Here is a 288,358-nt window from a genome sequence, read left to right as displayed (position 1 = left end):
TAAGATTTAAAAATACATCACAATGCTTAGATAAGATGTATTTTCATTTTATGCTTTACTTAAAGATAAGGTTTCCATCATCATGTACGTTTTTAGTGTAAAATAATATGTTGAACAATTACTTTTCTTAACTAAATTATATTAGCTGTGGTGTATAAGACAAACTGCTAATTTTTATTTTGTTCTAAACTAATTTTGGAGTAAAAGCAATATTTCTAGAATGAAAATCTGTTACACACACACAAAGAGGAATCTATGTAGTTTTGCCTGTTGAAGTTAAGACAGTATAATGCAGTGTAGTTAAGTTTAGAGCAATACATTCTAAAAATGCAAAATTAATTTATAAAAATAAAATCAACTGATTTTAATTAATGATTTTGTTAAAAAAAATCACTTGATTCAAAGCAATTGATTTAAATCAATGATTTATTTTAAAAAATCACTTGATTTAAATCAACGAACCCTGATTGTAATCCACAATGGAAGACAGTTTTATCTCCATACAAGATTACTGATAGGTCCACAGGTAGACTTATGGTATGGGCTTGATTCCCTATGCAAAAAATTTAATATTTTCTTGTCAATACAAAATGAGCCTGCTACAAACTTACAAAGTGAAGAACTTAAAAAAAAGAAAAAGAAAATTACCGTATTCAATCACCAACATTTTCAGTGAAGAGATCAAAAATTTTTGTTCACTTAGCCTAGCCAAGACTTTCAATTTAATACATGCTTGTGCAAGAAATTTTTGCTGTAATTCAACGTCAAACAAAACTTAACAAAAAAAAAAAAAAAAGTCTGCATAACTATTTTGTATGGTAAGTCATATTAAGAGACTTCATCTATAATTAGCATTTTAATTGTTTCAATGAATAAAATGTACTACATTTATAAATTAACTAAACTGTAAAGTTCAGTATGGCTGGATAAAGAAGTAATACTATTTTAAAAGAAATATAAAAATGATTTTTCACACCCATGAGCAAAACAAACTTTTATAAATAAACTATTTGAACTATGAAAACCTGGAGAATTCAGGAAATTTCATTTCTGAAAGCTGGTGAGAACCTTGTTATAATTCAATTCTGTGCCCTCTAGAGCCGATTTGAAGTTTTAAATTTTGTAAATAAAAAATATTAAGTGTTAAAATCACTTTTGGCATAAAATAAAGTAAAAAATATGACTAATGATTGCTTCAGTTATTGATTGAAGCACATCCTTGAATTCATCAATTCATTTGTGAATATTACGTTCACAGCAATAGCATTGTACAAATTAAATTTTACTTTCAATATATCGCTCGTTTGGAAAAAGAAAGCCACAATACTAAATTTTTTATTTTCTTTTTTTTTTTTTCCGCTAAAAGGGCTTAAAATGAAGTTATCTTCTTTTGAAAATAATGACAGATTTTTTGTTCTAATATTAACCACTGAAGAGCACAACAAATTTACTTGATATATTATGATTACGATCATTATATCGTCAAAATGACTTAAGTTTTTTTTTTGCTATAAAATTAGTGATGTAAAATACCCGGGTATTTATTTTCAGGGGTAAATACCCAGGGTATATACCCGGGTAAATACCAAAATGGGTATTTACGTGGGTATTTATTTCAAACATTTATATTCAACTTAAATACTTTTCTGTATGTATTCCACTATGTATATACAGTCGAGCCTCCATATATCGAACTTCTACATATCAAAATTTTCTATATATCGAAATCCCAGCAAATTTCAATGTTCGTTACATAGAAAAATTGTTTCTATATATCGAAAAAATCTCTACATATCGAAATTTTTTTCAAGACAGTCGTAGATTCTTTTTTTTTTTTTTTTCACTTTAGACTGACTCATGAAAAATGAAGGTTAGGGGAAAAAATTATTTTTACGCTAAGAAACTCATAAGAAATCTGGGTGTGTAGAAAGGTCGTTGTTCCGTTCTGGAGTTCTTAAATTCCCTCAAGTTTATTTCAAATTTTAGTTGCAACCACAATCAGTTTCAAGTTATCCTTTTTGTCTGTTGATTATCATTCCTAGTCTTTTTAGCTTCAGTAAAAATCATTCATGTTAAATAGATCGATTTTTTACTTTTCTCTCGATTACATTGTCAAAACGAAAATCCCCTCATGCTGCTAATCAAGTTATCCTTTTTGTCTGTTGATTATCATTCCTAGTCTTTTTAGCTTCAGTAAAAATCATTCATGTTAAATAGATCGATTTTTTACTTTTCTCTCGATTACATTGTCAAAACGAAAATCCCCTCATGCTGCTAATCAAGTTGAACTGCCGAAGAATCAAGATGTATGAAGGCACAAAAATGTTAATTTTTCAGTTATTAACTTTCGTTTAATCTGATGCTCGTATAAGTTAGAAATTATGTTCCTGCACGTAAATTAGCTTTAATTTTGTTTTAGGAGATTTTTATGATAAAATAAGATTGGTTCTATACATCGAAATTTCTATATATCGAATTTTTTTCCGGCAATTTGCTACTTCGATATATGGAGGTCCTACTGTATATAACCAATCACATACAAAACAATAAATTTTTGCCCAAAAATTCTTTTTGATCACATATTTAAAGATTTATTGTGTGAAACAACTTAACAATCTAATATGGTATTCACATTAAATGTGTTGGATATGCCTAATCAATGTTGATAGCCAAATTTCAGATATTAAAAGCCATTCTACAAAAAGTAAAAAGCATGACTGGTTATGAAAAAAAAAAGCAAACATCAATTTTTTAAGGTCCTAGTATTTTATAACCCAGTAATATGTCTCTACATGACATCAAAATGTAAGGAAATATCGCTCAATTTATTATAACTATTTATTTACTTATATCTTATGCAGAAATTTCCTCCAAACATAGTTCAAGTGTTCAGGCATATTCTGCATCTTATACATGTATATATATATATATATATATATATATATATATATATATATATATATATATATATATAAATATATATATAATATATATATATATATATATATATATATATATATATATATATATATATAATATATATATATAAATATATATATAATATATATATATATATATATATATATATATATATATATATATATAGATATATATATATATATAATATATATAAATTTTATATGGGAAAATTTTTTTTTCGGAATTCAACAAGTGACGCCCCCTAGTTTTGTGACACTATAATAAAAAGTAATTGGTGCAAAATTTGAACTCGATCGGTCAATAATAACACGTGCCCCTAAGACGTTGAACTTTCACACTTTTGATAATTTTCTTACAAATCTTCGAGTTTTTACTTCAGACACCGTACATCGTATCTCCTATGTTTGCAAACATTTTTACAGCGAGGTAGCACTAAAATTAATCTTTTTAATTTCTTCATATCGTCTAAAGATTTTACATTGAATAAGAATGAAATAGTGCTTTAAAAACTTTACCTTAATCGTACGCTTTTCTCAATGTATCTCAATCGTGTGCATTTTTTTCCCGATAGTCTTGGACTGTCTGTAAAATACTAAATTGCTTTTGTGACTCATATTTGATAAATTGATTGTGAAATTCTTCGATTAATTGTGCTCCTCTTTCAGTTGTATCCTTCACAACTTTCAGCATTTTAACGACATCTCTTCCCTTTAAGTAGCTTCCTTCATCTTGCAAAGAATCAGGATCAAACAGGAAAACATCTTTTGGTGTTTGTAACTTATCAAACAGTTTTATTGACTTGTAATTGATTCTATAAAGAGGAAGATCTTTACTAAGAAAGTATTCCAAATCATCTACTGTTATCTGAAATTTTTTTATACAGTCATCAGACACGTCTTCCGAGTCGGCAAGCATTTTTTTGAAGTAGTCTTTTCCTATCTTCAAAGTTAACTCCTTCATCTAATACAGACAAAGCTACTAGTTCATCCCCTAAGTACCATAAGTGATTTATGAATTTTTCAATCACTGCTTCTGCTGCATGTTTGTCATCATTTTGTACGCTGCATGTTTTTTAGACACTAGACTTTATATTAATTTAAAAGGCCTAGAATGGGTTACTGCGAAAAACTATATCATCATACAACATTTAACTGTAAAACAGCATTTACGGACACTCTCTTCATGTAAGGTCAATTTAAATTGTTTCCTAAATATATAAATATTCAAACAATAAATTCCTTTTGCCACCCATCTGGCTCACAGATAAGCTCCAGGTTGCCGAAAACATATCCGTGTAGGAGTGAGGACTTCACCAAGAAATATTATTACATGTTATGAGAATTCTCTGTAATAATTCTTAATTCCGCTTTCTACGAACAATAATATGTCATCAAATTCTTCTTTTGGAATTTAAGTGGTATGTGTACTTTTTGAATTTTGAAGCGCTTAAATAATGGAATATCGAGTCTAGAACTAAGAAAGGCAAGAACTTCTTTAAAGACACTCTGCAGTACGATTTCAAGTGCATGATGATAGCAATACAAATGCAATATATCACCGTTCAGTTTTTGCTCTAAAAAATTACATGCACAATTTATACGGCCGGTATTGTAAGCCGCTGTATAAAACACTACAGCTTGAACAGTTAGCAATTAAGAGCAATCATCTAAGATATCATATACAACTGAAGAAATATCTCAGAAATTCTGAGTAAATGTTAAACATTGGGACCTGAAGCTATCATGGTAAGCCTATCGGCGTTTTTTTTCCATTTACATCTGGATGTAGCTTCGTATCCCAGGGAATAACTAAAAAATCTAAATTTAAATTCATGAAATCTGATTTTACCTCTCGAAGATTTTCTCTTGCTCTCTTAAGGGATGTACGATTGATCATAAGGTTATTTGGATTTAAATTTACTGCATCTACATAGGCTGGTAATAAATGAGCAGCATCTTTGTCTCTAATACGGCATTTGTCTAACATTGATGAAATGCGAGCAGATATCAATAGTTGTCAAGCTTTTTTGCGTTGTGATAAACCAGATATAGAAAAAAGGTTCAACAGGTTAGGATAGATACCCATTTCGGTTTCTAAATCTTGTGAATTTCAAGAGGAATTTGATGATAATAAAGGACTATGTGCTGAAATAGAAGACAGTTTAAAGTATAGATTTTTACATTATTCCGATCTGGAATGTTTTTAAATTTATATTTTGGATATGGAAAATAGAGTTTATTTTTATGGTAGGGTAATCGAGGATTTTTCAAAATTAAAATTATAAGAATGCATAAACATTTAAGTATATAACTAAAGAACAGCGAATTAAGATATAATTGTCATTACTTATATTTATAGCATGGAAACCTAGTGACCCTATTTGCCACACCTATTACATACACAGAAAATTTTCTAAATCAACACCCCCAAAGCCTGGAGGAGGCAATTTGTTGTTGTCAAAAATCATTCATTAATGGCCTAGGCCATTCATTAATGGCCTTTAGAATCCCTTGTGTCCATCTTGGTGGAAAGAAATGTTCCCCTGCCGCTTGGTTTGAAATGAGCTCGAATAGCGGTATGCCTGTCCCAAGGCCATTGATGTACATGTACCCTATGTAATATGAAAACATTTTACAGAATGAAAGTGAGAGAATGGTTGATCTGGAAGTAGCAACATTTATTGAGGTTCAAAATTACTTTAAATATGAAACTTAGGAATATTTTTACATAAAAATGAGAAAATCCGCAATTTTTTCTTCGAAACTCAAAAAAGGGGGCCCTAGGGGCATATGTTAATATTCATGGATTGACTTAAAATTTTGCATGGATCATTTATTTGTATAATGTAACAAATTGAGGGGGCGTCGCGTAAAATATCTACAACTTCAAAAATAAGGACCACCCTAATATATATATATATATATATATATATAATACACAGACACATTAAAAATTCAAAAACAGAAAGAAACAAACCAAAGATGTTCTGAAGAATGGACCTTGCTAAGTGACTGGTCTACCCCGTGACAACGTATAAGTCCTTAGTTCGCTTATTTCATTTCAATATTTTGACTTTCTCTTTTTATTGTATTTCAAGCATATGTAATGAGTGTGAGAAAAAAAGAGAGGTTACAGCTGTTTTGCAACGTTTTAATTTAAAAAACAAAACAATTTAATACTAAAAATAAATGCAGTACAACATAAATGTTAGCATAAAAATACTTGACCAATCCTTTTTCAGTAAAATGTGTTTGAAGATGTTTAAAAAATTTTTAAATTAATTCTAAAGGAAAGAAACTGTTGAGGTTTGTTTCAAAATGATAAAGAACTGATAATGGGAAAGAAAAATTAAAGGTAGCTGCACTTGCAGCAGTAAGGAATTTTGATACTGTCTCAAAAATCCTGCGTTACTGATGGAATGATTCTTAAAATAAAATTCCAAAATAGTATTTTAAAAAGAAGAGAATTTGAGTCTAAAATAGTTCATCCTAAATTCTGACAGTTTTTTTGATAAGATTTCATTAAGCCTTTAATTAAAAAAATTATAATGTATAAATTTTTATATTTTTAATCTTTCATTTTACGGTTTATCTTTTAAAAAGAAAATCATCTTTTGATATCACCGAATTTTTTTTTTTTTTTTTTTGCAAATTGCGCAATCACTAGGGGATTTACCCTGCCTTCGGATAAATACCTAAAAATATATTTCGCCTTCCACCACTAATTGCGTGTATTAAAAATAGTTTGAATAAATTTTCATCATGAAGTACGGGGAGCAAATGCAAACAAGCAAGACAACAGAAAACAATATTAGGGTTGCCATTCAAATTTTGCTTCAAAATAGTTGCTTTAGTAGCCTAAATTGTAATAAAAAGTCGCCTAAATAGTCTCCTCAGCACAATGATTAAGTTGCTTTTTTCACCGATTTAGTTGCTTTTTCCAATATCTTTTAACTATTTACTAACTCAAAAAATACTTAGTGTAACAAACTAACACAGCAGAAAATCTTAAAACATAGCTATTTATAGTAAATGCAAAAAAAAAAAAAAAAAAAAAAAGAAAAAAAATCAAAATTTAATTTCTCAGATCTAACATGTGTTTTAACATCATTCAACATTTTTTACTGGAACTACTACTTCAAAAATGCAACTCTCAGAATAGTAATGAAGTTGATATTTCCAATATTTTTTAAATACTTACAAATTCAAAAAATACATTGTGTCACACAATCAAAAGATGACTACCTATAGTAACTACAAGAAAATAAAAACTTATTTTCCCAAACATAATATTTTTTTTTTTTTTTTTTCAAGATTAACTTGGCTCATTCAGCATTTTTTAATGGTACTAATAATAATAGAATTTAATGAAGATTAAACTTTAAATAAAGTAACACATCTCCTACGGTTTGTGAGGCTTACTTTATTTTTAAAAGTCCTACTTGAGGCAATATAAAAACTTAAGTGACACATTAAAGTTTATAGTGTAAAAAATTAAGAATTTTTATGAAAAAAAAATATTTCTTCAAAATTCTTAATTTTTGAAAAAAAAATATTTCTTCAAAATTCTTAATTTTTGAAAAAAAAAAAGTATTATTTAAAATTCTTAGTAAAAGCATATAATAAATGATGTATTTTGATCTCTTTTTCATTATTAATAAGTAAAAAATGTAAAACATATTCATGAGTCTTCAAAGTATTTAAATTGGGGAGACAGTATTGACATTTTCCCATGCATTTTAACTTTAAAATTGTCAATAAATTTAAATGTTGATTTTTTTTTCAATTCTGATCGTTGATTTGTGTACTTCAAAGTCTAGTCTTTTTTAAAAATTAAGTACTATGAACTAAAATGAGACAGTTTTTTCATACTACTATTTAAATGTAATAATTAAGCAATAGCTATATAGGGAAAGTAATTAATGTAATAGGTAAAATGGCTTTTGAAATAAGCAAAGTAAACAACAAACTAGTATAGGGGAAGGGGGGGGGGGGCACATGTGAACGTGGCACAGTGACAACGTCAAGCAAAACTTCTTAAAAAATTCTTAAATAATGGCAGGGCCAGTTCTACTTCTTAGCCTAACTTTTAGGGCAAGGACCCAGTTTATGTTCCTGTAGTGACAGGTTTTTTTTGTTTTAGCAGATGCAGATGTAATGTTATCAGACTTCTACATGTGAAAACATACTTTAAATTACCTAATAAGCTAAACTTTATTATTGCAAACTAATACATGAACATTCAAGTAAATTTATGACTGTTGTTAATTGTTAAATCAATTTTCATTTCATTTTTTTATATTTTAGTACTATTAGTGATCACTTGAAGCAGTTTCCAGCTAAAAGGAGTCAAATTTTCATTTTCATATGAATTTCTCCTAGAGTTCAATTTTTAGTTACGCTCATTTCTATGTGAACTTTAAAAAACAAGAAAATTAGAGTAGCTTTGAAAATATTTATTTTGGGAAAAATTTGAAGATAAACCAGTTTGCTAGTTTGAAATTTCGTTTTTGTACGAAAATACGTAACTAATAACAACTTAAGAACAAAGTTTAAAAAAAATAAGAAATTATTGAAATAAAAATCAAAATAAATTGCTTTAAGATAGCATAAGTTAAAATATCTAAGACCATTTAAAAATATTAAAACACTGACTGGATGCTAAAAGATTAAAATTTCGAGCACGGCAAGACATTTTCGGCGAAGCACGTGTTCGACGCTTGAGTGTTTGTTCTCTATATTTTCATTTCTATGTAAACTTCAAAAAACAGGAAAATTCAGTTCAAGTAGCTTTGAAAATATTTATTTTGGACATAAATTTAAAAGTAAGGAAGTTTGCTAGTTTTAATTTTCATATTTTTACGAAAATACATTACTAATAACAACTTAAGAACAAAGTTTTAAAAAAATTAAGAAATTATTGAAATAAAAACCAAAATAAATTGCCCTAAGATTGCATAATTTAAAATATCTAAGACCTTTTAAAATAGTTCAAACACTAACCGGATGCTAAATTATTTCAATTTCGAACACGGCATGCAATTTTCGTCGAAGCACATGTTCGACACTAGAATGTTAACAAACAAGAACGGCGTTAGTTTCTTGCTGTACAAATTAGGATATCTTAAGTCAAAGTACTGGAGATCATTATTAATAATGCAATTTTATTACAGAAAACGAAAATTGAGCTTTAGGGGGAAAAAAAATCACAATAAAGCAGCATGTTTTTAGTTTTGGTTTTGCAGAACTTATGATTTTTTTTCGGGTATGATGGTGGGAGGCATATTAAAGTAATTTTATCCTTAAAAAAGAAAAAAGATGATATTTTAACTTTAAAATTTGATTAATTTTAAAATTTTAAAATTTCCGAGAAAAATCCGGAAAAAGTCTTTAAAAACCAAGGCAAAAAGCGGCGATCTATCCCTGTTATAATGTATTTTTTAACACTTACTTGAATGTATTTATTTCACATCGGCTGTTATCAAAATCCTGGAACTACAATCCGTGATCAGATCATCTTTCTACCCCCCCCCCCCCCCTTTTTGCATTCGAATTCGACCTCAATAGATCGACGCGTTCGCCACGGCGAAACGCTATTGGCTGAAAACTGTATGATGCAACTCCATAGTGTGTTGGAATGCAACTGATTGGCTCAAAATCTTTCTTCCTATTTCTTTTTCAATGAATTTCATAAAATATGAAAAAATAGTCGCTTTTTATTGCAAAAAGTCGCCGTTTTTTTAAAATAGTCGTTTTTGGCCTGTTTTTTGCCAAAAAGGTAGCCATAGTCGCATTAGGTAAAAAATAGTCGCAAAAGTCGCCTTTTTAGTCGCCAATGGCAACCCTACAATATTTTTTTCCTTTCTTTTGCTTATTAATGTGAAAACTGTTTCTATATTTGCCACGTTGTCACTTAAACAGCAGTAAAATAAATAAATAACATCATAGTCTTAATAACTTCTCAGTTTATTCTTCCAAACATCCCTCGTGCTTCCTTTTTTTTTCATTTTGGATATGACTAACCTAGACTGTGATTTTGAAATCCTGAAGTTCATTGAATTGCTTATACTTCTCCAATTATGACATTGAAAAAAAAAAAAAAGATTCACTATATGTTTCTTTCAAAATTTCATCAAGTCTTTCAATAAAAAATATTACAAACTGTGTAATACATATGTATGTATCAGTTTTACCAATTGCAGTAGTACCTCCTGTAAGGGACACCTCTATTTAAGGGACATTTTTTCTGGTCCCAGTCCCTTTGAATTGGAACCTCCATGTGTTTACCTCTGAATAAGGGACACTCTATTTAAGCGACAGTTACAGAGAAAACTTTCAACAATAAATGTACAAATGCATCATACAAAGTATTGAATTTACTGGAATTAAGTTAGAGATTAACGTTTACAAATATGATGTACTGTGAACTTCTTGCTTAAATGTGCATGCATGTTTTCCCCTCTTAGTATTTTTTTCAAGTAAGCTAACAGCCGAAGGATAATCAACGACCCATGAATAGCTTCGTGTAAAAAAACTTGAAATGTCAACTCTAGTTGAAATTTATATCATATTAAATTTGAAATTGCATGAAATCGAACAAGTAATTCATGTATCAAAATAATTCATGTATGTAACAGAACTATACCATTGGCAATTTTTTTTAAATTAAATTTTAATTATTTAAAGAATAACATTTGAAATTTAATTACTTTTGAATTGCATTCAGTATAAATCATTTTCAGCATTTTATCTTAAATAAAATGCTGAAAATGATTTATACTAATAGTTTGTTTGGTACGAAGTTATACTGAGTCAATATACTGCATGCATAATTTCATGTACCTCCGAAGAAGGGACACCTCTATTTAAGGGACAAAATTTTCGGTCCCCTTAGTGTCCCTTATTGAGAGGTTCTACTGTATTTCATATTTAGATTAAACAAAAAAAAAAAAAAAAAATCACTTTTTGCATTTTTTTTTTAAATACCCAGTTTTTGGGTATTCACCCAAAAAATATTTACCTACCCGTTGGGTATTTACCCGATCCACATCACTATATAAAATACATTTTCTCCTTGTTTTATATAGTCTGACAAATTTTTAGTGAACATATTTTAATTTAAATACCAGAAATCATTTTAAATTCATTTCAATAATTCAGAGATTATCTTATTTAGAGCTGTTGTTTTTAATAACAGAGGAAGAGGAGGTGTTGATATTCTTGTAAGTAAAATAAATTCTTTTTGATGATAATAAAACTTGCAAAGTTAATTTGCTCATATTTTTATTTTTTATTTTGTGAAGAATTGATAAACATGACAAAGTTTATTAAAAACAAAAATATATAAAGGAGTTTTGTTTTCAATTACTCCCTGTATACAAGTGTTAGGAAAGTATCCAACCTTTGGCTGAAGAAACAAAAATGCCGTATCAGAAGGGCCGGAAACTTAATCATCCTCAAAGTAGTCTTCTTGGGACTCCGCCCAGTTCTCCCAGTGGTGCTGGAATTGTTCGAAGCATTCCAAAAAGACTTTTTTTTAAAAGGGAGTTTGACTCCCTTTCAACCCCCTCCTCTCCAGAAGACTAGGGGGCCATATTGGGAAAGTAAGGAGTCTGCTGAGCCACAGGAGTCTAGATAAAAATGGGACACAGGAGTCTAGATTTTCATTAAAAAAGTCTACATGAAATGCGAGACTTGTGCTGAAAAGTTGTACTCAATAGCTGGTAGCACCTTCTAAACGATTTCCAAAGGCTGTCATTCAGTTTCTGACTAAATTTGATCTTGATGCAGTGGCACTGCTCCAGTCATTCCAACATTTTTCTTGAACCTAAAAAGAGTGACAAAAGCAGAACACAATACTTCTGTCAAACACTGTTTGCCGGCGACTGACACTATATCCAGACAGGCAAAAATTCATGCATGCACAAAAAGGTTCAAGCTCAGCTGATGCAAGCACGCTTCATTCCTTTCCATCAGGTTTTCAAAAAAAAAAGCCCAGATACGTTTCTAACAGACCTCCTTACGCTTGTGTTAAATTTTGCTTTGAAATAGCTAGCTAATTCAAAACAATTTTACATCCTGTGTGCAAGGCTTGGTTACAGAATGAACCAACCAGGCCTAGGACCCCTAAAAATGTCTAAAAAATTTTCAAACAAAATGAACTTGATTCAAGAATTGGGAACGTAATAGCAAGCCTTTTCCATGCAAGAGTATGAAAATTGTATGTTCCTACCCGTTTTTCACTGAACTGCCTGATTTTTCATCAGTTGCAACTCTAAAAGTTCTAAATTAAATGTAATTATAGTGAAGCCCTCCTAACGGACACCCTTCTTATGCAGACAATTTTTAATTCCTTGATTCCAAGGCAAATAACATTATTAAACCCGTTATGCGGACACCCCTCTATTATGGACAAAAAAATTTGTCCCAATAGTGTCTGCATTACAGGAGTTTTACTGTAGCTGCTTAATACAGCATTATTAAGATAATGTTGCCTACTTTGCTCTTTTTGTTTACTTAAAAGTATAGTTTAAAAGTGGTTCTGTTTTTTTTTTTCTTCACAGAGTCCCCGCACTTATTCTGCCTGCAACACTGAAGATTTGAGAGAAGTGCTTGGCTATATAAAAGAACGATATCCTGATAGACCGATCTATGGGGTCGGCATTTCATTGGGCGGTATCATTTTAGGACATTATCTCGCTGAATCCAGGTCTGATTCTTTGGTGTGTGCTGCTTTACTTATATCAACAGCCTTCGATATCCATGCAGGAGAAGCTAGTTTATCTATTCCAGGCTTGAACCTTATGTTGAATAAGCATCTAACTCAACGATTATTAGAAATGTTAGAGCCGTAAGTATCGATGATTTTTTTGCAAAAAAAAAATAATAATAAAATAAATAAATAAATAAAGACCTGAATAATCTGGAAGCATTTGAAACAGCAATTCTCAACTGCTGGTCTGACAGGTTCACAGGAAAATGTGTCTGGTCCGTAAAGTTTTTACATGTCAGCGTTGAAAGAAAATTTCCTATCCCAAAAAATAATGAAAATTTTATTTGATATTTTTTTCGTACCTTTAAGTAGAATTAACCCAAGAATTGCTTATCTTTAACCTTAAATATTAGTGTTAGTAAATGATAACAAAATCTTACACTTAATTTATATAACAGTTCTACATTCCAAGTCGATTGTCTTTCTTTTTTTGAAAAATCACTGGTCTGCGAAATTTTGCCATTGTTTTATTGGTATGTGAGTCAAAAAAGGTTGAGAAATGCTGATCTAAAATATTGATCAGGGATGAGACTTTTTCGGTGCTATCCTAGAATTCCAATAAGAAAAACTTATGAACTACTTGCTATAATCTGTCAAAGAAATCCTAAGTAGTCATTCTTAAAAACTGAATTTTATACTTATAATCATGCATTAATGCAGAACTTGGATTAACGCTTTTTGCGGGATTGATGAAAAAAAAATTTAGTGAAGAGGGAAAACATACTGAGGTTGACCAAAATTTTCATTAAACCTATAAAATACTTGAAGTTCAAATAGAGCAACCGTTTAACTTGGGCGGTTGATTTCATGAAATTGGATGACGTCAGCGGTTAGTGACGTGGGCCTGCATTGAATATTTTCATGTAAAATTGAATCGGTAAGCTATTAGAACTCTCTAGAATGCAAAAAACAACCCTTTTTTTTTCTTATTTTGGCTGCATTTTATGTATAAATTGAAAACGAAACTTTTGAAAATCTTCGACTCAAAAGGAGTACATTCAAGATATAGAGACTACTTTGTATTGAAACCACTAAATTATTTTCGGACCAAATGAAAACTTCGAGTTAAAGGAATGTTTGAGTTATCGATAGTTACTTAGTAGATAGTTACTTAATAGATTATTTAATCTTTAAAAATTGGTTTCAATATTGAAATTTTTTAGCTCTTCATGGTAATTGCAGTGAAAAAGTTCAATGTTCAATTTAATACTATTTACCCTTTATTTAGGAAACAAAGTAACACTAATGAGAAAAACAGCTATTCAAATGCTTGAAATTTCTTAAATAAATAAATATTTATACCATGTTGACTTATCACTGAATATTTAAGATAGTTTAATCAGGATTCGTTAGATTATTTATTTTTAGATAAGAAATTACAGAATGTTTTGTAAAGGTAACACTCATGAAAGAAACAGTCTCTTGCTAAGAAGTTTTTTGGAATTTCTATAACCTAAGCAAATTAACTTACAAATAATCATCTGGTTAGAAAGTTATAAATTGTAAGGAATTTATACCTAGAAAAGTTTTATTGTTTATAACTACAAAAATTTTCAAATTGTGTCGAACGTAATGCGTCAATGCATTTGAAAATCACCCTATAATCATACATAGCTATAAGTAAAATTTTTATTTTATATACTCTGTGATTTTTGTTTGTCATTAAAAAATGCAAAATTATTCTACCAGGCACAAAGAAAAATTTGAAAATGCCAATGTTGATATGAATTATGTTTTCGAGGTAAGAATTTGGAGATATCTTTTTTTTTCCTCTCTATTTAAAAAATTGTAGCTCTTGCAAGATGTTGTAAAACGTTGTTTTAATTGTGATGGAAAGTAAAAACCAAAGATATATTATTAAACTGCATTGCAGTAATGTTTAATTTTTGTTCATTGTTCAATTTATTTATTGCTTAAATTTTGCTGCTAATATCAAACATCTCTTACAGAGCAAAACCATTCGTGATTTTGATGAACGGTTTACTGCCAAAATTTTCAATTACAAAAATGTTGAAGAATATTATACTGCTGCAACATTAAGGTCAAAAATTCAACAAGTTCAAGTTCCTCTTCTTTGTGTAAATGCTGCTGATGACATGTTTTGCCCAATTTCTGGTATAAATTTAAAAAATCTTAATATTAACATTATATTTATTAATATTATTAACAAAATAATTATACGAATTGAATGCAAAACAATATTATAAACCACTTGTATTTTAACAAAATATACAATTAAGCAATGATTAAATTACAGATTTTTGATAGAAACAATTTTTTAAATGCTATTTAGTGTCATTTTGTATATAGAGCAGGGCTCTCCAACCTACGACCTGGGAGAATATTTTTCCTGGCCTGCAGGAAGCTTACAAACAAAAAAAATATATATTTTTTAATTTGATAATATATTTATTTTTAAGCATTTAAAAAGAAAACTAAGCCAAGTAAATCTCAAAAATCACTACTAAGCAGAGAGCTAAGCAGAGACTACGCAGCCAGAGTTTCAGTTTTTTCCCAAAGTCATCAAAGATAATTTTACAATTGCATTTCTGAGACTTCCATTTCAAAAAATTTCTGGAGGATAGTCACTTGCTTCTTCATTTGATAAAAAATATCCTTAAATGGTGCTTTGGTGAGTTTAATTTCAAACAATTTCTGGGGAGAGATTCCAAATGTGCCTCAACAGATATAGCTTAGAATTGCATTTTTTAAACTTCAATACTAAAAAGTTCCTGGAACAGGTCCTGAATTCTGAGTGTTCTTTTATCATCATCAAAGAAATCCTAAAATGTGTTTCAGGGACTTCATTCCCAAAAATTTTTTGAAGAGAGGATCTAAACCTTCCTTATTTCCTTAACATCACAAATCACCAAAAATAATCTAAAATTGTGTTTTCAAAACTAATTTGTAAGGAGGAAAAACCTTTTTTTCTCAAAGATAACCTGAAATTGACTTTATTTTTGAAAAATAATTTGAGGTAGATAATTGCAACCTCTTTTCCCTTAATTTGACTACAATTGGCTGAAAATGCGAATTTTGAAAATTTCTCCTAGGTAGATGCTGAAACTTGTTTTCCGGGCATCACTAACACCTCCAAAAATTGCGTTTTTAAGACTTCAATTTGGGAAAACTTCCGGGAAATATGACTCAATCCCTTCATTTGTGGCCTTCGATTTAATCAAAGACAGCATAAAACATTTTAGGACATGACTTTTGGTATCTATCTTTTCTTCAAAACAGATTTATTTTATAAATTCACTCATTTCTTTTTTATAAAATAAAATTTAGTATACAAAAATGAAGCATGATGAGTAAGGGCGGTAGCATCAAGTTATTGCCAGGCCTCAAAAACTGGCACTGGGCGAAGGGGCAGCAAAAAACCACTATCTTGTTGTACCTTGACTTGCCCATCCCTAACTTGAATCTTGGCTACACTCATGCCACGAAGCACTTATTTAAAAGATTTACAAAAAAAATTAAACCCGAGGGTGATGGTGTTAGGGGAGCTACTGTTAACTAAATCATATGAATTGAAATATTTTTGGATTGTTGGCCCCCCTCCCCCTTACCTCCAAAAATTTACAATGAGGGCCTTGAGCAAAAAAGGTTGGAGATCCCTGTTATGGAGGAAAAATTAGCTATTGTATACTTTAGAATATTCAGGGAAATCTATGCCCTAACATTCAATTTTTATTTTTTCCCTGAGAATAAATAAGATTGTTAAGGATAAACTGTTTTATATGTTTTATTATTTCCAAGGAAAGTCAAAAGTGCTTATTTTATCCAGTAAGTTATGGTAAATCAAATCCAGGCTTGTGAGAGAAAGAAGCGACTTAAAACTGCTAAAGGAAGTGATTAAAGCCCTAGGAGTTGCAAATTATTTTGTCAAATGCAATGGGGGATAAATCCATGATAAATTCCAGCTGCAATTGCTGTTAAATTGTTGAAAATTACACAAAAAAAAGGCAAAAATTGATGCAGTTTTAATAAAAAATAAAAAGTTCAATGCGTATAATACAGTTAGGTAACGGTGCCAGTAACAGACATGCTTAAGACATCGCTCTCAGGTTGACTCGATTTTCTGAGCCTTTTAATGTATTTAGACTTTTAAAACTATTTTTCTCTCATGCAAGTACATCTCATCTAATGTTTGGCTGCTTTTGGATCCTTTGAATTAGTAAATTCTATTTTTATTTGTTCAATTTCGAAAAAAGGTCTTACCCCCCAGTAACAGACACCGAAAAATCTGATGATATCCAGTAACAGGATAAGAGTCATGGACAAAATTCCCTTTTTCTCTTCAAAATGTGCAAAATTTCTTTATTTTTAGAACAAAAGCCTTATTAAATTTAAATGAACATGAAACACGATCTGACCTCTTGGTAGTTGTTCATAACCTTCCACCACTGCCTTTAAACACCAACGGGCTCATAAAATTCAGTGGGATAACACTAGTTGGTTGCACCATATTCATGGGCCACAGCAACATCAGTTTTACCCCCGCCTAAAATTCTTACTATTAAAATTCAAACGTACGACTGTCTGTTACTGGTGCAGTTACCCTACATAAATTGTTTGAAATAAATGCCTTAACTTTAAAGTTTGTTACATAGCTAATCTTTTCTTAACTTTGAAACCTTTGGACTACCTCTAAATATTTTAACACACTGCAAAATATGAGGGGGGATCCAAAAGAAACCGGACTAATGGTGCGATGCCAATTCTCGATGTAGTAGAGTGTTCTCCAGCTAGATGGCTCAAGTAGAGACCTTCACAAACCAGCTGTGCAAGTGGCGTCAGTTTAGTTGAGAACGTCTGATCATAGTTTTGGTTTTCTCAGATGTTGTTGCTTTCCTCCTGCAAACTCATTATGGCAGATTTGAAAGAACAAACTGTAAACTTGAAATTTTGCTTCCTGCTTGAAAAGTCGGCAACGGAATAGCTTACCAAATGTTTCAACAAGCTTTCAAGAACGCTGCTATGAGCCGTACACAAGTTTTCCTTGAAAATTATTAAACCATACACTTAACTCCGGATTTTCCGCTAGGCAGATTACCCACCGGCTTTCACACGTTCAAAAATGTTTTTTTTGGCAATAATTAATTGAATGTAGATAAATGCACACATTTTAACTTAGTACAAAACCTGTTTCTAGGTAAATATTTTCTCTTTTCCACTTCCTCCCTTCCAATTGCATCAAACGTTTCATGGTCCTGTAAACTGGACTACTTGAAACCTAATTTTTAGATCTACACTACTTACTGTTTCCATACGATTTATGCATGTAGTCAAGTGACTGCACCAATCTTGTTCAAAAAATTTCCCTCCTTTCCTTTATGCTTTTTTAGTATAAACTAGATTGATACATTTCAATTAATCTGTGTTCAACATTTTCTCACATATGTGTGAAATTCATTTGCTATAATGAGCGATCCTTTTTTAGCTTTTACATTCATTTTTTATACAAAATTTTTTTAGCTAGGAACAGTTGAGGTTACTATCAATTTTTCTGAGGGTAGCTAGACTAGTTCCTAGTAATCCATTACGTACACTATGTGCATGCGATCATACATATCCTTTATGCATACATAATGTCATATGAAAATTGAGTAGGGCCCTGTCACAACTCGTGATTGCGAAAAACATAATTTGAATTCAAAATTTCAGAATTCAATTTTTTTTATTATTATTATTGATTTGAAACAGAATGATACAAATCCTAAAAAATAGTGCCTTTGATTAATTTTAAAGGCTTTTGACAGCAAAATATGACCTTTAGAGTGCCTGTGGGAACCCTGCTGGCAGTGTATTTTATGTACATAGATCAAACTTTTTTTGCATCATTTTTATAGTAAATGCAACAAAATTAGAAGGTGAGAGATGCAAAAATTTAAAGAAAAATGAAAAGATTTTTAAGCTCCTCTTTAGTAGCAATTGTAGTATTATTTTTTGTTTACAAATTATACTTTTGAATGTTAATAGTTTCATGGTTTTTAAAAATCCATTTTATGCACACATGCTGTAATAACTTTTTTGTTAAAAATCCAGAAAATCATTCACATCTCCTCCCAAATATAACTGATATTGAAAACCTGAAATATTCATTTGCTGCACTAATGCCTCTATACATTCATAAATTGGTTAATGTATTGTCAATATAATGAGTTTATATTTTGAAACAATTTTTTAAAATGTCAATAGGAATTAAAAGTCTTAAAATCTAGTATTTCCTCCAAATTTTGAATTTGTTTTTCTTGGGTGAATTACACTTGTAAGAGCGTTAAAAGTATATCTGATTACAATACATTTCTTACAGCATACTTATATTTATTTTTTTAATGAAGATTGCTTTACATATTATGATATACTTTTGAAATACAACAATTTATTAGTGCTCTTATTGTACATTTAAGTGCTAAATAAATGCAGATAGTTGTCTTTAAACTGATCTATCGTACAACATCGTAGCTTTCATCGGACTTGAGACCGAACATTTTAAAGCACTGCGGGCAAGTTAAAAATGTGCTTTTTGAGGAATTTCAGAAATTAATTACTCACCCGTTATGAATGATAAGTTTTTTTTAAATCTAAATTTGAGATATCAAAACGTAAGAGTTCTGAAAGTTTCATGAAAATCTGAGATGGTTAGGTTGAGAATAATTTTTCTTGGTTACTCTTTTTTTCTACCCCCTCTCCCACCCCTTTTGACTTTTGTGCTATTCAAAAAACACACACACACACACACACACATTAAAGCACTAATTAAGTAATTTAAAGTAATGTAAAGAATTTTTTTTTAAATATTTTAAATGCTAATTTTGTTAGTGATCTTAGAATTTGATATTTTTAAAGCTTTTTTAGCATGTTTCAAATAAGTTGCAGTTATCAAAACACTAAAGTTTCCAAAACATTTTAGATTTTTTGCTGGTGTTGGAAATTTGGTTCATTTTTGTCCATCATTAAAATAACAGTATTTTTTAAAATCCTTTCAGCATGCATGTTTCATATTTTAACACTGGTCACTTTCAGGTTTTTTTTTTTTTAAAGATTCTTTCTAAATAGTGACTGGTTTTATCTTTTTTACCCACAAAGGGAATAATTACATAAATAATCAACTCGTTATACAGCAAAAACCAATTTTGTTGTGTTAAAGCAATATTGATCCAAAGGCAAATTGCTTTCATATAGTTACAATTTGGTCCTCAACAAGTGTTTTTCATTTTTATTTTTTAGCTATTCCATGCCAAGAAGTTCTCAGCACAAATAACATTGCTATTGTGATATCGTCCCGTGGTGGTCATATTGGCTTTATGGATGGATTTCTGCCTGCAACCCCATTTTTTTCTGAAAGATTGTTCGAACAATATTTAAGGGGTCTTTTATCATTGCCACTCAATCAAAAGAACAAATGTTTATATGTAACTTGATGAATATAGGAGTTGATACATTATTCTGTTAATGATATAAAATTAACTGCTTTATGCATGTGGATGGTGCTAGCTAGCACAACGACATCAAGATGTAGAGCTTAATAAATAATACTTTTTGGCACATTGTAGTTGACGTGGAAATGTTAATTTCTTTCGAGAAAAAAACAGCTCTTAGAAAAATTGATTTATATCATTTTTAGGTCTAAACATGAAAAAAACTGCTTGACTAATTTCTTTCAAAATGAATATAAAACTAAAAGAAAGTGTTTGCTATTTTGAAGAATTTAAAATTAATGGTTTGAGTTATTTATTTTTAGGAACATATAAACAATTTTAAGAAAAAAAAAATGTTGGGAAGTGTATGAAATAATGGGCAATATTACCATTTCATTGATGTTTTCAAAATTCTACGTCAGCTTACAAAACACTATCATAGTTTCTCCCTCTTGGGGAAGGATGGCAGGGTTTCCAAGCACTTTTGCATGAAATTTTGCCCAACTTCATTCCACAAAAACTCGAGAAATTCTCTAACTAAACTTTTTTTTAATTTGCATAAAAAAACTTAAATTTAAAAGTAAAAATTTTAAATAAGTTTAAATTTATAACTTCACACAAAATTAAATAGCTTTGAAAACCAGTAAACAAAAAAAAAAAAAAAAAAAACTACAAAAACCACTCTTCTATTAATGATCATCTAAAACAGGGTTTGCTGATATATATATGTCACGATATGACCCAATATTTATTTTGAAAATATCATATTTTTAACATTTTTTCAACTATGGTATTTGATATAAAACGTATATTAATCATAGTAATAATGTTCATTATTAAAAATAACCAAAAAGGTATGTACAGTCAAATCCCGACTTACGCGAGGGATGCGTTCCAAGACACCTCGCTTAAGTCGGAATTTCGCGTTGTGGAACAAAGTATGTTTAGTAATTTTTTTTTAAGCATACCTAATTTTTTCAGACGTTTGTAAACACCCCTCATATTGTTTCACCATTTATTAACTATAAATTGCAGTATCTTTCACAAAGAACGGAACACCCCTCTTTCTAACCCCTTTAATTCACAATGCAAGAGCAGCTTCCATTTTCATGATGTTAGTATTTTGCTTCGACACTATGCGAGCTTCAGTATTAAAACTTAATTTATAACTTTTACTGATTTCCTTTTCTTGATTTTTAATTATCCGAACTGAAGATTCACTCATGCCTAATTTTCGCGCTATTTTGATGCACTTTTTAAGTGTTCAAGCATGTCCAGAATTTTGACCTTTTCTTTAATCATCAAAAACTTTCTCTTCCCATCTTTGGAAACTTTAGTTGGAAGAAAACGTTTGAGTGCCATTCAATTTTATAAACTTTTATATGTAGAGTGAAAAAAACTGAATGAAGAATACCAAGTGGATATTTGTATAATTGAAAGCAAAGCGATGTTTAGACTAGTACAGTGAATGAACTTCTTGTTTCAGCGATTCCAAAGGGATGAAAGTCTATTTACGAAACCAATATTTAGTGTCAATGAAGCCCATATTAACACTCCGTGATTCTTTTCCAAAAATTTCGCGCTGCAGTCGTAGAATTTGCGTCAGCAAAAAAAATAAAAAAATCATTACTCAGGAAAAACTTGCGTTGTAGCCATTTCGCGTAAGTCGGATCGGATCGCATTGTAGCGGAATTCGACTGTACTATATTTTTATGATGTATAATACATCATTAATATAACAAAGTAATATAATATTCCTTTTTACTTGTTTTTCATATTCATAAAATTATTAGTAATGTAACAATTTTAATTCATATTAAAAGTGCCTAACTAAATTTTAAACATAGCTCAGACAAAAGGAAAATTTATGACTGTGCACCGACTAATGCATATTATTTATTTCTGATTCATATAACTGTAAAAGTTTTTAAGGGGTCACAGTACCTTTCGAACATTTTTCTTTAAATTTATGAATATTGTGTTTTTCTTTGAAACCATAACATACATACTCATTTTGCAAGCAATAATTTATTTTCAAAATCTTAAAATATTGCCCACATTTTTTAAAAATTCAAAATATTTAGGGAAATTTCAAATTTTTAAAATCCCTAAAGCTTTTTTGTTTTTACACTTATTTAAAAAAAGATTTTTGCTAATCAATCACAATATTCATATCTAAAAATCTGTGCATTCATTTGTTTATATATGTATTGGAACATTTTCTGTGATTAATTATGTAAAAAATCGTATTTTTTTAAAAAAAATTTTGCTCCTAAAGGTATAACATGCTCTAAACATTTGAGTAATTTATAAAATGCTTATCCAATGCACAGTTTTTTTAAATATATTATCCTGACTGCAAAAAGTATTACTTTAAAGCTGTATCTTTAATAGATAAAAATTCTTAGGGATTCTAATAATGACATGAAAACACACACACACACACACACACAGAAAAAAAAAAAAGATCACCAAGAAATAGTAATTTAAAATTTTTTCTTTTGCATAAGAACACATAGCGAGCATGACCTAAAACTACTCTTAACTTTTTAAATATTTGAACTAAAGTGATGAAACTTTTTCCCTGTGTTTGGAATAATTTTATTGTTTTGAAATAAGCAATAAAATATTTTTTAATTGTTTGATCAGAAGAAAACCGAGTGAAACAGCTAATGCTAAATTAACTCCATTAATATTGATCAAAATGTAAAATGAAGTATTAGATATGAATAATGAAAGAAACATTAATTTTAAGTCTACATATTGCAATTATAATATAAGAAAATAAAGAGTGATTAGAGGATGCATTTACTATTTTGAGCACTTTAGTTTGTGGTGTGCTAATTGAAAATATTGGATGTGTTTCAAAATATCAGATATTTTCCAAATTATCATAATATTTTCAAACCCTGGTCTAAAATTACATTTTTGAGAAGTTAATTTCAAAACATTTATGGGCTAGAGTCCTTGAACCTCATCCCCTTTTAAACATCAAAACACTTCTTATGACAGCCCAACACAAATTTCCTTGCATATCATCATAAAAGATGGTCAACAATTTTTTTTAGGACTAGAATTTGGAAACACATGAGAAGGAACGTCCTTGACCCCCCCCCCCCCAGCATTATTTAAAATCATACAAAGAGGAGTCCGTGAACTATTCTTCCGATGCCAATAAAGATGGCTTAAAACTGTGAAATGAGAAATTTAATTTCAAAAAAAAAAAAAAAAGTGGAGAGCCTGCTCCTACATCATTAAAAGTAGTCGATAATTTTATTTCTGGGACTTCAAAAACTCTATGAGCAAAAGTTTAACTTTAGTCCTCTACAGGGGAGGAGGGGGCACCTACATCTTCATTTCGGAGTGAGGAAAAAAGCTTTAAAACACAAAGCATTTTTTTTAGAAGGTATTTATTTTGTTTTCAAATTTGTCATAAGTCAGAGAACTGCTTTAACTGCTTAAAACAGCTGTACCTCTGTTTGGAAACATTGTGCAGATATTCAGACAGGCCTTCACTTAAGTAAATGTCAGTAACTGTAAAAAGCTGTTGGAAAAACTCTTTATCGAATGATTCATCACAAAACAGCAAAACAGCCTGCATCCATAACTGAAGCGTGTTTAAAAAAGATCTTATTAAAAAGTTTGTTACTGAAACACTACAGTTTTATAAATTAAAAGAACTCAACTGCTCTTGATTGCAAATTACAAATGATATAAATACATGCTTGGGTCTGTTCTGTGGTTGATAGATAATATAATTGCAAATTTAAAATATTTATTAAAAATAAATATCTTAAAATAAATATAAAAAAACAAAAGCAAAAATAAGCGCCTATTTTTAAAGTCAAAATTTTTAATTGCAGCAATAGATTACAACAAAAAGAGTCAACCATTTTTTAAATAAAAATTATTTTTGATTGTAATACTTAAATCGGTAGTTCTGAAAATAAGCATGCATGTAGGATTTGTAATGAATGAATTTGGAAATAGTATAGACAAATTGAATAAGACCAGTAGTTTCATAAAAATTTTACAATTTACAAATATTTTACATATTGATTGGGGAAACTTAATTAAAATATGTATATATAGTTCATAGTCACTTTTTAAAAAGGAATTGCATACAAAACATTTATAAGGAAGCTTACCTTAAATTGTCTATGACAATCACATGTGAATTTCATAAAATAAAAATTTACAGCAATAAAGCACCATTTATACAGGACTTTTTAAATTTTCTATTAATACTCATATCATCAATTAGAATGAAGTTCAATTGATAAAATCATTTAAAAGATTGTAAAAGCAAAATATTGTCATCTGTAGCTTTAAATGCACTTTTTTACAGCCTCAAAATAATAGCTCTATATGTTGGAGCACATTAAAAATTTCATAGTAACTACTTGGAAAAAGAAACCACTTAAATGCTAGTAAGTAAATTTTTAAAACTATATAAAACAAATTAAATTGCACTTGGATTTTTTTATTTTTCTTTCTTTTACTTTTGTTTACACAACACAAATACTTAACACCCTACACTTTTAGGAAACAAGAGTTATGGCATCATTTTTGTTATTGCTACATACATTTATTCCAAAAACTAATCACAGATAAATTTAACTTAAGACAGCTTTCCTTTTCCTTTTATTTCAAAAAATGCATACAAATGGAAGTAGTAATTGATCCAGTTAAAAATGCAATTGTAATAAATTTCTAATGTCTTTAAGATATGATTTTTCAGTCAGGATACTAGGTACATAACTATAGATGAATGCTAAAAAATGATTTTATCCCATTTTATTTTTTTTTTAAACTAATGAGAAGCATATAGTAAACTTTGACAACATAATTCATTTTATCAGCTCTTGCTGGTTGGTAAAAGATAGCAGCATAGGAAAGAAAACTAAACAAACATCAAGAGTCGGTGAGAGATCTTAGTCTAAATGGCAGCACTTTTTACCCGTGTTAGCCGATGGTGGATACTTCGGCAACATTTTGACATATATCTGGTCTGCTGCCTTCTTTTGAGACTGCTGTTAAGGATTGCAAGGAATTTGGCAAGAAAAGTCCAAATTTTCCAAAGTCTGATGGAACAACCAAAACTGCTTGAACATGAAGCTCAAGCATATATTTGCAACTTAATGAAGTTGTAGCTAGGTCATGGAATCAGTCTTAATGAGATGGGCTGCCGTTGCGTTAGGTATAGATGTAGTACTCGGAGAAGAGATGGGTGAAGTCGGCATGCCAGTCATATTGCTGGAACTAAGAGCAGCATTTACTAGAAAAAGAAAAACGGATTTAAGGAATAGCTCATTCTTAAAGACATTCATTTCAAAAACTTGCATCATAATACATTTTTTTTGAGCAGATATATACATATACATACAGTCAACCCTTGTTTATCTCCGTTAATTGGTTCCAGACTTGACCGCACCACGATAAGTGAATTTCCGTGAAGTAGGATTCTCTATTATATAAGTCTCATATTTTCATAGTTAAAGTAGCACGTTTTTAAGCTTCCCTACAGCCATCTAGACATGAAATAACTCTCTTGGAGTCACCATTGCTCTTATATTACCCAATATTTTGGGTAAAATAAGAGAAAATAAGACAGATTAGAAGTTACAAATATCACACTATTAATATTGCAAATAATGGATAAAATGTAGACACCAGAGAATAATTGAATATTTCATTCTTTATCTCTTATACTAACAGTTTTTAAAAACCAGAGTATTTTTTTTAAAATATCGATTTATGCATAAATCATGATTCTTACAGTCTGTTATTCCTTCCAGCTGTTCAAAAAATCTTATAGCTGCCTGTAAGCCATCAAAATTTTCTTAAAACTTGCCCAACAAAAGTTTCTACCTAAAATGCTGCAAAGCTTTTAAACTAATTCTTAACATTTGAATACTTTTATTTTTTTTTAATCCATTAAAATTACAGACGTTCTAAATTAAAATATCAGAAACAGATCTTAATTTATTTTCAACTATACCGTAATGATCACACAATGAATTTTTAGTCCCAGATTATTTTTCACTTTTGTTATACTAATTATCAAAGATCAAAATTATAAAACAGGGCTTAAACTTAAGAGTAGTACAGCATATTTTGGACAGTACATTTTAAGAAACAAATTACAGTTGACTATCAAAAATCTAGACTGATGTGACCGAAGGTCAAATAATAAACAATGTCAGTTTTGTTGTAATTTGTCCAACGTAGAAAAATCGCGTTGGTCTTACACTTTTTTTTTTTTTTGAAATTCAGATTTTCGGTTCAGATTTTTGCGATCAGGACTTGTGAGAGCTGACTGAATACGAAAGTTAAGTTTTTAGGGGAGGAAGGAATAAGAAGCAGACTCACCAGCAGCACTAGATGTCACTGGAGGGGGAGAATTGCTGTGACTGCCCATGTGTTGTGATTCAACAAAACGAGGTTTTTGCTCTTTTGCAATGTTATCTAGAAAGTAAAGAAAGAAATACTTGAGCTAGTTTTTTTAGTTGCTTTGATAAAAAATAACTGATTTCATTTTCAGGAAAGGCCAAATACAGTCAAGGATGAAGCTCATTTTCCCTACACTCATTTTGTAGCCCTTTGCCAGATTCAACAGACCCCTTCCATTTCTGCAAAGCTTAGACAGGGTTCATACACTTGTGGTTGAAAAAAAATTCCCTGACTTTTCCAGGTTATTTTTTTTAGAAAATTCCAGGTTACTTGCTTCATTCAAAATTAAGTTTAAGTAACAATATTTTCAACATACAGTGCACTCCCTCTATCTTAACACTCTCTAATGTGAACATCCCTATATTCTGAACACATTTTGATGATCCTGGCGAAACTCCATAAACTAAACATAGGCTGACCTCTATGTACTCTGAACATCCTATAATATGAACACCCGAGTATTATGAACGCTATTTTCAATCCCCTTCAATTATCACCTCTCTATATACTGAACATGTTGACAATCAGTCTCGGGAATTCCTATAAATTAAATTGGAAAGCCTAAAATACATTCACGATTTTATCACTGATTGAGTGGCATTAATGAGAAAATGGAGAGAGGAAGAGGAAAAATTATTTTCTTGTATATTACTGCATCACATGAAATCATTCAGCTGAGCAATATGAGCCTGGAGTTTCTGCCCCTGAAATTTATTTCAAGAATCCAACCTCCAACTATTGTATCAAGTTGTTTTCAAGACCTTTAAAGTTACCTTTAGGCAAAATGCCGCTGAGAATTACCCGGAAGCATTTTTACTTGGATGATAGCACATACCTTGTTGCATGAGGATACACAATGCAAAAACAAATTTTATTATTTTTTTTTTCAGGTATTATACCGATAGCTGTATTGTAATATTTTATTGTTGAATGTTACGTTAAACTTTTTAAACTAAAAAATAAATAACTAAATGCAAGAGTTTAGGTCCTACCAACTTGAATTAGACATTGCACTAGCCACCAATCCAAAATTCAACACCTCAGTTACTGGTATAGCTCACTGGGCAAAGGACTGAACATAATCCACTAAGGCAATAGAATACATATACATGCTTTGTGCAGTCTCCCCCTATAATGAACACCCCCATAATCTGAACACTTTTGTTCAGTCCCATGAGTGTTCAGAATAGAGAGCCACTTGTGTGCCTGTGAAAAACGTCAATAATGACTGTATTTGACAATATCAGAATTCGAGTTTTTGACATGTCAGGTCAAAAACCCAACCTTGGCTACCACGGATAATTTCTAGAGTCAATTGCACGTTTCCTTCAGCTTTCTACTGGTATTTCAAAGTCTTTCAAGAATTTTTGGTTTCCATGATGAGAGAGGAGTAAGATAAAGCAGAAACAAATGCATCGAGAAAACTACTAAACAAGCAATAAAAGATATTGAATCCTAAGCGATGTGTCGACCAAAACTCGCTTTTGGAACAATCTTGGGAGCAGGAAAAGGGCGAGTTGGAGCAGTAAAACGATGAATTAGGAATTTGGAGCAGTCTGGAGCAGTAAAATTGAAAATTTGGAGCAGCTTGTGGTAGCAAAAATTTAAATTTTGCATCAATTTAGAGCAACTATGTATATTTCACACAGAAACACGTGTGACATCATAAAATAATAAAGGAGATTAAGGATGCAAAAACACCATAACTACAACTACAAATTGAAGCTCTCTTAATTCTTTTTTTTTTTTGGTCTATAATTTTTCACAAATGACAAGTCCTGTCCCGCTCTACTTTTTCTTACATTTTTTTTATTTAAATTTAGTGCACACATTTACTTTGCTTAATGCTTTAGTGCACATTTAAGTGCTTTGATACCTATTTTTAAAATTTGTTTGATTTTATGTAACATATCCAAAAAGGCTTTTAAAAAAGCACAAAAGAATGGTTGAATTTAAAAACTTCACCTCAACAAATTACAAGTGAGTTTTAAAGAGCTATTAGATTTTTTTTTTTTTGGTATGTTAAGTTATTCACTTATATTTGATCTTATTATTACTATTATTTCTTGGCATATATGCTTACATACTGAACCACTTGATTAACAAATCTGAAGACCAAGCAAAGGCAACATTAAAACCTTTTATTTTTAACTGTTTGATATTTAATCACAAAATTAATAATGAAATTACATTGAAAAAGAAAATGATTTTGAGAAATGATGTCACAGAAAAGGAATTTTTAAACACACGTGAAAAAATTTTAAGACAAAAAAAAATAAATAAGAAATAAAAATTTTAAGCAGACTAAGAATATGGAAAAGATGCCTGAATTGAGAAACTTGAAATGTCTGCATATTCATTACCAGAGCATAAGAATTCCCAGATTTTTGCTATCTTAAGTGTCTCCAACCAAAATTAAAGGTCAATTTTCTGTCCTAAAATGTTAAGAAACCCAAGATTAAAAACTGGTGAACAATATTAAATTTTGCAGATGGCATTCTGGAAACAAAAGATAACAAAGGTTGAAAATAAAGATCAGTGCAAAATTTTTCTAGTCAAAGGAACAGGATAACATAAAAAATCGGGACTAAGGCAAAAAATCGTAAAAACAAGTTCCAAATGCAAACTTGATGATAACTGCCAAGGCCGACAGTGTCAATAGCTGCAAAGAACCATGTGTGATCAGCGAAAAGATTTTTGAATGTGTTGATCTTTCGATGTTCAGGTACATAATTTGATTTTGTAGATTTTTCTATTGGATTTTGTTTTCCTTATTTATTCAGTGTTTGTTTTTGTTCTTATAGTTGAAAATAGTTACTTATATAAGTAAATAATTTGATTTGTCGTATTATTCAATAGTAATTGTTCTTTATAACGTTTTTATTAAAGCATTGTTTATTTGGCAAAACACTCGTCGGGGGGGGGGGGGGGGGGGGGGGGATGTTTCACTTGCTAAAGGGCACGGTTACGGTAGCATGGTTGCTTGGTGCGTTAAGGGATGAACTATGTAGTGGAAGGATTATTTTGAGCTTTAAAGCTATTGTTAATATTTTTATGTGTTTCAGCAAATAGTTTTAAATTTCAAAGATACTTTAATAGGTTTTTTGAAAAGGTGTGTAAGCATTTTAGTTGAAGAAAAATAATCCTTTTCATATCAGAAGGGCGGCATGGATTTCTTGTATTCAACGGAGTTCCTTTAACTTCTTAGCACGAGCATTGCCGTGCGGGTATTGCTAGTTATAACTATTTTTTAATTTTACATATTTATCTAAGGTGGATAAAGAGGCAATAAAGAATTATTTAATTAATTAAAAGATGTTGAAAGGAAGAAATGAAATTTTAAGCCCTTTTTTCTCGATACTTATCGCAAGAATTTAAGGGATCAATGTTCCTTTCTCTACTTATTTTACTCTCAATTTCTTAGTCCCAATAACATATTATAGAGAATAAATAAAATTAAATTTTCAGGGGCAATTAATACAGTCAAAATTTTTGTTTCTTAGCTGATTTTTGAAAATTGTGTTCCATGAAAAATCCATTGGTGATTAGGAAAAAATGAAGTTCATTTCAAGTTTTAGCATGAAGAAATACATATGACGGGTACAGAAGGAAAACTGTCAGTCAAAAAGAGCTTATTTTCAGAAAAACTCATTTCAATGTTAGACTGATGTGCTTTTTCCCCCCAATACCATCTATTTTCGAACAAATATTTCAGCGGACTTATGGAGTTTTGTCAAAAGATAGACTGTTCAAAAAAGTATACTTCAGCAACCACTAGACTGCATCATTATTTTTTTTCCTCGTAAAAGCTGACTTAAGGGGTTTTCTCTCTACACCCTTCATGAAAATTTAAGAAACATGATACAACCCAAAATTTGATAGTAAAATCCTTCTGGATTATGTTTTGGATAAGTACCGTAATTTTTTTACCATTGTTTTTTTGTTTACAGTGCTGCTTATCACAGTGAACCAAAAACTTTCCCACAGTATATCAAAGCAAGCTCGTTCTCTTCTTTTATAACTATGTTTCTTCTGCTTTTGAACTCAAAACTGCTCTCACCAGTAAATAACTCATACATAACACCAAAAGAACTCATACACAATTCAGCCAATTAGAGTACAAGGAGTACAAGAAGTTCAAGGCAGTACAGTAGTAGTGAAAACAACCATGCTAATAGCAAATACAGCTATGCAATTTCGAAAATAATTATGGATGTTTTAAATTAAAAATAGTAAAAATTTGATGCTAAATCATTTCTCTCATCAGACATAGAAAAAGAAAATAATTGGTTCTGCCAAAAAGTAAAAACTACAACGAGACGCACATGATGTAATGAGACATTATTATATTGAATAGTATGTGCGTGCACAAACTACTTTTTTAAGCTTAACGAAATAATCTTCAATCACAAGGTTGATCAAAGTTCTACTAAACTTTATATTTTAGTTCATCTTCAACAATATTCTATTTTTACAATTCAAACTCTGTTTCACACTTCTAAAATACAATTATTGCATTGACATTTTCTATTTTTTTAACCTCTACTTGCTTGAATAAAAAAAAAAAAATTAAAGCTCACAGAAATAGGGATGATCCATAGCTTCACGAGCAGTAAGTCTTTCTTGATGGTCATATCGCAAAAGTTTATCCAAGAAATCAAGAGCTTCTGGAGTAACAAGATGTTGATTATCACTGTGCACAAAGCGCTCCCATCGTTTGCGGGAATGCCTATAAATTAAAATTACTTTTAATAATCAAAAATGTAATTAAAAAAACCATAAAAAGTATACAATAAATCCTGATTGAGGCTCAGTCCTTATGGTGCATGAAAAGCTAAGGAAAGAACTAATGATGAACAAACACAAATTGACCATTTTATTTATACAAATCTAAGCTATGCCTCATATAAATGTCAAATTCATTAAAATTGAAAATTATTTTATTTTTTATTTTTTAAAGGGGTGAGCTTCAGATTGGAGTAATATCGTAAGTTTAATTAAAAAAAACAAAAAAACAAGCTTATTGCACATAAGGATAATGAAAAATTACTTCTACAGAATAAATTACTCCACAGAGGAAATAATTTATTCTGTAGAGGAAATTTTTCATCATTGATTACTGATAAATCATAACCATTCACTTAGTTTTTACAGGAGTGAGTTTTCAGGTTGCATTCCAGACAGGGTTGGCCGAATTGGACCCAATGGGTTTTTTTGAAAAAACCCATTTAAAAAACCCATTATTTAGCCCACTTTTGGGTTTTTTAAAAATTGAGAAGTTTTTAGAAAAAATTGATTAATTTAAATACTTTCACAATTTAAATTTATTTTTTATTTGTTCTTTACCACAGACAATGGACATAAGAAGAATTTTGAACTTAAATAGCATTTCTTAACTCTTGACTACATTTAAAAAAATACTTCAAAGGTTTTAAATAAATATATTTAACTTTTTCTTTAACTGAAAAATAACTCAAATTATCTTGACTAAGTCCTGTCACGTCTGATTTTCTCAATATTTGTAGATTGTACAGAGGAAACTACTCTAGCCAAAAGGCTTTCATGTTAATAATTTTCTGCAAACCAACACGTCACAAATCTCAAATAAATAAGGTATATTTTTTAGAAATTAACAGGTTTCTCAAACAGTTAGACAGAAAACAGAATAGGATGTACAGTATTTTCAATATCTTACGAAAAAGTTTAATATTTACACAGAAATAGAAAAGCAGGCAACATAAAGTTTAAAGAAATGTGTTGATTAAGCTGGAATTCAGTAAAAAGGAATTTAAACTACTTGAGGTTCTACAGTAGTTTTGCGTAACAAAATAAAATACAATAAAGTAAAATGCAAAAAAAAGTAATTAAAAACAAACAAATGAACAATAGATTTTATCAGTCAAGAAGTAAATTTGCCTTAACTGTTGGTAAAAATAGAAACTAAAAAATCTGAAACTTTCTTCGGTTTTGTCGTCTTTTATACTTTTCTTTAGAAAACGCTGAATTTTAACTCGTTTTCCAGCTTTTTTTACCCCAAGACAATTTTTGTGCTTTGTCAATATACTTACGCTACAATATGCTACAAGTACCCCACACTTTAACTAAAAAAAGACAAAAAACCCTACATTTCTTTTAAAAAACCCAGCTTTAGTTGGGTTTTTTGGGTTTTATTTAAAAAAACCCAAAAAACCCTGGGTCCATGGGCTTTTTTTAAAAAAAACCCGGGTTTTTGCCAACCCTGATGCCAGAACTCCCAAAACTCCTGCATTCTTTTGTAGGTTAGTATCAGGAATCTCTTCTCTTATTGATTGTTATGCTTTTATCTCTCCACCTCCAGGGGATTCTTTTTTGTAATGTTTATTTACTTCAAATACAACAATCAGGGCCGTAGTTATAAATTTTGATAAAATAGAAAACTAGTTAAAATGCAACTCTAGAATCTTCTTAATTTTTTTTCTCCACTACTTTTTCATATTTGATGCCTCCTTTTTGAAAAACTTGATCTTTTTGCATCCAATATACAGGGTATCTGCTACATTCAAAGTTTTGAAATCCATGATTTTCCATGACTTATGCTTGTAAATTGTCATGACTCACGAGATGCAATTTTTTCAGAAAAAATGTTCATTTTTCACAAGAATGTCTGAATTAGAGTTTTGTGAAAATAAAATTGCAGTTATCTGATGTATACTTTGTAAAAATTTCAAAAAAATTCAAATTAAAGTGAAATTTTACGGGCTGAGTTACTATTATACCTAAAAAACAATTAATGCAATAATAAATAGTGATACAGATTAAAATATGAATTAGTTTTAAATTAAGCACATACATCTATAAATCTAAAATTTTCTACTTTTTTTTTGTTTCCAACAAATTGTACATAAAGTTTAAATAAGTATAAACACACAAATAAATTTACTTTTTTCCACAATCTTTCAACAAACAAAAATTTTGAAAAAAATTTTAATTGTAAAACTATTTTCTGAAATAAAAGAATCTTCAAACTTGAGGCAATAATGATGTAGAAGATAAAATTACTGGATGATAGCTGCTCACCTATCCATCCTTAATTAATTCTTTAGACCAATTTCATTTTTTAAAATTTTCATTTATTTAAGACACTGGGGAAAATTAATAATGATTTTAATGAGTAACTAACTAGGGTGCAAATGATTTAAAGTTTTTGAAAGAAAGTGGAAAAATCAGAAGTGAACAAGTACTTAACTGTACAATAATACCAAGGGTGCAAGTGAACTCAAGTAAAAATTTCTGAAGACTGAAATTTTCAGAAAGTATTTCCCCCCTCTCATAAAAACTCTTCAAATATGCATATAAAAATCACTGGAATAAAAAAAAAAAAAATAAATAAATAAATAAAAAAAAAAAAAAAAAGTTTTTTTTTTTTTTTTTAAATGATTTTTCAGTTTTAAATTGCATTGTCAGTCCAAAATTGTTGGAAACACCAACCCAAAATTTTCTGATCGCCAACACTCATGAATAATACACATAAAAATTGTTAAAAATGATGCTAAACACAAAATTGCTAATGCTCATGCAGCAGAATTACATACTAAAGAAAAACAAGTTTTATAGAAGAGGATGCAATCAGATTTTGGAATGTGTAAAAAACCGGGATGCATGCGTAAAAGCATAAGAATCGCAAAAATGCATGAAAAATTTACTCATCATCTCTAATAAGTACAGTGCTCTCCAGATTACCTACAGTATTGAGTGGAACGAGTGATGCGGATAACCCGAAAAAGTCTTAAAATGTGACACAAATAAGAAAAATCTTGTCTTTGCATAAAAACTACTGAATGGTACATAATAAGAATAAAACATGCAGTAAGTGCATTAAAAATTAATTTCATTTTATGTACCATTGCATCTATAAAAGCAGAAAAGAAAGTGAACGATAACGCCTAGGTAAGCTAATCTAATCTAATCTCACTAATCTGTTGCTTTTGTGTAACATGTCCTTCAAACTTTGAAATTTATGGTTTTTTTTGGAAAAATCTGTCACTTGTTTAGGTTTTATGCACTCGCGGATAATCGGGAGTGTACTGTATGTATATTCTGAATCGTTTTTAAATACTATGAATAAATATAGTAATTTTGAATCTAAAACTGGGGTAACAAAAAACGACATAAGCAGATAAAATTTGATCATTTCACTTCCGAGATATAAATATTTAAAATTTATTTCAATTAGGAAAAACTTTGAGTTAGGAACAAAAAGTTTAACAATATTTTGATAGACAGTATACTCCCGATTATCCGTGCTAATCACCGGGCGACGTAGCACGGATAATCGAAAAACACGGATAATCCGAAAAATCATTTAAGGAATATGCAGGGTAACTATTTAAGGGGAAATAAGAAAAAACTATGTATATACTCACACAAACCAGGAATTTTTCTTCGAAATGTATTGCTTAAAAAAAAAAAAAAAAAAAAAAAATCGGTGATACCTTTTTGTTTTCTTTGTTTGTTTAAATTGTTGCGCGTGTCCGTACGAATTTTTCTTACTGCAATTATTTCTCCGTAATCGTAACCTCTTTCACTCATGTAATCCAATAAATGCTTCGCAAATCGTAGAGCAGTAGAATATGAAATTGTATTTTCTTCATGTTCTTCATCTTTGTTTTCGGTATCATCACTTGCGTTTGATTCAGTAACAAGTTCAATGATATTTTCGTCAGTTAGACATTGAAATCCTGATTCACATTCGTCACTTTTAAACCACTCTTCGACATTTTCAGCGTCAACTGATTCGAAACCTTCGATTTCTTTAATTTCCTCAATGATGTTATCGATATTATCGATAACATCATCGAAGCTTTAGAAAAGTGTGATTCCGAAATGATGCACGGATAATCCGCAAACCGGATAATCCGCACACGGATAATCGGGAGTATACTGTACTTTTCATTTTATAGGACTTTTTCAGTCTTTTTTGGTGTAATCTCGTTGTAAAAATCCACAGAAGCTAATTCAGTATTAATTTTACAAGTCAATGATACAAATAAAGCAATTATCCTAAATCATTTGCAGTTAACTATTTTTAGACTTTTTAAAAAACTTTTTGTCTCTTGTTGTCATTTGTAATCATATTTATCTTTTTTCGGAATGTGGAGTAAACCGGCCGCGACACCAGGATTTTGTTTAAAAATCGGGACATCTAGCAAGCCTAGTTACAGATGTGAAGTGTCAAAATAAATACTGAATCAGTAATTAAACTTTATTTTTGTTTCAATTTTAACAATTGTTGTAATATTTATATCTGTATTACAGTTGCAAATTGAAAATCTGGAATCAGCAAGAATGGAGCAACCCAAAGACTGAGAATTTTTATAGATAGCTTAAAAAAACTATTTTCTCTGAAGTTGTAATAACATACAAACCAAGGTTGATAGTGGATTTAAGTAAAATTTTCTGAAGATTGAAATTTTCAGAAACTAGGAGGAAGCTCAAATTTTAACAGAGGACTTCTAAAGTTTTTCCAAGTTGCATATGCACTCTGGTATATAACATTTTTAGCAATTCTTTCAACTCACGTAGGTTGCGTTCGACGAGCTCGACCGAGAGCGACCGGTTAGTTAATCACGTGACAGCTGATGATCACATGCTCCAATCAACCAATCAACTGCTTAGAATGGTAACCGCCGTGGTGATTGGTTGATCATAGAACGATTTGGTTAGTAACCAGTTACTTACCGGTCGACCGGTGAGTTTCGTCAAACGCAACCGTAATGAAGCATTTTAAAGATTTACGTTTTCCTACTTGAGACACATACCAATTTTCTCTGAATAGGTGGGCATATGCTACTTATACTCTATATACTCTATTTAAAGAGGGAATCTAAGAATTTTGGGTAGGAAAATCATCTTAGGTTTTAAACTCTGTAATATTAAATATAAATTATAAAAAATATGTGCTTACATCCTTTCCTTTAAAATAGCTGAAAAATAATTTACTAAAAGTAAATATTGTAAACTTACCTTCCTAATATGTCATTGAATCGACTGTCAAGAACGATTTGGTATTTGTCAAGGTATTCATACAATTCTTCAGTACCCAATACTTTAACAATTCTAACTAACTGAAATTCAAGAAATGAAAAAATTCAGTAAGTAAATTTTATTTTTGCACCAACTATTTTTGCACTTCTCTACCTGCCAACCTCTTTCAAAACACAGAAAAATTAAATAAACATGCAGAAAGTACTATGAAATATTATTTTGCTTTCAGACATTTGACAAAAACTAAAAAACTAAGTTAAAATTTTGAGAACTATTATAGCTTGTTTATGTGCAGTTTTCAGATAAACAATGTTCAATTTCCGATTTTTTAAAACTTTTATGTGTTTATATTCAGTAAACTCAACTTTTCCGAGGGCAAATTTTTAGATAGTAGAAACAGACCCTCCCCCAGGCTTGGGCATGAGGACACCACCCCCCAACTTGCCCTTTGATTCTTAGAATAAGCCCAACTTGCCATTTTATCGGTAAAACGGCGCCCTGATTGCCTCTATGTTCATGAACTGGCACCCTTTTGATCTAAGATTCTTACTATTAAAAGGAAGGGAGCCAGTGGCCCTTCCCCTTGTTTTCCTACAATGTATTTCTTCTATGTGAAAATAGCGAACATCTGCCCCTCCCCCTCTCCTCCCAACTTGGATTGTCATTGAGCTGACTGAGAATTTGGCATTGTAGAAACTAAACAATGTTCTTCCAAAGGCCTTTCACTTTTCAAACACTTTAAGTCACTGCTGAATTCACAGAATCACTTCGTTACTCCTTATCTCAGGGTTTGCATCACTTTTTAATCACTAATGGGAGGCTGTTTACACTAGTTTCCAACAAAGAATACTGGCTGTCATCCTTCCTCCTTATCGCTTCATGACAATGGAAGTGTTTGTTCGTCCAATCAACATGTGTTTTAAGATAATTCTAACCCTTCTCTTTCAGCCAAATAAACATTTAGTTAGCCCTGCATTTTTATGATATTCCAGTCAAATTCAAGTTTTAAATATTTTTTTTGCGCTGCAATTTTTTTTTTTTTTTTTGTGCATAATTCGTGGATAATACATTCAGTTTTATTATTATGCATTATATGCACAAGGAGCATTTTTTGGCCCAGAAAATAAATTTTTATTTTTGCTCAATATTCTTCATATTGTGTACTACCAGGGGTAGAAGTGACCGACTTGTCACATATAGGACATTTTCCACAAAAAATATAGGACAAATATAGGACGCATTATATGAATAATTTTGCTATGAAAAAAGAAATACATATCATATATTATTTAGTTATTCTTATCAATGATTTCGTTTAAAAAAAATTTCAAAAAATTTATAACTTACATCTGAAATGACTTTCCTGTAGTTGAAAGAAATATTTTTGAAAAGAGTGTACTTTACAGACTAAATAACTAAACAAAATTTGAACAAAGATAAATTTTTATTTTTTCTTTCCCACTTATGACCCAAGTACTAATTCCACTGCTCTTTGATTTTCTATCTAAACTGAACCCTTTACCACTTGTATTAAGAACAAACAGAGTTTGAGAAGGATCCTTCTGACGTTTTTCAGAGTTTTCTTTATGCTTAAATGTTTTAGCATGCAGCCTCAATTGCAAAAATCCACTATTGTTTATGGGCACTGAACAGTTGCAAAAATGGCAAAAAGCGGTAAAATCATCTTTTCCTTTAGTGCACCATGCACCTAAATTTGTACAATTAATGTCCTCCTGATTCAACCACTCCACACGAAATTTTGTTGAGCGATGCAATTTCGCCATTATAATTCCAATTATTAACACAAACTACGTTTTAACATCATAAGAAACTAACATTCCACAATCCCAAAATTCCACAAAAAGATTGCAAAAAGAAGATTAGAACATTCCGATCAGAAAATGCACTGAACACAACACATACCAAAATATCAATGAAAACCATGATGGAAAACAAAACAAATGGCTGTTGCCCTCCCCCCCCCAAACGCAAAGATTTAGTTCTCGAAACTCCACCCACTATAGAGTAACGTCACATTGCTGTAGCCAATGAGTGAAGATGCCTGTCGTAGGATTCAGTCAGTTGAGTTTAATTTGAAATTCGTTTGGGCACATATTTTCAACGAAAAATCCGATGTCAGAAAGTTTATTTACTGTTCCTTTTAAAAGATATATTGGGTAAAAAACAAGAATATAGGAAATATACGACATTTTTGAAAAATATAGGAAATATAGGACGATTTTGATGCTTTTTTTTTCAAAAATATAGGAAATATAGGATATATAGGACTACTTCGACCCCTGGTACTACTGAAAAAATAATATTAAATATCAAAAACCAAAAGCAGATGCTTGGTTGTTGTTTCCTTATGGTGGTGGTTATTCCAAGAGCAATTATTAAATTTGAATTGAAAAGTTTTTTAAGTTACTGCTAGTAAAAGCTGAAAGAATTAAAGAATTAGTTATCATAATGTTTTTTAAATGATTATAAATTATTCAATAGTCCAAGGAAGTAATTCATGAATATTTCGAAGTTTTTATTGTTGAGACAGTTAAGACATTTGAAAACAGGTATAACAGTATATATCCTAAGATTATACAGGGATGTGCCAACCAAATCTAACTTTGGGAGCTATCTTGCGAGCAGAAAAATGGTGAGTTTGGAGCAGCTCGGAGAAGCAAAACTATGAATTTGGAGCAGTCTGGAGCAGTAAAATTGCAAATTTGAAGCAGCAAAAATTTAAATTTCACATCAATTTGGAGCAACTATGTATGTTTCACCAGTGGCGGCATTGCAGCATCCTCAGTACGGTAAAAATTACATATTGGTTAACAGGAAGTGATAATAAAATGGTCATGTTAAGAATAACTAGATTTGTTAAGAACTATTAAAATTTTTGCAACCAAAGCTTTAAATTTATTTTGTAATAAGTTATTTCACAAAATATCTCGGTACTAGTTTTAGTACAGTTATTTTTAGTAGTTTTAATCTGATATTTTTGGAATAGAATATTTTATTATAACAGGAAGAACAGAATATTTTGTAACTATACTTAATCAATATCCAGTGTTTTGCTTTATTGCCAGTACACTTAAAGATGGAGGTGTTGCTTGCCTCATTGCGTTTCAAAAGTAATTTTCTAACCCCCTGAGACATGGAAGCAAAAAAGTTATGTTTAAAAACACATTTCCTTCAGATTCCTCTCTTTAAAAAACCCAAAAAAGCTTTTTTAACTGGGCAATTTCTTTTTTTTCATGTCATTAAAAAGTATAGTCGCAATTCACAAAACAATTTCTTTTCCCTCATGCTATAAATTTTACTTATAAGTGCATTATTTTCTTATTCGCTTTCCATAACCGACCTACATAACATTGAACTAAGACCAATGATAAATACATCTCATCGAATCCTGTCTCTATTTCTTGAGAAACTGAATTGATCATTTTTTACAAAATATTGATTTTATATTTTGATTACAACTTCCTGTGGGTTAAGTCACCTTTTCTATATTGGCATATAGTAAAAACTGTAATGGAAAGTTGTGTCAAAGCACTTGGTTCAAGCATGCATTAGTGCAAAAATTACTAAGAATTTCAATTGTCAATCATTAAGATTATCGGATTGAAATTTTTATGATAGTAGAGCATAGCATTGTTCAAAAAACGCTCCATAGTATAAATAAAGTAAATAAAAATTCAAACAGAGCCATACTTATTGAAATGACACCAGATTTTCTATCATTGAAAAGGTCGCTTTCCAGTAATTCTTCCAGGGAGCTCTTATATATTTACTCTTGAATATCACTACTCTTGAATATAGATTTACTATTGTGTCACTCGAGATTGTCAAGTAAAGAGCCTCAAGATATATATTTGTTGATGTGAAAATATTTTTGGTGGGGGGAATTTTTTCAAATCTTTACAAAAAGTTTCTATAAAAGCATATAATAAGAGTTGCCAAAATGTGTTTCTAGTACAAGGAATTAATGATCACTTAATAGCTAAAAATTAAGCTATAATAGGAGCATAAGAATTTAGGTAAAACGACATGGAGTTCATGCGTAAAAATTGCGCAGTCTCAACATTGTGGGCATCTCATACATGATGCACCATCATAACATAGACTACACAATTTTGAAATATTTAATCTACATGAAGAGATTACTTCTTTAGTTGAGGCAAACAATTATCTTCCATCGGTTTTTTCTGTTTTGAAAATGCAGGCAAATGATTTTCTAAGTTATCTAAATTAAATTTATTCATTTTTTTCTTATTCTGTGTGAAAATTTTGAAGGTGCAACTGCCCCCTCTTGCCCCCCGTGTTTCACACACAGAAACATGTGTGACATGCAGGGCCGTGGGGTTGTGGTTTAGATACTCTTTAGGTATCTTTGAAGGAAATAATACATTCCAAAAATTGCTAGTCGTAAAAATGCAATTTACTCCGTCTTTGGTGATATCAGAAGAAGAGGACGAGAGGAGAAGGAGTGTTCCCCCATAAAATTTTCGAAATTTTTGTATCAAAAACAATTTTAATTAATCTTTGGTTGTATTAGGTTCATGTTTGGGTCATGGGTGCAAGTTTGGTGATGCGTCCAAGATGGAAAATATTTTCAGCCCCCCACCCCCAAGCATGCGTGCTTAAGGGAAAAAAAATATGTATAAATGCTGTAGATTTTAACTAAGCCAGTTTTGGAATTATGGTTTGATTTGTATTTTAAGATTTTGACTTTTCTAACAACATGAACCTAGTTTAAATGGTAATATTTAAGCGTTTTGATATTGTAATTCCAAAAACCTAACAGTCGCCAATAACGGGGGATCTGGGGCTCTCCCCCATAAATTTTTTTAAATTGAAGTCTAAAAAACGCAATAGTAGGCAATTTTGGTAAAGTTCTGGGAAAGAAGAGGTTTAGTGACTCATTTTTTAAAAACTTACTCTTTACTACATCATTTTTTTTTTCAAACTGATAGTCCCAAAACCACAATATTGGGCGAATTTCAAAAATATTAGAGAAAGAGGGGGGGAGGGGGAACGCTGTGGGCTCTCCACGAAATTGAAGCTTTAAAAACAAAATTGTACTCCATCTTTCACAACATGTTATATGCTTTTTGAATGCATTATCGAAGGGATGGAGTTTAGGAACTCTCCTGCGGCAATATTTCGAAATTGAAGTTACAAAAACACAATTTTAGACAATGTTGGATAATGTTTAGGGGTAAAAGCGTTTGACGCTAACCACCATTAGTTTTTTTACGATCGCAAACATTTTCATTGCATCAGTAAAATCGCTTGGGACATAAGATTTTCACTTTAGCAACATAAATCAGTTCTGATCGTCTACCCATGGTAGCGCCATCAAACCAGAAAAGAAGAAAAGGAGGGGGGAAGGGTATAGGATACTAATGATATAATGTACTGGCACCATTCCTCCACACAGTCTTCATTTGAAAAAGAATTCTTTTATAAGATAGCAGGTGGTGAAATTAGCAATAAAAACCGCTTCAGTGAAGGAGATATATTTTTTAAACGAGGTACTTTCCAATATTCATTAATTAAAAAAAAAAGCAATAGGGGAAAAGAATCCTAACCCCAGAGAGGGCCTCCGAATCACATCCCTCTTAAGGCACTAAAATATATTTCAGCTTCCAAAAATTTTCGGAAGAGAACTCCCAAACCTCTTCCTCTGAGTTCACCACAAATATCCTAAATTTGAGTTTTTAAGACTTCAGTTTCTAAATTTTTTTCTAGGAACAGTACCTATATACATGACTTATGACCGTCTAAAAGTTTTAAAACTGTAATTTTTGTAACTTTTTGAAACAAGCTTCCTACTCCCTTCCCCCTTCAGTCCTCCAAAGATAGCCCAAACCAGAGCTCTTAAAATTTCAGAAACCAAAACATTTCGGGCTGGGCGGCGGAATACCCCCCCCCCCCCCCGCCTTACTGCGTTTACTGAAAGCAGTGTAAGTTTGTGTTTAAGATTTATTTTTCTATTGAAAAAGCAACTCCCCTCCCTACATAAACAAAGACAACCCAAAGTTTCAAGACTTCAATTTCGAAAATGTTTCGAGAAAGACCCCCGAAATCCTTACCTCTTAACTCACTCAAAAATAAGTCAAAATAGCATAGCTTCAGCATGGAGAAATTTTCCATGCCCCCCCCCCCCCCTTCCGCAAACTCCATTAAGTTATTTAAGTATAGACTCAACTTCTTTAAGTCATTTAAGTATAGACTCAACTTCTTTAAGTCATTTAAGTATAGCCTCAAATAGTTTTTAATACATCAGCTACAAAACATTTTCCGATTAGAACACCAAAACCATCTCTCATAAATTCACCAATGATTGCTTAAACTATTGTTTTTAGGACTCCAGTTTTCGATTTTTTTTTAACCTCCTCCTCCTAACTTTTACATCATTAAAACAGCCTAATCATTTTGACTTAACTTTTAAGTTTGCAGAGCAGAAATCCTGATCCACTCCTAGCTTCAAAAATGGTTTTCAATTCAGCTTATCGATATTTTATTCTAGAGCCCTTGAGTAACCCCCCTTTCCCCTCTTAGATTGTCGAAAATATAAACGTTTTAAGACCACAGTATCGTGGGTTAATTTGCGGACTTACTTATTGCAAGAGCAGCGTTTTTTCGCAAACTAGCGCTGTCGTTATTTTCTTCATTTCCCTTCGCGCTCTCCCCCCCCCCCCTTCGTCCCATATTTCCATTATAGCGGGTGTTAGATTGAAAGACATTGGAATTTAGTGATTCTTCAAGTTTTAGAATATTTTACCAGAAACATGTCAAAAATGCAGAATCAGTTGCCCATTGGTGTTTCAAACCAGCTTGAAAATTTCCCCCGATTCTTTCCAAAATTCACATTTTGACTAAAATCTTCAAAATCCCTGATAGTTTCCGTTTTACCTGGGATGGTGAACGGCCATTATTGTGACGTAAACATTTCATCCCGTCAGCAATCACTCGCAATCGGTGATTCAGATAGAACTTTAAGACATTTTAAGAGCGCACATAATTTTCATTTATGCATTAAGTATGCATAAGTTTGCAAAAGAAAAAAAACGCAAATGAAGAAAAAACGAAAGGATGATAAAAAATGCAAGAGAAAAGACTAAATTTTCAAGTAAAAGACGATTAATTTGAAAAATCAGGGAGAATAGCGAGCAACTTCGCGGTTTGCAGTTGGAAATAACAGAGCAACCTAAAAGAAGTCAAACCGCGCGAGTCTAAAAGCCACTCGTCCAAAAGCACGCAAACAAAACAAGCCCATGTTAGAAACTCGAGAGAATGTCGATGTAAATTCATGGTTATGGAACGGTCCAGTAATATTAAACCATATTTTTCAAACACTCCATTTTTCTTTTTAAGCAAAAACTGAAGTCATCGAATTTCTTTCCGTCTCGATCTCTGTCTCGGAAATTTTGTCCAAGACGGAAATCCGTCCTAAGATGGAAGGTCTTGCACCCATGGTTTGGGTTCCTTCCTAAAATTATTTTAAAATTATAGTCAATTTGAAGCTATTTTTTGTGACGAAAAAAGATCATGACTCTTCCGGAAAATTTTCTGAATCTGAAGTTTTAAACAGGCAATTTTGAGCTATCTTTGTTGAGGTTACGGGAGTGAGGAAGATTAGGCCGTCTCTTATCGAAATTTTTCGAAATTGAAGCATGAGACTCAAATTTAGGCTATCTTTGGCGACGGCAGGGGATCTAGCGAATTTCCTCCGGCAGTTTCTTGGTAGTGTAGTTTTAAAAACACATTGTTTTGGCAATAGTTGGAAAAGATAGAGGAAACATGAAAACATTAGCTTGAAATTCCTAACCGAAATATTTTTCGAAACTGAAATCAATTTCAGGCTACTTTAGAGAAGCAAGGGTTTGGGGCTCCTCAGACGGTTATAGCTAAAAGCGGGGACTGTGAAGCTTCGGGGGACCTTTGAGTATTTGTCGACATTAAAATTTGGAAAAAAAAAATTACAGACTATCTTTGGTGATGTAACGGTATGCCTTAAGGCCACGAAAGTAATATAAGCCAGGGAATTCTCCTCTGGAATTTTTTAGAAATTGAAGTTAAAATTTGTAATTTTTTGGCATTGTTGGATAATGATGGGATAAAAAGCCGTTACTCTTGGTGTGTCCTCAAGAACTGATTTTTGAAACTGAAGTCAACTTCAGGCCAGTTTTGGGAAGGAAGGATTTGGTGGCTTCACCGCAAAGCCTAAAAACAAAATTTTAAGCTATTTGTGATAACATAAGGGGGATCCGGGGGCCCTTCCCCGAAAGTTCGTGGGAACCGATGTTTAGCAAAAGCAATTTTAGTCCATTTTAAAGTCGATAGGTGGGAGAGGGTGAGATTAAGAACCTCTCTAAAGACTTGAGTTCAGACTATCTTTGGTAGTTAGGTTAAAAAATGGATTCCGGGGCATTCTTCCAAAAAAAGTACAAAAAATGCTGTTGAGCAATCTTTCATGACGTTAAGAGGAAGGTTAGGATTTGGGGCTATCCCATGAAAACACATTTTGGAGCCATCTTTAGGGACTTCAGACATGGAGGAATGTAAATTGTTTGAAATTAAAATCACAAAAAATCTATTTTGCTGTCAAATGAAGCATATACGTACCGAGTAGATATTAATATACAATGGACCAATACACCCTTGTGCACTGACATTTTATTTTTCTTAAACTATGCTATCGGTAAATTGGAAATTACTTTGATTTTTCAGAAAAAAAAAAAAAAAAACATTTAAAAATCAGCATATTTATTTGACTTATTAAAAGTTATCTTGTAAAAAATTCTTGAGGAAATTTGCTCAATAAATATATATGCGGCCTGCAGCCGCCCCTTGCTCTTGGTCGCCGCCCCTGTGCGGTGCACGAACTACACACTTACTAGGATGACTGGTGACATAATAAAACAAAAAAGTAGATTCAGGATGCAAAACCAAACTCCAACTACTAATTGAAGTTCTTTTGATTACATTTATTATGGCTATTATCATTTTTTCTTGGTGTAATATTTTTCTCAAAAGACTAGTACTCTCCTGCTCTACTTTTTTCTTACACTCCTTCTGATTTAAATTTAGTTCACACATTTACTTTGTTTAAAACATCACTGCCTTAGTGCATATTTTTAAAATTTGTTTGCTTCATAAACTCTCAAAAACATATTCAAAAAGGCTAAAAAAAAAAAAAAATAATAATAAAATAAATAAAAGCAAAAAAAGCAAAAAAGAATGGTTAAATTAAAAAACTTTACCACAGTAAGTTACAAGTCAGTTTTAAAGAGCTATTAAACAATCTTTTATTTTTTCTTTCTTTCTTTTTTTGGCATGTGTAAGTTATTTACTTACATTTGACCTTATATACTTACATATATGTTATATAATGAACTTGATTAACAAATCTGAAGATCAAGCAAAAGCTACATTAAAACCTTTTATTTTTAACTGTTTGATATTTAATCACAAAATTTATAATAAAATTACAATGAACAAAAAATGAATTTGAGAAATGATGTCATAAGAAAAGAAACTTTAAAATACGTGAAAAAAATATGAAAAATAAAATAAAATAGATAAAGTAAAATAAATAAATAAAAATTTAAGACAGGTTAAGAGAGAATATGGAAAACGTGCATGAATCTGAGAAACTTGAAATATCAGCATATTCAATACCAAGAGCGTTAGAATTCCTCAATTACTGCTATCTTAAGTGTCTCCAACCCAAAATAGAGATCAATTTTCTGTCCTAAAATCTTAAGAAACCGAAGATTAAAAACTGGTAAACAATATTTTTTACAAATGGCATTCGCTTAAATCAATTTGGATGCAACTGGTTTGATATTTTGGAGTGAGCGTTGGCAAGAAGACGAACTTACAAGTCTTCTTCTAAAAACAAAAGATAAGAATGGTTGAAAATAATGGTCAATAGAAATCTTTTCAAGTCAAAGGAACAAAAATCACATAATAAATAAAAATGATCGACTTTTTCAAAAACAGATGCAATCGGATTTTGAAACGTGCAAAAATCGGGATCAAGTCAAAAAAGTAAAGACAAGCTCCAAATGCACAAACACGATGATAATCTGCAAAAACTGCCGAATATGTTGAAGGAACTGTAACATTACATGCAAAATCTCACTTTTGGCGGAAGTTTGTCCAATTTCCGAACAGAATCTGCGATTGGTGCAGCTGGTACATCCCTGATTATATCCACAAATGCTTTGAGGCAATAACATGCCTTAAAAAACAGTACCCTGCCCTTTTTAATCCTGGGGGAAGCTCCTGCAAGAAATAAGAAATCAGCCCCCCCCCCTTCCCCCCAAAAAAGTAGTTTTTTTTCTGTTCAAATGTTAGCAGATGGATACACTGCAAAAAATAAACATATATTTGAATGATAAATTTAAAAAAAAAAAAAAGAATAAAAACAAATTTAAGACATTTTTTAAAAAACTAATCATTTAACATAAATTACAAGCTTTTTTATTATGTATAAGTTGATTGTTCATGTAAAAATGATTGGATACAATTGTCTGATCAATAAATCAAATCAAAGCCTTCAAAAAGAATTTCTAGAAGCAATTTGGAGACAGGCTGTTTTTATTTGGTAATTAAATGAAATTATGTCAAAAAATATTTATTCATTGGTTTTTCAAAAAGTAAACTTACCGAAATGATGAAACAAAAAAGACAATTACAAAGTATCATACAAAAATATTATGAATTTTAAGGGACTTTCATCACTTTGAAGGATCTGTAGGAACTACAGACCAAAACAAACAAAAACTGTCTTCCATTGTACAACTGGCTGCACAATGAAAGAGAAAATGTGGTCAAAAAACTCAGCAAAATCTGGATTTTGCACCTGAATTGCCATCACAGTAAAATTAATTTACCTCTATTAAATGTTCTTAAGTGGACACTGTTGTGGCCTGTGTGAAATAGATGTCATGTGTATGTTGTCAGAGATGTCAGTATGTTGCATTTCAAACCTTTACACAGTCAACTTAACAATTAATAAAATAGAATGGGAAATGGAATTTAAAAACAAAACAAACAAATTTATAACAATCAGGTCAAAATAGTTATTATTCTTAGTAGCAAAACAAAAAGGAAATTACCTGATCATAATTGTCATGCCCATGGAAAAATGGTTCTTTTCTGAATATCATACTTGCTAACATACAACCTAAACTCCACATGTCCAAGGAATAATCGTACATCTAAAAAGGAGAAGCGTTTAATAAAAAACAAGAAGTTAAAAAATATATATAGCTTTGAATTAAAAGAAAAAAATCGTTAAAAGTAAAATATCAACTACTGAGTATTAACCCTCTAATGCTCCTGGGCCATGAGTAAAATGTGTGGAATTCTTCCCCTTAAATTTTTTTTTTGGAGTAACCTGCTATGTAATAGGGAAGTTTTTGATTTTTCAATTTTATTTTTATATGACAGAACAGCATGTATGAACATAATCGGTGAAAAATGTTTTGAGATACAATAAGTAGTTTTTTAAAAAAATAATTTTTAAAGTTCAAGAGAATGATGTCAAATGGCACAGGAAGTGACGGCATCCGCTCTTCCGCTGCGCTTCAGTGACAAGGAGAAGCAGTGGCTTCGTTTGAGAAGCACTTGGCATCATGTTTCTGGAACATTAAATCTCTCAAACTCTCGGAAATATTCGTACACCATCATTGATGTTACTTGAGGAAGATTATTAGACTGTGCTTTAACGAATCTGGCCTCCACAGTATATTGAAAAGAATTATTACATTTCTTAAAAATAAAAATATCGGTTGGCTAAAAATCTCCGGAGCGACAACAGGGGATCTTCAGAGGAAGGCTGCACCCCTAGATTTCTGTGACATAAGCTCATGACGTTTCGGAAGTGCGTACTTTTGCGCATGGATTTTTAATAATTCATTAAAAATCAATCATGGTGTTTTAAAATTAGGCAATGGTCAATTTTTGAGTTTTGAGTGTCAATTAACAATATCCAATAGTCAAAATAGGAATATTTAATAGGTTGCAACTTCCCTACAGGGTTCATACTCTATTTGGATGAAAAAATTCCATGACTTTCCCAAGACTTTTTCATGACTTCAATGAAAATTTTCATGACCACGTTACACGAAGAGAATAACACTGTTTAATCTCAACTTTGTAATATTTGGAAAAGAGCATCAGCAAAACTTCTATATGAATGCCACAGCCTAATTGAAGCACTTACTCGTAATTGAAAAAATATAAGCGCACACTTAAAAGACTAAACACAATTCTTATTTGTCTTCATCATATAAATTTAAGTAAAGCAAAAATGCAGTGAAGCAAATATGATGATGCTTAAACGTCTGATATATTTCTTAAAAAACAGGCAGAATGATATTGAATGGGACAAAGGTTGAATGAGTCATCACTAAGTTTCAATAAATTTGCTTCAAAAGTTACCTTTTAGTGTCCCAACAGTGCCTTTAATCATCCACGTAACTCGACAGTATTTTGGTTCTTTAAAGTAAAGCCACATAGTTTAGTTCTTTATGTTTCTATACCAGATCTTTTTTGAAAAAAAAAAAAAAAAAACCATTCAGTAATGAATCAATCTTCTGTTTCAAAAGTATATTTGTTTTGTTTACAAATTTGCATATTTTCAAATGCATATAAATTAATAGGTTCAGAAATTCCAGAACACGTTTAATTCCCGACATTGAACGTAGCAGTGGGTCGCATGGATTAGTTTTGCGTGCCGTATGTTGGGCACTACTGTATTAGAGCATTATAATTCCTCTTTTTCTGTATTCTATTGCCTGACTTAAGATCTTTATTTCCTAAAACATTCAACAAATTAAGATAAACTCTGATAAATTTAATAATAAAGTTCTTACGAGTGATGGAATCGAACTCGCATGCAATTGAATTGCTTTTTTTTTTGAGTGGGCGTGGCAAAACTAAGAATGTGAAATTTCGCTACAACAGAATATGAAACATAAGAAAAATTGAAAATAACAGAAAATTCAAAATAAGTGATGTCCAGGCAGTAAAATCACATCGCAAAAAATGGTTAGTGGCTGCGACCAGGGGTGATTGTGAGTTCATCAAAAAATACCTGAAAGCTTCAAAGCGAGAATGAGGGGGGGGGGGGGGGGGGAGGGGAATCTTTGGTCCCTATTACTTAAGTGCACCTTTGTCATAGTATTAAATAGTTCCGAGTCAAAATATTGTGTGTACATTTGATTAAATTTTTTAATGGATTACAAAGTTACGAGTTGGTGTTATACAAATTATCCTGACATTTGTCCATCTTAAGGGATAGGTGTCCATCTTAAGGCACTTGCAGGTATATTTGATGAGTATTATATAATTTCAAAAAAATGTGGAGGTAGAAGCATAAAAAAAAAAAAAAAAAAACATAATTCCGGTATTTTCGGACATAAAAATACCGGAAATACGTCCGGAAATACCGGAAATTCAGTAAAATATCGGAACACAATCACCCCTGGCTGCGACAGAAGTGGATGCAATGAGATTTCAAAATTCAGATTTGATTCTTGGATCGTTCAATTTTCCACTTTTAAGAGCTTTTATGTGCTACACTGTTGAATCACTCAAGATTTCTAATGCTCCTTTAGCTACTGTTCCTTATTCTCTTTGTCCAGGACATTTTTTCATGACTTGGAATAAATTTTCATGACTTTCAATGAAAATTTCAATTTTCCATGACTTTTCCAGGTCTGAAATTCTGTTATTTTTTTCCATGACTTTCCAGGATTTCCATGACCCGTACGAACCCTGTCCCTATTCAGGGCCCTACCTAGCTGCAGTGCTGCGCCTTGGACCATTTGACAACCAACATTTAGTATCAGAAAAATATGTGTAAAACACTTTTGAAATGTGCTAGCTATGATGCAATAAAATGTGCAAAACCATCAGAGAGTTAATAGAATTTAAGGGTCCTTGTGACATTGCAAAAAACAAGAATTTTAGAGACTATTTACACCCAGTGAAAAGTTAAAAGTCCCCTCTAAGTTACAAGTTAAAACAATGTTCATCGCATTGAAAATACAAATTGTTTTTTCCTAATTTTAATGGTAACTAATATGATATACAGTTGAACCTTATTAACACAAAATCGCTTAATGTGAAATAACGCTTTACATGAAATATTTGATTGGTATGATGAGAGAATCACTTAATTTGTTGGATAAAATAAAATTCGATTAGCAAGAAATAATGTCAATGGGTCCTATTGAATTTCGCATAAATTAAGTTTGACTGCACACATAATCAAATACTGAAATACATACCTGGTAATCAACTAAAAGTTCCGGGCCTTTAAAATATCGAGAGGCAACTCTAACATTGTACTCTTGACCAGGATGGTAAAACTCAGCCAAACCCCAATCAATTAAACGTAACTGAAAGAAGAGAAACATGAGTTTACTTTTCAGTCATACAAATGAAATTATTTTACTACTTTACAACACTAAATTTACTATATGAGATTGAAAGAACAAAATTATTCTGACTAATTAATATGACTTCTAAGTGGTTGAATCATATATAGAGGCCTAAATTTAATTTCAGAGCTGTCAATTTGGCAAGTTGAACGTTAGTACAATTAAGGGCACAATTCAATGAAAATTACCCCATTTTATGCAGATTTGATTATACACATTTTAAGATTTGACGTCTTTTGCTTCATGAGGACGAGTACTACAAGAACTACAGAGAAAAGTAATTAATGACTGCAAACAGACTATCATAACCAGCTCTTTTTTCAAAACACTAAAATAATTCATGCTTTCTTTGACGCATGTTGTGCATATCTATTGGAATAAGCACACATTATACTATAACTAGAATCAATTATTTAAATTTTTGCTATCATGAAACCTGAACCACTATTCTACAGGGTTGGGTTTTTGACATGACATGTCAAAAACTCAAATACAGCCAGCTTAAATACAGATGAATTGACATTTTTCATAAACACATGAGATTCCTCATCATCAAACATAAGTTCATCATATTATTTTCATTATTTAAGTAAAATAAAGATTAAATTAAAAAATTTCATTAAAATAAAATTCTTTAAAATTAATTTGTATGCCGCAAAAATAGTTACAAACATTAAAACTGACACCCAGTTTTTAAAGTGGTTCTGTTTAAATTTTTAAATAACTAAGAATTATTACTAGTAATTTTATCTATCTAAAAATTTTTCTATGTAATATAATTTTTCTTTTGAGTAAAAGCAAAACTAAATCGATTAGCAGGCAATGATTAATTATAAGTCAACTAAATATTTTTAATGTTTTTTTTCCTTTGTAAATCTAGTGAAAAAATATCTCTTTGATTGAAGAAAATGAATGTCTTCCATCAAAAGGTGCAGGTCTTAAGAGAGTTCATCTCCAGCAAAATTATAATGCTATTATAAAGCTATGTAATAAAAACTACTCTTAACACAAAAAATGAGAGCTTTTTAAGCAGAATATGCATCAAGGAAATTAGTTCTTTGTTCTGAATCCAACAATAAGGATGGAAAGATCTAAGAAAACAGAACATTTCTGCCAAATTTATACAATTCATGGCGCGTTTACATTTAAACCTATGTTGTTCAGCATTTATTGAGAGGATCTTCTCTAGTTTAGAATTGACCCATTCTAAAGTTAGAAATAGACTTGGTATGCAAAAGGCTACAAAACTGGTATTTTTCTAATAATTATAATAACTCTTTCATTTATTTCCCTTTTTTTCTACAGATGAGCGGCCTGTTGAATTAAAATTATGCTTGGGATTGTTTACTGCACATCATTTTAGAATTCTAACACTCCAAAAATGTATTCTAGTGTCTGAAATCAAAAACAATAAAACTCTGATGAATTTTTTAATGTATTTTTGTAATCAAAATCAAGCATAGGCAGGTTTTGGACAGAAATTTAGGTTTTTCACAATTTTGTCAAAATCCATGTCAAAAAGCAGTTTTTGACATAATGGTAAAAACCATGGTAAAAACCTCCGACTATCCAAAACTTGCCAACCCTGCTATTCTAACATTCCAACTATACTCCACTGAGAATTAAAACGGAACACATTTTTATTTAGTTGCTAAATATATCAAAATCCCCTCCCCCCCCCCCCCCCCCCAAAAAAAGAAAAAAAAACAGGGAAAATTTGATGTGTAAATAATACACACCAAAGTGACATAATTAACTGTGTTGAATAGAGCAGTTACTAAAACTTTTACAGCAGTCACTAAAAATGTTAAGTAAAAATGTCAATAGTGTCATGCATTATTAGCTGTAACTGCTGCTTCCTTCGTGATTCCACTTTGAAATTTTTCGGATGTATTCATCAAGATACATTTATTTTTTCTTTCAAAATTTTCAACGGACATAATCACGAAAACTTTTAAATTTTTGCAATTTTGTGAAAAAGAAAAAAAAGTTCTTTCTTTATTCAAGTTTCATCAGTGCATGCAATTTTCCTTTGAATGATCTATTATACAAGTCTGTAGCTTCCATAGAACTTGAGTTAAAATATTTTAAAGTAAATTTTAGCAAAAATTGCCAAAATTTTCCCAAATTATTTGCTATAGTCGCTAGTCTAGTCATGGCGCCACTCTGAAATTTTGGATGTATTCATTAAAACACATTTAAAATCATGCTCCCCCCTCCCAACAGTTTTAAAGGACACCTACACTTTCAGTTTTTAGTTTTTTCAAAAACTATTCAAGTTACATTTCTCATTGAAGTGCCAGTAATCATCTTTAAAAGCCATTATGCAACTCTGCAATCCCCATAGAACTTGAGTTATAGCATTTTAAAGAACTAATGACAAGCAAAAAGAAAAAAAAAGGAACATTTAACAAATTTCAAAAACTAATCTTTATACATAAAGGTCTAATCTCTGTCCGGATGTCCGGGGTAAACTTCAAAACTACTGGAGGGATTTTAACCATTTTTTCACCATAGATAGCTACATAAAAGGGGAACAACTTAGGCTATAATTTGTTCCTTAAAAACTTAGTTTTAAAAAGTTATGGTGGAAAACAGCAAATTTCATGTGATTTCTCCATTAAATGATTAAATATAAAATCCATTGTTAGGAAAATACGTTGCCTAACAACAGGAACATTAGAAGCAATCATAATGTAAATTTTGAATCAAGGCTTCTCCAGAGCAAGCATGATATTTATTGCTTTCTTAGGAGTTGCATCCTCATCTTTATACATAAAGGTCTAATCTCTGTCCGGATGTCCGGGGGTAAACTTCAAAACTACTGGAGGGATTTTAACCATTTTTTTTATCATAGATAGCTACATAATCGGGGAACAACTTAGGCTATAATTTATTGCTAAAAAACTTAGTTTAAGAATGTTGTGATCGAAAACAGTAAATGTCATGTAATTTCCACATCAAATGATTAAAGATTAAACACATTGTTTCGAAAATTCGTTGCCTAACAACAGCGATATTAAAAGTAATCATAATGTAAATTTTGAATCAAGGCCTCTCTGGAGCAAGCATGACATTTATAGCTTTCTTAGGAGTTGTATCCTTATCTTTATACATAAAGGTCTACGCTCTGTCCGAATGTCCGGGGTAAACTTCAAAACTACTGGAGGGATTTTAACCATTTTTTCACCATAGATAGCTACATAATCGGGGAACAACTTAGGCTATAATTTGTTCCTTAAAAACTTAGTTTGAAAAAGTTATGGTGGAAAACAGCAAATTTCTGTAATTTCCCCATTGAATGATTAAATATAAAATCCATTGTTAGGAAAATTCGTTGCCTAACAACAGGAATGTTAAAAGTAATCACAATGTAAAATTTGAATCAAGGCCTCTCTGGAGCAAGCATGACATTTATAGCTTTCTTAGGAGTTGCATCCTTATCTTCTTTACTAATAATAAAGCAGTAAGTCTCTCTGTCCGGAGGATGTCTGGAGGATGTCTGTAGGATGTCCGTAGGATGTCTGTGACGCGCATAGCGCCTAAACCGTTCGGGACCGATTTTCATGAAATTTGGCAACAAAGTTAGTATGTAGCATGGGGGTGTGCACCTCGAAGCGATTTTTCGAAAATTCGATGTGGTTCTTTTTTTATTCCAATTTTCTTTACTAATAATAAAGCAGTAAGTCTCTCTGTCCGGAGGATGTCTGTAGGATGTCTGTGACGCGCATAGCGCCTAAACCGTTCGGCCGATTTTCATGAAATTTGGCACAAAGTTAGTATGTAGCATGGGGGTGTGCACCTCGAAGCGATTTTTCGAAAATTCGATGTGGTTCTTTTTTTATTCCAATTTTAAGAAAAAAAGTATCATAAATTACGAAATTATCGTAACGTGGAACCGTAACATGGGCACAAGCCAATTGGCGAGATACGAAATTATCATAACGTGGAACCGTAATGTCGGTACAAGCCAACTGGCGAGAAAATTCACTATACATTATTTGTAAATATACAGGCGAACCAAAAGACCTTTTGATTTTTCTATAGCGGGCGAAGCCGTGCGGGTACCACTAGTTATACATAAAGGTCTAAGCTCTGTCCGGATGTCCGGGGTAAACGTCAAAAACTACTGGACGGATTTCAACCATTTTTTCACCATAGATAGCTACATAATCGGGGAACAACTTAGGCTATAATTTGTTCCTTAAAAACTTAGTTTGAAAAAGTTATGGTGGAAAACAGCAAATTTCTGTAATTTCCCCATTGAATGATTAAATATAAAATCCATTGTTAGGAAAATTCGTTGCCTAACAACAGCAATATTAAAAGTAATCATAATGTAAATTTCGATTCAAGGCCTTTCTGGAGCAAGCATGAGATTAATTCCTTTCTTAGGAGTTGCATCCTTATCTTTATACATAAAGGTCTAATCTCTGTCCGGATGTCCGGGGTAAACTTCAAAACTACTGGAGGGATTTTAACCATTTTTTCACCATAGATAGTTACACACCATGTGTAGAGTAAAGAAATATACATAGAGACGCCCCGTCTATGGTAAAAAGGAGATGAAATTGAAGCCGGAATTGTGGGTACAGCGGTGCAATGATTAGCGGGGTTATGATAACGTGATCGCTTCGCGAGTATACTTTTCACTAATCTCACAAAGAGACCGTATAAAGTAGCTGGCGGATTGGTTTGCATTTTAATTCATGTATTAATGCAATTTCAGAAACGTGCTCCATAAACTTGCAACAATATCTAAGTTTAAATTAATAACCAATTGAGATTCAGTAATGGATAGTTAGGAATCAAGATGTATCATAAAATACTTAGCAAGAAGCTAAGGATCTTTGGATACAGCGTTGCATCTTCCGGCTTCAATTTCTTAGTATAGCAGGGCCTCTCTATGTAATTTCTTTACTCTATGTGATTAAACATAAAAGCCATTGTTACAAAAATTCGTTGCCTAACAACAGCAATATTAAATGTAATCATAATGAAAATTTTGCATCAAGGTTTCCCCGGAGCAAACATGAGTTTAAAGTCATTTAAACATTTGGAAACTCTACTTTTCGCACTCTGAGGGTAGGAGAGCTTTAGTTCACAGTTAAAGCTTATAGTACAGAGCTTTTATTTTTTTCTTTTGTGTGTGTGTGTGTGTACTATTTAATTGAATGAAGCACGCGCACGGTTTTTTTAGTGATCTTTGTTTTTGTTAGTTCATATTTTGGAAATTCTTCAAAATTTTAATATGCTTAAATTCGTGCTTTCGCTTCTAAATGAATATTCGTTGGTTCTTTACACTTATTGCTATTTTACTTTTATGGGTAAGGAAGAAGCTCGATTTTTAATCACGTCAAAGCGGTGTGTTTTGAGTTCTTTCAGTTAAAACAGAAAACGAAAGAAAGTAGCGATTGTTTCTTACAATTATTTCTGACCCAGGCAACGCCGGGTATTTTTGCTAGTTTTATATATAATTGTCAGTGGTTTGGTCGTTTTCCGATAAAATTCACGCCGGGTACATTTGCTAATTGCTCATAATTATGAATGATACTTTTTTAAACTAAAAAGTTAAGATTTCAAAGAGCAAAATTTCTGAAAGTTTTATGAAAATCTGAAATCAGTGTTCATACTCTATTTGGATAAAAAAAATTCCATGACTTTTTCATGACTTCAATGAAAATTTTCATGACTCGTTACATGAAGAGAATAGCACTATTTAGTCTCAAACTTGGTAATATTTTGAAATGAGCATTAGCAAAACGTCTAGTATACGAATGCCACAGCCTAATTGAAGCACTTACTCGTAATGAAAAAAGTATAAGTGCACACTTAAAAAACTAAACTATTCTTATTTGTCTTCATCATATAAATTTTTGTAAAGTAAAAAGGCAGTGAAACAAATATGATGATACTTAAATGTCTGATATTTTTTTTAAAAACAGGCAGAATGATATTGAATGGGACAAAGGTCATCACTAAGTTTCAATAAATTTGCTTTAAAAGTTATCTTTTAGTGTCAACAGTGCCTTTAATCATCCACGTAACTTGACAGTATTTTGGTTACTTAAAGTAAAGCCACATAGTTGAGTTCTTTTAATGTTTTTAAACCAGATCTTTTTTGAAAAAAACATTCAGTAATGAATCAATCTTCCGATTCAAAAGTATATTTGGTTTGTTTACAAATTTGCACATTTTCAAATGCATATAAATTAATAGGTTCAGAAATTCCAGAACATGTTTAATTCTTGACATTGAACGTAGTAGTAGGTCATATGGATTAGTTTTGCCTGCCGTATGTTGGGATTGGGAACTACTGTTTTAGAGCATTAGAATTCCTCTATTTCTGTATTCTATCGCCTGACTTAAGGTCTTTATTTTCTAAAACATTCAACAAATTAAGATAAACTCTGATACATTTAATAATAAAGTCCTTACGAGTGATGGAATCGAACTTGCATGCAATTGAATTGCTTTTTTTTTTTTTTTTGAGTGGGCGTGGCAAAACTAAGAACGTGAAATTTTGCTACCACAGAATATGAAACATAAGAAGTGTTGAAAATAACAGAAAATTCAAAATAAGTCCAGGCAATAAAATCACATCGCAAAAAATGGCAAGCGGCTGTGACAGAAGTGGATGCAATGAGATTTCAAAATTCAGATTTGATTTTTGGAACGTTCAATTTTCCACTTTCAATAGCTTTTATGTGCTATAACTGTTAAATCAATCAAGATTTCTAATGCTCTTTTAGCTACTGTTCCTTTCTCTTTGTCCAAGACATTGTTCCATGACTTGAAATAAATTTCCATGACTTTCAATGAAAATTTCAATTTTCCATGACTTTTCCAGGTCTGAAATTCTGTTATTTTTTTTCCATGACTTTCCAGGATTTCCATGACCCGTACGAACCCTTTGAAATGGTCAGGTTGAGTTTTCATTGACTTGACATGGAATGAAGCTGTAACAGTGGAAGACAACTGTAGGAAGTACATTCTCAATTTTTTTACCAATTTTTAAGAAAAGAAAAACCCCCACACTTGATAAACCTAAAAAAAGATAGCGTCATAACAATAATTTTAAAAGTTTCATCCAAATCAATCTCAAAAGACCCCCTCCCCCTCCCCTTTCCTGGATGGCATTCAAAGGTGTGTGAATAAAGTGAAAAATTATGTTGCTGCTGCACTAAAAGTATTTACATCCATTACCTTTCGGTTTTCATGATCAATCATAACATTATGAGGCTTTACATCTCTATGCATAATGCCCATACTGTGACTATAATCTAGAGCCTGTAACATGAAAATTATGAAAATTATAATGAGACAAAAAAAAAAAAAAAAAATCAATCACATTAAAAGAATGAAAAAAGATTCATACTTACCTTTAATAATTCATACAAGTAAAATCTAATATCATAGTCAGTTAGAGTCTGGTACAATTGCTACGAAAAATCAATGAGAAATACATCACTTCAATGACATTACAATAATTACTAATAACACATTCATCATCTTAATTTCTAGTTAAAATTTATTGTAGGTAAGGAATAACTGGTAGGGGAGACTGGGGATACTTGATCCTTGGGAATACATGATCCCAAAGCCAAAAATGTACGAAAATCATTAAGTAGAGATTTGAAACCTGACAATTATGTTAAAGTTACTTTTACATAAAAACTGGCAACACTTTTTTTTTCAGCCATTTTGTTTTAGCTCAAAAAATGATTGTCTGAATGTGTCAAGGGAAACTATTTTTAGGAAGGCATTCTGAAGTTTACATTATCCGTTATATACAACTTAAAAAAAGACCGAAGAAGTGAAAGGTTAAAGTGTCTTTAATAATTCAGATATATTTATAGTAAATTGCCACTGATTGTTAATAATAGAACAAGTATGTTTCTAAAAAGTGCATATTAGGGATACTCGATCCCTACGTTTAGAGGTATACATAATCCCAGGGACCAAGTATCCATATGGCAATATAAACACAATGAAAACACTATAACTGTTGTTTACTTAGTTGAAATTAACTTTAAAAATTCAAAACCATGTTAACATAATAAAATTTATAGTGTGAGTGATAGATTTAAACAATCACTGCAGTTAATATGCTAGACAATTAAAATATCAGTTTGCGCTTGTAACCCACATAACACCTCTTAACATCTAAACATAAACTAACTATACTGATGAATTATGTTCTGATCCCCCAAATGAGCTTGAACAAGTTGAAATGTCAAATCCTTGTTAAAATGAAAAAAATGATTTTGCTATAGTTATTTTTACAACAAAAAAGTGAGTTGTCCCTTAGCGGATTGGATTTCTAGAGTTTGAAATGAGTTTCTCAAAGCGAAAAGGTAATATGCTTAATCTATTTTTTCTGAAAAATTAACAACAGTGCAGTAAATGAGAATGAATGTGTTAAGTTGTTTACATCCAGTTAGGTTGAGTGGAACTTTAAGAATACTTACTTTGAAGTCTGTATTATTAACATGCTCAAATATTAAAGCTGGAGTTCTTGACTGAAAGAGAAAGAGGAAAATTAGCATTTCACAATGAAAGCAGAAATATCAAAAGGTACTAATGATTAGGCATTGTACTTTTACTCACAACAAAATCTTTTACAACTGCTTGCAAAGCTATAATATTAGGTCCACCTCTTAAGTTTTCCAAAATTTTGATTTCTCTTTTTATTTTCTTTTTTTTAACTGGCTGTAAAAGAAATCAATACCTTAGAAGAGTATATGCTAAATGAGATATAGATGGAATATGATTACATTAGAAAAAAAAAGTAGTGTCAAAATGTTTAAGCATAATGGTTAAGCATTCTATAGAGCTAAATTATTATACACATATATTTTTCTCTGTACAAAAATGAAATTTTTTTTTCAATCAATATCATTTGAAAATGCAATGTTAAAAAGTGCATAAAAAGAGGGGAAAATACCTTTAATATTTTTACAACACATTTTTCATTGTTTGTTATGTTGATGGCTTCGAAAACTTCACTATATTTTCCTCTTCCTAGTTTCCTGACAAGTTGATAGTCATCTTGATTTCTACAAATATACGTTTCATGAAATGATGAGAATAACTGTTAGACTTGTACAATAATAAAAAATAAACACACATATAGCTCTATTGGCAAATTTCTTTACTTTTAGACTAGCTGATATAGGATTAGGAGGAAAAACTTCACTACGCGTTAGAAATTGGCTGACTGGAAGGAAACAAAGAGTACAGAAGTGTGAAAATTATTAGACTCAAGCAGCGAAAAACAGGAAAATCGAATATTTCAGTTTAAAAATAAATTCTAGATCCTTTCTAAAAGCCTTATTATGTTTTTCCAGAGTAGTAAAAGTACTATACATTATTTTTTCGCAAAATTTATACCGTTTTGCTGGAGTTTCCCCCTCCCTGGCAACACTGAGTATTACCTGATAACAGCTGCCATTATGTTCTGCTGTTGTTTCCAAAACTGTTTCATCAATTGGCCAGAAGTATTTTTTCGTATGTTTTTGCTCTAAGATCACCAAAATAACACGTTTATACGTGATTTCGTGTTTTACACTGGTTTTAGGAAACAGTTTTAGTGGTTTTTTTTATGTTTCTCTCTTTGTACATCGATTTTGGTAATTTTGTGAAATAGGTAAGCTGCCTGACCTCTCACCACGAAAGAAACTATTGGTTAAGTGTATGTTAGACCATCATACCTTTTCACAAATAGAAATTGCGAAAAATCTTCTTACTTCCCAAAAAACTGTCAGCAAAATCATGTTTCTGTCAAGGAAAACATACTAGTTGTCCCAAAGAGGGCTGGAAAACATGACAGAAAATGCAAAAGGTATCTAAGGATGGTAATAAAACTTATTTGGATGGTCAAAGCCAACAAAAGAGCAACTAGTAAAGACCTTACTGACAGTCTGAAGCACTGTGATGTGGTTTTAGGAAATGGTAAGTTTTTCCCAAATTTTGCTTTGTGAAAGGTATTTTGGTCAAACATACACATAACTAATCATCAAAGTGATGAGTCAGTTCTAATTTTAATCAAGCAATAAAAAGGAATATTGTTTTAATAGTAGAGGGGCTATGGTAGAAAAAATAGCCGGAAACTGCATTTTGTGAAAAAATCATGAAACTTGGCATGCATGTAGACAATGTACTAACAAACATTTTTGGAAGGGGAGACAATTCAAAATCCCCCCCCCCCCAAAACCCCCCTGGCAGCCATTTTTCGTCAAAAATCCAAAACTACTTTTCTTTTTTATTTTTTGAAAAATATCCACTGTACCTTCTTTTGGGAGTTCTATTATGCTTACTAAAGCGTAAAAAGTCATCAAAATATCTCTAAACCTCCTAATTTTAAAGTTAATTTTAAAAAGTTGATTTTTTTTGAACAAAACTTTAGCTAATCAAAGTCTAACATTTCTTGAGGGATCGTTTGAGAAATGTTTTTTTATGTATTTTAAAGCACTGTTTTAAGGAAAATCAATTCATTTACAGTAGAACCCAATAATCTGAACCCTAGAAATCCGAAACATCAGAAAATCCGAACCTATGTTTTAAAGTTTACTACTAAAAATTGATTACAAAATTAAGAATAAAACTAGAAATTAAAAACTATAAACTAAGCTAATAATTTTTCAAAACTGGAAACAAGCATTTGAATTGTTGTTTAAGAATAAATACAGCACTTTGATTAGTTAAAAAGAAATCAATTTTCATTATCAGTGAAAAAAAAAAAAAACTTCAAACACTTGGAAAAGAAGTACGCAATTTTTTGGAAGTTTCACTCACATTCTGCAGTTTTATCAGTCATATGTGCACTTGAAATAAGGGGGAGGGGGCACGGACGTTGTTTTTACAGAACTCCAATCTCTATTATTATTAAACGCTTTAAAACAAGTTTCAAGTTTTTTCTCATTAGACGATTTGAGGCGTTTGCTCTATGTTTTAAACGATGTAAGAGGAAGAAATATTTAAATACTACAATAAGAAGTTTAGTGCTATGTTAATAAAGTTAGCAATATTTTTACTATTAATAAAATTGTTATTTATTGAAATATAATTCACTGTTACAAAAACTACAACTAAATTGCAATACAAATCGGATTAAGTGATGCATACAACGATTATATAGAAGGTAATTTAAAATGTTTGAATTTACAAGTAATTTACACAAGTACATAACATTTTCCATTGTAGCATTTACACATAGGTGTTTAGATAAGTCCATTTTTGAAGCACCCACAAGTTATTTCAGAGCAGTTTTTTTTTACACTTGCATAACGTAAATTCGCTTTCAGCAAGAACTTGAAACTTCGGGCAAACTCAAACAAATAAGAACGCGCTTTTCATCAGTTACTGTAAAAACTCAATCATAAATTAAAGTTAAGGCTAAATGTTTAGACATACTGCCCCACTGATGTCCACCTAGATAAGCACTAAATAACTTGCCTTCGGGCTTCAGCTGTGGGTGATGGTAAGTTATTCATTGATCATTGTTCGCTGGTGGAAAAACAGTTTCCAACTTCATTTACGGACGGCAAGTTGCATGCAGATGAGTAGTAGCAAAGATTAAGGAATCGCTAAGATATTTGAAAATTTTAATTAGGTGTGCAATTTTTTAGGTTAAGATATATATATGAAAATACACCAATAACATCAGGATAGTCTTTTCATCATTTCCACATCGTCACTTTTTTCCGACCTGCAAGAAAAGTGGTAACCATGAGAGTTCCTTTGAGAATGAGTGGAATTCTCTTAGAACAACTAATTTTTGCTGACCGAATTTGTACGCTAAGTCTTGGACTAGTATAAGTCGAAAGTGTTTTCCAGCTCCAAAATCTTCTTTATCCCCTTTTTGTACAGCTGATGGAAGCATCGTTGTCAACAGTTCCAACGAATATGCTCATGTGTCCTCTTATTGCAGCATGCAAAACATGAACAAAGATCCAGAAATTAGTTTCCTCGTGATTTTATGGCACTAGAGATGTCTTATTCGATGAAAATCACCGTCACATCATTGAGAGCAAATATAAGATCATATAGCTAGTGCAATCATGGAAAACAATTCTGTCTTATCTACATTTCGTAGAAACTGAACCAGTTCTTAGAAAGCAAACCATGTTCTCTAAAATGGTATCTTTCTCTTATTCCTCTTATGTCTTACTTATTGTATCCTGAAAAGAATGCAGATACTCCACCGAAAAATTTTCTGTCCTAGGTCGTTTTATATGAACGATGAAAGATCCATCATAGACAATGGCGTCACAATGTATCTCCATTGCACTTATTTTAAAATTAGCATTCATCATTTGCATCTTCATCATCCCATCTTAACTCGTTTTCTTCTTCACTCGAGTTGTTTTCATCAGTAGGAATACTATAATTTAACTCATTGAGCAGGAATATTATTGACCAGACTTATTTCCCGTTCAAAGAGCTCCAGTTATTGAAATCGATGGAGGGTGAGGTTGATTTTCATAGAGGAGAAATTCAACTTGGTTGAAATTTACGGTATTGCAAATAATGAAAAGCTTTGAAAACGAATCTGTATCGGATTTTAATCTTTTCAGTAAAAGAGCAGACTTACTGATTTTTCTGGAAAAATGAAATGCTAAAAAGTTATTGTTTTTCTATCCATGAACATAAAGTGACTTTTTAGTCACAACTCTTTTCTCTATAAATTTGTTGCACTGTTTTTTTTCCTCAACTTGCTCAATCTTCATCAGTTGCTCCACATATTCTTCGTCTACTGCTACATTCGTCTCCAATGAGAACAATTCTTTCGATGACTCTAAAAATGGAATCTCATGTTCAGCTATTTCTCTTTAAGACCTTTCTTGAAAACATGCTTTGGAAACTTAACATTTCTTCATTGCGCATATACAGCGTTTCTTTAAATCAGCAAAGGTAACTTTTTCAAACTGTGTAATTAAATCGATATTTTGAAGACCAGCTAACATCTATCTTCTTAACGCAGTTGGATCTGTGAAAGACCAATAGCCCCACCATCTCCTTTCACTATCGCATTGTTTTGCTAAGCATGGTCCGATCCAATTACAGAAAACACGTTTATTGTCTTTTTTACAACAAACGTTCCGTTTTCAAAGGCTTTGTGTACGTCTGGAAGGTTTGTGGGTTAAAGAAAAAGATCTTGAACAAAACCTGGTAACTATCCAGTATAGTTACCAAAGTATATGTATAGCTTATAGCAATAAAAGGAAAAAAAAAAACACACACTCATACAAAATCAACTCCTTCAAGGTTTCAGTAAAGATACTAAAATTGGTTGAACTCTATGATCTAATAAACTTGAATTTTAAAAGCACCAGCTTTAATACGGTGCTCCAAAACTTGAATTTGTTTTTATATATATGTTTTTTTTTTTTTTTTTATAAAATGAGAAAAAGCTTACTGATGATCAATTGGGTGACGGAGAATTAACAACAGCAACAATAGTAATAATAATAATAAACAGAAATTTAAAATTCAACTTTAAATTTCTTTCTATTAGAATTATGTTATTAGAATAGTAATGAAATTGATTTCTCCCTTTTTTCTTCAAGTTCTTATTCTATCATACCTTCGCAAATAGTTTCAATTATGCGTGCTCTATCATTTAAAACGAGGGGTATCATGACCGGATAATTGGACAGTTCGGGTAATTAGAGTTCGGATAACTGGAACCCTACTTTGATATAACACTAATGTAATGTATCTTCAAATTCAGAAACCTGTAATTCTGTTATGGGGGGGGGGGATCACTTCAGGGGAACTCACAATTTAAAAATATCTATTTTTTTAAAAAAAACCACTTTTTGTGAAGTTATTTTTGAGATTAGACTTTTTTGGAGTTTTAAAATAGTAAAAAATGTAATAAACATCCATGGAATGACACAACCAATGATTTAAAAAATTATAATAATGAAAATTTAAACAGAATCGCCGTTATTGGTTTTGGACCAAAAATGGCCACCGGGGGGGGGGTTGGGGGGTTGGGGGGGGGGGGGGATTTCGGAATGCCTCCCCTTCCTAAAATTTTTATTTATACAATGTCTACAAGCATGCCGAGTTTCATAATTTTATCACAATTTGCAGTTTCTTCCCCCGTAGCCCCCCTGACTATAATGGTTAGATGATTTTTACCTCCTTTTTGTTCCAAAATTTTTGTGACGAAAATAAAAGGAAACATCCATGCATGGTAAACATAACATTTTTATCAAAGACAAAGATCAGTTACTAACATTTCTCTGTGCAAAAAAGGGAAGGCATGTAGTTTCTCTCAATCATCATTAGTGTTCACTCTAGGAAAAAAAAGGGCAGGATGCTGGCCTTTGAAAGGGGCACTTTTTTAAAAAAAGGGCACTATTTCAAAGCGGTGTCATGCAACCAAGACCAATGATGCATCACTCAAAAAGTACTGAGCGCCCCCTTCCCATACCCCCAAAATATTACGAGGAGAAATAACACTTAAAACACCTTGCAAAAATTGAAACAGTCTAGTCTGCACCCCATGACCCCCCCCCCCCCTCCACCACCCTTGATCGCAGTCGCCACTGACTTTAGTATTAAATATGGTTTCATCCAGAAAACGCACTTGTCTTCAGAATAGCGTTAGCTCAACCCCCCCCCCCCACACAAATGCCAACTAAGCTAAGCACATTTTCCACACTCCATAGGAACATTTAGCTAATGCTGAAACTTGGCTTTGGGTGTTTTTCAACACTTTTCAGGCCATAATTTTAAATACCTATAAGAGTAAAAAAAATTCTAGGCATTTCAAAACCCTTTGAATTTCAATTTAAGAACAGTATTTAATTACTGATCTCCCCTTCCTACAAAAGAAACTGCCTAGTAATGGCATTCTGCCATTAAGTATTTTAGTAGACATCAAAATCGTGATGAGTGTAAATTCTCCTTTTTTAAATATTACATTTCAAATAGAATAAATAACTTAAAATACTGTATGCAGTGCTTCAAAAATGTAGTGGTAGCAAGTTGCAAGAACGCCCTGTCAATGCAATATGTTTCCATTTCAAACGGTTTTTTTAGGTGGGGAGGGCGCTGGGGATAGGGGTTAAAAATCCAAGATATTAAAAAAATACCCTTGCATTTTAGCCCAGTGAGCTTTGTACTATGCTCTTCTTAGGAAACAATCAGAAAGTTAACTTTCCAGAAACAGATGTGAAAAAATTGCTACACAATCACTACCAATGCGCTAAAATTAGCTAAGCCTAATTTCCACGTGCAAACGAAAAACGGGCACAAAGGGCTGAAATGTTAGGAAAATGTCCTATTCCCTCTCTCATTGTTGATTCTCAGAAGATCAAGGATGGGAAGGAATGAAACAAAGATCTCTCTCTTCCTAGAGGACCCTACTCCTTCCCACAACCTTTCAAAAACCCACCCTCAGTAGAAGGAAGAACATGCCTTTGTTTCCTACTGATAAGCCTGTTTGAATTCTGAGAATCTCATCCCCTCTTTGCCTAGGTATTTGCTTCTTTTGTTTATGGGGCCGTTTTCAGGGTGAAATTCTATGAACAAGGATAAGGCATGGGCGTTTTTGCAGCTGATCGCTGGACAAATAAAATTTCCCCCGATATCGCGGCAGGTCGAAACGATGGTTGAGGCATCTTTTTAAAAACACAGACTAATTTTTGAACAAAAAAACTTATTTTTGAAAAGGGCGGGGCGCATTTTGCAATCTAAAAGAAAGGCAGGGCGCATTCTGCTGATATGGAAAAGGGCAGGGCGCTGCGCCCTTCAAAAACGGCCTATCGGGAACACTAAATCATCACCATACAACAAAAATATTCATTCGGAAATTGTTCTTGAAATTGAGAGTGAGGGGGGAGCACCTGACATCAAATGCCTGCATATCTCTTTCTCCCCCCCCTCCCTTTGATCAGGCGCACTAAGTAAAATAACTTACAGTAGATACGCCGCATCGGTATAATTGCCGCACCCCGAAAAGAGTAAGAGTCGGCCAAAAAAATTTCAAATGCTCAGAAATGCCGCATTACCATAAACACAGTACATAAAAATAATGTGCAACTCCTCGATATTGATGATATATCAGAGTAGAAAATACCCAATAAAAAGAAAAAAAATACATATTAGTTAGTAGCTCTATCCCCCCAACTTTTAAAAAAATGAAGAAATAAAAACAAAATATTGCATTTAAATTGATTTCCGATTTTTCTCCAAAAATCGGGAAAAATTTGCTCATCCAGGTTTTGCTATGTTTTTCTTTTTCTTTTTTTTTTTTTTTTTTGCAAATACACTCTTTGCAAGGAAAGAAAATGAAACTTTGTAAATTTTATAATCATGTTTACGATTTAGAAAGAACAATAATCATACTTATGTGCGAAAAAAAGTTTCCGCGATTATTTTTGAAGTAGTCAGTTTTTGCGAATTTCTGTTATTTGTCGCTTTTATGTTGTATAAAATATGTATAGTGTGCAAGTTTTTCATTTTTTGCTTCCTTATGTTCCTTTTAAGGTTTTACATTGCCTTTTTGTTAAAAATTGAGATCCATTTCACTTGTAATCATACAAAAAATTGGCGAATAGGAAATTTGGTTTTTCCCGGATTTTTTGAACAGTCGGCTGTTTACTTTACTTAAAGCTTCTAATTGATGGGTAAATAATATATGATTGCATCAGAATGTGCCAGTATCTATTTTTTTTTTAGTTTCGTTAAGACAGTAGGACTGAAGTCAGGGCGATAAAAAGAAAAGTCGATCATAAACGCCGCAACGGCAAAAAAAGTCACTTAAGAAAATTTAACTTTTAAACACAAATGCTGCGGCGTTCCTTCCAGAAATTACTGTAGTCATTCCATGAAAAGCTAAGGATCCGTTTGTTCCTTTGACTTTTCAAAATCAAAACATGCAGAAAATCATCGATGCGGCATTGGAAAAATAAGAATCAATGCACAATTAGAAGTGCTATACTAAAGAAAAAGTAGGAAAAAAAAAGGAAAAAGTAGGAAAATAAGGAGAGAGCTCTAAAAAGTAGGAAAAACCAGGAAAAATAGGAACTCTTCGGGGTCTGCAAGTAAAACAGGAAATTTACGGTGAAATGATGTATATAGCACTTAGTATAATCAGCTGCCGAAAAGTTTTTGAATGTGGAGGGCTATTGGTTGAAGATAAAATTAGAATTTTTAAATTTTTAGATGAAACAACAAAGTTGAAATTGTTGTTCATTTCAAAACTTCATCCTGTACAGTATCGACAATTATAAAATTTTAAATCCTATAAATTATTAAAGACTTAAATTATTAATCATAATTAAAAGTGATCCTATAGTACATATTAAAGGTACATAGGACGATTCTCAAAAAAATATCCCGTGTGTAAAGCTAAGTTTTTTATTTTTTCCGGCTAACAAAAGCCTTCAAAAAATAATGCTGTTGGAGAATAATACATGCTTTAATATACTATCAAAGCATAACAGTTAATCCTATATTTAATAAATAGTTACTAGAATAAAATAAAAGACTTAGCGTTACGAATGGGACATTTTTTCGCGAATCGCCCATAGAGTATGTGTCTGTAACTATGAGAGTTACTAGTGTAATTTTTTCAAAACCTTGATAACTTAAAAGCTCGATATCTCGAACTTTTTCTATGTCCCGAGAAATTTGAGATATCGAGGATGTACTGCAATAGAACCATCTTATTACTGCTAGATAGGCAATTCCACGAAAAAGTGGACATGAAGGTTGAAATTTAAAAGTTGTTTTACTGTTAGAAGTAATACATCAAATTGAAGCTAATAACAATGAGGTTTATGAAATTAAAGAAAATTTTCATAAAAGATATTTTTTTGTTATTTTTTTTTTGAACCTAAAGTTAACATAATATAACAAACTTGTATTTAGGAAAAACATAGTGTTCACTCTAGGAAAAAAAAGGGCAGGGTGCTGGCCTTTGAAAGGGGCACTTTTTTAAAAAAGGGCACTATTTCAACGCAGTGTCCCCCCCCCCCCACCCAAGACCAATGATGCACCACTCAAAAAGTACTAAGCGCCCCCCCCCCCCAAAAAAAAAATAAGAGGAGAAATAACACTTAAAACACCTTGCAAAAATTCAGTCTATTCTACACCATGACCTCCCCCCTTCGATTGCCCTCACCACTGACTTTAGTATTAAATATGATTTCATCCAGAAAACGCACTTGTCTTCAGAATAGGTGTTAACTCACCCCCCCCCCCCACACACACAAATGACCACTAAGGTAAGCACATTTTCCACTTTAAAGGAACATTTAGCTAATGCTGAAACTTGACTTTGGGTATTTTTCAACACTTTTCAGGCCATAATTTTAACTACCTATAAGAGTAAAAAAAAAATTCTAGGCATTTCAAAACCCTTTCAATTTTAATTTAAGAAGAAGAGTATTTAATTACTGATCTCCCTTTCCTACCAAAGAAACTGCCTAGTAATGTGCATTGTGCCATTAAGTATTTTAGTAGACATCAAAATTGTGATGAGTGTAAATTTTCCTTTTTTAAATATATTACACTTCAAATAGAATAATTAACTTAAAATACTGTATGCAGTGCTTCAAAAATGCAGTGGTAGCAAGTTGCAAAACTAAAAAGACTTCATTTGAGCTCTATTTCCTAGTCTTGGAGTTGTTCAAATTCATAACACAAATGTGTTGGCAGATGTATGCGCTCCTAAATGCAATGCATAAGCAGCTTGGACCAAGCTAAGATTTTTATCTCGGACAATTTTTGTGAAAATTTAATGTATCAGCATTTTTATTTGTGATTTTTTTAAAAATCAATTGTATAATATTTATAGAAGAAAAAGAAACAGTGTAAGATCATTTTAGCTAGAAAAAAGCACGAGTATGTCAAAAGTATGCTTTTTATTATGTCAATAAGTGTTTTAAATAAACTGTTATATGAATCACACAACACACATATACAAAGATAATAAAAATACTTAGCAAAAAGGAAAGAATTGAATGAATGCCCTGTCAATGCGATATGTTTCCATTTTAAATGGTTTTTTAGGGGGGGGGGGCTGGGGATAGGGGTTAAAAATCCAAGATATTAAAAAAATACCCTTGCATTTTAGCCCAGTAAGCTTTGTACTATGTTCTTCTTAGGAAACTATCAGAAAGTTAACTTTCCTGAAACAGATGTAAAAAGATTGCTACACAATCACTAGCAATGCGCTAAAATTAGCTAAGCCTAATTTCCACGTGCAAACGAAAAACGGACACAAAGGGCTGAAATGTTAGGAAAATGTCCTATTCCCTCTCTCATTGTTGATTCTCAGAAGATCAAGGATGAGAAGGAATGAAACAAAGATCTCTCCCTTTCCAGAGGACCCTACTCCTTCCCACAAATTTTCAAAAACCCACCCTCAGTAGAAGGAAGAACATGCCTTTGTTTCTTACTGATAAGCGTGTTTGAATTCTGAGAATCTCATCTCCTCTTGGTCTTTGCTAGGTATTTGCTTCCCCTTTTGTTTATGGGGCCGTTTTCAAGGTGAAATTCTGGGAACAAGGATAAGACATAGGCGTTTTTGCAGATGATCGCTGGACAAATAAAATTGCCCCGATATCGCGGCAGGTCGAAACGATGGTTGAGGCATCTTTTTAAAAACACAAAGTGCAATTTCTTATTTTTGAAAAGGGCGGGGGCGCATTTCGCGATCTAAAAAAAGGGCAGGGCGCATTCTGCTGATATGCAAAAGGACAGGGCGCTGCGCCCTTCGAAAACGGCCTAGCGGGAACACTAGAAAAACATAGTATTTTCATTTGGCCAGGATTACTTTTTAAAGCAGGAGAATTTCGTATGTATGTGCGTACACTACTATTTGTAACATTTGTCTATCCTTTGGAAAACTTCAATTTTCATTAAAAAAAAATATTTAACAGGATTTTTAGTATAAATAAAGTTATAAGGTCTCGCTATCACACCCGTCACAAAAAAGATGCTTAAGTTACCATTTCAAATGCCATGGAAAAACAAGAAACTTTACAAAGTTCTAATGTTTGCAGATCTGAATAGGAATACAGTAGAAGACTGTTATAATGCACACCTTGGGACCAGAGCTTTTGCGTTTTACAGGTTTTGGCATTATATCGGTTATTTCACAAATTTAGAAACTAATACTCAGAATATATATATATTAGCATTTCAGAATTAGTTCTATCTACAATGAGTATTAAAGCACTAATTATACAACTAATCATTCACAAATAAATATATGCTTTACAATTAAAAGAAAGTGAATTATCCTGCACTTCTGTCAGCTTCATAGTTTGCATAACAGCTGCATTTTCAAGAGTCATCTGATATTTTCTCTTTACTTTGAATATTAATTTTCATTTAAAAGCTTTGAATTGAGGTGGAAAGATGAAAAACTGTTTCAAAATTTAATTTTCCTAACAATTTTTATGTTAGCAAGGCAAAACAAAGGGATATTTTAAACTTAAAAACCTATTGTTCACTTCTGAAAAGTTGTGTGGTTTATAGAGAATTGCGTTATATAGGTCGGCGTTATAAAGGTATTCTGTTTAAATTTGATCAAATATTTATTCTCTGGAAAATTTGGTGTGACGGGTTTGACAAAATCATTGAGACAGGTGTGACAGCACGAAACATAGGTTTTAAAAACTTTATAAATGCAATAGAAGATTAAACCATTTTATTTCCTAACAAATTAACATTGTAGTTTTAGAAAAAATATATCAAAATTTTACAACATGCCAGATTTAAATTATTTGAATTTCAATAATACTTTGGTTAGAAAGTGAGTTACTTTTATTTAACTCTTGAAACATTTCAAAGGAATAAAATAGCTTTAAAGGAGGCAAATAATCAGTTGCACATTTTTATAACTACTCTGTTTTGTGGAAATGCCTCAGTCAAATTTTTTTCATGAGATAAAAAGTAATATCAGAGACACTAGAATTATACAACAAGTAAACTTTGCCCAAAATCATCGCACAGGTTCTCAGGATGCAATATAAAGTCTCATTAGCCAATTATCACATTTACAAGTTGTGCATGGTGAAAAGATAATACAATTTGCTCCATTATGGAAGTAAGTTACTGCATCATGACAAATATGCTCCATGGGACATTTTAAAATGCTATCATTATCGATTTGAAAATGGAATTGTCTTAGTCATGAAAAGTGAAAAAATGTTCTGATTGCTGTTGAGCTCAATCATAAATGATGTATAACAATCAAACTAGTGCTTTTTTCCAGGACAGGGGATTTTCAACTGACATGAGATTGTAATTTTAACATTTTGTATAGAATGTGACAGTAGTCGTATTTGTGGGGGGCTAAATGCAGTCAACATTGTCTAATTGGGCTAAGCCTTTTCATTTATTTAATTGTGCAGTGAAGGATTTGTATTTTTAACCCATATTTTACCACATTATGAAAAACTTAATATTTTTGATAAAAAAATAAAATTACAGACTAAGGAGACCTCAGAAATACACATAAAATTTTAAACATTTCCAAATATGTATTCGTTTCCATTTTACAAGCTGTCCTATATATAGGATGATGGTACAATCTACTAATGTATACTTGGTTTTTCACTCAAGCTTTCTGGTACGTGTGAAATGGAAGAAAACACTCTACGCAAAGTCATAAATAATATTTTTCATGAACTGCCACTGTTTTTCTTAGTACAATGCTTCAACTTATTTAGTTGTTTTCAGTTCAAAGTTTTTACTAAAACGTTTTTAGTCTACAGCTTCAAAAGCATCTTCTGTACGGTTCGAGTCTTGTTTTGATGAACAGATAGTTGTTTTTCAGCAATGTTTAGAAGTACACACAAACCCATGTAAACAATAGTGACTTTTCTACAGGTTTTAATACATATTAAGGCTTCTTCTGAAGCAAACAGTTTTGATATTTTGCAAGCAGCATCCAGTACTGCTTCAAAGGCATTTCGAAATTATGGTCGGTCATTACCATTTTGTATTACATATGGATGCATGATATTTCTATATGATTTTGACATAAGCCCACACCATTTTTACACTTGTACAAAATTAAATATTTTTCTTTTTTGTTTCAATTCTTCATTATTCTGTGTGTTTTTTTTTTTTTTTTGAAAAACTTTGTATCTTCGAAATTGCTGATAAGGGATACTTCTTTGCCATCATTTCAATGAACAGCTGCGATCTTGTGCTTCGTGTGAAATTTCCTATCGGATGTTTAAATCCCATAATTTTCAAGATTTTGGATGGTTCTAGGGGATATTCTCATTCCAATTTCCCTTACTTTTTTCCGTTTCAAATAGTTGGTTGTTTCTGAGATGAACAAAAATATTATAAGACAAAAAAATGTATGTTTTGTGCCCTGCTGGAGTGTTAATAATGGACAGCAAATTATCAACAACTGTATTATTTACTAACTGTGATACCCGAGTGTAATTCTTTTCATTTTTCATCTTTTTAGCTTTGTTATGACAGTCGAAACAATTTTCGGAATAGGACGTATTTTTTTGTGCTCCTTGATATAGTATAAAATGGAAAGTGGTAACCACCAAAAGAGTTGACAATTGAGAGTTTACTACCAAACTTCATGAGCTTCCCATTCGTATAAAATTTTCATCTATATTTTTCAAAATAAAGGGCAACTATTTCAACAGTGTTTGAATGCTCAGAAAACACACCAATTTTTTGAAAAGCTTCATTCAAAAAATTAGGCGAACTTTACAGTAGCTATCTAAATCAATAGTATAGTTATCATCAAATTATAAAAATAGCTTGATATGAAAGAACTGTTTTCATGACATAGTTTGACAAACAAAAGTTGTTCCTTTATTGGGAGCATCTTCCCCATTTCACTGGGTATTATATAATATCCGCTACATAACATTATGCCCAAAAAGTGTTTCAATTTTGATGTTTGCAAACAAAAATCGTTGTTATACTTAGGCCAGGGTTACTTATTACTTTCCCTTACTGCTTTCATCATATTTTCGACCACACTTTTGAAAAGTTTCATGAGTGTTTTCCTGAAATTATGTCCAACAATACCTTCTGACGATTCTTATTTGAAAGTGATTCATAAAGTTATGCAAACTTTGGTACACACTAAGGCCATTTTTATTTTGTTATATTCATTTCTTCATTAGTGTTGATTCCTTTTGCATTGTTTATTGCTCAAGGAGTCTAGAAGTTTTTCGTCAAAATCAGCGTAACTATACAGAATGCTAGACTTATTTTCATGAATTTCTTCATCATCAGTGACTGTATTTGGATCAGATGGCAATATTTTCAAGTCAAGGTCACTCTCATGGGTGACCTCCTTGACATTACATATTCTATAAGCTAGTACTTTGAACAGCAAATATTTTTACTCAATCCAGAAGGTAGCATTACAACGTATTAAGTGCGGATGATAAATTAATCAATAAAAAACTCTTTATGACCCCCAAGAACCTGCTCCTTCAACTCTTGTTTTGAGAAAACTTCATAGTATTGAGTTTTGAAAGAGAGCAATCAAGATTTCCACTCCATTTTCCAACAGCTAAGCTACTTTTGTATGGAGCGCGCATAGCAGGGGATTTTATCATTGTCCTATTTACAGGACGGCTAATAAAACCTTCATAAAACCTATTTAAATGTAGTTTTATCTTTGCAAATTTTCCTCAGTACTAATGTATATGATTAGTAATGATAAAATTGAAAGAGGATATTGGCATATTTTCTACACAATTATTATTTTAATTATTAAATTATGCATTATAAAACTGCAAAAAAATTGTTGAATTCAAAAATAAAAATAAAATAAAAATATTTATAATTGAACTCTAAAATTTTGTCTACAGTACTTATCAAATGTAGGGTTTATAAAAATATTGAATTAGAGACTAAAAGTGTGATAACCCTTGCCAAAATGCAATAAATATGATCTGTCCTATATACAGGAAGATAGTAAAATGTGGGTTAAGCAAGCACTGTAGTTTGAATATCGTCTGTAAGTTAGAATTAATGAAGAAATGAAGTTCTGAGAAGTGACAACTTTTGGGAAAGCAGCTCTGATAATCTTGAAGCTGAACAGACTGCAAAGTTTACATTGTAATATTAAATAAAGGTAGCTATCACTGCAACTCAAATGCTATATCTTACTCCCAGTCAGATTGTATTAACACCTGATGTAGCTTTTATTTTTCTTTTCAATAACCACCCAAGGCAATGTAGTACTACAAAGCACTACATTATTAGTATTATGTTACTGTTTTTACATATTAGTTTTAAAGAGAAAAAATAAACAAAGATATGCAAACTAATGGATGACCCTGTTGATTGTTCCCTGTAAAAGGTGATATTTAAAGAAAGAAATTGTTTGTAACTACCAAAAAAAGCTACACCTGACCTCATTTTGTTAGTGGCCATTAAAGAAATGCTAAGCTAAATGTACACTAGGGTGGAACGAAAATGACCTTCAGGGATAGAAGTGACATTTGCCAACAAAAATATAGGAAAATATAGGAATTTTCTGAAAAAAATATAGGAATTCGATGGAAAATATAGGAATTTTCTGCAAACAATATAGGAATTTTTCGAAATAATATAGGAATATTTTGAAAAAAAAAGGAAATACAGGAATTTCGATAACAAAGCTCGCCAGTATGACATTTTTTTTCAAAATGCAATACTACTATTTGATTAAAAACATGTAATTACACTACCTGACATAAGTGCAATACATACGCATAAATAAGTCTAAAAATACACACAAAATCAATTTTACAAACAGTAAAAGAGCGTAAAATTGTAATTTGTACTAAACATATTAAGGCATACTTCTTTAAAAATAAAAAAAAAGACGAAACTTTTTGTAGATGAACACAAATCTTTCTTAAAATAGTTGTGTCACTAATCTAATTTTTAATGAAAGATTTTGCATGATCCGATACTGCGATGGGCAAGCTGTGCAGTAGAATGAAATTCGTGAAGTTCTGTTCTAATTTATGTTATCACTTGACAATGCAGTAAAAGCCAAACTTAAAGTTTTATAAGTTGTTGAAACATGTGCTATGCTGAAATCAAAGTCACATGTCACAGTAATATCAGGGGTCAATCCAGGTTTCATTTTTTAAGTCCCCGTTATGCGAAAAAGCAAAATATTTTTTGTGAATTTTCTTTATTTTTGTGAAAAAGAAATTATTGTGAATTTCCTTTTCTTTTCTAGAAAAAAGTGTTCAGGTAAAAATTTAAATGTATGCAAATTAAAAATTTAAATGTATACTGTGTTTTTTTTTCAGAAAAATCTCTGATATGATACTTTTTGACCATTTTTCCCCCCTGAAAATCCTGACTTTTCAGTACCAAATTCGATCATAGTTGAAATCCACGATTTCCCATGACTTTGAAGGACACCCAGTAAAATATATATTTGATTTAGAAATATTTGGTCATTAAAGCAAAATAATCCAGACCTAAAAAACTTGGTGGCCACCACTGTCCCAAAGTTTTAAAGTACAAAAAGTGAGGGGGGGGGGGGGTAGTTTTTACTACTTTCATAAAAAAATTAATAAATAGAACCTTGCACTTGTTTACAAAAACATGCATTTTGGAAAATTTAAGTTAAAATAGGTTTTTAAATTACTTCAAAATAAATAAATGAGAAGTCGTTAGGAAACTGCATTTTAGTAATCAAAACCGTTTCTTTAAGTTCATACCAAAGCCTCCAAATCAATGAGGATCGAATGCAATTGTGCAGATAAAATTTCACTTTTCTAGAAACTAATGCAGGGCTCCTAACACATTTTAGTTTTAGAAAAGGGTAAAAGAGGACCAATTTCAATCAAAAAGAGGACCAGTTAGGATTAAAAAGAGGATCTTGAGAGGACCATTCATTTAAACACAAGGAAGCATCAAAAGGCAAATTAGTTGCCTGCTGCTAAATCCCTGAAAAATAATTTGTTAATTAACCATAATACTGATTTTTAATGATACAATTCCTTTATCACCTTCTGCACAACTGATCTTTTTATCCATTGAATAATATTATTTACACAAACATTTGGATGGGAGGGGGGGGGGGAGGCACTTAGCGCAGCACTTAAGGCAGCCTCCATAGAACTAAATGGGCGTAATGATACATTTTGAATTGAACCAGGGATGCTGGTAGTCTCACTGAAGGATAGATGAAGCTGTGCTTCATCTTTCTATAGTTTAAAATTATTTTTGTGTTTTTCTGTATTGTAATGCTTCTTTAATAGCATTTATATCCCTTCTCCACCGATATGAATCCATCACACACCAAACAGATCTACTGTATTGAAAGTTTCCCTAAAAATGTCTGAAATTCTCAATCACAAAGAGAAGCAGATCACATGAGGCATAGTTTTGCAATTTTCATATTCAAAGTATATTTTCAAGAATCATAAAGCTTACATTAAAAAAAATAATCCATGATTGCAGGGCCATGAGTGCTTTGAACTTTTATGGGGGGGGAACAAATTCCCCCCTTTAGCAGGCATCATGCCGCCTGCCTTGTCTAGTGGTCAGAGAAGTCTGACTGCGATAGGAAGGTCCGGGTTCGAATCCCGGCTCGGGCATGGACGTACTTTCTCTCTCCTGTCCTTGTCCCCTATAAACGGGTCCTTATGGCATGTGTGTACTGTAGAAGTCGGACTTCACACCAAATTACTCTACAGTTGGAAAAGTGAAGCAGTGCACCTCAAATTGCCAGCCTACTTGGCACACGACAACAACAGCAGCAGGCATCATGACAATGAAATGATGTACAAATTCAACTTCATATAATTACATAATTCAACTTTGTTTCATATACAGACGCTACTTTAAAATGTTATGTGCTCAATTGTTTAAATTTAATACCCCTCCCCCTCCCACACAAAAAAACAGTAATAACCGAAAATAAGCTAATGATAATCAAAATTATGTTTGGAAAACTAAATAAGCTTGAATTAAACAACACAAAAAATATTAATTTTTTAGTTATTTAAGTAAAAATTTAATCGAGTTAATCTGACGTAGCATGTCAAAATAACTTCTAATTGCCATAAATATAAAAATATTTATAAGATGCAAAACGATTGAAAGCTCAGAGAAGCAAATTTTCACGAACCAAGTTCAATGTTGGCATGCTTCCCATAAAATAAATTTATTTATTTTCTACTAAATTAAACCTAAAACATGCTAATCTAAGTTGGAATATGGGAAAATAACATTCGATTGGGCAAAATAATTTAATATTTACATGATTCAAAAAAATTGAAATTTCAAACATTAAAAGCAATTTTCCGCGAAGTCCGAGTAAGTTCAATGTTACCATGGTTTCCAAAATAATTCCTACGTTAATTATTGAAATTAAATGAAAAATAAGCTAATCTAAAGTAGTATATGTCAAAATAACTTCCAATTGTCAAAAACATCTAAATGTTTACAAGATGCAAAAGGATTGAAATTATTTTCCGCGAAGTCCGAATAAGCTCAATGTTGTTATTGTTTTCAAAATATTTCCTTCGTTAATTATTGAAATTAAACGAAAAATAAGCTAAACTAAGGTAGCATATGTCAAAATAACTTCCAATTGTGGAAAACATCAAAATATTTACAAGATGCAAAAGGATTGAAATTTCCAACGCGAGAAGCATTTTTCCGCGAAATCCGATTAAGATCAATGTTGCCATGGCTTCCAAAATAATTCCTTCGTTAATTATTGAAATTAAACGAAAAATAAGCTAATCTATAGTAGCATATGTCAAAATAACTTCCAATTGTCAAAAACATCAAAATGTTTACAAGGTGCAAAAGGATTGAAACTATTTTCCGCGAATTCCGAATAAGCTCAATGTTGTTATGGTTTTAAAAATATTTCCTTCGTTAATTATTGAAATTAAACGAAAAATAAGCTAAACTAAGGTAGCATATGTCAAAATAACTTCCAATTGTGGAAAACATCAAAATATTTACAAGATGCAAAAGGATTGAAATTTCCAACGCGAGAAGCATTTTTCCGCGAAATCCGAGTAAGTTCAATGTTGCCATGGCTTCCAAAATAATTCCTTCATTAATTATTGAAATTAAACGAAAAATAAGCCAATCTATAGAAACATACGTCAAAATAACTTCAAATTGCCAAAAACATCAAAATGTTCACAAGATGCAAAAGGATTGAAATTTCAAACGCGAGATGCAATTTTCTGCGAAGTCCGAATAAGCTCAATGTTATTGTTATGGTTTCCAAAATATTTCCTTCGTTAATTATTAAAATCAAACGAAAAATAAGCTAAACTAAAGTAGCATATACTAAAATAACTTCTAATTGTGGAAAACATCAACATATTTACAAGATGCAAAAGGATTGAAATTTCAAAAGCGAGAAGCATTTTTCCGCGTCCGAGCCGAGTAAGTTCAATGTTGCCATGGTTTCCAAAATAATTCCTTCATTAATTATTGAAATTAAACGAAAAATAAGCTAAGCTAAGGTAAGCACATGTCAAAATCACTTTGGATTGTAAAAAGAATCAAAATATCAACAAGATGCAAAAGGATTGAAACCTCAAACACGAAAGCCATTTTTCGCGATAAATCATATCGAATATATATGTTCAGAAAAATGCACTAATGAAATTTTTTAAAAGAATTACAAGCACAATCCAAACAATAAATAAATTCAAGCAATAAAGAAACTTTTTATACTTTTTCAAGGTTTTCAAACACTAGAAAATGTGTGTGTGTGACCTCCCCCCCCCCCAAGAACTTTTCAAGGTTTTTCATGGGCGTACGAACTTTGTTTAACACGCGCTGCGGCGGCGTGCTTGGGAGAACAGTAACTTTTAACGAAATGAAAAACTTTTAAAATCTGATATTTAAGTAAAAACAATATAAAAGCGAACTAATCAGACCATAATGTTAAAAGTCTGAAGCGGACTTTACCATAAAACACGGACTTTGGCGGGAAAAGCGAACCATTTGGGAGCCCTGCACAGTAGGAAAGATAAAATGGCGGCTGCACGTGGATCGCGGAAAAGGCGGTAGCCAAAAGTCGAGGGGAAAAGTAAAAAAAAAAAAAAGGAATCGGAAACACAAGAAAGGAATCGGCTCGTGTGCAAAATATTATGACAGAATATTAAACAAATTTTAAAGTAGAAAATATAGGGAGGAAAATGTTACACACTTGCAAATCTGCTACTACTACCACAACATTTTCTGAAGATAAAACCAGACAGATGTTCGCCTTTTTGACAGAAGTGATTTTTGCGAAACATTATTTTCTGTTTCTGATATAGGTGATGAATTGTGTTTTTCTTGCTTTTCAAAGAAGCATTTAAAAGTCCCTTGAGAACCCCAAATTTTAAAAACCACTAGATTCAAACACCAAACTACCAACACATCTGTCAACTCCCTTTTCTTAGGAATCTGGAAATTTCTCGATTTTTCCTCCCATTATTTTTTCTGTGCTAGCAGTGGTGAATGGTAATCCCTCCACCCCTCTCAAAGTTCGATTTGACATTGAAAACTTCAGGCAGATGTCCGTAAACAATAATCAAAGTCATTTCAAGCTACAAATTTGTTTATTGGAAAGAACACCAGAAATAGCGTCCGCTGAATTCGGTCGCTGTATTGGATTAGACGATACAAAAAGGTCGTTATAATGAAAGCAAATTAACATAGAGTTCATAGGAACAAAGTTGGGACTTTTACCACTGGTCGTTATAATGGGACGGTCTTTATAATGTGTGGTCGTTATAATGAGCGTCGACGAACTGCGATGCCTGTACATTTCTACGCTCTTTGAATAACATAGCCAAATGGAGATTTTCTGTTGCATCAAAATACCCATTTCTTTATATAACTCGGTCTATAATGTTCTTAAAATCATGAGAGAGATATCGTGAATGTAAGATACGTTCAAATAAATGTTTAGAGCCGAGAATGTACGAGAAGGTTTTAACTTGATGTTAAACCACACAGGAGCATACGCATTGCCCACTTGATCTGTACAAGAAATGGATCCTTTCTTGAAAATGTATGAATGAATAATGATTGCTATTAACATATATTTCAGTATTATTATTTGTTTCAAACAATTTTAGCGATATGCCACGCCCATATAAAGGAAACTATACTTTATTACACTTTAACAATGTACTGAGTCAGAGTCTTGAGATTTTCAGTCGGATTTTTAGTTGCCACGTACAATCGAAATATACGATTTGCAAATGTAAGTCATCTGGAGTGGGGAAGTTTTCCCAGGTTCCTTGAAGATAAATCTAGTGAGCAAGTCCTATTTGATATAGTGACACACATATCCAATACACATTTGTGATCGGTACTTATGTCCTGTATGTTCTCAAAAAGAATGTTGTTTTCAATAGGTAAGGAAGTAACTACAGGAAGATTAGAACAGGTTTCCAGCTGTTGACCTATTTTGTCTTTAAATTCGTTTGATTCTTTTGTTTTACCATCGAAGAATCCATTAGGCTTCTATTCCTGTTGTCTCAAAGAAGCTCTTGACCAAATGTAATCTATTTTGGAAACTAAAAAGTCATATATATTTCACTGACAGAAAGATCTTTTCCAGCCGCACTTTTTTGGCCGTGTCCAATAAAACAGTAGCATTTCATTACATCTTCGTAAGTAGGTAGTAAAACTTCATTGAAATCGCTAAAGATTCCAAAAATAGGACATTCTGATGTTTGTCTCGTCTGCACTTGTTTAGACTGAGCCATTGCAACTCACAACAATGAAGTATCTTACCAACTAACGAAATTTTACGCTACTCACTAACTCAACTCGACAAAGAAATTGACACCTGATCTGAGCTTGACCCCCCACACACAAATCACTGCTGACCAGCCCCGTCCCATTTAAACATCCGCTGCTGCAATAACTCAAGCTCCCAGATGCCAGTGCATTCGGCGGCAAAAAGTGCGGTTTTGAGAAACTTACTTTGCTGTTGCGGCATCTCAAGACATAATCCGAACAACTAAAAAAGTTATTGTGTGGCCTGTTGAGCATAAAAATTGCTTTTCAGCAGCATTTGAAGCATAAAGATAAATTTGAAATTTAAAAAAAAAAAATTTAAAATGTAGCAAAAATTGCAATTTTGCAAAACTTTATGCTCTTTGCGGCACCTCAAGACGTCCTTCAATATTTTTCATATTTTTTTTACATCTTGTTTGCATGAAAAGGCAACTTTTCCGCACTACGGCAAAATGAAAATCAAAAACTTTTTTTTTCGTTCCACCCTAATGAACACCCAGTACTAGCTTTTTTTCTTATGAAAAGTAATTTATATTCACTATTGTCAAGTTTGTCATCTGTACTGATCACTATTCTTTTAGAAATTGCTCAATTAAAATAGCTGCTTTGCATAGAGTTACACCCGTCACAACATAACTCATGCCCTCAACCCCTCACAACAACATCATGTATTAAGTTTCACTTGAATGTCTTTTAATAGAAAAAAATGCTATAGTCATAAAACATTAAAATATTCACAGGAATTTCTAGAAATATGCATGCAGGTGAAAATTCATGTCTCACAAAAGTCGCAAGAATTTAAAAATTTCTGTAAAAAATTGAAAAGTCCTACAGTTTTGTTTCAATTCAATTTTTCCCGCAAATGTATAGTTAAACATGATTAAAATACTTTGTTAGTATTTGTTAACTAATTTAGTGCTAAAAATGTTGATTTAGTCAAGTGTCTGAATGTCACACCCGTCACAATGGAATTGCCCAGATTCCATTTGCTGAAAATATACTTTTAATCAGGATAGAAATCAGTCTAATTTTTTTAAAAAAATTTATTTAAAGATTAATTTGAATCTTCAGTACAGAAAAGTGGCACTCATGCCATCCTGTCATTTAGGCGGGTCAGGAGGGGGCAAATTGACCCCTTCCAGCTTTGAGGAATTCATGTATCTGTGGAGAGTTTTTTTTTTTTTTGGTGTTATTTGCATTGAATAAACATACATACATCCCCAGGGTCACGTCCAAATGATGGACCTGCACTCATGATCATGCTTCACATGAGTGGTAAAGTTAAATTTTACAAAACTTGGTGTGCTGCATCAACCTTGAAATTTTGAATAATTATCTACTCATATCTTTGCAATATTTTTTTGTCACATAATGTATTAATTTAATCATTTTTAATGTTATAATTGTAACTTATAAACTCACCCCCATTCTACAACATGAGATTCATAGTCCCAATATTCTCTAGGTCTGTGTGAGTTAACATCAGCATAAACTCGAGCTCGACTAGGCAGTGGCATTACACGATAATAAAAACAAACAAAAAACTTTAGAAACTTTGAACCCACCAAGGTTCGATGTGTATTAGTTCCAATCCTAAGAGAAAAATAAAATAAAACTATTAGGTCAAAATATAAAATGAATGTAGTCTAAGATCAAAACACTTCTATATATTTAGTATTTATTCAAATCTTCAACTATAATACAACAATCAGTGCCGATAATATACAAAAACAAACACACAAATATACATGCACTAATGTTAGCCACTTTGCTGTTTATTTATAATTGGTCACAAATTAACGATAAACTGGCAGAAAAATTATTATTAAAAATTCGATAAAGTATGCCTTGAACAAAAAACTATGATGAATAAATTTGTCATTAATTAATAAACATAATTTTCAACATTTTTCCTGTTTTGACATAAAAATTATGGACATTTTTTTATAGAGGAAAATCAAGAAATTATTACATGAATAAGATTATCAAACAATGCAGTTATAAAAAAAAATAAGGACAAATTAAACATAACACTTTTTTTACTTTTTAGCTGCATGACTGTTCAAAATTTAGAACAAGTATTACTTAAAAACTGCTTATTTTAGAAAAAACACACACACACAGTACATCTATTTCAACAAGATAAAATCCACTTGTCATAGAAATTTAATAAAACAGTACAACAAATATGATCAGTACTGTTATTAGGAAAAAAAAATATTTAGGATAATGCACCTCTTGAAACAAATAAAAGTTATAAGTAGACAGATTTTTTAAATTTTACAGTGGCTGAAAAAAAAAAATCATCGGAAAGATTGATGTTGAAAATACATACACAATTCATATTCTTTCTTTTTAACAGAAATGAGCCTAAAAAATCAGCATATTTTTTGTTCCAAACACAAAAAATTATCGAAATTATTCTGATTGTAATAACCATCAATTTTGAAAAAAAAAAGAAATTGTAAAAAATAGCTCAATTTTTTTTTTGGCAGAAATTTTTTAATAGTCAAATTTTAAACAGAAAGCCCCCCCCCCCCCAGGAAGATTTTGATAATTGGGAATCTGGCGTGGTCGTCTCATTTTTAGCGTGAATAATTTTATTTTGGTAACCCTGCTGATTTATTGTTAGGGCAGTTCTCAAAAGGTGAGAACAAAAAAGTTAACTTTGAGCAATTTCAAAAATTTTTGAATTTGACATCAATTTTGATTTTATTCTATAGTATGCATACCTAGAACACATTATATGAACATGAAAAGACAGCAGGTATTTGTAAAAATTGTTAATTAGCAAATTAAATCAGCAATCTGTAGGTAACAGATTTTGGACATTGTTGTGCTGTAGGTAACGGATTTTGGACATCATCATAACGTAAGTTTCACCATTTTTGACAATTGTTAATCTGATTTTTAACTTTTCCAATGAAAATTTTATTTACTACTTTTTAAATTTTGCAATTTAATAATAAAGAGGATAATTAATGAAATACTTGAATGGCTATACATGCTGCTCCTTACATATAATAAAGTTTTGGAATGATTTTGAAGAAATTGATGCAAAGTTAAAAAAAAAGCTTCAAATTAAAAATAATACAATTGTAAAAAACATCAGTGAATATTTTTTCTAATGTCACATTTAATATCTTGTTTCTAATGTCATAAGGATTATTAAATTCTGTAGGTATTTTGGACAAAACGGAAATCATCATTGAATTTTTGACAATTGTTAATCTGATTTTTAACTTTTCCAATGAAAATTTTATTTACTACTTTTTAAATTTTGCAATTTAATAATAAAGAGGATATTAATGAAATACTTGAATGGCTATACATGCTGCTCCTTACATATAATAAAGTTTTGGAATGATTTTGAAGAAATTGATGCAAGGTTAAAAAAAAGCTTCAAATTAAAAATAATACAATTGTAAAAAGTGACATCAGTTTTAATAATGAATATTTTTTCTAATGTCATAAGAATTAAAATGATGTCTAAAAAAATTATTGAAGAAAGAAATTCGTATTTCTATTTGGAGATCGTTAAATTATGTTTCCAAAAGAAAGAAGAGAAAAAGAATTCTAAAATAATAAAAAAAAAAAAAATTGCTAGCGCAGGTGATAAAGTCGCCAAAACTGGTACAGCTGACGATAAACTACATTTGTCAAATAGACACGTTTAGTGTGACGTCAGGGGTTGCCAGAAACAAGGGGAAGTTTCCAATCATGCCGTTGCTAAGGGAGAATCAGCATAGGATCTTCGTAGGAATAGGGTTAGAGCGATGTTTAATTGATAGTTTTTTGGCAATTAAATGGTCTAAATAATTTTTTTAGTGGTTTCAAGTTACATATAAGTCACCTGTAGACATCATTTGACGAGTATCGATAATTTTTACATGTGAATCGGGTTAAAATTCGGCAAAACATAGAATTATGTGGAATACAAGTGTGTTTTCTAGAGTTATACACTCTTCTTATTGTTATTTCTTTTTCGTTGGGGGAGAGGGGGACAGGTCCGACATTTGAGAGGGTCAGGAGAGGTATTGCCCCTCTCATGTCTTTTGGAAAATAACTGTATTTCTATAAATTTGGCGTAATTTTTGCTGTTTTTCGACGCAACATACTCGTACATTGACTTTTTCCTTTTTGCACGTACCCTTCAAGGAAATTTGATATATCATGACTTGGGGGGGGGGGGGTGAGATTTTTCTTTAAAAGTTTAGAGCGAAATTTAATTATTATTATTTTTTTTAGGAAGAGGAGTAGTTTTAATTGAATTGTATGCATTCTTTTCTTTAGAAGACGAGAGACCATGTCAGCCTAGTCAGCGATACCTGGAGGGGGGGGGGGGGAGAATTTTTCTGCATTTGTTCCAGTAATAATGCATATTCCGCACTCAGCCGTGCGGGGGGTCTACGCGGACCCCCCGGGCGGTGGAACCTAAGGCCTACGGCTAAGAGGTGGGGTGCGTGCGGAGAAAAGTAATAATGCATATTTTAATGAAACTCCATTCCTTCGGGCTCTTTGGGGGAAAGTAGAGGCGTGCCGAGTAGCCGAGTACCGAGTACTCGGCCACTACTCGGCCGAGTACCGAGTTACCGAGTAACTCGCCTTTCACTACTCGGCCGAGTTTCCCAGTACCAATTATGTTGAAAGAAGGACCACCGACACACACCGATGAATTTTGAACTTATTGAAATAGTAGTATAGACCTCCTTGTCCATATAATAGTTTTTAAACTAAATTCCTGCTGAAATTTAACTACAAAATTTTGCAAAAATAATATTTTTTAAATTAAAAATGAATAAATAAAAGGTATGACTTATCAAGTTGGAATTAAAACAAATTATACAAATTTATTCATTATAGGTCTAGTTCGCTAAACATAAATAATTTTTAAAAGCAAAAAAACCAATGTGCAGGAACATTGCAGACACGTTTTTCTGTGTTACAAGGATCGTCTTTTCAGTGCATAACATGTGAACTAAAGACTAAAGGCATACGACAAAAAATTCGACTTTTGCTGGATGCCTTTAAATCAACGAGCTCACATTTTGTGCATTGAAAAAGAAATTCCTCGTAACGCCAAAACACGTGTCTGCAGTGATCCTGCACTGTGCTTCTAACGTTGTTTTATTTCCTTTTATTTTTAAAACTAAGGTATTTTTATATATCTTATAACTAATTTTAGTTTGTAGCAAAAATTCCATATTTGCACAATTTTCAACAAAAAAGTTTTATTAACTTTCGAGACATTCGAACCAAGATTTATTTCATTGAAGTATTTCAAACTTCATTATTCTCAAAATTTAAATTTGAATTGTAAATGGTTGCAGAAAATTATATATGCTTGAGCTTTTTTGTAAATTTTAATGTATTCAATTTTTTGCAACTACTCGGTATTGGCCGAGTATCTGATCAAAATTTGGCCGATGCAGTACGGCATGTTAACCGTACCGGTAGTTACCTCGGTGCGTCTCTAGGGAAAGGGAGAATTGCGTGTTTTCTTCAAATTGTCACGAGTATTTTAATCATTTTTTTTTTTTTTGTATTCCGAGGCGGGGGATTTTTACTTTACTCTACTTGTTATACATATTTTTTGCATCAATATACATAAATATACATTGAAAATTTCAGTTTGTTCTACTATTTGCAATGCATAGTTCAATTAAATTCTTTTTTTCTTCGGGGAGAGGGGATATTTCTTCTTGCTGCGCGTAATTTTAAGTAATTGCTCTTTGGGGGGGGGGGACAAGGATATACATATTAGCTTTTTTCTAGGATCAATGGGAATTTTGTCAATTTCTTCAAGCTAGTTTTTATTCCTATTCGGAATAGAGCTCAATTGGAGTTTAACTTAAATTACGTGTGTGTTCTCGCAGAAGAAAAACTTTTAAACTAAAATATCCCAATCAAACTCGCATTAGAATAAGGACAATGTAACCTAACATCCCCCCTCCCATTCGAAAAAAATAATTTCAATGCAAACAAGCATCACAATCGAGAAAAGTGAAAAATTCTCCTTCCCCAAACAAAAAATTACTTATACCATTAAAAAAAAAAAAATCCCGCCCGAAGAAAATAATTATAATCAAATTCTTAGAAAACTTTAAACAGGATTCAAAAAAAAATATCGTCATTTCAAATTTTTCTGCAAAGGGGGGGGGGGGGGTTAAATCATATACAGTAAATGGCATATTGCATCGAAAGACAAAAAATTGCGCAAAATTTATAGAAATACAGCAATTTTCCGAAAACGGGGGAGGGGAGCAATGTCTTTCCAGACCCTCTCAAATGGCGAAGCTGTTCCCCTCCACCCAAAAAAAAAAGAAATAACAATAAGAAGAGTGTATAACTCTAGAAAACACACTTGTATTCCACATAAGTCTATGTTTTGCCGAATTTTAACCCGATTCACATGTAAAAACTATCGATATTCGTCAAATGATGTCTACAGGTGGCTTATATGTAACTTGAAACCACTAAAAAAATTATTTAAGCATTTAATTGGCAAGAAACCATCAATTAAACATCGCTCTAACCCTATCCGTACGAAGATCCTATGTTGTTTCTTCCTTAGCAACGCGCATAGCAACGGCATGATTGGAAACTTCCCCGAGTTTCTGGCAACCCCTGACGTCACCACTAAACGTGTCTATTGGAATTCCCCTCTGGTAACCTTTAGCTTATCGTATACTGTGCTGTCGCCAACGGAGGTTTGCTTGGCGATTTTAGCGCAAAATGGCTTTCGGTTCGATCATAAGCAGCCATGTTTCTACTGTAATTTATGTATTGTTCAATGCGTAACATATTAATTATGTAAAATACCAATGGATTAAAGAAGATAACATTATAATAACCTTTTTTATTGAGGTTAGAAGACAGTAGATCATCAAAAATTTTGAATAAATGGACAGAATTTATCGGCGTCAAGATCGTAACGCCATTTGGACATCTCACATGTACGTTTAAAAAAAATTATTTTTCTTCTAAGATACTGCATAAAAGCTTATGAAAACACTTTTAAACAATTAAAAATTGATTCTGAGGCTCGATAAACACCTTTAAAATGAAAACATCATATACTTAGTTCTCAAAAAATAGCATTGTAAAGATCGTAAATTTTGGACATGCATCAAATTTCAAACTTACTATTTTCTAAAATTGTTTACAAAGTGAATAATCTGTCTTTACTTTTGTTATTTGTGTAAAATATTACCAAAAAATTATTCAGTGTAAGATTCATACCTTTAAATTTTTTTTGAAACGTATGGAAATAATTTAAAAATTTTCTTTAATGGTACATTTGCTCAGTTAACGTTTTGGTATGTCCAAAATTGCGCCTTTTAGCAAAGAAAATATTTTTTTAAGGGCATTTAAAGAGCATTTTTTCCATAATTTATGTCAATTCTTGTCTCTATACAGTATTATAATTTAACTCAAAAATTTTTGAGTTAATTAAAATGAAAGTTATTTGGTGTTGAAGCTTCAAAGTTGAGGTCTGTGTTTGCTCCCACCTTTTGAGAACTGCCCTATAACCCTATGTGAATAGATGTTTCCATTCTCTTTGTTTAGATTTGCAAAGAAAAATACCTCTGGCGCAGGTGCTTGAGCCAAAAAAGACGCCAATGAAGAAAGATGGACAGATTCCAAATTATCGAAATATCCCCCCTCCCCCAACTACAGCACTGTATACAATCAGGAATCATTTGGAAAATAAATCAGGTCAAGTTTTTTTTTAACACCATGTTATTTTAACTACATTGTACACACTGTAGTTAAATACTGATGCGACTATTCCCAACATATGAAGCATTTTCGACCAATCTGCTGAATGGAAATTGTCAAGATGAAGGTATGTCCTTGAGAGTCTGATGATTTTACTCAATGCAGTGCTTACAGTTAGTGAAGTACATTGAAAACCTCAAAATTTTCAAATGGCCACACCATTTTTATCTTGAGCTAATTGTTCAGCATATTGAAAAAAAAAAACAACTAAGAAAACTCTTTCCATTGTGCATTGTAAAGGTTTCTCCATAAGTAATGATTTGGGTGTGATGTTTTGTGTAATTGATGCTTCTACTACTCCATAATCTTGTGAGTTATGCAAAGTGCATTGAAAAGCCTCCTCTTTTATGTTGTCATAAGACCAAAAAAATTATCTTTGCAATTGCTTTAGGTCTGTATTTTTTTGTCACATACCATATGTGGTCTTTCAATAAGCTGATCTATTTGTGCAAGCAAAGTATGGGTGCTGCTATTTGAAGATATAAAAATTTGTAGAGAGATGATATGAATAAACATTAACAAGTTTAAGCTTTTAAAAAACAATTAAACATACGATTTTAAATGCCCGTAGAAAAAAGCAATTTAATACAGAATTTGTATGCAAACAAAATTTCATCCTATGCAAAAAAAAAAAAAAAAAAAAATAGCCAGCCAGAATTTAATATAAAAAAAAAATTATAACTCGACATAAAAATCTTATATGCTCTAAGCTGACTCCTGCATCTTATATCTGGAAGTAAAGCATATATAATTTTCTGTGGTACCTAAACATACTTAGAAAACATAAGGAGAAAATTTTATTTAGGCCAATCTGGGGAATATAATTGAAATTTAGAATGCAATATGAAAAAATAGTGAAAGAGAGTGGTACACGATCGTAACTACAACAAGCTGTTTGAAGTGAAATGGCTTAATGCATGCATACTGAGAGAAAAGAATCATGAAATCATCCGTCTAACATTAACAACTTTATCAGAGCTGAAGATTTTAATAAGCAATTAGACAAATGAGGAAACTAGTAAAACACTTTGAAAATAACGATATCGTATTGGCATTATGTAACACAATAAATTAGATGATTATGAACTAGAAGATTTCTCATCATGAGGTAAATAATAAAATATAAAAAAACAAGAAAAATGTACACACCCAAGAATTGAAACACAAAAATATTTTTCTAAAGATCTCAATAGAAAGAAGTTCGACTTTTTATTGTATACGCATAAGTTATCTTGAAAGTGGCAAAATTTTTTAGCTTTAAAATTGAAAGTTTGACTAGAAATGATAAAAGTAAAACCGGCTAGCTCATTTGAATGACATTTCAACACGAATCATTTGCAACTAACAGCCCGACTAATTATACATGTTTATGACTAATAATCAGCTGATTATTGTAAATTTCGACTTACTCTTACGTCAGTGTTTAGGTAGGCTTTACTTTAATTTTATTTAATGTACATAGGAAGAGGACATGAATTACTCAAGTTCCTAAAATGTTTCACTACATCGGCAAAATGGCCGAAGAATCATGGTCGTCAGGCAACTATGCCAGATCCAGATCCCTTTTAAAAAGCATCCTTTTAACAAAAATGTTTTTTTTTTAAATTTTTTTAAAGCTTTCAATGAAAGGAAAGCTTTATTGAAAAGAAAGAATGATTGAAGAATTTGTAGAAAAATACCAAGTTTATAAATAACGTTCTGATTAGAGAAATGCTTGCGAAACTCGTGAATTTGCACTTTGCACTAAATAGTGTATTTCACGTTGGCAATCAAATGTTGTTGTGTTTGTATAAGTGTTGTTTCAGTTTTGTCTTTCCTTTCTATTATTTTTAAATTTTCCTTTTGTTTCAATGTGTAGTTAAAAATGACATAAAATTTCGTGTGAGCGATAATGAAACGTGTTGGCTTGTCAAAATTTAGTCCTCTTGAAGTAAGTCGAAAAGTTCAACAATGTTTACGATTTGAGGGCGTCAATGCAAATGGCGTCTCATCCTCAGATGGCAATTTCAGCACGGATGTTCAAAGAGATAGTGAATGCACATCTGATATATCTTGCGATGATATACTGACAGAAAAATGCTGCAGTGATCGGAGAATCAAAGGAAATATATTGAATACGATAAAGAAGAAGTGGAGGAAAACTAAAAGGAATAAACGTTGCGAACTCCGAAATAGAACGGATTCCATGGTTGTAATGTGTCAAAGTCATAGTGAAAATTGCGATTTGCACGAATCTTGTTCCAAGCATTTCAGGACCAGAAAGTCGAAATCTGATAAAAGCAACATTTGGCCCATACCGTCTGCAATTCTTCGGTGCCAAAATCACCAACTAACAAATGATAAAAATGATGATGTGGCAGAGTTAATATCCTGTACTGCTGACGATAATGAGCGCTGTACGTGTTTTGGAACTCCGTCTAAAAAAATAGAAGTTTCAAGTGAAAGAAAGAAGACTTCACCCCGCTCAAATACAACGCCTCGCGGATCCTGCAGTTTGACTGATTTAAATTGTGATGTCAATCCTGTTGCCTCTAGTCTTACACTAAAAGTTGAATCTGAAGGAGATGTCAGCTCGTTTATGCACTCAACCAGTGTTGATAATGCCAGTACGTATGGTTGCGCCACACTGCCCGAAAGTAAATCAAAGATGGATAAAAGTGATAATACAACGAATAGTGTCAGTATTCCCCGAGTAGGCAATTTAACTCAGGAGTTGTATAAATTATCCAAATATGGCTGGTACTGGGGACCCATCAATAGAAGTGAAGCAGAATCAAAACTTATTGATCAACCTGATGGTGCTTTTCTTGTCCGGGATAGCTCGGATGATCGTTACATTTTGAGTTTAAGTTTTCGCTCTTATGGAAAAACTTTACACACAAGAATTGAGCACAGTAACGGATTATTTAGTTTTTACTCACAACCAGAGCCTGAAGGACATGCATCGATAGTGGAACTCATACAATTGTCAATGTGTTATTCTCAGTCTGGAGTATTTTGTTATTCTCGTAGTCGTTCCCCGGGTTCTGCTTCCTTTCCTGTACGCCTCACGAAACCAATTTCTAGGTTCACACAAGTGCGCTCTTTGCAATATTTGTGTCGTTTTGTCATACGGCAGTACATTAGATACGATCATATTCAGAAATTGCCCTTGCCTTCAAGGATAAAAGGTTACTTAGAAGAAGGACATTACTGAATCAATTTAAATAATATCAATACATTTTAGTTTGGATTGTTCTTCTTGCCCTGTTTTTTAGGTTATCTATGTTAAGTTACATGCTTTCGAATTATATATTAAAAGTGGTTTTATTGTGTTTAGTAGATCAAAATTCAATATTTTGAAAAAAAAATTGTATTTCATTATGTGTGATTGATAAATTTTGCCAAAGTTCTTTTATTTGTTTTTCCAGCAGTGCAAAAATGTACATAAAATAGAAACAAAGATTAAATTCCGGAACATAAGCTGCAAAGTTTTTTAATTTAAGATACCTACATCGACGATAAAATATATCATTCGAAGATGATCAGTCAAAGGGAATGACTTCAAAAGTTTAATTGACTTAATATTGGTTAATGGGCAATTCCATAGTGTCTGACGTAAAAAATGAAGAAATATTTCTCCGTTTTAATTCCATTTACCAAATGTAAACTTATCCAAAATGATTAAATTTATTCACAAGATACTTACTACATCCCACTGAATAAAAATTCATGTTACTTTTTTAAAATTGATCCCTAAAGTATAAATTTAAAAAAATTAAAGAGTTGGTGTCGGACGTAAACACACAAATAGTATAACTGATGGTTCACTTAAAAATTATTAAAAGTCTGTGAATTGGCTTACATTTTAATTTTACAAACAGCTTAATTCTTAAGTATACTTATGATTGAATCATATTACAGTTTTCAAATGATATAAGAATAAAATAAATAAAGAATAAAAATTATTTGAAAAGTATTTTTTTGCTTGGTGTCGGACGTAAATTGTTCATATTGGACGTAAACTATAGCTCTTGAATGTAAATACATAACAATAATTACAGTTAACTATAGGTTACATATAGTGGAACAAAATTTGCCAAGTAAATTCAGAAGTAGGGTTGATTGAGGGAGTTGGTCACTGGGGTAAGGGGTCACCCCCTAAAACTGAAATATGCATATGGTTTTTATACATTGATCATGTCATGGTTCATCACAGGGATTGGTTTTACGCACAGAGACTGATTTACTGCAGGGCATTCGGGGCCCGGGGCGCCAAAGAAAAGGGGGCACCAAATTTCTGTCATTTTTTTAAGGACCAGTGTTCGGAGCCTCTAACTAAAGGAAACAAAAAATTTTTGTCATTTGACAATTTTTTTTTTATTAAATGAAAGCATATCAGCTGATTGTTGTGGAGAATGGTCATTTTCACTATTGAAGAGAATTAAGTGTAGGTAATTTGCGTACTCTCATTTCTGATGCTAAATTATCTTTATTAGCTCTGTTATGAATAGAAGGAAGATTGGCCTAAAGCTTGATTATGAGGACATTATAGATGAGTTTACTACAAGAAAACAAAGGAGAAAATATATAAAGAATCATTGATGCGCAGAAAGCACATTATGATTAACCTTTATCATTTGTATCATAGTTTTTCCAACTGCAACTGTAAAAAACATTTTAACATGAGAACCATAAATTTATTTTAGATTTATGTTAAATGATATCTTTGCAAAACATCTTAATTATTAATGTTTTTCGTATGAAATCGGTATTTTAAAGTTTTCTTTCTATCAAAATAATATCCAACACTTACCATCATATTTTTTGTGTGTGGGGGGGGGGGGAGGCACCATATTTGTCAGTGCCCGGGGCACCCAGGTGTGTAAATCGGTCCCTGTTTACGTACATTTGGGTTTTGTGGAATTTTTTTATAAATCAGAAAGCTTAGTCAAAAAAAAAAAAAATCTGAAAACTATTTTTTGGCGAGTTCAAGCAACATTTTTCAAAAAAGTTTCCCAGTTAGCTTTTGTTACTATTATTTTTTTTTTTTATAATCATTAAACCTTCATGTACAGTCAGTGGCATAGCTTCACTTTCTGCCGCCCGGGGCGGTTTCTCAATTTTCCGCCCTTTTGATGGGAAATAGTTGACACATTAAAGAGTCAAATGTATATTAGTTAGATTTAAGTAAAGAAAAAAATAAACTATTTTTTTCCTCCTTATTTTTCTGGCAGAAAAAAAAATTCAGAGCCCCACCGAAAAATTCCAAGAGTTAAGTCAAAATTCGGAATTTTAAGCAATTTTTAGTAACGATTATAGAAAAGATGCTTGGAGCTCCCTCCAGATTTTTTTTCTCTTTCTTTCAAAACTAAAATTAGTTTTATGCTTTCTTTGAGGACGTTAAAGGGGAGGGACTTCTCAAGGAAATTTCCCGAAACTGAAGCATTAAAAAAGCAATTTTAGGTTACCTTTGGATACGTGAAGATATTGGGGAAGGTTCTTGATCTTTGATGACGTTAACAGACTAGGGAACATTCTGGAGCTCTCTGGAAACGTTTCGATGCCGAAGTTTCAAAAAATCAATTGTAGGCTATCTTTGACGGCATAAGTTTCCAAAAATGTTGGGAAGTCAGATGGTTTTTCCGTCTCCCTTTGAAACTTTTTGAAAATGATATCCTAAAAACGCGACTTCAGCCGTTGTTTGACGGACAACGTTATGAGAGAGAGTTCGGCGGGAGTTTTCCCATCCGAAATCTTTTTTGAAACTGTAGCTCATTTTAAGCTCTTCATCACCGAGAAAAAAAAAGCTTTGCGGTCTTCCCTCAGAAATTTCTAAAAACGAAATTTTGAGCCAACTGTGATGACATTAGGTGATTTCGTGCACATCTGGGGTCCCTACCTTAGAATTTTTCTTAAGTTTAAGTTTCAAAAACCCAACTTAAAGCTATTTTTGGAGACATTGGATGGGATGGGGATTTTAAAGTTCGAAGTTTATGTCCTAATTACACACTTTAGACTATCTTTAATCATTATACAGAAAGGGTCAGGGTTTCACCACCCTCAGGAATTGGAATTGTTTGTATTGAAGTTATAAAAATTCAATAATCAACATTACACGAAAGATGAGATGTGAAAGGATGGGGTGGGCGTTATCCATTGGAAATGTTTCGAGACTCAAGCCCTAAAACTGCAGTTTTGGACAGTTTGGTGACGTTAAGGGATGGGAAAATTCGGTTGCTTTTTCCAAAAACTGTGACATTTATTGAGGGTTTAACAACGCAACTATAAGCTGTCTTCGGTGGGTCAAAATTCTTCGGCCTCAAAACACATTTTAAAGCTATCTTTGTCACACTTTAGACAGCGAAAAGGGGCGGGGGGTTGAAAATGGAGCCCCCCAAAATGATGTTTCAGGCTATTTTTGGCCAAGCTAAGGGAGAAAGGGATGGTAAGTGGCTCTCCGGAAAATTTTTCAAAATAGAAGTCCTGAAAATGTATTTTAAGTTTTGTGACATTAGGAAGAAGCGTAAAGGTCGGGGAAAATTTCCTAATTTAAAGTTTTAGCAATACAAATTTAGGGTCAATTTGGTTTCTCAAAGGGACTATAATTTCCTTTTGGATCCGTGCTTGAGTTACTCACCTAATATTAACAAACTCAGAAGTTGCCACCCAGGGTACGAGCAAGACTCACCCCCTCCCTTTTCCAAATTGGGATGATTCTAACTTTTACTAATAGAGGTCGATAAGATAAAAAGGCCTTTTACATTAGATTAACCATACTGTGATTCATGAGAATAAAAAGTTGTGTATCGAAAATCATTACTTTTGATGTAAATGTTAAAGGCTTTGCCTAGATATCATTTTATTGATTAAAAACCTTTCCTTAAAACGAATGACTAAATGAAACTCATTGTTTAAAGGAATTTGTTGATATATAAAACTAATACAAGCAATTATTCTTCGAGTTGTGAATAACGTTTTTATAAAATAAACATAAAATTCATTCTATTTTAGTGAAAATTTTGTAGTCAATGACCATTCAAAGCAATTGTTGAAAAAGATAATGCTATCCTGAAAATGAGCAAGATGTCGTCCACCATTTGAGAGCTCTCTCTTTGTCCCTTTCCTTTAAAAAAAGTGTTTTTTTTTTTGAAAATATGGTGGTTTCCTATGAACTTACCAAAAACCAAGTGGTAACTTCATCATACAACGAAAGGTTATGAAATTTATTGTTTCCTCCGCAATAGTTAACCTCAATAGCAAAAAGAAAAACAAAATATGTCCCTTTACTTCACACTATCACCTCTCTCAGTCTGTAGCTTCAGACGAAGGAAGAGAAAAAACAAACAATAGTGCTGAGATGGCCATATGAAAAACACATATTTGTATTAGAGTGATTTAATTATCATAGTCAGGGGTCTGTCCAGGATTTTTCACAGGGTCCGTTTTTTGTGAAAAAACAAATAATTTTGTGAAAAATGAATTAATTTTGTGAAAAATCAAAAAATTTCGCAAAAAAAAAAAAAAAAAAAAAATTTGTTAAAACGAAATTTTAGAATTTAGAGATGGCACAAACTGCATCAATTAAACTTAAAGTTGAGTGCTTTCCTCTTCTACGTCGAGAAAATCATTCTGGATTTTTTTTCTGATATTTGGCGGGGGGGGGGGGGGGGCATCGCTCTTTCAAGTATCAATATTTATCTACCATTCTGCATTATGTTAAATTATACTAGATATATTTCTGTACAGTACTTAAAATAATTGTAACAAAAATATAAAAATAAAATAAAATTCAGAATAGGGTTCAGCATTCAACTTTTTGACTCAAGACACTCTTAAAAAGCACAGAATTTCGTTTAAAACTTATAAATTCCGTGATTTTAACAAAAATAAAAAGATATTTCAATTGTTTACCTCTTAACAAAGCGTAATAATCATTAAAAATTCGAAATATCGGATTCCCATAGCGGATGCAAAGAGATCGCAATTCTCAAAGTGAAGGCATCAAAAGTATAAAAACGGCTTGTAAAAGAAATATTTTTGATAAAATTATTTTTAAATTGCATTTTAGAGTCCTATGATTAACATATCAATAATATCTGTGGACACAGTTGACCCAAAAAATAAAATAAAATCAACCATCTATTTAGCATTTTAATTTTTGACTCATAACAGAAAATGGAATTTTGCTGTAAAAACTTGAAATGAGAGTTCTAACAGAAATAAAGAGACTTTTCATTCATTTGAATCCTAATAAAGCGAAGTTAGCTTGAGAAAAGAACAAAATATGATTCTCATATTGGATGTTAAAAGATTGCATTTTTCAAAATGTAGACATCTAAAGAAAAAAAAAACTGTAATTAAAAGAGTTTATTTAAAGTTAATCATCCTTGTCAGCATCGAAAAATCAAAACCCATATAATTTTCTCCCAAAATAACAATTAAACATCGCACCGCATCATAAAAACTAAAAACGCAAATATTGACAAGCTGGCAAAATGATGAGAATATTTTCTAATCAAGTCATTATAAAGGTTCAAAGCCAGACGCTAAGTGGTGATAATTTTGAAGTTGGTAACACTATCTGAAGCGATCATATTTTTTTCTCACCCTTACTATCCTTTTGCAGTTCTAAGTTCATTTCGCAGATATATATTATTATTGTTTATTAAATCATGAACGGAGAAAAGTGTTTACCAATGCCTTTTAAGAAAAGTTTACAAAAACACCGCTGCTAATTAGCTGTGATAAAACAAACAACCATTATATTTATTTGGCAGTAGCAATTATTTATTGCTTGCAGGAGCATCCCAAGAGTGGCCGATTTTTTTTTTTTTTTTTTCAAAATTAGCCGATTTTGTATAAGCTGATCCCTCTAATTTGACTTAAAAAAAGGTTCCAAAAATTATCGGTTTATACACAGAAATATGCGTTATTTTGCTTTCAGATTTGCTCTTTCAATATACAATTTGACAGATCCGATCTTGTTTATCAGAATTTTGTGAAGGGTCCGTTTTGTTTGATCGGGATTTTGTGAAAGGTCCGTTTTGTTTGATCGGAATTTTGTGAAAGGTCCGTTTTGGTTCATCGGATTTTTGTGAAGGGTCCGTTAACGGACCCAAATATCCTCTGGCCAGACCCCTGATAGTTGTACCGAAACCTTACAATTCGAAGACCTTTTTTTTTCTTTTTTGCCTCCATTACTTTTTCAAAATGATGATTTCCTTATTGGAAAAATGCGGTAAATTCTTTCGCATCAAAAGTGTGAAATTGCCGCCCCTAAAAAAGTGCTGCCAGGGGCGGACCGCCCCTTCCACCCCTCCCTAGCTACGCCACTGTGTACAGTTTAACTTAAAGTGCATACTGGAATCAGAATTTTTGAGTAAAATAGTATTAATAACTTTTTAGAGGAGGGGTTCTATTTACCCATAAAATTTTGCCATAAGAAGTCCCCACACTATGGGGTAAATGGTTCCCCCCATAACTGAGGATTTGAAAATCAAAGGCAACGCTGATGAAATATTTATTAATGAAATACAAGACAACTATGATGACTTAGTAGGAATTGATACCTCAGCTATAAAAACTGCTAAAGCTGGTGATTAGTTATTTGTGAAGCTTACCTGAAAGAAAACCATTAACATTTATGTGGATTTAATGTTGATAATGGTTCTTCCTTAGCTAACTTTACACAGATGCAGTCATTTAGTATTTCCAATTTCTTTTTCAACTTATAGTTTTGGCTAATTTGCCAAAATTGACCTTAATCAACTGCATTAAGTTAATTCAACACACCTTTATATGTAAAAGTAAAATATATACCTTAAGGCTTTAAACAAATGAAATTGTTTTTCTTTTTTTTTTTTTTTTTTTTTAAGTTTCTGTGATACAGATTTAAAAGACAGTAAGACAGTAAATATCTAATAACAAGGATACGTTTGTAAAAAAATAATTCACACCAAAAATTTACATACTTTATCATTTAAGATTCCATTTTCCCTTTTTTAGAAATGCTTTAAATTTAATTATAAGGGGGGAATCCACCTACCCCTTATTATGGGGTAAGTAGACCCACTTACCCCTTATTATGGGGTAAGTGGGAAATCATTAATTTTTTGAAAAATAAAATCCTTAAGAATAATTAAAGCATTGTTTTAGAAAATAATGCTGGACTTATGTTTATTAATATCTGAGATGAAATAAAACAATAACTTTATTTTTTTGTTTCAAATATTTTGTAAAGTTTTCATAAACGAACTCTTCTCAAAAGGGGTCCTACTAACCCCAATCAGCCCTATATGTATGTATATAGTAAATTCACTAAGTCGTTTTTAATGCATGTATCACTTGGACTTTGAAATTAAAGACAAAAAAAGGAGAAACAGTTGAAAACACATGCTGTTTAAAGGAATGTAACAGTGTCGGATGTAAAAAATTTTTTACTTCCGACACCTGGATTTCAATAAAAAATATTCACTTGTTTCAAAATTAAAGTAGCAGGGATGAAAATTTTCCGCTTTTTGTATTTTTTTCATTTCCCAGCCGTTGAGCATTTTCAAGCAATCAATCATGATTGCGTTCTTCCCGTCAAGATTTTTGCTGACTCATGTGTTCTTTCTAAGGTAGAAAGAAGAAAGGAACTTTGTTTCATCGGTGGGGAGGGAAAAAGGCTCGAGAATGACATAGAAAGCGTCAGCTTTTATGCATTTCGAAATCCGATTACAACCTCTTCCATAACACTTGGCCATTTTTGTCTATTGTGCTGTCCTATTACTTAAACCTTTAACTTTTCGTAGACTATTATTTTCAACCTTCTTGTTGTATTTTATTTTTTGCTGAGGACTTGTATGCTCATTGTTTTGCTACATCCATTTCACAACCACTTTCTAGGGGTCGATCGCGCGAATACCCCCTCACCTCCCTTCTGCACTGACCTTCCCATCAGGATTCCTGCTGAGGCACGCGTTCTTTCTTGAGTAAAAAGAAGTAAGGAACTTTTTGCTGTTGATGAAAAGGGTGAAATAGGATTGGAGGGATAATGCTGAAGAGTGATAGTCGATGCAATCGTTAGATGTAGCTTTTAGAAATCCGATTGCATCCGCTTCTGTAACACTCTCTCATTTTTATCTGCTGTGCCATTCTACTGTTTAGACATAAATACCTTTTTGTAGACTAATATTTTCAACCCTTCTTATACTTTATTTATTTTTTTTTAAGAAGACTGCTACACCCATTCAAAAATGTTTATCCTACTCCATATGAGTTAATTTAAGCCAACATCATTCTTCAAATCTAGTTTTAATGCTTATCAGGATTACCAAAGATATAGCTCTTGAGGATCTTAATAAATTTAAATTTGTTTTAATTTTACTGTGCCATTTTATTATGACAGACATGTAAATGTTGGAAATTAAAGATGCATATATTCTCAAATCATGACGTAGTGTTTAAAACTTTTTTATCAATTTAAAAATAATCATTTTTATGCTAGTGCTTAAAATGACCATCAAAGCTGACCAAAAAGTTTTAGATTGGGTTTAGTTTTTTAATGATTTTTATAGAATATACCCAGCTGCTCCACAAATTGTTTCTCCACAGTTAACTACATTGGTAATGTCATTTTGTAATTGTGGTGTCCAATGATTCAGCTTGTATTAAGTGCTAAATTATATGGAAGATTTATAGCATTAGATGTCACATTATAAAGTTTTAATTTCACCTGATTTGTGGGCTATGGGAAATTGAAAGTGGTAAATGAAATTGATATATCTGTTAAAATCTTAAATGAATGCAAGCTTATTTTATTTATTCATTTGTTAGCATTTCTACTAATAAAAAAATATAAAAAAATTACCTATTAATAATTAAAAGACAGTATAGCATCAATATTTGCGTAATGTAAAAAATATATATATTCAAATTTTAAGTCTGGCAATTTTTCCTCTTTTTGGACTTTGGGCTGTTTTTATCACTGAAGTAAGTTAGATCAATGAGATTGAAAATCTTATTTTGTACCCAAAAATCCATGCATGTAGCTTTAAAATTATTGGCTCAGCATAATTAACTGCATTTTGGTGTTGACGTAAAACACTTAATGTACCCCAGAGGAATTCTTTTACAAATCAAAATGAATTATGTTTTGACACATTTTTGCAACATCACCAGCAAAACATTGCATCTTTAAATTGTTATTCATCTCTGTTCATAAAAATAGTATATATTTTTTGGAAGAAACAATTTCTTTGAAAGTCACAAAATATGGTTTGAAAATACTCAAGATGTTGACCTTAGTTTAACCTCCTGTAACTTATTTATGACTAAAGACATCAAATTTTAGACGGGCATTTCAAAATATACAACTTTTTACCTTTAAAATGATACCTTATTTGTTTAGAAATTTTAATTTTGAAAATTTGATCATCTGGTTGACCTTATCATGGAATTACCCTAATGTTGAACATTTTGTGAAATTTATTGCAATATATATATATACACACACACACACATACAAAGGTCAATTCTGACGCAAATTGGGTCCGTTATGCGGTACCTTCACAACATTCTTCATTGTCACAGCAGGCACTTCAAAAAGTTTCTATCTTAAAATTCCTTTCCCAAAATTTCATTTATAAAAGCAGTTCTTTCATCAGTTTTAAGTTCGACCATTTAGTCTGAAATCTTAACATCTGTTTAAAAAAAAGTTCTCAGATTTGGTTTAATTTTTGATTGTGATTGACTAAGTGTGTTATTATCTATGTATTTATTGAAATCTGAGATATCATTCTTCCTTTTAATCGATTCATTTTTATTCTTTGTAACAAGCACAAGGCATTAAAAAAAATAGCACACTGTTGCCTAAAATTCTAAGGCGTCCCACTTTGATTTTATAAAAAAAATTGGATCACGTACTTCATAGGATATTAGTCAGGTGGGGTGTTTTCAGGTACTTTTCTCCGCACGCACCCCACCTCTTAGCCGTAGGCCTTAGGTGGTGTTTTCAGGTACAGGAAAAGAGCTGCTTTTATGAAAATATTTTCCAATATAAGATGTATTCCCGCTAATACAAAATCTCATCCCCCAAAAAAGCCCCCCCCCCCCCATAGTGTCAAAATGTTATAATAGAAATTTGAATCTCCTGCCTTGACTACTATCTTCAAGGAAACAATCTGAGACATTTTGGCTGAAATCCTGCTATCAATTTCAGCTGTTCTTTTTCATATGCTTATATCCTCTAATTAAACAAACATAAAAGCTGCTATTTGTCAATGTGGGTACACGGTTCCCAAATATCATGATATTTTCGAAAATATCAAAGATATCCGATATTTTGATATATTTCGATATTTTCAAATAGCACAAACTAAAGTCTTCAAAATATTAAATACATCATAAAATCACTTTTTATTTTCATATATTATAGTTGCAATATGTAGACTTAAAATTAAGGTTTCTTTCATTATTTACATCTATTCACATACAACAGACGTTGTTCTGTTCAAACTTTGTAAATTGAAAAGTCAAAAAATTTGAATAAACTATCAAGTGTTTGAAAAAAATAAGTAAAAAAAAAGTTTTAAGCTGCTTGGTGCAGAACACGTATATTTTATTACAATTTGATTTATCTAATGTCCACTGAGCAGTTGTTTCATTAACTATTTTTCTCCCATACTTGATGGTTTGTTCCTTCAGCCATACTCAAAAGATAAAAAGCGTCCTCGGATATTAAGTGTAAAAATCTAACTACCCATCTAGAACAAACTGGAAATCCCGCTGCAACGTCCCCCATATGCAAAAGAATAAAACAATTGAAAGGATAACGTTTAGAAAAATGATAAAGGTAAAAACAGTTCTCTGAATAAGCGAAAATCACTCATCCCCCTCGATGTAAAATAAACATTCTTCAACTAAAATGACTGAACACTATTTAAAAATGAAAAACAATTCTTTGCAATTTGAAATATTTCCCCAAATAAACAAAAAATACAATAAATTATATTAACAGTAGCTTTAAGATGTAAACAAATGATCACGCCACTCGATTGTTTATAGCCAAAGTCGCTAAGCCACCACGTTACTGTAATCCAGCCGATCTTTTGAATGAAAACTTTTAAAACTTCATATCTTGCCAAATTTGTTCCTTCCACCAAAGATAAAGATTTTCGACCGCACTGATCTTTTGTGTACAGAGCGACCTTGTTGTAATTTATCTGGACAAAAATAAAAATTGTTTCTTCTTTAAATTCCATCATGTTTTTCTTTAATAATGTTTTAATTAGTTAGATAATCCTTAAAATATTCTTGACATTGGTGCCAAAATTCAGATGGATTTCAGCCGAGAAACAAATGTTGCTAGGTACGGTACTTTCTGATCATTTTGATTAGGAAAACCTAAAGCACCGAACCGGTCATATGGTTCAACTACGACGACAGAACACACATTTTGCATGAACCTTCCAGTACTTACTTTAAAATATATCTCGGGACGTAAAATCGTTGCTTTCAAGAAATGATGGCTTCACTTTTTCTCTCTATGTTTTATCTATTCTCAATTGACATATCACAGTAGGAAATTTCATTACAAAAAGCAGTGCTGACTTTCTTGTTGTCCTTTGGCAACGGGTTAAATACTTATTTCAGTTCTCGCTCAACAATAGGTTAAATTAAATATTAATCATTTGGGAGATATAACCATCCAATGTTTAAATTAATTAACAAAAACTTTCTGATTCAATCCATCACGCTTCTAAACCATGCTCGCCACAACTTAATTGCACACAAAAAATTTGATCAAAATTGGTCCAGCTGTTTAAAAGCCTTATGGTGACAAACGTCCGCACAGAAGTTTTTTATTTATTAAGATATTTCACTTCACTGTTCTATCAGTTTTAATGAAGTTAACTTATCATTAACTGTTTTACTCATTTTCCTTCTGTTAAATACTTTTACAGTTATGGGATTCAGAAATAAATAATATGCATTAGTCGGTGCACTGTCACAAGACACTTTCTTTTTTTCTGAACAATATTTAATATTTAATTAGGCACTTTTAATGTGCATTAAAATTGTTACATTACTAATTTATGTATAAAAAACAAGAAAAAAAAGGAATACTACAGAACTTTGTTATATTAATAATCTTTACTAATAATAAAGCAGAAAGTCTCTCTGTCCGGAGGATGTCTGTAGGATGTCTCTCTGGATGTCTGTAGGATGTCTGTGACGCGCATAGCGCCTAAACCGTTCGGCCGATTTTCATGAAATTTGGCACAAAGTTAGTATGTAGCATGGGGGTGTGCACCTCGAAGCGATTTTTCGAAAATTCGATGTGGTTCTTTTTTTATTCCAATTTTAAGAAAAAAAAACTATCATAAATTACGAAATTATCGTAACGTGGAACCGTAACATGGGCACAAGCCAATTGGCGAGATACGAAATTATCATAACGTGGAACTGTAACGTCGGTACAAGCCAATTGGCGAGAAAATTCACCATACATTATTCTTTATCTTCTTCTTTACTAATAATAAAGCAGAAAGTCTCTCTGTCCGGAGGATGTCTGTAGGATGTCTGTGACGCGCATAGCGCCTAAACCGTTCGGCCGATTTTCATGAAATTTGGCACAAAGTTAGTATGTAGCATGGGGGTGTGCACCTCGAAGCGATTTTTCGACAATTCGATGTGGTTCTTTTTCTATTGCAATTTTAAGAACAAAAAAACTATCATAAATTACGAAATTATCATAACGTGGAACCGTAAATGGGCACAAGCCAATTGGCGAGATACGAAATTATCATAACGTGGAACTGTAACGTCCGTACAAGCCAATTAGCGAGAAAATTCACCATACATTATTTGTAAATATACAAGCGAACCAAAAGACCTTTAATTTTTCTATTACGGGCGAAGCCGTGCGGGTGCCACTAGTGTATTAATACATCATTAAAATATAGTACATAACGTTTTGGTGATTTTTAATAATAAATGAACAACAATATTACTATAATTAATGTACTTTTTATCTTGAAAATATCATAGTTGAAAAAATAAATATCAAAATATCGTGATCATGATATATATCAGCAAACTCTGATGTGGGATGAAGATTTTATGTTCATTTTGATGCTGGATCAATAATTTCTTTTTATTAAAATAGGAAATGTATTCTTCCTTATATATTTATTGCAGAAAATAGAAATATTATTTTTATGTATAACAAGTAGTCCTTTTTTCTTTTGCACTGTAATTTATTGTTTGAGTGGAGAAAACTTAAGGAGATGTCTGCCTGCCTGTCAAACTTTAAACATCAAAGTTTAAAAAGGAATTTTTCTTCTGGGCTTTCAAATGATCCTCTTGTTAGTGTAGAGTCCATTTTTTTAGAGTTAGTTCTGCTATGGTACACTTGTTTGCATTTTGGACCTCTTTTAACCAATATTAAACCATGATTTAAACTAGTACAGCTTACAAGAGTAGAAACAACTGAGCAAGAAACAAGAAAATTTTAAGAGACAAAAAAAGAAGTTGAGTATTAAAGACGGGTAATCCGCACACCGGAAATTTAGCGAAAATCATGGAAAGTCCTAGATTTCGACCTGGGTTGTTTGATTTAAACCACATTTTTTTAAACCAAGTGGTTTTTTAAAAAAACTACTTTTTTTTTTTTCAAAAATGTTTTTTTTTGAAAAATTTTATTCTTTTCCCCCAAATGTTTTCATAAATTTTAGATATTATTGTAGAAAGTAAAATCTAATTAATGCAAAGTAACTAGCAAAGCTTTATAGATTAAGATTTAATAAATTTAGAAACTTATTTTTTAAGTTAATTCAAGTTTGCTAAACAGTTTTTATTTATTTATTTATTTTTCTTTTCTTAAATCTATCCAGCTTTTCTATTAGGTACATAAATATACAAGGCAGAACAACTAAGTTAAACTAAAATTACATTGAAAAAAAGTGCAAGTAGCTCTTTTATCATTTTTAATTATCATTGTGTTTCAGTCTTTTGCATTTCAAAATAGTCCAAAAACCAAATTTCAAACAAAACTTCAATGCTATTTAAAGCTTGATTACTTAAGATTTATTGAAATAGATTATGTACCATATTGAAGCGATACATAGATAAAAAATATCTTAACACTAGAATATTTAAATGACGAGAGAAAAAAAAAACTGAAGAAGTCCAAGAACACTTAGAGTGGCATAAAATTGCGCTTATACCTGTATACGTTTTGCACCCCAATGCAGTCAAAGCAAGAAAAGAAAATGTATAAAATATGAAAACAGAAAACATTCATGTAACTCTGTGCTCTTACAAAAAAAATTTAATACCAAATTTTCACCCTTTCAAAGAACTTGTTACTTCCTTTTACAAAAAAGGAAGTATTGTATTCGAGAAAAAAATTTCATTCAAAAATCGGCCTTAATTTCCCTTTTTCTCACCCCCGAATGAATGTTGAGTTTTTTTTCGACCCGACCACATGTGGATATATGCCTAAGAACCTACAGACACCCGAGTTAATTACAACGAATTTTCTCGTGATGTACGTATGTATGTGTGTATGTATCTCGCATAACTCAGAAACGAAATGTCCTAGAAAGCTGAAATTTGGTACGTAGACTCCTAGTGGGGCCTAGTTGTGCACCTTACCTTTTGGCTGCATTCGGATGTTCTTAAGGGGGTCTTTTGCCTCTTTTTTGGGGGAAATCATTGTTAATTTCGATGTAAACTCAAGTGATGTTACAATCTGTCAGACAATTGGCAATATATCCTCTTTTTTTGGTTGCCAACTTGTCGACAAATTTGGCGATTTTTTTTTTTTGAATTTGGTTTTAATTTGGCCACTGTTGGTGACATTTAGAGAGTAAACAATTGAATCACATTAAAATTACCAATAATGGGAAAATGACATTAAATTGGAGTAAAGGGAAGTCATGTGATGCACACATCAGCTCGTTTTATCTTAATATAACAAAAGAAGTCTCATGTATGAATGGTGGAAGAATCAGTCAACATTAATTTTTATGAGTCTTCATTGTTAAAATATTTTAAAAGAGTATTTTCATTTAAGTTTGTGCTGAGGCTTTTAATTGAAATCATTTTTTTTTCTTTGATAAAAAAAATTGTACCTATTCCTAAATGCAATAAATGAGGAGAAATAAAGTGTTGAATGGAAAGCATAATAATTTTCTTAAAACCTACTTTCCTGTTTACATAATTAGTTAAATAAATTACATGATTTTTAACTTTTTTTAAATCTTTAAACAAAATATGTGTTGATCTTTTGATTGTTAAAGTTGTATGATGTACATCAGACTTATGATTCATTTGTAGATACTGCAAAATACTTTCCATGTTTAAGAATATGTGATTTTAATTTTACTTCTATTTTTTAATTTATAGTAAATAGCTATGATTATGAGTGAATTAATTTACAAATATAAATACAAATACAAATGTGACGACCAGCAACAGGCACTGGGCCCAGCTAGGCTGGTCCTAGTCAATTAATTAGTCCCCAATGAAGATCAATGGCCCTCTTAAAGCTATCCACTCCCTTGCTCATTACCGCCTCTTCCGGTAAGCTATTCCAAGTGCCCACGACCCTGCTAAAGTAGTAGTTTTTCCTGATTTCCAAGTTAGCCTGAGATTTAAATAGCTTAAAACAATGACCCCTTGTCCTGCTTTCCCCGCAAAAATTTAATCCGTTTACATCTTTCATTTTGATAAATTTAAATAACTGAATCATGTCCCCTCTGACTCTCCTTTGCTCCAGGCTATACATGTTAAGCCTATTAAGTCTGGTATCATAATCTAAATCTGAGAGTCCCCTTACTAATTTAGTTACCCTTCTTTGAACCCTTTCCAATACAAAAATATCTTTCTTCAGATAAGGCGACCAAAACTGAACAGCATACTCCAAATGAGGTCTTACTAAACTCCTATATAAAGGCAGAAGAACTTTCTTAGATTTGTTTGAAATAGATCTATTGATGAACCCAAGCATTTTGTTGGCTTTGTTACTAGCAATACTGCACTGTTGACTAAACTTGAAGTCCTGATTTATAAAGACACCCAGATCCATAACATTATCTGCCTGATTTATGACTGAACCCTGTAAACGATATCTCATACGCTTATTTCCAAGACCTAAGTGTTTGCAATAATTTATTCTTGGTTGTTTGCAATTAATAATGTGGGAACTATCACAATAAATTATTTCTTTGATTATTTATACCAAGACCCATTTACGTATTGTATTTTTTATAATAGTTTAAGATTTTCAAACAATATTCTCTTATAGAAATTACAAAATTTTACTCTTAATTATTTAATTAATTACAAAGAAATTAGGTACAAATATGAATATTAAACATTCGTTAACAATTAATTCATAAAACCTTTATGATTTTTCTAAAATTAAATTGTTTTTCTTTTACAAACTGTTTAGACCAAAAAAAAAGTTTTTTTTTTTGTTTAAAAAAAAAAAAACGGTTTTTATACCAACCCTGATTTTGACTATGATCAAAAATGGTCATGGAAAGTCATGATTTTTAGCAAAAAATGCTCAAAAATGATGGAAATTGACATTTAGTCATGGTTCCCGAGTTCTAGTACTTACATACTTACCAAATTTTATAGAGAAGATGTAAAATTTAAACGTCTTTGTCAGTTCTTACTCTTTTCACATCAGTCCCGTTTTTTTTTTTTTTTTTTTGCATTTTAAATGTATCTAAAGTTGGGGCAAACTAACCTGGCAGCATTGTGAAAGCTATGCAGTTCCTAATCACAGCATTACAACATTGTCAGGTTAGGTTTGCCCCAACTACAGAAGATTTTTTTCAGATACAAATTTTTGATCAAATTATATAACTAACAATCAAATTTTGGACATTAGATATCTTACTTATATCTTCCATTCCAAAATTTATACTATATCATTCTTTCTATTGGGGGCTGCATTAAAAGCACAACCTTCTGCAGACCTAGTGCGATTCTCTAATTTTGCATCCATTCTTTCACATGGCACCATTATCGGCAGATGCTTTATCAGGAGAATTTTTACGCCCAGTTTTCCCACTAGATGCAGACACCTGGGCTCTTCCATGCAAAACTGTATTCGGGAATTTAATTTTTTGCCAAGAGCACTTCAATCCAAACAGGTACTCGCGCAATTTTTTACATGCTGACATGGATGCTTTCAATTTTCTGCAATCTAAACTTTTTTGTAGAGAATATATGGTGAATGCTGTAATGTTTTTATGAAAGAAATTTATGTTTAAGCATTGAGTTGAATCTTGTTATTCCAAGATCCAGATGAGACATCACTTTTTTTTATAAACTAGAACTTATGTCGGATGAGGCACCTACACTCATGTTTGTGAAAATTGCAACAACATGATGGACTCATTGGAAAGGAATAAAATTTATTGCACATTTTACTCACAGTGCTACAACTAAACAATCAAAATTACAGATCAATGAAATAAAAATGACAGACGTAAATTAATATCGAATAACTACCCCATGCAGGTGTTAGAACCTGTACACATTTTGGCAACGAATCATAGAGGAGCTTAATGTCACGATTCGGAATAGAATCCTATATGGCTTCAATCTGAGGCCAAAGTTCATCCATACCCACTGCCGAAGGAGACACATGGCGAGTCTCCGACTAACGCAATCTGAGACATACTCAATGGGCATCATATCCGGAGAACAGGCAGGCCAAGGAAGTAGCGTTACCTGTCGTGCACCGGAGAGCATATATTTCCTGTAAATTTCAGTTCATTTGCATAATTCCTTCTTGGAGTTGGTCAATTTTCCCAAACATAGTGTAGAAGTAAAAGGCTGTAATAACATTTTGTAGATTACTAATGCAGCTAAGAAGATAAACTTCAATATGCTAGTAGTCTCCTTACCAGGTGCTATGCAAACAAAACTGATGACTAGCAGCAGGCTGTGACCGACCCCAGCTACGCTAGCCTTATTTTATAAATTCCCAAAAGAGATCTTGAAACATTTATCGTATAGCAAATAACAGCTATTTTCAAATGTCTACAAACTCTGTGAAACCATAATTTTCACATTAAGGCTTGTATGATTCCAACTTTGTACTTCACTCAAAACCTTTTTTGTCACTTACAACCCTCTGCTTCTCGCTGTATTATAATATATGATTTTTACATGTAGAACAGGCATGAGGGTTCTCGTGATTATCTTATTTTGTCAAATGACCGATCCAGAGCACTATACCAGGTATTAATTTTGCAATGACTCATACTGGTAAATCTGATGCCATCTCATATTTTTTTCTGAACTTCTTACTAGTTCTAAAGCAAGACCTCTTTAAACTTAAATTTTTTGGAGGAAATTCTCATTTTACCAAATGAAGGTCCGAATTTTAACGGATGACAAAATATGAGCATGTGTCCACAGATGAAATATTAGGCATCATTAGAATGACATTTAATAGAAATTGTGATACCGTCTTCAAATTTCCCAAATTGTCAGACAAAATTTGTTAAATAACAAAAATATTTGGGTATTCACAGTGACCTCCTCACATCTTTGTTCTAAAGGTTCAAAGTCCCTATATTGAAAGTATATTTTCAATGTGTTTCATCCATCAAGGAATGCTAATTCATATTTTACAGGTCCGCAATGTGTTGATACAGCGTTCACAACACACTTTACTATCTCGTAAATAACTGCTGCAGCTCAAAAAAAAAAAAAAAGTTGTAAAATTCCCTGTTTACATGTAAAAAGAGGTTTTCCATTGTACCAGAAAAAGTGATTTTTACCCAGCAAGTAGACGAACTTGTTTTGCATAATGCATTCTAGGTAAAAACTCCACTTTTACTCCAAAAGGAAGCAGGAGGAGAAAAATTCCACATATACTCCGCAAATAACAGAAATGCGGTGAAAAGTAGGTTTTTTCCGGGGTCAAAAGCAGGATTGGCAAAAACCCGGGGAGGGGGGGGGGGGGGGAGGGGGGGGAGGGGTAAAAAAGCCCATGGACCCAGGGTTTTTTGAGTTTTTTTATATTTTTTTAAACCAACTAAAGTTGGGTGTTTTTTAAAAGAAATGTGTTTTTTTTAATCTTTTTTTAGGGAAAGTGTGGGGTACTTGTAACATAAGTATGTGGACAAAGCATAAAAATTATCTTGGAGTAAAAAAAAAAAGCTGGAAAATTCAGCGTTTTCCGAAGAAAAGTATAAAAGACGACAAAACCCAAGAATGGTGAAGTTTCAGATTTTTTAGTTTCCATGATTACCAACAGTTAAGGCAAAGTTACTTCTCAAGTGATAAAATCTATTGTTCGTTTTTAATTACTACATTTTATTTATTTATTTATTTATTTATTTATTTATTTTTTTGCATTTTACTTTATTGTATTACATTTTGTTATGCAAAACTACTGTAGAACCTCAAGTAGTTTAAATCCCATTTTACTGAATTTCAGCTTAATGAAGGCATTTCTTTGAACTGTTGCCTGTTTTTCTATTTCTGTGTACAGAGTAAGAAATATTAAATTTTTTCGTAAGGTAATGAAAATACTGTACATCCTATTCTGTTTTCTGTCCGACCGTTTGTTAAACTTGTTAATTTCTAAAAAATATACCTTGTTTATACGAGATTTGCGACATGTTGGTTTGCAGAAAATAATTCACATGAAAGCCTTTTAGCTAGAGTAGTTTCCTCTGTACAATCTCCAAATATTGAGAAAATCAGACGTGAGAGGACTTAGTCAAGATAATTTGAGTTATTTATTGACCAGTTAAAGAAAAAAGTTAAATATATTTATTTAAAATCTTTAAAGTATTTTTTAAATGTCGTTAAGAGTTAAGAAATACTATTAAAGTTCAACTTCATTTTTTATGTCCATTGTCTGTGGTGAAGAACAAATAAAAAAGAAGTTTAAATTGTAAAAGTATTTAAAATAACTATTTTTTTTAAAAACTTCTCAGAAAAATTAAAAAAAAACCCCAAAACTGGGCTAAATAATGGGTTTTTCAAAAAAAAAAAAAACCATTGGGTCCAATCCGGCCAACCTTGGTCAAAAGTGCCCATGGAAATGGGCCTATAAAGTTCATAGTGTTTCAATACTCCATTTACCTGCATTTTTCAAGTTGTTTGGACAGAATTAAATTTTTCTTTTCAGCTTAAATTTTTCTGTGAAAAAATGAAAAGTTCTGGAAAGAAATTGTAAGAATTTATGACAGGGGTCTAGGGAGACTTGTTACATAATTGGATCAAGAGAACAGTTGCAGAAATATGGCTATTCAACTACAGATAGAGAGTCATTGTAAGCTGTTCATCAAATGATTGACAAAGAAGATTCACTCCTAAGATCTATAAACTAACTTGCTAATTTTACATCAATAGAACCTCAGAAATCTGGCATTGGTGGGACCATTGGAATAACAAAGGTACAAAATGTATAAAGCTACAAATTACTGCCCCTGCCAGAGCTTAGGCAGAATTGCAAGAAAATACTAAACAGCTCAGTTTCACCCAATTTTTGGGCTTGTCCATCTGAATTAAGAGAGCTGAAGGTAAAAACCTCATATAGAAGTTGGGTATATCTTTAAACTGTCAGCTTTCACTGGTGTGTATCTTCAGTGAAAGATATACTCAAGCTTCTATATGAGATTTTTTGCCTTCAGCACAGTTGTAGCTATTTTGGACAGACAAGCCCATTAGGAAGCAAAAACTGCAGCCTCTGAATGCTGTAACTGCATTTTCAGTATTTTCTTGCAATGCAAAACGTAATTTTTTCTTCTATAAAATAAATGCTGATGAAATTAGAGGATTAAAACAGCCATAACATTTATATCTTTTTCATTAAAAAGTGCGAAATTTTCATATTCTAATAGCAATGGCGCCAACAAGTGGGTATTTCTGTATTTTTATCATCTAGTCTAGCTTTTCTATGAATTCAGAATAGAGGCAAAATCGCAGCATTCAATTGTATTAAAATATATGCAGATTTATTTAACCGGCGTTCAGTTATAAGGGTTAAACTTTTGTTTCTCAAGTTCTTACTTGACCATGATCCACATCTAACATGCGATGCTCTGATGATTTTGTATTACTCAAAATATGACTGCATTTAACATGGTTTAAACAAGCTTTCAAATTGCATGCAAGAATTAAAAATAAATAAACCATTTAACAGACTGGTAAATGTAAAGATGGAAAGTCAAAATACAGTATAACTTTGATTTAATGATACCCAGTTCAACGATTAACTCAATTTAATGATACATTTCACTGGTCCAGATTTTCAGGGTTCATACTCTATTTGGATGAAAAAATTCCATGACTTTTCCAAGACTTTTTCATGACTTCAATGAAAATTTTCATGACCTCGTTACACGAAGAGAATAGCACTATTTAATCTCAAACTTGGTAATATTTGGAAATGAGCATAAACAAAACGTCCCAGAGCCTCATTGAAGCACTTACTCACTCGTTGTGGAAAAAATATAAGTGCACACTTAAAAAACTAAACTATTCTTATTTGTCTTTATCATATAAATTTAAGTAAAGTAAAAATGCAGTGAAACAAATATGATGATGCTTAAATGTATGATTTTTTTTTTTAAACAGGCAGAATGATATTGAATGGGACAAAAGTTGAATGAGTCATCATTAAGTTTCAATAAATTTGCTTCAAAAGTTACCTTTTAGTGTCAACAGTGCCTTTAATCATCCACATAACTTAACATTATTTTCGTTCTTTAAAGTAAAGCCACATAGTTTAGTTCTTTATGTTTCCAAACCAGATCTTTTTTGAAAAAGCCATTCAGTAATGAATCAATCTTCTGATTCAAAAGTATATTTGTTTTGTTTACAAATTTGCATTTTCAAATGCATGTAAATTAATAGGTACAGAAATTTCAGAACACGTTTAATTCCCGACATTGAACGTAGCAGTGGGTCGCATGGATTAGTTTTGCGTGCCATATGTGGGGCACTACTGTTTTAGAGCATTCGAATTCCTCTTTTTCTGCATTCTATCGCCTCACTTAATATCTATATTTTCTAAAACATCAACAAATTAAGATAAACTCTGAAAAATTTAATAATAAAGTTCTTACAAGTGATGGGGTCGAACTAACATGCAACTGAATTGCTTTTTTTGAGTGGGCGTCGCAAAACTAAGAACGTGAAATTTTGCTACTACAGAATATGAAACATGAGAAGTGTTGAAAATAACAGAAAATTCAAAATAAATGATGTCCAGGCAGTAAAATCACATTCCAAAAAATGGCAAGCGGCTGCGATAGAAGTGGATGCAATGAGATTTCAAAATTCAGATTTGATTTTGGGATCGTTCAATTTTCCACTTTTAATAGCTTTTATGTGCTATACTGTTAAATCACTCGAGATTTCTAATGCTCCTTTAGTTACTGTTCCTTTCTCTTTGTCCAGGACATTTTTCCATGACTTGAAATAAATTTCCATGACTTTCAATGAAAATTTCAATTTTCCATGACTTTTCCAGGTCTGAAATTCTGTTATTTTTTTTCCATGACTTTCCAGGATTTCCATGACCTGTACGAACCCTGTTAACTGCATTGAATGTATATGCTCCTCGATTTATCAATATCCTTGATTTTACGATAGCTTTTTCTCGTCCCTTGACAATCGTTAAGTTGGGGTTATACTGTAGATAATAACTCATTTTCTGATTGTCCTCTGAAAGAACCAAAATTGAGACTCATTGAATCCTGATACCTTAACTCACTGAATCCTTAAGTACAAGATTACTGAATAAATTTGTACTTAAATAACAATGTTGAAAGAAAAAACATCCACCAATTAGAGTCTCTCATTTTGAAACTCCTCTCCAGAGTCTATTTTTTCCGGGGCAGCACCAGAATTCCAAATTTTTTAAATTGATAAATATAATTTGTTAACATACATCCAAAGAGTAAATTAAATACTCTCAATGATGCAGGTTTTATGTATTACAAATGAGTATTGTTATCCAGTGGATATTTAGAATGTTTCTTTTCTAAAACAAAAAGTGATGAAAACATAACATTTCTTTTTACTTAAATTACAGAATAATAACTACAAAAAACTCAGTTTTTGAAAGAGGGAGTGGAGCAACAGTTGGTCTTACTCTTTTCACTATGCAACTGTTTTGTCTAAATTCTATGTACAAGTAGCGCTTCTCATGGTTTTGAGTCCTAGGTCAGTTTCACACCTGCTTCTCATAATTTCCAAACAATCAAAATAAAAATTAAAAAAAAAAAAATTAAAGTTAAGTAGCCTGCAGATGAGAAGTAATATACACAGCCATTCGTTAGATCTTGTTATAACTTACACAATTCTCAAAGTTGCATTTAAGAAGATATACATACACTGCCCTGGATAGGTAAATGACAGTACCTGCAGAAATGAGTTTTTGAGATACAGTAACTCATTGTTATATCACGCTTGTCAGGGGACAGCAAAAAAGCGATATAACAGAGGCCATAAAAAGTAATAATTTAATCATCGTAAAAAGTAATTACATGTGCCTGTATAAAAATATTAGTTTACTATCATATTTAGGGCAATTTTTCTTAACCCTTAACAGGGGAGGTGCGGTCTCACAGATCGCTCGAATGTTTACCCCACCACCCCTTAACTCATATTTGGTCAGATCGAATGGTTTATCCCAATAGCTTATCGTTTTGTGACCTTGAACACCCTCCTAGCTTCTTTGTATTTTTTGGCACGTGCATCTGGTAGAAATTCCGCTACATTCTTCAGTAGCGGTCTGAGAGACCGCACCTCCCCGGCTGTGTAACTATTTTCGGCCCTACTACTCATGGCTCTCAAGTTAGGTCCACGGAGATATATTCAAGAAAAGGAAAACATCATACTTATGTTTATCATGTAAATACCCTGTTTGCTTAGAATGCACACAAAAGCTTTGTAATAATTGTTTAAGGGAAGAGGAGGACTGAATCACTGTAGGAAACATGCTGCAAAACTGTCCTAATTCAGGTACTGTCAAAATTTTTTTGTAATGTGCAATGTCGAAATTTCTGGTACTGAAATATTCTTTACATATTAAATAGCCAAGGTACATTCATTAATAAATACTATATTCGTTTTTATTACGAGTTTTAAATAATTTATTTCAACTTACCATTTTTTTCGAAAAATCTTAATACTCCGGAAAAATTTCCTCAAAGAGCGTAAATTTATTTTTAAACGCAAAAATGATTTTTTCCCTTAGCAGAAAATGGTTCAGTGAACATTTATGCCAAATTACACGAAATTAGTTCAATTACATGATTTTTAAAAAATATAAAAGTAGTGCGGTCTGTGTGACCGCACCTCCCCTGTTATGTCCCATTTTTTCACCTCCCCTGTTACGGGTTGATAAAATCAAAAGAAAATTAGTCTACCAATTTTTCAAAAAAAAGGAAGAAAGATTTATCCTTTTAAGGAGGAATATGGGTCAAAAATTGCAGCTCAAACTGTAATGAACTAAGTTAGTAAGTATATGGAAAATATGCCAGTTTTGTTCATTGCTTAAACAAAGAAAGCTTTTTTTCCCCCGAGATATATTTAAAAAAAAAAATGAAAATTACTGTGAGGTCAAATGTAAAGCAACATTTTTGTAATATATCGCCTATTTGGAAGAAAATTAAATTTTACAGGAGAAGCTTTTGAAGTTGAACTCTTTAGGCAATTTGCATAAAGAAAGCTAAGTTTGCTGTGCTCTCCAATGGTTAATAGTATTGGAACAAAATATCTGTCATTATTTTCCAAAGAACGTAACCTCATTTGAAAGCCTTTAAGTGAAAAAAAAAAAGAAAATTCAAAAATTCGTATTGTGGCACTCTCCTTCCAAACGAGCAATATATATAGTTTTTTGAGAGACAAAGGAAAAGTGTGATATATTTGAATCAGCAATCGAACGAGGAGCAATGTAACGAGAGGTTACTGTATTTGAAGAAATGCTTTCAATACTACCAATAGGAAAATGTTGGAATAAGAGGTTTTTTTTGCACTTTTTTTCAGCGGAAACCAAATACGCAAGTTTATGCAATAAAGATAACATATAATAGATAACAAAAAACAAAAACATTTGTAGTTATTGCTAGGGCTCGACCGATGGCATTTTTTGAACGATGGGCCGATGCCGATTATTCAAAGATGGCCGATTGTTTTCCTCCAAATGGCAGATTGCCGATGGCCGATGCCGTTGGCCGATGGCAAAAAAAAAAAAAATCAAACAGAAATAAATTGATAAGATTGTCAGGGATTTAAAGGATCATTGATTCATTTCACTTTACTTCCTTTCTACGAATAAAGAATTGTAATCACAAAAAAAAAAAAAATCAGATTTCGACCTAAATTTCTATTTTGCTATCATTAAATTTATACTTCACAAGTTTTTTCGGCACATCTGTACATACATATGTAACTAAGAACATATAGATAACCAAATATCCATTTGAACACCTCCTCAGTTAATTATCGCAAATTCTCTTGTGATGTCTTCATGAGCGTAAACTTGCGTCACTCAAAAACGTTATGAAATAGTAAATTGAAAACTCATACGTACATAGTATGATCTAAAAGTTCGAGGTCAAATTGTATAAAACCTTACCCTGAATAATTCACATTACCGAAGCATATATCTATCTAAAAAATAGTCACCTTGAACGATTATGCACTTCTGCCAACGTTTGTATAGCTTTTAGAAGCACTCCTGGAAGACATTTTTCGCAAATTTCTGTAAGGCCTCTTGCGCTGCTGCTTTAACGTCATCGTGGGGAAGAAGGCGACTTTCATGCTGAGGATGCATGGTTCGATTGATCAATACTCTGATATGACAAACAAATAACATAACATTTCGTCGGACTTAGCTCCGTGTGACTTTTACCTGTTCCCAGAAAAAAAAAACATTTGGATAGACGCCACTTTTTTCCGTCAGGAGAAGATGAAGCTGCATCATAGAAGGAATCGAAAAATGGCTTCCAGGAGTGTTTCCAAAAGTTATATGAACACTGGCAGAAGTACATAGTCCCTCAAGGCGACCTTTTAAAGGTGGATGTGCTTCGGTTATGTGAACTATTCTGGGTAAGATTTTATACAGCTTGTCCCCGAACTTTTGCATCGTACTACGTACAATCTGTATAGGGTGCAGTTATGCTTCTCCTTTTTTGACTGCTGTATGATGAAAGAGAAAGAACAATAGCCAAAAAAAGGAGGAAGAAAAACAAAAAGCCTGTTTAATAACCAATTGATTTGTTTTTTTTTTAAATTGAGCATATAACTAAGATTTCAGTAATGTTGTAATAATGTATGGATTCAGTTACACTAAACATAGTTAAAAAAAAATTAAATTACGTTGTTTAATCATTCAAAAAAATAAATAAATAAATAAGAATAGAACTATGAAACCGTCAACAAATTACGCAATTAAAGTGGAAAGATTGCACGTAGACATTTTTTAGTCATCAAATTAAACAAAAAAGGTAACAGATAAATTACAATATTAAATCAAAATAGGAATATTTTTATACTTATTTAAAATTTATGAATAGAAAAGTTTGCATTTTTCATAAAAGCTATAACAGTGACATACATTTTGCTGCCATGAAAAGAGCAAGGTTCTTAAAATGCAGGTACAATAAACAAACTCAATATTTACACCAAGTTAATAACTGAATACACATACTACTTGATCTGATGTTTGCACACATAGTATTGAACAATTTGATTGTTTAATCTTTTACAAAGCTTTACAAACAAGTTCAAATTAATTTTTTCAATTTAACAATAATTTTCTGAAATTTGAAAAATTGCATAATAGAAAATCCTTGAAACTTTTCTATAAAAAACTAAAATAACTTATTCATTGATTTTATATAAATACATAAAAATAGTTACTTACAACAGAAAAAAATCAATCACTATTAATGATGCAAAAAAGATGGCAATTTACGAAATATAGGTGAAACAAGTATGAGAAATACGCAAAATGACATTTCTTGACCAAAATAAATAATCGCTAAATACAGGGGTAGGAGTTCAAATTTAAAAATTCCAGGACATAATTTTAATAAAATTCCAGGACAATTCCAGGACATCATTCATGACTTTACAGATTACTTTCGGAGCAAGTGGAACCTACAATATATAACTATTATGGCACAGAAGAATAAATGGTTAATTCAATCTGTTTATTTACTTAATTATTTATCCAGGAAACACTGGCAGTACTGCTTAGTCCCAGCAATAAGTATATCTACTAATTTTCATCACTATAAAATGAAAACTATGATCTCCAGCTAGCAGATAAGGCCATAAGATGAATTTAGAAGGAAAATAAACCAGGGGTTCGCAAATTCTTCCGATTTCTGGTACCCCTATATGAGGAATTAGAGGGTACTATGAGGAATTAGAATTTCCTCCTAGCACCCTACTCTATGTGTTACATGCAGATTTAGTGATACCATGGACACTTCGTCTTCTCCTAGGGAATCCCAGGGTGCCGCAGCAAAGATTGGGAACCCTTGACATAAACAATGAAATAAAACTAGCAACTGCAGCTGCTAGACCCATGAAAATTCAGTATTTTTAACAGTTCTCAAAAAAAGAAGAAAAAAGTTATCAGCTAAAGTAATATCAACTTGCATGTAAATTTCAAAAAATACTCTGTTCATGAGATGTCAAACTATTTTCTAAATAATTATGATAGCAACACATTTTAGTTTAGATGTTTGTTGAAACATTGTTACATATATACATTATACACTCATGAACATATTATATATTAATACATTTTTAATGAGAAGCAATTCTCTTGATTTTTTAAATTCATTAACAACTTTACAAAGATCTTGATGAAATAAGGACCAACAAAATGAACAATCTAGCAACTTACCTCTTAAAAACATCACTGAGCTTTACTGTGAATTGAAAAAGTAGGATACACAAGCAGAATATTCCAAATGTTATGTATTTATATGTTCTCCAAAGATTAATAAATTTCCATAAATTATTCAAATGTTATTAACAGGCTTTTTGTAACCCAAAGATGAGGAATAAACATGAATTACAAAGGAAGGAAAATTTAAGCTTGCCTTTGCCGGAACAATATTAGTAAATGAAAATTTCAGGAAAATCCCCAATTGTACTAAAACATTAAAAAAAAAAAAAAAAAAAATATTTTTAAAAACAATTCAAATTGAAATTTCCAACAAAATAAATTTTTGAAATTGAATTAACATTAAAAAAAAAATTATGACCAAAATTTTAGAAAAAAAATTAGGAACCTAGTGATATTTGCCAACTAAAAAACTATAATTGCAATGGGCTTTAAGGAGTCACATAACCTCAAAAATGACCTTTTGACCCAAAAAAATTTTAATGGATTTTAAAATTGCTTTGAACACACGGAAAAAATATCAATCTAGCTCAATTATTTAAAAGGTTATGCATGATTTTAGTTCATTCCCGCTATGTGTTTTAATGGAAAAGCAAAACTTTGAAGTGTTTTTTCTGAATGGTCCTTTTTTGTGCTTCCATGTTAGCAAAATCACTAAGGATTTTTTTCTATTAAGAAAGTAATTTTTAAATAATATTTTTTTGCACTCAGGATAATATGTTTAACAAAACTGTGCATTGAATAAGCATTTTATAAATTACTAAAATTTTTAGAGCATGTTGAACCTTTATAAAACATAAGATAAGAAATTAAGATTGTTTACATAATAGATCACAGAAAATGTTCAAACCAATATATAAGCAAATGAATGCAGAGATATTTCGACATAATTATTGTGATCATTAAGCAAAAAACATTTTTAAAATAAATGCTAAAACCAAAAAGCCTTAGGGTTTATAAAAAATTTAAATTTTCAAGTTTTCGTATTTTCGGAAAAAGTGGGCAGCTTTTTTAATCTTAGAAAATAAATTATTGATTGTTAAATAAGTGTACATGCAACAGTTTAAAAAAAATACATGTTTTACTTAAAACTAAAAAAATTTCTACCAGTATTTTTACAGCGGCGAAGGTGTGAACGTGAACCCTCCAATCCTCGAGAGGCGCACGATCGTTTCGCACACAGCGCATGCGCTGAACCTAGATGGCCCACGTGATCAGCTGAGGAGACGGTTGACGGCAAATGAATACAGCCCGGCGATGGGATTGCAGTTTTCACGCTTTTTTTTTTCAACGGGGAAAACTTTATTTTTTATTCATTCAAACAAAAAGAAAGGCTTGAAATTCCAGGAATTCCAGGACATTTTTAAACATTCAAGGACATTCCAGGACATGAAAAAAAAAATCAGGAATTCCAGGAATTCCAGGACAACTCCGAGCCCTGTAAATATTTAAGAAATGCTTGAAACGACGAGGTAGGGTTAGGGTGGTCACCCTCTGATTTTGGAGTAAATCACACTTCGGCCCCAACCTCTGCCTCATTTTTTTAGTACAGAACAGCTACCACCAACGCCTCGGAAGAGTTTCTGAATCTACTTCAGCACTTCCGAAAAAAAAATCAAAAGTTCCTTTGATTTTCGAATTATGTCACCATTCAAAACGTCTTTAATCAATTCCTTACATTAATGCCCTAAATTCTTTCTAAACAATAGATAAAGTTTGCAAAAAAAAATCTCCAATTTTATGAATGGTGTTAATTTTAAACAACTCAGAAGTACAACTAGAGTTTAATTTTAGAAATTGAGGGAGTGGGAGGAGGGGCATGCAAGTGTTCTCAGAAATACAAAAAATAGTCGTAAAAAATCGAGTTCAAAATAATCATAAAGATTGAGCAGAAAATCCTTTCAAAACTTGCACCTGAGTTTGTTTTGACGTGCAATGGCGGATTTAAAATATAGCAAATGTTGCAATTGCGCGAGAGGCCCCATAACCATAGGGCCACCGAAGGAGTTACAAAAATGCGAATGATAAATGTTTTACAACTTCTGTGATCTCCAAAATGTATTTCGACGGGCCCCAAACTTGTAACTCCGCCGAAGCGATACAGAAAAGACTGCATTACTGTGATTCATATTACAAATATCGAAAAATTAAAAAAAAAACGTCGGCTCAACGGGAATCTAATAAAATGACACAAAAATCGGTTTCGCCCCCTCATATTTGTTTATATGGTCTCCAATTCGGCAATATATCACCAAATGATCGTCAGTCTGAGACACTATATTAGTTTTGCATGGAAATAAGTAATTAATAGCCACAAAATATGAGTAAACAGGTTTTTCAGAACACCCGATCGAAAACAAAAAGGGAAGTGCACAACTGAAACGTCCGCAGACCCCACATATGTAACTATAACCTTCTACAGATTATCATTTTTGAGTTATGACTTATTACAGATACATACGTACATCCTGCTGCAAGAAACAACGCAATAATTAACTTGTTTGGTACCTGAATGTAGTATTAAAAACTCTTCTAGGGATGACTAAAAATAGAAATTCATACTGAAATTTAAGTAAATAATTTTATATGAAAACAATAACTCCATTTACTTTGTATTAAAAAGTAAAACAGCAAAGGTCCTTTTTTTTTTCAAAAACATCGGCCAATTCCATCGGCTTTTCAATGTTTTTTAAGGCCGATGGGCCGATGTTTCCCGCAAGTTAGCATCGGCCGCCGATGCCAATGCCTAAATTGTTGAACCATCGGCGCCGATGCATCGGCCAGGCCGATGCATCGGTCGAGTCCTAGTTATTGCCCTTTACCTGCCCACGGCAGTGCAGATGCAGATTGCAAGCAACTATTTCAATAATGCAGAATATCACCACACTGTGAATAGAGACAACTTGAGCTTTAATTTGATGAAAATTTTAATTTAAATGTATAACTTGTAAATGTCTAATGTAATAAATAACAAAAAGATTGCAATGGATTGATGGACAGTAGCACAAACTATCGCAGCCATCTGTTAAATCCCAAAAGATTACGAACCTAAAAGCAAAAGAAGAAACATTTAAATTGTAAAAAAGCAGTCGAAAACTTTGTACTGTAGAATAAGTAAAATGGCACAATGTGTATAAAGTACAAACAAAAGCATTTAAAAGAGAGTTAAAAACTCCGAAAACAGCTGTTTCGGGGCTATCAAATGCAAGCCCCTTTATCAGTGCATAGAAAGAAAAATAAATGGTTCACTAATGCAAACCAAACAAAAATTAAAGGAAGCAAAGTAAATAGATTGGGAAATTATTACGTCACCAGAACAGCAAGGACACTTATCTATACTGAGAAAAAAGGTCTTGGACGAAATTTTTTTTTTAAGATAAGATTTCCAAACACCAGGAAAGGGGGTGTACTCAACTAATCATTAACTACTGAAGCCGAATTTTTCCAGATGTAATTATTTTCCCAAACACATTTGGGAATCTTATTTCCCAATCGGGGTCCAAAACAGCTGTTTGCTGAGTTTTTAACTCTTTTTTAAATGCTTTTATTTGTACTTCATACATGTTGTGTCATTTAACTTAAGAAATATGTAGTCTAAATTTAAAGCAATAGGAGTATCATAAATTTCAATATATTAGAAAGCTACATTGTAACACTTTAGAAGCCTTCCACTGAGTGAATGAAAAATCATAGAATATTTTTATTATATAATTTTGATACATGCAATGGACCAGAAATTGTAAGACCAGTATAAAATTTAGTGAACAAGTACTTGTGAAAAGAAATCAAAATCATAGAAATTTTTGCAACAAGAATTTTAATCAAAATTTTCTAAGTAGAAAATATGATGCACTACTATCTTTACATTATGATATAGCAGGGCTTCGCAACCGGTGTGCCGCGATAATGAACCCGGTGTGCCGCTGTATTTTCGTAATTATTGAAAAAGAAAGAGCCTTGACGTATTTTATTTTTAAGTTACGACCGAATAACGTTTTTATCGTTCAGTAACTTCTCAACTGACCCTTTCGATTATGTGCAATAAGACATACCCGACAAGGGGAGAGGCGGAATTTACTGCCCCACCTCTTTTAATCTTCTTGTGCAAGTCACAACTGTGATTGGAACAGGAGACCCTCGGATTTGAAGTGATCCTATTACTTTCTGTTTTTGAAAACTGGATTTAAATTTACACGAAATCAACTAATTATATAGAATTTTTCTAAATCTTTTGCAAACGGGAGTATCGTTCCCTCCTCGAGGAATTTTAGTCCCAGCTTTAGCTTTCGTTTTCCTCTTTTCGAGTTCCGATATTAATTTCCTTTTATCGTAGTTTCTCAGAGCTCGGTTCATTTAGTCATACTTCAGGACACGTTTAAGCACTATTTCAAGAATCGTAACATGGAACAGTATGACTGGACTCGCGATCCATTCTCTTCATCTGCGGATGCATCACTTAAAGACCTTTCTCTGAAGGCACGAGAAGAATTTATGGACCTCAAGAGCGACCGTACTCTTAACTTAAGTTGAGCGAAGTGCCTCTGGACGAGTTTTGGTTGCTGGTTAAAAATGAGTATCCCACTATCTCTTGCCTTGCTATTGTTGTGTTGCTACCATTTTCAACTACATATATTTGCAAACTCAGCCTCTCAGCCCTCGCACTTATAGAAAAAAAAACAGTAAGAGATCATCTCTAAAGAGCCTGGATCAAGAATTTCGTTAGCTCTTTCCAGCATAGAGCCGAACATCAAACGTCAAAAATTAGTGTCAAACGGAAATTAAGTGCTTAGTTTTAATTTCTTGCTTTCTTCTGTCTTAAAACATTATTTGATAAATCGTTTAACTGCAGTGTGCCCTTTAATGACATGTTTGACAGAAATGCTTTGAAACATATGAAGCATAATTTTCTGTAAATAGCTATAGTTTTGTTGTTCATTATCAACCTCAATACATTCGAAATATTTCTGCTTTCTAAATAAATTTAAATACACTGCGTTTGTTTTAATTGTTTTATTCATATGAAAAAAGTCCACCTCCTCTCCTTCCCCGTCTTTTTATCAGTGAATGATAAAAACATTTCTATATTACCATTGCGAAATTAAGTTCAGTGTGCCCCGTTAATCTAGAAATTCCTTAAGTGTGCCGCAAAGTAAAAAAGGTTGAGGAGCACTGTGATATAGAACAGTGGTCTTCCACCCAGGGCCTGTGGCTTGCTGGGTAGATTTCATTGACATACCTCTAACGATTTAGTTCAAACCTTTTTTTTCCATTTTTGCTGGCATTTCAATAAGCAGTAGTGTATAAAATGGCCTTATCACGTTTTAATGTAATAGCAAGTAGCAGGAGAAATGCAACTTTTAGTCCAGTCAATGAACACATTGTAGCATGCATGGAATGTGATAATTTTTGACTTCAGAATACTGTTAGGGGTAGTTAGTAAGTAAACATACTAAAAGTCCTCTCCCCTAGGGGGTGACCTAAAGATGGGAGGGAGTGGAGTAGAAAATTTTGGGTTTTTCCAGAAAATGTCGGGAACGGTGGAAAAAATGCGTTTAAAATAAAAATTCAAGTTAAATTATCTTTCTATGAAACTGTATATAACCAAGAAAATTAAGCTTCAGTGCAACTTGTGATAGTTGCATAGGAAATGCATCACCTGCGAGTATGATGGTGTCCGATGGCGGCACACAGAATGTACCGGAATCGAGCCCTTCATTAACAACTTTTTTTTGATGATCTACATAGCTGGTGGTGATGATACAGAGCCGAAATTACCCCGATCCATTTTTAATTGTGCAATGATATCAACATTGTCACCATGAGATTACCAACCTGTGCGCCATTTTTTTCAACACGGCGTGGCCTGCAACTGACATCCTAGATTATGATGCATTCCTGAATTACACTCCACCATCTTCAAAGTGAACTGCACGTCCTGCACCCATTTTAATTCGATAGTTTCACAACCATCCAAATGAACTCCCCATTTTCTGATCTTTAACGAACTTTGCAAACTCCAGCTCCACGTTTTTTTTTTAACTCTTTTAAGTATGTGTTCCGCGCATTTGCATTTTTTTATCAAGTGAATAATATTTTTTTTCTGGTGATCACCATGCAAAAGTCCTGTCATCTTGTCTGCTCTGAAGTTTAACATGAAATAAAGAACGTACGGTAACCAATGTGTTTTTCCTATCGTCTTCTACATACACGCAACACGGGATAAGTCTTTTAAATTTTATTCTTTGGCATTCAAGGCAGTCATTGATCTGAGGTTATGCGCGGCTGCGATGCTTCCACTTCCACGGCCTAGAATTGTTATCTTTTTGGATTTTGAATAACTCTTCAAAATTAAACGCGCGCATCATGACAAGGGTAGTTCTGTACACAAAAGATCAGTGCAGTGGAGGATCTTTATATTATGTTAGGCATAAATGCCTGTTAATAACAACAGTAAATAATCCTATCTCATCACCTCACAACACCAATAGTAAAAGAATGTTTTTCCTTACTTATAATGTATTACCAATCATTCTGCATGACTGGGGTAAAAGAATCTTATCAGCACTCATTCACATTGGTCGAATCGACCGAATGTTTGTTTCACTTTCGTTCACCCTTGGCGGGAACTCCGTTGTGGATGACGTCATAGAAAGCTTCTAGAAGGAATCTGATGGCACGTGTGCTTAACGATAGCAGTGATGTGTCCGTTCACGTGACTCTGATATGCTAATGACCCGGGGGGATATTTAAACTGTTCGCGGCTTTAGTTCGCTCTCTCTTTGATCATCTCTCGTCGTGGTAGGCGGTCGCTCGTTCGGCATTCGAACTTGCTTGTTCGTGCCGTTCGCCCTTTATTAGAAATGATTAGCTGGACTTAGCTTATTTCCCAATGGGTCTACTTCATCAAAGTTTTTAGTCAATGGTCATGCAGTTTGCGTTGCACTGTTAGTTATCTCATGCAGAAGTAGCATGTAAAGAGATTATGTTGTTAGTATTTATTTTTATCATTTACAGGGTGTTTTTATCTATTTACATTATCGTTTAAATAAACTTCATGAAAGTTAGAAATAGTTTCTTAAGTTCTTATTTCCGAACTCACTCTGCTAGTATCAAAGAAACATTGGGGAGATATTATTAGATTAGAAATTCTCCCCAACACGGGTTATGGGCCCAGCACGCTTCCACTGCGCGACTCTGCTGTTTACTCCGGAAAATTACATTTTTTTCCGGAGAATAGATGTATAAGCATGCAACTCTTCATTGAGCTGAATCAGTGCAAGAAAGAGAATGGAGAAAAGATGAATTTATTTGCGGCGCGTCTGCAGAGAATTTTCGACAAAATCAAAGTTGCTTATCCGAATTTCCCGGAGGACTGTATTTCTTTTAAATTACTGCAAAGTTTACCAGAAACGTATGATCATCTGATTCAACAGATTTTGATGAGGAAAAATGAAGATTTCACATTCGAGAAAATCCTGGTTGATCTAATTATTGAAGAAAACCGTCAAGAAATGAAAGAAGAGAAGGCAAATGAGATGCAGGTTCTCCAAGTTAAATCTAAAATTCGATGTTACAAGTGTCATGAAGATGGGCATATAAGAAGCAGATGCCCTTATGTCAAAAATGAAGACCGTCAAAGATTGACTTCACAAGAAAGAAATAAAAGGGGTAACCAGCACCAATCCCGGAAAGAATGGAGGGATGAAGGTACGAGCCCAAGGAGTAGAAATCGCCGATGGAGTTCTAGAAGGAAGTTCCAGGAGCGTCGCCGATCACCTTCAAATAATAGATGTGAGTATCCTTTGTATTTCTTGTCAGAGGCAAATCTTAGTCAGACCCAAGATAAAGGGAATACATTTATTTTTGACACTGCCGCATCAAATCACTGTTGCTCAAATAAGAACTGGTTTAGGACATTTGAACCCCTAAATGATGTAAACATGGCTGTTGCCATGAAAAAGCAAACTTTCCCGATTGAGGGAAAAGGGGAAATCAAAGTTAAGTTCGGTAAAAGAACTGTAATTCTCAAAGATGAAATGTATTCTCCCCGTTTGAGACGAAATATTTTGTCTGGCACCAAGTTTGACCAGGGTGGTGCAAAATTTAAAGGTGGGAGAGGTTTCGTGGAGGTATCCGACAAACAGGGGTTAATTTTTAAAGCTGAACTCAATAATGGAGTTTATAATGTTAATTGTAAAAAGTTTAAAAATTCTCCTAGTTCTAGTCATGTAAATAAAGAACCTTCTGTAGAATGCTGTCAAAGTGACATTGAAACTTGGCATAAACGCTGTGGACACGTCAACACTGAAAGTATTCGTAAAACTAGTAATCTTTCAGCTGTTCGTGGCCTACCTAAGTTTAAACATGTTAAATTAAACTGTGATGTTTGTAAATTAGGAAAATTTAAGCGTGTTAGTTTCAAGTCAATTGATAGAGTAAGAAGTACCCAGCCATTGCAATTATTGCATATGGATGTTTGGGGAAAATGTGAAGTAGAGGGTAGAAACGGAGAAAATTATTTTCTTTCTATTATTGATGACTATTCTAAAAGGTGTTCATTGTATCCTATTAAGTCAAAAAGTCAGGTTCCGGGAATTGTAAAACAACATATTCTGAGAGCCGAAAGATTTATCGGCAAAAAGGTTGTCAGTATCAGATCTGATAACGGGACGGAATTTGTAAATCAGGAACTAGACGAGTTTTGTCAGAATATGGGTATACATCATGAACTCACAAATGTGTACACACCAGAGCAAAATGGATTAATTGAAAATTTTAACCGTACAGTAACAAATAGTGCACGCGTTTTGTTAAAAGAAAGTGGTTTGCCAAACAATTTTTGGCCCGACGCGATGTTATATTTTGTATACACATGGAATAGGATTTGTCATTCAAGTCAAGAAAAGACTCCTTTTGAACTTTACGGGGGAAGAAAACCGTCTGTAAGACATTTAAAAGCATTCGGAACTACTTGTTTTGCCGGTATCCCACGACAATTAAGAAAGAAACTAGACCTAAAAGCCGAAAAAGGCGTTTTAATCGGATACGCGTTCAATCGTAAAGGTTTTCGCGTTTATCTTCCAGACAAAGATAAAGTCATTGAAACAATCAACGTATCTTTCAAAGAGAATTCCTTTTTCAAGGACGAATTTACTTCCGAGCAGGAATCGCGCGGAAAAGAAAATACCCTTTTCTGGCCTCTTTCGCCTCAGGCAGAAGATAAGAATTCTTCGGAAGAAAGCGAAGATTCGAATCGCTTCAGAGAATTAGATGTTGAAAGTAGCTCTGAAGGGGGGGGCGGAAAGTTCAGACAGTGAGGGGGATGATTCTAGTCGCAAACCAATGCGGGAAGCTAGGTGGATTCGGAAATTTGTCCCTAGACCTGATGGTTCAAGAAATGACGTATATTATTTTGAAAAGGGGAATAGCAAAAGATTAAGATCGTTGAATGATGTTCAAAAATATTGTCTTCGTGAAAACATAGCGTATGATCCGGAATTATTTAATTTTAAAGGCAATGATGATTTTCAGGGTGAAGTTTCAAATCAATCTAAAATTTTAACTCATGTTTCCTGACTAGACACAGAAATTAAAGTCCCTAGAACATATAAACAGTCATTAAAATCTAATGAAAGGGGGGAATGGCAAAAATCAATGGAAATTGAAATAGGCACTATGCGTAAAAGAAATGTTTGGAATTTAGTCAAATTACCGGAAAATGTTAATCCTATCGGATGTAGATGGGTTTATAATTTAAAGAAAGGTGAAAATGGTGAAGTTTATAAAAGTAGACTAGTCGCACAGGGGACTAATCAAGTGAGGGGACTAGATTTTGATCTAACCTTCTGCCCAGTAGTCTGCTTTAGTACCATTCGCTTTTTCTTTTCTTTGTTGGTATCAAGAGAAAATTGGCTACATATCCAATGTGACGTTAAAAGTGCGTACCTATATGCTCCTATCGATGAAATAATATATATGAAGCAACCCCCAGGTTTTATTGAGAAGGGAAAAGAAAATTATGTGTGCAAGTTGAATAAAGCTATATACGGCTTGCACCAAAGCGGTCGTCTGTGGTTTTATGAAATTGAAAATATATTGCTTAAAATTGGTTTTCATAAATTTTTATCATGTAATTGTGTTTATTATACTGATAATGTGATTTTACTCTTATATGTGGATGACATTGTGTTATTCAGTGAGAAGGACAGGGATATTAAAGATGCTTTGAATTTACTTCAAAAACATGTTGAAATTAAAATTTTAGGTAAAACTAAAAAGCTACTAGGTGTAGAATTTGAAAATGAAGGAAATGGCTTAAATTTACATCAAACTGAATACATTCGTGTAGTTTATGAAAGATTTAGTAAATTTAAAATTCCTATTTCTTCTTTACCTATTAGTAAAGGATGTGTTTATTCAAAGTTAAATTGTCCTACTACTCCAGCTGAGATTGACGAAATGTCAAAATATCCATACAAGAGTTTATTAGGGTGTTTATCATTTATTTCTAGTAGAACACGTCCTGATATATCATATGCTGTTAACATTTTCAGCCAATTTCAAAGCAACCCAGGAATGGTACACTGGGATGGATTGTTGAAATTACTAGGATATGTTTACCATACTAAAGATTTAAAATTAAACTTAAAATGTGAAAATGTTCAACTTATAACTTTTTCGGATGCTGATTTCGCCACAAATAAAGATGATAGAACCTCATTAGGCGGTCAACTTGTTTTACTTGATAAAGCTCCAATTGAATGGCGCACGTTCAAAGAACGAAGCGTTAGCCTTTCAACGATGGAAGCTGAATTTATCGCCATGACCGAATGTGCAAAAGAGCTCATGTGGTTTGATCGTATAATTGACGAATGCATCAAAATAAAAATTGTTAAAAGTTGTAAAATTAAATCTATTTTGTATGTGGATAATCAGGCTACGTTAGATTTTGTTAAATCGCCTATCGAAAATCATCGTAGTAAACACATTGATATCAAATTGTTTTTCATTCGGGACTTAGTTCATAAAAATATTTTTAACGTGAGATATGTCAAAAGCAAAGATAACATGTCGGACATATTCACGAAACCTCTCACCCGATTAGAAATTCAAAGATTTATTGAAAAATTTTTTTGTACAAATATAATATAATTTAGAAACATTTTTTAGAAATTTTTGAAAATTGTTTAATGTACTTTAAATTTTTCTTCTTTGCATCATGTTTTGTGAAATGTTTTTGCAAGTTCTAACAATTTAATTGTCCACCTGAATGTTTCGGTGGCTTTTTCTTCCTATCAACCGGGTTGCGAACAGCTTTTTGTTACGTCTCGTTAAAAGTGAAAATGTAATTGTCAGAGTCTTCCCGGGAGTTAGGATAGAGAGAGTTTATTGTTGCATGAAGGTCTATCGCGGGTGTATTTGTTTTTCATTTTGTGAGACCCTATTTTGGAATATTGGAAACACCACTAGTTCCCGTTAGAATTTGTAATTTTCCTTCATTGAATATATTATGGTGCAAAAATGTTATTAAAAAAAAAAAAAAAAAACAAAAATTGAATTAGTAAAAAAAAAAAAAATGAAATTTTAATCAGTTAAAATTATCATACAGTCTTTAAGTATAGAAGGGGGCATTTTTTTTAAGATCTTTAGTGATCTATTTGTAAATGAAATGATTTAGTGAGAAATGGATAGATAGTAAAAGAGCTTATTTACATTTCGTCATAAATATTTCTCAATAGATGCTTATACTATACTATTTTCAAGACTGATATTTTATATGCTGATTCGAACAGTTACTGTGGGTTTTTATTTTATATTTCAGATTAATCTACTGTCACTGTTATAAATTAAACTGGAAAAATGATTGAAAAATTATAAAGGACTTTGATCAAGAATTTGTTTTAGAATTTTGATGAAAATTACGTGAAAACGTACTATGAGTTACGACGTACGAGAGAGTACGAAAGAAAAAAAAAAAGGACATTTCAAGATGATTGTTCTTTGAACTTTTGAATTTTTTTTTCAGCAAAGTGTGTTGCATGTTGTGTTTTTCTCAATTTTTCAGATCTAGATCTATATTGGAAGTTCGTAATATAGAGTCAAGTTTATATTTAAAAAAAAAAAAAAAAAAAAAAAATTGTTCATTGTTTTTCTCATATAATTATTAATATGTGGAAATTGTGTTAAATGTCTAAAGGGAAGTTAAAAATTTTTTTGAATGTTTTCATTGTGAGATGATGAGAGGGGGGGCCTTGTTAGGCATAAATGCCTGTTAATAACAACAGTAAATAATCCTATCTCATCACCTCACAACACCAATAGTAAAAGAATGTTTTTCCTTACTTATAATGTATTACCAATCATTCTGCATGACTGGGGTAAAAGAATCTTATCAGCACTCATTCACATTGGTCGAATCGACCGAATGTTTGTTTCACTTTCGTTCACCCTTGGCGGGAACTCCGTTGTGGATGACGTCATAGAAAGCTTCTAGAAGGAATCTGATGGCACGTGTGCTTAACGATAGCAGTGATGTGTCCGTTCACGTGACTCTGATATGCTAATGACCCGGGGGGATATTTAAACTGTTCGCGGCTTTAGTTCGCTCTCTCTTTGATCATCTCTCGTCGTGGTAGGCGGTCGCTCGTTCGGCATTCGAACTTGCTTGTTCGTGCCGTTCGCCCTTTATTAGAAATGATTAGCTGGACTTAGCTTATTTCCCAATGGGTCTACTTCATCAAAGTTTTTAGTCAATGGTCATGCAGTTTGCGTTGCACTGTTAGTTATCTCATGCAGAAGTAGCATGTAAAGAGATTATGTTGTTAGTATTTATTTTTATCATTTACAGCGTGTTTTTATCTATTTACATTATCGTTTAAATAAACTTCATGAAAGTTAGAAATAGTTTCTTAAGTTCTTATTTCCGAACTCACTCTGCTAGTATCAAAGAAACATTGGGGAGATATTATTAGATTAGAAATTCTCCCCAACATATTAGGTGGAAAGAACAAATTCGGCAATATTTGAAGTTTAAAAAGTTTTTGTTCAGAAGATCGGACCGCTAATTGGTCGGAGTTGGTTTCGCTCACTGATCAACTGGATTACAGTAACGTGGTGGCTTGGCGACTTTGGCTATAAACAATAGAGTTGCATGATCTTTGTTTACAATTTAAAGCTACTGTTAATGTAATTTATTGTATTTTTTGTTTATTTGGAGAAATAGTTCAAATTGTAAAGAATTGTTTTTTTGTTTTCAAAGAGTTTTTAGTCATTTTAGTTGAAGAATGTGCTTATTTTTCATCGGGAGAGGGGATGAGTGATTTTAGTTTATTCAGAGAACTGTTTTTACCTTTATCATTTTTCTAAACGATATCTTTTCGATTGTTTTATTATTTTTCATATGGGGGATGTTGCAGCGGGATTTCCCGTTTGTTCTAGATGGGTTGTTAGATTTTTACACTTAATATCTGAGGACGCTTTTTATCCGTTGAGTATGGTTGAAGGAACAAACCATCAAGTACGGGAGAAAAAGTAGTTAATAAAATAAATGCTCAGTGGGCATTTGATAAATCAAGGTAATAAATATGCGCATTCTGACACCATAGTAGCTTAAACCATTTTTTTTACTTATTTTCTTTAATAGAATGGTTCAAACACTTGATAGTTTGATGAAAATTTTTAACTTTTCAATTTACAAAGTTTGAACAGAACAATGTCTGTCGGGCCCTCTAGTATGAGATATTTTTCTTCTAGTCCACCAATTTGACCTTGGAGAAAAACTTTTGTTCCTTTTGCGTTACGTGTGTGACCAACAAAAAGTGACCTGCATTTTAGGGGGTTTAAAAACTTATCAAAAGTATTTATTAAAAAAAATTGACATATAATTATAGTAAAGCATCTGTGTTCATGACATTTGATATTTTTTTCAAAACAAATTTATGATTGAGTTAAAAAATGTCTCTTACATTTATTTCATTAACAATGCTTTTTTTTTACTTCGTCTAAATCTTATCAAATGAGGCTAAAATCTGATATAAAAATATTTTAAACCCAAAATTGATGCTGGAATTGAAAAGAACAGATATTTCTTAGTCAAAAAATAAAGTTTGTTTCTATATTATGTGAAAAAAAAAAATTGGTGTGCCAGGACCACTTTTCGTGGAATTGCCTATAATTAAATTATGCAGTCAGGCAAGCCATGGCTAATAGGTGCTTCTATGGCCTTAAAAAACCAATTAAAATCGAATTACATCCGCATTAAAACTAAAACAATTTTATATATAACACTGATCTGTCCTGTTGTCTTGTATGGGAGAGAATGTTGGGCTCTCAATAGGGCAGAATAAGACTGTTTATTGATTTTTGAGAGAAAAATTTTAAGGAAAATTTTTGGACCAATGAAACAAGACAACTGTTGGAGAATAGCTCATGACCATGAAATTTACAAAAAAGTATGGTGAACCTAACATCTTAGAGGTTATAAAGGCGTCTTGCATTAGGAGGCTGCGCCACATATTTCAATATGAAGATGCGTTTCCCACAAAAAGAATTGCCTTCTCTAACATTGAAGGAAAACGTCGAAGAGGAACACTCCCAGTTAAATGGCTGGATAGGGTAGTCAAGGACTTAAAAGCAATAGGAGTGAACCAATGGAGGGCCATCGCACAGGTTAGGGATAGGTGGGAAAAACTTGGAGGGACGGCCTTGGGTCAGCAACAGGCTGTAGAACAAACAAAATATGCAGCTGAACGATTAAAAAAAAAAAAAAAAAAAACATTAAATCAAGGAAAAAAAAATTTCAAAATTAAATATAGTAATTAATAAAAAGTATAGAATATTATGTCTCAATATAACTAAATCCTTTTTGAAGAGTATTGTTTAAAGAAGTTCTGATGCATGTCTTACAAAACAGGTACAGTAGACTTCTGATTAACCGGCTCAAATGGGAACAAGGGCAAGCGAAATTCTGGTTGAAGCGGAGAGGAGGGGTGAACAAATGTGATTCATGAATACAGATTTAAAAATTACATCAAGCGATTAAATAGCATTGAATTGCCTTAGTTGCAGTTAAAAAGAATCATTAAAATGTGCAATGGCATTTTAATGATAATGAGTTAATGGAAGTTCCACAACTTGATGCACAGGATTTGCCGATATATATTAGTCGATAAATATCACGATATATATGTCTGATACTTATTTTGAAAATATCATGATATTTTCGATATTTATTTTTTTAACTACGGTATTTTCAATATAGAAATTATATTAATCATAGTAATAATGTTCATTTATTATTAAAAATAACCTAAAAGTTATGCGCTATATTTTTATGATGTATTAATGCATCATTAATACAGCAAAGTAATATAATATTCAAATAATTATTTTATATTCATCATTATTATTAGTAATGTAACAAATTTTAAATCATATTAAAAGTGCCTAATTAAATTAATATTAAACGTTGGTCAGAAAAAAAAGAAAATGGCTTATGACATGCACCAAATAATGCATATTTTTTATTTCTGAATCATATAACTGCAAAAGTAGCTAACAGAAGAAAAATGAGTAAAACAGCTAATGCTAAATTAACTTTATCAAAATTGAAAAAAAAAAAAAACATAAAATGCAATATCAGATATAAATAATGAGAGAAACCTTAATTTTAAGTCTACATATTGTAGCAATAATTTAAGAAAACAAAGAGTGATTTGGGGATGCATTTACTATTTTGAAATCTTTAGTTTGTGCTGATTGAAAAGAACTGGATATATATCAAAATATCCAATATTTTCAAACCCTGTTGATGCATAAATTTGGCATTTTTTCAAAAGCATCATATTATTGAAGAAAGTTGATATCTATTATTCTACATTGCATGCCATTTTTGATGCATATGCGCCTTCTTTAAGTCATGACGTGGGTCATACCGTCATCAATGTTGGAAACATTGTAATCATGAACCACATCAACGAACCACTTATTATTTCGTTTTCATTGAGAAAAGTGCAATATTGTTTAATGCAGTAGTAATGTGTTTCCCTTTTTTATGTTTGTTTTTTATTCATAAATAAGAGCTTTTAATTTTTTTTACAACTTGTTTTCCAATATCCATTCCTAAATTAATCATGCTCGATTTAAGTGGAGATCTGGTTAAATTGAGGTCAGTTAATAGGGAGTATACTGTACTGTCATCAGAAACTGAAAATTTTGTTTCAAAATATTAGTCACAACTTTTCAATATATTAGTAACTTTGCTGAGAAATTTATAAGTGAAAGTATGCTTACTGTAATAAATGCACCATCTCTTATTTCTTCAAGCTGATTTCTGTTTAATGTCACCTGAAAAGAACAGGAAGATAAATATGCATAATCAAAACACAAATTCTACATATGCCTAAGTGTGTTCCTTATAAAAACCTAGATTTTACGTCAGATATCTTCACTAAATTTGAAAAGTAATACTTTGGTACCATGAGATTACCAGAGGCTTTTTTTTTTTTTAAATAAACTTTGGAGGGACAAAATAGAAAGGAGGTATTATTCATCACAACTTTGTGCCACACTAAAGCTTTTAAGAAACCGCACCACATGAAGTTTCTTCCAAGTCCACATAACACCAACTAGAGCATTTCAGGTACTTGTTTCTAACAAAATAAAATCAAAGTTCAAGTAAAAATGAAGATTTTGCTCATATTTTTCAAATAGAGAATTTATCATCCACTTTTAAAAAAATTGTTTTTGTGGTTTTTTGTGGCATGTGGATCATGGTGGTTAAGACCTTGTCCCCTTACCACAGGGCTGCCTCTCTTCCCAAATCTTCACTGAAAAGTTTAATAAGTTAATAGAAACTGAATAATGTAGTCAAATGACACTGTTGTCACTGCACTGTTGTTGTCATTTTACAGAACATGCACACTTTATAGACATTAGGGGCTAAAAGAGGTCAGAAATCCCCAAAAATATCTCAGCTCTCCTGCTTGAAAATAGCCTAAGCAGAAGACCATATATGTTAAATATATTGCAATTTTGCTTAAGTTCTAAATTTAAACTACAGTGCATGCCAGTTAATTGAATCAACCCCTTTAATGAAATCAAATTGTCAAAAACAGAACAAAGTCCAGCTTTATTGAATTAGTCGCTTTATGGAATCAAAACTGGTTAGAACAAACATGATTCATATAAGCCGCGGCCACTGTATTTTACTAATAAATATAGAGTTATTGACCTAATTGTCTTAAAATAAAAATTATTTATTTATTTTAAGTGTTTAGGTGCTTTATCTTTCAAGAAAAAGCATACCCAAGAATATATAACAACCAATAGTTTGTTAATAACTAAAAAATTAAGGTTACAAAAATACACATTAGAAAATACATAAATTTAAATAGTGAAAATAAAAAGTAAAATAGATCATTTAAAAACATATGTTAAATTTTTTCAAATTTTAAAACAATTGAAATATCTATGGATACTAGAGGATTAAAATCCCAAGAAGAGCAAGCAATTTTCCATGGAGTACCATTTCTATGTAGCCATATTTTCAAAAAAAAAAAAAAAAAAAAAAAGCTCATAAGCTACAAAAGTTTTAAATGATGAAAAGTAAAGTAAACTGCTTCAGTTATTCTTGCAATTTTTATGAAAAAATTTTAATTTAAAAAATGAATCAAAGGTTTGTAAAAAAAGAAAAAAAAATTAAACAACAGAAAGAGAAGTAATATTCTGAAAAGCATTTTTAAATTAACCAGAATTTGGATTTCAAAATATAAAGTTGTTTTCTTCATTCAATCAATCAGTTGATGGTTTAAATATTAATGGGAATCTCAAAAATTAGGAGGTATGAATCTTTAAATAAAAGATTCATTTTCTTAAACTCACTAAGTTTGTCACTGATATTATTGTGCAAGTTTACAGAAAATCTAGCATGACACGGTTGATGAAAACATTGATTTAAGAAATAGGATTAAAATTGCAATGGTCATTTTCATTATGTTCAATTGTTTATTGTAGTTATTTTTCTTGTAATTATCTGCCTCTTATATGGATTAATATCTTCCTAAATAAAGCCATATGTAAAAGAAAAATCCATTAATTAAAAAAATTTTTAACACTGCGGTGAGGATGCATAAATTAGGAAAAAATTAAAAGGCTTTGTATTTGAACAAACATTTTACTTATAAAATGCATATTAACTTGCTACAAAATTTAGGTTTTACCAGAATGCTAATCATATAAATGTCAGGGGGGAAGGGGAGATGGAAATTAGCTTTGAAGAAAATGTCTACAAATGTGTTACATTAAAGCAGTGTTAAGAATTAAATAACTATAGTCTGTTATAATCTAACTTGGCACAGAAGGGAAAGGTATGAGATGTGTTACTCCGCGTTGATTAGTAGTTCTTGCAAACTTGGAGGTTTATAAGGTTGTAAATTGACAAATGATGTGACAAAATAGAGAATGTTGTGGTCAAAGGTATATAGTTGAAACTATTATGTGTTAATATATTTAACTTGAAAGTATTTGATTACGAAAGGAAAATCAAACCACCGTAACTCGACTTGAGTTTTCAAGGTTAAATTTGGTTTTCTCCCCTAAGACCGGCAAACCTCAGAACTCGCTTCTCCCTACTTTGCATCACCCGGGGACAAACATCTGCATGTCATTATGACTCCTAAATGAGCATCTCCCATTGTGGTCAAAGTATTTCCATCTGGTCAGCTATCACACTTGTTGCTTTCCATTGTTATTTCCAAGTAATTGAATATATTTTTCAAACAGTTTCTGTGAGTTGGAAACAAACGAGCTGATGTGTGCATCACATGACTTCCTTTTACTCCAATTTAATGTCATTTCCCCATTATTCGCTATTTTAATGTGATTCAATATTTATTCTCTAAATATCACCAACAATGGATAAATTGAAACCAAAAAAAAAAAAAAAACTCCGCCAAATTTGTCGCCAAGTTGGCGACAAAACTTGGCGACCAAAAGACTGGCGATATATCGCCAAGTGTCCGACAAATTATAACGCCACTTGAGTTTACATCGAAATTAACAATGATTTCCCCCCAAAAAGGTGCAAAAGACCCCCTTAGGAACATCCGAAAGCAACCAAAAGGGGAGGTGCACAACTAGACCCCACTACGAGTCTATGTACCAAATTTCAACTTTCTAGGACATACCATTTTTGAGTTATGCGAGATACATACGCACATACGCACATACACACATACGCACATACATACAGACGTCACGAGAAAAGTCGTTGTAATTACCTCGGTGATGGTCAAAATGGATATTTCGCGTGTCTATACATTCTTAGGCACTTTTCCGCATGTGGTCGAATCGAAAAAAAAACTCAACATTCATTTGGGGGTGAGCAAAATGGAAATTAAGGGCGATTTTTGAGTGAAAATTTTTTCGCGAATACAATACTTCCTTTTTTGTAAAAGGAAGTAAAAATGAAATGAAAACATTAGTTTTCAATTATTTACTCACTGCAATTACAAATACATCTTTCTTTTTTTTTTTGAATTTGAGTTTTACTACTTGGTAGTTTTAAATAGCTTGCATTTTATACGTGATAAACTTGAACTTCAAGAAAATCATTTTGAAAAAATCCAGAAAATCCGATTTTTGTTTCAATGTAACAATGACCTGATTTGCGAAAAGGTACATTACAAATCCTTGTTACCGCAAAGTCATTTTTTTTCCCTTTTTGGGGGGGGGGGGAGGAGAGAGGGGGACTACTGGAAAAAGACATTTTGTAACATTTCCCATTGTACATGTTACTAGAGCAGAACTCATATCATAAAAAAATAATTAATTTTTAAAAAAAGATTAAAAAGTTGTTTAAAAGGAAATTTAATATTTTAAAAGCATTTGTTATTATAAATCAGATTATTTACAGCACAAATGTCCGGGGACAAACATCTGCATGTCATTATGACTCCTAAATGAGCATCTCCCATTGTGGTCAAAGTATTTCCATCTGGTCAGCTATCACACTTGTTGCTTTCCATTGTTATTTCCAAGTAATTGAATATATTTTTCAAACAGTTTCTGTGAGTTGGAAACAAAAAATGAAATGAAAACATTAGTTTTCAATAATTTACTCACTGCAATTACAAATACATCTTTCTTTTTTTTTTGAATTTGAGTTTTACTACTTGGTAGTTTTAAATAGCTTGCATTTTATACGTGATAAACTTGAACTTCAAGAAAATCATTTTGAAAAAATCCAGAAAATCCGATTTTTGTTTCAATGTAACAATGACCTGATTTGCGAAAAGGTACATTACAAATCCTTGTTACCGCAAAGTCATTTTTTTTCCCTTTTGGGGGGGGGGGGGGGGGAGGAGAGAGGGAGACTACTGGAAAAAGACATTTTGTAACATTTCCCATTGTACATGTTACTAGAGCAAAACTCATATCATAAAAAAATAATTAATTTTTAAAAAAAGATTAAAAAGTTGTTTAAAAGGAAATTTAATATTTTAAAAGCATTTGTTATTATAAATCAGATTATTTACAGCACAAATGTCCGGGGACAAACATCTGCATGTCATTATGACTCCTAAATGAGCATCTCCCATTGTGGTCAAAGTATTTCCATCTGGTCAGCTATCACACTTGTTGCTTTCCATTGTTATTTCCAAGTAATTGAATATATTTTTCAAACAGTTTCTGTGAGTTGGAAACAAAAAATGAAATGAAAACATTAGTTTTCAATAATTTACTCACTGCAATTACAAATACATCTTTCTTTTTTTTTTGAATTTGAGTTTTACTACTTGGTAGTTTTAAATAGCTTGCATTTTATACGTGATAAACTTGAACTTCAAGAAAATCATTTTGAAAAAATCCAGAAAATCCGATTTTTGTTTCAATGTAACAATGACCTGATTTGCGAAAAGGTACATTACAAATCCTTGTTACCGCAAAGTCATTTTTTTTCCCTTTTGGGGGGGGGGGGGGAGGAGAGAGGGAGACTACTGGAAAAAGACATTTTGTAACATTTCCCATTGTACATGTTACTAGAGCAAAACTCATATCATAAAAAAATAATTAATTTTTAAAAAAAGATTAAAAAGTTGTTTAAAAGGAAATTTAATATTTTAAAAGCATTTGTTATTATAAATCAGATTATTTACAGCACAAATGTATGTTTCCCCAATATTACTAGCGAGCGTGATGGCAGCATACAAACTGATTTCGCTTGCTAATGATCACACAAAATAAGTTTTATGTACTATAAACTTAATAACATAAGTTTCAAATTCAAAAGTCTAATATGCAATGTTTATTTATAGTATCTAGTGCTGAATTAAAATCATTTACAGCTCTAAACAAGTTGAAATTGCAGAACATTCACCCTCTCACTCTTCATTAGTAATATGAAAAATCCCTACTAACATTATAAATGCGAAAGTGAGTTTTCTTGTTTGTAAAATTGCTTGTTTGTTTGTAATTCTTTCACGTTTTAACTACTCAACCAATCATCATGAAATTTTGTATACATTATGCTAAGAGTGCAGAATAGGACATAGACTGTCTTTCATCCAAAAAAAAAAAAAAAGGTATTCAAAGGTTTTTATTCCAATTTTACTGAAAATCATTAATTTACAAGCATCTCATCAAAATAAGTCATATTTGCTTGATTTTTACAGCATTTTCAAGCCATTAAAAAGCTGCACAATATGAAAACTACCCGAAGTTTTAGGGATGACTGGAACGCCCCCTAATTCTTCATTTTAAGTTGATTTCATGTTCTAAAATGAGGCTTATCTTCATTTTTAAAGTATCCTCTGCGGTTTTGAAGCAAACGATATTTTCGTGAAGAAAAGTAATCAAAAGCAAGCATAAAGAATTTTTTTTTAAAAAAGTTATCTTTCTTTAAAAAATATCGTGTTTCGTAATCACAGTTGATGAGTGAAAACTTTTTGTATATTTAACTAGAAGTTCCGTCAAGAACTAATCGATCGTACTTTCTCGTATACCAGACCAACTTCCTAGTATTTGATAAATTTTCTCAAATCAGCTAAAATTGCAAATTATTTCAAAGGTAACTTTTTAACATTTTAATCTCTATTCCTAGAAATAAAATATGCCTTTCTCATCTGATGAAATAGATGCATAAATAATAAGTAAGCAAGCAAATAATATAGTACGACCTTTTAAACAAATACGCTAATATTTTTTTTTCCATTAAAAAAACTTTAAGTGCTTTCAAAATGAAAAAAAAAAATGAATGAAAAATAAGAAGCTCATTAAAATAAATAATATCACAGAAAAAAAAATCGTTTTGTTTTTTCCGTTTTGCCAAAAATAATTAAAAATGAATTGATATACTTTCAAAATAAATAAAAAAGCAACAATTTGTCAACTTAAAGAGAGAGAAAAAAAAATCAACTCCGAAACAACAAAATTCCAAAACAAGAAAAGTTCATTGCTCATTTCTCCCTATGCCAAGTTGGGCAAGTAGCATTGTTTACTGACAAACCACTGAGTTAGTGTGATGCCGGTTTCAATGACAACGGCTGCAGTTCGGTTCTCGTAGCTTTCCACGCACTGCCAAGTTCAAGTGAAACAGACTATAGTACACAATCAACTAAGGAGTTGTCTGCAAATGATGTCACACTTTGAGGGGGAGGAGTAGATTTTGAAACTATGAGTTTGTGACAAAGTGTGAGGGGGTCAAAAAAAGTAGAAAAAAAGTGACATTTATGAACAGGTCCTGAGTAATTCCCGGGGTCATGATGCACTTGAGTGCTTGTGGCAAATTATGAAGAAACTGGCTTTAGTATTTTTACTCAAAACCAGTTGTAAGCACTATTTTTGGCATTGAAAAGTGTATGATTTAATTCTATTGAACATGTATGCAAAATTCATGGAATCAAGAAACAATTGGAATCAATAACAAAGAATCAGAGATGCAAGTCAAGATATTATGATAAAATAAATTAACTATAAATTTTGTTTACAGATCAACATAATTTTTGTCTTCAAAGTAATTATCAGAATCAGTGTGTTAAATAATTTCATACATTGTTTATCATCTGAATTAATACTATTTCAAATACAACTACAAATAAGAAAGCTGTTAAAGGTCATTATATTTTTTAAAAATGTGTTAGATAGTTTTAACGCATAGATATTTTTTGGAACTTTTAAATTTACTATCTATTTTTCTACTAGGGTAATCCCAATGTTTATGTTCTGTATCTTTGAAATAATCATTTGATATTTTCATAATTGAACATTAAGTTGCAAATTTTACTTTTTAAATACAAGGCATACAAAATGGAACCAAAATTTGACCAAAATATGAAAATTGAATGAGGTAAACCTTTAAAGAATTGTTATACTCTTTCACGCAAAAAGGGATAACAGTGGGGCAAGGGGTGAAGCGTTCTCAATCTAAAGTGGAAAACATTTTTTTTAAAAGTTAATAATAAATAAAAATGAATACCATTTTAAATTTGAATTGCATTCAAAAAATAAATCACTACATGATCAGAATAATTACCTCATCAAATAGCTTGGAGGTATTGACAACAACATCTGCTTGTCTTTCAAGGAAATCAAATGTTTCAACGAAGTCTGGCGATTTATCTTGAATTAAACTCAATTCACATGCTTTGTAAGCTGCAGCTAAACTGAGTCTTTTTGTATACCACCTTACCTGTAAAAAGCATAACAGATCACAGAGTGAAACAGGTAATTGATTCTTACAAAATTTTACTTTAACACAAGGAATGGTATCAAATAGGGTCAACATCATTTATCTTTCTTTCCCAGAAAATCTGACATTAGAATAATACCAAGATTATACTTTATTGTTATTTTCCTGATTACAAAAATTTGTATTTTAACAACAAGACGTATGGATTGATATAGGTTACAACAATTCATTTGAATATTTCTTCTGTTCCAAGTAATCATGAGTTTATTTAGAATCCTTTTCCTACTAAAGCTTTTATTCCCCAAAAATACTAAAACCAGAAAAAAAAAGATATAATAATTTCAATTTGTGATAAAGGAAAATTCACAACAAACTCATTAAAACTAACAGATAATGCATATCATATAGTTGTATAGATGCATGTCAAAAAATTGAAATACCCTAAACTCCCGACTATCCATGGAATAGAATGGCATGGTAAGTGCAAATAAGCAAAAACCGCCGATAATCCGAATAATAGGTAAAAACGATACTTAGTGTATACAATAGCTAAAAATATTTACAACCCTCACACATATACTTAAATCATAACTAAAAACATTGCTACATTGCATCTACTAACATTGATTATAAACATGTATGTACAATCTAAAAGCAAACAATAACATAATCATAGGTTAAAAAAAAATTCTGAAAAGACCAGCGGATAATCCGACCGCGGACAACTATATATCTTAAAGAAGGGTTGATTAAACATTAGCTGAATGGTACAGGAACATGCAATTTTACTTTCAGATGAGCCAAGGCCTGTTTAAGGTATGAAAATACTCCTTAATATCTTTTGAAAGGATTCAGTTCATTTCTGTGAGGTGAAATAAATGAAAGAAGTGAAGAAATAACTATAGTTATCAATTTCAATGAAAAAAAAGGGGAAAAAAAAACTTTCTAAGAATGACATGTTAGACAGCAAGGAAAGAAGGCATCTGTACTACTTTTATTTTAAATCTTCAGAATGCTTGACATTTTGTATTTAAGAAAACAATGAAACATTCAAATATAATATTTTTTTAAAAAAGTCCTTAAAATTTTTATTTCAAATATAAAGCAAAAATATGCTTGAATAAATTCTTGAGATATATTTCTGATTTTCAAAGCAGGAGATATGCTGATAAAAGCGATAAAAATATTTCTGTTAGAGTTATAACAAAAACATGTTTTTTTTTTCTTTCCTATAGTGTCAAATGATTCAAATAGGGTGCTCAATATGTGTGCCAAGAAAATTTTATTTTGAGATTTTTGGTAGAAGGCGTTTAACTGCGTTTAGCGAAAAGCTGCTTTCTTGAATGAGAAAACAGGGAAACTCATATCACGCAACTCCAACAAAAGTTAGATAACATGTCATAACAATTTAACATTAGCATTTCCAAATTAGCATCTATAAAGCTGGGAATAAAACACAGGAACTTTCGACTTCAAGGTCACAAGGAAGCATTAATCCAGAGAAGGTGCGTCATGGGGTTAGTGATCCCCCCCCCTCCCCCAAGCAATGAATTGGTAAAAAATTTTAAAACTTTGCCCCAGACTCCTTATTTGTGCCTGAAAATTGAACTTTGATCCCCTCCAAAACCGGAAGCTGCCCCCCTCCCCTGGCCATAGCTCAGGCTCCTTTTCTGGTTTTACACATAAATGCATACATTTTGGTATTAATGATCTGAAAAGAAGAGAAAACAAATTTATAGTCTTATACAGTTTACATGTATCCAAGAAACACTAATATTGTCTAAGTGAAAACATGCCAACCTTACTTTAATTTTTTCTCTTATTATCTAATATGAATTAAGTCATAGTCCTAATCCTTTACAAGGCTTTTTATGGCACAATTATATATTGCTCTTTAAAAAAAAAAAAAAATAATAATAATAATTTTAAAAAAATAAAAAAAACCCAATGACCATACATTACTTTTGTTGAATAAGTTTTTTCATTTTACAAAAATCTAGTTTTTTTTTCTTTTCTCTTCTATAATTATTTCAGAAAAGTGACATTCATTTTGTACCACTTATCCATTACCACCATATTTTATTCAAAAGTATAGGAAACACAGAATTTATAGATTAAAAATCTCATCTGAAAGAAGGAAAAAATGCAGACTGCAAAATAAGTTTTTAAAAGTAATTATAAAAGCAGATAAATATGCATTTTGATTCATTTAATTTTTTTCCCTTGAAGCTAAAAACTAATCAATATAAACTTTATACTTACATCTAACGATTTATCAGCTGAGCAATTCCATATAATATCTGCAAGATCTAAAAGATTTTTTGAATCTTCTGGAAGTTCATTGGGAAATAGCATCAGAGCCAAAGCCTTTAATGTAAAATAAATACATGCACATTTTGAATATGAAAATTTTTCTGAAAAATAGCCAACAGTTTCATTTTTTTCCTTTTACCTCTTTCCAATTGGATACGTACGGCTCCACCATTCTAAGCCTTGTTTCTAAAGCGTATTCTATACATTGCTTGAGATCAAATCTAAAAATTTAAATTTAAAAAAAAGAAAAAGAAGCATTTAGAGTAATTTTATGACAAATTTTAAGCAAATATTAAAACAATACTTGCTGACTATATTTTTTATAAACAAAATATTTTGATTAAATACGGACATTGGACATTGATGCATATTTCAAACATACAAAATTACAAGTAACCACACAATGCTATGTAGCACAAATTCACAAAACATTTACTAAGATATGTTTTGAGGTTACATGGAACCAACCCCTTTCTCAAAGGAAAAAGATATGAACTTATGGATGTAAATGTATCGAACAAAAGGCTTTTTTAACATGGAAATATGTAATTTTCCTTTTTGATATTTGCTTTGTTTTTCCAAACAAAAATTTTCACAAACTCCTCTAAAACTTTAAATTTTATCGTAGTACAACAGCTATTTCCTAAATCTGCTTTAAAAGAAAATTTGGTTTTATACTCTGCAAAGACAAAAATATAAGCAAAATAATGGTTTTACCCTAACTTAAAATAGAAGTCAATAAATAGTTGCAAACTTACTTAAAACGGAAGTAAAACAAAACATAATTTCAAAGAGGTGTATCAGCTTTTACAAATGGACTAGAAGAAAGGCCACATTTGACATTATCGGTTTTAAATGCTCAGATAAATCTGAGCAAGTGGGTCTCTGAGGAACTTTATTTAGTTACATAAAAATACAGAAAAAATAAATTGTTATCTGTTACAATTTTGATTTGCTTTTGACAAAAATTTTGGTATTTTAACATTAATATACGTAATAAAGTAGACAAAACCAATGCATAAAAGCTTACAATGATAAATTAAACATAAACGACATTAGAGAGTTGTTGCGTTACATAAGATAACATGTTAAAGTGTAGAATAAAACCCTGAATTTAAACGGTATTAACTATTGAAGAAAGAAAAAATGTGTGTATTAATCAACGCCTTGAAAAACGAAGCCTTCATTAGCCAATAGACTGAAAATTGAGTTAAGTCTGATGCGGGTATGATGTTATGAAAAGGCAATTAATATGTTTTTATTGAGTGAAAGACTATGGAAAAAAGGCCACAGGAGTATTACTTTTGCTAAAAGGATGTCGTATTTTAAAAGGTCTGCACTTATGCAGTAGAACTTTTTTAATCGAAACCAATTAGGACGGGGGGCTTACAAATCATTTGGAATGCAGAACATATGATTTTCCCATATCTTGTACATAACAACAACTAAAGCATATCATTCATAAGTGTTACAGAAGAGAGAATGATTTGCAGTAAAGTGCTAGGCTGCCACCCTGACGCAGAATAATTTGTGATGTTCTGCAATGTAAAATCATTTGCCCAAAATTGTTCTGCAAGTACTTCTAGCATTGTATATGTAAAAATGTTATAAAATTAGTTGATCATGAAAATTATATAATCTCCAAAACTTGAACAGGCTGTAAAACGTAAATCATGTAAGATTATCTAAATGCATAGAAAAAGCAAACATGTAAAGTTTTATTAAATTCCTAGTCTCAGTGTCAAACTACAATTTTTTTTGGTTAATTTTACATTGTATGAATGAGCAATTAAAATAATGTTACTGAATAAATGAATTACCAAAGTATATATTAAATGAGTATAGTTAAAGCAGCATATAATAAAATGCCTCAAAACTCTTAAAATTATTGAAATATATTCAGGATGCAAACGGATTGAAATCTCAAGCAAGACATGCAATTTTTGGCAAGACACCTGTTTCAATGTTAGCATGCTTCCGAAACATACGTTTATAAAACGTCCGAAACTGTGCTGGATGAAGATCAATTGGGGAAAAATAGGGAAAAAAGAACCAAATATGCAAAAAAAATCAGAATCTTTCCAGATTTATAAGAAATATAGGATCGCCCTGAGGTCCGAAAAAGTGAAACAAGGAGGAAAAATTTACAAATTAGAGGCAAATTTGTTTGAAACAAACTTTGTAGGAAAAAACTTTTGATGAAGAGCATTTTTAGAAAAGATCTTTTGGTTTTGAACAATTTTTCATACAATTTTGAACAGTTCAAGTCCTTTAACATTAGCGCCTACAGGGAAATTAAAAGTCAATATAGATCCCAAACTTAAAGAAAGATTTGCTTCAAACAAATTTTGTTAGAAATAGCTTTTGATGACCAACTATCTACCACTAGAATTTTATGGTCGTCGACTCCGACTCCTATACCCGAAAATCAGTCGAACTTCCCGACCTTAATTCCGACTCTATAGCTTTGGCAAACATTTAGACATAGAAGGGAAATGACTGACTCTGACTCATGGAAACTTAAAGTGATCGATTGCAACTCCTTTATCCCAAAATAAGTCTGACTCCGCAAACATTGGCAGAGTTGCAAACTTTGAGAGAAAGTTACCAATTCCCACTGTGAATCCCTGAATTAAAAACCTTCGACAACCGACTCTGACTCCTTACCTCAAAATGAGACCCAGTCCGACACCACGGTCTTTACAATAAAATAATTATTGTTGCTTATTTGTTTTTACTTTCACTCTAAAGTTTTAATTTATGTATTCAGTTTTTTGCGGAGAAATTCGGAGTCCTTAATGTTTTAATATCAAGATAAGCGCAGGCATATTTTTGATAATGAAAAATATTTCATTGACAGTTTGTTGTATTTTATTTATCTTTGAAAGTACATTTATTTTGTTTTTATTATTTTACTTTCAACAGGGAAAAAAACAAATGATTTTTTTTTGATACAATGTATTTATTTTAGTGAGCTTATTATTTTTAATTTTTCTTTCTTTTTGAATGTGATTAAAGATTTTTTTTTAATGGAAAAAAATTAATTAGCTGCTTTGTTTAAAAGGTGCAACTATTTCTTTTTCTTTTCTTTTTTTTTTTTTTTTTGTCTATTTATTTTTATGCATCTTTTTCCTTACATGAGAGAAGCATATTCTATTTCTACAAATCAGCTTAAAATGTCAATAAGTTTTGTTTGAAATAATTTGAAATTTTAGCTAATTTTGAGAATATTGATCAGATACTAAAAAGTCAATATTGATATAGGGGAAAGTAGGCTTGCTTAGTTCTGGACGGAACTTCTTGTTCCACTTAGAGAATGCAATATTTTAATAAGGTCCTAATGACATTATCGAATGTGTGCTTTAAAATTCCATTGCTATTTTCACTTCGCTCCTGCAAGATTTATTCAGATGGAATCGTCTGAATTTGGCTGCTTGCCAGATTCCACCTCTTCTGTGGTTAGAATGCACAATCCAGTTTTAATTTGACCTCAATTGAGCTTGTTTAGAATAATTCAAGTTGAAAACTGCTTACTTTTGCCCTTGATGAAATTCTTTTTGTAAAATTTCTCCAAGTTGTTGGTTTGATGAAAAATTGAAATAATGGACTAGTTGTGCACCTCCTCCTACAATTAAGCTATGTGCAGAAGTTGCTAGACCCAATGATTTTGCTCCTAAAAGATTCACAAATGATAGAAACTTAAAGTCTTAAAATTAGATAAATTCCAATAATAACTTCAAATATATAATGGAGACTTTCAGCAATGTGAAAATATACATCACATCACACCTGAGGGTCCCCTGTTCTTATCACAGTTGTGACTTGCACAGATTAGGGACCCTGTGAAAATATACAGCCGAACCCCGATTTAACAAATTCACCAGAACCGAAACTTTTATATGTTACATTGGGTTATTTGTAATATAAGGGTGTAAAATTTAAAAAAAAAGCACTTACCTTACCTAAAACCCCTAAAATGCAACTGCACAAAAATATCCATAATTAAAAAGTGTACACTTTTTATTCAGCATTCCATGCCTTATTACACGCTAGTTAATTTGAAATTCATAATTACTAACTAATAGATGTTTGACAATTTCCTTGGTACTTGACTCGAAATAGTTCTCCTTCAACTTAATGGAGAGAAGAAAATACCGTGTCTTTTGCACCCTGCTGCATGAGATATGTTTTGAATTTCCAGACCATATAAAGCATTTGAAAAAGTAAGTTTTAATGCAAGTTTCTCTATCGCTTTCTGCATCAGAATCACTATTCGTTGGTTGTCCCCTCACCCTTGCCTGTCAAAAATTGCAGAATACAAGAAAAGTCTTTTTTTTTTGCTTTGGACAATATGGATGAACATTTGGTAAATAATCCAATGTTTCCTAACTCAAATTAACAAAAAAAAAGAATCAGTTGGTAAAATAATTTGTTATTTCAGGGTTTAATATTCGGTAAAAAAAGGTTTTTGCCTTCATTGTAGTCGAGGAAAAAGAAAAATTTGCTAAATCGCAAAATTCGTCAAATGGAGATTTGTCAAATCAGGGTCCGACTATACAAGTAAATAAAAGAAGATATCCCCTATCAACTTCTACAAGCCTTTTCTCTTCTTTTCACAAAGAAATTCCATTTTTTTTTTTCAGTCAAAATCCTTTCTATGATTGGGAAATTAAATAGCCACAGTAGTGGCAGGAGAGGCAATGAGAGTAGTTATCCTTTTGGAATCTTTTTCTTTTTTTTAAAAATTTAGAGTATGTTCTTAATCTACTTTTTTTTTCTGTAAAAGCTTCTCATGAGCATAAGAAGAAAGTTTAATCTTTACTAATAATAAAGCTGAAAGTCTTTCTGTCTGGATATCTCTCTGTCCGGATCTCTCTCTGTCCGGATCTCTCTCTGTCTGTCAGGATCTCTGTCTGTCTGTCAGGATCTCTGTCTGTCTGTCAGGATCTCTGTGACGCGCATTGCGCCTGGACCATTCGTTCGATTTTCATGAAATTTGGCACAGAATTAGTTTGTAGCATGGGAGTGTGCACCTCAAAGCGTTTATTTGAAAATATGATTTTGTTCTTTTTCTATTCCAATTTTAAAAACATTTTCCCGAGCAAAATTATCATAAGATGGGGGAGTATGTTCAAGAGAAGTAACGCTACTCCGTATTCAAAAGCATCCATGGTTTATCTCATCCCGGCGTTAGAGCTTCCCGTAAGCTTATTCAACAACGGTTCGTATGGCCTAACATGTTAAAAAATGTCTCAAATTGGGCACGGAGTTGTATGGACTGCCAAAAATCAAAAATACATCATCACACTCGTAGTCCTCTTCAACAGTTCCCCCTTACATCTCAAAGGTTCGAACATATTCATATAGACATCGTGGGACCCTTGCTTCCATCTGAGGGATATATTTACCTAATAACTTTCATTGACCGTTTTTCTCGTTGGCCGGAAGCAGTGCCTGTGGAAAACATCACGGCTGAGACTGTAGCTCGAACATTTGTAACACATTGGATAGCTAGATTTGGTGTTCCTGCAGTTATAACTACCGACCAAGGGAGACAGTTCGAGTCTCAATTATTCGATTCACTGACCAAGGTTTTTGGCATTCGCCGCATTCGAACCACTCCTTATCACCCATCTAGTAATGGCTTAGTAGAACGATTTCACCGTAGTCTAAAGCAGGGGTTAAAATGCCATAATAATCCTCGTTGGAATGAATCTTTACCAATCGTACTTCTTGGTCTTTGATCAACAAGGAAAGAAGACCTGGGTGCTACTTGCTCAGAGATGCTTTATGGAACTACATTGACCTTACCCGGAGAATTTCTGGAGCCTTCTAAAAGATTAAATGCAATGGATCCTGCAGCATTCTTGGAAAACCTGAAAAGCGCCATGCAAGAATTATCTCCTACCGTTACATCTTCACATAATAAACCTTTCTATAATGCCCATCCGTCTTAGAAACATCCACTCATGTTTTTGTATGCATTGATGCAGTAAAACCACCTCTAACACAGCCATATATGGGCCCCAACCAAGTCATCCAAAGGAACAATAAACACTTTACTCTCTTAATTAAAGGAAGAAAAATGGAAATAGGAATCGATGGCCTGAAACCGGCTCTTCAAATACAGGAAGATGTACAAAGAAAACGTATTGACAACCAAATTGCTCAACCAGACAAGTCAAAAGCGGAGGAAACTAATTCATATGAATTGCCGTTCAAACCCCCAATGAGAACTACTCATTCTGGTCGGGTAGTACGATTCAACCCAAGACTTTTTGTGATTTGTAATTGAGTTCAGTACTTTCGGGGGGGGGGGGGGGGGGGGGGTACTGTAGCGACTTAGCCTTGAAAAATATTGAATGTAGGTTGGCCTTGTATAAATTGTTTTTCATTATTGTAATTGCGGCAGCATAAGCATATAACGCTCGTGGTTGTAAAGAAATGGAAAAATAAAATTAGTTAATGTCTTGTTCTAAAGTTGATTGCACTGGAATTTGAACATGCGAAATAGCTAATGGGAAAGAGGATCTACGCAGGAAAATAACCTCTGAATTGTGGTGAATTTGTATCAAGAAATAAACCACCACAAGATTATAAAAATTCTGGATAAGTTTATTTTTCAATTTCAGGATCCGTTTCCAAAATATTAACCCTTGCTAAAGTTTTAACACACTTGTTTGGGTAGAAGTAGAGGTACATTCACAACTTTTTGAGCTCCTTAAAGTCAATAAGAAGCAATTCAACCTTGAATAAGATTTCAACCCTTTTATGTGAAAGGGGATTTTTTTTCCATAAGAGTCAAGGGAGCCCATACGCAAAATTTTAAGAGGGGGCTCAAAAAATTTTCCCATTGTTTAGCAGAATATTTCTCCATGGAAACTGATTTCAATACAGATTAGAGATATTAAAATTGGACATTTTTAATAACTTATTCAGTAATGGCTGGAAAAGAAATTTTTATACATTTTTACAAAGAAAAAAAAGCACTAAAAGCAAGGAAGTTCTCATTTCTAAAGGGGGGGGGGGCTTGAGCCCCCACTTGCCCCCCTATATGGGCGCCCTTGATAAGAGCACCTTCAAGCACCAAATCACTCCTGCTACAAAGGTAAGGACAACCGAATACATCCATTTTATACACCTCTGAATTAATTAACAGTTGCTAAACATGCATGAAAATAAAGTGACAGATTGCTATAAGAATAACAAATGAAAGTGAAAAATAAAATGTTAATAAAAGTTTACCATATGATAAAGAAGTTTTAGTCCACCCATGCTCAGGAACAAAATCAAGACCTGCTTTCAAAATTTGAATTTTTAGATCTTGGACTTCAATGGGACCTTCAGATTCTGATTCAGTTTCACTTTCAAGCTGACTTTCTGAAATGCTCTGAGGAATAGTTTGGTTCAATGATTTGTATTGATGCACTTGAGCAGCAAGAGGTCGATAAGCTATAAAACAAAATTGTTAATTAGAATTTCACTGCATTATTTTATATTTTATGTAAGTCACTTAATTTAGAAAAAGTTAAATATTTGTTTCATAACGAGAAAACACAGAATAAGAATGTATTTTTTACACCTTTTTTTAATAAAAGCGTAGATAAATTTAACTAATATAAAGAATATCCTGAAAACTGTAGTCGTTTTGTCTGAGAGTTGTCGTTTTCACAACCAGCATCAATATATTAACTTCTCAGGGTTGTAATCCACCGTCAATTCAAGTGTTTTCAATTTAAAGTTTAACTGATATACCGTAAAATGGTACAACTTTGTGCCAAGGGGGCAACAACGGGTAACTATTGCCATGGTGATGATTTTGCTCTCTAGTGGTCCCTTTTTTGAATTTACGAGCTCTAAAAAAATTTACCAGGTAGTGTAAACATTTAGCTAGCTAAAGACGCTACATCAGAGATTGTCATTGCTGTTGTATACCTTAGATAACTTAGTCGTTCTTAATGCAGGATTCGATTCACTCGTGGAAGAGCCAAAAGTCTCCTTTGGGCAGACCACTTATACTATTTTCCAAGATCTGGTACGTTCAGAATTGCTTTACCATTTTATCAGTTGTGAATTAAGTCGTTTGTTGACTTAAAATGTTTCATAGCTTTCACAAGCTCTCAACATTTATCGGAAATGGGAATGTTGAGGTACAACAATGGGCCACCTATTTTTCGCGGTTTTTAGTAGCTTGAAGCTTCATTTTATTCTATTTAAGGATGCTTTCATCATATTTTGTGTTACTTATTGTAAATAATGTCAAGAAAAGACAGAAGAAAGATTGGGGCTCGCCTTATCGCCCAGAGTTTTTGCAGATGGTGCTGACTGAAATCTGGACCATATTTATTTTGATAAGATTTGGAATGTAAAATGTGATTTTACATTTCTGTTTTCAAAATTTTTGTTGATCTTATTTAAAACTTGTCAGACCTAAGTATAGGTACCTAGCCTTTAGTTGGCCAGATTTTTCATTTTTCAAATGTTTCTATGTGAAAAACCTAGGCAGTTAATAAAAAACGTTATCTACATTTACCATGATGAACTTTATTAATCACTCAACTTGTCTCAAGACGACAAGTTATGATTAAACCTTAAAAAATTGAAAAAAAAAAAAAAAAGATAAATGATGGACTAAAAAAATTCTTTATACATTTTGAGGCAAAGGGCAAATTGTAGCCTGACAACAATAGACCAGATCACGTTTTCAGTATGTTTTTGAGGTTAAAATGAGGTGGCGAATAGTTGTACCCCGTTGAGGTACAGTGATCTCTTGCTTATACGCAACCTATGTTATATGCGTTTTTCACTTATGCACGTTTTTCTCACGGGCCTGGCCAGCAATATAGGAAAGCAATGTTAACTTTTGTTCATTTATATGCAAAACCTAAAATGCACCTTTCACTTATGCACAATAAATTTTTTTATTGAGTTTTAGTTAAATCACATATTTACACTTTGCTTATACAAAGATTTGTAATCTTCTTATTCTTTCTCTTGGAATGCATTCACACACTTTTTTTCCATTGTTCATATGGGCAGATCCAGGGAGGGAGCCATAGCCCCCTCAGAGAAAATTTCAAGAATAGTTAAAATCCCTTTTTTTGAGCAAAAATGCAAAAAAATTGACTTATAATACATACTAAGTCTAACAATAAGGAAAACAATGAGAAGGGGAATATGGTCACCCCGATAAAGTTTTAAAAATAGCTAAAAACCGTTTTTAGAGCAAAATATAAAAAAATCCTTTTTAACACTCTTATTTAAACCCTCTTTCCTTGCTTAAATTGAAAAAAAAAAAAAACTTCACTGTAATTCATGCGAAGTTTAACAAGAATGGAAACAATGCCAGAGGTAGGGCATGACCACCCCCACAGAAATTTCAAAAATATCAAGTGTATACCAAATATTTGGGTTCATTTAGCATAATGGGCTCGTCTTGATAGATGCGTTTGCTTCCCCCATGGAAGATAGATAAGGGATACGTGTTAGTAAGTGTCTGAAAAAAAGTTAACTATACAGTTAATGATTGTGCATTAAGTTAAAATTAGATTTATGTTTTAACAAGACTTTATGCAGTGTTATGTAATTATTCTTCATTCCCTTTTCAATATGGGACCCTCCAAACCACTCTTCTTGTTAATATTACCAAAGATCGTCTACAAACCAAGTTTCAAAAAATAACTTATAAAGGTTTCCAGGGGAGGGTCTCCCACCTCTCATTTTCATCAACATCGTTCAAGATTGGCCTACATTTTGTTTTAATGCTTAAGTTTCAAAATGTTTCCGGGGGAGAACTCCTCTCTCCCTAACATCATTGAAAGTCTTCAAGAATTATGTTTCTGGAGCTTCAATTTCGAAAAATTGCTGGTCCTCAAAAAGTTACTCATGAACCAATTACCTACATTTGCAATTTAAAGAGTTCAATATTGAAAAAAATTTGGGAATGGACCTCAGAATTTCTTTAACCCCTAACCTTACCTAAGATAGTCTAGAATGCATTTTTAAGTCTAGAAATTAGTAAAATTTCCTGGGATCAGGGTCGGCTTTCTGCCGGCAAAAACTAGTTTTTGCCGTGCCAGTGGCAGAAACTGGTTATAACCAGTAAAAACCGGCAGGAACTGACAAAAACTTAAAAGTGTCTTTAATAACTCAAATAATTAGTAAATGATATTTGTTTAAGTAAACTAAGAAATTAAACACCATTTCATCATTTAAAAAAATAAAATCCAATGCTAGTGATCTTGCTTTAGTTCAGAAAGGGAACTTTTCAATGGCAGAGGCTCCTAGTATTTGGATTAATTTAACAAAGGATAAAAAGTCATACGGGGGTGCTTAGGAAAGAGGAGTGACATACAGAATTAAACAGGCATTACTGATTGTAATTTGCTCACTTACATGCTTCCTCTAAATTGTTTGTGACTGAAATTATCATGTCCATGTGCTTCAAGAAGAAAGTGCCAGAATTTTACTTGCCTAGAACTTTGTACCTAATGTCACAGCTTTGCAAAACAAATTGGCCCTATTTCTCAAAACTTATTTTTCTAGTCAAATTTTTACCACAACCCCAGTTACTACATGGTGGACTAGTTATACAATAGATGAAAGTTTCACGAACATTGCTTGCTCCTTGATACATTTGTCTGCTAGCTCTTCTGTTTCAAGAATATTCTAAAGTTTCTCATTTGTGCATATTAACTTGAAAACCTGTTTAGATTTTTGAAACCACCTTTTCGAAGAGGCAATTGCAGGGTCCCAACAATGTAACATTTGATTTTGAATTGTGATAATTTTTTAATAAAATTACAGTGCTTTGGTTAACAATTAATTATTTTTTCCCCTTGCGTTTTCTGTTGTATATCGAGAATTAATTTTTGCTTTTATGAGTTTTTGCCAGTTTCTGCCGCAAATGTGGCAGAAAGTGGTTTTTGCCATTCCGGTTTTAACCGGTTTCTACCAGTGGTTTTAACCACCTCGACAGAAAGTTGCCAACCTTGCCTGAGATGGACCTTTTGATCTCTCCTCCTCTTAACACCACCAAAAATAGTCTAAAACAGCCTTTTTAGAGCTACAACTTCGGGGGTAACGCTCCAAATCTCTTCTCTCCTACCATTACCAAAGATAATTAGAATGCATCTTTAAGACTGCAAATTAGAAAAATTTCTTGGTGTAGGCCCTTGAATTCCTTCTCCACATATCATCACGAAAAGATCGTATTAAATTGCTTTTTTGTCTCTACAATGGCAAAGAAAATCCGCCAGAGAAACCCTGAACCTCCCTCTTCTTAACATTATTGGAGATAATGTTTGCATTTTTAAGGTTTCAATTTCAAATAATGGGCAGGGGAGGGGGAGCACCAGAGCCCTTAATCTTGGGAAAGACAGTTAAAATGTATTTCTAAGATTACAAATTAGAAAAATTTCCTTAGATGGGCCCTCAAATTTCTTCTCCCTCTAACGTCATCAAAGATCGTTTAAAACTGCATTCTTATAGCTACTATTTCGAAAATTAAACAGGGGAGCGCCACCGATACTCTTCTCCCATAACATTACCAAAGATCATCTAAAATGCGTTTTAAAGACTATAAATTCAAAAACTTTCCGGGGGGAAAAAACCCCGGATCCCCTTTACTTCATAGGTAATATTATTTTTATGATTGGTTCATATCGGCTTCCTCTGAAATCATAAGTCCTATACAGTCGCCTCAGAACACAGCACTGATTACAGGAATACCACTTTGAGGCGACGATATATGAACACGTTTGTTAAGAAAAGAGGAAAATTATTGGGAAGTATACTCGCGTCGTCTAGTGAAAATTCCTTAAAAAATTATCTAGTTGAAGATTGGGCTATATTGATATTTGCAAAATTCATAATTTTTTCAAGGCATTGTATTTTTCCAAATGGCCTCCGAGAATTCTGTTTGGATCCGCCCCTGATTGTTCAGATTCTTTTAACAACACGTTCTTTTTCGCACAAGTACACAATTGGGGGCGGAATTAATCTTGGATTCACATTGAGAGGGGAGAACGGGTCACATATGAAAAGGTTGATGTCAATAAAAGTTGTGGTCAAACAGCAAGCATTGACATAGCCTATCAAGGATCTTTTGCATCCTCGTAGACTATAGCACTGATCACGCTACTTTTTTTAAGTTTTGGGGAATTTGCTTACATACTGTTCAGTGCATAAAAAATAACAAAACATGCAACTTCAAATTTTACATTTTTATAAAATTACAATGCATAAATGGAAAGTATGTGCGAATTTATTCATTAGTATTAGTAGTGCACTATTAGTATTACTATAACTGATGTTAACTTATTGCATTTAAGCTTACTTTTGGAGCTTTCACATATGCGCAAATCTCATTTGTGTGCGAAAATTTCGTTGTCCCTTTTGGGCGCGTACAAGTGAGAGGTCACTGTGCAGCTATGGGCCACAGGGAAAAAATTCTCCTTCCTCTTCTTTAAAACTTAGTTTTTTTTTTAAAAATATTTTATTTGAAAGACAAGATGTATAGCTACCATTGCTAAAGTCCTCAAATTTCTAAATCAAAGATGTATACGGAACTTTAATTGAAAACATCAAAAAGTGGCCCATAGCTGGATCCTTTACTGTATTTCAGGGTTCTTCAGAGCATGAATGTTTTCAAATAACTTGTGCTCCAAAGAAGGCAAAACCAAAGCCAGAAACATTCCAGTTGGACCAGTTTACATTACATTACTATAAAGTTTTCATTGAGGAATTTACTTTTTAAAATATTACATAATTCACTTTAACTGGAAAAAATAAATAAATAAATAAAACAACTAGGAAGTTGTAAACCAATTTGAATTGTGAAAAAGATTCAAGCAATATTTTCATCAATTGTAATTCATAGCCTTTACCATTAGCATGAAGTAGATTTCGGAAAATTGCGGATAATTTCCATGTAAACAAACTGGAGCGCGCCATATTTAATGATTGTTTTGATGCCAAATGTTATAGGTTCCATGAAATCATGCATAGCATCATTAATACTAGAGCAATTGAGCTATATGTCTGTATCTCAGTGACTGAAACTAAAAGAAAAATTTCGTAATTAGAAAAATTTTCTCTCCATTATTTCTGTGTCTAGTATTTACAGCTGTGTCATGTCAATAAAAGTTCAGTTAATTTTTTTTCCGTATGACTACTGACTATAACCGGCTAATGTGCAAAGTGATGGATTGTGAGGGGGCACTCCCTCTTCCATGTTATGATTTTTGATATTTAATTCTGAGAATAATCACACTTTTGTTACCAATCTAACTTTTGTAACGTTTTTATAAACATGTCCACTTTATATACATTTTTTTGTTGATAAATACATTTTAGTAATCATGTCTGCCAAAGGCGTAATTTCACGGGAACTTCATGGTAAAATGTTTAATTCTCAAACATATTTTTACATTTTACGTAATGTTACTAATAGGAAGGATTTTTTAATGCATATCTTGGACATATTTATTTTTAAGTGTACCTCCTTTAAAATGTGTCCATTTATTTTGTTGATGTTTCGATAAATAATTGATGAAATTAATGTTGGTCTAAATTACTTTTGCTTCAGTGGTGAAATATTGTGCATATCCGAGCAAAACAAAGCTTTGTTTATCATAATGCTGCATATTTATGTCAGTTCAATTCATTACTGAGTTTTTTTTTCTTCCAAAATTTTGATATCAATAGTTTTAATTAATGAGTCTTTGATTATTGAATTGATATTTTACTTCATATTATCATTTCACTCAAATTTGAAATTAAAAACAACTTTTTTATAAAAAGTTGTTGCTCTGATGAAATTTTATTAATTTTTTGTGTTTAATTTTCCTAACTACAGTTGGTTCTCTGTTTAACGACTTTCAAAGGACCTCAAAAAATCGTCCTTAAGTAGAATGCTTTTAACTCTATAGGGGACCATCTGGGACCGTGAAAAGCCGTCGTTAAATAGAGAAAATCGTTAAATAAAGCGTCTTTGAACAGAGAGCCAACTGTAGTTGTATTCATTTCCTAATTCTTAATATCCTCAATTATTAAAGTAGGTAATGTGCTTTTAGTTTTTATGTGCTTTTTCTGTCTTATAAAGGGCTTAAATATTTATCTCTTAATTTTTATGCATTTTTTCAGCACAAAAAGGGAAATTTTTATATAGTGTTGTAACAGTTTGATTAACTATGCTTTTAACAATCTAAAATTCTTTTCATGAATAAATAAATAAATATTAGTAATTTTTTTAAACTGTGCCTTTTTGTTCTGCGTTCTGCCCTTTGTAAGTTCATATCCAATACACCCTGCTCTCTTTTTTGTATTTCTCAATGTACCCTCCTTGCCCTTCACAAAGTTTAACAAAACTTCATTGTAAAAATTAGCGGTACTTTTTCATCAGCTGGGCACAAGGGAAAATCACCAAATAATTACACCCAAAGCCAAGGGCGGATCCAGGCTCCGGTTAAGGGGGGGGGGGGGTCACCAAACGTGTACCCACAAACAATGTTATCTTGGTGGGGGGGGGGGGGGGTTTACGACATGCTCGTCATTAAAAGGGGGTTTCTTCAGTCTAAATCATAGTTTTACCATATTTCGTTATGTATGAAGAATCTGAAAACGTTGGTATTGAAATCTTGTGCTTGTTTCTTACTTACCAACAAATCGTTGTTGCATTATTAGCATATATAAAACAAAAAATACAGTATGCTTCTAAGAAAACTATGTACATTCTAAATGTTATAATTTTTAAACTTTGTGGAGGCCTGATTTTTCTAATTTGAACTAGGAGCAGCAGCAGTCATTTATGTTGGTCAACGCACTAGATTATACTAAAATGAAAATGAAGAAATTATAAAACGAACAAGAACTTATAGAAAAAATACCATACTGAATAGTCCGTAGCAGATTTTAGGAGAAATCCAGGGGGTTCAGGCCCCTCCCAAAGGAATAAATTAATGCAACTATTTCATTTAATTTTTTAATTGACTTCTCTTTTACATAAATAAAAAAACTTTCAGTCATGAAAAATAACACAAAACACACAAAGCATATTCGATTAAAAGTGTTTCGTTTGCTAAGGAAGTACAATAGACTCTCTATTCTGAACACTCATTGGATCGAACGAAAGTCTTCAGTTTAAGAGGGTGTTCAGTATAGGGGGAGACGGAAGTAATGCATACGTGATTCCCGGGACCATCAAAATGTGTTCAGAATATCTGGGTGTTCAGGTAAAAGAGTCAATTGTACTTCAGGAGTCATAGGCCAGAGCGGCAGAATACATTTAATTCATCGAAGAACCTAATACCACGTTTCGTCTGTTAATTCCTCTTTGAGGGAATCAACTATTAACATTTTAAAATAATGTGTAGCCTAGAAGAGTCATTTCTATCCAAGAAGCTATTTTGGAAACAATAGATTTATTTTTTAGCTTATAAAAAATGTAGAATGAAAAAAATCGCATGGTAGTTTCTTGGCTAAGCCATATAATATTAATAAAAACGGCATTTAGTATCAAAATGGTATGTCATCTGTATCAGGGCATTAAGAACAAATCGACAACTACTTTAAAAGAAATAATTTCTACATAAAATAAAATATAATACAATACTACTAATGTAGATATACTATAAACTAAATACAATAAAACTCAAACGTTATAAGGTATGATTTTTTTAGTTACATAATATTTTATAGTTAACACATAAATTAATTTATAAAAACTCAAGTGAAGTATGGGTATAATTAAAAAGCTTATCCTCGTGTTATAATCATTATGAAGTTTCTAATTGAAACTGCTTATTTTATAGCATCTCGGTGAAATTATACAGGGTTTTTAGTAAGGGAATGTGGGGCAAAGTGAAATAGTTAACATGACTGAGCTTTTTCAAAATGAACAAATTGGAAATTTGTTTTGAAAATTACAGTATATAAAGAAAAAAACATTGTATTTTATAACAAAACTTGCATTGAAACCTTATTTTTGATTTTTGGCAGTAAAATTGTTTTTTCAAATAAAAAAGTGGAAAATGTTCACTTTTTTTTCCATGGGGCAAAGAGAAAATTGAAATATTTTTCAAATGAAATATGTTTTATTCCATTGTGAAAAATATTTTTGATCAAATTACTAAGTAAATAAAACGCGGGTAATTTATTAGATGATTGAATGAGTGACTTTGACTAATTGTGAGAAATATTAAAAACACAAGTAAACTAAATATTAACTAAATAAATACTGCATCGAATATTAGAAGGTCCCAATTCATCATTCGATAATATCAAAATAATTTTTGAGTTAAAACAAAATATTACAATTTGAGTATCATTTTAAAAAAATTGCTTGTATTATCAAACGATTAGATTTTCGGAGGTAATTTTTACTTTCTTCTATATCTAATATATAGAAGAAAGTATTGGATTCGTGCAAATTTTCGAATTTCGAATTTTGACGGATTCGAACGTTTTGAGGTGTGCTGAGTCCATTTCGACCATTTTTGGAAAATGTCTATCTGTCTGTGTGTGTGTGTATGTATGTGTGTGTGTGTATGTATGTGTGTCACGTCTGTGTGTGACCAGTTTTTTGTGGCCGCTCTACAACAAAAACTACCGCATGGAATCGAACGAAATTTAGTACACATATGTGCCCCTATGTGAACTTGTGCCATTAGTTTTTGGCGCGAATTCCTCCAAGGGGGGTGGAGCAATGGGACGTTTTTCGAGTTACGCGTGCTTGCTATTCCTCAGGAAGTAACTGGCGGAATCAAACAAAATTTGGTCCATATGTTGGTGTTAACAGGAACAGGGTCTGATTCAATTTTGGTGTCAATAACTCAAACGGGGGGTTGAGCTATAGAACGTTTTTTGTCGTCAATTGTGACTGCTGTATCTCAAGAAATAATGAACGGAATGAAAGAAAAATTTATCGGCAAGTAGCCCTTAGTGGGTATAAGAACTGATTTTATTTTTGTGTCAACAGCTAAAAAGGGGGTAGCGCAATCACCCGTTCTTTTTTTCCATTTTGAGTGCCCTATCTCAAGAAGTAATGCTACGTTCTGGTTGAAATTTGGAATATATGTGAATCCATTTGTAAACAGGCTTTGGTTCAATTTTGACGCCGATCGCTCCAAGAGGTGTTGATTTTTTTTTTTTTTGCGAATAAAAATATTTTTATTAATGCTACAATAAGAAAGATAAATCGTAATAGATTGTCGTCTGCGTATTTCTCGTGATTTTAATTGTATGGAAATGATAGGAAATATTATCTCAATGATTTAAAATTTTTAACTGTTGCCATCTTATGTTTGTTAACAAATAAAATATTTGTAATTAATTCAAGCAAGGCTTTTAAAATAACTTTCATTTTTTGCTCTTTGCTTTGCTTTTACAATAATTCAGACATTGGGATGGTCGTCAAGTTTTTGCATGTGTAATTTTGTTTTTGTTGGGAATATTGCTTCCTCGTCAAGATGGGGAGGGATCAGAAAAAAAAAAGAAAATATAGAAGAAAGTTTCGTGATGGCCACAACATACTAGTTTCTTGACTGGAATAGACTACACATGACACATCTTACTACATAGTTAAAATATTACTAGTTAAGTGACGCTAAAAATGGAGTAGATATTTCACCATTTTACTTTGCCCTGCTATTTCACTTCGCCCCACATTCCCCTACTAAATTGGGTTGAAATATTAAACATATTTTAACTCCACATCAAAAGTGTTAGTGTGTAATATTTATGCATTAAAAGGTAGTTTAATTAACCGTAAGGCATCCTAAAAAACATTTGAAAATAAATTCATGAAAACTTTGTTATGAAAAATAACATTGGTGAAGGTGAGCGCTTTTCAATTTCCGGGGTTCCCTCCAAACATTATTTTAGTATTTCTGAACGGTTTTCTTCCACACATTTTCTCACAAGACAAAGTTTAACTTCCTTTTCGACTTCCTTGCGAATCTAGTGATTATGTGGTCAATGTTTACATCAATGTCTCTGTGGATATTTAAGAGAAAAACTCTCACAAGGTGTTCCTCACACATTGAGGCTCTTAACCAGGTTTTTAAACGCCGCAATGTCGCGAAGGTTCGCTCACTTGTGGCAATACTAACTGGCAATGTAGCTATGAGTCGAAGAAGGCAATTTTTCACAGGATACATGTTCTTGTCACATTTTTCGATAAGTTTTATGATACATGGAGGGAAATCTTTAACTGGATTTAGATTCTTTTCCCGTGTCCACTTCGCGACCCACAGTTGATATTCAACTTGCAGCGATGATGTATTAACTGGCAAAAGTCCTTTATAAAAATCTCCCACTTTGTGTAAAACTTCGTTATTAGTACCTGCTAGCAGAGTTTGCGGCAAAAATGCTTTAAGATTGAAAACTAACCGCATTTCGCCAAAATTGTCGAAGAGTGTCCGTTTTAATGAGAGTAAAAATCCTTTTTACAAGAAAAGTTGTATCTGTGACCGAGTTTGTGAGTCTCCACTTTAATAAAGGGAAATTTAATGTTTTAATCCTAGAAAATGGAGGGAAAAAAAAAACTGTCCGAAATGAGGGGTGTACGTTAAGCGAGGTTTCACTGTTTTAGGCACACTTAAAGAAATTTATTTTCCGCAAATCAACTCTGTTGCGAATATTAATTGTTTATGTGCAAATATATATGTAACCGCAATAGAGGTTTAGCAATGATCTGTTCAAACAATATATTCCTCTTTAAAAAAAAAAATAAAAAAAAAATCCAAGAAGTAATTCCAGGTTTTTAAAGAAAAACCTATTTGCCAGAATTTGTTTATAAATATCCAACAAAAAATACTTTAACCCCTGCCCCACCCCCCTCTTTACTTTTTTTTTTTTAAAGCAAAGCCTCTACATTGTCTCGTTTTTTAGAGGTACCAGGTATTTTGTGTTGAGATATGCATTGCAGTCTATATATAACTGCAATATGCTGCTTCAAACTGCTTATAGCCAGAGCTCTCAGCACGAAAATCTTTCTAATTTAAAAACAAAAACACTTCCCCCACCCCCTATTTTTGCGCTTAGATATAATTTAAATTTGTACACAAATTGGGTGATCCTCAATTTCTCCTTTGAAAAAAATCCAACTGGAAGATTAAAAAGGATCTGGTGGGTAATGTTTGGTTTGGTTAAGGGGGGTGGGGTCATGACCCTCATGATCCTCCCCCCCCCCCCTTGGACCCACGCTCTTCTCCTCCGTAAATTTTGAGCTTGGATATAATTAAATTTTTTATACAAACTGAGTGATCCTCAATTTCTCCTTCGAAAAAATCTGTAACTGGAAGAATAAAAAGGATCTAATGGGTAATGTGTGGTCTGGTTAAGGGAGTAGGCTCATGATCTCCATGACCCCCCCCTTGGATCCACACTTGCCCCTCCCCCCCTTTATTTTGCATTTGGATATAATTTAAATCTGTTCATAAAGTGGGTGATCCTCAATTTCTCTTTCGAAAAAATCTAACTGGAAGATTAAAAAGGCGCTGTTGGGTTATGTTTGGTCTAGCTAGGGGGGGAGTTCATGACCCCATGACCTCCTCCTTGACCCACACTTGCCCCCCCCCCCGGCATAATTTTGTGCTTGGATATAATTTAAATTTGTTCACAAACTGGGTGGTCCTCAATTTCTCCTTCGAAAAATTCAGTAACAGGAAGATTAAAAAGGCCCTGTTGTGTAATGTTTGGTCTGGCTAAGGGGGGGGGGGATCATGACCTCCATGACCCCCCCCCCCATTGGATCCGCGCTTGCCCAAAGCCAAGCGATGATTCACCAAATTGATGTAGAAATCCGCCAATTTTCTTACAAGCCTTGTAAGGCACTTCACTTGGAGAATCATTGCTTGGTGTTGGGCGTAATCATTTGGCAATTTTTCCCTTGCGCCTGGCTAACTAAAAAGTACCTAATTAACCAAACCTGGCTTTGAAATGTGACCGTCATCTCCCTTATCAACTAGAATTTGATTTGAATTAAAATCTTAATTTTTCTCAATTTTAGCATTTTTTTAAAACCAAACACTTGAAAGCTTTTTATTTTAAAAAATTACTATTGCAAAACACTTGTATTTTGTATGTACATAGAATAGACAAAAGTATAAGAAGCACTTTTTTTGCTACAAAATTTCTTTTAGAAAATGTGCCCTTCAATTTGAATATAGTGTCTTTTTACCGGAAGCACCTTGCTCTACTTTTGTTCTGGGTGAAACATTTCAAACTTAATAAATTTGACTGCTGTAAAAAGAGCGCATTAGCCTCACTACCAGCTATGTTTTGCATTTTGTCTGTAATGTGCTTTGGTAAAATTTTCTGCTTGTGGTAGTCTTCCCAGACTTTTAATGAGAAATTCCACTAGGAATCCCTCTCGCTTGTCCTGTATATTATATCCTGCTAACTATAATCATTATCTTTCAACATACTTTTTTTCTATTTTTAATGTTTTGAAAAAAAATTATATGTATTAACAATTATAAATTAACATGTATCATATTTTATATTCCAGAAAGCATTCGTCACATTTTAGGCAGAAATGTAAAAATATCATTAAAATGTGCCGTGCGTATGGAAACTAAGCCGGAAAAAACAGAGAATCGAGTTCTGGTATGTAATTTTCCCCTCCAACTAATTTACATCTTTTTACCATAATACATGCAATACTTAATCGCTGCAAAATGTTGGTAGTTGGGTTTAGATATTTCAGCATATAGTGTAGTGGGGTCAGATGGAGGAATTATTGGTCAAAACACCATAACATCTTTTTTCTAAAGTATAAAAGCTGGACTTGATTTGCAAACCAAAAGGTTATGATACTTCAGCGGTAGAAGATGATATATCACCCAATGTTGCACTTAGAGCTTTAAAATTTCTTTTAGGGAGAAAGTTTAGAGCAGAAAAATAGAAGTTAAAAGTTGATACTGATGTTATTAACTTAGAAATAAATAAGAAAAGCACCTAAAATATCAGAAACTGTACTGACTAAGAATTGTCCATGTGACCAAGAATTATACCATAGTAAACTGGGGTATAAATCAGTATACTTTTAACACCCTTGTGGCAGAATTTTATTTTATTTTCTGCGACAAATTTTCTAACCTAATTTTTTTCTGTAAGAATGCTCCGTGAAGTGAAAGATGAACTAATGGACAAACTTAAGTGCAATTCATATCAAAAGTGAAAAGTTTATTTATTTATTAACAAGTTTTGCACAACTTCTTGTTTAAGTAAATTCATTTATACAAAAACAAAAAGCATTTAAGCTCAGTATCAGGGCTTCCAACAGCTTTTCAGTTTTCACTAAAGAAAAAAAGGGACCTTGAGCTAATTCTATATGGTTAAAAATATTAACAGCAATTGGTAAGTGGAGAAAAAAAAATCAAATCTAACCAAAAGCAATGTAAATTATTTTGCTAATTTATATAATGCTAATGTAAATTATTATGTTATAGTTGGGGATGCCAGTAGGGGATGCTTAAACAGAGATGCCACTCTAATATTAAAGTTTTCAGTCTTAATCTCTTAGCACTTATCAGTAGTTCTTAATACCAGAAAAATACAGATGCAACATCTATTCAATATTCCAAGAAATTAGATCCGAAGAAAAAAGTAATTTTTAAGTAAATTATGCATTACAGTTTGGGGGGAAAAAATACTCCCCCCCCTAAAAAAAACTAAAACATGCATGTGATTTGAAAAAATAAATAAGAATCACCCCTCCTCCTCCCATAAAAAAACTAAATTAAAATATGTATTGCACTATTATAACAAAGTATCCTCCTCTCCCCAAAAGGAAAATAAATTTAACTAAAATACAGATTTTAGTTAGAACAAACCGAAAATTCAACCATCTCCCAGCAAAAAAGGATTTTATTAAAATACTTTATGCATGAAAAGCAAAAAAGAAATCCCATCCTGCCCCCTTTCTCATGTGAAAAAAGGAATTTAAATCAAGTACTAGAGCAAACAAAAGTTCCCTTTCCATATGAAGAAAAAAGAATTTAATTAGAATATGCATTTAGAAAAAAATCTGTAGCTCTTCCAAAGAGAAAAGATTTTCATTCATATAAGCAACCCTTTCTGAATAACGATTGGTCAGCCTGAAATACCACACAATTTATCAAGTATTCTATCTGTTGCTGCAACCTAAGACACCGCAAATAAGCGATTTTTTAAAGGCTTAAACTAATTTTTCAACAGCAGTGAAAAAAAGTTTGAAAATGAAAATAAATCAGTGCAAGTCTTTCAAACAAACAAACACAAACATGTGTAGAAGCCAATGTGAAACCACTTTTCTTTGATCAGCATTAGATCAACACAAGGTTGCTTCAAAATCGCTCCATGTGGGGAGAAGTTCTGGTTAGAATGTTGCAATTATTTTATTTTTCGAAGAAAATCAGGCCTTTTCCTTAATTTGTAGTCGAGTTATATTTTTTCCTGCGAAACAGCTATCCTTAGGTGTTGTTCTGCAGAGTGGTTTTACAGTCGAGTCCCGACTTACGCAAGGGATGCGTTCCAAGACCCCTTGCGTAAGTGGAAATTTTGCGTTGTAGAAAAAGGTATGTACACCATTTTTTAATATACCAAATTCTGTTAGGCACTTATAAATATCCCTTAAACTGCTTTGAAGTATTCCTCAACAATACATTAGCACCGTTTACCGTATTTAAATAATAAAAAAAAGCTGTTTTATTCAGTATAAAATACTTTAAGATGCACAAAAGAATCGATGAGAGGGAAAGACATGAAATAAAACAAAACGGCATGCACAGTATGTAGTAATAAAATGCTGCATGATAATAGTACTGTACAGTAGATACAGTAATAATATTTATGAGTTAAAAATAGAGATGATGATTTACACTCCATGGTCAGATGGTTATTCTTGTCTAGTACATTTTTAAATACGGTCGATTCACTTTTTCTTTTATAATGTTTCCATATATGGCAGCATCCCCTCTTCCTGATCTCTTTAATCCATGATACAAGAGTAGCTTCCATTTTCATAATAGTATTTATTTTGCTTAGACATTACTCTGCAACAGGGTTGGGTTTTGGACTGTCCAAAACCGGTTTAGGACAGGACAGGTGGTTTTTACCGTCCAAAAGTGTCTAAAACTGTCCAAAAGTGTCCGAAACTGTCTTAAACTGTCCAAAACTATGCTAAAGCTAAAGGGGTGTAACCTAATCAATTTGTATTTACTACAGTATTTGTAATGCATAAATATAAATATTAATGAGGTTTAATTAATGAGTATTTGATAATACTTTTCTCCAAAATGTTCATTTAAAAAATATTTTACTTAAAATAAAATGCCAATAACTCGATCACATAAAAACTTCCTTTTGTAACAGTTGGTAGAGCCATGAAAGAAAATTCACATTGCTAACAAGACAACTAATTTCAGTTACATTTATAACTCAAAGGAATGTTATTAAATGTACAATATTTTTTTAAATGCTTCATTTTTTTTAATGGTTTTTGCAAATAAATTTTGTGTGATGTTTTAATGAAAATTATTTTTTAAATCATAGATTAAAGAACAAGAAAGTAATGATTAAACACAACTTATATTTTAAAAGTTGTGTTCTTTTTTTAGTTCATATTTTTAATATAACACATTCTGTATTTACAAAAAATTGTCATTTATTGCATTTAAGTCAATTATTGCACTATACTTTGAACACTTTCTTTCAGCACATGCATAAATGTCCAAAAATTTGGTTTATGGAAACAAAAAAAGAGAAACTCAGGCATACAAATTGAAACATTTAATGACGAATTTAATTTCTATGTAACTAGATTAAAATCTGCTGTATATATAAGCTATATACATATTTATGCTTAAATGTTCATATTAAATAAATATATTAAGTAGTCCAAAAAAAAAAACATAATTTTGACACATTTTGTTCTGTTTTTGATATTTTCTCACAAAATATGGTTTTTAAAAAAAATAGTTTTGCGCACTTTTGGAAACAAGGGTTTTGAACCGGATGGTAAAAACCTCACCAACCCCACTTTCATTTGCACACATGCACAAGCATAAGTAAATTTGGTTACCATTATCAAAAAATAATAATACTAATAATAACAATAAATAAATAATTAAACTCATGCATACAAATTTAAATTAAGAATTCAACTTCTATAACTAGATTAAAATCAGCGGCATAAATCACTAGTATGTTCACATTGAATAAATGTTCAATATAAAACTTTACTTTGATGCATTTTATTCTGTTTTTTATTTTTTCTCAAAAATACAATTTCTCTAAAAATATAGTTTTGGACACTTTCGGACAGTTTTGGACACAAGGGTTTTGGACAGGACGGTAAAAACCAGGGTTTTTACCGTGGTTTTTACCATAGTGTCCAAAACCTTGCCAACCCTGCTCTGCAAGGTTCAATATTGAACCCAAGTACTGAACTTTTACGGATGTCTTTTAGTTTTGACTTTCAGTTGTATGTATGGAGGTTTCACTTATACTTATTGTCTTGCTACTGTCGACATTTTGTAATTCTTCAAGCATATCAAGAATCTTAACCTTTTTTCGTCAGATACTTTCTTCTTCTTCCCATCTTCAAACTTTGGATGAAACAGCACACTAAGCAGGGTTGGTAAAAAAAAACATTTTTTTTTTCAAAAAAAACTTTTTTTTTTGGTTTAAACCAGGTTGTTTTGGTTTACACCGGGCTTTTTTGGTTTAAACCGGGCTTTTTTGGTTTAAATACTATTTGCAAGAAAAACAATTAATTTTCGGAGGGTAATTAAGGTTCCATGTAATTAACAGTTATTCAATGGTCACATTATGCCTAATATCTTGATTAGTTAAAGAGATAAGAACAAAATCTTGTAACTAAATTAAATAATTAAAAAGCTTTCTGCGGGGAAATATTGATTGAAATGTTTGACTTGATTAACATATTAGTATGCATGTATATATAGACCCTTTATGATACGAAATACTTCAAGAAGTGGTTGTGATGCGGGTTAAGATAAAATATAATGAAGATCCAAGGAAAAAACTTTATAAAACCAACATAATATGAATAATTATCGAATAAAGGTAAAAGTTATATTTTTAAGCATAATCTTTTCAAAAGAACAATATTCATATTTTTTCTTTCTGATCTTACATAATGCTGATTTTTATATACACAATGTCGCAAATATTGAAGTAAAGCAAAATGTACAGCAGTACGTGATTGAACAGTCAAAAAATCAATTGCTGTTGTACTGACAAAGTTTTTTAAAAAAGTGCTGCTCTATATTTGACTCCGTTCTTATTTTGGAAAGACTTGGAAAAGATATCGACTATCGCTAAAACAGAGAACCAAATCAAAAATACAAAAATTGGTGTAACATGGCTTAAATTACAGCTCATTTACTGGCATACATGTTGCATCCAGCATTGAAGTTTAAAAAATATTAAATGCAAACTCTTTAGAACAAATAAATGTGTAGCAAATTCTATTTCAAGAAATTTTTTTTGCCAAAAACGTTATATACGTGAAGTATAAACTTTTTTTTTTTAATTTGATTCAAAAAATATTATTTGTGTTCACCTGCATAACAAATCTTAATTTTTAGGTGCAAACAATTGAGTTAGACAGTTGATTACCTTACAAGTCAAAGTTAAAATTCCAGGAAAGTGCAAATGAATGGGCAAAAATGTCACACCCCTGCAACAAGAGTGAGCAATATAATGGATTGCATCTACAATAAAAGATGCAATCCTTAGTAAATCTTAACTAATCATGCAAATTAAGCATAATGATGGAAGTTGACTGAAATCTGCTTTATGGCACATATATGAAATAAAAAATATATTAATATTTTTTTTCAATTAAAGCTTGTAATGGGCAGTTCTCAAAAGGTGGGAACAAACACAGACCTCAACTTTGAAGCTTCAACACCAAATAACTTTCCTTTTAATTAACTCAAAAATTTTTGAGTTAAATTATAATACTGTATAGAGACAAGAATTGCCATACATTTTTGAAAAAATGCTCTTCAAATGCCCTTAAAAAAAATTTTTCCTTGCTAAAAGGCACAATTTTGGACATACCAAAACGTTAACTGAGCAAATGTACCATTAAAAAAAATTTTTTTTAAATTATTTCCATACGTTTCAAAAAAAAAAATTAAAGGTATGAATCTTACACTGAATAATTTTTTCTTAATATTTTACACAAATAACAAAAGTACAGACATATTATTTACTTTGTAAACGATTTTAGAAAAAAGTAAGTTTGAAATTTGATGCATGTCCAAAAGTTACGAACTTTACAATGCTATTTTTTGAGAACTAAGTATATGATGTTTTCGTTTTAAAGGTATTTATCGATCCTCAAAATCAATTTTTAATTGTTTAAAAGTGTTTTCATAAGCTTTTATGCAGTATCTTCGAAGAAAAGTAATTTTTCTTAAACATACATGCGAGATGTCCAAATGGTGTTACGATCTTGACGCCGATAATTCTGTCCGTTTATTCACAATTTTTAGATGATCCACTGTCTTCTAACCTCAATAAAAAAGGTTATTATAATGTTATCTTCTTTAATCCATCGGTATTTTGCATAATTAATCGTTACACATTGAACAATACATAAATTACAGTGGAAACATGGCTGGTAATGATCGCAACAAAAGCCATTTTGCGCTAAAATCGCCAAGCAAACCTCCGTTGGCGACAACACAGTATATGATAAGCTAAAGGTTACCAGAGGGAATTCCAGTTTGACAAATGTAGTTTATCGTCAGCTGCACCAGTTTTGGCGATGTTATCACCTGCGCTAGCATTTTTTCCCCCCCGTCTGACAAACGTCAGAATGTCCTATTTTTGGAATATATAGCGATTTCAATGAAGTTTTACTACCCACTTACGAAGATGTAATGAAATACTACTGTTTTATTAGACACAGCCTAAAAAGTGCGGCTGGAAAAGATCTTTCTGTAAGTGAAATATATACAGGGCCTGACTAACTAAAAGTGAGACCCAAGGCCCACAATAATTTGGAGGACCCCTGAAGGCTATATTTTAAAAATGTGTGTATTTTTTGTTGCTATGCATAATTCTTTAAATAATTTGGGGCCCTTAACGAAGAGGGGGCCCCAGGCCCAGGCCTAGTAGGCCTGTGCGGTAATCAGGCCCTGAATATATATGACCTTTTAGTTTCCAGAATAGATTACATTTGGTCAAGAGCTTCTTTGGGACAACAGGAATAGAAGCCTAATGGATTCTTAGATGGTAAAACAAAAGAATCAAACGAATTTAAAGACAAAATAAGTCAACAGGTGGAAACCTGTTCTAATCTTCCTGTGGTTACTTCCTTACCCATTGAAAATAATTTTCTTTTTGAGAACATACAGGACATAAGTACCGATCACATGTATTGGATATGTGTTTCACTATATCAAGTGGGACTTGCTCACTAGATTTATCTTCAAGGAACCTGGGAAAACTTTCCCACTCCAGATGACTTACATTTGCAAACCGTATATTTCGATTATACGTAGCAACTAAAAATCCGACTGAAAATCTCAAGATTCTGACTCAGTACGTTGTTAAAGTGTAGTAAAGTATAGTTTCCTTTATATGGGCGTGGCATTTCGCTAAAATTGTTTAAAACAAATAATTATACTTAAATATATTAATAGTGATCATTATTCATTCATACATTTTCAAGAAAGGATCCATTTCTTGTACGGATCAAGTGGGCAATGCGTATGCTCTTTTGTGGTTTAACATCAAGTTAAAACCTTCTCGTACATTCTCGGCTCTAAACATTTATTTGAACGTATCTTACATTCACGATATCTCTATCATGATTTTAAGAACATTATAGACCAGGTTACATAAAGAAATGGGTATTTTGATGCAACAGAAAATCTCTGGCTATGTTATGCAAAGAGCGTAGAAATGTAAGAGAACTTGGATTACGACGTGTGTTGAATGCAAGAACATAAAGTAGAGGCGGGGTTAAGAAGTTGAAAGTTCAACAAATAATTTTTGCTGCCAAAGATATTACATCGATTTGATCTCACGGGGTGAAAATGAAATAACCGAGCCCCCCTTGGTAAAACATTTGTCTAGTGAATCCCTCAAAGTGAAGCTTGTAACCAGTAGGCGGCTTTTAAAAGGTATGGTTCAGTCGTAGGAGACGAAAAATTGACTCAAGAGTTATTTGGAAGAAAAAGTTATTTGGTACAGAAAAAAAAAGCACTTTAATGTGTCAAAGAAGTAGACACAAACATCATACAGGTTTACATTCATTTACAATCATTAAGAATGCTTTGAATGGTAAAAATGGAATTGTTAATGTCTTTTATTGTATACTAGTGATACCCGCACGGCTTTGCCCGTTGTAGAAAAATTAAAAGGTCATTTGGTTTGCTTGTATATTTACAAATAATGTAAGAAGAATTTCTCGCCAATTGGCTTGCCCATGGTACGGTTCCACGTTATAACAACTTGGTAATTTACTTGCCCATCTTATAATTTTGCTCGGGTAAATGTGATTAAAACTGGAATAGAAAAAACAAAATCGAATTTTCAAAAAATCGTTTCGAGGTGCACACCTCCCATGCTACAAACTAACTTTGTGCAAAATTTTATGAAAATCGGCCGAGCGGTCTAGGCGCTATGTGCGTCACAGAGATCTAGATCTCCTGACAGATTTTCAGCTTTATTATTAGTAAAGATTATGATTTTTTAAAACTGTACTTTTTAATTAGTATTTTTTCCTAATGTAATGCTTAAAAAATATATTCACTGCCATATTTTGTGCCGTTATATACAGCAGGAAAGCATAAAAAGGAATTTCATTGTTAAATGGAAATTTCGGTAATTATCAAACTTTAAGCTCGTTGCGGCACCTAAAGATGTTGTAGTAAAGCAATGAAACTTCTTCTGCTTCTTTTTAAACTTAAATGACAACTTTCCCCCCTACGGCAAAGCAAAAAAATTGAAAAAAAAATTTAAGGTCATTTTCGTTCCACCCTAATGTATAGCCATTCAAGTACTTCATTAATATCCTCTTTATTATTAAATTGCAAAATTCAAAAAGTAGTAAATAAAATTTTTATTGGAAATGTTAAAAATCAAATTAACAATTGTCAAAAATGGTGAAACTTACATTATGATGATGTCTGAAATCCGTTACCTACAGGACAACAATGTCCAAAATCTGTTACCTACAGACTGCTGATTTAATTTGCTAATTAACAATTTTTACAAATACCTGCTGTCTTTTTATGTTCATATATTGTGTTCTAGGTATGCATACTATAGAATAAAAGCAAAATTGATGTCAAATTTGAAAATTTTTGAAATTGCTCAAAGTTAACTTTTTTGTTCCCACCTTTTGAGAACTGCCCTAATACATTTTGAAGAAGCAACTTCGCAATTTTAGTATTTATCTCTGCAACTTAGCTAGGAACTTAGCATAAATGGAATTTTACATTTTTCAATATGTGTGGGAAAATCAATGTAAACCTGTAAAATGGATTTTTTTTTTGGCTTTTTTTTTAAACCATTAAAAAAAAAAACAATTGGTTTAAACCATGATTTAAACCATGGTTTAAACCAACGTGGTTTAAACCAAACAACCCTGACACTAAGGTGCCATTATATTTCATTAATATAATGGATGTTTAATATTTGGAATGGGGAAAAAAATTGAAGAAGCTGAGTGGTTATTTGATTCACTAACAACGCGATGTGCAGACTTGTATGGTGTGAGAATTTTTGCTGTCAGTGATGCTAAAGGGATGTAATAACATTTATGAAATCAATATTTAGTGGCCAATAATGAAGCCGATACTTCCTTTGAAAAAAGAATCATATTGTAGACATGGAATTCGCGTTAGCTCTAAAATTCGTTACTTGTGAAAAATTTGCGTTGTAGCCATTTCGCGTAAGTCGTTTCGCGTTGTAGCGGGAGTCGACTGTATTGCTGACTTTCCCCCCGTAGTGCAAAATCTTTCTGCACAAACTCTCATTCTGCTACAATGTCGCCGAGTCGGCAGCTTTCTGCCACAGGGTTTATCACTAACTTTTTTTAAAAGGAAGAAAAACATATATGAAGGTGTGAAAAGCTTAGACCATTTGCTATTTAAAAACAGCACAAACAAAATTATTCCTTCAAAAGTGTTTCACCAACATTAATCGTGGAAAAAAATTTCGATTTTCTGAGACGATCTTTTTGGAAGATGTTTTTATATAAGTGTGAAAAATCCTTTTTATCTCTTATTTACTTCACTGATGCATTGTTTGTGACCTTGATATAGGAAAATTAAATGTATAAGGATGATTTAGCATCATTTAATAAAAAAGTTTTTTAATAGTAAAAAGTTATCCTTTAAAAAGAGTGACCTGTAATTCTCCCGTGTGACCTTTATATGTGCATTAGGGTGTCCCAAAATTTTTTTTTTCCGTTTTTCTTAATGCAAGACCTCTCAAAATTTGCGAAATGGATCGTAAATTACAAAAATAATTTAAAAAATTGAATAAAACTATATCTTCAGGGCTCTACCGATCGTCAAAGTTTTGAAAAATTGTCATTTTTATGGCAACTGAAAAAGAAGTACTGTGAATAAAGTTATAAATTTACTGTGAAATAAAAGCTCGACAGCTGAAATAAAAAGATCGTGATTCGTAATATCAACACGAACAGAAAAAAAAATAAACATATGGTGATTACTACTGTAAATGCCTATATGGGAATAACCCCCATTTTCGCAGTAGAATCGTCCACGAAGCTTGGCGCCACGTCTCGATTTGCATGCAACAATATGTTGCTGACGACTTCGACTTTGTTTGGTTTCAACTTGCTAATTCCTTTTACTTGTTTCGAGGGCTTTCTTGGCTTGACTCACGGGTGTTTTCTTCGTAGCCAAAGTAATTTTAATGCTATAAAAGTACAGTTGCAATTGTTAGTGTTATATGCCGATTCTGTTAGTTTTAAGTAATGAGTTCGAGACGTAGTGAGACTACTTGTGCTATACTGGGACCCTACAAGGAACTTGATGATCGGCAGCTACCTACTGTAAAAGACGTCATAAAATTTATTTTATTTGTCAGGAGCGAACAGAAATGTATGCATAATGGAAAGGACCCTTCCAGTTCAGATATATATACAATTGTTTCTGAAAAAATCAACAGTGTTTGGACAAAAGCTTCAATTCCAATCGTAACTAAGGAACGAGTAATTCAATTATTAAAATTCTATTTCGAAAAGTACGTCAATTTGAAACGATACCCCAGAAGCAAACGAAGTGATAGTTTTGAAAATAAACTGAAGTGCTTTTTAGAGTCATCTGAGAAGCTCTTCGACGTTGCGGCTTGTAAGTGCCCTGTATTTGAGTCTTGTTCGTGTTTAAAACCTAAAAAAGTTCCCATCAATGAGAGAAGTTTCTTGTTGGATCAAAGAAATGACAGGAAAATGGTGATAAGAGGTGTCGATAAGAAAGAAACAGCTAGATTAATGAAACAACAGCAGAGAAAACTTGAAAGGGCAGCAAAAAAGTCTTCTACTGAAAATAACGATTCTGTCTCAGCAAATTTTGATGACGATTCAATGCGTGAATTTTCTCCAGAAACGTATCCCATAACAGAGACGAATACGGCCTCTACAGGGACACCATCAATTTCAACGACAAATAGGAATACACTGATCTTGCCAACAGTTGCTAAGGTCTGTGATAGATACGGTTTTTCGACGCGATCTGCTGCTGCTGTTGCTTCTGCAGTTTTAGCTGATGTCGGCTTGGTTTCAAAAGAAGATTTAACTCTAGTTGTTGATAAAAACAAAATCCACAGAGCTGTAGCTAAAGCTCGGAAAGAAGCTTCCAAAGATATTGGAAGTATTGTTATAAAAAGCATTTACTTTGATGGACGTAAAGACAAGACTCTGATAAATGAGAAAATAGGAGCTCGTTACCATCGCAAAGAAATTTTAGAAGAGCACATCTCAATTTTAGCAGAACCCGGATCAATTTATTTGGGACACACAACGCCAAGTCGTGGCACTGCAAAGGCAATTGTAACTTCGATTACAGCTCTATTAGAAGGTCAATGCTTGAATTTAGAAGACGTGATTTGCGTTGGATGTGACGGAACTGCAATAAACACCGGTTGGAAGGGTGGCGTGATTCAATATTTAGAGGAGTATTTGGAAAGACCATTGCAATGGTGTGTGTGTATGCTTCATGCCAACGAATTACCCCTTCGTCATTTATTCTTGACCTTAGATGGTTGCACTTTGGGTCCTAAAGAATATTCCGGACCTATTGGAAAACAGTTAGCTGATTGTGAAAATAAAATGACATTGCCTTTTTGCGCGGTGGATGGTAATTTGCCTAATTTGCCGAAAAATGTGGTTGATGAACTAAGCACGGATCAAAAATATCTTTATGAGATTTGTCAAGCTGTATCAACTGGTTTCTGTAGTCCTGAGCTGGCAAATCGCCAACCTGGAAAAATGGCGCACTCGAGATGGCTTACTTCTGCTAATCGTATACTCAGACTTTATGTAGGTACTCTTAATCCAACAGAAAATTTGCGATTACTTGTTAACTACGTGGTTAAAGTGTACGCTCCAGTTTGGTTCTTAATCAAGCAAAAGTCATCTTTTAAGGAAGCAGCCAAACATCTTTTTCAAATGATTGTGTACTCTCGATTTTTACCCGAAAACTTGAAATCTGTTGTGTATTCTGTTATCGAAAGAAATGCTTTTTTTGCGCACCCAGAAAACCTGCTGGTCAGTATGTTGTTTGATGATAGGGAGCACATTCGGGAGTTAGCATTACGAAGAATAAAAAAAGCTAGAGAGGCTGAAAGTAGCACTGAATGCAGAATATTTAAAACACCAAAAATTAACTTCTCTGCTAAAGATTATACGGAAATAATTGTCTGGCAAGAGTGTCAGGTTACAGCACCATCGGTTCTTCGACATATTTCTAACGAGAACCTTCAAATTATGGCAAAAGATAATAGCTTGGAAATCGTTGACTTTCCTTGCCACTCACAATCTGTGGAAAGATGTGTTAAACTAATAACACAGGCTTCACAAAGTGTTACTTACGCTACTTCTAGAGATGGCTTCGTTAGAACCAAGTTGCAATCTCGTGCAGAAATGCCAAATTTTGGACACAAAAATAAGTTTAAATTCTAAACTTTTGTCATTATTTATAAACTGTAGTTTGTTTATTTTTTTTTTCTTGTGCTTTGTTTCATTAGTTTCTTAAATAAAATGCTTTCTAAACTTTATTTTTGTATTTTTTAAATCATATCGTTTAGGTCTGTCAAAAATGTAAAATATGCAAAACTTCAAAGAGCGGTAGAGCCCTCAAGATGACACGCAATTCCATTTTTTTTTTACCTTTTTCGTGATCTGTGAAAAATTTCGCAAATTTTGACACCTCTTGTGATAGTGTAGCTCAAAAATTTTTTTTTTCTCATATATGGACTGGACACCCTAATGTGCATATTAAGTAGAAATAGTTTATGAGATATTTTCACAACTATTAAATTAAAGTGAAAGTCTTTTCTTAAGTGTTTTGTAAATTATTTTCTTTCTTTAATTTTAAGAAAACATCTGTGCAGTATAGATCACATTGAATAATGTTTCAAATGTACTTATGTTTTGTGTTAAAAATATACATTTCTTATTTTGAAATATTTTTACAATTCATGTGTAAGTTTATTAAAATGGAAGAGATTAATCAAAAGATACAATTCTTTTTAGGCATTTTCAGCTTGTAGATTATTTATTCTTACTGCCAAAGTTCCAACAAAAGTAAGTTTTTTTTTTTTTTTTTTTTAATTTATTTAAATTGAAAATGCACTTTCAATGCTCTTTTAAATTAAATTACATCGTTTGAAAGCTATCAATCTACAGGATAAAAATATATTTAATTAGTTACGTTCAGTATTTATGTGCATTGAAGGCTATTTTATTCTTCCGGCCAGTGTTCTAGGGGGTGAATACGTTGTCCCCTGAAATATTCTTTCATTGTAAAGTTATTGCAAATATAATGTAAATTGGTTCCAAACCACATTTTCTTGTGGTGAGACCCACCAACCCTAAGATGAGTTCCTCTAAACATTTTCATCCCACTAAAGCACTGCTTATAGTGGCAGGTTTTGAACATTGCTGATAGTATATGCCCCACACAGCGAGTGCCCAAAAAATTAGAAGCAGCCTTTATTTGTAAGTAAAGAAGTCCAATACTAACATAGAGTGATATCACATTATAGAGTTACTAACAAGCCCGCAGCTATGGAAGACATATTTATTGTAAGAATGTCAATGTCAAAAGGCTGACTAATATTCTAAATTTAGATGACTTTGGGTGTGGGATGTTGGTTGTTGAGGTGTGGGATGTTGTATCTGAATAGCAATAACTCTTTTGATTCAATAATATTGCATACTAGTGGTACCTGCACGGCTTTGCCTATAATAGAAAAATTAAAAGGTCTTTTGGTTTGCCTGTATATTTACAAATAATGTATGGTGAATTTTCTCGCCAATTGGCTTGTACCCGTGTTACGGCTCAACGTTATGATAATTTCGTATCTCGCCAATTGGCTTGTGCCCATGTTACGGTTCCACATTATGATAATTTCATAATTTACTCGTCCATCTTAAGATATTTTTGTTCTTAAAATTGAAATAGAAAAAGAACCACATCAAATTTTTGAAAAATTGCTTCGAGGTACACATCTCCATGCTATAAAATAACTTTGTGCCAAATTTCATAAAAATCAGCCGAACGGTCTAGGCACTATGCGCGTCACAGACATCCTCCGGACAGAGAGACTTTCAGCTTTATTATTAGTAAAGATGTTTAGAGAGTTAGTGAAAAAGAAAAAAAAAGAAAAAGACCTGGCAATGACAGAGGAAATGTGATTAGCATCAGCATCCCTTTTTTTTGTATTTTGCAGTAAGTTACTGCCTTAAGCCAGGGCTAAGGCAAAAATACATAAAATACAACTGCCAGCTCAGTTATTCCATCCAAGGACTGCAGTTTTGTACTTTTTAGCACTCATCAGCTTGTAATAGGAAGTAACCGTTGCCTAAAACAACAGGTGTATCAGAAAAAAAAATCATAACTAACAAAATGGATTTTGCAAAGTATAAGCTTTAGTTGCAGAAAACCTTTGAGTGCCTTTGGTAGCACAGAAAGATGACAAAAGACCACTTTTTATTACAGAATAACAAAATTTAGCACTTGAAGAGTGGATAAGAATAACCTAGTCTGATGTTTTTTTCCTCTGCTCTAATGTATTCATCAGGCAACTGTAAGTGTCCTTGTATGACATAAATAGCTGATATTCTAATACTTAATCCGTGTTACTACAACAATTCAAGCTGTTGGTGGTTGAAATTTAATGTGAGAATATTTACAAGGTCTTCTGAAGGTTCCTTTATTTCTGTGGATCCAAATTGGTACAGCTCAGCTTCTTTTAATGTTGTTACCATTATCTGCACTTAGTTATGGCTAACAATATTCTGCATGAGAAGATCACATTCAGGAAGACCAACACACCTGCCACTGTGATGGATTACTCAAATTTGGTCTGAGGAATATAAATCAAAATAGCCTATCCAGACAGGAGGTGGACTTTGTTAATTTCATTCAATTAATAGTTTTAGCAAGAGTTTCTGATGTAGAAAAATAGTAAGACACCTTTAAGTAACCTCTGAGGGGGCTAACAAGTAACCCTTACCTTGTACCCCTAGTAATCCAGAACACTTGAAATTTCTTTTTTTTTTTTAAATCAGCAATAAGTATTTTTAACAAGGTAAAATTCTAATAAGAAAATTAGGATATTAGAGGGTGCAATGTAGAGTCATTCCATTTCAAATCAGGCAGGCAAGATGAAAAGTGTCATATGACCATCACCGATTGTTTTGAAAAAATTACAATGGTTAAAACTAAGAGACATATCCCTACTACCTAAAACAAACGGACTTAGTATGTCCCTTAGTTAAAACTAAGGGACATATGAAATATCCTAAAAGGATTTTGCGAGTAAACATTTTTTTCTTCAGTTACAGCCTTCTAAAATTCTGCACAAAATTGGCCATTTTGCAAAAAAAAAAAAAAAACAGCAAAACACTCGATTTGAAATGAATACTATTTCAAACTTATTTAACTTATTTGAATAATTCTTTTTTCTAAAAACAAATAAGGACCCATATATCATCTAGACATCGTTTTTGAAAATTTAGTTAGGTTTTTGATCAAGAAAAAAAAATTATTTTTGAAGCGAAAAAACTGCACCGATTTTATGATTTTTTTCTTCATGAAAAAAATTTTTTTTTACTAAAAGGAAATGGCAGTCTGAAGTCCTTACATGATAGTTTCGTAGCATATTTTATTATAATCCTGTGATCCATACAGCCTTGGAAATAAAATTTGAAATTTTGAAAATTTTCAAAAATCGTTGATTTTTGAAGTGAGATTACTCAAAAAACCCATTTTGTAAAAACGCAACAATTGGCTCATTTGAACCCCTTTTAATGTTTAACTAGTTGCGTGCCCGGCGTTGCACGGGCTACTTAAAAAATGTATGAGATGTCCAATTGATGTTTTTGTACTACTCTGACATCCGAATCAAAAGCGCTGAGGAAGAAATAAATACGCGTATTGCAAGGCTTGCAAAACAACAGTAGAGCATATTTCTGGCAAAAATCTCTTTAACATTAATCATAGTTATGAATGATACAAGTTATGAGTATTTTCAATTAGCACAAAAGATGAAAATATATGCATTATCAACTATAATCTGTGCTCACGTTAAAATGAATTACATCTGATAGACTTTATCTGAACTATTTATGTGCAATTACAATCAGCTTTTTACGTAGAATGACACATACTTTTTGGTTGATTAAAGTACCAAGACTAAATAACTACCAATAAGCATTAATTTAATACCAAGTCATCAGATTCCAATTTAGCTTTAGTTAAAATCCTTAAAAATAATCTTTTTTGCTCAACTCTGCTTCACAAAGAAATCCAAACAATCTTAATTTAACATGTTCTTTTAACGATATAAACTGTATTTTAAAAACAGAAACAGGTAGGAAAAGAGAGTTATTGCAATTCGAAAACTCACCCATGTGACGGGAAAAAGTCCAACAAAAATAAACATAATTAGTCGCACATCCTAATTGTACCGAAATATGAGGCCGGTGAATGATAAACTTACACTAAAATCAATAAACATAGCTAAAGAAACAACTTTCATGTGCTGAAAAGAGTTAAGAACGTTGAATGTAAAAAAAGGACAGACGATAAAATAAAGGCTATGTCCAAATAGGGCAACCAATTTTAAACTAATTTAAAATGAAATTCTAGATGGAAACGTTGCTTTAAGATTTGGACAGCAGCCAAAAAAAATCTCTTTTAAAACAATTATTAGAATTTTACTTGCTCACGCATATGCAAAATGGCAACAGGAAAGAAATAAAAATTCCTGAATAACGTTATGTTAATTAACGTTTTAATTAATATCTCTGCTAATTAAAGTCACACAATTACGAGATTTGTCCTATTGTTTTCTTTGGAAAATTTCGAATTGATCGGTATCTCGTTTGACTTTCGATTCGCAGCGGTTCCCGAGAAGATCGATCTTCAGACAAGACAGACGGACGCGAACAGATTTTAATATTATAGTGGACAAGTGGATATGCACCGCATCCCGTGTTTTTTCTCAAAATGTTTTATGATTTTTTGAAAGTGACCTTATCGACCTTGGCATGCTTAAAAATGAAAATGTCTAAAAATTTCATTCACTGAAATTGAGATCATATTAATGTCTAATAGCTACAATAATGGTGTACTTTATTAGTAACAGCTGAAATCTTTCCTTTTTCTTATTTCAATATTACCGTAATTTCGGGTAGATAAGCCGCGGCTTATACGTTTTTTAAAGTTGAAATTTAACATCTGCGGCGTATCTGAAGAAATCCCCCCCCCCACCCTTTTTTCTTAGTACTTTTCATGTTCGCCCAATCAAGAGGCAATGTTAAAATTCATTAAAAAATGCTAGTAAAGCTCTCAAATTGCGCCATGAAACAGGTTTTCATTAAATTTAATTTCTCACACCCTAAAACCTGCGTTAGTTTGCGCTGATTTTATCGCTGTTGTTGTTCTTTCCAGTGTTGCCAGATTCGTGATGGTAACGTACGTTTCCCCAAGGCTAAAAAATGGAGGAATAACTAACTTGTCTGTGTTAGTCCCTATAGTCTGAGTAATGTTTTAAAATGTCTCAATGATGATTAATTAAAAAAGAAAAAAAAGAATCAATTGATAAAAGGTAAACAATTTTTCGATGAACTGCTAAGTATAACAGAATGATTTGAAAACTTCTCATCTAACCAAATGTAGATGTCATCTGGCAACACTAGTTTTTTGTGTAACTGTAGCATTTTCTGCCCTTTTTTTTACATGAAGTTTATTCCATTTCTATCTGTCAACAAGTGCAGTTGCTTGTTACAGTTTTGTTCTAACCATAAGTGATTGCATCCGTACGTATGTATATATAGAGAAAGATATATATAGAGGGGGTGGGCTGCCATGTTTTGATACGCTCTTCTGCGGCGTATACGATGGGGCGGCTAACCCGATGAACTTGGTTTTTAGTTAGTAAATTATTGCATGTGCGGCTTATACGATAGGGTGGCTTATCTACCTGAAATTACGGTAGTTGTTTCGACTCCAAAGCTATGCATTCCCGTTTACATATGCCACAATGAATCAAAATTTTCTCTTTCAATTACAACCTGCAACTCAATTACATGACAGGGGAAACCATCCAAGCTCAAAGGGAAAAGCAGTACAATATATTTTAAACGATTTACTATTTTGATTTCGTGCTTTGGTTGTCATTGGCAACTGTTGCCCCAGGATTTTTGGATCCTATGTGCCTCGTATGATTACTTTTATACATAAGTATAGCTACACTAAATTCAAAACACAAAACTCGCCTATAGTTTGAAAATTTGAAAAACCCACCTGTTTTATGAGAGAAGTAATCAATTGCAGATGGTTGTGAGAGGTAACCAAACAGATCACCAAACTTACCTATTATAGCCTGAGATCCAATTTCAAACAAAAGAAGTGCAGGAGCCCCATTGTCTTCAGAACTTTTCTTAATGCTTAAGTGGCGTGAATTCAATCAAAAATACAAAAGTTTGAGTGAAATAAGCATGGAAGTATGGGAGCTCAGCTTCCATAACAATTAAGCCCTGATCAGCAGAAAAATGTAGTCAGATCTTCACCAAAGGCTCTTCTATAATTACGCACAGACTCATACAAAAAGATGAATACACTGGGTTATCAAAAGCGGTTTGTTACCCGTATATAAACCCGTATAAAGTCAGTAAGATTTTAGTTGTTGCTGATAAAGTAAATTATTATTGTATCTATTAGACATTAATATAAACAGAATTTTAGTGAATGAAATTATTAGACATTTTCATTTTACATGCATGCTATTGCAATAAGGTCACTTTCAAAAAAATCATAAAACATTTTCTGGAAAAAAACACGGGATGCGGTGTACATCCACTTGTTAAGCACTAAAAGGGGTTCAAATGAGCCAATTGTTGGATTTTTAAAAAATGGGTTTTTTGAGTAATCTCACTTCAAAAATCAACAATTTTTGCAAATTTTCAAATTTTCTTTCCAAGGCTGTATGGATCTAAGGATCATGATAAAATATGCTGTGAAACTATCATATAAGGACTTTAGACTGCCATCTCGTTTTGGTTAAAAAAAAAAATCGTGGAGAAAAAATATCATAAAATCAGTAAAAATGCAGTTTTTTCGCTAAAAAAATAATTTTTTTCTTTATCAAAAAGCCTAACTAAATTTTCAAAAACAATGTCTAAATGATATATGGGTCCTTATTCATTTTTAGGAAAAAGAATTATTCAAACAGTTTCAATACTTTTGAAATAGTGTCCATTTCAAATCAAGCGTTTTGCTGGTTTTTCCCAAAATGGCCAATTTTGTGCAGAATTTTATTAGGCTGTAACTGAAGAAAAAAAAAAAATCTTACAAAACCATTTTGTGATATTTCATGTGTCTTTTAGTTTTAACTACTGTAATTTTTTCAAAAAAATCGGTGATGGTCATGTGATAGGCGCTGCCTGATCTGAAATGGAACGGCTCTATATTCTTTTACTTTAATTTTTAATTCAAAACTCTATATCTATCTTATGAGTTCTTGGCTCTTAGGTATAATCACTATTGTCAAATTTTGATTTTCGCATAAGCAAACATTAAATGTAGATTACTTTCAAGTTGTCATTTTGTTTGATTTTAAGTTTCAGCAGTTTATTTTTTCCGCTATTAAAAGACAATCAAAGTACGTTTAATAAATACCGTTATTTCATCCCTCCGATTTGGTATGTCTCGAACTATTTGATCTTTTTTTGTTAGAAATACAATTACATTATTTTCAATGTTATTGAAGTAAAAATAAGTTTGTTATTTATATTTATTTTCTTAACCTTTAGTCATAACTGTGTAATTATCTAATGGCTTTATTTCAATATAGATTGAACATACATTCCATTATCTTGATATTCAAGCAATAGAAAGCAAAAAGAATCATCAGGTAAATTTTGTATGTGCTATGTTGTGAATATTCTGGGTATTTCCAAAACAGAATATTTCACTTAATCTTTATAGCTAATTATCATTGCTTCAAAAATTACATTTAAAATATGCATAAAATATATTGTATTTCATTTATTTGTTAAAAAATAAGCGACTGAATTGAAATTCATAAAGAAGTTTCAAATCTTTTACTCTTTTCTTTCAATTAAAAAAATTATTATTCTCTTTCCTCTTTTCATTATGTACGGAATGTGTAAATGTACTGAAATTCTGGACTTAAAAAACATTATATGGTTTTAGAATTCTTAACTTTTCTTAGAAAAGTTGGTCTTCATTTTCAATTCAACACTTTTAAGTTTCTCATTTGGCAAGTTGGATTTGCTTAACCACAAGCAAACAATAACATAAATAAATAAAATGAATAATAAATAAAATGATTTTATTTATTTAGTTATTATTATTATTATTTTGTAATTCTTTCATTATACATTACACATCAAATAAAGTATTTGTTTTTGATTTTGTCAGAAGTATTCTTAATGCATTATTATTAAAGTTTTAACTGTCTTATGACTTTTACTTTTTTTAAGCTGAAAATATTCCAATGTTAAGTTTTTTTGAATATCTAAATATAAGAATGCATGTACCCTTTGAAAAAGGAAAATAAAAATGAAATTCAACTTGATGTGAAGTCAAACTAACAGCAATAAATTGTCCCTTATTACAGAATATTAGTATACTACAGGAGTCTATAACCTTTTTTACTCAAGGACCACATTGAAGATTTTTGGAGATGAGACGAGCCAACAATCGAGCAGTTGGTTTAAATAGAATTAGCTCCCCCTCCTCCATATACCCAGAAACTTGTTTTTGATTAAGAGCTCAATAGTAGTGTTTGAGATTTTATAGGCTTAGTTTTCTTTTAAAATGTTAATAAACTTCTTGCCGGGCGAAAAAAAACATGTTTGGGCACTAATAGTGACTCATGGGCTATAAGTTGGGGGAGTTCTGGTATACAATATACTTATCAAATTTTTTCTTAATTCATATTTGTAAACAGTAGGAAAGCTATTTTGAGCCATATATTTACTGTGATTATCGATTTATATTTGAATATTCTCGCGATACTTTGCTGAAATTACTTCAAACTCAAAAGAAGCAATGTTATTTCTTTAAATATATATATTTCTAATGGTCTTCCACAAATTTAAAAACTGAGATTTGCACGTTAATTTGTGATGTTATGGATCAAAACTACTTTTTGGAACCGAAAGAATTGCCAAACCATCCTAGGCAATACCAATGCGGCAGCAACCTGTGCCAAATTTCATCAATCAAATAACTTCTCCATTATACCGTTACTTAACTTTGCTTTTTTCGTGCTATTTTGGTTTCTTAGAAAGTACAGGAAATTTGAGCCAAACATTAAAAAATGGTTTCTGGAAAATAATTGTAAAGTTTGCATTGGTAAAATTAGCATAATGAAAGATTACAGCAGTTCTTGGTTTGTTGTTTTCTTTTCTTTTTCAAGTTTTTCCATCTAGAATAACTTAAGATCTTTTGAAATTTCATATGTTCTGACCGGCAAGATTCATCTTAATATGAAGTACGGTCCTTGGGTTAAAAAAAGGTTGGCACCACTGGTATATAATAATTTTAAATTTTTTGTCTTGCCTTTAGCACAAATCATTATTATTATTTTGAAATATGTACTTTCATTAATGAAATATTTTTTCTTCCTGGTCAATAGCTATGCTTAACAGTTGAAAGCAAAACTTTTACCTTTTATTCCTTTGACCCTGAGTCTGAAGATGTTAATCATATGATTAGTCAGTTGGGAACTGCTGTGAAAAGCATTTTTCCTCAAGTGCCTTTAGAGTAAGTATTGGGGAAGCAATTCACGTTTAATTATGTTGCAATGTTTTAAAATACAATTTTAGAGGGAATGTAAATTTGTGTGAAAATTTAAAAATACAATATACATACAGTGGCTCCCAAAAGTGTTTGTACACCTACTACTTTCAATGAAATAGGCCTCTATCCATTGGTTAAAATTTATATTTTGGAACAGGTATTTAATTATAAGGTCTAAGATCAATTTTCAACAAAACTATATAAAATTATTAAAACTCGTTTTTTAAAAATAAAAAAACTAAAAAGTGCCGGAAATTTTACCTCACAAAAGTCTTTGTACACTTTAAAAAATGTTTATATGTTATTGAATAATCTTACTTTTTACTAAGTTATTAATTAGTAGAATATCATGCTGTATGAACAACACATCTTTTAAACGTCTGAGTAAGTGTTCAACCACACATCCAGTCTTACTATTTCTAGCTCTACTTTCGTTTCAAAGCTGTATTTTCGTAATCTAGCCTCCAGATATCTCTAAATATGTTAGATTAAGTTTAAATCTCTGAAGATTAAGAGGGGTATTTTCTAAACATTAGGACAATTTTCAAGGCACTAGACGCAAACATTGAAAACCATGTTCTTATTGTTATTTTGATAAAAACAAAGTTGTTTCCTATAACCAGATTTTTGGCTCAGAGTTTAAAATTGGTTTTTAAAATATTTGAATGAACAGCATGATTCGTTATTTCATCAAAAAATTCCAAACTACCAAGACCTGATGCTGATATGCACCCTCACACAAAAACACCTTCAACGTCCTTATTAACTGATACAACTAAGTTCTCAAGATTAAGTTCCTCATTTTTTCTTCTATTTACTAGCTGCGTGCCCGGCGTTGCACGGGCTACTTAAAAAATAAAAGAGATGTCCAATTAATGTTTTTGTATTACTCTGACATCAGTTTCTAAAGCGCTAAGGAGTAAATAAATACGCACAATGCAAGGTTTGCAAAACACCAGTAGAGCATATTTTTGGCAAAAATCTCTTTAAAGTTAATCATAGTTATCAATAATGCAAGTTATGAGTATTTTCAGTTAGCACAAAAGATAAAAATATATGCATTATCAATTATAATCTGTGCTCACTTTAAACTGAATGAAATCTGATAGACTATACGTGAAACATTTGTATGTACAATTAAGATCAGCTTTTTACATAAAATGACACATACTTTTTGGTTGCTTACATGAAACTAAAGCACCAAGTCTTTATAAATACCAATCAGCATTAATTTAATACCAAGTCATCAGATTCGAATGAAGCTTTAGTTAAAATCCTTAAAAACAATATTTTTGTTCAACTCTGTTTCATTTAAAGAAATCCAAACAATCTTAATTTAACATGTTCTTTTAACGATACAAACTGTATTTCAAAAATAGAAACAGGAAGGAAAAAGAGAGTTATTACAATTCGAAAACTCACCCATGTGACGGGAAAAGGTCCAACAAAATAAACATAATTAGTCACATCTCCTAAATGTACCAAAATATGAAGTCGGCGAATGATAAACTTACACTCTACAGTCAGTAAAGATACCTAAAGAAACAACTTTCCTATGCTGAAAAAAGTTAAGAACATTGAATGTAAAAATTAAAAAAAAGACAGACGATAAAATTAAGGCTATGTCCGAATAGTGCAACCAATTTTAAACTAATTTAAAATAAAAATTCTAGATGGAAACGTTGTTTTAAGATTTGGACAGCAGCCAAAAAATCTCTTTTAAAAGAATTATTAGAATTTTACTTGCTCACCAATATGCAAAATGGCAACAGGAAAGAAATAAAAATTCCTGAATAACGTTATGTTAATTAACGTTTTAATTAATATCTCTGCTAATTAAAGTCGCACAATTACGAGATTGGTCCTGTTGTTTTCTTTGGAAAATTTCGAATTGATCGGTACCTCATTTGACTCTCGATTCGCAGCGGTTTTCGAGAAGATAGATCTTCAGACAGACGCAAACAGATTTTAATATTATAGTGGACAATTATGCAAGAATTCAACCAAAAATGTTGAATTTATTTTCGTGTGTAAGTAAGACGTAATTCCAAAACGTTTTGAGCTTATTTATCATTGATTTTGCGACGTAAAGCATAAGCTTTCTGTTTTTCATACGATCAAGAAAATTTCTGCGGGAAGAGGTCCCATTTAATGCAGCTAATCAGAGAACTTGGCGAACAATTTTAGGTGAAAATTAAATGTAAAATGTTTCATTTAACTCTGCAGAAACTTTTACAGTACTCAAATGTGTATTTTTCATACATTTTTTAACTTTAAATCTCCGATCATACTTTGTCAACTTGGCCGGTTGACCTTTTCTTACCTTGTTTTTGGTCCGATTCTTTTCTTTAAAGCAATTTATCAAGCACTTTACTATGGAATGGAATGAATTAACTAATTTAGAGACATTTCAAGCCAATTTACCACTACTGTAAGGAAAAAAATTCAACTTTCGAATGGTGTTTGTGGTTTTTTACGAATACCAGCCATTTTAAAGTAATAAGCACAATATTAAGGAATAAATAAACAAATAATTAAAGCCAAATGACCCTTAAGGGTCAACACAATGCGAAAATAATTAAAAAAAACGACATATGGTAATTTTATTCATGAATTTATTCGAAAATATTTGAGTGAGTGACTTTTGTGGCGAATTATTTCTCTGCCTCTTAGCTTTTTGACCCATTTCAAAAAGAAGATCCGTCAATATTTTGAAAAAAGTACTAGGTTGTATTTAGAATGACTTAGGCATGATGTGAAAAAATATTGGACTTCATATTCGAATTCAGTTTCGCGTTATTTTGATTTTGCTAAAAAATTTCAAAGTGTACGAACACTTTTGGGAGTCACTGTAAATACGTAGAGTTAAAAAACTTATTTCTGTTTTGAAAAAATATAAGAAAATATTGAATTCATTTGTTTTTGATGTATCCTTTTTTCATTAGTTTTATCTTGATTTTTCATTGGTTTAGAAAGAAACAATAAAAGAAGAATTTGAAATTTAATGACATATTTTGGTTTTCATTAATGTTTTAAAAGTTTTGTAAACAATATTTCTTTGATATTTTAGCTAAAAAATTGTGTTTTTCATAAGGATTTTATGAAATGATGTGAAATAGTTATAGTGAAAGAAAAATATTGGGATGCATGTTTTACCATATTTTAGAAAGTTTCTGTTCTAAAAGGAATCAAGTTGCTCACACTTTTCTTCCTTTTGATATGAACAAATATGAAATTTATTCCATGTTTGCAGGTTTTAATCAGAGTTACATGTGCGAGTGGATTGTTTTTATGTTTAGTAAGTAAGTTTTTTTTTTAAAATTATGTCATTGTATAATGTTTTTAATGAAATAATTTTGTTTCTGAAGGCATGTAATCAGGAGGCTGGAGGTTACTCCACCAACACGATTGCAGGCTATGTTGGAGTACAATCATGCCCTTGAGACCAAAGACACAGGACCCTGTGGAGGCTATTCTACTCAGTACGCTTGTATGTGTGATTATCATGGTTTACCATATAGAGAAGAAGTTGCATGGGTATGACTTTTTTAAAAACTTTAATTAACTTCAAAATAAATGTATTGTTTTGGTTTGTGTAGACCAATTTTCAACTTCTGACAAACTGATACAATAACATACCTGCCAACTCTTCCAGATTTCCCGGAAGTTTTACGAATTTCAATGTTTTTTTTCTGTTTTTCGGGTTACAAGCAAAATTTTCTGGATTTTTCATGTTTTGTAGGGAAAAAACTATCTCACCAGTTTTGGCACTAACGATACTTTTGCCAAATGCAATACAGTATTAGAGGTCAAGGAGAGGTTGCCGTAGGAGAATCGCGCACGAAGATGTTAGGCAAAATTATGACGTCACACAGTGACGTACAGTGCATGACTATCGGTATCCAATCAAAGCGAGCATTGTGGCGTGCAACTAGAGGATTGATTTTGACACAACGATTAATCATTTTTCTTGTTTAATCAGTGCACGTTGCCTTTGTTTCGTTCTTTTTTAAAGATGAGTAAACGTTATTTCCAAACCTTTAAAGAAAGCTATACGAGTAATTTTTACTAAATGAAAGTAAGTTCAAATAAAATGAAGTTCATAACTAATTTTATGTTGTTAAATGTAAAGAGGTTAAGCTAATGTTTGAAAAATGGCCTGTTTGATTTTATTTTTGCATTAAAAATATTCTGAAATAAAAAATCTTGCGGATTTTTTTTCTCAGAAGTTGGCAGGTATGCAATAAAAATAGTCTTTGAAAAGTATTTAAATTTGGTACGCTTGTAGAAAATGAAGCTTTTTCTCCAAGAAATTGTGCCTCTTAGAATTTTACAAACTTCACTTACTTTGAATATGATGCAAACTGGTGAGCATTGTGCAACTTCTGTATTGAGCCTTGTGAATTAAATTTGAGTCGATGTTTTTAAGAAGACACAAAAAGTTGTTTCTGCAGCTTATTAACTTTTAGCAAGGTCATGTAAAAAGTCTACAGGACGATGTATTAAGTGATAGGCTTTTTTTTTCACGATATTATTGAAAGATAACGTATTCAGTGTGCCTGATATTTGGTAGATTTGATCTTGTGAAAATACTATCTATGTTAATGTGCAATTATAACAAGTCACAAGTGAGATGACTCCAATATGGCTGTAGGCACACCATATTGGATTTGCAGCAGAAAGTTAAGACTATTGCCACCAGAATACAATAGGACTTTATTTATTTCTTTACTTGTGAGAAAGTTCTGAACAAAATGCTCTATATAGTGTTGGTGCAAATTATATCATTTTTCCAACATCTATCTGCTACTTTATTGATAGTCTTATCCCAAGCATTGCTAAGTTTAACTTTAAAGAGGTTTAATTCACATATACTTATACATATTACACAAATTAAAGCATAAAAGGATCAGAAGTAATCATAGTTCGTTAAATCCTTCAGACTAACGCAGTACACCACTGTGGCTCAATCCACATTGGGCTTGTGTGTTCAAAGTAAAAACATCATTCTCTTCACTTTCACTCATCCAAACGCTAATGAACTTACACTGGCGGAGAGAGTTCCTTGGTGGAGGAAGGCTATGGATGACGTCTAGCGAGGGAATGTCCATTCACTGAATCTTCGATATGGAGCTACAAAAGCTCATTGGAATGTGAAGTAAAGATCTATTGTGTTCTCTTATGAGTGATGTTTCTGTCTTGGTGTGATTATGAGTAGTATGTTGGTTACAGGAGGACTAAGTGAGTAAGTGCACTTGAAGTCTAACTAGCTGTTACATAGACACACTGAACCTATTTCAAAACTTGGTTTGCTGAGCAATTTCCTATGATAGGTGGAGCAGTCATTGTTATGTCAAACAATTTGACTGTAAATTTGTAGTTCTTGAAATGTATCTTTGCAAAATTTTGTTTTTTCCTTAAGAAACTTATGAGTCATGTACTACATTGTTATTTTTTAGTGAATTTTAATTCATTTGTATTGATTATATAGTTGAATGTTGAAAAATTTCAACTGTTAGAATCTAATAATTGTCTGTTTTTTCAGGATGTTGATACCATATATCTCTCTCATGACAGCAAAGAGCTCTCCCTTCTAGATTTTGATCATCTAGATGGCAGGTAAAAGCTTTTCTAATTTTAGGCTTTTTTATTTCAAAAAATATTTATAATATGAATAAATATTCTGAGACAAATTTTTTAATTATTACTATTGCAGGGATTTGATGCCAATAATATCTGCTTTGACATTTAATACATGGTTCACTAAATTCCGAGCCACGGGTGTAAAATTGGTAAGAGTTTTTAAAATTATTCAAAGTATGCATGTTATAATATGAAATCAAATACGATTCAAATTTCAGTTGTCATTTCTTGTAAAAAAAATTGCAGGCTGGTCACGTTACCGCAAGTAAATATATGTGTTCTTTTGAAAATGAACAAAAAATTCAAAATAGAAAGAACCCTACTGGGGGAGGAAGTCCGCTGACTCTTCCTGACTTTGACCCTCCCCCAAATCAGCCCTTGCGTCAGAAACATGAGTTTGGACAAAATATGATAACATCTAAAAAATTGAAATTTGAAGGGAAACTTTTTTTTTATTGCTTTTAACTCTATTTATATATTCCTTTTCAATTTTTTCCAAAATGGTCCGCTCCTCCCCATCCCCTGGGATACTTTTTTTAACAGGAACCGATATCACATTTCTGCTCTTTTTTCAGCAAAAGTATCCTGAAATCTACAAGTAAGATCGATATGAGATATTAGAAAGAAAAATAAGTAAAGTTTTAAACATCTATTTGCTTTTATCATTTTGACGGCTTGACATCATTACACTAAAAAAATGAAATGTTAACCCAACTTTGATAAACTTCTGCGGAATTAAGTCAAATGATTGTTCACAGTATGTTTTGTTGCAGAATGAAGCATCAATATTAGAGAAAATATAAGTAACGACTTACTTTCTAACTTCTGAGTGCTAGTAGCAGTATTTACCTGGAGAACTACTTTAAAATGCGACAGTGTGAGATGGCACACTTGAAGCAGTTTAGCGGATTGTATATAATAAGAAGAAGAAAAACGTATGATTTCTCTCCAATGCGCCCCGTACCCTTCCAATTAAGACCCTTCTACACTCGACAGCTGGAACGCCCAACCAATTAAGAATCCCCCTCATTTTAGACTCCCATCTCTCCCCTCTGACTATTGTCACTCGGTACTTTTATCCCCATCTCATGACACGATGCCGACGCCTAGCCGGCACATAGTGTAATAAAACATTGAACTGTTCGTCTGGCGATTCTCAGGGTTCATACGGGTCATGGAAATCCTGGAAAGTCATGGAAAGAAAATAAGCAAATTTCAGACCTGGAACAGTCATGGAAAATTGAAATTTTCAGTCTAAGTCATGGAAATTTATTTTCAGTCATGGAAAAATGTTCTGGGAAAAAGTAACAATAGCTAAAAAGAGCATTAGAAATCTTGAGTGATTTAGTATTGCACCATGAAAGCTTATTTAAACTGGAAAATTGAACGATCTCAAAAAACACATTGCCTCCAAGTTCGTTTCCATCACTCCTAAATCTTTATTTTAAAATTTATCAGAGTTTATCTCAATTTTTTGAAGGTTTTGGACAATCTTTACTCTTGCGATAAAACACAGAAGAAGGGGAATTCTAATGCTCAAAAACAGTAGTTTCCAATATACGGCCCGCAAAACTAATCCATGCGACCCACTGGTACGTTCAGTGTCATTATTCAAACATGTTCTGGAATTTCTGAACCTATTAATTTATATGCATTTGAAAATGTACAAATAAGTAAACAAGTACATTTAAATCAAAAGATTTATTTACTATGAAATGTTTTTTTTATTTTTTTAAAAATAAATATCTGGTTTAGAAACATGAATTTACTAAAGAATGTGGATTTATTTTAAAGAACCTAAAAATTGTCAAGTTGACACTAAAAGGCAACTTTTGAAGCAAATTTATTGAAACTTGGTAATGATTCATTCAACCTTTTCCCCAATCATTATCATTCTGCCTGTTTATAAAAAAATAGTCGACATTTAAACATCATTCACTGTAGTTTTACTTAACTTAAACTTATATGATGAAAACAGGTAAGAATTATTCAGTTTTTTAAGTGTACACCGATATTTTTTCAACCAGGTAGTGGGATTCACATAGAAGTTTTGCTAATGCTCATTTCCAAAAAAAAATGACAAGTTTAATATTAAATAGTATTATTCTCTTCATGTAACAAGGTCATGAAAATTTTCATGAAGTCATTTAAAAGTGATGGAATTTTTTTATCCAAATAGAGTACGAACCCTGGATTCTGAACCACCCACCAGTAATCACCATGCTGTTAACACCACGGTGGTTTGAAAACCATCTCATTGACAAACAGAAATTTCAAAAACAGTTTCCCCTAAAGCTAGCGAGCCCTTTTTGCCACCATCTGGACGACATAACACACTTGGGCTAAATTGCAAGATGGGTGACCTCGAAAGTGACAGATTTTTTTCTTTCTTTCATTTACAAGATACTTTCACTTTCTACAAATTTATTTTCGAGTTCACTCTCGAGAAAAATGTTATCATTTACGATACATGTCAAAGCAAAAAGATTCCCCGACAAAATATTAAATTTTCCCCGACGTTGAGGGCAAGACGTGTCCGACGGGTAGGGAATTGCCCCCCTCCCTGCCCCCCGATCTCAAGCCATCTCTGGTTATTGTCCTTCCTTTTTATATTTAATCTTGTGTAATTGTCTTGTGTAATTGTAATTGAAATTTATTCGGTTATGAAGACCCAAAAGGATTAATATATTTTTTGTTTTGTTTTTGAAAGGTTTCTGAGGCTTTAGATGTGGTCTTGCTTGTGTTACGAAAATCTGTTGCCCTTGAAGAATTGTATCTGGATAACACAGGGTTAAAATGGTGTGTATATGTTTCTGTTTTTCTTTTCTTTGTATATTACTATATACATCTTTTCTGACATTTTTGAAAATTAAAATTTTTAGGGAATTTGCTTGTAAATTATCGCTAGCTTTAATGGCCAACCCCCATACACCTCTCCATACTTTAGATTTGTCTAACAATCTCATTGAAGATAAAGGTTTGTTTTCGAGTTTTTATTTCCTATTTCAGCTTTTATTTCTTAATATATTGTTTCTTATTTCATAAAATTGTTTAGTTATTTTTTGTCAAGCAAAATTTTATTAACATCCATTCTCATTTTAGGCATCAATAGTCTATGTGGAATTATTGCCAAAATTACCCAAGGTATGCTTGCATTTTTATATTTTTATTTAGCAATTTATTTTGATGCAAAATTTATTAGTTAGAAATAAAACAATTCTGGAATTATTTTTGAAATTGTATTTATTTTTTCTTTCTTCCTCTTTAAAATTCTGTTAAGTTTCGCATAAGTTCATTTGTTAGTATCATTATTTTCATAGCATTTATAAAGTTCTTATACTGTGAAATTTCTCATTGCCATTTCGGGGTAAATCAGCTGTTAGGAAGAGGTGGTTTCTCACAAAAATGTCAATGTTGGGTTTCTTAGGCAAAATTTTACTATTATTACTAAGCAGTGCTTGAAACAATTGTTTATGCTTTTTATTTACTGAATTTTTCTTGTTGAAATGATTACATATTTTAGAAAAAAAAATACTTCAACTGTTTCAAAGTATGATAAATTATTGGATTCCTTCTTTTGTCTCCCTCCCCTGACTTTTCTGAAAGTACCTCTTTCTATGCTTAAGAATTCATTTCCAATGAAAGAGCATATATTAAAATCTTGTATACTCTAAGAATTTTAAATGAAGTTTATTTGTTTGAAAGTTTGCTGAATTGGAGGGAGGCAGCATGAAAGAATCCATCAACTAAACAACTTTATTAGACACTCTCTTCTTGACTCAGTATCAATTACCAAAATGCAGAAATTATTCTATGACTTTTATTTGGATAATAATACCCAAAAAGGAAAAAGACAATCGAGTTTTCAGATAAGAGATAAATCAAGTTGCTCTCAAAGTGTTGGAAGACTTTCAACACTGAGTTGATAGGAGAAGATGACTTAGAAATTGGTTAGTAGAGATTTGTCGCCGTACTCATAAACATTTCACTATAGTAAAATTATATTCTTCTAACTGAATAACTGAAGTATGTTATGAATGCATGACGAATTTTGAAAGCGAAAGCAAAAAAAAAAAAAAAAATTGTGAAATAGCAGAGTTTTTCCTTTCAAACACTTGGAAAGAAACTCTGGAGTATAGGTTTTTATGGAGTCAAGCCCTTTTGGACTAATTTAGCAGGCAATGTAAAACTTATGTACTTTGGTTTAGATTTATAGTATGACCAATTATTTTCCATGTAACCAAATAGACCTTTATAGACGTAGTTGAATATTCTAGTTTTATTAATGCTGGTTGTGTTTTTATTATTTATTTATTTTTTCCCGCAACAGGTGCTGGTCAACTTGGTAGTTCAGTAGGTCGACTCCAAAAAGGACTTATTCATTTAAATTTAAGTAGAACAGGATTGACTGCTAAAGGCATAAACACTTTAGCCCATGCCCTTTCATTAAATCGTGCTATGCCATCTACTCTTACATTCCTCAATATTAGTGATAATGTCTTCAAAGAAGATGTAAATGTAAGTTTACCTATAATTTTTTATTGCATTATATGATCAAACACAAGATCATTCAAAAAATGAGATGATAAAATCTCATTCAAAAAGGTTTTTCTGGAATATGTTCTAGTAATCACCAACCAATCCAGTATAATGTTTATGATTTTCAGCTTTATACCATTTTTGTGGAGCACTTAAGTGTTGATTTCAAAATGAAATTGACACCAGATAAAATGTTTTGAAAAGTGCATTTAAGCAGGTAAACAAATCCTCCCATAAGAACTCAATCTGTTATATTCTTTTGTACGAAAATAAGAAAAATGCAAAACCTTTTGAATAACACTACATGCAATAGCTGCTTAACATGACTATTATTTAGCATATTTCAAACTTTATTATCTTAAAATAATATTGAAAAGGAATGATGGAAATTTGTGGCTATACTTGAAACTGTTTAAACTGTGTAATTGTAAGCAGAAAGCACCATGCATGATTTATTTGCTGTTCATTGCAGTGCTTGTTGTCGTGGTGGTATGAAATTTAGTGATTAAGGTAATAACGTTCTTATATGTTCAAACTTTTTTTTTTTGCCTGTGTGAAACAAAACAATTTTTTTTCCATGAGCAAAATGTTTACAATGTAATTATTTTTCGAAGGAATCTTTGTCAAGTTTGGTGTAAAAAGCTTTTATTATGAAAACTTCTATGTATATTTGTTCATTTTTGTAAGTTTTTTCTGTTTGCTTTGCAGAATTTATATAATTTTCTGGCTCAACCTAATGCTTTGACACATCTAGATTTATCTGGTACCGAATGTGCTTTGGATACAGTAAGTAATTGTTATTTATTTAAACAAGTTAGCAGAGTTACTTCCAAAAGGCAAATTAAAGTAAATGAACATGTGTGCAGATCTGTTGTAATATTTTCAAGTTTCTAGACTCATAAAATGTTTAGTGCTGTTAGTTTAAAAATTAATTTCAAAATACTTTTCTTTTTCAATATATTTTTGAAAAAAATGATTAACAGAGATTCCGAAGCTTCATTAAAATAGATTATGTACAAAGGAAAGATTTTAAAAAGGCTATACAGAGGTTTCTTTTACATTTGCAAATATATTTTGGAAAAGAGAAGAAATGAAAGCCTTAATTTACATTGACATTTTTGTTTGTAATGAATGTTACCATTAAGAGGTAACGTATTGATTTTGATATAGTCTGAGCTAAGTTATAACTGAACAATTCATGTCAGCTACTTAATCTTGACTAACATTAGGACATTGAAGTATATTTTACTGTTAAGGATATGTTTGAATGGATCCATGTAATGGGGGAATTCAGCTTTTTGGTTGTCAAGTTAAAATTTATTACCAACTGATGGCAAAGAACATGAATTTCAAAAGATTCATGATTGGTTTTTAGATGAAGTTATTAATGAAACCTGGAGCACAGTTATTATAGGTAATAAAGTGAATTGAGAAATCGTCCTCGCTTTAGTGATTATAGCACAGCTAGATTCAGGAGTGATGTTCCCACTGGAAAAGTTTTTAGATTATCAGTTATTTCAGAAATGTTATCAGGCTTTGCATATTTTAATGTATACTTTTGCATCTTGTAGGGTCAGGAAAACAATTAAGTTAGATTTCAGTGAATAGGATTTGAAGTAAAATTATAGGTGAAAGCAACATGTGGTCAAAATTTTATACACATATGGGGCAAATCAAGAAATTGGTGACAAACTTCAAAAAAAATTTCTGCCTTTTTATATAATTTTTTTTTTCTAAGATAGTCACACCTTTTCTGAATATGGAGTTCATATAAAATAAGATTTTGGACCACTACTGCACACACTTGCACCCGTCCATATACACAGCCAGGCCCATTTATAGCAAAATCGAAGAGAAAGTCCAATACAGTAAACTCACAATTATCCGCGACCTTTCCCATCAAAAAAAAAAAAAAATTGGAGATGATTAATTGAAGGGATCAGTGGATAAAGGTGTTAACTGACATTTTTTAAAAAAACGAGTTTTGTTCATGGATGAAAGTTTTAAATGATTATATTTTATATAAGCTAGCATTGAAAGTCTTATTCTGTGTATTTCCAGAGATTCTAGAGGATAAAGGTGTTATCTAACATAAAACCGTAACTTTTCTAGTGGTTAAAAGTGTTTACGTATATTAACACCTTCATCCACTAAAGGGCATCGTTTTTCATAGAGTTAGCACCGTTTTTAATTCAAACGTTTTGATTCCTTCTGACTGATCTGTTTGTTTACAGTATTTTCTGATTGTGACTTAGCTATTATTTTCTTGTAATAGCCTTTTGCGCTTTTTTGTGATAATTAACATAAGATACATTTTGTCAAGAGAAAAAATGTCAAGGGCAAAGTTATTAATTAAAATTGCAAAAAGCATACTTCACAAGAATGAAGATAATGATGAAAATATTGCGTGTCATGCTAGCCTACAAAATCGTGAATTTGTGAATTCATCAAATTGTCCAAAGTAATAATGGTACTGCTTTCATTACCGTTGACTTACAACAGATTATGCCTTTGCCAAAACTAACAACATCAAAAGCCTTTTACTTGCGTCAGATGTAGTTCTACAATCTAGGAATACATATAATTTATAAAAATGTAGCCAAAGTCACATTTTGTACATGGATTGAAGACGTTGCCCATCGAGGAAGCTCAGAAGTCTGTAGTTCAATTTTAACGGTAATAGAAACGGATGATGAGCTGAAAACAAAAGACGGTTTAATAGCATGGAGTGACTCTTGTGCTGGTCAGAACAATAACTTTGCAATGATCTGCCTCTATCAATTCCTTATATTGACAGGTTATTTCAAATCAATTGACCACAAATTTCCAGAAGTGGGACATGCATATCTAGATTCAGATCGGGATTTTGGAAGAATTGAGAAGGTTCTTAGAAAACACGAAACGATATATGTACCAGACCAGTATCGGGATATTATCCGGAGTGTATCTCGAAAAAACGAAGTGATTGATATGACAAACCATTTCCGCCATACTGAAATGTTTGCAACAATGTTAAATTTGACAAACAAGAAGAAAAATTGCTCTACAAGAGAAAATTTGGTTTAGGGATGGGGTCAGATGGATTCGGTTTGAAGAATATGGATCTTATCTATATAACAAAAGTTATGATCAATCTTTACCATTTAAAAGAGTAGATTTATTACGAAACAAGAAAATAGCAAGTCCACTAAATACTAGTATTCGTCTTCCTAGAAAAATGGGTAAAACAGGAACTATAAAAAAGGAAAAAGCTCAAAATCTTAAAGAGCAACAAAAATTTGTTCCAGGGGAACATCAATGGTTTTACAGCACTGTTATGAATGGAAATGATATGTAAATGACAGTAAAGCATGAAAAAAAGTTTGTTTACTTTATTTGGTTACTAGTGGTACCCGCATGGCTTTGACCATAATAGAAAAATTAAAAGGTCTTTTGGTTCGCCTGTATATTTACAAATAATGTATAGTGAATGTTTTCGCCAATTGACTTGTACCCATGTTACGGTTCCACGTTATGATAATTTCGTATCTCGCCAATTGGCTTGTGCCCATGTTACGGTTCCACGTTATGAGAATTTCGTAATTTACTTGTCCATCTTATGATATTTTTGTTCTTAAAATTGGAATAGAAAAATAACCACATCGAATTTTCGAAAAATCTTTCAATATCATTCCCATAAACTAAATTGATAACAATTGACTTGTACCCATGTTACGGTTCCACGTTATGATAATTTCGTATCTCGCCAATTGGCTTGTGCCCATGTTACGGTTCCACGTTATGATAATTTCGTAATTTACTTGTCCATCTTATGATATTTTTGTTCTTAAAATTGGAATAGAAAAATAACCACATCGAATTTTTGAAAAATCTTTCAATATCATTCCCATAAACTAAATTGATAACATATTGACTTGTACCCATGTTACGGTTCCACGTTATGATAATTTCGTATCTCGCCAATTGGCTTGTGCCCATGTTACGGTTCCACGTTATGATAATTTCGTAATTTACTTGTCCATCTTATGATATTTTTGTTCTTAAAATTAGAATTGAAAAATAACCACATCGAATTTTCGAAAAATCGCTTCGAGGTGCACTCCCCCCCCTCCCCATGCTACAAACTAACTTTGTACCAAATTTCATGAAAATCGGCCGAACGGTCTAGGCGCTATGCGTGTCACAGAAATCCAGACATCCTACAGACATCCTCCGGACAGAGACTTTCAGCTTTATTATTAGTAAAGAAGATTAAATCCAGAATATTTCGATGTTTTCTTAAATTTATAATTAAAAAAATGTGATTCAGATTGATGTTAGTGTATTTTATTACCATCATCCATTGACATGGTATGAAAAGTTTGATCGGAAATTTAGTGGATGAAGGTGTTAACTACATAAAAGTGATAAAAAAAACTCATTAATTGATAGTTTTCACAGCTGATCATTTTATAATGGATATTTCAAGCAAAAAACTAACATTTGCTACCAAAAGAGAAACATTTTATCCATTGCATAAAAAATACTAGCCTTTGAACTTTGACTGCGTTTTTCTCAAAACGAATGATTTGTTAGTTAACACCTTTATCCACTGAGCCCTTCAATTGAAAGTAGATAAATGCACACATTTTGAATTAATAAGTTTGAAACCTATTTTTAGACATTCCCTGTTCATTTCTTCCTCCTCCCTTCCAATGACATCAAACCTTCAAATGTCACCAAAATTTAACATGTTGAAACCTGATTTTTAAATCTACACCACTTACTGATTTTTATATCTACCGTACTTATTGAAATCTACACTACTTATGTGCGCAAAGAATTGACCGGACTAGTCTTGAAAAACTTCTTTTTCTCTCCCCTGTCTTTTTAAGTAACCGAGTTCGACCTACTGCAATTAATCTGTTTGCATGCTTTGCTTGTGTGTATGTGTAATCCTTTTGCAATAATGAGCAATCTTTTTTTAGTTTTATATGCATTTTCATATACACTATTATCGATTAGCAATAGTTTTAATGTATTCGATTGTTATTAATTTTTTAAAGGCCATTGCATACATTAGCAATAATTTTTAATACCGCACCTATTTTCAGTGTATCATGTTTCATGTACAATACAATCATTTTTTAGTAAATAATTTTGTATCTTCTTTACCCCTTATTTTAAACTTTTCTTGAGTTGTCCGGGATTTTCTTTATCCGCGATACCATTGCCACCTAAATCTGCGGATAATCGGGAGGGTACTGTAATACAAAGTAAATTGTGAAGAGGGACTAAAGCTATTAGGTTATAGCCATAAATTTGCTATTTACAGCTTTGCTACGAAAGAGTGTGACTATATATTTACAAGTAAATGTCTTTATTAAGAAATTTCTATGGTTAGATTTTAAGTCTTGTGTTAAAGTGAAATTACATGTGTGTTTATCAAAGTTGTTTTGTGAGTAATTGTCTTTTTTTCTCAGGTATTTGGTGCTTTACTTCGGGGTTGTACACAAAAATTAGCTGTTTTAAATTTGTCCAGAAATCAGTTCTCTGCCAAGAAGTCGAAGGAAGTCAATGTTCCACCTTCATTTAAAGCATTTTTCTCCAGTACAGTTGCTTTGAAACAATTACACATGTCGGGAAATAAACTTCCTGTTGAAGCATTAAAGTAAGTCTGTGACTCCATTTGTTTTGTTTTGTGTAATAACTTTGAATTTAGTATTTTTAATATTACTTTTTCAGAAAGAGTTTTGTATGAAGTTAGGGAAATACATACTTTTAGAAATAGTATGGTAAAATTTATGAATACATTTACAGGGTTCGTACGCTCCGGGAATTCCGGGAAAACCGGGAATTGTCAGGGAAAATGACACTGTCAAAAATGTCAGGGAAAAGTCAGGGAGTTTTCAAATTTTGTCCTCCTTTTTTTTTTTTTCCATTTTTTCCCCAAGGAATTAAGTACTATGAGATCTAGTCTTCGTTTTTATTGTGATTTCACGAAAAAAATTGTAAATTTTTATCTAAACCGACGCTGGCACTTAAAAACTGCAATCGAAAAATGAACGTTTTTTTTTCACAACGAAAAATGCGCCAAAAGAGCGAAGATTTTCTTGCATGGAGTCAGTGAGGGGAACGCATTTCTTTCTACTGCCTTAAGTTTTAGATGGGTTGCCACAACATTCTGTTCGGTTCAGGGTTCGTACGCTCCGGGAAAACTTGGAATTATCAGGGAAAATGACTTAGTCAAAAATGTCAAGGAATTTTCCAAATGTGTCCAAAAATTTTTCTTTTCCCAATTTTTTCCCAGGGAATTTCGTTTTAAAAGATCTAATCTTCATTTTTATCGATGTATTTAAAAAAAATTGTAACAATTTTAAAGCAATGAAAAAAAGTGGCTACCCAAAAAAACTTCAGCAGCCGCCATTTTTGGCTCTCAGTAGTTCCCAAGGGAAAAAAAATCAGGTGACCAGCAATTATGCACAAACTCAACAGGAGAGAAGACAATTTACTGCTTCGGAAGCACAACCTGTAGATGGGAGGGTCGATCGGGGAAAATGTTTTTTTTTTTTTTTTTTTGTTGATCGGAAAATCATTTCAGCTACGTGTTAAACGTAGTCGCCATCTTTGGTCATTCACAAGATGGAAGTAGATACGATCCAAAAATGCCTAAGTTTCTAAAAACAAAGCAGAATTGGATGTTTTCTTTAATTGAAAACTGGTGAAAACAACAAAAAATGGTCTGCAAATTGTTTTTGTATTATTATTTGAAATAATTTTCTTGAGAAATGAAAAATTTTGTTCTTAAAACTTAATCTTATCCTCACTGCCTCGGACGCAAATGTGATAAAAACTTTTCAATGAATTGTAGTATCATGAAGATTTATTATTTTTTAACTGTCTTCATGCAACAAATTAAAAAAAAGTTATTTCTTATTTTTGGGCATAGCCGCCATATTTGGTCATTCCCAAGATGGAAGTACACAAGCCTTTTTCAAGTGCCTAAGTTCCCGAAAACGGCATTGGATGTTAATTGCAATGCAAACTATTGAAAACAACACAAATTGTGCCCTTTTTTTCCGGATAATTTGTAATTATTTTCTGGAAAAATGCAAAATTTAATCTTCATTACATTTTTTTTGTTTTAATTGATTTAGACTCTTATGTGCTAAATACTGACTATTTTGCTTTTATTGTAGTTTTTTAAGGATTATTAATTATTTATTACTACTTTATACTACAAATCCAAAAATCTACTTATTATTTTAAATTTTTCACTTTGTCGCCATATTTGATCGTTTGCACAATGGAAGCAGACTTAAACTTCCAGAAACAGAATTGGACGTTTATATCAATGTGTAATATTGAAAATAACATTAAATGTGCAAAAAGTTATGAATTTTTGAAAATTAACTATTACTTTCTGGAAAAGAAAGTTTGAAATTTCAATGTAAGCGTCCTTTAATATGTGCAAAAAAAAAAAAAAGATTATTGGCATTGGCGGATGTTGATTTTTGTTACTATGCATTACATGGTATGCCGATTGATGCAACAAGTTAATCATATTTATACTGAAATTTAGCATTGCATTTTGCTCAATATGTTTCGTGTAACCTACTTATAAGAAAATAAAAAGTATTGTAAACCAAAAGCGGATGCTAAAAGGTTGCTGCAGGACTACAGCAAAATGCTATAATATTACGCGTGACATCAAAGAAACGCTAAAATAAGTTGAAAGTACTCTGTTTTCAACAAATAGTAAACAAATTAAAACAATTTTGAACAAAATGTTTTAAAAAAACTTAAAATTTTGACAGCGAAAACAGAGGAAAAAAAAGTTTTTTTTCTTTTTTATCTAAGGGGAGAAGTTTCAGTTCTTCTGCATCGCTAATTTAAACAATTTTAATTATTCTGAAAATATTACTATTTAAACTTAAATTTTGAATGAAGCGAGTAACCTGGAATTTTCTAAAAAACAACCTGGAAAACCTGGAAAAGTCAGGGAACTTTTTTTGACCAAAAGTGTATGAACCCTGAATTTAAGTTATAGCTGTTTCTTTTTTTTTTTGGTTAAGTACCGTCATGCTTATAACAAGCGCAAAAAGAACGCAATGTTTGCTTGTTATAACCGACTAATTATACAGGGTGTGTACACCCGGGAAAACCTGGAATTGTCAGGGAAAATGACATAGTTAAAAATGTCAGGGAAAGGGAATTTTCCAATTTTGCCTGAAGAAATTTTTTTTCTAATTTTTTTCCCAATTTTCTTTTTCCAATGTTTATTTCAAGGTAATCTATTGAAAGTAAATGTGCAATTAAATATGATTTTTTAAAAATTAATTATTTTCTAGAAAAGGAAAATTTTTATGTGAGCATTCTTTAATACAATATGAAAGAAAAAAAACTGATTATTGGCATTGGTCTATGATTGGCGGATGTTGATTTTTGTTATGCATTATATGATATGCCAATCAATGCAACAAGGTAATCATATTTATACTGAAAAATAGCTTTGTATTTTGCTCAATATGTTTCGTGTTATATACTAATAAGAAAATAAAAAGAATTATTATTGTAAACCAAAAGCGGATGCTAAAAGATTTCACCAAAATGCTAGCATAGCGCATGACACAAAGCATCAAAGAAACGCAAAAATAAGTTGAACGTGCTTTCTTTTCAACAAGTAGTAAATAAATTAAAACAATTTTGAACAAAACATAAAAGAAAAAAAAAATTCATAAAATTTTGAGAGAAAAAAAAAAGGAAAAAAATTCCAAGGATTTTTTTTTTTTTAATCTAAAGGAAAAAATTTTAGTTCTGAGTAACCTGGAATTTTCTAAAAAATGACCTGGAAAAGTCAGCGAATTTTTTTTAAATTTCAACTTAGTTTTAAAAAACGAGTTAGTGAATCATTGACAAAAATTCGTACACACCTGCTTTATATTATTATTTCTGGTTAATATGCTTGAACTGCCTCATTGTCTGAATTTATCTTCCTTGTGCACCCGAAAAAAAAATATAAACTTTATCTCAAGTTCCCTTGAATTATTAAAGTTCAACTTTGCATTAAATACGATTTGTTCATTTTAATGTTAGTATAATAAAAGATGTGTACTTCTCAATGTCTTACCAAAGAGTAAACCTGAATTTAATTCATAGTTTTACAACAAAGTAATATTAACCAATAGAAATAATTTTGCAGTTAAAAATTTGAAAACCAAAAATCTACTAATCACCCACATTTATTTCAAATTTTAATTGAAAATAATTGAGGGCCAAGAAATTTTCTTATTTGCCTTGAACAAGACTTAACGTTGAAGCAATGAGTTTCATTTTAAGCAAAACACTGAATTCCATGCATGTTGATGTCTTTTAATTTTTGAAATCTTAAAATTTCCATGTCTTTTGTTTTTTAGGGCAATGCTTTTAGGCCTTGCTTGTAATGAAATAGCGACTGACATTGCTCTGGACCTTAGCAATAATGAACTAAAATCTCATGGCGCTCTTGTTCTTGAGTCATGTTTACCAGGCATAAGATGTCTTTGTAGTCTTGACATCAGTGATAATGGTAGTATTAATATTTTTTCTTGAAGCTTTCTGTTACTAAGAAATTAAACAGCAGAATTTTCGAAATTATGAACCCTTTTTCTGTTGTTGAATATTTCTAGGTATGCAATACGTAAGAACACTAAAGATAATAGATAAATTTTGCATATTATTTGAAATATCATACTAAAATGTTGCAATTCATTTTGTCAGACCCCAAAGAGTTCCTATTTTTCCTACTTTTTCCTACTTTTTCGAGCTCTCTCCTTATTTTCCTACTTTTTCCTTTTTTTTCCTACTTTTTCTTTCTTTAGTATAGCACTTCTAATTGTGCATTTTTTCTTATTTTTACAATGCCGCACCAATAATTTTCTGCATGTTTCAATTTTAAAAAGCAAAAGAAACAAGCGAATCCTAAGTTTTTAATTCACTGACTACAGTAATTTCTGGAATAAATACTGCGGCGTCTGAGTGTTTAAAATTAAATATTCGTGAGTGACTTTTATGCCGTTGCGGCGTTTATGATCGACCTTTCTTTTTATCACCCCGACTTCAGTTTACTGTTTTTACGAAACAATAAAGAAACAGATACCGGCCAATTCTGATGCAATCATATATTATTTACCCCTCAATTAGAAGCTTTAATTAAAGTAAACGGCCGACTGTCCAAAAAGTGCGGGAAAAGCCGAATTTCCTATTTGCCAAATTTTTGTATAGTTGATTACAGGGGCGGCAAATAGGGGGGTCAAGAGGGGGCGGTTGCACCCCCAAATTTTTCACTAAGAATAATAAAAAAAAGGGTAAATTCAATTTAGATAACTTAGAAAATCATTTGCCTGCAATTTCAGAACAGAAAAAACTGATTGAGAATAATGATTTGCCTTAACTAAAGAAGTAATCTTTTCATATGGATTAAATATTTAAAAATTGTGTAATCTATGTTATGATGGTGCATCTTGTATGAGATGTCCGTACAGTGTTGAGACTGCGCAATTTTGACACGTAAACTCCATATCATTTTACGTAAATTTAATGCTCATATTATAACTTAATGTTTAGCTAGTAAGTGTTCATTGTTTCCCTGTACTTGAAACACATTTTAGCAACTCGATATATTATATTCTTTCATAGAAACTTTTTGAAAAGATATGCTCTTTTTAAAAAACTTCCCACATCAAAAGATACTTTCACATCAACAAATATATCTTCAGGCTCTTTACTTGACAATCTCTGAGTGACACAAATGGTATTCAAGAGTTAAACCTATAAAAGCTCCCTGGAAGAATTACTGGAAAGTGATCTTCTCAATTATAGAAAATCTAATGTTATTTTAATGTGTATGACTTTTTTTGAATTTTTGTTTACTTTATATCCTGCAGAGCGTTTTGTGTACAATGCTACACTCTATCATAAAAATTTCAATATCAATTATTGGATTGATAATTGAAACTCTGTAATTTTCGCACTAATGCATACTTGAACCAAGTGTGGAACTTTGTGACAGAACCTTTTATAAGTTTTTATTGTATGCCAATGTAGAAGAGGTGACAAAACCCATATGAAGTTGCAGTCAAATTATTAAATTAATATTTTGAATAAAATAATCAATTTCTCAAGAAATTGAGGCAGGATTTGATGAGATACATTTCTCTTTGGTCTTAAATTCAATATTTTGTAAGTTGGTTATTGAAAACGAAAATGAAAATATTACACTTATACACTAGCACAGCCAGAAATTCCTTCTGGAGGTTTTTTTTTTTAAAATCAAAAATACCTTCTGGAGGGTTTTGTTTTTTTTTTTTTTTTGGTGAAAAATACTTTTTGGAGTGGTTCTTTTGATCAAAAATACCTTCTGGAGGGTATTTTGGTAGGTATATTTTTTGGTTTTTTGTAGGTATATTTTCTGGAGGGGTTTTTTTTTTTTGGATGAAAAATATGTTCTGAAGGGGATTTTTTTAAAAATCAAACAGCCCTTTCATATGCACAAACTGCTGCATTAGAATTTGCGTTTATGTTAAAACCAATGTCTCTGGGGGGTGTTTTCACCCCCCCTCGCTGCGTCACAACACTTAGAAGAAAAATTCATAGCATGAGGGAAGAGTAATTGTTTCGTGAATTACGACTATACTTTTTAATGACGCAAAATAAATACTAGCCCATTTTAAAAAGCTTTCTTGGTTATTTCAAAGAAAAATATGAAGGAAGTGTGTTTTTTAACATAACTTTCTTGCTTCCATTGTTTTTGGTCTATTTCAATCTGGTCAGTCATTTTAAAGATGACTTTTGTGTCTCAGGAGGTTAGAGAATTACTTTTGAAGAGAAATGTGGCAAGCAAGATCTTCATCTTTACCTACACTGGAAATAAAGCAAAACACTATTGAACAAATATAGTTCCAAAATTTTCTGTTCTTCCTGACCCCAAGAATATCAGACTAAAACTTTACTAAAAAATAAAAACTAGTACCGAAATATTTTGCGAGATAACTTGTCACAAAATAAATTTGAAGCTTTGTTCGCAAATATTTTAATTGTTCTTAACAAGCCTAATTATTCTTAACATTAAAACCATTTTATTATTCCTTCGTTAACCAATATTTATTTTATACCGTACTGAGGAAATTCCTGCTCAAGAAACTCGACCCCCCAAACGAAATGCTGAAATGCCGCCCCTGGTTGATTACAAGTGAAATGGAGCTCTATTTAAACAGAAAGGCAACGAAAAACAATAAAAGGAACGTAAGGAAGCAAAAAATGAAAAACCTGTACACTGTACATATTTTATTGATGTTCGTACAAAATAAAAGGCTCAGATAACAAAAATTGGCAAAAACGGATCACTTCAAAAATAATAGTGGAAACTAACTTTTTTCATACATAAATATGATTATTGTTCATTCTAAATCGTAAACATGATATAAAATTTCATTTTCTTTCCTTGGAAAGAGTGTATTTGCAAAAAAAAAAAAAAAAAAAACTAGATGGGCAAAACGTTCCCGATTTTTAGAGAAAAACCAGAAATCAATTTAAATGTGAGATCCCGTTATTATTCCTCCATTTTTTTTTTAAAGTTGGGGAATAGAGCCACAAGCAAATATATACTGTATTTTTTTTTTCTTTTTAATGGGTATTTTCTATTCAGATATATCATCAATATCGAAGAGTTGCTCATAATTTTTATGTGCTGCATTTATGGCAATGCGGCATTTCGGAACATATAACTTTTTTTTAAACAGACTCTTACTCTTTTCGGGGTGCGGCAATTATATCGATGCTGCGTATCAACTGTAAGTTATTGTGCTCACGGCACCTGATCAAAGGGCGGGGGGGGGGGGGGGAGTGGAAGAGATATATTTGATACCAGTTGCTCCCCCCTCACTCTCAATTTCGTGAACTATTTCCGAATGAATATTTTTGTCGTATGATGTATATCGAACTAAACTACATGTCTTCGCTTTTTATGCACAGAGAAAGAAGCATTAGTAACTGATCTTTGGCTTTGATAAAAATGTTATATTTACCATGCATGCATTTTTGCTTTTTTTTTTTCAGTGACAAATTTTGGAACAAGAAAGAGGTAAAAAACCATCAAACCAATAAAACAATATTCGTTTTTATTGCTTGATTCAAATTAAAACTGGCCCCTCATTCTGATTTTCCCCCGGGGGTGACTAGCAAAGGATGTATACTGAATGCAAATAAACATTAATTTGCCAAAGCCAGTGAGGGGAGAAATTGACCCCACTAACCCCTCATAAATGACTTGCCTGAAACAAAAATTTATGTTGAATGCTAAAAGTACACAACATAATACAAACCGTATAATTTACGTACTTCGTTATATATTTAGTTTAATTATTTTATTATAAATTTTATGTCGCATATTTAAGAACAAATTTATTTTAGTTCTGTATTTTCAGTCTTTTTCCTTTTTCTTCAAATTCAAACATCTGTCCCTGTTTATGCAAGAATGCATGTCAGCTGCTGATTATTTTAACTAAAACTAATTTAATATTTGCTTTGCTTTTTGTATCATAGTTTATGACAACAGGAGCTGAACGTTTTAGTATTTTCAAATGATAAATAGATGCTCTCGAAGGAATGCTTTCGTTTTTGACAAAAAAAATCTTTGACAAAAATGGTTTTATTGCACAAAATTTTTTTTTTTGTGATCGCTATATTGCATTTTATTCTTTCACACTTAAAAATTTTATTACTATATTGTTGAACAGTGTTTCTTTGTTTGGATTTTATTTTCATATATATCTTTGTTTCCACCAGTTTATTTTTCGTACTGTAGATTGTTGCCTTGTTTCTTTCGTTTTGTTTTTGCGACTTGGCCTTTCATTAAATCCCTTTAATACTTCAAAAGTACTGTTAGTTTATTTTTAGGACAGTTTTAAATCAAAAATACTGGTAGTTTTTACATTAGAAATAAAATTTACTTTAAATTTGTTTCCTCTTGACATGTGTGTAGTCCCATCTCTTCCTATTTTTTCCTACTTTTTTAAGTGATTTTTTTCCTACTTTTTCAATTTTTGATTCCTTATTTCCTACTTTTTCCCCTCAAAAAACCACTTCGGGGTCTGTTTTGTACTCTATCCTGTTTATTTATTTACTTATTTTGCTGTCTTTTGTACAATTTTTTTTAATTATTTTTTTATTTATTTATTTATTTTTATTTATTTATTTATTTATTTATTTTTTCTTTGTGCGGTATATAAAACGTTCAATCAAAGATTGGGGCTTAATCGACAAAACTATTTATGAAATGGACGAAATTATTTATAAATTTTTTTTTATGCTGGTCCCTGTTTACCGCACAAAAACAGTTTTGAGTGTATATAATGTTTAGATAAGTTACACTTAGCCTTAGTATTGATCATTCAACTTTGACATATGTTACATTTTTAAAATCAATGTTTAGAGTATTAATTTTGACTATTATCTGAATATTTTTACCTGACTTTTACTTGAAAATTGAAAGGAATTTAAGCCTAAATATATTTTTGTTTTGCTATCTTTTGCTTGTTTGCTCAGCATTTAAACCATTTACTTAGAGTTTTTTTTTTTTTTTTTTTTGGGTCAAATAGCTCAATATGGTTTTCATTTGTCAGCAGAAAAAGAAAAGTACATTTTAGGGAAAGCAATTTAACAGGAATAAAATTCTCTGGAATAGAGAACACTTTAATAACAGGAAGAGATTTTTCAAAGGGCCTATTTAAGGGTATTAAGGGTATTTAAGATGTAAATTTGCTATAAAAGAATTTCTTTGCATTTCTCTTAAACTAGTCAACCAGAATTTATTTTTTAACCCCCTTTTTTTAAGAAAATGAAATTCAATTAAGTGTACTTTAGTTATGTATCAAAGAATGCATTAAAAGCTCTAGTTAACTGGAATTAAACTTTTTATTCTCTTATTTTATTTTTTTATTTAAGAAAATCAAATTCAGTTTGGTATGTTTTAGTTATGTACAAAGGAATACCTCAAAGGCTTTTTTTTTCTGTTAAGTGGAATAGTTTAAAAGAAGTCTTTAGTGCGTATTGCTTCAAGTTTCATATATATGTTTTCTTCCTAACTTTTTAGGTTTTGATGTGGATTTAGCAAATATAGTTACATCTGTAGCAAAAAATAAGTCAATAAAGCACTTATCACTTGGCAGAAATTTTGTGAACATTAAGCCAAAGTAAGACATGGTCCTTTTTTTTTTAAATTGAAATAATTTTTTATTAATTTAGCAAAGTTGGTTTTGTATTTATTAAAGTTGAATATGTATTATTTATTAAAATTGATATTGTTATTATTTATTGAAAATTGATTTTTGTTATTGATTAAAACTGTTTATTTTTTATAATTGATTATCATTATTATTGATCATTGTTATTTGATTACTAATTATTATTTATTGGTTTTAATTTTGATTGAAATTGATTTAGGTACATGACTAGAGTTATAGATTCTATTGTTCAACTTGTTCAGGATGAGGAGACTGTGTTAGAATCTCTCTCTCTTGCTGATTCCAAACTTCGAGGAGATACTTGTGTTATAATCAATGCTCTAGGTAGCAATCAAAGTCTTACTGCTATTGATATAACGTAAGTTACTTGATAACTGTCTCCTTTTTTTTTGTACTACATAATTTACTTGTTTTCTGAGTTTAAAAATAAGTCGATAAATGGGGGAGAGGGGGACCTTCTGTACCCCTTGTGTGCGCCACTGGCTGTATTAATTTCTGTTTTTGCTCTTAAAGTTTAAATATGTCTGTGTACTTTTACTTGTAAGTTTGATTTTAAAATAATTGTGTGGTCATATTGATTGTAATTCATTGACTATCAAAATATTTTAGGGGTAATTATATGGGCGGAGCTGGAGCCAAAACCCTTGCTAAAGCCCTTCAAATAAATTCCAAGCTAAGATCCATATTGTGGGACAGAAATGCTACACCACCGCAAGGTTTTCACGATGTAGCTTATGCTCTGGAAAAGTAAGAAAAATCTTTTATTTATGTTAAGTAAAATGCATATAATAAATAATGCATAATTTTTTTATTTTTTTAATATTTTTTGTGCTTTCCAAAAGTGTGAACTGATTGTAATTTACACTTGATCATCATATTGATTATCTTATGCTTAATTGCACCTTATACTTGTGTGAGTTGCTTATAATTTTATAATTTTTTTTAAAGGAATTTTACTTTGAGATATATGCCCTGTCCTATTTTCGATGCTACTGCTGCCATGAAAGTTGCTCCTGAAAAAACTGAAGTTTCATTAAAAAGGGTAATATTATGAACAATATTACTTGAAGCTTAATTTTATTTTTCATCTAAGCGATTTTATATGTTTGTTTATTGATTTGAGCTGTTTATACCTTCCACTACAGATAGAAGAATGCTTACATCGAAATGTTTCTCCCAAAAAATACACCAATGGACGTGCTTTCCGATTACAACAAGGTTTTCTCCTTAGCTCTGCTCAACAGGTATGAAAGTAATTTTGATATTAAGTAATTATAATTAAATTTTGCTCTGTAATTTCATCTCATTTAGCTATTGGTTTAACTTCAATACTGATAACTATGTATCATGTTGGTGCAATATGTTCTTAATAAAGTAATCTATTCTGTAGTTAGCTTGCTATCTAACCTGCTGTATATGATCCAAATGCGTATTGAAAGACAGTGGATAGGCCACATTTTGCTTTTATTTTAATTTACTAATTAATAAGAATTAGTGAAATTTTGTTTTCATTATAAAAATAAAAATTCAGCAGATATTGGTAACATAGAACCTTTCAAAAAACTTTTTAAAAAGACAATACTTAAAATGAGTGTATCCAGTTGTGATAGCATTTCCAACATCTTAGCTTCACAAGAAAAGTTAGAAACGTTTAACATTTTCAAATGATAGTCATTTATAAATCGTTCGTCATTCGCCTCTTTTTTTTTTCTTTTTTTTATCAAAACAATTTTAGGATTAGAAAGACTTTTGGGAAATATGTCAAATTAATTTTTTTGTGTTTATGTGCATAATCTTACACATTTGAAAATTTTGTACTTGTAAATGTGTTGTTGAATTTTCAAAATAGAATCTGCCCCCCCCCCCCCCTCCATCCATTTCAGATGGTCAGCTGCAACAATGAAGTAAAGCGTTTGCTTTATGGGATAAATTAATATTTTTATAACATAATGCATAATTTATACATGAATTTTGGGATTGAAAAGTGCCCTTTTTCAATACGAAAAATGAAAGTTTCTGGGTGGAAAAAATTTGTGTAAACTTTCAGTATCAAAAATTTTATGCACTTTATGTATTTTTAATTCTGTCTTTACTGAAGTAATGTTTTCATGTTTGTATAAAGTTTGCATTAAAGCTCATCTGTGTTAAATAGTTTTTTCATTGGAATTTGGGCGATGAATTTTTTGTTGTAATATTTTCATTAGTATTTAAATAAAATATTTTATCTTAGACTGTAGATCGATTGATGGTTCACCTTCAAGATGCTGTAAATAATCTTAAAAAGATTGAAGTTGATGGTGTTACTGTAAGTGAAGAAGTAGAAAAAGCAGAAGGATTCCTTAGTGATGCTAATAATGCTAAGCAGGTATTTATCACTCTTTAAAAAAAAAACTATTTCACTTCAAAATATGTAATGGAATATGACTGTCTTTGGAAGATGTTGAAATTTGTTTTACAATGTTTTATTATTGATAGATTGTATGTTACATTGATAGATTGTATATTTATGTTAATAGTCAACAAAACTTGTTGACTGATATAGCAATTTCAATACTGAATTCGTAACAAAACCGAAGAATGTTTCTCTTTCGTTCTGCTCTCAGTTCTTAATTCTCTCTGGAGCGCATCTCAATAACGGCTCTGGATCTCAATTACTGATTTTAAAACAACTGTTTTTGGGCAAGCATATGAATAACTTGGTTGGAACACAATTTTGAACTATCAGGCGTGTGACTTATTCTAGATCAGCGAGTACCAAACTTTTGCATTTCAGGATCCCTTTTTTTAATGATTAAGACCCATGCAGACACATTCACACACATCTATGTTGCATATTTTATAAGATAACTTAATGCAAGAAATTTTATTTATGAGCATTATATAATGATTGGAAAAATCAAGTAAAAATGATTGTTAATATATTGAGCACATGTCTATACTAAACTACTAGTTTTCTGATGTACCATTATGAAATGCCATGTTTGGATTTAATACAAATCTTAAAAGTTCTAATTTTATAAAAGTATAAAACGTAAAATGGCTTTATTAATATCAATATAATGTGAAGCAATGCATATCTTTATAAACAGAATTTTTAACAAATGAAAAAAAGAAAAAAAATTATAAAAGCAACAAAAATGTAGTAATAAAAAATTTATTATGTAAAAACATAAAAAACAAAACTGTAAATATCACACTACATACAAAGTACATAAATTATACTGTCTAAATATTAACAGTGGCACAACCTTATGAGAATTGTCTTTCACATAATCTCTTTGGATATTAAGTATGCTTAATACTATTCTTTATTTGGATCATTTTCTTTAAAAGTAAATAATCATTCAAAAATAAAAGGCATATTTTTATCATATTGCTGTTTGAATAGAACGAAGTTTTTTCATGTATTCACTTTATGACTACTAAGTATCAATAGTAATTTTTACCATTTTTATTTTGCCACCATTAGCTTTTGACAAGATTGCATGAAGTAGTACTGCAACAAGAAGAGTCTGGTAATCCAGTAGAAACTAGACTTCAAGATTTTGTTCAAGAACTGTGGGATACTGTTGAAAGTCATTTAATAGTAAGTTTTCAAATATAGTGGCGTTTAACAAAATAAACGGTGATGCCAACTGAATTGTTTAACCTTTATCTCTAGAGCAGGCTTGGTGTAAATTACGAGAAAATGTAATCGATTATGATTATGAGCCTGAAAAAATGGATTACAGTTATAATTATAATCCTCAGCCAAAACTTAATCATGATTACAGAAACAATTAGATTATGTAAAAAGTATAATCGATTACGATTATGATATGCCGATTACGATTTTGATTATGATTAAAGACTCGTGCGGGAAAAATACCACACACACACAGATACGCATTTATATACCTGTATATATATACATTATTCTCATGGCACATTTGTGGTAACAATGTCACACAATTGTGGATTCTGATTTACTAATAACCCAGGTCCTATTTATTGCACGGGCACCAGGGGCTTGTGCCCTGGGCAGGAATGCAGGACACTTCTAAGGAGCAAAAAATTGTTCTATAATATCTTTTTTTTTCCTGTGCCAGCATAAATAAGCATTTTACAGGAAGAAAATAAACTGACTTTTAATTTGTGATTTTGTATGTCTTAAATTGAAATTTTCCAAAAATCTCATAAGAAAAGAAACGCAAAGACAATCAAATGCACAAGAGCACTAGCGTGCTTTATAAAAGTTTTGTGGCACCTGACTGACACCATGGTGGTGTCAGTTCTAATCAGTATCACTTTCAAAAAACTAAGTGCGAAAGGGCCTGAAAACATGGGTTTGTGCATTTGATATTGCTCTCTTTCCCAAGCGGCAGCTTCGCTCTTTTTACCTGCCATTGACGGATGAAAAGGAAAATTGATGACCAATTCTAAAAAGCAAATAGAGCTTGTTTATGACCCTCAGCCGTTAACGAACACTAAACAACAAGGCCTTAGGCTCTGACTAAAAAGCTTGAGGTTATGTTTCTATCGAACTCATATTTTCTTCTCACCATTGTAGAATTGCAACTTAAAAGTTTTCACTTTCAACAAGTCAGGATTACATGATTACCAAACGAAATTACGATTAACTAAATTAGATTACAGTTATGATTCTGCAAGACACACTAGATTAAAATTAAGATTACAAGATCACGAGCGTCCCATTGCCAGATTATCTCAAACAGTTCATTTAATTTATACTTATTATACATTATTTTATGTACATTTCATTTAATAAATTGCAGTGTACTTTATGTATTGTACATGTTATGGATTTGCTCTTGTAATTATGAACTATTTGTTGTTGTTTAGTTAATGTTTGTGAATAATATTGATTAGTACAAATTAGTTTCAGAATTTCAAAAAAGCCATCATACACATTTATCACCCTGATGGAGTTAACTTACAATAAATTAGTGCATTAAGTTTTTTTTTAATTTCAAGATTTACTAAATCATGATATTTAGTTTTTGGGTTCATATAAGCTTTTTAAGAAAAACTTTCGTTACAGAGTACTGCATCTTGCATGCTGAAATGTGTTGAGGATCAGTGTCCAAACATTGTTGGAGAGGATGTAAGTTTGTGTATTTTTTCTACTTTTCATAAAACAATCTTGATATTCTTAATATAGAATCTTGAATCTGAATAAAATAAATGCATGTGTTGTTTTTCTTATAATAAATGTATGAAGAGTGAAATATGTAAACCTGAATTTTTCATTCTTTCATCTGCGAGCTTTCCATAAATGTCACACTTTTTTTTCAGCACATTCCCCCTCCTCCCCCCATCTCGAAGTGCCATACCCCACTTTACCACCTCTACCTGTCACATGCCATGTTATGTTACAAAAATATATTGTTATAAAAAAAAATATTTTAACCAAAATGTGATCTCACTTCTTGTTACCCCCTCCCACCTCTTGTTACAATTTCAAGAATCCCTCTCCCCTCTCAACATGTGACAACTTTTGTGGGAAACCCCCCACTATTATCTTTCCCTCAAAGATGTGTTGAATTATTTTTTAAATTACTTCTTCATGTTAGCTTTCTTTCTTTTCTTTGAAAAAATTTGCTATAAATAAATAAGATAAGTAGTACCTTCTTTTGGTAACAGTGAGTATAAGTAATACATTCAATTATTTTTCCAGTAACCGAAAGTAATAATATACAAGAACCAATTTCTTTACAAATATGGGATTACCAGCTGACCCATGCATTGCATTGGTATAGTATATTGCAGAGAACTGGACCCAATCCCTCACTAGTCGAGATAAGTGAGGACTTATCTCGAACTTTAAAATAATTATTCTTCCATTGCTCTGTTAGCTTAATGGACTTATGAAGTTCAGAGCCTTTTTATGCCGTTTTGGATCCTAAAATTAAAATTCGAAAAGTTGGGTACCTTTTTAGAGTTGGAAAACTCCTCAACTACTCTTTTGGGGTGCAAAAGCATCTCTCTGCCAAATTTGGTCGAGACTTGTGCATTCACTGCTTTATTTATATGGATCACATTTATATAGATAATTTTCCAGAACAGAAACACTCACATTCTTATATGGGACTGCCATTCTTGTACAGCAGATTTTGACCATGAGACTGATATCCCAGTGGTAGAGTTTGACTTCTTACATCTCAAAGGCAAAATTTGTGCTAGCCATTTCATCCATTCTTCAATTAATTTATTTTTTGCATATTATATAGGTTATAAATTTTATGTAATGGTAAATAATTTATTATATTTTCATTTTAAACAACTAGGCTGCTTGGATAAATTGTATGACTGATTTTGTATTGTGCATTATAATTTACAAATTATAATCTAAGACTATCTTGTAAATCCTATTCAATATTTCATCAGGGTAAAATTATGTTTTACATGGGAATTTTCCTATATATTTAATTTTAAAAAAGCACTAAATTTATGTTCTAGATTCGACGTGATTTGGAAAAACTTTGTCAGGAAAGGGGTGTCATCCCTATTGATTTTGTTCGTCATTCTTTGCTAGAGCAAGCTGGTACTAGCATAATGAATAAAGTTAGGTAATACTTTTTTTGCATACATTAACTGATTACAATTTTTTTTTTTTCTACTTTATTTCAACTTCATGATTTGTAATACTAAGTAAAACTACTGCAGTAAAATGCTCTTAAATTAGCCGTAAACTATTTTAGTTTAAAAGGGAAGAAAAAACCTTTTGAAGGTATTGCAGTATAAGTTCAGCTGCGTGAAATATTAGAGAAGGGAAATGTGTAACTTTGACAGTTGATTAGAATCTTATTTGATCAGATCAGAAGTTGCTAACCTCAGGGCTGCCATCCCCCTAAGAGCAAGGGTGCATCCTAACCATAGTACACCATGACCCCCCCCCTGATGGGCACCCCTTGTTAATCTTGTATGAATGATGTAAAAACTTAGTTTATACTGTCCTATTGTGATAATGAAGAAAAGAATTTTATATGACCCAAGTTGATTTTATTTCGTAGCACTAGTAATATTAATAGAAATCAAAAAGGGAATTTTTAATGAAGACTTCTCAGAAGCAAACAGGAAATTCATTCAATATCAGTCCTCTAGTCAGTGGTATGTTTATCTTCATCAGTATGTTTATCTTCGTCAGTGGTATCATCTATGCCAATAATAGTAACTTGTGGTGCTGTGAAACATAAATGTGTTTAAGAAATTGTTAATATTTAAATGGTTCTAACTAATTTAACACTTAACTAAATCCCAGTGAGGAACGCGGATTAGATTAAAGGTCAATTGCTTAAAATTTTAGATTTGTTGATGGATTTTTTTTAAATACCGAGCAACATGGAAAAGCAAAGTGAAGTTTTATGATGCATCATACTATGACTGTTGGTTACATACTAAGTACTCTGTTGTATAATGCTATTTCTAAAATATATTTGCATGAAAAAGAAATAAATAAAAATAATTTGGAAAAAAAAAATAAACTGCAACTAGAAATGGAAATTTCTCAAAAAAGTAAACTATTTCATTCCTTGAACAATATCAATACAACTTTTAAAAAAATTTTGGAAGTCAGCGAAAAAAAATGGGTAATATGATACATAACTGTAATCAATTACAAGAATAAATTTAAATAGATCCAGGTCTTTCAATATCATTCCCATAAACTAAATTGATAACATATTTGTGTAATGATAAAAATGTATCCTTCTTAATTTTTAGTGGTTTTTCGTAAAAATATAAGCGAAATATGGCTGCACATCATTTTACCTATTGTTTTTCGCCTACTTCCAAAAATTATATTCAAAAGTTGTATTGATGAACAGATTTTTACTTTTTTGAGAAATTTCCTTTTCTACCTTCAGTTTTTTTTAATGCCTGAAGCTAGTTTTTGATTGTTGTAGCTTTAGACTTAACAGCTTTCATTATTGTTATTTTTATCAATGATTTGCAGAGATGTAAAAATACCATTTGTGTAATCATTCTTTTTTCAAATTTTTAACAATGCTTTTCAATATGAATATCTTGCACGAATGAACGTTTTAAAACAAGTCATGTTACGGCTTGATGTATCACAATATTCAAAGTACTGAAATAAATGTTAATTTCCATAAAAATTCTCTCTGAATTATGGGCGAGTCATATTTTTTATTGTTTAATATTTAAACTTATAAGGGTTTAATTGCTTACTTTTTGAGTTAATTCAATTTAAACTCTGCATGTAATAAGATGTTTCTTCATCTGAATTCCACTTTATTTGTAGGTGAGAAATAAATTTTAAAACAAAAAATGAAGCTGGATATAAGTTAGAACATTTATAAGAATGTTTTCCTTTTGATCTGTTTCTTAGGAAACAACATGTTTTTTTTTTTTTTTTTTAAACAAATGTATTGATATTTCACTTATTTATATATATTTAAATATCTGTTTATGTTGCTCATATCTTTTTTTGTTTTTCAGTGAAGTTAATTTATCTGTAGCAGCACATGTATCAGATAGAATATTTGATGAAATTATTGAATCATTATCTCGCATTCATCGAGAATTGGTAAGTAGTGTGTTCTGCTTTGCTTGTTTCAAATATTACTGTCTCTATTTGTTTTTTTTTATTTGCTTACTTATTTATCTTATTTATTTATTTTAAATTTCTCTTGCAACTTGGTATGCCTTTTAAATTCAATGGATAATGTTGCCTCTTGCTCATTAAAGGATTTTTTCAAGCCATTGTTGTTCAAAGAGTACATTTTATGTTTTATAATAGATTTGGCATTTTAAAAGAAGCAATGTATTTATACATTCAAAACTTTCAAATAGTGAAAGACCATTTTCTTTCTCATAAAGACTGGGAAAAAACTTGCAAAGTATTTCAATCCTGGAAGATGCTGCATTTACTTTGAACTCGATGACTAAAAAACAATACGCACGGATTCGCAACTAAATGTGTTAAAATAATCTGAAGTGGTAGTTTGTATAATAATGTTGTTTTTGTGAAATATAGAAGTTTTACCTTTTAAAAGAATCATCTTTACTACCTTGAGTTTTTTTTTCTGTTTCATTTTTGCTTTCTATATATTTCCCGGGTTATACTTTTTGTAACCAGGCCCCATGAGAAACATGAAGTCGGGGTTTCACTATATATAGATATATATATATATCTCTATTTTTAATGGAGAAGATGATTTTGATGATTTGACAGTGCATTTTTTATATTTGGTTTCAAACATGAACAAGAAGTTCCATCTGGAACTAAACAAGTCTACTTTCCTGTGTATCAACATCCTCTCTCTAGCATGTGATCAATCTTCTTTTTATTAACTAAAATCACAAATTATGCCAAACATACCTTTTTGCTATTTAAAGCTAATTTCTAAAAGCAAAATATACCTCTCTCATCTGGTGAAATAAACAAGTGAAAAATAATTTTTTGAACAAATATGGTAGTGACACCTTTAAAACAATGCAGCTAATATACTTCCATTAAAAAAAATAATAAATAAAATAAAAATTTGAATTTTATCATCTTGAATTCAAATTATGTTTTTCGCAATCACGAGTGTGTGTGTATATGTAAGCGTGTGTGTTTGTGTGTGGAGGGTATGTGTGTGTGTGTGTTTGTGTCTGTGTGCAGGCATGAGTGTGTGGGTAGTTGTGTGTATGTGTGTGTGGGGGGGTATGTGTATGTGCGTGTAGGCATATGTGTTTGTGTCTGTGTGCAGGCATGAGTGTGTGGGTAGTTGTGTGTATGTGAGTGTGTGTGTATGTGTTTGTGTATGTGTGTAGGTGTATATATGTATGTGTGTGTAGGTGCGTGTATGTATGCGTGTCAGTGTAGGATATTGACGACACCTGGAGACGGTTTTTGCTAGAGGTGCAGCATCGTGAGGACCCGGTCGACGGTGATGCTGTGGAGGGTGGCGGTGTTAAAAATGATAGGACATCAAAAACAGTCAAATGAAAGCAATAAGCAATCGTGATTGCTCAAAAAAAAACTTTAATCTCTTTCAAAAAGTATTAAAAATAAAAGCACATCAAAATAAATAAATTTTATCGACAAAAAAAAATTTTTTTTTTAGCTCTTTCTTTTGCACAAGAATAAAAGGCCTCACATATCAAAAGTGAATGTTCTCTCATCTTTATCTTCTCATTTCTATTTCGATGAAATCAAAGTAGATTCAATGCATGTACAAAAGTGTAGAATGTGTTCAGTAAACACAAAAACACTTTATCGATACTCTTGCCTTTTGAATATTCATGAACAGAATTTAAAATTTTAATTGATATTTGTACTTATGCTTTGAAAAACATGTGAACTGATCCCCATATTTTTTAAAAATTTTGAATGTTTATGTAGCATGAACAAGTGAATCAACAACGTTGTACTACTCCTGATGTCTTGAGAGGAGGAATTTGTGTTGAAAGTGGACTTAGAATAAGTCATAGTGGGGATTCTCAACTGGATCGTGATAGTTATAGTGAGAATTCAGATTCACCTTTGGTAAGTTATTTTTAATAATTGTGCTCACAAAAAATTACTATCTCTCTTTATTGTCTCACTTATTTACTATCTCAATCATTTACTGTATTCTAACTAAATATTTCCAAGAATAATAAGCCTTTATTTGTAATTATGGTATTTGTTAAATACAGTCGAATCTCAATAACTTGAATATTCCTTTTATCTTGAAAATTTCATTGGGTCCCAAACTCTTGAGACTGTTGTGGAAACTTCTCATAACTCTAACTACCAATAACTCTGACGTTTTAGCCGATCCCTTGTAGTTTGAGTTATCGAGAGTTGACTGTATTTTAAATTGGTAATTTTTTTAAATCAAATTATACTTAACAATTATAAGTAATATCTTTTTAAATGTCTGATTTTGTTAGTGATACTTAAATTTAACTTTCTAATCCAAAGTTAGTGGTTATTAAATTTTGGTTATGTATGTTGTAAATTCATATGTTATGTGAGAAAAAGTCGTGTAAATTAATCTGACTGTAATTTATTTCTTTTATGCTCACAGCAGTTGGCTTGGCTTAACTTAGTAAGTAAAAATCATGATCTGTGAAGTGTTGATTTTAAATGCTTTATTTTTTCATAAGATGTTTTGCACTTCATGTTTTAAAATTCTTATTTTTTCATGAATGAATATTATCATTGTATTATGTATATTATTCTGTCATCTATTTTTGTCAAAACCAAAGTTTTGCCAAATGTGTGATTAACTGCCAATGAAGGAGTGGCCAAACTTGCTCTACTGATTTCAAAAATTTTCGGATGAAAATGCTTGCCATGATTTTATGGTCTTAATATTCATTTGGCAATAGTTATGGTTTAGAGAAAGATGATAGGTAGAATAATATGATAGTGCCTTATCTTATTATCTTGTGATGTACATTTGTCGATTATATTTAAAAAAGCTAACCTTTTTGTGTAGGCTACTCCCAAGCTGACTAATAAAAGAAAAAGTGTACACGTAAGGAAATTGAGGCCTCAGTCTGTAGTAGGTAAGCAGGGTCATTAAAACTTCTGACATTTAAAGCTGTTTTATTAAAATATCTATTCGTCAATTCTCATTTTTTTAATGTCTTTAAATAAATAAAACTGCTAAAGTTTCAAAACATTAAATAAGTCTTGAAAAGCTTTTTGTAATTTGGTTTGAATGCAGTATCATGATGACAAAATTTTTAAAAAATATGCAAATAACATCACTAAATCGACATTTGGAGAAATGTTTTCACAGCTAATCTAAATAGTATATGGTATTAATATTAAGACCCCGCATTGGTTAACCCAAATAAATGTTTCAAATAGTTTTGTACTTTAAAAAGAACTAATTCAATCAAGACTCAGTGTCATTACACCCTTTGGTTCTGGCACACTCTGGTTAAGAAAAACTGATTTAAACGATAAAATTAGACCATTTTCAAAATTTTGACATCTGTGCTATTTCAATTTTTCAACTTCTTTATTAAGCATTAAAAGTCTCAAAAGATCCAAAATCAATTTTTTGAACTTCTGCAGACACCTATTTAGCCATTATGTAGCATGTACATTAATTAATTATGTTTTACAACAACAGTTATGGAAGTTGCAAAATTTCGAGTTAAACCCAAATGCAAAGTTCAATTAAATTGTGAAAAATCTTGGGGCGATGGACCTAAAAAAATTGTGAATCACTGCTGTATACACTGCTAAAGTATAGTGAAAAGTATCAGCAAAAGGGTATGTTGAAAATACTCGGCTCATTTGTTCTCATTGATTTTGAAATAGTGATATTTTTATAGTTTTGTGTTTGGAAAATCCACTTAATGGTGTCCTTCTAACTTTGATGCCAACAGTTGAAATCCTTAAACCGCTTTAAAATTTAATTAATGGCAAATTCATATTTTCTTATAATAACTCAATGCTTCAAATTTTTTTTAAAAATTGCTTTTATTAAATTTTCATATCTTCAGATAGTGTTGAAGGAATAGCTGCTGATGACATTCCAGATCTTTTACCCAAAGATGAAGGTAATATTTCCAACTTTGATTCTAAATAACCTTTTTTTGATCAATAATTATTAACTAAATAATAAAAAAACTTAATCATTAGAATTAATGTTAAGTCTTTTAATGTGAAAATGTTTAAAATTGTTTTTCAGAGAGCTTACCTAGTCTTTCACCAATGTCAGAAAAGTTAGAACACCTTGGAAAAGCTCGTCCAAAGAGGCCAAAAACGAGGGCTCCTACGAGACCTGCAATTCAAGGCAAAGAGCCCCGAGAAGAACCGCAAGACATTGGTGAAGGATTAGACAATTTTTTCCGTCAGCAGAGAAATTCTCTGTCTACGCCAACTCTCTCTCCTGACTCTGAGGAAGTTAGGTTTGTGCTAAAAATCTTTTACTTTACATAATAATTCCCTTATTTTGTTGTTTACTTTTAAAATCTTTTTTCGGTAAAGCAGAAAACAGTTTGGTAGTAGATATTTGTCTTTGTGTAGAAACTAAATGCAGGGGTCCTGCTGACGCACTATAGCATGTAAAAGACACATGATGCCTGAAAAGGACCTTATTTTTCAAGCACAAGGTGTCGCAATATAAAGCTTGATAATGGAGGGATGGCAGCTGACCACGAAGCAGAAACATCATTTGTATTTGTAATTGGTAGCACCAGCCAAAAAGCTCCGAGTAGTAAGAGGAGCATTCTCACTGATCCTATCTATTACAAAACAAAAACAACCTATTACAAATGATACAGTTGATGTTTCCACTTCAAGATCATCTGCCATGGTCAATCTTTACTGGCTATTTCCCCTCCAGGTTCCCCCCCCCCCTGAAGTTCCTGAAAGTTAAACCAGAGCAGAATGGAATTAATTTTTGTCCTGATAGGATTATAATTAGAGGTCTTTAAAAGTCTATTTAGCCATTCCTTTGTATTTTTCTTTCTTTCAAAGCAGTGGACTCTTTGTCTGAACACTCTCTAATGTGAATACCCTGATATTCTGAAGAAACCTTTTTTATTAAAAAAAAAATTGCATCCTTGGAATTTTCTAACTTTTACCCTTGCCAATGAAGCAATGTTGGGATATTTTTAGATGCATTACCAAATTCTTGCTAATTCTTTTTTGCTGATTTTATTTGTGCTATGTCTCTCCCAGTGCCATCGAATTTCAAATTCAACTTTTCTGTTAGTGACAAATTTTACCTTTTTTTTTCTTTTGCGTGAATTATAAAGCACTTGCAAATCTGCATTAAATGTATGTTCAAAAAAACCGTACAAATGTTAAAAAGGATATTTTAATTCGTTTTTTTTTTCTTTTTAGAAGTTGAAGGCACACTCTTGTTGTATGTTAGATCTAGATTATGATTGACATTGATTTTGTCTTCTGAATATATCAAAAGACAATATCATTGTTGTGTTCTTTTAGAAATGAAGATGTTTTACTAAAATTTACTTTTGGGCCTTCATTGAAGTTTAGTAAATATTGTTTTTATGCCTGATATTTCAGAGACAGAGCAAACAGCAGTAGTACATCAGCAAGTATACTTAGCGGAGATTTGGCTTCTTCTGAGTGTGCTGTCAAAGCAGATCGTTCTCCAGAAAATGAAAAGAAAGAAAGAGGGTGAGTTTCAGATTGTGCTGTTTGGTGAAATAATGCTGAATCCTACATCAGCCCTTCCAAGTTTCACTGCCATTGACATTTTGATGAACACAGACACAATTGTTTCAGCATTCATTGGTAAAATTCAAAGAGTTAAGTTTCACCTGATTGGGGGGTATGTTTACAAAATTTAGAATTTTAATTCTTAATATTAAGTGGACTTTCTCAAAGTTATGGTTATTTGGTTACAGCAAAATTTGTTTTCATTAACTGCTATCAAAAATTTTATGCAGTTTTGACAATCAAACTTCATTTGTTGATGCCAAAATTTCAAGAAAATTTCGTTTTGTTAAATAATGTAAAACTTACCTCATGGTATTATCAAGTAATAAAACTCGTATTATCCCTGGCATTATGGAATATTTTGTGACATTCCTTAGCTTTATGATTTGCAGTTTTTCACTTACTTTCATCTGGTAAAATTGAAAGTGAAATATAGATTATATTGAAGGAATATATCATACTTTCATGGTAAAAAGGTTGCAACTAAAATCTTGACTTGTTTTTCAAGTGAGGCATCAGACAATTTTACTGTTTTTTTTTTAAATTTATCTTCTATTAAATTTACATTTATCTGAAGTTGAAGTACCTTTTGGATTACATAACTTGTTTTGGGATTGTTTTTAAAAGAAATTAACCAGTATGAGAAACTAGAATGGTATTATCTTCCTTTTTTTCTGTGCCAATTACTATTAAAACTATCCCATGTCATTTAAGAAGTGATTTAGGTTACAATGACATCCTTTAGTACATAAATGCAAGTTTGGTAAAACATAAAAAGCTCTAAAGTTACTGAACTTCAAACTTTTTTTCCCCCCCTTCAGTTATGGTTTTCTATTCTATCATTGAGGGTACTATTTTGTATGTGCCTAATATTTTAAAATTGTTAGTTTTTCAACAAACCCAACCGACTTAAGACAGTTGAAAACTTTTTATCAAATAGTTTTGATTGAAAAATTGAAGCATATGTAATTAGTTTATATTATTACACTATCATACCCACAAAACCAGCATGTCAAGCTGATGCTATTGCAATTTTGCAAGTTTACTAGAATTTGTATGGGATCAAGATAAGTTTTTTCTGACATTAAACTTGTTTTTAAAAATTGCAGTACTGTACAGTTGCATACAGTTATCTTTAATATTAAGAAAGCACAATAGTAAAACTTACTTAATCAACAATAACATTTTGACAAAGAATGGAATAACAAACATAATTACGAAATAAATTAATAAAAAATACTTTATTTAAACATTATTTACTTACTTTAGGACATGTTTATGTCTACTGTTCTTGCAAATAATTTAAACTCTTTCTTTATAAATAAAATCATTTCTCTCGGGTAAAAAAAAAAACTCTCTTTATGTGTATAGATATTTCATTTATTCTGCTAAAATGTTCCTTAATTATTCTTTTAGTTAGTGGAATTAATTAAAGTTTTATACGCAATAAGTAAAATATCGCCTTTTTAATTTAGAACAAATATTTGGTTGTAAATTCAATTTACCTTCAAAAAGTTATATTGTCTTTCTCTAAAAATAAATGCTATTTAAAATGAAGAGTATGATGTAATCAGGCACGGATCCAGAGGATGGGTCCTGGCCCCCTAATGTGACAAAATATTGCTTAAAGCTGAATTTTGAGAGGACCTATATTTAAAAAAAAAAAAAACTCCTTACACCCCTATTTGAGGACAAAATTGTAATTTGACCCCTCCCTTTCCAATATTGACCCCCTCCAAAAGCAGAAGCTGAATCTGCCGAAGACTCAAATTTTTGACAATCCTGGTGGTCACAATTCAGGTGGAATTTCTTTGAATTTTGCTATGAATTTAGCATTGAATACTTTGCATTTTTGCTTAAATTTTTAACCTATTTTTATGTATTATTATTTGTCACTTGTTAGTGTTTCAGTTTTTTAAATATTTTAGAATGACAACTGCAGTATGCCATTTATTGTGCTCAAGCAACCAGTTTTTTTTTTTTTTAAATTGGAAAGGTTGTTCTCTTTTCAAGGCTGTTTACCAGAGTATAAAATTGTTAATTGATTTTTTAAATGTTGTTTGTTTAAAATTTTGTTGCCAAAGATATTGATTTTTATGAGTTGTTTTGTATATAAAAGGTTTATTTCTTTTATACCATTCTTGCTTGTATTTTGCAAGCTTGAATCAACATTTTTTATGTTAGATATTTTATAATTTATATTTTACACTTTGCGACTTTTGTTTTATTTTTATAATTAGATTTTCTTTTTTTACCACATTTTTACTAACTCATTTTCTTTTTTTTTTTTCTTTTTCATTCTGTCGTTTTTTCTTTGTTTGCATATAATGTGCAATAAACAATAATGTATTTTCATTCTACATTTTGTACATATTTCTTAGTGCAATATGCATTTGTTTTTTGAAAGATTCATGTGCCAAGATTGTTTCTATACTTGTTGATTAATTCTTCATTTCTTATAAACAGGAATGATCAGTTAAAATTTCTTTCATCTGTCTATTATTATGAACTGTTTTCTTGAAGCGACTTAAATTGACTATAAAATGTTGAATTTTCTTTTAATAAATTTAGAGAAGCAGTTATTTCATTGCTTAGCATTTTTGTACAAGATTTGTTGTATTTATAGGGATTCTTTAGTTTATGTATCAATTTAAATTCTTCGTTATTTACATGTCGCGCAAATGATAGTGTGTAGTATCCGAAATCCCTTCCCCAAAATTTCCAGTTGCTTCGTTTTTTTTACTTTTATATTTTTACAAATGTAAAGAAGAATTTTTTTTTAAAGCTTACTTTTTAATGTGACTATTTTTCCCCCTTTTTTAAACATCAATCATTGAATTATATCTAGAAGAAAAAAATAAAGCATTTCTTTTCAGTTCTTACTAAGGGCTTTGTATGAGAAGATTACCACATCAATATGGCAATTTCTAATGATTGTCTCCTTTGTTTTTAAACTTTAAATTTAGAACCAACTTATTGAACTTACTAAGTTGATTAAAACCAAAATGAAAAATATTCAGGAAAACAAAATTGAGTACCTGCTAATTTGAAATTCATTATAGTAAATTTGCCGCTCATTACAATTTTTATATTAAACTTAAAAATTTGTAAATGGCTTTTGGAGCTGGTGTATTTGAACTTTAGGTAATAATGCTTTATTTATGCTCCGACTTTTTTAGGCAATTTATGTATGTTTACCAGGAAAAAAAATCATACTGATTGCATAGCAATTCTTTGTTGTTAGTTTAACATTGTAGTTACAAGTTGTGAAAATTTAGCATTGATACACTCTTAGTTTAGTCCACCATTACAACATAGTTATTGTTAAGCATTTTCTGAAGTTTAAAAAATCTTGTTTTATTATTATTATTATTGTTTTAATTTTATTTGTGAACAGTTTAGTAATTTTTTTCTTAAATATTTTTTAGAAAACAAATTATTTCTTAATATTATACTCCTAAGATCAAATTGTGAATTTTTTTAAAATTAAATAACAATCAATAATGAAAATTTGCTCAATTTTTAGAAGCTACTGATTTTATTTAAATGGTGCAAAATTAATAGATTGTGAATTGATTTTTTAAGTACAAAAATGTTGATTGTATTATTCAATACAAGATTTTCTAAGCAAGTGTTATTCACTTACACATGTGTAATTAAACAGTTTGGAAGCTTTTAATACTCAATTTTGTGTTACATATCGCAATTTGTCTAGTCTTCAACAGTAATAATAGTAAACTTATTTTCTTGATCTTTGCTCAATGCAAATGATTGCTGCTTATTTTAGTGTAAATATTTTGTAGCTGTAATAAATACATTTTATAAATGAATTTCTCTGTGTGAGTTTTTTAAAAATTACAACTGTCCTAAAAGTGTTAAACATATTTTATATGTTTGAGTTTGAATGTCATCATTTTTTTTCTAATTTTAGTTAAATTTTCTTTTTTTAAATGCATGTTCTTTATGATCAATTTGCAATGCATGATTGATGTATTTTTTTTATTTATTATTATTTTTTATTAGCATTAGTTTTTATTTGTTTTCTCTTCCAATATATTTGTGTATGCACTTTTTTATAGAGTGAACACTTAACTTTCCCAAAGTAATTTTTGCCTGCATAGAGATTATTAATGGAATGTTCCTTTTTATGTCCTTAACTCTTGCAATTGAAAAACTGCTTCTCTAAGCCACACTAATTTAGTAGTACATGTACATTTTTGTGCATTGTGATTGTTTATGATTGTTTTTCATGTTTTGAAATTAACATTGTTATGTTATGACATAATTTTCTTTGGCATGACTCTTTACTTGGAATGGAAACTAAATTTTGAAAATACATCTACAAAGAGTAATATAGAATATTGTTTAGTGAACCTATTATGAACGATATGGTATGGTTTATAATCTAGTTATTGCTAGATGGCATGTGCATTATATTATTCTTGGTTGATGTTCTCCAACTTCACTTGTTCCTCATAGTTACCTAAAAAACTATGAAGTCAGAAACTAAAGACTTATTGCTTTCTGGGTCAATCCATACAGGTTCGACGAATGAGTGCACTCGCCTCGCCTATTTTTAATTTTTTTGAAACTCAAAAAGCTGCATATGAATGATGTTTAAAACAACCTTTATTTTTTCCCTAACCTTAACCTTTGATTTTTTAGAGGTCATCAAAAGTTATTTTCGTAGTCAAAAATGGGACTTTTAGACCTTTGCATTTTGACCCAAATCTGATTGAATAACAATCATGGCAGTATATTTAACATTTTGATGTTAAAGTACATAAGACAATAGTCTCACACACTGATTTATGTAGCTATAACTTAATAATTAAAATAATGGCAGCAGGCCAAAATTCAAGGTCAAATGCAGAATTTTTACTCATTTCAAAAGGTTATAACTCGCTTAGGGGACAAAAACACAAATCGAAATATGGCAAAAATGAATCACTGGGATCACACCAATGAGAAAATCTAACTGTAGTTATGTGTTTGTTTACCCTTTACAAATTACAGCCCCTCAAAGATCAGAAAATTGACAAAAATGATATTTTTAGAATCCTGTAATTCAAAAGGGGATGGAATTAAAAATAAAATTTCTTAGCCAATTGAATTTTCCATTCAAGTACTATGCATGTTATATACAGGGTGTCCCAAAAGGTCGTTTACAAACTTAACATGCTGGTCTGTCATATGATGAGGAACAAGATTTACATAGGAACATGTGTTCGCAAACGCAATGCTGGCGCAATACATGCACACAAAGTCAGACACTAACGGATGCAAATCATGCCGCATATCTATTACTAAAAGCCGATTTTACACAACATTTTAGTTTTGAAGGAAGGTTTATAGCTGTTGTTGAAATTTGCTGCCTTTAGCTGCCATACACGCGTCGCAACGACTAAGTACCGACCGTCGTAATAACGATCCATTCTCACAAGATTGCACCTATCGCTGCGTTGTCGTTGCAACGTGATTATGACAGCTGGCGGACAGCAAATTTTAGCAACTGCTTTAAGCTTTTCTTAAAAACTAAAATTTTGTGTAAAATCGTCTTTGTGTAATAGATATGCGGCATGGTTTGCATCCGTTAGTGTCTAACTTTGTGTGCATTTAGTGCGCTAGCATTGTGTTTGCGAATGTATGTTACTATGTTAATCTTGTTCATCATGATATGACAGACCAGCATGTTAAGTTTGTAAACGACCTTTTGGGACACCCTGTATATTGTTTTGTGTGTTTGGTTTGTAAAAAAGATACAGGCTTTTAAAATTGAGTAATTTTGCTAGTTAATTCACACACTAAAACAGAAATAAAAAGTGTGAAAACTTCATTACATCTTCTTAAGTCAAATATATTGTGCTCTATATAACAGATTATACTGAGAAAATCATATTGTAAGTATAAAAATAATTATTTTAATTGGATAACTTAAAAATATTTGGACACGAATCAGTGGTTCATATTTAATTGACAGCTCAAGTAGTTAAGAAACAAGGTGTTCCGTTTTAATCTGCAAGACCTCTATTTTCGCAACCGTTAGTCCTGGATGTATACTCCCAATTGCAAAATGTTTAAAATGAGATGCAGGGTTAAGATATTGAAAATTCGAAGTAAAAATTTAAATGAGTTAAAAAATGCAATATTTAACTTTTTATACAAGCCCTAGGTCCAATAACTAATATTCAGGGAAATAATCTCCGTTGAAAAATAATTCCAATGCAACAAATTTGACACTACAACGACCAATATTCACCGAGATATGAAACGCAGCGTTTTGTGACTTACACCACTTTACATTCATCATCAATAACACCTTTTGAGAGAAAATATAGTAGTTAATAAGGGTTTAAAATTATATGTGTGCATAGAGTGTGGTTTTTAAAATTTATTGAAGTTTTGTAGTGTTTTTGAGTATCATGGCATAACATTTGTATTTATTTTTAAATAGTAATGAAAAAAAGCAGTTTTTAAATTTAAATTTTGTATACACAATGGGATTGCATATGTTTAAGACAAGTCACATAAGTTAATTTACAGAGAGTATGTATGTATTGAAAATTGGTGTGTGTACATTATCAGTATAGTCTATATATTAACTACTTTTGAACTGTCAATCAAGTATGAACCACTGATTCATGTCCAAATATTTCTAAGTTATCCAATTAAAATAATTATTTTTATACTTATAATATGTTTTTTTTTCAGGGTAATATATTATATAGAGCACAATATATGTAATTTAAGAAGGTGTAATGATGTTTTCACACTTTTTATTTCTGTTTTAGTGTGTGAATTAACTAGCAAAATTACTCTATTTTAAAGACCTGTATCTTTTTTACAAATCAAATACACAAAACAATATATATAACATGCATAGTACTTGAATGGAATATTCAATTGGCTAAGAAATTTTATTTTAATTCCACCCCCTTTTGAATTACAGGGATCTAAAAATGTCATTTTTGTCAATTTTCTGATCTTTGAGGGGCTGTAATTTATAAAGGGTAAACAAACACACAATCACAGTTAGATTTTCTCATTTGTGTGATTCCAGTGATTAGTTTTGCCATATTTCATTTTGTGTTTTTATCCCCTAAGCGAGTTATGACCCTTTGAAATAGTAAAAATTTTGCATTTGACCTTGAACTTCGGCCTGCTGCCATTTTTTTAATTATTAAGTTATAGCTACATAACTCAGTGTGTGAGACTATTGTCTTATGTTCTTTTGACATCAAAATGTTAAATTACTGCCATGATTGTTATTCAGTTTGATTTTGGCCAAAATGCAAAGGTCTAAAAGGACTATGGAAATGACTTTTGATGACCTCTAAAAAATCAAAGGTTAAGGTTAGGGAAAAAATAAAAGTTGTTTTAAACATCATTCATATGCAGCTTTTTGGGATATGAGTTTCTAAAAAATTAAAAGTAGTCGAGCGCACTCATCCATTGAACCTGTATGGATAGACCCTTCTTTAGAAAAGAGAGAGAAAAAAACTTTTTATATAAAACAAGATTGCACTTTTTTTTCTGTCTTTTTCCTAATGAGGGTTGATTTCCGCTTGCTCCATGGACAAACTTTTCTAAAATCCTAGGTATAAAGTAGTTACTTTTTGACTTTCTGAATAATCAATTTACATTTAATAAACTAGTCTATCAAGAATTATTTTGACATAAATAGAATTGTGTTCAATTTTCTTAAATTATTTTTAAAGGAAAAATATTTTTTTTTCTTTTTTTTCTCTTGAATTTTTATTTTGTGACAATAAGCTATTGTGTTTTTATGAATATATTTATATACACTAGTTGTATCGACACGCCAATGCCTGAGTAAAGAATTTAAAAAAAGTCCTTTCAATAAATGAACCAATGAATGATGTGAATTGAGAGATTGGGGATGTTATTTTGATTATTGAGATTTTGGTGCGACCAACAAATTTCATCCCATAATCCTTTTATTTTGGTTGCATCGTTAAAGTTGAATTACATTAATAAGTATTAGTTCAAATAAATAGTATGTAATACATTAATATGTATGTCTTTGGAGTCAAAAAACAGGGACAGTTGAAAAAATTGCCTTGTGTTTACTGAAATTTTACTCCAAACATTTAGCGAGATCCATGGTCAATTGTATAATAAATAAATGTCCTATTCGCCAAATAAATAACTAAAAAGCATTTAATTGTATTAAAAGTTCCATTCAAATGTAAAATAATCAGCCAAATCCATTTATTGATTTCCAATCTTGTCGAGCAGTCATGCTATGATTAGCGGCACACATTTTCATACTTTATGAAAACAACGATGCAGTGGACAATCTATTAATAAACAACTGTGTTTTATTTTACAAAATAATATTTGCATGTTGCACAATGAAAAACAGATTGCTTCTTAGGGGTAATTAATGTACTTATATGTTTAAGCGATTATTCGTTTTGAACACAGGACATTTTAAAAGCCTGGGTATTCATTATGAAGTGGAAAAAAAACTTTAGTTGATGATTTTACTAAAGAAAAGCCTTAAATATTCAGACAGAAATCAAAAATGATATTTACGCAAAACTGTCTTTTGACAGGGAGTTGAGGTGAAACACTAAATACAGTAAAACCTGTGTATAACGATACTGTCCATAACGATAAACCTGTCTACAACGATATTTCTGTTTGGTCCCCCCAAATATCCTATTTACTCAATGCATTTTAAACCTGCGTATAACAATAATCATTTTCTAACGAAACCTGTCTACAACGATTTTTTTTTTCTCTCAGCAAGCTCATTGAAAAACTAGATAATTTTTCTCCTGTCTCAAAAAACAACTACATAATGTCTGGAATGTAAGATAAGAAAAGAACGTATTATTTCTAATGTTAGTCTACCATTTTGTAGCTGAGGGGGTCAAAGGAAGGGAATGAAGCGAGGATTGAAATGTGTACAGCTGTTTATTTCTTTTGAAAATAGCGCCCAACTAGGAACGAGGGAGTTTTCTTTCTCTGCTAGTGTCTAACCATTTTATTTGTAGAGGATCGATTCCATATAATATGGAAAAACCGTGTTTTAAGCAAAATTCGTTTTTGACGTGATTTGCATTAAAAAAGTATTTAAAAAAAATAAGCAACATGTTTTTTCGGAAAAGAAAAAAAAACAAAATTTCTTAAGAAATAAACTGATGTTCATAATATCTTTGACTTTTTACTTTGCAAAACTTTCAATTTAAATTCTATTTAAGGCTATAAAACTAGATTTTTTGAATTTGAAATTTTTTTATTCAAACTGTCTACAACGATAAGCTATCTATAACGGTATTTTTTCTCGGTCCCCAGAGTATTGTTGTAGACAGGTTTGACTGTAACAATTTGGATTGAGGAAAGTCTTAGAAAGTCCAAAACCATCCATTGATTAAATAAATTAATTAATTAGAAGGACATTAACTATCAGGTCAAATTGTGACTAAACCATACTCGAATCAACTTAATGATATTTTATCAAAATTGCTCCAGCCGTTTGGAGGAGTTCAGTGATCAATACACATACCAGAGAAATTTATACATAAAGATATCTATCTATCTATAGTTGTGTCCTTTTGTAGATAACAAAGTTGAAGGAGCCAAATGAAGATTTCATTAAAGCCATAATTTTGTGATAAAAATTTAAATAATACAGTGAACTGCAAATGAAAATTTAAACTGTTAGTACTGTATTTAAACTGTATTAACTGTTTAAAATTCACCTAATGTAAATTAGTTCCAGTAAATAAATTTTCTTTTCGTGTTTTTTTTTTTTTTTTTAAATACATAACGAAATCACTTGTATTATTTGAATACCCCATGAGAAATAAATTCAATTTTTGAAAAGAGATAATAGCTTCTTGTCAGTCATGCAAGGATGGATACAAGGGAGGGGCAATGGGGGCAATCACACCACCCTTGAGGGACCTTGCACAGGCAAATTTTCCGTCTTGAAGTCTTAAAGTGCAAATGTAGGCCATATCTGATGACGTTAAGGAAAGAAATGGGGTTTGAATTCAAATCTGCTTCTTGGAAAATTTTCAGAGTTGAAGCTTAAAAGATACAATGTCAGACGATTTTTGGCGATGTTAGGAAAAAGGAGTATGGAGACTTGGTATATGAAAACGTTGTGCCTCCCGCTCCCAAGCATGTTTCAATTAAATACGTAGGTAAGTTTAAAAATTGACCGCCCCCTCCTTGGCTCAGTGCAAAAAGTATTTCGGTTCCCGATATCTTAATCAGGGGCCCTAGGACGAACAATTTTTTGGGCCCTCATCTAGCCAAACATTACAGCTTTTGCCATTTGCTAAAACAGTTTTAGCCATTTAGGGCCCTCAAATAGTAGAGCGTGAAAAACAAACTTTGGCTCGGTGCAAAAAGTATCATATATTGCCCTCTCTAGACCACCTGGATCCCCGAGTCCTTTAAAATTACCAAAGATCATCTAGAATTGCGTTTTGGGAATTTCAATGTCAAAAAATTTCTTGAAGTATCATCTTTAACCCCCTTCCCTTACATAACATTCTAAAAATACATTTGTGGACCACTTTAGAACTTGCCCCGAACCAGAATTATTTGAAATCGGAAGTTCCAAAAAGGCAGTCTAAGGATAGCTTAACAGTCGCAATTTTAAAACTTCAATTTTCAAAGAAGGTCACCAAAACTTGCTTTTGTTCTTAATATCACCGAAATTCTCTTAAAATTGCGTTTTTAGATCTTCAACTTCGAAAATTCTGAAGTTCCCAATTCAATCCCTTCTTGTAACAAAATCCATCTTTGTCATCAAAAATGGCCTACAATTGCGTTTTTAAGAGTTCCATTTCGAAAAATTTCTGGGGCAGAGCCTCCGAACCCTCCCTCCCCCTCCTTTTCATTGACGAAGGTGTCTAAAATTACGGTACATGGAAAACGCAGTCTTTCTAGTGTTAAGGAAAGGAGGATCTGATCCTGGTTTTTTTTCAAAATATGGTCTAAAAAATTTAAGCAATTTTTTTCATTCAGGGGCTATTCCACTTAAATTTTTTTTAAATGTCGTTTAAAAAACCCATTGTTTTTTATATTAAAGAAAAGCCGTATGGGGACCCTTGCGTGAATATTTTCTGAAATCCAAGTCTTAAAAATGTAATTGTAAGGCTATATTTTGTAGTATTAGGGCCAGTAAATTTTCAACATTAAAGCCCCAAAAATGCAGTTCAAAGTGATTTTCAATGTTGTTGAGTATTTGAGGGCTTTCTCCTGAAACTTACAAAAATTTGAAGCAAAAAAAATGACATCTTTGTTTTTAACATATATGAAAGCTGGTATTAAGTTGGTACAAGTAAAATAAAAAAAACCCTTGAAAAGAATAATCCGATGAATCTAGATTGAAATTTAGTTTTGATGTAATAAACTTCTATAAATACATTTTCTATTTATAACCTACAAATTATTTTTTCATGTTCTTAGTTTGATCAATATGAGTAAATAATTCATATTCAAGTCAGGGCTCTTACCACTAGGGGGCTGCATTTTCATCTTATTTCTGTATTTTTTCTTTTTTTCAAATTGGATATAAAAGCTTGAAAGAAGGTGGGTAATTAGAGCAGTTTCATAGTTTGTCCCGGCTCGGAAAAATCGAAGCTCTGACACTTTTTTGAATAGCTATAGTCTTTCTCCTCCTAATACTTTCATATTCCAGTTTAAAAATCCATATGCTTTCAAATACAAATACAAATGTGACGACCAGCAACAGGCTCTGGGCCCAGCTAGGCTGGTCCTAGTCAATTAATTAGCCCCCAATGAAGATCAATGGCCCTCTTAAAGCTATCCACTCCCTTGCTCATTACCGCCTCTTCCGGTAAGCTATTCCAAGTGCCCACGACCCTGCTAAAGTAGTAGTTTTTCCTGATTTCCAAGTTAGCCTGAGATTTAAATAGCTTAAAACAATGACCCCTTGTCCTGCTTTCCCCGCAAAAATTTAATCCATTTACATCTTTCATTTTGATAAATTTAAATAACTGAATCATGTCCCCTCTGACTCTCCTTTGCTCCAGGCTATACATGTTAAGCCTATTAAGTCTGGTATCATAATCTAAATCTGAGAGTCCCCTTACTAATTTAGTTACCCTTCTTTGAACCCTTTCCAATACGAAAATATCTTTCTTCAGATAAGGCGACCAAAACTGAACAGCATACTCCAAATGAGGTCTTACTAAACTCCTATATAAAGGCAGAAGAACTTTCTTAGATTTGTTTGAAATAGATCTCTTGATGAACCCAAGCATTTTGTTGGCTTTGTTACTAGCAATACTGCACTGTTGATTAAACTTGAAGTCCTGATTTATAAAGACACCCAGATCCATAACATTTTCTGCCTGATTTATGACTGAACCCTGTAAATGATATCTCATACGCTTATTTCCATGACCTAAGTGTAGCACTTGACATTTCCCTACATTAACTGCCATACCCCATTTATCTGCCCACTTAGTAATATGATCTAAATCCTCTTGCAGCTGTTTTACTTGTTCTTCATTTTCGACAATCCCCATAACTTTTACATCGTCAGCAAAACAATTCATGCTTCCAGAAATATTTTCATTGATGTCATTCATAAATATAATAAACAAAAGAGGCCCTAAAACTGATCCCTGAGGAACCCCACTTAAAACATCACTCCAATTAGAATGATTTCCTCTCACAACTACTCTTTGCTTCCTACCAGTAAGCCAATTTCTAACCCAAAGTAAAGTTTTTCCTCCTATTCCAATGTCAGCTAACTTGCTGAGAAGAGCAACATGCGGTACCTTGTCAAAAGCTTTTTGAAAGTCAATATAAACAACATCCACACATTTTTTGTTATCTAAAGCTAAGGTAACCTTGTCGTAGAAATGCAATAAATTAGTAGTACAGGATTTACCTTTCCTGAAACCATACTGCAAACTAGTCAACAGACTATTAGTCTCTAAGAACATCATGATCTTAATTTTGATCAAAGTTTCGAAAGTCTTACAAATCACCGAAGTCAAACTTACAGGTCTATAATTCCCAGCAAGACCTATAGACCCCTTCTTGAAGAGTGGCGTTATGTTAGCCAGCTTCCAGTCCTCTGGCACCGTCCCCGAGTTATAAGAAGCATTGAAAATATTCAAAATAACATCCACTAATTCCTCTGCACATTCAACTAAAATTTTTGGATAAATATTATCTGGTCCCGGAGCTTTAGTTGCTTTAATCTTTTTCAAATGAAATAAAACCTCCTCCCTGGAAAATACAAAATCCTCAAGCTGTATAATAGCTTGTGTCTTGTTAGTGTCAACTGTTGAGATACAGTTATCGTTAAACACACTGGAAAAAAAGTTATTCAGAACATTTGCAATATCCCTATCGTTTTGGATTAAATTTCCATACTCATCAACCAAAGGCCCAATTTGACTGTTTCTAGCTTTCCCAGAATTAGCGTAAGCAAAAAACCTCTTAGGGTTCCCATCAATGTCATCTGCCAGCCTTTGCTCCAATTCCCTTTTCTGAATCCGTACCAAATACTTAAAATTTCGCCTTGCCTTACCATACTGGAGCCTTTCCGCACTCTGACCAGTTTCTTTAAACTTACGAAAAGTGGCTTGCTTATAATTAAGAGCTTCTTTAGTCTCCCTGGAGAACCACATGGGCCAAATTTTGGTATTAACACCTTTTCTCCTAAATGGAACATAGTCCCCAACGGTTTTAGCAAGTTTATCCTTAAATTCCGTCCACTGCTGATCTACGTCGCTATTTTCCAACCCTGACGAAAAAACCTCTTTCAAGCTCTGCCTAAGTGCAACAAAATCAGTGTTTCTGAAATTGGGCACAAACCTAAAATTATCATCTTTGCACACTTCAAATTTAACCCGGAACCTAATGCTGTTATGATCACTATCTCCAATATGCTCCCCTACACTCAACCCCTGAACAAAACTACCTATGTCACAAAAAACTAGATCCAAAATTGCCTCCTCTCGAGTTCCCTGAGTTACAACTTGATCTAAGAAACAGTCACCAATTACTTTTAAAAATTCCTCTTCTTTGCCATTACCAGGATAAAAATTATTCCAATCAATACCCGGAAAATTGAAATCCCCCATCATGATAACGGATCCCTTACTGGACATGTCACTAATAATACGGTACATCTCTTCATCTTGTCCCTGGTTTGAATTAGGTGGCCTATAAATGTTTCCAAAGCGTAGCTTTTTGCCCTTACTGCTCATCAACTCCAGCCAAACCATATCAATATCAGTAGGCTTATCATTTATGACCAATTCATTGCAAATAAAATTGTCTCTAACATAAAATAAAACCCCACCACCTCTTTTACCTACTCTATCCTGTCTGAACAAATTATACCCAGCAATATGTAATAACTCTGCATCAGATTCGGTAGCCCATGTCTCTGTAATTCCAATAACATCCAACTTCTCATCCATAACTATGCTTTTCAATTCATCCATCTTGTTCCTAATACTGCGAGCATTGGTATAGAAAACTTTAAGCATGCCTAAGTTGCTTTTATTTAACACCCTGAAATTTCCTAAATTACAATTGTTAACATTACTACTCTTGTTCGTCACTTTATTTCCATTTCTAGCAATACCCAAAAAAATTTCATTCTCTCGATACCTGATGCTTGAACCATGCCCCCCATTCCAACTTAGTTTTTTGACTCCGAATCCCTTAAAATTAATCCACTAACCATTTTGACCCCTGTAGAGCTCAGATGCAGGCCATCCCTAGCAATCCAATCCCGTTTACAATGACTCCATACATCAATGAACCTGATACTGCGCTTTTCGCAAATTGACTTCAGTAGCAAGTTCATACACCTCGCACGTTGATTTAGCCAGCTCCTATGCACTCCATACCTGGGAAGCAAACCAACCACTTGGACATTCGTCGAAAAGCTGGTTGCTTTATCCAACAGGGATTCCCATTCCCTAGAAAACTCCTCATTTTTACTGTGGCCTACATCATTTGTTCCCACCCACAAAGTAACCATGTCCTCCTTATTCAATACTCCCTTCTTTTCAGCAACCATATTAACGTCTTTTACCCGAGCCCCTGGTAAACAACACCTAGCCACCTTACGCTTTACTCTCCCAACTGTGTTACCCACCTCCCTTACCATAGAGTCCCCCAAAATTACACCCTTAGTTTCCCAATCTAACTCCTCATTTGAAACTTCCCCCTGAATCTCTGGAACATTTATACCCTCTACAACTGGCCTACACCCTAATGCTAACTGGGCTTCCAAAACTAGCATCTTAAGTCTTAAGTCTGAGAGTTCAGCACATTTAGTGCAAATATAATCCTCCTCAAAAACAGACTCATTTTCCCCCTTATACAGGCAGAACATATGACATAAATCACAAGAGATCCACCTGTCCCCCTTCCCACTCTTTACCTCTTTCATAATGCATATAACACCCATTTCTACTCAGTGAATATGTTCCAAAAGGCAAAACAGAAAGTTAAAAATGCAAAAAAACACAGAATAAATACTAAAAACAGCAGTAAATAAACAGAGTTGCTACACCCAATAAAGCACACAAAATCAAAAACCAGGAGATCACCACATGTTAGGCTTAGCTCCAAAAAATGCAAAAACACTTCAAGAATACAATAACAACTAAAATGAGCCCCCAAAACACAATAAAACTAAATTACATGATAAAGTGAAGTAAAAAAACCTAAAACTAGACAGTAATAATGAAAAATTTTAGTAAGAAAACACTTATCAAATTAGCAGCAATAACACTCCCTGCATCACAGGCGCCCTCTAGTGGCCAAGAGGGCGCCTGTGATGCAGGGTCTTTCCCGTTGTCCTTCTTTCGTTTGTCTTTTCTTGAGGCATTAATAACTTGCTAATTCTGTGGGCAGTGTATGAGAGAGACTTGTCACTTTCCAATGGTCTGTCCAGGATTTTTCACAGGGTCTGTTTTTTTGTGAAAAATCAATTAATTTTGTAAAAAAAAGAGGATTTTTTTTTTGTAAAAACAAAATTTTTGAATTTTGAGATGGTGCAAACTGCATCATTGACACTTAATGTTGAGTGTTTTCCCTCTTTTCTGTTGAGAATATCATTCTTGAGTGTTCTTCGTGTATTGGAGTATGGGGGAGCGGCATCGTTCTTTTGGAGATGGGTACCCCTCAATATCAATATTTATTTACCATTCTACATTATGTTAAATTGTACTAGAACTGTTATAAGTATAGTATTTAAAATAATTGTAATAAAGAAATTCAGGCAGGGGTTCAGCATTTAACTTTTTAAACCAAGACATTGTTAAAAAGCACAAAATTTCGTTTAAAATTTATAAACTCCATGATTTTTACAAAAATAAACTAATATTTTAATTGTTTACCTCTTGACAAAGCTTACTAAACATGCAAAATTTGAAAAATCAGATTCCCATTGGTGCGGATGCAACCAGATCGCAATCCTCAAAGTGAAAACATCAAAAGTATAAAAATGACTTGTAAAATAAATATTTCTGATAAAATTATTTTAGAATTGCACTTTAGAGTCCTATGATAAACATTTCATTAATGTTTCGACTTAGTTGAATCAAAAATAAATAAATAAATAATGAACCATCGATTCAGCATTTAAAATTTTGACTCGTAAAATAAAATGGAATTCCACTTTAAAAACTTAAAATAAGCGTTGTTACAAAAATAAAGAGACTTTTCATTTATTTGCATCCTAATAAAGCAAAGTTAACTTGAAAAAAGAATAAAGTATGATTCTCATATCGAAGCTAAAAAGATTGCGCTTTTCAAAATGTAGGCATCTAAAGAAAAAAACGATGAATAATAGAGTTTATTTAAAATTAATTATCTTTTTTCACATCGAAAAATCAAACCCATATAAATTTCCCCCAAAATAACAATTAAACATTGCCCTGCCAGACGCTAAGTAGCGATGATAAACAGTTAAACGTCGCATCCGCCAGATGCTAAGTGGCGATAAGTTTAAAGTTGGTAACCTTATCTGAAGCGATCACATCCCCCCCCCTCCCTACTATCCTTTGCAGTTCTAAGTTCATTTCCCTGTATATTATTGTTTATTAAATCATGAGTGGGGAGAAAAGTGCTTACGACTGACTTTTCAGAGAAGTTTGCAACAACACCGCTGCATAAAACAAACAAGCAAAATTATAAACCAAATTGACTTTCAGCTGTTAATTTCTTTCATAGAAACCAACCACAAGCATTTTATTTATTTGGCCTTAGCAGTTATTTATCGCTTGCAGGAGAGTCACAAGAGCGCCTTTTTTTTTCTTTTGCAAAATCAGCAGATTTTGTTCTCAGTTGATACCTCTAATTAAACTGTAAGAAAGGTTCCAAACATTATCGTTGGAAATATGCTGCGTTATTTTAATTTGAGATTTGCTCTTCCAATAAACAATTTGTGAAAGATCCGTTTTTGTATATCAGAATTTTGTGAAGGGTCAGTTTTGATTGGTCGGGATTTTGTGAAAGGAAGGTCCGTTTTGGTTGATCGGATTTTTGTGAAGGGTTCGTTAACGGACCCAAATTTCCTTTGGTTAGCCCCTGCTTTCTTGTACCCATCAGGAGTAGAGAAAGTTAAATGAAACAGCACAGTTTGCATTTCTTTCTATTGCTACTCATTTCGAAGGCTAAAACTTGTCATTTTTATAACTAATGCACATTCATAATGTAAAATCTTTCTAGCTACTGTTATATTCTAGAAATTTTAAAGACATTTATAAATGCAAGTGTTTAATCAATAGTTTAAAAAATGTTCCTATAAAAGCTAAAGGCAGCATAGTTTTGTTGTTGTCTTGCGCCAGCTAGTTTGGCAATTTGGGGTGCCTGCTTCACTTTTCCAACTTTTCCTTAATTTGTTGTGAAGTCTGACTTCTACAGTACACATATGCCATAAGGACCCATTTATAGGGTAGGCAACCATTCACAGCAGAACAACACATTCACACAAAGAAAGGACAAGGACGGGAGAGAGAAGGTACATCCATGCCTGAGCCGGGATTCAAACCCGGACCTTCCTGTCGCAGTCAGACTTCTCTGAACACTAGACAAGGCTGGCGGCAAATCAATAAATGTTAAAATAATTTAGAAATATTGTCACTAAAATGGTTTGAAATTTTATGACATCTATATTTGGTTAAAGTATGGTAAGTGCTATGGATGACTGGGTGGCCAATGTTGGAAGGTATTTAGTGCTGTAGAAGCCCGTTATAACCCACAACCTTGGGACCGGAGTTTTTTTTATGCAAGAAAGGTAATTTGACAAATTTAGGAATTATTATTCAGAATAGTAGATCAATTAACATCAGAATCAGTTTTAACTGGCGTCAAAGTATTAAAACTCTGACCATGCTGTGTAATTATTCATAATTAAAAGAAAGTGCATTATCCTGAACTTATGCTAGCTTCATGATTTACATTACAGTGGGATTTTGAAGAACAATCTTTTACTTGTTTTACTGATTAATTAACATTTGTAAACTCTGAAATAAGATGGAAAAATACTATTACAAAATTTACTTTTCCTGAGAAATATTATGTTTGCAAGCAAGAATATAGATCTTTTAAAGTAAGAAATAATAATGTATAATTGCACAGAATTGCAATTTTGTGCAATGATACGTTTTTATAATAGGGAAGTTGCAACCTATTAAATGTTCATATTTTGGCTATTGGATATTGTTAATTGACCCTCAAACTAAAAAATTCACCATCGCCGAATTTTAAAACACCGTGATTGATTTTTAAAGAATTTTTAAACGCTTTTCTGAAACCTCACGAGCTTACGTCACAGGACACTAATGGGCAGCCTTCCGCCGAAGATCCCTTGTCTTTGCTAGGGACATTTTGATCGCGCTGATATTTTTATTTTTTAGAAATTCAATAATCCTTTTGAACACACTATGGAGGCCGGATTCGTTAAAGCACAATCTAAATAATCTTCCTCAAGTAACATCAATGATGATATTCGAATATTTCCAAGAGGATGAGAGGTTTAATGTTCTAGAAACGCGAGGAGATAAGCCTTTTACATTTCGTCTTCGAAGTCGAATGCACGTCCTTCGGTTTCTCCCCTATCGGAAGAGCGCATGACGTCACTTCCTATGCCATTTGACATCACAAGCGCTTGAACTTAAAAAATAAATTTAAAAAAAAATACTTATCGTATCGCAAAAATTTTTTAACCTATGATGTTCATACATGTTACTCTATCATATAAAAATAAAATTGAAAAATCGAAAACTTCCCTATAGCACAAATTGCTGAAAATAAACACAAGCTTTATTTTCAGCGAAATAAAGTAAACAAGCTTGCACAATAATGTTTTAAGTACAAGATGAGTAAAATACAAAGAAAATAAAAATTTGATAATACTGCACTTCACCTTTCCACAACAGTATAGCTAATTTTGGAGCAAAAATACGTGAAGTGCAGGGTTACCAACCTTGGAGGAGCAATTTGAGGAGATCTGTAGTGATTTTGAGGAGCAATTTAAAATTTTGTGGAGCAGTTTGGTATTTTGTATAAAAGTCAATAAAAATAACTAATACCACGTATCTATTTTTTTTTTTTTGAGCTTTAATAATCACTTTAAATGCTAGTATAAAGATAATTATTTTTAAATAAATAAAACAGCTTTAAACACTTGCAATCTTTGAGTGTATAAGAACATTTAATTTCCTATATTTACATGTTTGTCATGATAAAATATTAATGTATAATTAAATTTAACTTTACTTTTGTCAAAACCTTTATGAGCCATAACTTTGATAAGCCTGGTAAGCATTGAGACTTAATTTGACAAATTGTATTGGCTTAAACTAACCCGGATGGAACTGCATGACATTTTTGGATGGGCGTGGCAGTCCTCGGCAAAAAAATTAAATATAAGAAGGGCTGAAAATAACAGTCTACAAAAAGGTTTTAATATCTGAGCGGCAGAATAGCATTATAGACAAAAATGAGTGTTTCAGAAGCGGATGCAATTGGATTTTAAAATGCCTGAAAAATCCCCCCTGCATTCCTATTTTACCCTTACTACCTTTCTACCCAAGAAAGGATATGCATGTCAGCAAAATATGGACGGAAAGATTGCAGCAGAAAGGAGGAGCCTATTTCCCCTGCAAAAACTTAAATGTCAGAAGGATTGAAAATATAATTGTCTACAAGAAGTTATTGAGGTCTACTCGGTAGGATAGCATGGTAGACAAAAATGATAGAGTGTTACACTCGGCCGGGAAATGCAGAGCAAAATAACATTTTGCTTAACCACAGAGTTTTGCTACTTTGCGGAGAAGATGGCAATCCTGATGAAGGGTAAACCTCAATGCTATGCAAAAATCTTTATTTTTTTTTAAAGCAACAGCATTTTTTTCTTTAAATTGATTGTTATCTTGATTTTAATTTTGAAAATTTTTTCATAGCTTCATGAGGGGCATCAGTAATCTCTTCAGTCGTATATCTCCTGATGTCAGTCACATACATAAGTCTCGGTCATACGATTTGACTGATAAAGTGGTGACAAGTGACCCATCTCCTACACATAGTTCAGGAAAGGAAACGACGAAAAGCACAATTGGAATAAGTGATATTAGTTTGCATTCCTCTTCACCACAACTTGGTATCAAAAATAAACGGGAAAAAGGTATGTGTCATTTTGTAAAATAATTTAATTTTAAAAATTCTATTGTTTTTCTTTAATATATCATGCATTATTAGGTTATTTCAAATGTACATTTTGAATCATCTTCCTTTAATTTTATAAAAAATGTTGTTCTTTATAAATGGTATCAATCAAAATATTTTTTTAAGAGCTTTTTTGATCTGAAACTTTATTATAACAGAAATAGATACGTACCAACTAGCAAGAGGCCTGGCTAGGCTAGTACTTAGTCAGTTTTTGAATCTCCAGCGAACGCTAAAGCCCTCTTAAAACTATTCAATCCATGCGTGACTGCTGCATTTGACCAAATGCTTGCAACCCTGTTGTATTAATTGTATCTAATTTCAAGCCTTTGTTATGATTTAAAAAACTCAAAACAATGATCTCTGGTTATGCCTTCTGTAAGCCTTTCGTTCTCTTCTACTCAAGAGTACTTATTCAGCATTTTAAGTCTATACAAATACAAAAGTGATGACCAGCAACAGGCTCTGGGCCCAGCTAGACTGGTCCTAGTCAATTTACAATCCCCAGTGAAGATCAATGGCCCTCTTAAAACTATCTACTCCCTTGCTCATTACCACCTCTCCCGGTAAACTGTTCCAAGGTTCCACTACCCTGCTAAAATAATAATTTACAAATACAAATACAAAAGTGTTGACCAGAAACAGGCTCTGGGCCCAGCTAGACTGGTCCTAGTCAATTTACAATCCCCAGTGAAGATCAATGGCCCTCTTAAAACTATCTACTCCCTTGCTCATTACCACCTCTTCGGGTAAACTGTTCCAAGGTTCCACTACCCTGCTAAAATAATAATTTTTCCTAACATCCATGTTAGTCTGAGATTTAAATAGCTTAAAACAATGACCCCTTGTTCTGTTTTCAGTGCTAAACTTCAGCCCCGTAACATCTTTCATTTTAATAAATTTAAACAACTGAATCATGTCCCCTCGATCTCTTCTTTGCTCAAGACTGTACATTTTTAGCCTTCTAAGCCTGGACTCATAGTCTAAGTGAGAAAGTTCATTTATTAGCCTTGTAGCTCGCCTTTGAACCCTTTCCAATACATTAATGTCTTTCTTAAGATAAGGAGACCAAAAGCATACTCCAAATGAGGTCTTACCAAACTTCTATATAAGGGCAGAAGAACTTCTTTAGATTTGTTTGAAATAGATCTATTGATAAACCCAAGCATCTTATTGGCCTTGTTACTAGCAATGCTGCACTGTTGGCTAAACTTTAAATCCTGACTTATTAAAACCCCCAGATCAGTAACTTTGTCTGCATGACTAATGACTGAACCTTGCAAATAATAACTTGTACACTTATTTCCATTCCCTAAATGTAGCACTTGACATTTCCCAACATTTACAGCCATACCCCATTTATCAGCCCACTTCGTAATATGATCTAGATCCTCTTGCAGCTGTTTTGCTTGTTCTTCATTTTCTACAGTCCCCATAACTTTGACATCATCAGCAAAACAATTCATGTTCCCAGAAATATTTTTGTGAATATCGTTCATAAAAACAATGAACAAAACAGGCCCTAACACTGATCCTTGAGGAACCCTGCTTAAAACCTCACCCCAATTAGAATAATTTCCCCTTACAACTACCCTTTGTTTCCTTCTGGTCAGCCAGTTTTTTACCCAAATGAAAGTTTTCCCTCATATTCTTATATCAGCTAATTTGCTAAGTAGAGCAACATGCGGTACCTTATCGAAAGCTTTTTGAAAATCAATGTAAACAACATCTACAGGCTTCTTATTGTCCAAAGCCATGGTAACTTTGTCATAGAAATGTAATAAATTAGTTGCACAAGATTTACCTTTCCTGAAACTGTACTGAAAACTGGTCAATAGATTATTAGTCTCTAGAAAATTTACTATCTTAATTTTCATCAATGTTTCAAAAATTTTGCAAACCACCGAAGTTAGACTCACATGTATATAATTTCCCGCACTCCCTTTAGACCCTTTCTTGAAGAGCGGTGTAATGTTAGCCAGCTTCCAGTCCTCTGGCACTGTCCCCGAATTATAAGAAGCATTGAAAATGTTTGCGATTACATCTGCTAATTCCTCTGCACATTCAACTAAAATTTTCGGATAAATATTATCTGGCCCCGGAGCTTTAGTCTCTTTAATTTTTTTCAAATGAAGTAAAACGTCATCCCTGGAAAATACAAAGTCCTCAAGCTGTACTATAGCTTGTGTCTTGTTGGTGTCAACTGTTGAGATACAGTTATCGTTAAAAACATTCGAAAAAAAGTTATTAAGAACATTAGCAATATCACTATCGTCCTGAATTAAAATTCCATGCTCATCCACCAATGGCCCAATATGACTATTTCGAACTTTCCCCGAATTAGCGTATGCAAAAAACCTCTTGGGATTCCTGTTTATGTTATCTGCCAGTCTTTGCTCCAACTCACTGTGACCAGTTTCTCTAAACCTATGAAAAGCAACTTGCTTGTAATTTGGAGCGTCTTTAGTTTCCCTAGAGAACCACATTGGCCAAATTTTAGTGTTGACACCCTTTCTCCTAAAAGAAACATGATCCCCAACCGTTTTCGCTAGCTTTTCCTTAAACTCTGCCCACTGAAGATTCACATCGCTATTGTCCAATCCAGAAGAAAAAACTGCTTTCAAACTCTGCCTAAGTGCCACAAAATCAGTATTTCTGAAATTGGGCACAAACCTAAAATTCTCTACTTTGTGTGTATCAAATTTAATCCCAAACCTAATGCTGTTGTGGTCACTGTCTCCAATGTGTTCCCCTACACATAACCCCTGAACAGAACCTTCCATATCACAGAAAACTAGATCCAAAACCACATCCTGTCGTGTACCCTGAGTTACAATTTGATCTAAAAAACAGTCACCAATTACTTTCAAAAATTCCTCTTTTCTGCTATTACTATGGTAAAAATTATTCCAATCAATTCCTGGAAAATCAAAATCTCCCATTATATTGACTGACCCCTTGCTTGAAATGTCACTAATAATACTAAACATCTGTTCATCTTGACCCTGGCTTAAGTTGGGTGGCCTATAAATGTTCCCTAAACGTAGTTTATTGCCCTTATTGCTCATCAACTCCAGCCAAATCATATCAATCTCATTAGGTTTATCATTAATTACCAATTCATTGCAAGTTAAAGTGTCTCTGACATAAAATAAAACCCCACCACCTCTTTTACCTACTCTATCTTGTATAAACAAATTATACCCAGCAATAGATAATAAATCATCATCACTTTCGGTAGCCCATGTTTTGGTAACTCCAATAATATCCAACCTCTCGTCTATTGTTATGCTTTTCAATTCCTCCATCTTGTTCCTAATACTACGAGCATTTGTATAAAAACCTTAAGTAAGCCCATCTTGCCTTTATTTAATGCTGCGCGATTATTTGAATCCCAACTGTTAAAATCTTTTCTCTTACTAGCCACCCTATTTCCGTTTCTACCAAAATCCCAATAGTTCGTACCCATTCGAATTCTGCTCCTTAAAGCATGCCCCCCATTACAACTTAGTTTTTTGATTCTGAACCCTCTAAAACTAAACCACTAACCATTTTGACCCCCGTAGAGCCATCGCCGCACTAGAGAGAAGGCCGCGACTGAGAGCGAGTGAGTCATCGCGAGTCGTCATTTCCTTTCATCTTCAAGTTGGCTCTGCCCGAAAATCGCGCTGCAATGTCCAGTGCTCAGATGCATTAAAAGTATTTCCAGCTCTTTTTGATCGATAATAACTATTCTACAGTTCACAAACATATAATTGAAATCAGTTTTATTGCACGGCACATATTTGATTTTTTTTTTCTTTGCTTCGCTTTACGATTGAATCTTACTGAAAAAAACATTTTTTGCATGCCACTTTTATCTTTCTTACATTCTTTTCCCCCCATTCATTGAAATATTACAGGAATTACTTTGAATGTAAATTTTCCCCGCTTTCAGTATGACCTTTAAACGTTAAAAAACAGGAAAAACTCTTTAACGCTCATATATTTTTGACGTAAGGAAATCAGTTTTCGATTTAAAAAGTTGATTCCACTTATTCTTTACACTACTTTAAACTACCTAAAATAACATACATATTTAAACAAAACTAAAAATGATTTCACACAATTAAATTTGAAATAAATTTATTTCAATGTTGTATTATAAAACTCTTACAATATTCACATAAAATACAGATCACTGAATACACATCTTTGCACGAAAAGCTCTAAAATTAATTGTACAATAAATGTCAAACTGAAAATTACAGCATCAGTTATGTTGATTTTCTGAGTATTTCTGATCTTAGATACTATGATATCAAACCAACTTAATGCAAATGCATATTATTCAACTCAAATTTAGTACCGATGGCACAATAGTACACTTGATGCAGAAAAACGTGGGAAAATAACTAAATTAGGTAGTGTAGTTAATCATAAACGAGATAAAAATCATATGACGACTTGGAGGAAAATCAAAATGTAATTTTAAAATAATTCTTTTAGAACTAAATATGTATATATTTCAAGAACACATACTAGAAAAAATAAAATAAGTTTTACTCTTCTGTATGTATGGATGGTATCTTCAAATCAGATAGTTACCAATTTTTATTTGCCCACTTTCTTGTAAACGAAGATCGTCATGTTTAGTTTATATGTTTCATTTGTCAAAATAATTGAGAGATTGAGTCTTTTCATTTGATGAGTAATTGTTAGATTATCTTTTTCGTTTTTTAATTTTTAAGCACATGCTTTAACTTTATGTTCAAGAATTCAGGAATGAAGTTATCTTAATCTTAAGCATCCTTTTCGATTTTGCTCGAATGTGCAGAGTTTAGTAATAGGCTTCAGGAATTTTCTTCACGCGTAACATTTAATGTTGTTTCTTAAGATTTCTTCAGCATTGTTTTTATTACAGAAAAAACCTCTGAATACAATGGCTACTCATAAAAAAGTAGCAACTAATTTAAAAGTGTCCAAAACGGACTAAAATTTTTAAGTTATTCAAATACAATAAAATAATTTGAAGTGATAAAAAAAAATGAAAGAAGACAAACACTTGTGAAAAAAAAATGTAAAGTAGAAGGGACGAAAAAATTAACACAGAAAAAAAAAGACAGAACTATAAAATTTGTATTTTTTAAGAGCATCTCTAAGATTTAATTTAAAAAATGATTTAAATCGACGATTTCCAAAAAAAAAAAACATTTCATTTGATTTGCGTTTAAAATTGCTGATTTAAATTTTTGACACACTACGATTAACTTTAAGAATAAAAAATCATTTTTGCAATGTTTGAAGTTTTCTTTTTTTGGTTGGTTCTTTAACACTTAAATGATCATTCATTTTTTTGCAATAATTTTTCAATAAGGAATTTGTTGAGCTCCAAATTATTGTTTTTAAGATGTATTCAGAACAGTGTTCCTTAATTCTGCAGTAAGTGTCCAAAAAATGCTCTTCTTCAAGAAGTATTTTCAATGTTATTTCTGTAACTATTTCACGTTGCTTGGAAGATTTTAGAAACATTTCTTCCAAGGGACTAGAAATTAACTTTTGCACGATTATATAGTTTTGTGAAACTGCATGTATCACATCAGAAGAAGGATAATTTAATCCTCCTCTATCCAAATTTTTAATGAGCTTCTCTGCCTCATCAATGTTTAAACTTTCTTCTGTCACAAGAGAATCCTTACATGATTCGCATTTTGTTTTTTTCAAATAAATGTGACAACAATACCCCGCCAAATATATCAATACAGGTAATATGTCTTTAGTGCTTGTAATATCAGCATTTGAGATTGAAATTTTGGGTAAAAAATAATTTAAATCCAAGTCAATGTTCCGATATGTACTGTCAGGGCTGATGCTTAAATCCTTGATAGTAATTTTTCCATGTAAGTTTGAGGTGATTGAAAGATCCATCATGCTATGAATGCGTAACTTTGATTCGGATTCAAATATTTGCCTAATTGATACATGATATTGGGATCCCGACAGTTGCCTATACTTCCCAAAACGGGCTTCCAAAGGATCGGTTTGCACTTTTCCAGGAAGAAAATACTCTTTATTAAATTGTTTGATACAATACCGACCCATTTCTAAAATACCGGCAGTAGTGTGCTTAAGAGCAAAATGTGTCTCTTTAGATAATTTCCCCCCTGTTGTTTCAAATGATTCCCATTTATCAAGCCATACGATAAATTTCTCCAAAAAAATTACATTTTCATCTTCATTCGTGAATTTTAATGGTTCTTTTTCCTTATCTTTAAATCTGACACTTTTATACGGAGTTTTCACATTAACGATGTTCCACCATTTTAAAATTATAGAAATGAATTCGGCTGTGCCTTCATAATCTGAAAGGTTGTGTTTCTTCCCAAGTTCTAAAAGGGCTTCGACCGTAAACTTGTTGAACACTTGCAAAACTAATTTGACATTTTGCTTTTCCAAGTTTGAAGGGCACAAGGCCTTTAAAGATAAACCATAACTATATTTCAAAATATTGTTACATTCTAATTTATGTAAATCTTTCAGAGTTCCAAAAGAAGCTGTATACCTGATATCTTCATCACTGTCGAATTTGGGAAAATAAAAGCTCTGTCTAATATTTTTTTGATTTATCCAGTTGTTTCGAATGCATTTCAAAATGTGAACACTATCAATTATAAAAAATAGAGGTTTGTTTGGATTGCATGGATGAGAATAAACGTTACTTAATTTAGGTGGTGTGCTAAAAAAACTCATAGTTTTTCTATTGATTGAATTATTATCACTGACAACACAAATAACGTTGAAGCCAATGCTTTCAACTTCAATGATAAGCTTTTTTACTATTTCATGTAATATATCAGCTTTTAAAGATTTCACGGGTAAGATGTGTATTACATCTTTGTAACTGGAAAATAAACTGTTAAGCATAAACACATAAGCAGAGGTAGCTGCCTCAGAACAGTCATGAGCTGATCCAACAATATTGCCACCTTTAAAATCAAAAAACTTCTTTAAATGAATTTCATCCATCATCAAAGTTACTGTTGTATCGTTAGGAGACAAATAAGGAAATTTTTGTTTAATGTAACCTAAGAAATTTGAGTCTAATTGCTCTGTGATTGGGTTTGTATTTAGCTTAGAACATAGTTTAACTATTGTTTTGGGATGAGGCAAAATTAAGTTATTGGAATGTCTTAAAAACTTGTATGCGTAAGGAGATATAGAATGCATTAAGGAACAGAATATCATAAAATCTGCCGAATATCTCAAACATTTTTTGTTAGTTGTCAAAAGTTGGAATTGTTGAAGAACTAGATTTAAAAGAGCTTTATATTCATGATCTTCACTACTATACATTTTTTCTAATTTTTCTACAAGAGACAAAATAAAAGTAATATTGGAACTACATTCATTTTCATCATTAACATTTACAACGCATTTTAAATAAGAAAGAAGTTCTTTTATCTCCGACATGGAGCTTACCTTTAAAGGAAGGAAATGCGTCCCCAACTTTTTCACCTCATAGTTTCCATAATATGCAGACAACTGCAAATCCTCCTGAATAACGATGGAATACTTAATGCTAGGAGCTGGTAACTCACACATGTTGAAAATGACCACTCGATCACTGTTTCTGATCACAGTAACCTCTGCATCTATTTGCTCTCCACTGATGAGCAGTAATAGTTCCGAGTATGAAGAAAAAAAGTTTTTTTTGTCCTCTTGCATTTTTGTTTCCAAACTGGCACTGATTGCTGCATGCAAGTGAAGATTTTCCCTTTCTTCTTTCTTTTTATCTACACTAGTTCTGCATCCTTTCGTATGCGATGACAGATAGGAGGGGCCTCCTGTTATTTTAGAAGGAACGGCATTCTTTACTAAGCGTGGATACTTCAAAGGCACGACCAGCTTTTCCCCAGTTTTTTCTATGAAACAACTTGTCTCTTTCTCAATTTCATGATCCAAAAAATGTAGCTCACAAACCTGTGAAAACAAAAAGCAGATTAAAGTATAAGCAAATTTTGAATGCACGTGAAACAGCAGTTAATCACTCTCACGAAATAAAAACACTTATTCTCTTAGTAACTAATCTTTTGTCTTTTTTTTTCTTTTGACACTTTTTCAATTTTATTGCTCCAATTACATTACACTAATAATTGGAAACTGCATTTTTTGTTCGTGTGTTATTCAAGTTAAATATTAAATGTCACCAGGAAATTATTTCTGTTAAACTTTAGTCAAAGGTTACACTTTGAAAATATCCATCTAAAATTCATTTCTTTTTCGTTACTAAATTTGAAGTTAGTGTATTTTTTAAAATTTCTTGAGCAGCTTCCATATCCAGTCGCAGATTTTAAGTCGATTTTATGCATACTGTTTTTTAAATTTTATTATTTTTAGAGCAAATATATTTTAGAAATAGCATGATGCAATAGTACCCACATCACAAAACTACCTAGTTATTTCATATTGTTCCCTATTAAAGAAAAAAGAAACTGTCTTACTTCTAAAACTTTAAGCAAGTGACGCTAAATCTAATCCTCCATTTTCTCTGTGCTTTATGAGCTAATTTAATTAGAACTATTTAAACATTGAGGATTTAACAAACAAATTTATATTTCTCAACAATACAAGTTACTAATAGTAATCCTTGTATTCTTACTTGAACTTGGACCTGTATCTATTATTGGCGAAGGAAGAAAAAATAACACTAAAGAATTTCATGTTTGCTTTAGAGAAAACTTCATTCAAAATTCTCATTCTGTTTTCCGTTAATATTACTGTTTAAAGGAAACCAATTTCTTCAACAATGAATTTCATGGCTAATTATTTCAAAGCAAAATTACTAATTGTATAAAATTTACTGCTTTGAACAATAACTTTTTTTTAAAAAGAACAACAAAAATATGGAACCTAAGTTAGGCCATACCCTATCCGCTTAAAAAACCATCAACAAACATTTCAAAACACATAATTTTTTTTTGAAGAAAAAATATAATCAAGCAAAGATGTGGGACATATATATATATATATATATATATTACATTTTCTTTTTAAAACCATTATTTCTTTATGATTATTACTGCCTTTTTTTTTTTGCTTTTGCAATTTAAACCATTTCTTCTGTCGTTTAAACTCTTAAAGTAAAGTTCCCTTTAATTTATTTTCTTTTCGAAGCAAATCTTAACAAGTGTCAACGATTTAGCATTTTAAAAAGAGTGTTTCGTAACTGTTTTTCTTTCTTTTTTTTTTTTTTTTTTCATGGCTTAAAAGTTTGGTCAAAATAAATTTTTATCCTACAAACACATCAATAAGTTATTCAATAGAGAATTATGCAGACAATCAGTCACAAAAGACAGGTAATTTTTCTACCTCATTTATAATATATTGTTAACTGTCAAAGTACCATATGAGGACTAAAAACTTTGGGTTTGATAATACCTTGACAATTATGTTTATTTATAAATTAGTTATGTACTTATTATTTTACATTGACTGCATTCATTTTGACTGACTTACAGCATGTTATGTTTTTAATTTAACAAACCACGCTAACATTTTTTTATTGTTAAAAATTAGAAATAAAATATAAACAAACAATGTTTCAGATTCAGCTCCACTGTAGGTGGTATGAATATATTTATGAAACAAAAACTTGCGATTTTAATATTGCTAACATAAAATACATAAATTTACTTACTCGAGAATGCTTTGTTGGAGTAAAGTCCTGTCTTCTTATTGCGTGAATCCAGCGCTTTCTTAAACCATCATCTTTCGGGAACGCAAAAGTGTGAACTTTAGGTCCATTGGCGTAATTGCCGTTACATAGAGGCACCACGCACTTATGCGGCATATTTACCAACTGATATTGTTCATTCTATCAGAGGGAATAATGAAAATGAAGACTTGTTACGTTCTTTTACGAAGAAAGCACCAAAGGTCGCCTGAAGATTCAAAATGTCCGCGTGTCAACAACGCTAAACGCTCGCTCGCTTCCCTCGCACCCCTGAACTCAGAGAAGGCGATCGGGCGATCCCTGGACTGGTTGGACGACCTGTGATGACTCACATCACCTTCGTGACACACCCAATCCCGGCCTTCTCTCTAGTGCGGCGATGGTAGAGCTCAGATGCAGGCCGTCCCTAGCAATCCAATCTCATTTACATTTACTCCATACATCAATAAACCTGATACTACACTTAATGCAAATTTCCTTGAGTACCAGGTTCATACACCTAGCCCATATTTTTCCTAACATCCATGTTAGCCTGAGATTTAAAAAAAGCTTAAAACAATGATCCCTTGTCCTGTTTTCAGTGCTAAACTTCAGCCCCGTAACATCTTTCATTTTAATAAATTTAAACAACTGAATCATGTCCCCTCGGTCTCTTCTTTGCTCAAGACTGTACATTTTTAGCCTTCTAAGCCTGAATCATAGTCTAAGTGATAAAGTCCATTTATTAGCTTTGTAGCTCGCCTTTGAACTCTTTCCAATAATCAATCTTTCCAATATCAATATAATCATAATCTAAATCTGAAACTCCATTTACTAATCTAATAGAACTCCTTTGAACCTTTTCAAATAACATCTTTCTTAAAAATAGGGAGATGACATCTGAAACGCCAAGAGAGGTCATTTAACTTCTATATAAAAGTAAAAAATTGTTTTTTGTATTATGTCAAACAGACTTATTGATAAAACCTGACATTCTGTTAGCTTTATTGCTTGCTATCAGTGGCACACACAAGGGAGGGGTCCATGGGATCTGCACCCTTCCTCCCATGGGTCTTGCATTTATGTTCCCCCAATTGATTACGATTCTATGTATTTTTTACGTAAAATAACTTCAAACAAAGGTAACAATAATTTCAGTTCTAACAAGTGAAAAAATAAAATTCTCGTGTTAAAATATTTTTAAAAGTATTGTGCACTTTTCCATAATGAATTTTCTATAAGAAGCAGAATGTTGATTTTTAATGAATACACTTTAATAACCATGTTTTTAGTTTTGTACATGAACAGATTAAAATAAAAATGAACTTCTATAACCATATGATACTTCTACAACGATGCATTTGCTTTATTCAGTAAGTTACTGCCCTATAGCCAGGGCTGAGGCAGAAATACATAAAATACACCGCCAGCTCAGTCAACTCTAGCCGAGTACTGCAGTTTTGTGCGTATTAGCACTCATCAGCCCGGCATAGGAGTGACTGAGCTGGAGGTGGAAAACCTCTTAAGGAAGCCTAGAGTGCCAATCAAACTGGTAGCTAATACAGAATTAGCACTGACCAGACGAGTGACCAAAACAATGGTTCGGTTCAACTCGAATATTGAAGGCAAGGCAGGTATATTCAGTAAGTTGCTTTGTTGCATTTGCTTTGTTGTTTCCTTTTTTGAATTATTAGAAAAGTAAATGCGCCAATTTTTTGCTATTTTTTAATTTAATTGAGTACTTGTTATTAATTTTTTTTCCTCAAATAATACTAATTATTTATTTAATAGTTTTTTTTTACTGTCTCTCATTCTCGAAAATCTATAAAATCAAGTCATGTTTGACGGAGTATTGGAGTATGAGTGTAGAACTTTTGAACTTGGATCCTCTCCTTGCATAATTCCAGTGTGTGCCACTGCTTGCTATGCTACACTGCTGACTAAATATAAGGTCCAGACAATTTGGGAGACTGAGATTAACAATTGTTCCTTCCCCTCATTAATGACAGACATCTGTAAAATTAGCTTGCATGTGTTCCACGACCCAATCGTACGCTTGACATTCTCCAGCATTGAGCAACATGCACCACTTTACTATTCAGAAATCTGATTTAAATCCTCTTGAAGGTTCTTCTACATTGTCAACTATTCCCATAACTTTGACGTCGTCAGCAAACATATTGATTTTCTCGGATAGCGCTGTACTTATCTTAATATATATGTTTCTTCTGTGCGGACATTTGTAATCTCAAAGCTTTTAAATGACTGAACCAATTTCAATCAAATTTTTTCTTGTGTAATTAAGTTGATCCAAGCATGGTTTAAGAGTTGCGATGGATCGAATCGAAAACATTTTTGTCAATTAATTAAAACATTGGATGTTTATATCTCCCAAATGATTAATATTTATTTTAGCCTATTGTTGAGCGAGAACTGAAATAAATATTTAACTCGTTGCCAAAGGACAAGGAGAAAGCCAGCTCTACTTTTTGTAATGAAATTTCCTACTGTGATATGTCAATTGAGAATAGATAAAATGTAGAGAGGGAGAGTAAAGCCTTCATTTCTTGAAAGTAAAGATTTTAGGTCCCATGATGTATTTTAAAGTAAAGTACTGAAAGTTTGCACAAAACGTGTGTTCTGTCGTCGTAGTTGAACCAAGTGACCGGATCGGTGCTTTGAGTTTTCCTAACCCAAATGATCAGAAAGTACTGTACCTAGCAACATTTGTTTTTCAGCTCAAATCCATCTGAGTTTTGGCACCAATGTCAAGAATACTTTAAGGATTATCAAACTAATCAGTACATTATTAAAGGAAAAGATGATGGAATTTAAAGACGAAACATATTTTATTTTCGTTCAGATGCATTACAACAGGGTAGATCTGTACACAAAAGATCAGTGCAGTAGAAGATCTTTATCTTTCGTAGAAAGAACAAATTAGGCAATATATGAAGTTTTAAAAGTTTTCATTCAGAAGATCGGACTGCTAATCGGTCGCAGTTCCCTTCGCTCACTGATCGGCTGGATTACAGTAACCTGGTGGCTTGGCGACTTTGGCTATAAACAATAGAGTTGTGTGATCATTTGTTTACATTTTAAGGCTACTGTTAATATAATTTATTGTATTTTTTGTCTATTTGGCAAAATATTTCAAATAGTAAAGAATTGTTTTTCGTTTTTAAAGAGTGTTTAGTCATTTTAGTTGAAGAATGTGTTTAATTTACATTGGGAGGAGGGGGAGATGAGTGATTTTTGATTATTCAGAGAACTGTTTTTACCTTTATCATTTTTTTAAAAGATATCCTTTCGATTGTTTTATTCTTTTTCATATGGGGATGTCGCAGTGGGATTTCCCATTTGTTCTGAATGGGTAATTAATTTTTTACACTTAATATCTGAGGACACTTTTTAACCTTTGAGTATGGCTGAAGGAAAAACCATCAAGTACAGGAGAAAAATAGTTAATAAAACAACTGCTCAGCGGGCATTAGATAAATCAAGTTGTAATAAATATATGCATTCTGATACCAAACAGCTTAAAACGTTTTTTTTTTATTTATTTATTTGTTTCAGCAAAATGGTTCAAACACTTGATAGTTTATAAAAAAAATTTTAACTTTTCAATCTCCATAGTTTGAACAGAACGATGTCTGTCGGGTCCTCTAGTTAATTAAATAAGAAACATTTTCATGGAAATGCAATTATGTAATTTCACATGATGCACCATTCCTAAAAATATATTGCAAATCTAACAGACCATTTTTCACCAGAAAATTCATTATCTTAATTTTGATCAGGGTTTCAAAAATTTTAGAAATTGTTGAAGTTAGTCATAGGTCTGTGATAATGACCTGCCTTAGCTATAGATCCTTAGATATCTATCCTTTCCTATAGATATCTACCTTAAAGAATGGCGTTTTGCTTCCAGTCTACTGTCACTGTCCACAAAACCTTGTCGCTAGGTTTTGCTGATTATCCGTTCTGCTCTTAAAGCAGGCTGAGTTTGTCCAGATACTGCCTTTGGCAGCTGCTTGACATTTGATGACAACTTGGGTCTTTCTCCCAGAACTTGGCAGTGGTCCGAATGTCATCCCATAGAGACCTCAATTTTAATTGCATAGCTTTCATGTCTTATCTCCTGTACTTAAAGGGCTAGAGCAATGAGGCCAGGAGAAATGGCTTCCTCTGCATGTCCTGGCTGGAACGTTGCCTGACTCGACCCAGATGGAAGGTCTGGATTAAATAGTTTTGCAGACAAGTATGCACTGCTTTTAATAGAATGGATATGTAATGCATATATGTATACTAGCATTCTCGTACCTGGCATTGCTCGGGTAATAGAATTAGCTGGGGTTCACAGTGCTTGGTGCACCTAGTTTCGAAAATCCCCTCTAATAATTACTTATTACCTATAATATTTTCTAATTTTGGGAGGATCCCGGAGCCCCTGGACTCCTTATATATATGCCCTTGTCCTTAACCGATCTTTAACTGTTATTAACGATCCTTTTAAAGTATTGATTATCTTTGCAAACACAGGCCATCCACATTTTATTGATATACCTATGTTTAAGCAAGAACTTCTTTGTATGACACATTTTTAGTTTTTTTTCTGGTGCTAAAATTAAGCAGCTGCTTGATGAACTGACTTTAGAGCAAGCTACATAAAATTGGCCGTGTGAAAAAAAGTCTTCTCTTAAATTGATCCCTGCTACTTTTAATGTCTGTCCTTGTGACTTATTAATGGTTATTGCAAAGCAAACTTTTACAGGAAACTGCACTCTTCTAAATTCAAAAGGATAGTCCGCCTGTGATGATGTTCTTAAAAACTTCGTTTCTAGTTTTGAAAAAATAAAAGCAAAAGACTGAAACATTATTATTTGACTTGAGAAAAGCCTCGAAGAATCACGTGAGAAACAAAAACAATATCAAATTCAAAATTCGCTATCGACCAAAAGTTGAGATGAAGTACTGAATAATGATTTGAATGGAGGAAAGCCTCTGAAAATAAGGAATTTAAATTTCAGTGACAGGTTTTAATTTCACAGATATTAAGGGGTTTTAATTAATTTCTCCCAAACTAATTGATATTTCTAAAAATCCTTTCTTAGTGGATACTTTCGTAATCATGTGGACATGCCTGCCAAATTTCAAGTCTGAGGCTTCAGCGGTATTGGCTGTGCGTTGATATATATATATATATATATATATATATATATGTTATCTCAGGACATTGATTTTTATATATTAAGATGTGTGTGTGTACCATAAATGAAGAGCTTTATAATTAATGTAAATAACTCTACTTCAAAACCAGTCTAGTAATTACAATAATTTCTCTTTTTTTTAGGGAAAGAAGATAGCAACGCAGCCCCTGATTCATCTCTAAAGGCAAAAGGAAGCGATAAGTTTGGGCCGAATTCCCTTCATTGCTCAAATCCATTTCTTTTAGCAGAAATGAAATCGCGTCAAGAGAAAAGAGTTCCTATGCATCACATTCAACAGGTAATTAAGTAGTCATCTTAGTAAATATAGTAATTATGAAAATTTTGTATTAACTTTGTCGTTCTTATTAAAGGCTGCTGAAGAGAAACAGCAAGCTGAAGTATCCTCACCTCTACAGAATGTAAGGCTGAAATCCACAGGTCTTTCTCAAATTTTGAAATCACCGGACAATGTACATGCAAGTACCACAGATGATTCTGGAAGCATTCCATCAAATTCTTCTACTGTTACCTCTTCTCCTGGTAAGTTAGTTGTTATGAAAATTAAGTTACAACATTTCCAAAGAGTTCATTGTGTTTTCTGTTTAGAAACAGTAGAAAGATTTTTTCCGGAAAACAAGGGGAAAATGCTTGGGATAGGGGACACTAGGATTTTTTAGTAACTGAATTATTATTATTTTATTTTCTCATTTTTCTGTGATTCATATTTAAAGAAAAATTGTAAGGAAATTACTTTTCTAAAATAACTCGATGACATAATCCATAATGCCTGGAGGACCATTACGCCATGAAAACTTGAAAATACAATTGTTGTACCATTTTTGATTTCAAAAGAGCATGGGGATGGGGTTTTAAAAAACTCTTGGACAGATCAAAAAAGAAATTTCACTCTCCAAAAAGCGAACTAAACCTGATCCAAAATACTACTTATCATTACTACTAACCTTCTGTGATACCCATTATGTATTAGACCATTCCACACGACACATCCGTGAGCCTGATTGAAGTATTTTACCCAATTTCCTAATTGCGAAGATATAATCACTGCATTTTCTATTTGACCTTTCTTTTGATAATATGATTCCATTTGATTTTGATTCCATATATAGATTCTGATTTTTACAGGATCACCACAGTTGGATCCTGGTGGAAGGCTAACCCCTAGCTTGAAAATAAAACCACCTCCTATAGCTCCTAAGCCACGTCCCAAGTCGGTTGGAGGTCCAACTGATGTGAGATTATCTGGTATGATTATCTTCATCATTATCAAATAACTTTGTGTTTGTAATACTAATTTCGAATATTATAGCTTATTCAGCATTAATCTTGATTGTTAGGTGAATTTTCTCACACAGTTGATGAAGAATCATCAAGAACTATTAGCCCAGTTGATGAGTCAGTCACACAAAGCAACTCTGAAACAGCAGCTAATAAAGGTATAGATGTTTTCTGAAATAAGATTTTAATTTAAGCATGCAATGCAACTAAATATTTCCAATTTTCTATTTGTATTTAGTTTCTGAAACACTTGTATATTTTTTAAATGAACTTTCAAAATATGAATATTTTTGCTACTACAGTCCACTCCTGCTACAACACGATTCGACTTACACAAAATGGCTGTAACGCAATTTTTTCACCAGTAAATAACTTTATACTTAACACGAACTCCTTGCCAGCAACACGAAAATTTTCAGAAGGGAATTGTGGTGTGAAAATATCGGCTTTGTTATTGGCTACTAAAAATATTTTTTTCGTGAATGAATCTTCATCCCTTTAGCATCACTGGCAGTGAAAGTTCCCACACTATACTAGTCTGAACATAGCTTTGTTTGCATATACAAATAACTACATATTTTTTTCATTCTAAATGCAAAAGTTGATGATATATAATGACATCTAAGGGCACTGTTCCATCTAAAGTTTTTGAAGACCAAAATAAAAAGTTTCTGACAATTAAAGAAAAGCTAAAGATTCTCATTGTGCTTGAACAACTAAAAAATGAGTTGAAGGTAGCAATTAAAATTAGTTAGTGCAGAACAGTCATCCAGATGATCAGCGTCCATGACTTGTCCAGAGTTGCATAAAGTGCAAGTCGGAGAATCCTTCAGGTGAAAGCGGAACAAATAGGCATTGAGACAATCGTGTCCCGTTAAAAGTCTGAAAGCAGCCACATCAGCAGCTAGAGGAGAATTCAGGATACAGTGGGATGCATCGCTCAGTCTCCCCCTAGGTTTACCTTCAGTAGCCCGGGAGGCAACACGACGAAACGCATCCCTATGAACCATCTTGATCTCCAATCCAGCAGAGTGGAGTGGTAAGGCTCCACGAGACCTTTGGAGAGTATTATATCCCTTCTTGGCCAAGAAGTTGGCTTTCTCATCTCCAGGCAGTTCACAGTTTAAAAAATATATTAGAAATCATCAACATCTTCATTTTTTAAAGTTACAAATAGCATTAATGGATCTACTGCACAGTATTATTATAGTACATCATTTTATTATTACTACATACTGTACGTGCCGTACTGGTTTATTTTATGGCTTCCTTTCCCGTTGATCACTGATTTAGTGCATTGAAACCTTATTTTATGTTAATTAAAACAGCTCTTTTAAAAAGAGAAATGAAAATTCAGCTCTGCATGTAAGAAACGTTAAGGTAAAGTTAAGGAGTGGTTTAAAACAGTTTTAGATGGTGTTAACAAGCCTCTGAAATAATTAAGTATGTTTTAAAAGAAATTTACACATAAACCCCTTTTCCACAACGCGAAATTTCAACCTATGCGAGGGGTCTTGGAACTCATCCCTCGCATAAGTCAGGATTCGACTATATTGATGAAATATTTTGAAATACATTTTTTAGCCATGTGATGCGTTGATGTATAAAATTTAAAATAATAATGATGATAAATGAGTTTGTGAATTGCAAAACAATTCTAGTTTATAGGTCATTGCACCTTAAAATGTCAACCTGTAGGCCAAAATTTTGGTGTTTTATGTGATTTTCTTAATTGCTGTGGACATTTTCACATTTGATATTGCATATATTTGTAGATTAATTTTTTGTGTTTTCACAAGAAATGAGTCATTTAAAGAATACCTGAAGCAAAGGTGGAATTGTAAAAATAACTTTATTTTGGTCTAAATCTTTTATTTTCTATTTATGCGTAATATCTTTTATATTTTCTTATTTTTAAATTGTATAGAAATTATTACTTCATTAAATTAATAATTGTGTTATGTTTTCCAAGCTGCTTCAACTTGACAGTTGATATGGCTACAGTAAGTAAATATCTTTTAAATGAGGTGCTTTTCTGATTTAAATTAAAGGAAAATGTCTTTTTCAAGCAGCATGCTTTCATGCTTCCATTGTAGGCACAGTTTAAGTCGATTGTAGGTTTATTGTTTGAATGTTTGAACAATTACTGAAAACATTGTACAAAAAAATCTAGAAGTCACTAGTATTTTGACTATCATTGATTATCCGGACCAATCAAGACTGCAACATCCAGGTATTGAAAAATCAGATCAGTAGTAAAACTTTAAGAAACGATTGAAGCAGTGTATTTTCACTATCTTTCTTTCACTTTTTCCAGGCCTAAGAATGCAATAATGCATATGTTAGCATATTCCGAATGCATGTTTAAAGCTTTATTTTTTAAAACTTTTTGTACATTATTTTTTTTACAAAATTGGTACAAAACAGATAAGAAAACATTTGCATTAATAGTTACATTGTACAGTAGAGATAAAAAATTTAAAAAAAAAATGGAGAAGGCTGGTAGAAAAAAAACTCATATTTCTGGATTGGATTAATCGAGATGCCAAACTGGGGTAATGCAATTGTGCTGATAAATCCACAAGAAGCTAGCCACAGTTAAACTAAAACCTCATCAAAGTTCTTTTTACGTAGTCTAATTCTAATAATAAATTTCGTATGTATTTTTAAAAAGAAGTTTCCCTACTAATTTCATTTCTGTCAAATGTACCACACTCAGAGCTGGATTTACTTATAAGCTATAGCTTTGTTGGGGGCCCTCAAAGCTTGAAAAAATGCATGATTCATTCCTAAAAAAGAAAAAAAAAGGGAAAAGTACTTGAAAAAATGAATTTCATTTTCAAGTACTTGAAAGCCTTGAAAATTTCTGGAAATTTAGTTACAAACCTTGAATTTTAAAATTTCTAATGAATGTGGGAAGGAGGAGGGAAGCCAAAATGAGCGAAATTCAGCTCCTTGCTACATCCTGCATCAAAAATGTAAAAACCTTATTTCTCACGTTTCTGTAACACATTGCTTGAGATAAATTTTTGTGACCCACATGTTTCATATTTTGCTAATTATTTAGTCCTTAATACCTCGTTATATCAGGTCAGGAGACAAACAAAAAAGTACCATATATTCGAAAACGCAATGCAATCTAAGTCATAAAAAATAATGATTCAACAATTCAACTATTATACAACTTGATGACATGTGCACCTACAAAAAAATTATTTTATTGTCATATTAGGATGACTTCTGTTTGAGAACAAAAGAAAATTAGTTTACTTATTGTATTGAAAAGAAAATTTTTAATATTTCTGATGTTTTATGGTGGGATATGAATCGAAAGTTTCAACTTGAATTCCAACAAATTTGATGTATAGAAAACTTACTAGTTTGGTTCATTGATTTAGAGAAGAAAAAAAATACTTTGTATGTGAAATATAACTTTTGATTCTAATGGATGTCAAATGCAATGCACCTTTTTTTTCCCAATATGACTTATTGAGAGACAAGAAAAGCACGATATATCTGAATGAGCGACATAAAGATATGCGAGATACTGTATTTTAACAAGAAACCTTTTTTTTTTTTTCAAATTTCAAATTGAAGTTTCTTACAAAGTTAGATTTTTTTTTTGTGTGTAAATTTATACAATCAAGTATTAAAATGTTAGAGACTGAAAAGAACAAATGACATGCTTTAAATAATGTTTGCTGTTAATAGTCCTTTAATACTGATAAAAAATAATTAAATAAGACTGCTTGAACGGTGCTTCATTTTTATCGAGTATATAAACTATGAAATGGCTTGAATGTTACTCTCTAGTTACATATTCTCTAAGTCTTTGCACTATTTCCTTATTTAAAAAATTAATCATTTACATTTATTGTTAATCATTTTACATTTGATGTTGTGTTTGTCTGTTGGTTGGGGGTGATCAAAAATCAATTACACCAAAAGCTGATGTGAGCAAGTGATGATGCGTTATCCCCTCTGTTGATTAATTGCTACTATTTGCCAAACCAACAACAGTACTTAATTTGTTCTTTGTTTGACAATTCGGTTCATTTATCTTAATTTGCAGAAGAACATATAACTTTTAAAATATTTTTATTTGCCTATTTTTTCCCAACATTTTTCTTGTTCCAATTATCTTTTATAAGACCTCACAATGCAGATATATCTATTTCTCAAAAAATTTTCTTGGAAAATTCTGTGCAACCCCAAAAATTGAGGATATTTTATACCATATCTATTTGTTCTTGAATCACTCTTCTAGTATCCTCCTCCTTCCAAGGTCAATCCAATGCAAGTGAGCGGACAGGATTAAAATAATAAGAAAAATCATGGCTTTACATATCAGAGGAAAAGTCGCTCATCGCGAAAAAAAAAAACCTTAACAAAATTGGTCTGTTTTGCCAGCAACATAAAAGTTGTCCTGACAGCAAAAAAAAGCCCATTATACCTAAGATAGCTAAGGGCCCCCTTTCCTGCCTCACTCTGGCTACCCATCTGATTTGACTGTTTATGTTTAAATTTAAAAAAAAAAACATTTTCTTTACTATTATTTGAGGTATAAATAAAATTTTTTGTATAAGTTAACTAGTCTAATATGTTTGTGGCATAACAGGTGGTGCACCAAAAAAGTAGGGGGTCAAAAGAAGCGTGTAGGGTTAAGGGGTATGGCCCCTGAAGGTTTTTTTTTTTTGTAAAATTGAGCTGTAAAAGGCTTAATGTCACTAATTCTATGATACCTCCAAAAAATGTAGAATATGGCCTCGAAAATCGGGACAGAAAATCTTTCCCGTTCCAATTCAAAGGTCCACATTTATGAAATAAGACGAGAAAAGTCCATTTATATTACGAATTTTTAGTTTTTACTTTAGTGAAAAAGTATCAATCCACCCTATAAAAAATTATTTTTCAATCGATCATTATTCTTTTCTCTGAAAAGAGGGGGGGGGGCAGTTGACCCCCTTACAATCCGCCTATGGGACCAAGTTTAAAATTTACTTAGAAAAAGAATTATGTGACTTTTATATTTTATTAAATCTATTTAACTGTTAGTTTTATCCCTTACAGATTCATTTCAAGAAATTTCTATGTTTCCTGTGGCAGATGAGTTTGATTTAGAACTTTCTGATACACACTTAAATGGAAATCAAGATCAATTAAGCTCTGAATATGGAGCAGAGACTAATAATTCAAATCAGTTATTATATTCAAGTGCCAATACTTCCATGCATTCTTCAACTGATGTTCAAATGCTGCAAAAAACAGTTCTGGACTCTATTGAAGATGTCATTCACGTTTGAAACCTGTGGTGATTCGCTAAAATGTCTGCTAATCACAGTGTAATTTATGTAAAGTACAATGTAGTTTATCTTAGAATTTGTAAATAATTTTTGAGCGATCGAATAAGAAAAATCAAACTGTTTTTACCATGTTAATTCACTAGCAAATGTCTTTCAACTGTTTTATAGGAATAGAAAATTGAATTTTTGACATTAATGATTTTTGTGTTTGTTCTGAACTTGGCTGTATTAATAAATTATATTAGTGCTCTTAGATTTTGTTTAAAAAAAAATAAATATTATATTATACAGTAAACTCCTGATTCTTTGCAGAATAGGGTAATACAGTAACCACAGATAAGCACAAACCATGGATAATCTGAATAATAGTTAAAACAGGATATTACTGTATACAATGGCTAAAAGATATGAATAACACTCATTCATACATTTAAACTATAGCTGAAAGCATTACTGCATTGCATCTGCTAGCATTGAATGTAAAAAATATATGTAAAAGGTACAAACAAACAATAACACAATCGTAAGTTTAAAAAACATTTAATGACAATTTTTAAAAAAAAAGTGAAAAGACCCGCAGTTAATCAGGAGTTTACTGTAATGTAAATTTTCAGCCAATTATTCCTACAAAGTAAAACATTTTAAGTTTTATATATCTCCTTGGTTTTGTGCAATATAATTTACAAGTTGAAATTTATGTTTCCCTGTTGAGTCACTGATTGTATTGCTGCATTGATTTATTTGTTTTCTAATTTGGTAAGTATGCTTCTTTGATGATTGGGGGGGGGGGCAGGTTGATAAATAATGTTTGAGTGTGAAAGTTTTTGTAAGAGGTAAATTAGAGTAGGATAGGTTTTCTAATAATTTGTAATAAGTGTGTAAAAACTTAAATGAAGCGCAAAAAATTGTATGTGTGTGTTTGGGCGTTGTAAATAACCTCTTTTTCAAAGCCGATGATGTTTATGTAGATGAAAACAGATCTGGTAAAATAGAAAACCAGCTTTTGCCAGACTTTTTTTCAGCTGTAAGCTCATCCATTGAATAAGGGGTTCCTTGTAATGCTGAAGCACATGTGTTCTTACTTCTTAATTCTGTAATAGCTTGATATTGAAAATTTAAAGAAAAAAAAAAACGTTAAAGATAAAAATCATACTCAAGAAAGATTTTTATCTTTTTAGTATTTACATTCCCTTTTCACTATTGAAGGTTTGTGTGCTTTTGTAGTTTCAAAAATGTGAACAGTCAAAAAGTCTCTACCTCGAAGATAAAGTATTTCAATTGGCAAGTTTTTAATTCATACAGAACTTTGTTTAAAACTATGTGTTGGTTTTTTTTTTTTTTTTTGTTAGCCTAAAATTGCAAATGCAATTTGGGGGCTTATGGTTTCACAAACCTAACCACACTCGCTCTCAGTTTGAGTTAAGTCTGTGTGACCCTAAAACTCCAAATTTATATGTTCATTATATATAGATTTTGTCGTTCATGTTGGCTAAATGTTAAATCATGTTAGAATTTTTTTTGGTAAAGTAATGTACAGGGATACCAAAATTTATTTTGTAGCAATACAAGAGCAGTTTTAGCAGTGAAACAAATTCTGCGGGGCAGAAATTTTTTGTTTATTAACTTTTCTGTTTTTATAAATTGTGTGCCATAAAAGATAAAATGTTAATGCATGTTAAATATAGCTTGTTTTATCTGAATGGTTTATAAAAGAAAAATCATATTAATTTATGAAATATTTTTTATAGTTTTTATACATTTATAGTTTTATATACAGTAATATAGCTTGATAGTATGCAAATAATTTTTTAATAAGTTCTCATGAAAGTTATAGAAGCAAATTTATCATAGATTTGTAATTGTATAATTATTCTTGGCAAAAACTGTAGTGTTTGTATGTCTGTACACTTTAAAGCTTTAATCTAGAAATTATTAAGTTCAGTAATGAAATCATTTTTTCACTATAATAACTCAAATTATTCTGCCAATATATTTAAACTTTATCAAGTATCAAGTTTTTTGATTACCTGTATGCTGTTCCTGTTTATTTATTTATGTGATGTGTTTACATGTAACAAAATTTAGTTGCATTCCCATTTTTCATGATTGATCAATATATTGTTACCAGTGTGAATTTTTTAGGTTATATCTGCACTTAATTCCAGAAATTTTAAGCTTTGGTTTACAATTATTATATATTTTAATAGAAGGAATCGTTGTGTATCATAATATAAAATATTACCTTTTTATAAAAGAAAAATTATCTTAAAAATACCGTGCATAGAAAGTACTAGCCGAATTTTAAAATTCCTGAAATAAAGTGCAAATATATGTGTTAAAATGTCACAGCCGCACAGTTGGTTGCTATCCATCTGGGAAAAAGGATAGTCCTTAAATCAGGGACAAGTTATTTTATTCGCTTGATGGACAGCTCAAATTCCAATGTTAGTCTATTCCCAATAGCAGAAATATCTATCAATCTACAACAATTCTTTTAATTCAACATTTATGTGTAGAGCATGTAATATTTTATTTGCGTTCTTATATCACACTTGGTATTTGTCACAGGCTTTAAAAGCCAATTCTGCTGACAGTAGTGTACCAATGGGGTCTAGTGCCCCTAGCAAACTTTAGGGATTGCCCCCCCCCCCTCCCGAACCAATTCACAGAAATTCAATATAATCAATAACATTAGAAATTCCTTATGAAACATCAATAAAGTGTTCGTTTGTGCTGTTTATAACAATGCATATTTTGGGCATTAATTTTGAAATTTTTGTTTTAAAACACCAGAAGAATAAGTACTATAAACATAATTTACACATTTACTAAGTGAAAAAAAAGAAAATGTGAAATAAAAACTAAAATATTACAAAGAGTCGATTACGATTAGAAAATTAAAACAAGTATGAAAAGTAAAGCTTTACTAATATATAAATACAAAGAGATAGAGAATGGATTCAGCTTCTGGTATAAAAGGGGTAAGGGATTAATAATATAAAAACAATCGTAAGTTAAATATTCACACAGAAATGGGGGACCCGAGGAAACAAAGTTTTGGAATTGTAGTTTTAAAAATGCAGTTTTAGACGATCGTTGATTCTGTTAAGTGTTCTGGACAGGAGAGGTTTGGCGGCTCTCCCCTGGCATTTTTTGCAATTAAAACTATCAAAACGGAATTGTCGATTATTTTCAGCCATTTTCAAAAAAAAAAAAAAAATAGCTTGGCAAATTGCCGCCCCTGTTGTTGCATCCCTGGCGAGAGCCACTTCTGCCAACCCTTAGGTACGCTACTGTCTGCAGAAGTATTATTTTTTCCTAATTTCTATTTTAATTGTCACTATTTGCCCCCTTCAGGTTGAGCTTCATCATAGTTTCAGAAAATTTTATTTCAGTCCATTATCACCCCTGCCTTTGATGTTCTCTTCAGGACTCGGCTATCTCTCCCCCACCCCCTCTCTCCCATGCAAGCATAAAACAAAAATTTAGATTTACATGCAGATTTTCTTCCCCCGTCCCATTAATTTACCCATTAATCAAAACTTGCATCATGCAAGATTTCCTAATAAATTTGAATGGTTAATATTACTACAATCCAGTTTGTTGAAGGGATTAGTTTTTGTCAACTTTTATGTAACATTTAAATGGAATTTTCATCATATCTCGCTTTGCTTTTGAAAACATGCTTTGCCGAAAATCATGTACCATGTTTGAAATTTATGTCCTTTAGCATCCTGTAAATATTTCAGCTGTTTCTAATGCTACAATGTCTAATGCTAAATTGTTTTTTTTTTTTTTTTAATTTAATAGATTTAATTAGGAACTTATTTTTAAAGAAATAAAAACTAATTTGAAACAACCCCATATTTTGCACTATGCCTACATGGTGATGTAGTGGTAAGGTTTTACATTCTTATGCCTAATGTTGCAGGTTCATACTCTGCCACAGTCATTTGATTTTCTGGATGCAGAAAATGGTTAGTCTCGACATCCACATTTTATGATTATGCAGCATGTTAAGGATTTCCTGAGTATCCACTTGGGTTAAACTGCTTCAGGCTCAATTAATTTACTAATGTTATTTCACATCCTTAGAGCCCAGGTGGTTCCATCTAGTGCCCAAATTCTGAGCCACATAAAATTACTGAATAAAAATTACTGAGTGAATTTTGAAAATTTTCTAATGTTTGTGCAAGTTCTGCATATATTATATTCACTTGCTGAAAGTCATTGCATATCCTCTAAACGTATTTTTTTCTGAGAGAAAAAAAAAAGAATATTAACCACTTTTTACCTGTTCACTCTCTTCTTTTCCCTCCAAACCTCATGCACAATATAGTGGGTCTTATCACCACTTTTTATTGGAAGAGTAATGATCAGTTGAACTGCTTGTTAAAAAAACAGCCAAGTGCTATGTTGAAAGAATTAGGAAGAATATTTTTAGCATCATATTAATCTTTTCTGATACGAATTAAAATACCTGAAAGAGATGCTCATTTTAGTACATTACTTTCAGTACAAAGTACACATGGTCCTGTAATTCTTATTGTACAATTTAATATTAGATTTTTTGCATATAATCAAAAAACTTTGCTTTTGACTGATTTCTGAAATAAACAATTCAATTTGTGGTGGGTTTGAACTAGTTCTTATTTTGGGGTTATGAATTCCCCCCCCCCCCCCAAGGTTTACTGTACACTATTGTGTGATATTGTCTAATAGAGATTTAATCTAAAATTTCGCACCAAAACTGAATTTTTAACTTTTACACAAAAATTCCTTTTTACTGATATAATTCACAAAATTTTTGCATTTAAATGCATTTTGTTTAATTGTAGATTTAAGTGCTTTGCACCCTGCACTGAACAATACATCCTTACCCTATGCCCATTTATAAAACCAGACGTGTGTCGATTTCATGTATAAAATACAAAACATACATGATGGATTTCTACTATGGCCTAAGATCCAACTTAGGATGACCTACCCTCATCTAGTTTCCTATATATAAAAATACCGATAAAGATATCACAAACACAATGGTATAGGGTTGTCTAAACAAAAGTGGTCCAATCATAGGATTGTTGCGATTTAAAGTTTCAATGATTGAGTAATTCTGGAGATTCTTTGCATCTATCTTCCAATTCTGCAGGAATCAGTAGATTTTTTAAATTAAAAGATCTAAATTTCCAACAAATGATGCTTGTTCGACTGAAAATTTGATTTTCTCAGCAGATGTCCAGACCCGGCAGTTTGAATTTTTCCGAGGGAGACGTGGCAAGGGATATGTACTAGATGCAAATAATGCCAACCCATATGTAAATACTTTAGTTTCTCAAGCCAGGGAATTAATTGCCCCCTAGTGATACCCCTAAATGATGAGCCTGGTGATATCATTACAAAATTCTGCAAGAAATGTGCAGAAATTTTGCAATTTTGTGCAAAATTCTTCTTTAATTGGATTATACTCAATTCTTGAAATTTTAAATCACGGCTACTCTGTGATTGGACCATCTATACCCATAGCTAGATAATGTTGACCCACATGCCGAACGTGGATACAATTGCCACTGTGCTGATACATTTGCTGCAAATATGTACTTAGCTCAAATTTTTTAAATTAATATCAATATACAATAAACATTGGTTATCTTAAAAGTCTGTAGTTAAATTAATGAAGTTAATCTTTTGCTTTCATGGATACATGTTTGAAAACACAAGCATTGCATTACTGAAATTTTTACCTACCCACTGTATATATTTTTTAAATTCTTGCAGATAGTTTTGAGTTGTGTGCTCTGATACTTTATATTTTTATCTCACTATGCCTACACCATCATGTTTGTAATATTTTTAACTAGGAAGTTCTGTGAGGTTAGGTCAATTTTAGTCGGATCTACTACTTTTGGTCTTTCATATTAAGATTATCACACTTTGTCTGGGTTACAAAGTCTTCTGCATACTAAATACATCCTTTTTTTCAAGCGTTTTTTGTCATGTTTTATTTATATTTCATTAATTAATAATATTTAAGATCATTTTTATTAAGTTCTTAAACAAATTTGAAAGTTTCATAGTTCTGCCTGTATGTTTAATTCATGGTGCTCATATTTGTAAGTTTGCATACTAAATATTTACTTCTGAGCAACTTTTTTAAAACTTTTGATAATCTAACTGTATGCTGTATATACTGTATATAGGTTTAGCATTTCTCAATATTTTCCTAGCTCAATATATGGGCTCAGTAATAAATAGAGAATGAACCTGTATAGATTAGGTGATATCAATATTATTTGTTGCAACATATTGTTGCTGATTGTTATGTTTCTACATATTGTGATTCTATAAGTAGTCAGAGTGCAATAATTGTGCTTTTGGTGTTTTACTATTAGAATTTGTTCCAGTTGCTGAACATTTATGTACAGTTAAAACCTTTAAATACTCAAACTGTTTTAAAGTGAATATATTAAAAACGTTTCCAAAACTTGTCTCAATGTGCTTTCTGTTTTTAAGCAAAGTAAGTCTCTCTCTCTCTCTCAGTCTCTATCTCTTTTTTAAATGTATAAATTAAAAAAACTGCTGTTATTAATAATTCATTTGGGAGACTCTAGCCCCTTTTGTAGTTGCACATAAGAATTGATGCAGGAGCATAGGCGAGCATAAAGGGCTGCAGAGATGGATCGAAGCTCTTTCTAGATATTAGCATTTCCCATTTTTACGATAAATCAGTTTGCTGTATTTTTTTGCTCATTTCATTAGTTCTTTGTTTATAACTATATTCTTCTTCCTGGTGCGAATTAACAAGTTTCTTGATTTTGTTGCATAGCTGCTTGATGAGTTTCATACTTTTCACGATATGAACGCAACTGTTCGATTTCATGCTGTAAGTGGGAAAGCACTATTGCGCTTCGCTGTTGCTTCTTTGATTCTATTCTATTCAATGACTGAAGCTGACTGTTTTCTTCTTGAGATCTCTGGAGAGCTAACACATGATTTTCTTTCAATTTATTCTTCATCTGTTGCATCTTAGATTGAAGATAATTCATTTTGGACGCATACTGATCGTGTTTACGTTGCATCTTAGCGTGCAAAGCCTTGATTTTTTGCTGTTCTTGCTTCAAAGTTTCACACAACGATTTCTCAGTTCCTGATGCTTGAGCTTTTACTGTCTGACCACGGATTGTATGGAAAGACAAACATCCATTTTACAGCCGAAAAGGGACAAATCTATTATTTTTTAGCGATGCCAGCTTTTGCAGAAGTAGTCTCATTCAAATAAACGGAATACCGGCATCAAGTTTTTACTTTTCCCCCTCATTCAGATAGATTTGTTTTACCTTGACGTTTGAAAATTCCATACAATCCGTGGTTGGACAGTACATCATTTATTTCTTGCTGCAAGTCATTTATCCTTTCATTGGTAGCCTGAAATGTTTTCTATTCAGATTTTAAGACATCTTCTTTTTCTTGTATCATTCTAATAACTCGGGGACAGTGCCAGAGGACTGGAAGCTGGCTAACATTACACCGCTCTTGCAGAAAAGGTCTAAAGGGAGTGTGGGAAATTATAGACCTGTGAGTCTAACTTCGGTGGTTTGCAAAATTTTTTATACATTGATAAAAATTAAGATATTAAATTTTCTAGAGACTAATAATCTATTGACTAGTTTTCAGTACGGTTTCAGGGAAGGTAGATCTTGTGCAACTAATTTATTACATTTCTATGACAAAGTCACTATGGCTTTGGACAATAAGAAGCCTGTAGATGTTGTTTACATTGATTTTCAAAAAGCTTTCGATAAGGTACCGCATGTTGCTCTACTTAGCAAATTAGCTGATATAGGAATAGGAGGGAAAACTTTCATTTGGGTAAAAAACTGGCTGACCGGAAGGAAACAAAGGGTAGTTGTAAGGGGAAATTACTCCAATTGGAGTGAGGATTTAAGCGGGGTTCCTCAAGAATCAGTGTTAGGGCCTGTTTTGTTCATTGTTTTTATGAACGATGTTCACAAAAATATTTCTGGGAACATGAATTGTTTTGCTGATGATGTCAAAGTTATGAGGACTATAGATAATGAAGTACAAGCAAAACAGCTGCAAGAGGATCTAGATCATATTACGGAGTGGACTGATAAAAGGGGTATGGCTGTTAATGTTGGGAAATGTCAAGTGCTACATTTAGGACATGGAAATAAGTGTACAAATTATTTGCAAAATTCAGTCATTAATCAGGCAGACAAAGTTACTGATCTGGGGGTTTTAATAAGTTAGGATTTAAAGTTTAGCCAACAGTGCAGCATTGCTAGTAACAAGGCCAATAAGATGCTTGGGTTTATCAATAGATCTATTTCAAACAAATCTAAAGAAGTTCTTCTGCCCTTATATAGAAGTTTGGTAAGACCTCATTTGGAGTATGCTTTTGGTCTCCTTATCTTAAAAAAGACATTAATGTATTGGAAAGGGTTCAAAGGCGAGCTACAAGGCTAATAAATGGACTTTCTCACTTAGACTATGATTCCAGGCTTAGAAGGCTAAAAATGTACAGTCTTGAGCAAAGAAGAGATCGAGGGGATATGATTCAGTTGTTTAAATTTATTAAAATGAAAGATGTTACGGGGCTGAAGTTTAGCACTGAAAACAGGACAAGGGGTCATTGTTTTAAGCTATTTAAATCTCAGGCTAACATGGATATCTGGAAAAATTATTATTATAGCAGGGTAGTGGAACCTTGGAACAGTTTACCGGAAAAAGTGGTAATGAGCAAGGGAGTAGATAGTTTTAAGAGGGCCATTGATCTTCACTGGGGATTGTAAATTGACTAGGACCAGTCTAGCTGGGCCCAGAGCCTGTTGCTGGTTGTCACTTTTGTATTTGTATATTCTTCTTTTTTAACAGACTTCAAAAAGGAGGCGGTTATCAATTCATACCGTATGTATGTTTTTTTTTTTTTTTGTCCACTCACAGCGTCTCACCTAGTGAACCGATTTTAATGGATTCGCAACTCCAACGAACTATAGGGGGCACTGCAGTCACTGTCTAATGGCGGACGAAAAAACTAAAACAAACGCACGTGGTAACGAAGAAAATGCTAAAAGTGTTGTGATTTTTGTTCGTATGTATGATTTTTTCGCTTTAGTGGTTTTTAATTAATTTTCAAAGTCTTGTGGATATTCTGGCCCACGTAGAAAGAAATGAGAATTCAAGAAGCATTACTAAACGTCAAAGATTAATGCAAACTACTTAGTTCTAAGCAGCTATTTCCACCATGTTGAATTCGATATTTATCAATTCTTGATAAAACTAAATAATAATTGTGGCCTGACAAGAATAACAATTAATGCTAGAAAATTCAATATGACATTACAAATTATTATCGAAAGAATATGATACTTTTTTGCCTTGCTTGGCTAGCGCTTATTGTTTTGCATTTGTAGCTGAGTTTTTTCTCTCGAATTCCCGAATCGGTTAATTTAAAATTTTTCTGTTTCGATTTTTCTAATTTCTGAGTTACGATTTAATTATGTCATGTTATGCAAATCATCAAAATTCTCACGGGTATATGGTGGTAGTTTTCTTTTCAGTTGATTGACCATTATTTCTTTTTACTTATCGAATTCTGTAATCTTACTATCATTTTATTCCACTCATGATAAAGATTAAAAATGGTTTAACTAAAAACGCGAAATCTCGCCAAGGCTATACTTTGCTCGCACAATACTAAAACTATAACCCAAAACAAATTTGGCGAAACCTTTCAGCTGAGAATAAAAGGAATAAAGTAAATTCTTTCTCGGTTAAACATTTTTCATTTTGTTCTACGATAATATATTCAAGAACATATTTTGCATACTGTCCATTCCAACTAAATGCTGCTGTAAAATATGGTTAGTTTAATTAATTTAAGATTTAAAAAAAACCCATATTCTTACAAATTCATACAAAACAATAAGATTTTTTACCTTGTATAACATTATCCAAGTTCGTTAATCCAGAATTTTCGCTTTCACCATTTCTCAACCAAATCATATTTTAGAAGGAAATAATGAAAACTAACAGTATTTTGAGAAGCTCGAGAATACTACTAAGGGACGATTTAATTTCTGTAGCTGAAAGCAAACTAAGACACATCGATTGCGTTAATAAATGCTCAGAACAAACTGCCTACGTTTACGTCAGCAGGCATACGTGGAACGCAACGTGGCAATGTTTTAGTTTTCCCGGCAGTTTTATAAATCACCGCAAGGTAGCGTATTCGAGCGCTGGAGTTGCGAATAGGAGTTGCGTTTGTTCTATAGAAAAAAAGTTATTTGCAAAAAACAGCAAGCATCAAGTTTCTTCAATGTCACTGCTTTATAGTGGGGGTGTAAACCTAACCTGGAAGCGAGATAATGCTGTGATTAAGATTTGCTTAGCCTTCACAATGCTACCAGGTTAAGTTTGCCTCAACTATAGTTTAGTATTTTATCGTTATCAACTATGCCAATAACAGATGATCGGGGCTAAGTAAGGAGACACAGGGTTGCATCACAAGCAACTTGTATACTGTGTAGAGATGAAAACAGTCGAGAAAAAAAACCGTTTTTTTTTCAAAGGGTTTAATTTCCACTCCGGAAAATCTGAAAAAATGAATTGTTCAACTTTTCAGGAAGTTTTAATTGAAATTTTTTGCAAAAAGTTATCAGAAATTTCTCATAATTAAATTCTGATGCCACCCCCTCCTTGTATGTTAAAATACAGCCTAACTTTGATAAGTTGTTGTATGATAATATAATTTGCATATAGATCAAAAAACTACTTTTGCCAAAAAAATAAATAAATAAATACATAAACCAATATCCTTACTGGACAAGCAATTTTCCATGTTACTTTATTAATAATGAATAAATTAACAAAACAGAAAAATAATAATATGAGAAGATCTTTAGCAATCAATAAATTAATTGGTTTCAAACTGGCCGCCTTTTGAAGTAGTAATACAGAGGTGCAACTGCTTATTGCAATTTTAATTCAAGGGCCGCAAGTCCTGCAATCAATCCTATTCCCTAATAAAGCAATTGGTTTAGAGAGTCCAAACTTATGTGTAATTTAGGGTAGACCTTCGACTCTAAAATAGGTCATACAGTGTAATAAATGCTATTGAGGTCTAATGAGTAGAGCGGCCACTCTAAAGATGATATCATGTCAAAAACAACGTGCCTTGCACCATTCTTGTCTTTTTGGCCGTATAAACTGGTGTGGAGTCAAATTGAAATGTCTACTCTACATTGCTATGCTAAAGTGCTCTTAAGGTTCATAGAAGTAACAGCTTCTAAAATGTCCTTCTGTCTTCTGGTACACTTTTTGATTCATTTAATGGCCCTCATCCGCAAAAAAACCCCAGAGATTTTTTGTCGCTTGTACTGATTTCATCACAGACAAAGCCTGACTTCGGATTTTGGCGATGTTTAACATTTTCTGAGGTGCTTGGAGTGTCTACACACCAAATCCTGTTGTTCTGGGGGTAATGAGCTAGTTGAACGGTAAATCAGTGGAAAGTACCCCCCTCCCCTCTTCCAGAGTGGACTTGCGGCCTGTCTCAAAAGTTTCTGGCATCTTTCGAGTCATCACACGAAAGCTTGAACTTTTTGGGACGCGTAAAACTTCTGTTTGAACTGTTTTTATCCTTAGTCGCACTTATTGGTCACAAATTCCCCATCTTACGAACGACTTCTCAGGGGAAACCCAAGGATTTCATTGAACTCAATAACTCAATTTGGGATGACCTGACAATTAACTGAAATGTTCATTGTTCGTTTTTGTACACTTGCCAGACATCGAGTGTCATTCCAAGCCACTTGAAGCTGCATAACGCATCAAATACTATTTGCCGAGGCACAACAAGCAAACAAACTGTCGTTCTACTTTTGGTTTAAAAACTTTAAAATAGCAGGTCTTTTGTTAAAAATTATAAGAAAACGGAAAAATAATACGTGAACTGGGAGACATATTGTAAATTATTTTCTAATTAAGTGAGAGACAAAAATAAATAAGAAATTCATTAAAATGAAATTACTTTACTTCCGTTTGATGATGCAATCTTTGTCCGAGTTTTTTTTTTTTTTTTTTTTTTGCCTCGCCCTGTATACTGCCGTGCTAAGCACAAAAGTGAATCTGCAGTTGAGCTCAAACTGAGACATTGTGTTTTAAAGCTTGGCTCTTCCATATATTTCTTTCAGATGCCTTTTTCTTCAGAATTTAAAAAAAAAAAGTTTCTGATCTCTAAAACATTTTATTTAAGTAAAATACGAAATGGAGAAAAACTTGGTTATAATAACTCGGTTTTGTTCAAAAGTGCAGGTATGATTACTTTTACTACTGTGCTTAGCACGGCCGTATGAATGAACTGAAACTCCATTTTAAGTTTTGGTTCAGCTTTAGAAACCATTATGCAGAAAGAAAAAACAATTTAGTTTTGATTTTGATCATACTCATTTTTCTTTCAAACAATATCAATCATGTTTGAAAGAAATTACAAATATTATTTCAAGTTTCAAAGGCAATCGAAAATAGAAAATGTAATTGTTATGATTAGACACAACCTTACCCAATATTATTGGTTGCACGACGACTTGACTTATTTCTGGTGTTTGACCAAGAAAGCTCTCAGTTATAAAACAAAAAGTTTTATTTTTTCTAATTAAATTTACCTTTATGTGTATTTCTGTCAAATAAGAAAAGAAGATGTGTGGACTGCATATATTTTTTAAGGCTTTGCCCTTTATATGTTCCAAGAAACAGAACTATTAAGAAACCCTATTTTTATTCATTAAAAAGTCATTTTTTCCAATTTTTCCCGAAAAAACCGGTTTTTTTCCACCACTTCAAAAATTCCGGAAATTTTACATCTCTAATGCTGTGAAATGTAAATTAGTTAGGGTAAACGTAATATTTAAATGGTTATAATCAAATTAACACACGTATGAATTCCAGAGAGGAACAACGGTAAATTTTTAGTGGCAATCGCTTAAAGTTTAAAGGCATGTTTATTTTATTTTTTCGTATGGAGCATTTTATGAAAAAAATAAGGTGAAGTTTTGAGATGGTAACTCTTACTATTTCTGAAATATTTACACGAAAAAGAATGAAATAAAAAAATTTTGAAAAAAAAAAAAAAATAGAACCGACTTCAAAATTGCTCTAAAAAGTGAAAAATAATTTTATTCTTTAAACACCATCGATAATACTTTTAAATATAATTTTTGAAGTTGGAGCAAAAACAAAAAGTAAAATCCAGTGTAACCATGCATGTTCATATTTTTTTCAGAAAACATCCAAAAGTTAGTAACGAAACATTTATATTGTTACTACGTTACTAAAATATGCTGTCGTCAATGCATAATGTGTAAGGTAGAGTAGAAACTGGGCTTGTTTAAATTTATAGTTGAGCTGAGTTATGGTTGTGAATAATTTTTTTTTATCGTTTTTGCGCCAACTTCAAAAATTATAACTAAAAGTATTATCGACGGTATTTAAAGAATAAAATTATTTTTCACTTTTTAGAGCAATTTTGAAGTCGGTTCTATTTTTTTTTTTTCAAAATTTTTTTATTTCAGCATTTGTACCCCTTTGTTTTCCATTTAAGGCATCTATAATGTGCTATACTTCATACTCAGCAAGATTAGCGGGTTTTATGACATTAATTATTTTGTTCTCCCTTGGATCCATGCTTTCTTTAGTTGATTCTAAGCTGTCTGATTTATTTTTCTTGTTCTTTTTTACGAGAGACTTTTTGCAAGGTTTAGAAGAATCATTTTCTCATTTTTTTTTCTTCAAAATCCCCTAGATGTTCAGTAAATTCTTCACAGATAAAATTTTTTGTCTTCAGAGAAAGCTTGGTCATTACAAAGAGGATTGTTAAATGACGTTTGACATTTGACAGCCTCAGAGACCCCCAACAATTGCTCGGTTTATCGGTGATTGTTAAATGATGAAGGTTCATCTATTTCTTCAAGATCATGACAACTGCTGGAGGCATTCATCTCCTTTATCCTATTTTCTCTGACAAGGTTTCTCTTGTAGGCAATTCTCTTGTAAGCAACTCTTGTGGGCAAGGAATGACTTGTAGTGCAGTTATTTTCAGATAATTCAATTTTAGAATCCAGTTCTTCAGAAGATTTACTTTCAACCTCATAACCAGGATTGCTTTCTTCTTCATTATTTCCTTTTGTTTTCTTGCCCCATTTTTTAAACTTTTCTTTTTTATTTTATCAGTTTTTGCTTGTTGTTGGGGGTCCTTGATTTCTACGTTGCTGTTATTCTATGGCCTCTTCATACGTACGCTTACGCATGCCCAAATACATATATAAAATATACCACCAAGGTAGATATCTCAAAAACTCCGGCACAAATTATAGCTGTATGGAGGTTCCTAGTAGATGTATTATAGCTGTATGGAGGTTCATAGTAGATGTGCAATTGGAAAACCAAGCCATCGAATTTTGTAGCCAATCACTAACACTCTGAAAAGCTGGCTGATAATTCATGACCCAGCTGTAAATATATCTAAAGAAACTGAAATGTCAAGAAACTAGAATTTAGACTAATTAATAAGAACTAGTCTTCGCCCAGTGGTCGAAATTCGACCATATTCATAAATGAATATTTGAAAAAACTTGTATGAATCTATTTCAGCATTTTTCGTTTCTACTCTTACTCCTGTTTACTGCATATCTATAAACATACAATTTTTATGTGTACACTAGGGCTTGGCGCAATGGAGGCGTTAGGAAATGCCCGACGGGGGGACAAGCTTGCCCGACAGGGCGGGCATAGATATATTTTTAATATTTATAACTTCCCCTCCCCCCATCTTTCAGTTTTTATGATACATTTAAAATAATCATTCTTATCTCTAACAAAACAAATAAAGATTTTACATTTGTAGCCTATTTTCCTATAAAAGTAAAAGATATTAATTGAAACTAGATTAGATGTCTTTACTTAAGTTTTATACAATGGAAGAGTTACACAAAACGAAAATGTGGAATTATAAATGAAATGAAAAATGCGAAAATGGGTTTTTGCAATAAATGCAGGGACTTCGCGAGGTCATAAAACTGAAGAGGTGTGTGTGTGTGTGTGGGGGGGGGGGGGGTATGAAATTGACAACCGCTCCTTTTTTTTCCTTTCAAACGCATGCATTAGTAGATCTAGCTTTTGATAAAAAGGGGAGCATCACTAAAACAGAAGCACACAAATCAGAACTGCATTTTTTTTTTTTTTTTTTTTTGCAGAAAAAGAAAAACAGGTGTTTAAACCTAGTATTGAAATTGTTGTTGTGGTGGTGTTAGGGTTAGGGAACATTCGAGGGCACTTCCCTGGAAATTTTTCAACGTTAAAGTCGTAAACGTGCGACTGTTGATCATCTTTGGTAACCTTAAGAATAAGGATGGGTTTCAATGACACTCTTCGAGTAATTTTTCGAAATCGAAGTTCCAAGAACGTAATTTTAATCATTTTTCAAAGGTGTAAAGGAGTTTGGGGAGTCTCTCGGTAATTTTTCAAAATTTAGAACCTAAAACTGAAATTTAGACGATCTTAAATGATATTTAAGGGAAGGATGCTCTTGGAAGTATTTTGAAATTTAAGTATAAAAAACGCGATAGTGACTGAAAACGCTTTGGAAGTCAAGTCCAAGAAACGGAATTTTAGACGATCTCGGGTGACGCCCAGAAATTTTTTCGAAACTGAATTCTCAAAACTCCCCTGGCAATTTTTTGAAAGTTCCAAAAATGAAATTCTAAACGATTAGCAATGTTGTTAAAGAGGGGAATTGGGAGCTCTCCTCAGAAACGTTTCAAAATTGAAGCTTTAACGTGGTTTTATGTCGTCTTTGTCTGACGTCGTTCAACGGTCAAGTGAAAACAATAAGCAATTCGTGATTGCTCAAAATTAAAAAGAGCAATGTGAATATTGCGTCATGGGTAAATAAATAGGGGGGTCCAGTGGTTACACCCTGGAAAGTTTTCTGAATAGTAGCTCTGAAAACGCTATTTTAGACAATCTTTGATGATATAAGGAAGAGAAGGAATGTTAAGGGGACCTTACTTTGGAATTTTTCGAAATTGAAGGCTCAAAACAAAATTTTAAGCGATTCGAAATTTTAATTCTGTAAACAAAATTTGAAAAACGGAAGGGAAAAAGGGGTTGTCAAAACGTCTAGAGAGGAAAATTTTCCGGAAAAAAAACGCAGTTGTTAGCAATCTTCGTCTTTTTATATTTATTTCTAATGGGGCTGTGTTAGAAGCTTTGACTTTTGTAGATCTAGTGCGATCTCCCGATGTAGCATCCATTTTTTCATGTGGCACCGTGCTAAGATAATATCGACGCCCAGTTTCTGTATCAGACGGAGGTACCTGGACTCTTACAAAGCGAAACTAAGCTGGGAATTTAATTTTTTCGAGAGTACTTCAAGCCAAACGAATAACCGAAGGATCTTTCACATGCCCCAAAATCATACGACCAGGGAGCTGTCTATTTTATATGCATCTTGAAAATCCACCGATTGGAGCCAGGTTTGAACCTGTGTCCTCATAGGCGTAAGATGCCGAGGACTAACCATTGGCCAGTGCCAATAATGTTTGAGACCAAAAAAATTTAGAACAGGATGAAATCCATTGGAGAAGTAAGAATATATGATAAAATTAATAGGAAAAATAGTTTACGGGCGAGCTGAGCTCGGGAAGGGGGGAAAACGGTTTATCACGATTTCCGGCAAAACTATACAAGTCCTATCGAAAAAAAGTAAATAACAAAGTTGTTGGAAATAAAAAGATCTACAACTTTTGTATTTGCACTTTTTTTACATAACCTCAAAATCAATGCAAAAAATTCAAAAAACCGACTTTTAGGTTTTTTATTTTTATCTCCCACAAAAAAAAAAAAAAAAAAAAAAAAAAAAAAAAAAAAAACGATTTTTTTTTCACGAAACTTTGTGAAAAGTTACCTTTTCATGTCTCAAATACGCTGATTTTTTTTTAAATTTAAAACATTTATTTTTCCCTTTTTTTTAAATTTAATATTTAAAAAGCATCATAATTTTCAATCGAAAAATCTCATGTCAAAATATCTGATTTTTTAAAAAAAATCGGTGCGTGTGATTTTTGTTGGAATCTCTACTTTCTGATGGTATAAAGAAATATATACAGTTATGAGAAAATATCGCAAAAAATGAAAAAATAACGAGAAAGTTCAAATTTGAAAAAAAAAAAAAAAAAAAAAATCATCATTACGTAAAATTTTAAGCTATTAATAAAATTTACACTTTAATTACTCAAAAAATTTTAGTTTCCATGTTAAATTCTTAAATTAAAAAATTGAAAATTCATGGAACATAGGGATTGCAAAAAACACACGAAAATAGTTATAATAAGTTGACACAGAAGCATTATGATAATTTAGTGAAACTTTGATAATTTAGTAATACTTTTAGTGAAACTAAATCAGGCACAT

The 288,358-nt window shown here is 31.9% G+C and overlaps 5 protein-coding genes across 7 annotated transcripts in view; 3 read left to right on the top strand and 2 right to left on the bottom strand.

The window, feature by feature from the left end:
* Positions 1 to 20,286, top strand: part of LOC129224672 (phospholipase ABHD3-like) — a 28,553-nt gene extending 8,267 nt beyond the window's left edge. Inside the window, exons 4-8 of the mRNA XM_054859217.1 lie at positions 11,116 to 11,161; positions 12,503 to 12,789; positions 14,401 to 14,452; positions 14,661 to 14,826; positions 19,945 to 20,286. Coding sequence (XP_054715192.1) covers positions 11,116 to 11,161; positions 12,503 to 12,789; positions 14,401 to 14,452; positions 14,661 to 14,826; positions 19,945 to 20,138 — 745 coding nt within the window. The 3' untranslated portion in view covers positions 20,139 to 20,286. The remainder of the gene's footprint in view (positions 1 to 11,115; positions 11,162 to 12,502; positions 12,790 to 14,400; positions 14,453 to 14,660; positions 14,827 to 19,944) is intronic.
* Positions 20,287 to 24,760: 4,474 nt separating this feature from the next.
* LOC129224673 (casein kinase II subunit alpha) lies at positions 24,761 to 91,155 on the bottom strand. Of its 2 annotated transcripts, none has more exons than XM_054859218.1 (13): positions 91,021 to 91,155; positions 83,252 to 83,422; positions 60,024 to 60,135; positions 59,687 to 59,788; positions 59,548 to 59,598; positions 58,459 to 58,518; positions 58,283 to 58,366; positions 50,924 to 51,034; positions 47,744 to 47,845; positions 36,591 to 36,691; positions 31,169 to 31,317; positions 26,508 to 26,603; positions 24,761 to 25,413 (listed from the first exon to the last, which is right to left on the bottom strand). In XM_054859218.1, exons 2-13 carry the CDS (start codon positions 83,344 to 83,346, stop codon positions 25,289 to 25,291), a joined length of 1,188 nt encoding a protein of 395 aa, XP_054715193.1. In that variant the 5' UTR covers positions 83,347 to 83,422; positions 91,021 to 91,155; the 3' UTR covers positions 24,761 to 25,288. The 2 variants fall into 2 exon arrangements, with proteins under 2 accessions (XP_054715193.1, XP_054715194.1); XM_054859219.1 differs by having other exon boundaries at positions 91,027 to 91,133.
* Positions 91,156 to 91,383: 228 nt separating this feature from the next.
* On the top strand, positions 91,384 to 94,817 carry LOC129224201 (suppressor of cytokine signaling 5-like). Its single transcript, XM_054858618.1, has one exon. It carries the CDS (start codon positions 91,503 to 91,505, stop codon positions 92,805 to 92,807), a length of 1,305 nt encoding a protein of 434 aa, XP_054714593.1. The 5' UTR covers positions 91,384 to 91,502; the 3' UTR covers positions 92,808 to 94,817.
* A 28,574-nt stretch (positions 94,818 to 123,391) lies between these two features.
* Positions 123,392 to 159,500, bottom strand: LOC129224502 (ubiquinone biosynthesis protein COQ9, mitochondrial-like). The gene is made up of 8 exons (XM_054858965.1): positions 159,384 to 159,500; positions 153,742 to 153,948; positions 150,031 to 150,169; positions 146,636 to 146,717; positions 146,446 to 146,550; positions 144,028 to 144,183; positions 136,788 to 136,841; positions 123,392 to 123,545 (listed from the first exon to the last, which is right to left on the bottom strand). The coding sequence occupies exons 1-8, from the start codon at positions 159,448 to 159,450 to the stop codon at positions 123,507 to 123,509; spliced, it is 849 nt and encodes a 282-aa protein (XP_054714940.1). The 5' UTR covers positions 159,451 to 159,500; the 3' UTR covers positions 123,392 to 123,506.
* Positions 159,501 to 159,686: 186 nt separating this feature from the next.
* On the top strand, positions 159,687 to 271,652 carry LOC129224007 (F-actin-uncapping protein LRRC16A-like). 2 transcript variants are annotated; one of them, XM_054858402.1, is made up of 36 exons: positions 159,687 to 159,894; positions 167,009 to 167,106; positions 180,254 to 180,304; positions 187,084 to 187,143; positions 188,896 to 189,023; positions 192,428 to 192,596; positions 194,605 to 194,678; positions 194,776 to 194,851; positions 197,413 to 197,501; positions 197,585 to 197,679; positions 197,805 to 197,846; positions 199,033 to 199,220; positions 199,950 to 200,027; positions 204,704 to 204,891; positions 208,637 to 208,788; positions 214,351 to 214,450; positions 214,701 to 214,859; positions 215,111 to 215,248; positions 215,450 to 215,543; positions 215,647 to 215,745; positions 216,732 to 216,866; positions 217,971 to 218,087; positions 219,543 to 219,605; positions 220,961 to 221,070; positions 222,962 to 223,049; positions 224,853 to 224,996; positions 225,937 to 226,006; positions 226,958 to 227,014; positions 227,146 to 227,365; positions 228,492 to 228,605; positions 249,107 to 249,327; positions 264,413 to 264,567; positions 264,641 to 264,809; positions 265,413 to 265,532; positions 265,643 to 265,723; positions 270,636 to 271,652. In XM_054858402.1, the coding sequence occupies exons 1-36, from the start codon at positions 159,858 to 159,860 to the stop codon at positions 270,866 to 270,868; spliced, it is 4,212 nt and encodes a 1,403-aa protein (XP_054714377.1). In that variant the 5' UTR covers positions 159,687 to 159,857; the 3' UTR covers positions 270,869 to 271,652. The 2 variants fall into 2 exon arrangements, with proteins under 2 accessions (XP_054714377.1, XP_054714376.1); XM_054858401.1 differs by having other exon boundaries at positions 265,625 to 265,723.
* The last annotated feature ends 16,706 nt before the right edge of the window (positions 271,653 to 288,358 follow it).

Source organism: Uloborus diversus, chromosome 6, assembly GCF_026930045.1.
Source record: "Uloborus diversus isolate 005 chromosome 6, Udiv.v.3.1, whole genome shotgun sequence".
NCBI lineage: Eukaryota > Metazoa > Arthropoda > Arachnida > Araneae > Uloboridae > Uloborus > Uloborus diversus.
Note: the sequence above shows the minus strand (reverse complement) of the source record. Positions and strands in the feature narration are given on the sequence as shown.

Coding starts and splice junctions, on each gene's coding strand:
- LOC129224201 (XM_054858618.1), top strand. CDS start 91,503: ATGAAACGTGTTGGCTTGTCAAAATTTAGTCCTCTTGAAGTAAGTCGA.
- LOC129224007 (XM_054858401.1), top strand. CDS start 159,858: ATGTCTGCCAAAGGCGTAATTTCACGGGAACTTCATG. Junction 194,852..197,412: donor GAGCCACGGGTGTAAAATTG/GTAAGAGTTTTT, acceptor TGTTTTTGAAAG/GTTTCTGAGGCTTTAGATGT. Junction 224,997..225,936: donor AGAATTCAGATTCACCTTTG/GTAAGTTATTTT, acceptor CTTTTTGTGTAG/GCTACTCCCAAGCTGACTAA.
- LOC129224502 (XM_054858965.1), bottom strand. CDS start 159,450: ATGGCGCGCTCCAGTTTGTTTACATGGAAATTATCCGCAATTTTCCGA. Junction 144,184..146,445: donor CAGCTGATAAATCGTTAGAT/GTAAGTATAAAG, acceptor TGCTTTTTACAG/GTAAGGTGGTATACAAAAAG. Junction 136,842..144,027: donor CCTCCAAGCTATTTGATGAG/GTAATTATTCTG, acceptor TGTTCTTTTCAG/GTGACATTAAACAGAAATCA.
- LOC129224673 (XM_054859218.1), bottom strand. CDS start 83,346: ATGCCACTGCCTAGTCGAGCTCGAGTTTATGCTGATGTTAACTCACAC. Junction 58,367..58,458: donor ACTTGTATGAATTATTAAAG/GTAAGTATGAAT, acceptor TTCATGTTACAG/GCTCTAGATTATAGTCACAG. Junction 31,318..36,590: donor TTCAATGACATATTAGGAAG/GTAAGTTTACAA, acceptor TTTAATTTATAG/GCATTCCCGCAAACGATGGG.